The sequence below is a fragment of the Salmo salar genome, chromosome 21, assembly GCF_965601325.2.
Source record: "Salmo salar chromosome 21, fSalSal1, whole genome shotgun sequence".
Taxonomy (NCBI): domain Eukaryota; kingdom Metazoa; phylum Chordata; class Actinopteri; order Salmoniformes; family Salmonidae; genus Salmo; species Salmo salar.
In genome coordinates, this window is record NC_138311.1 from 40,913,803 (window position 1) to 41,202,160 (window position 288,358).

The 288,358-nt window shown below is 42.5% G+C and overlaps 3 protein-coding genes across 17 annotated transcripts in view; 1 reads left to right on the plus strand and 2 right to left on the minus strand.

The window, feature by feature from the left end:
- Positions 1-53,795: 53,795 nt before the first annotated feature.
- On the plus strand, positions 53,796-232,387 carry LOC106582360 (zinc finger protein GLI2). Its single transcript, XM_045704761.2, has 14 exons — positions 53,796-54,408; positions 81,971-82,112; positions 171,026-171,131; positions 180,910-181,115; positions 186,464-186,658; positions 201,089-201,290; positions 201,715-201,916; positions 205,020-205,130; positions 205,466-205,597; positions 219,424-219,573; positions 220,414-220,578; positions 220,786-221,064; positions 226,250-226,595; positions 227,252-232,387. Exons 2-14 carry the CDS (start codon positions 81,998-82,000, stop codon positions 229,555-229,557), a joined length of 4,515 nt encoding a protein of 1,504 aa, XP_045560717.2. The 5' UTR covers positions 53,796-54,408; positions 81,971-81,997; the 3' UTR covers positions 229,558-232,387.
- Positions 232,388-267,224: 34,837 nt separating this feature from the next.
- On the minus strand, positions 267,225-276,607 carry tfcp2l1 (transcription factor CP2-like 1). Of its 2 annotated transcripts, none has more exons than XM_045704353.2 (15): positions 276,444-276,607; positions 275,824-275,972; positions 274,765-274,838; positions 272,921-273,026; positions 272,575-272,681; positions 272,187-272,339; positions 271,951-272,061; positions 271,475-271,572; positions 271,121-271,175; positions 270,891-270,984; positions 270,399-270,531; positions 270,146-270,228; positions 269,812-269,954; positions 268,416-268,467; positions 267,225-268,307 (listed from the first exon to the last, which is right to left on the minus strand). In XM_045704353.2, the coding sequence occupies exons 1-15, from the start codon at positions 276,503-276,505 to the stop codon at positions 268,270-268,272; spliced, it is 1,458 nt and encodes a 485-aa protein (XP_045560309.1). In that variant the 5' UTR covers positions 276,506-276,607; the 3' UTR covers positions 267,225-268,269. The 2 variants fall into 2 exon arrangements, with proteins under 2 accessions (XP_045560309.1, NP_001167422.1); NM_001173951.1 differs by having other exon boundaries at positions 270,399-270,489; positions 276,444-276,602.
- A 3,782-nt stretch (positions 276,608-280,389) lies between these two features.
- LOC106582358 (CLIP-associating protein 1-B) overlaps positions 280,390-288,358 on the minus strand; it is a 146,951-nt gene continuing 138,982 nt past the window's right edge. For all 14 annotated transcript variants that reach the window (XM_082967170.1, XM_014165393.3, XM_082967172.1 and 11 more), the window contains 2 exons: positions 283,717-283,833; positions 280,390-282,529 (listed from right to left, as the gene is read on the minus strand). In XM_082967170.1, coding sequence (XP_082823296.1) covers positions 282,443-282,529; positions 283,717-283,833 — 204 coding nt within the window. In that variant the 3' untranslated portion in view covers positions 280,390-282,442. The remainder of the gene's footprint in view (positions 282,530-283,716; positions 283,834-288,358) is intronic.

The following is a 288,358-nucleotide window of genomic DNA, read 5'->3' on the forward strand; positions in this document are numbered from 1 at the left end:
TCCTGTCTGGAACATAGTCTTCCTCATAAACCAGACTTTACTTTTCATACAAATCAATCAGCTTTGCTCAGAAACAAGGGCCGGGAACACAGAAAAATGAAAGTGCAACTAAATCCAGTAAATAAACAAGGCAGGGCGTACATACATAAATACCAGAATATGAAACAGCTTAGCAGACTTCCAGTCTTTCATAGTATTTTTAGAAAGATTACAAATCCCTGTCCGGCCTGCAGCCGGCTGATGTTCCGCACAGATTATAGCAGTGATTTTATTTTCGTGGGATTAAACGTTGGATGGCGTTGAAACTGTTGTTTGTGTGAGTGGTGAGCATTCACACACAAACAGACACGAGCGAAGGCACCCACACACACAGGCATGCACGCACGTAGAGAGATCACTCAGTCTGTCTAGACTCTGGTACTGCTATAATGGGATTTACTGTCATTAATAAAGTACTTATAATAGAGGGCTACTGTATCTGTGCAGCTTGGTCAAGAGTATAAACCTTCCATTTCTTCCAACAGGAACCAACACATTGGTTGTGTCCAAAATGGCACCCTATTCACCATATTTCCTGATATAGTACAGTATATTAATATAAACTACATGACCAAATGTATGTGGACACCTGCTCGTCGAACATCTCATTCCAAAATCATGGGCATTCATACGGAGTTGATCCCCCCTTTGCTGCTATAACAGCCTCCACTCTTCTGGGAAGGCTTTCCACTAGATGTTGGAGGACTTGCTGTGGGGACTTGCTTCCATTCAGCCATAAGAGCATTAGTGAGGTCGGGCACTGATGTTGGGCGATTAGGCAGCTGGCTCGCAGTCGGCGTTCCAATTTATCCCAAAGGTGTTCGATGGAGTTGAGGTCAGGGCTCTGTGCAGGCCAGTCAAGTTCTTCCACAACGATCTCTACAAATCATTTCTGTATAGACCGAGCTTTGTGCATTGTCATGCTGAAACAGGAAAGGGCCTTCCCAAACTGTTGCCACAAAGTTGGAAGCACAGAATCGTCTAGAATGTCATGGTATGCTAAAGCGTTAACATTTCCCTTCACTGGAACTAAGGGGCCTAGCCCGAACCATGAAAAACCTCCCCAGACCATTATTCCTCCTCCACCAAACTTTACAGGAGCATGTGCAAAGCTGTCATCATGGCAAAGGGTGGCTACTTTGAAGAATCTCAAATATAAAATATATTTTGATTTGTTTAACACTTTTTTGGTAACTACATGATTCCATATGTGTTATTTCATAGTTTTGATGTCTTCACTATTATTCTACATTGTAGAAAAAAAAATTAAATAAAGAAAAACCCTTGAATGTCATTTAGACACTAGATGGGTCTAAATGACAGCACAGGTTTCAAGTATCATGCTAGCTTGACTTGGGTGTTAGCCTGGGATAAGTTACAGGAGAGACGGGTGGGACGAAAGTAACACAATATACTGATGACCTGGAAGATTTTTTTTTTTTTTTTAATTAAGCACAGGCCATTTGTTTCCTTTACTTAATACTGCTTTTATAATGTTGGCAAAAAATCTAAAAGTGACTGAATGTCATAGTGGTTATATTGAGGAGACCAAAACGCAGCGGGTATAGTGATCATCTTTTTTATTTACGTACTAAAGTGAACACTTAAACGAAAACAATAAACAACAACCAACAGTTCTGTAAGGTAACCCAACTATACAGAAAGCAACCACTCACAAAACACAAGTGAAATGACCACAACTAAATATGGCTTCCAATTAGAGACAACAATACCCAGCTGCCTCTAATTGGAGGTCATTGCCAAAAACCAACATAGAACTAGAATAAACATAGAAATATAAAACATAGAACAAAACCCCAAAAACATCAAAACACCCAAAACAAACACCCCCTGCCATGCCCTGACCATACTACCATGACAAATAACCCCTTTTACTGGACAGGACGCGACAGTAAGCCCCCCCAAAAACGCAGACCCCGAATGCATCTCAAAACAAAACCCACAAAAACAACCCCAAACCTAAAGGGAGGGAAGGGAGGGTGGCCACCGTCAACGACGGTTCCTGTGCTACACCCCCCCTTCCCAATCCTCCCACCACGGAGGTGGCTCTGGCTCTGGCCGTAGCTCCCGTTCAGCAGACTCTGCGCTGCGCGGCATCGCTGGAGGCCCCGGGCTGAGAGGCATCGCTGGAGGCCCCGGGCTGAGAGGCGTCAGCTGGAGGCCCCGGGCTGAGAGGCATCGCTGGAGGCCCCGGGCTGAGAGGCGACAGCTGGAGGCCCCGGGCTGAGAGGCGTCGCTGGAGGCCCCGGGCTGAGAGGCGTCGCTGGAGTCCCCGGGCTGAGAGGCGTCGCTGGAGACCCCGGGCTGAGAGGCGTCGCTGGAGGCCCCGGGCTGAGAGGCGTCGCTGGAGGCCTCGGGCTGGGGAGCGTCGCTGGAGAGCGTCGCTGGATGCTCCGGGCTGAGGAGCGTCGCTGGAGACTCCGGGCTGGGGAGCATCGCTGGAGGCTCCGGGCTGAGGAGCGTCGCTGGAGGCTCCGGGCTGAGGAGTGTCGCTGGAGGCTCCGGGCTGTAGGCAGTCTCTGTAGGCTCTGGACTGTAGGCCGTCTCTGTAGGCTCCAGACTGTAGGCCGTCTCTGTAAGCTCCGGACTGTAGGCCGTCTCTGTAGGCTCCGGACTGTAGGCCGTCTCTGTAGGCTCCGGACTGTAGGCCGTCTCAGTAGGTTCTGGATGGGGAACTGTCGCCGGAAGCTCTGGAAGGGGAACTGTCGCCGGAAGCTCTGGACGGGGAACTGTCGCCGGAGGCTCTGGACGGGGAACTGTTGCCTGAAGCTCTGGACGGGGAACTGTCGCCGGAAGCTCTGGACGGGGAACTGTCGCTGGAGGCTCTGGACGGGGAACTGTCGCCTGAAGCTCTGGACGGGGAACTGTCGCCGGAAGCTCTGCACGGGGAACTGTCGCCGGAAGCTCTGGACTGGGAATGCGCACTGGAGGCCTGATGCGTGGGGCTGGCATAGGAGGTGCCAGACTGGTGACACGCACCTCAGGGCGAGTGCGGGGAGCAGGAACAGGTCGTACTGGGCTGGACAGGCGCACTGGAGGTCCGGAGCTTATAGCTGGTACACCCCGTCCTGGCTGAATGGTGACTGTAGCCTGGCACGGGCGGAGCGCTGGCACAGGGCGAACTGGGCTGTGCTGGAGAGTGAGGGCTGCCGTGCGTAGAGCAGGCGCAGGGTAAGCTGGACCGAGGAGACGCACTGGCGGCCAGATGCGCTGAACAGGCACACTCCTTCCTGGCTGAGTGCCAACTCTAGCATGGCAACGCTGCGGAGCCTGTACCGACCGCACCGGACTGTGCGTGCGGATGGGCGAGATAGTGTGCATCACCCCGTAATGCATCACTTGCCCCTCCACACGCCTGCTCAGTCGTGCACTCTCTGCCAGTACCTCCTTCCGGAATCTTGCGTCAAGCTCGGCGCTCGACTCCCTTCTCGGCTCCGGTTTGCTCCACGGCTCCCTCCCAATAGCCCGGGAAGTTAGGTCAGGGTTCCCCCCTGACCTAGCAACACTCCCCTTATGCCCCCCCCCCCCCCCCCCCCAAAAAAAAAACATGTTTTGGGGGATGCCTCTCCACCTCCTGAATAGGAGGATACAATGCCTCGTACCTTTGTCTTTCCCTCTTCGACTCCTCCAGCTCCGCCTTCGGGCGCTGGTACTCCCCAGCCTGGCTCCATGGACCCTTGCCCTCGAGGATCTCCTCCCACGTCCATGACTCGAGATACTTCTCTCGTTGCTCCTTCTTCCGCTGCTTGGTCCCTGTTTGGTGGGTGGTTCTGTCATAGCGGTCGTATTGAGGAGACCAAAAACGCAGCGGGTATAGTGATCATCTTCTTTATTTACTTACTAAAGTGAACACTTAAACGAAAACAATAAACAACCAACAGTTCTGTAAGGTAACCCAACTACACAGAAAGCAACCACCCACAAAACACAAGTGAAACGACCACAACTAAATATGGCCTCCAATAGAGACAACAACACCCAGCTGCCTCTAATTGGAGGTCATTGCCAAAAACCAACATAGAACTAGAATAAACATAGAAATATAAAACAGAACAAAACCCCAAAAACATCAAAACACCCAAAACAAACACCCCCTGCCATGCCCTGACCATACTACAATGACAAATAACCCCTTTTACTGGTCAGGACGTGACACTGAATGATTGAAAATGACATATAACGTAGTTTGAATTATGCCTTAATCAATTGACTTGATGGATCAGCTTCTCACATAAGCTTTTATCAACAGATTAGTTGGTTAAAAAAATAAATATATATATATATATATATATATATATATATTTGTGATTCTGGTGGTCAATTATATTATGTCAAGTCATGGAAATGTGATAAGCATGATGAGTTTGCCATTTGTGAAGAGAATAAAGCTGGTTATTCTATCAAGACACGAGGTGCGTGCATGACAAGGACAGCTTGATCGCACCTGATTGGTAGGCTAAGTATGAATAGGGACAGCTTTATCGCATCTGTTTGGTAGGGCTAAGTATGAATAGTCATTGAAAATGGTTAAAAACAAATCCTACAACATTCCCATTAAAGTGATATGAGAAAATGATCCTTAATATAGTTATTATGTGATCCATTTTAGTAATATTGATAGGCAAAATATTTTCATTGTGCAACATTGCGATGTTGGCCCATGGTTCATTTTCAGAAATTACGAACATATAGCATTAATTATTCAAATCGACACAAACACGTAATTATGTCTGATTGTACATTTGTTGAAAGTAATGAGCATTACAAACCAGAAACATGGAGATAAGACAGATATTGTGCACTTCTCACCAGCTATTACTTCCGTCTCAAGGCTGTGTTACTCCCGCCCCGGTGGCAGGTCCAAAAGTAATGTTCTGGTATTTCAATTAATTTACCCTAGAAATGAAATCACAGTTGCTAATGGAAGAGGACATGTATAAGTTGTTTGTCATAAAATATGGTGTTTCTATCGATCTCAGAGTAATTAGTAAAAAACAAAAAGTGTTACTTTCATCTCGGTTCTCCCCTACTTTTGACCAGGGCCCATAGGGGGTTCTTGGGGGTGGGGAATGGAATTAACTGTATTTTTTATTTATTTTCTTCCGTGGGGGGGGGCTGTGGGAGGGTCTCGAATGGTTGTGGGACAGCTATTGGGGAACTGTGGGGGGATCTTGGAGGGTTCGGGTTTCACAAAATTGTGATCATGAAAAAGGAAACTATGACATATATTTTATATCACCATCATGCACACGGACCCTCACATAAGGATGGCTCTGTTGCAGAAAGACTGATACATGTTTGATAGTGTCTTGATGCTGTATTGTTTGTCCTTCATTTTCTAATACTTTAACGTTACCCTTTGTGTTTTTTGTAATAAATAATTATTAAAAAAATATATATCTAAGAATTATAAAAAAGTATATATAATAATAATAATAAAAAATAAATTAACAAAACATAAATAGTGTACTGTATAGAGAATAGAGTTCCATTTGGGATTCATTCATTGTCTTGCCAATGATTTTGACCTGTCCCAGTTGGACAACGGTATCGTCAAGGGAAGTGACACTGAGGAGAGTGATACTACATACCCTGCCAACGTCTCACGTTCATTAAAATCATGTTGACAGCATGGCAAGGCGATGGCTTCTCGAGTAGAGGGGTTAAATAAATACCTGCTGTGTTTGATCCTTATAAAAGGATGTCACCATGAGCCACTGAGTTTATCTTAGAGCACCAGGACCCAAGAAAGTGTGTGGCTTACATGTACAGTTGAAGTCGGAAATGTACATACACCTTAGCCAAATACATTTTAACTCACTTTTTCACAATTCCTGACATTTAATCCTAGTAAAAATTCCCTGTCTTAGGTCAGTTAGGATCACCACTTTATCTTAAGAATGTGAAATGTCAGAATAATAGTAGAGAGAATGGTTTATTTCAGCTTTTATTTATTTCATCACATTCCCAGTGGGTCATAAGTTTACATACACTCAATTTGTATTTGGTAGCATTGCCTTTAAATTGTTTAACTTGGGTCAAACGTTTCGGGTAGTCTTCCACAAGCTTCCGCAATAAGTTGGTTGAATTTTGGCCCATTCCTCCTGACAGAGCTGGTGTAACGGAATCAGGTTTGTAGGCCTCCTTGCTTGCACAGTTCTGCCCACACATTTTCTATAGGATTGAGGTCAGGGCTTTGTGATGGCCACTCCAAAACCTTGACTTTGTTGTCCTTAAGCCATTTTGCCACAACTTTGGAAGTATGCTTGGGGTCATTGTCCATTTGGAAGACCCATTTGTGACCAAGCTTTACTTCCTGACTAACGTCTTGAGATGTTGCTTTAATATATCTATATAATTTTCCATCCTCATGACGCCATCTATTTTGTGAAGTGCATTAGTCCCTCCTGCAGTAAAGCACCCCCATCTACATGATGCTGCCACCCCCGTCCTTCATGGTTGGGACGGTGTTCCTCGGCTTGTAAACCTCCCCCTTTTTCCTCCAAACATAACGATGGTTATTATGGCCAAACAGTTCTATTTTTGTCTCATCAGACCAGAGGACATTTCTCCAAAAAGTACGATCTTTGTCCCCATGTGCAGTTGCAAACCGTAGTGTGGCTTTTTTATGGCGGTTTTGGAGCAGTGGCTTCTTTCTTTCTGAGCGGCCTTTTAGGTTATGTTGATATAGGACCCGTTTTACTGTGGATATAGATACTTTTGTTCCAGTTTCCTCCAGAATCTTCACAGGGTCTTTTGCTGTTGTTCTGGGATTGATTTGCACTTTTCACAAAGTACATTCATCTCTAGGAGACAGAATGTGTCTCCTTCCTGAGCGGTATGACGGCAGCGTGGTCCCATGGTGTTTATACTTGCGTACTATTGTTTGTACAGATGAACGTTGTACCTTCAGGTCATTTGGAAATTGCTCCCAAGGATGAACCAGACTTGTGGAGGTCTACAATTGTTTTTCTGAGGTCTTGGCTGATTTATTTTGATTTTCCCATGATGTCAAGCAAAGAGGCACTGAGTTTGACGGTAGGCCTTGAAATACATCCACAGGTACACCTCCAATTGACTCAAATGATGTCAATTAGCCTATCAGATGCTTCTAAAGCCATGACATTATTTTCTAGAATTTTCCAAGCTGTTTAAAGGCACAGTCAACTTAGTGTATGAAAACTTCTGACCCAATGGAATTGTGATACAATGTATTATAAATAAACAATTGTTGGAAAAATGACTTGTGTCATGCACAAAGTACATGTCCTAACCGACTTGCCAAAACTATAGTTTGTTAAAAAGAAATTTGTGGAGTGGTTGAAAAACGAGTTTTAATGACTCCAACCTAAGTGTATATAAACTTCTGACTTCAACTGTATGTTGTGGTGTGTGAGAGTTATTTAGTCACTTTCAATGGCTCCCTTACACTAAAGATCTCTTCAAAGATGAAATATTATGCCATTCTTTTCAAAGGAATTGTTTCACATCTAAAAAATAAAAAAGCTTCTTTGTCCTCTTTTTGTCCATCAACTACCCAGCTACACACAAAGCAAAAACAGGCAGGCAGCATGTGTACTGAGGTAACCAGATAGGGCTCCTGTTGTTTTCTGTGGGTATGTATATCAGATATCCATGGAGACAACTACCTCAATTACTACTTGTAAATCTACTAGATTTATCAATCAGAACAAGCCCTGAAGATGTTTTTCCACCTAGAAGTGACAAAGGAGACATCAATCATGTAACAATGTTACATGGAATAGTGGAATTAAAGCACAAGCACAGCACGGCCATTTGGGGATTCAATCCCATACAAAGTCTTAAATGCATTCTAGGAAGCAAAGCTCTTTATTGTACGTTCAAAACAATTCAAGACAAAAGAGACTTATATATCTTGAAAACTTGATTGCTGACATGCAAAACATTTTGGGACAATATCAACAATAGACTAATTAAACAAATAGCAAATGATAGCTTGTTTGAAGTTTTTCTTTAAGGAAGGTGGGTAGGTTCTAAGATATGGCAACGGGATCATATCTGAGAGAGTTAATACAACAGGATACTCTCAGGACCTTACACACTGGGGATCTCTGATGAAAAAATTACAGGACACCTCCAGGGCACCTACAGCACCCTTTGACACAGGAAGGCCAAAAAGATCATCAAGGACAACAACCACCCGAGCCACTGCCTGTTCACCCCGCTATCATCCAGAAGGCGAGGTCAGTACAGGTACATCAAAGCTGGGACCGAGAAACTGAGAAACTGAGAAACAGCTTTTATCTCAAGGCCATCAGACTGTTAAATAGCCATCACAAGCACATTAGAGGCTGCTGCATAGACTTGAAAGCACTGACCACTTTAATAATGGAACACGAGTCACTTTAATAATGTTTACATATTTTGCATTACTCATCTCATATGTCTATACTGTATTCTATTCTACAGTATTTTAGTCTATGCCACTATGACATTGCCGGTCCAAATAGTTATGGATTCTTAATTCCATTCCTTTACTTCAGATTTGTGTGAATTCTGTGTATTGTTGTGAAATTGTTAGATGTTACTTGTTAGATATTACTGCACTGTTGGAGCTAGAAACACAAGCATTTTGCTACACCCGCAATAACATCTGCTAAACATGTGTATGTGACCAATAAAACTTGATTTGATTTGATATTTACTCCTCTTGTGACATGTATTGCGTTATTTTATGGCTGGTTAGGACACCTACATAAGAGAGTCAAAACCCACATTTATTCAAATAATTTTTGTCCCTGTTTCTAAATCATTTGTTGTTGTTCTAATGAATTCTTTACAGTCATGTTTTCATCATATTTTAAATAAATTGTACAAAATGCACTTTATGACACTGTCATGAAGCATTATGCCCATCCTGTGTCTGTTACGGCCGTCGTTGGAGGAAGGGGACCAAAGCGCAGCATGGTACGTGTTCATGATATTTATTAAACAATGAAACACTAGAGCCAAAGAAACAAAATGAAAAGTAAGCAGTTCCGTCAGGTAACGAATACAAAACAGAAAACAACTACCCACAAAACACAGGTGGGAAAAGGCTGCCTAAGTAAACAGAGAAAAACGGCTCTCTCAGGTCAGGGAGTGACAGTGTCACTTTACTTGGACTAAGAAAATTCACTTTATGTCACTGTCAAGAAGCATTATGCCCATCCTGTGTCACTTTACTTGGACTAAGAAAATACACTTTATGACACTGTCAAGAAGCATTATGACCATCATAATCATATAAGCCAGATAGGCCTCTCACATACATGCCCTTATATCAGTCATCAGTCAATAAGAGGGTGTCTTGTCCTGCTCCTGAAATCTGCTCCTACATTCATCCCAGTCATCAGCAACAGAGCATTGGGGTAGGTGCATGTCTGATATCAACGTGTGCACAATTACAATGATAATATAACATGGTCAATTTGGTGGAGAGGTGGAGAGAGTGAGAGAGGTGGAGAGAGAGAGAGAGAGAGAGAGAGAGAGAGAGAGAAAGAGAGAGAGAGAAAGAGAGAGAGAGAGAGAGAGAGAGAGAGAGAGAGAGAGAGAGAGAGAGAGAGAGAAAGAGAGAGGGAGAGAGAGATAGAAAGAGAGAGAGACCCGAGAGACAGTAGAAAGGAGAGTTGGGAGGGAGAAAGGTATGCAAAACTTACACTGAGTGTTAGAACCACCTTGAGAGAGGGAGAGCGAGGGAAGAGTTTCTTCTCCATAGACCAGCTAGCGATGTGTATCAGAATGTATCTGCCTGGGATGGCTATCTAGATGGAGCTCTCCCAGGGGTTCCTCTAGCTTTCCCCAGTGTTTGGGTCTGCTTCAAAGATACCAGATAATATCCAAAGTGCCATGACAAGTGAGTGACACACTAAGTTGCTGCTCTTTATCTCGGCATCAGCAGCTGGGAGTGTGGCTCTAACACATGCCCATCGGCTCATAACTGTAGGGCTCAAAATATGGCCCACATAACCTCATCACATAATCTCACCTTATGCACCGTACTACTGAAGACATACAGTAGGACAATGAATGGGGGATCAATAAGATCTGTATATTTCTAGAGTGAGAAACTTGATACGGTTTTGAAATACACTGCTCAAAAAAATAAAGGGAACACTTAAACAACACAATGTAACTCCAAGTCAATCACACTTCTGTGAAATCAAACTGTCCACTTAGGAAGCAACACTGATTGACAATAAATTTCACATGCTGTTGTGCAAATGGAATAGACAACAGGTGGAAATTATAGGCAATTAGCAAGACACCCCCAATAAAGGAGTGGTTCGGCAGGTGGTGACCACAGACCACTTCTCAGTTCTTATGCTTCCTGGCTGATGTTTTGGTCACTTTTGAATGCTGGCGGTGCTTTCACTCTAGTGGTAGCATGAGACGGAGTCTACAACCCACACAAGTGGCTCAGGTAGTGCAGCTCATCCAGGATGGCACATCAATGCGAGCTGTGGCAAGAAGGTTTGCTGTGTCTGTCAGCGTAGTGTCCAGCGCATGGAGGCGCTACCAGCAGACAGACCAGTACATTAGGAGACGTGGAGGAGGCCGTAGGAGGGCAACAACCCAGCAGCAGGACCGCTACCTCCGCCTTTGTGCAAGGAGGAGCAGGAGGAGCACTGCCAGAGCCCTGCAAAATGACCTCCAGCAGGCCACAAATATGCATGTGTCTGCTCAAATGGTCAGAAACAGACTCCATGAGGGTGGTATGAGGGCCCGACGTCCACAGGTGGGGGTTGTGCTTACAGCCCAACACCGTGCAGGACGTTTGGCATTTGCCAGAGAACACCAAGATTGGCAAATTCGCCACTGGCGCCCTGTGCTCTTCACGGATGAAAGCAGGTTCACACTGAGCACGTGACAGACGTGACAGAGTCTGGAGACGCCGTGGAGAACGTTCTGCTGCCTGCAACATCCTCCAGCATGACCGGTTTGGCGGTGGGTCAGTCATGGTGTGGGGTGGCATTTCTTTGGGGGGCCGCACAGCCCTCCATGTGCTCGCCAGAGGTAGCCTGACTGCCATTACGTACCGAGATGAGATCCTCAGACCCCTTGTGAGACCATATGCTGGTGCGGTTGGCCCTGGGTTCCTCCTAATGCAAGACAATGCTAGACCTCATGTGGCTGGAGTGTGTCAGCAGTTCCTGCAAGAGGAAGGCATTGATGCTATGGACTGGCCCGCCCGTTCCCCAGACCTGAATCCAATTGAGCACATCTCGGACATCATGTCTCGCTCCATTCACCAATGCCACGTTGCACCACAGACTGTCCAGGAGTTGGCGGATGCTTTAGTCCAAGTCTGGGAGGAGATCCCTCAGGAGACCATCCGCCACCTCATCAGGAGCATGCCCAGGCGTTGTAGGGAGGTCATACAGGCACGTGGAGGCCACACACACTACTGAGCCTCATTTTGACTTGTTCTAAGGACATTACATCAAAGTTGGATCAGCCTGTAGTGTGGTTTTCCACTTACATTTTGAGTGTGACTCCAAATCCAGACCTCCATGGGTTGATAAATTGGATTTCCATTGATTATTTTTGTATGATTTTGTTGTCAGCACATTCAACTATGTAAAGAAAAAAGTATTTTATAAGATTATTTCATTCATTCAGATCTAGGATGTGTTATTTTAGTGTTCCCTTAATTTTTTTGAGCAGTATACTAACAACAAAATGATTTAGACTTTTCAAGAAGGACAACAAAGAGACATATCTAGTGTGAGCCAATGCATGTCATTGAGAGAGAAAAGTTTAGTTTGGAAATACTAGAAAGAAATATCCAGACTTTGCTATCCAAGTCTAGAGCCTAGACCTTTTGTCGTTGCACAACAAATACATCATACTCTTATGGGATTTACAGTAAATTGCATTCAAATGGAAAATGTACTTTATGAGAAGCCCTTGCCCTGAGGTAGTCAGCTGATTACATGAATTGTCTTAATGTGTTTAAGTGGTTAAGAAGATCATTTCAAACAGATCTGCAGTTAGAAAACAGGATACATGCAGTAATTGAGCCCTGGCCGACTAAAGGGTATTTTCCTGTGGTAAAGTAGTATCGGGCTCTTTGTTCATGCGACCACTAAGGATATTGGGTGAACGTTGCTCTGAGGGCTTTCCTGCTCTCCTCTGACAGAGAGAGATTGAAAGAGAGAGAGAGGGAGACTGAAAGAGAGAGAGAGGGAGAATGAAAGAGAGGGAGACTAAAAGAGAGAATGAGAGGGAGACTGAAAGAGAGAGAGAGCGAGGGAGGGAGAGAAAGAGAGAGAGAGGGAGACTAAAAGAGAGAGAGGGAGACTAAAAGAGAGAGGGAGAGAGAGACTGAAAGAGAACGAGAGGGAGACTAAAAGAGAGAGAGAGAGAGAGACTGAAAGAGAGAGAGAGAGACTAAAAGAGAGAGAGAGAGGGAGACTAAAGAGAGAGAGAGAGAGAGAGAGAGAGAGAGAGAGGGAGACTAAAAGAGAGAGAGAGAGGGAGACTGAAAGATAGAGGGAGACTAAAAGAGAGAGAGGGAGATTAAAAGAGAGAGAGAGGGAGACTAAAAGAGAGAGAGAGAGAGAGAGAGAGAGGGAGACTAAAAGAGAGAGAGAGGGAGACAAAGAGTGAGAGAGGGGGAGACTGAAAGAGAGAGAGAGAGAGGTAGACTAAAAGAGAGAGAGGGAGACTGAAAGAGAGAGAGAGGGAGACTAAAAGAGAGAGAGGGAGATTAAAAGAGAGAGAGAGGGAGACTGAAAGAGAGAGAGAGAGAGAGAGAGAGAGCGAGAGAGGGAGACTGAAAGAGGGGGAAAATAAAGATAAAGGGTGGGTGCAAGATGAAACAGTCGCTAACAGATCTTAGGTTGGACACAATACAGTGAAAACATTATAAGAATGACGAAGAGGTTGGAGTCAATTTGTTGTCGATGCTGTATATGGATATTTCCTCTGACATAGCAAGTCTCAGAGAATTAAAGTAGACGTGAGCAAGATGCAGAGGAATGGGTAAGGATAGGCTGTAGCATAGGCTGTGGTTATCCCATTCTCTCTCTTGCAGAGTCTCTCCATTTTCTTAACATTATGCCCATTTCTAACTGGTTTTCAACCTTTAATAAGCTGTGTTGAGAGAAGAGAGAATGCCCCTCTTAAAGAATCCTATGCAATTCTGAGGAACAGGTAGGTTCTATGTTGGGCTTGAGGGGAGATGGAGTCAAAGGTTAGGGGCGTGACACACACACACACACACACACATGCATGCCAGGAGAATGCTTCTCATACAGGGTGAGGAGGAGGTAGGGGGGTGTAATCATGAAGGCAGGAGGGCTTGTTGTAACTCGCACACCTGTCAGGGGGTGAGCACGGAGGAGGTACAGGCCATGCAATCTGTTCAGTTGTAGTTTGGTTTCCGACAATACTGCGGTCAGGGTGCACGGCCATTTCCCTTTTTGTGACAGTCAGCTCTCTGCCCTGCTCTGCCTGCCTCACACACACTCACGTGTGTGTGTGTGTGTGTGTGTGTGTGTGTGTGTGTGTGTGTGTGTGTGTGTGTGTGTGTGTGGTGTGTGTGTGTGTGTGTGTGTGTGTGTGTGTGTGCGGGTGCGTGCGTGCGTGCGTGCGTGCGTGCGTGCGTGCGTGTGTGCGTGTCATCAGATATTTATTAGATGATCAACTATCATCTATCAAAAATGAAAAGCAGTCAGTTTGATCAGAGTAAATCAAAACATAAGAAAAAAGTGTACTTGTATGACAATGATAGGCCTCTAAGTACCAAACAACTCATTGCTGCCACCTGGTGTTTTTTAACAGACTACCAACACACTTGTTGACCTCTGTTGACAATGAATCAGTGGATATCTAACTTTGGCAACAAAGCAATAAAGCATCATTACCCTCACAGCTCTAAAAACAACCATGATTCAAAAGCCAACCCCTAATGATGCCATGCTTTACTGGAACGCAGGGTACACTTTACTGGTTCATTGCCAGACTTCACAGAGTTCTGTATAGACCTCACTCCTCTCAGAAAGACCCGGTTGGTCATTAGTGGGGAGGATGTATAGTCACGTCTCATAATGTTACACGGGTCTGTAGAAAGGCTCTGCACGATACCAGGGGGCAATAACAGATGATTAGGATGTGAGTCAGAGAGAGAGAGAGAGAGAAAGAGAGACAGAGACAGAAAGAGCTAGAGAGAGAGACAAAGAGAGAGACAGTGACAGAGAGAGCTAGAGAGAGAGACAGAGAGAAAGACAGAGACAGGAAGAGGTCGAAGAGAGAGAGAGAGAGAGAGAGAGAGAGAGAGAGAGAGAGAGAGAGAGAGACAGACAGACAGCGACAGACAGACAGACAGACAGACAGACAGACAGACAGACAGACAGACAGACAGACAGACAGACAGACAGACAGACAGACAGACAGACAGACAGACAGACAGACAGACAGACAGACAGACAGACAGACAGACAGACAGACAGACAGACAGACAGAAAGAGCTAGGGAGAGAGAAAAAGAGAGACAGTGACAGAAAGAGCTAGAGAGAGAGAGAGAGAGAGAGAGAGAGAGACAGAGACAGACAGACAGAGACAAAGAGCTAGAGAGAGACAGAGAGAAAGACAGAGACAGAAAGAGGTAGATAGAGAGAGAGAGACAGAGACAAAGAGCTAGAGAGAGAGACAGAGAGAGAGACAGAGACAGAAAGAGCTGGAGAGAGAGAGAGAGAGAGACAGAGAGAGTGAGAGAGCGAGAGAGAGACAGAGAGAGACAGAGATAGAGAGAGAGTTACCTTTGCCAGCTCAATTCATCCCAAGATGACTCTAGGGCCCCGTTGCAGGGTGACTGCTACTGTTATTGTACTGAACCTGCAGTGTTGGCAGCATTGCGGCCGGCCGACTAGGTCTTCAATCCCCACAGGACTAGGCTAAGGGGGGAGAGAAGGGGGAGAAAAGGGAGAGTCACATCCTGCTCCTTATTTAGTAGATGGTGAGTCAACTGAGGGGACAACACCCTCCCTCCATCTTCCCTCCCTCCATCCCTCCCTTTGAAGTGGTGGCAGTCCACAAACAACATAAACTCTTCCCACGATAAACGCTGTGATTTTCCACCTGTAGCAAAGGATCCAGGAAATGGCCTCAAACCCTGTTAACTCTAGTTCATTCCACTCAGTTTATTGGAGCGTTTTGTAGGACTCTCTTTTGTGATAGTCGCTCAGCTCCTCAGTTTGAAATAAACTGGTCTCTCAAAGGTTCATTTGAAGGCTTCATGTAATATAACGGACACTTACCACCAGCCAAAGGAGGTTAAAGGCAGGCATGCAAAAAGGCCTTTAAGTGCAAAAATCAAGAGTTGATTAAGAGTTGATTGTTAGGAACTCAGTCAGGGTCTCAACTTACTGTTGAGAGTTAGAATGGTAGAATACGCAAGGTGCAATTTCGAAATGTTGTTTGTTCATCAGCAGTTTTTCTCTTGTTATGTCAATGACAGTCAAAAAAAACTAAATTAGCCCATGTCAGCTAATAGTTTTTAAAGTGGTAAGTTAGCTGGCCAGACTATCTAAACTTGTAGTAATCATGGCCAAATTACTGACCAGGGGCCTTGAGCTCCAGGAGGCCCCCATTGATTTTGTTAGGCCCGATTTAAACTGGTTACTACTCCTGCCCAGAAATGAGAATATGCATATTATTAGTAGATTTGGATAGAAAACACTCTAACGTTTCTAAAACTGTTTGAATGGTGTCTGTGAGTATAACAGAACTCATATGGCAGGCAAAAACCTGAGAAGATTCCAAGTAGGAAGTGGCCTGTCTGCGATTTTGTAGTTCTCCTTTTGCTTGTCTATCGAAACAACAGTATCCGTGGGGTTATGTTGCACTTTCTAAGGCTTCCATTGGCTCTCTATAGCCGCCAGAAAGCGGATTGGGGCGTCTCCTGTCTCTGGGCAAAGTATAGCAACTCAGTTTGTCAGTGGTCTGCCTGAGGACAAAGGGAATGGAAATGCGCGTTCACGAGACCTCGCCATTTTTTCTCTTCCTTTTTGATTGAATACAGCATTGTCCGGTTGGAATTTTATCGCTATTTTACGAGAAAAATAGCATAAAAATAGATTTTAAACAGCATTTGACATGCTTCTAAGTACGGTAATGCTACATTTTGACATTTTTTGGTCTCAAAATGCGCTCGCGCGTTACCCTTTGGATAGTGACCTGAACGCACGAACAAAACGGGGATATTTGCATATAACTATGGATTATTTGGAACAAAAACAACATTTGTTGTGGAAGTAGCCGTCCTGGGAGTGCATTCTGACGAAGAACAGCAAAGGTAATCCAATTTTTCTAATAGTAATTCTGAGTTTAGGTTGCCCCGACGTTGGTGGGTGTCAAATTAGCTAGCCGTGATGGCTGAGCTATGTACTCAGAATATTGCAAAATGTGCTTTCGCCGAAAAGCTATTTTAAAATCTGACATAGCAATTGCATAAAGGAGTTCTAGTATCTAGACTTCTTAAAATAATTGTTATGTATTTTGTCAACGTTTATCATGAGTAATTTAGTAAATTCACCGGAAGTTTTGGGTGGGAATGCTAGTTCTGAACATCACATGCTAATGTAAAAAGCAGTTTTTTTTATATAAATATCAACTTGATTGAACAAAACATGCATGTATTGTATAACATAATGTCCTAGGAGTGTCATCTGATGAAGATCATCAAAGGTTAGTGCTGCATTTAGCTGTGGTTTTGTTTTTTGTGACATATATGCTTGCTTGAAAAATGGCTGTGTGATTATTTTTGGCTGGGTACTCTCCTGACATAATCTAATATTTTGATTTTGCTGTAAAGCCTTTTTGAAATTGGACGATGTGGTTAGATTAACGAGAGTCTTATCTTTCAAATGGTGTAAAATAATCGTATGTTTGAAATATTGAAATTATTGCATTTTTTAGGTATTTGTATTTCGCGCCACGCGATTCCACTGGCTGTTGAATAGAGTGGGACGCTAACGTCCCACCTAGCCCATAGAGGTTAACGTGGCATAAGCCATTGCAAAATGTGTAGAATTGCTGGAAAGTAGCTTTAAAACTGCCAAAATGTCTCTCCACCCATGACAAAATGGGTAGAATTGCAGTAAATTATCTGTAGAGCTGCATATTTTTTGTTGCCACGGTTATTTCTCTGCTGACTGGGCAGGCATTGTAATAGGCTACAGCCGTCTGGTAGAGAGGAGAGGAGGAGCTTGAGTCTTATGAGGGGTTCATGGCTCTGTTTTAAATGTTTTTTCGATAATCCCGCGGAGGGCAGAGAGGGAGCTGAGCGTCTGCTTCAGCTCCAGCAGGGAAATCAGACGTCTGCTCAGTATGCGCTTACCTTCCGGACAGTAGCAGCTTCCAGTGGCTGGAATGAGCCAGGTCCAAATGGAACTGTCCTGCCGAGATGACAACCTCACCCTGGACGCACTCATTGCGATGGCCATCTGTCTGGATAACCTCCTCCGGGAGCGTTGGCATCGACATCGCTTCTCTCCCGCCTTCAGCGAGTGTTCGGGATCAGAGCCTGAACCCATAGATTTAGGGGTCACAAGCAGACGGATGCAGATGGGGCTCTGTCTGTACTGTGGCCAGGGAGGGCACAAGCGCCAGCGGTGTCCGTTACTTCAGAATCCGGGATCCACTAGAGCAAAGGGACGGTCACGTGATATTACATCCCCTGGACCAGGAGTGATTATTCCATCTACTGCTCTTCCTGTTACTGTTTTTAGTACACATCACTCTGGCTGACTGTCCCTCATGCCCCTTGTCTACAGCTTTAGAGGATTCCGGCGCTCGACTGTCGGCCTCTAGGATCCGGAACCATCACACACATCACCCAACCACTCACCCTCACCGTGGAGCCCAATCACCAGGAAAACATCCCCTTCTTCAACACCAGTGTACCAGTTCACAAGATCATCCTCGGTCTACCTTGGCTTCAGCGCCATAACCATCTCATGGTCGAGGATGAGAATCATTGACTGGTCACCTGAATGCCGGAAGACCTGCTTTCCTGTCCCCTGTGGTTCCACATCAGTTGAGAGTCCTGTGGTTTCCTTCCAGCCCGGAGGAATATCAGGATCTAAGGGAGGTATTCTCCGAGACCTGCGCTACCTGTCTCCCTCCTCATCGCCCCTGGGACTGTGCCATTTACCTGTTTTCCGGTGCTACACCTCCGTGCAGACACATCTACCCTCTGTCAGTGGCTGAGACCCAGGCCATGGAGGACTACATTCAAGAGGCGCTCCAACAGGGTTTCATCCTCAGGTCCATGTCTCCTGCGTCGGCTGGTTACTTCTTCGTGGCCAAGAAGGAGGGAGGATTATTCCCCTGTACCGATTTATCATGGACTCAATGACATCACCACAAAGTATCTGTACCCTCTCCCGCTGGTGCCGTCAGCCATCGAGCAGCTCCGCGGGGCCTGGTTCTTCACCAAACTGGACCTGCGGCGTGCCTACAATCTCATTCGCATCCGGGAGGGGGATGAGTGGAAGACGGTGATCAGCACGATGTCTGGTCACTACAAGTACTTGGTTATGGCCTTTGGCTTAGCCAATGCTCCGTCATTGTTCCAGGCATTCATCAACAAGGTGTTCAGGGACATGCTCGGACGTCAGGTGATTGTGTACATCGATGACATCCTGATCTTCTCGACCAACCTGGAGGATCACATCACTCACGTTAGAGCAGTCCTGGAACGCCTCTTGCCTAACCACCTGTTTGCCAAGGCGGTGAAGTGCCAATTTCACTAGAGGGCTGTCTCCTACTTGGGCTACCAAATCAGCCCGCAGCGAGTGAGGATGGAGGACAAGAAGGTAGATGCGGTAAGGTCATGGCCAGTCCCAACCACCATCAAGGCGTTACAACGGTTTTGGGGTTAGCCAACTTTTACTGCCGCTTCATCAGGAACTTCAGTGCCGTCACCACCCCTCTCACCTCCCTCCTCAAGGGTGGGCCTCATAGGTTGGTTTGGTCTCCAGCAGCCGACGAGGCCTTTTGTCTCCTCAAGGGGCTTTTCACCTCTGCCGCCTTGCTAAAACACCCAGATCCCCGCTACCTTTTGTGGTTGAGGTAGACACATCAGAGGTGGGTGTGGGGGCAGTTTTGTCACAAAGACAGGTGGACCCACTAAAATTGTATCCTTGTACTTTCCTCTCCAAGAAACTGTCCCCCGCAGAGAGGAATTATGACATCGGCGATCGGGAACTCTTGGTGGTGAAGTTGTCATTGGAGGAGTGAAGACACTGGTTGGAGGGTGCCAAGGAACCATTCGTCATCCTCACCGACCATCGGAACCTTGAGTACATATGGACAGCGAGGAGACTGAATCCGCGCCAAGCCAGGTGGGCCCTCTTCTTCACTAGGTTCGATTTCATGCTGACCTATAGCCCAGGTTCTAAGAAACATCAAGGCTAATGCCCTGTCCCGTATCAACGATTCGGGAGAGGCTCCTGTCCAGAGGGCACCCATAATCCCATCCTCCTGAGTCGTGGGTCCAGTGGTTTGGGACGTAGATGTGGACATCCGCCAGGCTCTAGAGAGGGAGCCCGCACCCCGGAATTGTCCTCCCGTGCGCATCTACGTTCCCACAGGGTTAAGGGATCGGCTGCTGACCTGGGCACACACAGCTGTCGATCTGGACATCCAGTTATTTCTCGCACCATCGATTTCCATTACTGAGAAATACTGGTGGTTCACCTTGGTGCAGGATGTTACACGGTATGCCAACGCCTGTTCCGTGTGTGCTCAAAACAAGTCCCCCCGGAATGCTACAGCAGGGAAGCCCCTGCCACTTCTCGTGCCTCAGCAACCTTGGTCCCATCTATCCATTGACTTTGTTACTCATCTTCCCCCTTCTGTGGATAGATTCTCCAAGTCATGTTTAATCCCTCTTCCTGGTCTTCCCACTGCTCTCCAGGTCGCTGTGGCACTCTTCCAGCAGGTCTTCCGGCATTATGGCCTTCCGGAGGACATCGTCTTGGACTGTGGCCCCCAATTCACATCCCGAGTATGGAAGGCCTTCTTGGAGAAGCTCGGGGTCACAGTTAGCCTCACATCCAGGTATCAGCCTCAGTCTAACGGGCAGGTGGAGAGGATGAATCAAGAGCTGGGGAGGTTCCTGAGGAGTCACTGTCAGGACCGGCAGGGTGAGTGGGCATATTTCCTTCCTTGGGCAGAGTACGCCCAGAACTCTCTACATCACTCCTCCACTGGGTTGACCGCCTTCCAGTGTGTTGGGTTTCCAGCCGGCCCTGGCCCCGTGGACCCCGGGCCAGACTGCGGCTCCTGCGGTAGATGAGTGGCTCCGGCACGCAGAGGAGGAGTGGAACAATGCGCACGTGAGACTCCAGCGCACTGGCCATCGTCAGAAGGAGCAGGCAGACTGTCACCGCTGTGAGACCCCTGTGTTCCATCCTGGGGATCGCGTCTGGCTCTCTACCAGGAACCTCCCACTCCGCCTGCCCAGCAAGAAACTGAGTCCCCGGTTTGTGGGGACGTTTAAGGTTCTCCGGAGGGTCAATGAGGTGACATACAGGTTACAATTACCCAGTCACTATCATATCTCACCCTCTTTTCATGTCTCCCTTCTCAGGCCGGAGGTTCCTGGTCCCCTAGCTGATGCTGTCCACCACAACTCACCTCCATCCCCCTGGACATGGAGGGGGGCCCAGCGTACTCTGTCAGATCCCTACTAGACTCCCGATGTCGTGGGGGTCAGCTCCAGTATCTGGTGGACTGGGAGGGGTATGGCCCTGAGGAGTGGTGTTGGGTTCCGGTGGAGGACATTCTGGACCCCAACATCATCCTTGATCTCCACCTTCGCTGCCCGGACCGACCCACTCCTGGTCGGCGTCGTCCTGCGGCTGATTCCGCATGCCGGGGGGGAGGGGGGGGGGTACTATCACGCCAGAGTACTATTCATCATTACGCGCACCTGTGAATCATTAGGATTCACACAATCATTATGATTCACACCTGGACTCCATTACCTTTATGTCACTTTCCCAGGTTCACTCACCAGTTGGTATTGTTCTTGTGTATCGGCGTTCTGCCTTATGTTAGTGTCGTGTTCTTGGTTTTGTTGTTTTATTAAAACTTTTCCCCTGCTTCCGACTCACCACCCCATCATTACAATGTTTCAACTTAATATTCATTATCTCCAGCACCACCCCAACATCAACATACAGTATATGAAAAGGGCGTGTTTCTATGTTTTGTAGAAAAAAGAGGAAGATAAGTGTTTCCAATGATATCCTCAACTAATTAGTAGTAATTGGTTATAAATCACATGATGCACACCAATGATGTCATTGGAAACACTTATATGTGTTTCCAATGATATCCTCAACTAATTAGTAGTAATTGGTTATAAATCACATGATGCACACCAATGATGTCATTGGAAACACTTATATTACTCTTTTTTACTACAAAACATAACAATGCAATTTTCACATACATTGGGGTGGTGCTGGAGTAGATGAATATGAAGTTCAAACATTTTGAAATGTCCAAACAAGTCGAAGCTAAATACAAATATGTTAGTCATGGCATGGCACAGCTCACAGCAGCATATGTGTTGGGCCTATAGAGCCATTTCCCAACTGCGTTCTGAAGAGGCATGGCAAAACAAGTCACTATGACGTTCAACTTTAGATGCAATGCATGTCAGTTAACAAAACTGTAGCCAGATGGATGTCACCTACATTTAAAGTATTTTGACATTGTTTAGCTCAATCTAACAAACTTTACACAGGCAGACCTCAGTATTTCAATGATAAACATTTAATCATTAACAGGAATCCTCCAGTTTTAGGAAATATTTAGACCTTAAGTATTCATATTTAGCAACACACACATTAATAAACATAGGCTAATTGAATCTTAGGCAAAATGGTATTCCCAATGAACTTCACACCAATCAATAATGTGTACCTCTGGCCAAGGACGCTGTTTGGCCGAGCGCGGGAAATTAGCTGATCAGAAAAAGGAAAATAGCCAATCAGAAACAGGAAGTGACTATGAGTGTGCGTGAAATGTTTGTTAGACTGAGCTAAACAATGGCAAAATAGTTGTGATTGGCCTGTGATTCAGTCTATTTACTAAGAATGGTCAAGCCTAAACTTTTGTGAGAACAGTTGTGGGTAACAATTTACTTGACAACTAGTGTCATATTACATGACACGGTCATAACCATGTCATAATATGTCATAATAGCTGACATAACTTGTCATAATCTGCCATAATATGGTCATAACACTGTCATGACACATATATTGTGTTATTTTATGGCTGGTTATGACACCTACATAAGAGTGTCAAAACTCACATAACCTACCACATAAGGCAAAACATATTACACCATAGGCTACTTGTCAACAGTATGCTTATGTTATAACATTTTCTGAAATTGACCATATAAAATTATCATTGCAATTGCGCACACATTGATGTCAGACATGCACCTACTGTATCCCAATGCTCTGTTGCTGATGACTGGGATGAATGTAGGAGCAGATTTCAGGAGCAGGACAAGACATCATGTTTTTGACTGATGACTATCATAAGGGCATGAACGTGAAAAGCCTATCTAGCTTACATGATTATGACGGCCATAATGCTTCTTGACAGTGTCATAAAGTGTATTTTCTTAGTCCAAGTAAAGTGACACAGGGTGGTCATAATGCTTCATGACAGTGTTATAAAGTGCATTTTCTACAATTTATTTAAAATATGATGGGAAAAAAACATGACTGTAAAAAAATCATTACAACAACAACAAAGGATTTAAAAATGAAAAGGAAAGTTCTTGGCAGGAAAAAAACACATTTGAATAAAAGTGGGTTTTGACACTCTTATGTAGGTGTCATAACCAGCCATAAAATAACACAATATATGTCACAACAGGTGGAAATAAAAAGTATGGGAAGCCTTTGGAATTACCTGGAGTTCTACATAAATTGGTCATCAAATTTCTAAGTCACAACAATAGACAAACATGGTGTGCTTAAACTAATAACACACAAATTCTTGTATTTTTCTTGTCTATATTGAAATCATAATTTAAACATTCACAGTGTTGGTTGAAAAAAGTATGTGAACCCCTAGGCTAATGACTAGCAACACACACAATCTAATTGGAGTCAGGAGTCAGCTAACCTGGAGTCCAATCAATGAGACGAGATTGGAGATGTTGGTTAGAGCTGCCTTGCCCTATAAAAAACACTCACAATATCAGGTGTGAAGGTAAGAACCAGATGCAGACATGTCGAATTAACAGTGGTTTAATAATACAACAGGGGCAGGCAATAGACATGTCAAGGCAGGCAGGGGTCAGTAAACCAGAGGTGGGGCAACGGTACAGTTCGACAGGCAGGCTCAGGGTCAGGGGCAGGCAGAGTGGACACGCAGATGGGCTCAGAGTCAAGACAGGCAAGGGTAAAAACCAGGAGGGTGAGAAAAAGAGACTGGATAAACAAGACGAACTGGCAACAGACAAACAGAGAACACAGGTATAAATACACAGGGGATAATGGGGAAGATGGGCGGCACCTGGAAGGGGGGTGGAGACAATCACAAAGACAGGTGAAACAGATCAGGGTGTGACACACAATTTTAGTTTGCTATTCACAAGAAGCATTGCCTGATGTGAACCATGCCTTGAACAAAAGAGATCTCCGAAGACCTAAAATTAAGAATCGTTGACTTGCACAAAGCTGGAAAGGGTTACTGATAAGGAAATTATATAATAAAGGTAAATGAATAAAGAATCCCTCCCTGAAACATAACTGATTAGTAATTAGTAGATATGTAGCATGTGTGATGAATAATTAAAGTACTGAACGTAAGTCCCATATGGTCTAGTAGAGGCCTGGGAGGAAGAGAAATGTGTGTGTGTTAGTGGGCCTAAGGGAACTGTAGACGTGTGTGTGACCCGACCTGAAGAGGCTTGGAAGAAACAGGGAGTAACCTTCAAGGTCCCCCTAACCTCGGGGGAAAGGAACAGGCAGTGCTGGATAGTGATTAACAGTGGTGAGAAGTCCGGGGAGGGATACTATTCACCTAATGTTCGTGTGTATGGATGTGCGTAGGATATCTACTGTTTGTGTGGAGGTATGTGCGTAAGCGGGGAGGGAGCATAAAATTAACTTGTGTAATGTACTTCAGAACGTTCTCTGAATAAACTGTACAGACCTTTTGCAGAAAGCTGGGTCCTTGCCTAATTATTATTAACCCAGTGTCTTACAAACCTTGGGGATTAGTCAAGGCTTATTGGTTGTTAATTCTTATCATTGGGATTCGGAAATTCCCGTGACAGCTTGGTCCTTCGACAGCCGGAACTCAATACCTGCTCCTGTCGTTCCATGGAGACACCGAAACCGTGCACAGGCGGATGAAATATCCGTAGATTAAAGACCTGGCCCCTTGCTGAGGGTTCTTTACAGGCCGGTGGCAAATTGGTATACGACAGAAGCGATGACGAGTTCCTACCAACATTGAAACTTCAGCTGCAAGATAAGGTCAGTACTCTTTATTCATTTGTTTGGGGTTAAATTCTAAATTTACTAAAAATTGACTTAGAATGGACTGGATTAAATTCCTATAAAGCATTGGTCAAGATAAATGTAAGGGAGGATTTTAACTGTAAAACTACCAGTAAGTAAGATTTGTATCGGGTATACCATCCATATAATCTAATGTGGAGAAAGTTAGACAAAAGTATCTATGTTAGTGTTGGCGGCACTGGGTCACAGATCTAATTAAGACATAAAAGTAAAACCGGTTGCAGTAAGACCTAAAAGTGAGATTAAATACTGGTTGAAGTACAGTAGCCGGAAAACGTAATGTAGAAGGCGAAATAAAGATAAGTAAGTTACGTTAGTCTAGGACTAATGGGAGTAAGTGAGATTAAGTATGATAACAGTAGAGCACACACATAGATTGTGAGATTTAAGTATAATAACAGATTATAGAAGCACATTGTAACGGCCGTCGTAGGAAGTGGACCAAAATGCAGCGGGTACGTGAATGCTCATATTTATTTTATGACGCACACTATACAAAAACAACAAAACAAACGACAGCTAAACAGTAATGCAGGCTAAACATAGCAGTTCACAAACAACCTCCCACAATTCCCATAACAAACACACCCCTTGTCACGATCGTCTAAAGGAGTAGACCAAGGCGCAGCGTGCTTAGAGTTCCACATGTTTAATAAATATGAAAACTCACCAAAACAATACAGATGAAGACAAAGCGTGACGTTCTGGGCTGCTCACAGGCAGCTACACAAACACAAGATCCCACAAAGCACAGGTGGGAAAAGGCTGCCTAAGTATGATTCCTAATCAGAGACAACGATAGACAGCTGCCTCTGATTAGGAACCCTACTGGGCCCAAAACAAAGAAATACAAAAACATAGAAAAAGGAACATAGAACGCCCACCCATGTAACACCCTGGCCTAACCAAAATAGATAACAAAAAAACCCTCTCTATGGCCAGGGCGTTACAGTACCCCCCCCCCCCAAGGAGCGGACTCCAGCCGCAAAACCTGACTCTGAAGGGGAGGGTCCGGGTGGGCCTTCCTACGGCGGCGGCTCGGGTGCGGGACGTGGACCCCGCTCCACCCTTGGCTTCGGCCACTTAGGTGGCGCCCCTAGCTGCGCCGGAGGACTGGCGGGCGACCCTGGCTGCGCCCGGATGGCGGGCGACCCTGGCGGGCGGCTCCCGGCTGGCGGGCGGCCCTGGCGGCTCCGGGCTGGCGGATGGCCCTGGCGGCTCCGGGCCAGGATTCACCAGGCTGGCGGGCGGCTCTGGCGGCTCTGGCCCAGGATTCACCAGGCTGGGGAGACATGAAGGAGGCCTGGCCCTGGGCACAGGACTCACCAGGCTGGGGAGACATGAAGGAGGCCTGGCCCTGGGCGCAGGCACAGGACTCACCAGGCTGGCGGGCGGCTCCGGACAGGCGGGCGGCTCTGGCGGCTCCGGACAGGCGGGGGCGGCTCTGGACAGGCGGGCGGCTCCGGACTGGAGGGCGGCTCCGGACTGGAGGGCGGCTCCGGACTGGAGGGCGGCTCCGGACTGGAGGGCGGCTCCGGACTGGAGGGCGGCTCTGGCGGCTCCGGACTGGCGGGCGGCTCTGGCCCAGGATTCACCAGGCTGGGGAGACATGCAGGAGGCCTGGCTCTGGGCGCAGGCACAGGACTCACCAGGCTGGGAAGACATGCAGGAGGCCTGGTTCTGGGCGCAGGCACAGGATTCCCCCGGCTGGGGAGACATGAAGGAGGCCTGGCCCTGGGCACAGGACTCACCAGGCTGGGGAGACATGAAGGAGGCCTGGCCCTGGGCGCAGGCACAGGACTCACCAGGCTGGCGGGCGGCTCTGGCGGCTCCGGACAGGCGGGCGGCTCCGGACAGGCGGCTCCGGACAGGCGGGCGGCTCTGGACAGGCGGGCGGCTCTGGCGGCTCCGGACTGGAGGGCGGCTCTGGCGGCACCGGACTGGCGGGCGGCTCTGGCGGCTCCGGACTGGCGGGCGGCTCTGGCCCAGGATTCACCAGGCTGGGGAGACATGCAGGAGGCCTGGCTCTGGGCGCAGGCACAGGACTCACCAGGCTGGGAAGACATGCAGGAGGCCTGGTTCTGGGCGCAGGCACAGGATTCCCCTGGCTGGGGAGACATGCAGGAGGCCTGGCTCTGGGCGCAGGACTCACCAGGCTGGGAAGACATGCAGGAGGCCTGGTTCTGGGCGCAGGCATAGGATTCCCCCGGCTGGGGAGACATGCAGGAGGCCTGGCTCTGGGCGTAGGCACAGGACAGACCGGGTCCTGAAGACGCACTGGAGGTCTAGAGCGCACGGCCTGCACAACCCGTCCTGGCTCAATGCCCACTCTAGCATGGCACTTGCGGGGGGCTGGGATGTAGCGCACCGGGCTATGAGCCCGCACTGGAGACACCGTGCGCTCCACCGCATAACACAGCGCCTGACCAGTACCACGCCGCTTCCGGTAAGCACGGGGAGTTGGCTCAGGTCTCCAACCTGACTCTGCCGCACTCCCCGTGTGCCCACCCGAAAAATATTTTGGGGCTGCCTCTCGGGCTTCCTTGCCAGCCGTGTTCCCTCATACCGTTGCTCCTTCTTTCCTGCTGCCTCCGCTCTTCTGAGTGCCTCTACCTGTTCCCATGGGAGGCGATCCCTTCCGATTAGGATCTCTTCCCAAGTGTAGGATCCCTTGCCGTCCAGGATGTCCTCCCATGTCCAGTTCTTTCTCTCCCTGGCCCAGGATCCTTGCTCCTCCTGGGCATGCTGCTTGGTCCTTCTTTGGTGGGATCTTCTGTCACGATCGTCTAAAGGAGTACATTTTACATTTACATTTTAGTCATTTAGCAGACGCTCTTATCCAGAGCGACTTACAGTAGTGAATGCATACATTTCATACAACTCATACATTTTTCTTTTTTTTTTTTTTTTCTGTGCTGGCGTGACGTTCTGGGCTGCTCACAGGCAGCTACACAAACACAAGATCCCACAAAGCACAGGTGGGAAAAGGCTGCCTAAGTATGATTCCTAATCAGAGACAATGATAGACAGCTGCCTCTGATTAGGAACCCTACTCGGCCCAAAACAAAGAAATACAAAAACATAGAAAAAGGAACGCCCACGCATGTAACACCCTTGCCTAACCAAAATAGATAACAAAAAAAACCTCTCTATGGCCAGGGCGTTACACCCCTATACATAGGACCTTCAATCAGAGGCAACGAGGAACAGCTGCCTCCAATTGAAGGCCAAATCCCAATTAACTAAACATAGAAATAGATAGACTAGACTGAACATAGAAATACACTAACATAGAACATAGGCCAAAACCCCAGAAACTCTAAACAAACACCCCTCTACATAAACACACACCCCAAACCACATAAAACAAATACCCCCCTGCCACCTCCTGACCAAACTACAATAACAAATGACCCCTTTACTGGTCAGAACGTGACACACATACATAGATTGTGAGAATTGGAGCTAATATTGAGACCTAAATGATAACTGGTCAATAATATATTAGGCGGAAAACATCATATAGAAGGCGAAATATAATAATAACATTTATAAGAACGTAGGTTAGGGACATAATTTGTATGAATATAGATCGCCTGTCAAAATACATTTTAGAGGGGATAATCGAGATCTACCGGAGGCGCGCAAAATAGGTCTGATTATTCCAAACAGGAGGAAGGAGGTTACACCCATAGAAAGTGAGAATACATATTAGAAAATAAATGTAGTAATTGAGTAAGTACACACATATTGTGAGAATAAGCATAACAGTAATTGAATAAACATGGGTGGTAAATCCTCAAAGGAGGATAAGAGGAATGTGTATTATGGTCCGAAATGGAGAAAGAAATACGGGTTTATGGGGCGTCTAGATGTGGACAAGCTGGAGGTTATAATAAAACAGATGCATGAAACCTGTGGTAATAACATCCAGAGACAACAAGCAGAAGGTTTGGATACAGCCAGGGTGTGGCTGTTAGAGGCCCGGAAAAGAGTAGAAGGTAATAATAAAAGGGAGTGAAAGTGAAAAGTGAAAAGAAGGGAGAGCCAAGTAGGATTAGAGAGAGAGAGCAAAGTATTCAGGAAGAAACAATGAAAGATAGATTGAGAACAAAGGAAAGAGAGAGAAAGAGAGAAAGATATGAAAACGAACAGAGAGAGCAAGCCATAGCCAGGGAGAAGAAAGAAGAGCCAGAACCAAGAGAGTCTAACCTTAAAAAGCGATTAGCACCGTATAATAAGCCAGGGCTGAGGGAGGTTCAATCAGATTTTGAGGAGGATCAGTGTCCTCTCATAGAGCTTCCTAATCCTAGGGCAGGCGAAGCTGATCAATCGGATACCTTACAAGTGTATCGACCCTGGACTCAGAGAGATGTAGCAAGAGCAGTTGAGGGAATAGTACATCCAAAAACAGGAATAGAAGGGTTTAGGAAAGATATGGAGGGACTGACCGAGAGTTTTAAACTAAATACAGGAGAATTGGAAAGGGCTGTCCGACAGATAGTGGGGAAAGACTGGGCAGCAGTGAAGGGCGCCTGGGTTCCAGGGCAAGGAGGAGAACCAGTTTTACCATGGGCAGGAGATGGGAATTATGCAGACAAATTGACACAGCTCTTTAATAATCTTAGGGACTATTACCATAGACATGCGGACATTTCAAAGATGCATGAGTGTAAACAAGGGGATGGGGAAACTGTTAGCCAGTATTTAGAGAGACTGAGAGACGTGTTCAATGCTAATAGTGGACTGGTAGATCCTAGACAGGGAGATGACGGATCTTACCACCAACAGTTAAAAATAGCCTTCTTGAGTGGTATGAAGCCTGAAATTTGCCAAATCATAAAAGAGACTCTGATAGGGTGGGGAACAGCCACATTGCCCGAAGTAAAGAGGTATGCTATACATCATGAGCATAATGGCAAGGAAAATAAAAGTAAGAAAGAACAGACAGGAGCAGAACATTTGATCGCCACTCTTGGGGAAATTGCAGGAAAGATTTTAAAAAGAAAGGGGGAAACAGGGAGAGTAGAAAGTGGATAGAACCCGAGGACAGAAAGTGCTACAACTGCGATAAATCAGGCCACATGGCAGAGGATTGTAAGGCCCCACCAAGGAACAGTAGACAGAGACAGTTTAGGGATAGACAGAAGAGGGAACGTAGGCGAATGAGAGAGCGTGAGGAGTCCGAGGATGAGGAAGAACAGGCATGACTAGATGAGGGGAAGGACAGGCGCGACTAGATGAGGGGAAGGACAGGCGCGACAATCGGGAGAGAAAGAGAGAGGCAGAGACAACGGGAGTGAAATTAAGGAGAGTAATCGCAGGAGAAAGGCTTAGACCTTTAAATTAGGGCTATTTTCTGGAAATTGTATCGGTAGTACGTGCCTAATTTTACGACTACAGACAATTATAAATAGGGTTATTTGCGAGGAGTCTCCATTATTTCAATAGCACGTTGGTGGTCCAGTGGTAGAATTTGTTTCCCAGCCTATGCACCAGTGCACCAGTGGATTAGAGTTACTGATTGTAATTCAACTATTGGTATGTTTTGCCTGGAACGATACGGTTCTTATTGTTTGTTTAAGATATAAACCGAACGTTTTAATAGATTGTTTAGGTTAAATTGAAAGACTAATTCATTCAAATAATGGAAAGTTGAAAAGTTTGGTTTTACTCTTATGATAGAGGTAAGGCAGAAAGGTCTTTGTGTAGGGGTTATATTTTGCCTACTGGAAAGAATAGGTGAGTTAGTCGCGTGCGCTAGCATGTATATTTGGCGGTAAGCGATTCAGGTTTGGATAGTTGAATCGTAAAAGTTTTGTGATAGTTTCTGGTTATTGATTCTTGGTTTGATTGTTTAGTAACGCCAGTGAATTGAACAGGAAGTGAATGAATTCTAACATTATAATCTGTTTCCCTTACGTGGAACAATGTCAGGTCAGGAAAGTGGATTGCAGGTTGAGTTAATTTTATTTTACAGGGACAGTGCACATCAATCACAGTTGTGTGTGTCTAATGGCAGAGTATTCCTATCAAACACTGTTTGCAGACAGACTGAAGGGGTTTAATGTTGTAAAGCAAGCTTGGGCCAAACTAGTCAAGGAGTATATTAGGTATGGGAGTTTCATAGATTTGAAGTACAGTATTGTATCCAAGGGTAGCGCATGTTCAATCACATAACTATTGAGGAAGTTTAAAACTAATGATTGGGGGGAGTACAATGGAATTATAAGTATTATTAGGTTTTGTTTGTAGTCAACTTTTGGGTTTTTGAATCGGTGTAGTATAATGAAATGCTGACCAAGTGGTTGTTTTTTTTGGGGGGGGGGGGGGGGGGGGGGGGGGGCTTCATTGTCTCTCTTTGGAATGTTAACCAGAGCCACGATTTCTTAAAGGGGTATACACACATTGAATCGTTGAAGTTTTGTTTTCTGAGTTTTAATTAAACACGTGAAGTCTTTGGATAAGGGAAATGTTCTGGGAACCTGGAATCCAAAATGTGTGATGGTTTTTCCTTAATTTGTCTAATGTAGTAAGAAACATGGTTCTGAAAGGGTGGTATGACTTTTGAGTTCTATCATGGCTTTCCTTTGTGGTCTGTTCATTCTCATTGAAAAGCCATTTGGATAGTGAATTTAAGGTCATTTGTAATACTAATTTTAAGGAAATTTGTATAACTGATAATGATGATGGAGTTTAAAGTTCTTAGACATATTTGTAATTTGAACCAATGAGAAGACTGAAGGGGCAAAGCCTTAGACTAAGGGTGGCTTCCTTAAGTCTATTTTCCTAGAACCATAAGGGTACAATGATTTTTCTTTGTGGAATTGTTCAGATTAGTGATTTTGATCTGATTATGTTATTTGAATATCTTTTGACCAATAGTAGTATTTTTATACATTATCTAGCTAAGTTTATTTTCTCTTAGGTAGTCAGCTGTTGTTGTATTCAGTGGAAGAGATATAACACAACAAGGCGGTGGAACTGATATAATAGTATTATTATATTTTGTTGTTGAATAAGGTTATAATCTTAGCAAGAAAAGTTTAATAATGGTAAGACTTAGGTTAAGTATTTAGGACATATTCTAAGCCAACAGGACAGGGTTATACAGTGGGGGGGGAAAGTATTTGATCCCCTACTGATTTTGTACGTTTGCCCACTTACAAAGAAATGATCAGTCTATAATTTTAATGGTAGGTTTATTTGAACAGTGAGAGACAGAATAACAACAAAAAAATCCAGAAAAACGCATGTCAAAAATGTTATAAAATGATTTGCATTTTAATGTGGGAAATAAGTATTTGACCCCTCTGCAAAACATAACTTAGTACTTGGTGGCAAAACCCTTGTTGGCAATCACAGAGGTCAGACGTTTCTTGTAGTTGGCCACCATGTTTGCACACATCTCAGGAGGGATTTTGTCCCACTCCTCTTTGCAGATCTTCTCCAAGTCAATAAGGTTTCGAGGCTGACGTTTGGCAACTCGAACCTTCAGCTCCCTCCACAGATTTTCTATGGGATTAAGGTCTGGAGACTGGCTAGGCCACTCCAGGACCTTAAAACCTGTTGAGGACAGACGTTCCGCTAGCGGAACGCCTCGCCAATATCCAATGGTAGAGCGTGGCGCGAAATACAAAACCTCAAAATTGCTATAATTTCAATTTTTTAAACATACGACTATTTTACACAATTTTAAAGACAAGACTCTCGTTAATCTAACCACATTGTCCGATTTCAAAAAGGCTTTACAGCGAAAGCAAAACATTAGATTATGTTAGGAGAGTACACAGCCCAAAATAATCACACAGCCATTTTCAAAGCAAGCATATATGTCACATAAACCCAAAGCACAGCTAAATTAAGCACTAACCTTTGATGATCTTCATCAGATGACACTCTTAGGACATTATGTTATACAATACATGCATGTTTTGTTCAATCAAGTTCATATTTATATCCAAAAACAGCTTTTTACATTAGCATGTGATGCTCAGAATATGCATTCCCAGCCAAAACTTCCGGTGAATTTACTAAATTACTCATCATAAACGTTGACAAAATACATAACAATTATTTTAAGAATTATAGATACAGAACTCCTTTATGCAATCGCTATGTCAGATTTTAAAATAGCTTTTCGGCGAAAGCACATTTTGCAATATTCTGAGTACATAGCTCAGCCATCACGGCTAGCTATTTTGACACCCGCCAAGTTCGAGGCTCACTAAACTCAGAATTACTATTAGAAAAATTGTATTACCTTTGCTGATCTTCGTCAGAATGCACTCCCAGGACTGCTACTTCAACAACAAATGTTGTTTTTGTTCCAAATAATCCATAGTTATGTCCAAATACCTCAGTTTTGTTTGTGCAAGAGTAGTTTCTGGGCAAGAGTAGTAACCAGTTTAAATCGGGTACGTTTTTTTCATCCGGCCGTGAAAATACTTTCCCCTATCACAACAGGTTAATGTGCTTCTTCTTGAACCACTCCTTTGTTGCCTTGGCCATGTGTTTTGGGTCATTGTCATGCTGGAATACCCATCCACGACCAATTTTCAATGCCCTGGCTGAGGGAAGGAGGTTCTCACCCAAGATTTGACAATACATGGCCCCGTCCATCGTCCCTTTGATGCGGTGAAGTTGTCCTGTCCCCATAGCAGAAAAACACCCCCAAAGCATAATGTTTCCACCTTCATGTTTGACGGTGGAGATGGTGTTCTTGGGGTCATAGGCAGCATTCCTCCTCCTCCAAACACGGCGAGTTGAGTTGATGCCAAAGAGCTCCATTTTGGTCTCGTCTGACCACAACACTTTCACCAGTTGTCCTCTGAATCATTCAGATGTTAATTGGCAAACTTCAGACGGGCATGTACATGTATTCTTGAGCAGGGGGACCTTGCGGGCACTGCAGGATTTCAGTCCTTCATGGCGTAGTGTGTTACCAATTGTTTTCTTGGTGACTATGGTCCCAGCTGCCTTGAGATCATTGACAAGATCCTCCCGTGTAGTTCTGGGCTGATTCCTCACCGTTCTCATGATCATTGCAACCCCACGAGGTGAGATCTTGCATGGAGCCCCAGGCCGAGGGATATTGACAGTTCTTTTGTGTTTCTTCCATTTGCGAATAATCACACCAAATGTTGTCACCTTCTCACCAAGCTGCTTGGCGATGGTCTTGTAGCCCATTCCAGCCTTGTGTAGGTCTACAATCTTGTCCCTGACATCCTTGGAGAGCTCTTTGGTCTTGGCCATGGTGGAGAGTTTGGAATATGATGGATTGATTGCTTCTGTGGACAGGTGTCTTTTTTACAGGTAACAAGCTGCGGTTAGGAGCACTCCCTTTAAAAGTGTGCTCCTAATCTCAGCTCGTTACCTGTATAAAAGACACCTGGGAGCCAGAAATCTTTCTGATTGAGTGGGGGTCAAATACTTATTTCCCTCATTAAAATGCAAATCAATTTATAACATTTTTGACATGCTTTTTTCTGGATATTTTTGTTGTTATTATGTCTCTCACTGTTCAAATAAACCTACCATTAAAATTATAGACTGATCCTTTCTTTATCAGTGGGCTAACATAAAAAATCAGCAGGGGATCAAATACTTTTTTCCCCCACTGTATGACCTCCATGGTGATCCAGGATCATTGAGAGGATCAGATAAACTTACTTAACTATGCAATAATCTTGATATTACTACCATAGACTTGTTGATTTTTCCAAAATCCAGGAGTGCAACCAGGGAGACAGTGAGACATTTAGTCAATATTTGGAAACAACCCATATTTGATACTGACTGTTATGAGAAAGTGCGACAGACAGATAGAAGGAAGGGCAGACGGAGAAGTCCTCCCCTGCACTGCTGAGACCTTGATGGTTTGGGAGTAGCAGGAGGAGAGCATAAGCCAGGAAGAGAAGATAGAAGTGACACAGAAGGGTTAGATAACAGTTACTGAGTGGAGACCAGCATAGTTCAATTATAAACAGGATTAGATGGCAGAGTGTAAGGCTCTCCCGAGAAATGGGGGACAGAAATAATACCGTGACAGACAGAAAAAGACAGAATAAGAATAAAAGGGAAGAGAATTTGGTTCGCTTAGTTTTAGGATATTAATTAATGGAGAGACTATCGGCTCCATTGGTTTTTAAAAAAATATGAAAAGTTAGGAGGAGAGGCATGTATTTTAGTTTTGATTTTAAGTTTATGTTTGGTAAATTCGCTAGGAAGAGATATGATGATTTTGTTGAAAGTAGTTGTTACCCTAACTAAAAGGGGGATGAAAGCTTAGTTGGTTTCAGGAACTAAGGTGTTAGACACTGAACCATTGCCCAGACACTATTCTGCACAGCAGGCCGAAATAGTAGCATTGACTAGAGCCTGCGAAATAAGGGAGAGAACGGTTACTATTTACACAGACGAGCACATAGGCATTTAAAACCACACAAAGCAGCACAGATAAATCTTAAAGAAGTTAAGACACCTGACAGAGAATTGTTACAGGATAGCTAAGAACGAACACCCCAGGGAGAATTGGACATGTGGAAAATGAAAGGGCCAATCCTACAAGAGAAGGTCTGACATAAGGATAATTTACTAATCTTACCAAAGACACTGTTTAGATATGCGGCAATATTGACACATGGGCGGAGCCAGCTGTTAACAGGGAGGAAGGATGGTAGAGCAGGTAAGGAAACACTGCAGACTTAGTGGCCTAGAGGATAATTACTTTAAAAAAAAAATGTGTATAATATCCATTCCAACATTTGGAAATGGACCTTATTGAACTATTCCGAATTGGGGGGAAGAAGTGGTGTTTAACAATAATAGATAAGAATAGCAAATGGGTAGAAGCGTTACCAACTTACTTGGTGGACACGATTATGGTAGCTAAAATATTAGGTCAAGATATTATCCCTAGAGTTGGTTTACTAGGATCTATTTCTTTAACCTCTATGGGCTAGGTGGGACGCTAGCGTGTCACCCGTGGTGCACTCCATCAACAGCAGGTGCATTTCAAGAGCGGCAAATTTGAATCCAAATAAATGTCAAAATTCAAATTTTTAAAAAATACAACTATTTTACACCATTTGAAAGATAAACATCTCCTTAATCTAACCACGTTTTACGATTTCAAAAAGGTTTTACGGCGAAAGCATAAATTTAGAGTATGTTAGGACAGTACATTTACAAGAGTTGTGTGTAATGTTTTGTCAAGTCAAAGACAGGGTCACCAAAACCATAAAACCAGCTAAAATGATGCACTAACCTTTTACAATCTCCATCAGATGACACTCCTAGGACATTATGTTAGACAATGCATGCATTTTTAGTTCTATCAAGTTCATATTTATATCCAAAAACAGCGTTTTACTATGGCATTGATGTTGAGGAAATCGTTTCCCTCCAATAACCGGCAGTCAAGTCAGCGTCACAAATTAAATAATTAAAATTAGAAAACATTGGTAAAATATTATATTGTCATTTAAAGAATTATAGATTTACATCTCTTGAACGCAATCAACTTGCCAGATTTAAAAATAACCTTACTGGGAAATCACACTTTGCAATAATCTGAGCACTGCGCCCAGAAAAATACGCGTTGCGATACAGACTAGACGTCATGTTGGGGAGATCTAAAATCGAAAATACTATGTAAATAATCCATTACCTTTGATTCTCTTCATCAGATGTCACTTCCAGGTATCACAGGTCCATAACGAATGTAGTTTTGTTCAAAAAAGCTCATCATTTATGTCCAAAAATCTCCGTCTTGTTCGCACATGATCTAAGCCAGCCGGACTTCTCGTCATGAACGAGGGGAAAAAATATATTTCCGTTCGTTCAAACATGTCAAACGTTGTATAGCATAAATCATTAGGGCCTTTTTTAACCAGAACATGAATAATATTCAAGGTGGACGAATGCATACTCTTTTATAACGTATTGGAACGAGGGTACCCAACATGAACTCGCGCGCCAGGTGTCTAATGGGACATCATCGTTCCATGGCTCTTGTTCGGTCAGATCTCCCTCCAGAAGACTCAAAACACTTTGTAAAGGCTGGTGACATCTAGTGGAAGCAATAGGAAGTGCCAAAATATTCCTAAACCCCTGTGTTTTTCAATGGGATAGGTTTAAAGTCAATACAACACATCAGGTATCCACTTCCTGTCAGAAAATGTCTCAGGGTTTTGCCTGCCAAATGAGTTCTGTTATACTCACAGACACCATTCAAACAGTTTTAGAAACTTTAGAGTGTTTTCTATCCATATATAATAAGTATATGCATATTCTAGTTACTGGGTAGGATTAGTAACCAGATTAAATCGGGTACATTTTTTTTATCCAGACGTGCAAATGCTGCCCCCTAGCCCTAACAGGTTAAATGATGAATGACATTTTAGCTTATCAGGTAGAACAAATATAATGCCAGTTAGGAAGACCAGAACAGGTAGACATAGAAGTTGAAGATATACTAGCAGAGCACATGAGAAGACTGTTTGTTAACCTGTCTGGGCCAGTGGGACGCTTGCGTCCCACCCTAATCAACAGCCAGTGGAATCGCGTCGCGCTAAATGCAAAACCTCATAAATGCTATAACTTCAATTTCTCAAACATATGACTATTTTACACCGTTTATAGATACACCTCTCCTGAATCGAACCACGTTGTCCGATTTCAAAAAGGCTTTACAGCAAAAGAAAAACATTAGATTATGTCAGCAGAGTACCCAGCCAGAAATAATCACACAGCCATTTTCAAAGCAACTAGCATGCATCACAAATACCCAAAACACAGCTAAATGCAGTACTAACCTTTGACAACCTTCATCAGATGACACTCCTACGACATCATGTTACACAACACATGCATTTTTTGTTCGATAAAGTTCATATTTATATATAAAAACAGCATTTTACATCGGCGCATGACGTTCAGAAAATCTTTTCCCTCAAATGCTTCCAGTGAATTAGCGCTACAATTTACAAAATTACTATTCGAAAACATTGTTAAAATGTAATATTGTCATTCAAAGACTTATACATTAACATGTCTTGAATGCCATCGCTTTGCCAGATTTAAAAATAACTTTACTGGGAAATCACACTTTGCAATAAACGACGTGGTATGCCCAGAAAAAAAGTCTCGGCTATAAATGTTGGAGCCATCTTGGAACGATCAACCATCAAAAATACTATTGTAAATAATCCCTTACCTTTGATTATCTTTATCAGAAGGCACTTCTAGGAACCCCAGGTCCATAACAAATGTAGTTTTGTTCAAAAAAGTTAATAATTTATGTCCCAATAGTGTTAGCGCGCTCCGAAGACTAGTGAAAATGTACCGTGTGTGTCTGACTTGTCGTCAGGAATGAGCAAAAAATATATATTTAAGTTTGTTCAAACATGTCAAATGTTGTATAACATAAATCTTTAGGGGCTTTTTCAAACAGGGCTTCAATAATATTCCATTGGGACGGTTGCATTGTTTTTCAAAACGTTTCGAAAAGGGAGAGTAGCCATGGGCGCCGACGTCACAATGGTAATAGCCCATCCACTGTGACCAATATCAACAGCCTCTCTTTGGGTCAGTTACTACCATAGAAGACTCAAACCACTTTGTAAAGACTGGGGACATCTAGTGGAAGCCATAGGAAGTGCTAAATGATTCACAAGCCCCTGTGTGTTTCAATGGCAAATGTTTGAAGTGATATCCACACATCAGATTTCAGTTTCCTGTCAGGATTTGTCTCAGGGTTTTGACTGCCATATGAGTTCTGTTATACTCACAGACACCATTCAAACAGTTTTAGAAACGTTAGGGTGTTTTCTATCCAAATCAAACAATTATATGCATATTCTAGTTACTGGGCAGGAGTAGTAACCAGATTAAATCGGGTACGTTTTTTATCCGGCCGTGCAAATACTGCCCCCTATCCCTAACAGGTTAACCAAACCCGTATGTCCAAGATTTTGTGTCCAACAGGTGAATTACAGGAGAAGGTGATTCACTCAATCCAACCAGAAGACTGGGTGTGGATCCAGTCCCTGAGGAGAAAAAACTGGAAGCAGCCCCGTTGTGAAGGCCCATACCAGGTTCTGTTAAACCACTGCCTTTGCCATTATAAAAGCTGAGAGAGTCACTTGGGTCCACGTTATCCACTGCAAGAAGTTATGTACACATATGAGCACTGCTGATCACACACAGAGTTAGGAGAAAAACCGAGTACCAACACGGTCCGGGGGTTACCTCCTTAACGAAGATTCCCTATCCTGACCATTCATCACTGTGTGTGCTCCTAGAGGTGTGAGTATGGGGCAGTACCTAGCAGATCGACTAAGGGCAGGAGAGGGTTGGCAATTTTTGGGAAGAGTAGGGACTCTGAGCTGCATCATAGTCTTGGTAACTTTTCTGATACATCCAGATCTACCACCTTCTGTCACGATTCTCTAAAGCTGAACCCAGAAGCAGACCAGGACAAGGTGAGTAAAATGAAGGTGAGTATTTATTTACAGTCTCGAGGTGAAAATAGAATAATCCAGGAGACGGAGCGGCAGCAGAGGTGAGTTGATGAGAGTGAATAGGCAGATCCAATGATGTCACTGAAACCACCGACGGCCAGGCAAGGGAGTTGAATGTTCCAGGAGGATGACTGTAGACAAAGTAAACGGGGGTGAGTAACCGGCAAAAAGTACAGAACAACAAAACTAACTCTGGTAACATGAGGCTGATACGCTGACACAACATACTGTTCATTGCTAATGATCCGGCAGGGAATGGATGTCAGGTCAGGGCTTATGAAGAGAAGAGGTGATGATCAGGACCAGGTGTGCAGATGGCTGATGAGATGCAGGTGCGGGTAATCAAGAGTTCTCCCGCCTAGCTTCATCACCTGGCAACCAGACAGGGTGCGTTCAGGAACCTCAGGAACAGACTCCAAAACAAAAAACTGTCAGCTCAGGCAGAAAACAGACTCAGGAAGCGGGATTCCTGACACCTTCCGGTACTAATCATACGACGCCGTTGTCATTGAGAAGAAGTAAAAGATAAACTATATAATACACTGATGAGTGACTTATAGAATAAGGAGTCAAAGAAGATCAAGATGTAGGATTTAAGGTAAACATTAAACAACTCCCTAGGAAAGCAAATAACTTTACAGGGATTGGGTTGGCCAGATTGAAGTACTCGGCCAACCCACCTCGGTTCACTTAAATTCCTGATGAGTACCAGTGTTATAGATACAAGAATGGCACCGAGAACTTAGATGATTTTAATGGCTGTAATGCAATCGTTAATGTGACTGACTTAGGTTTAGAAGTACAGGAGAAAATTCTTAACCTCACCGCACCTATAACTGATGTAGGATGGGCTAGTACCAGCAAAGGACACATACGACAGAAATTACCAACAAGGGTGGTTAGGAACTTGCGCCCCGGGGTTATTGGTCCAACCAGTTCGAGTTAGTCATCAGAGGCCAGTTATAGCAGGCTAAAGTAGGCACAGGAGGAGTTTTGACCAGGATGGGAGTAGCTTTGTCTAGATGGATGCTATTGCCATCCTCAGGGAAGTTCCAGATGAATATAAAGCTATGAATCAAATAGGTGAAGGCTTTACCACTACATTATTTTGGTGGTTGACAATAAATAAAAATGTGGATTGGATTAATGACATCTATTATAATCAACAGAGATTCATGAATGAAACCAGGGATGCAGTAAAGAGGTTCTCTGACCAATTATCCGCCACCTCCCTCATGACCTGGTAAAATAGACTGACTCTCGATATGTTATTGGCAGAAAAGGGCGGTGTAGGTAGAATGATTGGGTTTCATTGCTGCACGTACATTCCTGATAACACAGCTTCAGCACTGGATATGTTACTAGCCGAGAAGGGTGGTGTATGTGTGATATTCGGATCAGTATGCTGTACTTACATCCCAAATAACACAGCTCCAGGCGGATCAGTGACTAAGGCCCTGGCAGATTTAACCACATTAGCTCATGAATTAGCAGAGAACGCTGGGGTAGATACTTCCCTGACCGGATAGTTCGATAGCATATTTGGGAAATGGAAAAGTGTTGTAAGTACTGTATTGTGGGCTGCTTTCACCTGTATGAGTGTGTTAGTACTGTGTGGATGTTGTCTTGTCACATGTGTGAGAGGTTTAATCACCAGAACTCTAGAGAGTTCCGACCAGTGGGATGACGAATACGGGCCTCCAGGCCTGGGAGATGGCTCGATTTCTTTTAACCACGAGGAGCCAATGTTTAATGAGACCATTTTCAATGTTAGATTGACTGTTCCTTTCATGATAATTATGATGAAAATCCTGAAACGAAGTGTCATAGTTGGAGATAGGCCCAGGATGGTCATTGATGAGTATCGGATGTATATACATGTATTGGTTTGGTTAATCCTTGTATCACAATTATGTTTCCATATAGCATTTGATAATCAATGTGAATTATTTAGTCATTTAAGGGTGGAATGATAAGGAAATGATATAATAAAGGTAAATGAATAAAGAATCCCTCCCTGAAACGTAACTGATTAGTAATTAGTAGATATGTAGCATGTGTGATGAATAATTAAAGTACTGAACGTAAGTCCCATAAGGTCTAGTAGAGGCCCGGGAGGAAGAGAAATGTGTGTGTGTTAGTGGGCCTAAGGGAACTGTAGACATGTGTGTGTGACCTGACATGAAGAGGCTTGGAAGAAACAGGGAGTAACCTTCAAGGTCCCCCTAATCTCGGGGGAAAGGAACAGGCAGCGCTGGATAGTGATTAACAGTGGTGAGAAGTCCGGGAGGGATACTATTCACCTACTGTTCGTGTGTATGGATGTGCGTAGGATATCTACTGTTTGTGTGGAGGTATGTGCGTAAGCGGGGAGGGAGCATAAAATTAACTTCTTTGTGTAATGTACTTCAGAACGTTCTCTGAATAAACTGTACAGACCTTTTGCAGAAAGCGGAGTCCTTGCCTAATTATTATTAACCTCTATGGGCTAGGTGGGACGCTTGCGTCCCACCTACTCAACAGCCAGTGGAATCCCGTGGCGCAATATTCAAATACCTTAGAAATGCTATTACTTCAATTTCTCAAACATATGACTATTTTACACCATTTTAAAGACAAGACTCTCGTTAATCTAACCACACTGTCCGATTTCAAAAAGGCTTTACAACGAAAGCAAAACATTAGATTATGTCAGCAGAGTACCCAGCCAGAAATAATCAGACACCCATTTTTCAAGCTAGCATATAATGTCACAAAAACCAAAACCACAGCTAAATGCAGCACTAACCTTTGATGATCTTCATCAGATGACACTCCTAGGACATTATGTTATACAATACATGCATGTTTTGTTCAATCAAGTTCATATTTATATTAAAAACCAGCTTTTCACATTAGCATGTGACTAGCATGTGACTAGCATTCCCACCGAACACTTCCGGTGAATTTACTAAATTACTCACGATAAACGTTCACAAAAAACAGAACAATTATTTTAAGAATTATAGATACAGCACTCTTTTATGCAATCGCGGTGTCCGATTTGAAAATAGCTTTTCGGTGAAAGCACATTTTGCAATATTCTGAGTAGATAACGGGCTAGCTATTTTGACACCCACCAAACTCAGATTTACTATAAGAAAAATTGGATTACCTTTGCTGTTCTTCGTCAGAATGCACTCCCAGGATTTCTACTTCAATAACAAATGTTGGTTTGGTTCCAAATAATCCATAGTTATATCCAAATAGCGGCGTTTTGTTCGTGCGTTCAAGACACTATCCGAAGGGTAAAGAAGGGTGACGCGCCCGGCGCGTTTCGTGACAAAAGAATTCAAAATATTCCATTACCGTACTACGAAGCATGTCAAACGCTGTTTAAAATCAATTTTTATGCGATTTTTCTCGTAAAAAAGTGATAATATTCCGACCGGGAAACCCTGTTTTCGTTCAAAGACGAAAAAATAAAAACATGGTGTCGGCTCTTGCACGCGCCCCCAGTCTCATTGTTCTCAGATCGACCACTAACCAAATGCGCTACTGTTTTTCAGCCATGGCCTGCAAAGTCACCATTCAACGTTCTGGCACCTTCTGAGAGCCTATGGGAGCATTAGAAAATGTCACGTTATGCCAGAGATCCCCTGTTTTGGATAGAGATGATCAAGAAGGCCAAGAAATAGTCAGAGAGAGCGCTTCCTGTTTGGAATCTTCTCAGGTTTTGGGCCGCCAAATCAGTTCTGTTATACTCACAGACACCATTCAAACAGTTTTAGAAACTTTAGGGTGTTTTCTATCCAAATCAAACAATTATATGCATATTCTAGTTACTGGGCAGGAGTAGTAACCAGATTAAATCGGGTACGTTTTTTATCCGCCCGTACAAATACTGCCCCCAATCCCCAACAGGTTAACCCAGTGTCTTACAAACCTTGGGGATTAGTCAAGGCTTACTGATTGTTAATTATTATCATTGGGATTCGGAAATTCCCGTGACAGTTACAAAAGTATACTTTGCTTTGTTCCGGGACAATGTGGACCGCGCTGACTTTCAATGTAGCAACTGCTTGCTTGCGGAGGACTACAGGAGTGAAGTAGCTACTCTTAGCAAGCAAGTAGCAAACCTACATAAGCTACTGGGGAACCCACGCCCACCTACTTTTTTATTTTTCTTCCACCCCAGTAGCCGGACGCCGCTCTGGTCTGGTGGAAGTTTTGCCACCGTGGCGGCTCTCCACAGCCGACTGGCCGGTGCTAGGCAGGATTCCATCCCCGAAGGTGTCTCCCCATTCCCTGGAGAACGGAGCTGTTCTCGACTCAACCAACCAGCCATGGAGGTACGTCACTCACCGTGGAAGTCGAAGAAAGCGTCCTCTGGCAACGGGGGTCTCCATGGAGATGTTGAGCCTGGAACTGACACAGACCAGAAACAGCTTTGCCGCCCTGGATCCAGAGGTTCCGGCGCCTTCATCCTTGGTGGCTTCCCAATAGAGATCGGATCTGGAGGTACCTGCATCTTCATCCTCGGTTATGTCTCCCTCTCTGGTGGTTTCTAGCTCGGGTTCAGATCCTCGGAACTCTCAGCCCCACCAAACGTGAGGCTGCCTGAGAGACAGGCCCATTCAACATCACCAGCTGTCATCATAGGCAGCTCTTTGGTGAGAAACATCTCGGTCCCCAAGGCAAAAACCCTGTGCTACCCAGGAGCATGAGTACAGGACATAACAAGGCTGCTTCTGAGTGTTCTAACACAGATGCCGGGAGATGACACTGTCGTAGTCCATGTGGGGTCAAACGACATCAGGAGGGCTAGCTCGGAACATTTGAAAATTGATTTTAATGAACTGATTTTAGCATTAAAAGACTCCAAAAATGGCCAATAATTTCAGGTCCAGTACCATCGTTGGGTGTGAAAGATTCAGCAGACTGCTGGCATTACACATCTGGCTAAAAGACTACTGTAGGTCTACTGGAGTCACTTTTATTGATAACTTTGACACCTTCTGGAAACAGAAGATACTCTACAGGAAAGACGGAGTCCATCCAAATCATCTTGGCTCCTGGACTCTGTCCACGCATTTCAAGGCTGCGTTGAAGCAATGACTGGTAAATGATCCAAGACCAGCTCAGTTAATCCCTACCATTGTGACAATGAGTCGTCATAATGCTGCATCAAATTTACATGATCTTAGGGGCATTGGCAAACACAATGCAAGTAATTTCATTTATGTACCCCTAATTGCACAGAATACATCTCTTTATCCTACAGCTTTTGTAAGCAGTAATCATGAGCCTATGAACCAGAGTTACACTGTTAGCACTGAGGCGGTGTGCAATAGTAGGAAGATCACTTTATGCAGCTCACCTTGCACTATCAGCTCCAATATAAATAACATAAGCAAGTCTACCTCTGATAAGCTTCCCAGAAAAGATTAAAAACAATCAAGCAACCCAGAAAAGTGCTAAAAGATTGCCCATATTAACATATGTAGCCTAAGAAAAAAGGTCCATGAAGTCAATAACTTGCTTGTAACAGATGACATTCATATTCTGACTATCTCTGAAACTCACTTAGATAATACCTTTGATGATACAGTGGTAGCAATACATGGTTATAACATCTACCGAAAATACAGAAATGCCAACGGAGGCGGTGTTGCGGTCTATATTCAGAACCATATTCCTGTAAAGCTTAGAGACGATCTAATAGTAAATACTCTTGAAGTAATATGGCTACAGGTTCATCTGCCTCACCTAAAGCCCATTCTTGTAGGAAGCTGCTATAGACCACCAAGTGCTAACAGTCAGTATCTGGATAATATGTGTGAAATGCTTGATAATGTATGTGATATCAACAGAGTAGTATATTTTCTGAGTGATTTAAATATTGACTGGCTATCATCAAGTTGCCCACTCTGTCACGTTCTGACCAGTATGAGGGTTATTTTGTTAGTGTAGGCTGGTCAGGACGTGGCAGAGGGTATTTGGTATTTGGTTTATGTGGTTCGGGGTGTGTGTATTATGTCGAGGGTATTTGATTAATGTATCCCGGGGTTTTTTGGTCACTGCACTATGTTAGTCTATTTCTATGTTCTTTCCAGTTAGTCTGTTTCTATGTTTAGTTAATTGGGGTGTGGACTCTCAATTGAAGGCAGGTGTTATCTAGTTGCCTTTGATTGAGAGTCCTATATATTAGGGTGTGTTTGTGTTTTTATATTGTGGGAGGTTGTTTCTTGTTTTGCCTGTGTGAGCCTTACAAGACTGTTTTGTTGTTCGTTGTTTTGTTATTTTGGTGTTCATTTTGATTTCAAATAAATATCAAGATGAGCATCCACATTCCTGCTGCGTTTTGGTCCTCCATTCCAGACGACAACCGTGACAGAACCTCCCACCAAATCCGGACCAAGCAGCGGAGGAAGGAGCAACAGGTGGACTTTGAGGAGCAAAGGGAATTTGAGTTGGACCAACGGGAGAAATGGACATGGGAACAGATTATGGCCGGAGAGGGCCCATGGAGAAAATGGAGCGAAGACCGGGAACGCTACAGGGGAACACGACTGGCGTTTAAGCCGGAGACGCAGCCCCAATAAAAAAAAATTGGGGGGGGGGCACACGGGTAGTTTGGCAGGGCCAGGATTGAGCCGCAAGCCAAATCCCCGTGCTTATTGGGGGCAGCCTATTATTAGTCAGGTCCCGTGCGTTGGAGTGATGTGCACAGCGTCGAGGCCTAGTATTCACAGGCCGGTGTGCGCAGTACCTGCGCCCCGCATTTGTCAGGGGAAAGCGGGCATCCAGCCAGGAAGGGTGGAGCCAGTACTGCGCTCGAGACCGCCAGTGCGCCTTCACGGTCCAATATATCCTGTTCCCGCTCCTCGCACTAGCCGTGAGGTGTGTGTTTCCAGGCTGGCATATCCAGTACCAGCACCACGCACTAGGCTTCCAGTGCGTCAGCCCAGTCCAACCCATCCTGTTCCCGCTCCACGCACTAGCCCTAAGGTGTGTGTTTCCAGTCTGGCATATCCAGTACCAGCACCACGCACCAGGCTTCCAGTGCGTCAGCCCAGTCCGACTCGGCCTGTTCCCGCTCCCCGCACTAGCCCTGAGGTGCGTGTTCCCAGGCTGATACCTCCAGTACCAGCACCACGCATCAGGCTTCCAGTGCGTCAGCCCAGTCCGACTCGGCCTGTTCCCGCTCCCCGCACTAGCCCTGAGGTGCGTGTCCCCAGGCTGATACCTCCAGTACCAGCACCACGCATCAGGCTTCCAGTGCGTCAGCCCAGCCTCGAGAGTATCCGGCACCAGTGTGCAGTCCAGAGTATCCGGCACCAGTGTGCGGTCCAGAGTATCCTGCACCAGTGTGCGGTCCAGAGTATCCGGCACCAGTGTGCGGTCCAGAGTATCCGGCACCAGTGTGCAGTCCAGAGTATCCGGCACCAGTGTGCAGTCCAGAGTATCCGGCACCAGTGTCTAGTCCGGAACCGAGGGAGTCTGCCTGCGACCCGGAACCGAGGGGGTCTGCCTGCGACCCGGAACCGAGGGGGTCTGCCTGCGACCCAGAACCGAGGGAGTCTGCCTGCGACCCGGAACCGAGGGGATCTGCCTGCGACCCGGAACAAAAGGGATCTGCCTGCGACCCGGAACAAAAGGGGGTCGGCCTGCGACCCGGGACCGAGGGAATCTACCTGTGACCCGGAACCGAAGGGGTCTGCCTGCGACCCGGAACCGGGTGAGTCTGCCGGTGACCCGGAACCAAGGGAGTCTAGCAGCAACCCGGAACTGAGTAAGCCTGACGATTTGGAACTAAATATGATTAACTGTATAACGAATGAGTCTGCCTTCAGCATGGAACGGAAGAGGTCTGCCGATGATCCGGAACGAGGGGAGTCTGCCTACGGCCCGAAACTGATCAAGTTCTGCATTCTGGAGGACAGTAGGCCGGAGCCAAAGCCACCTCCGGTATAGGTGGGTTGGGGAGGGGGGGTGTAGCACAGGTGACGTCGTTGACGGCAGCCACCCTCCCTTCCCTCCCTTTAGTATAGGGGGAATTTTCTTTTATTGTTTTTTTTGTGTGAGGTGCATCCAGGGTCTGCACCTTTGGTGGGGGGGTAATGTCACATTCTGACCAGTATGAGGATTATTTTGTTAGTGTAGGCTGGTCAGGACGTGGCAGAGGGTATTTGGTTTATGTGGTTCGGGGCGTGTGTGTATTATGTAGAGGGTAGTTGATTAATGTATTCCGGGGTTTTTTGGTCACTGCTCTATGTTAGTCTATTTCTATGTTCTTTCTAGTTAGTCTGTTTCTATGTTTAGTTAATTGGGGTGTGGACTCTCAATTGAAGGCAGGTGTTGTCTAGTTGCCTTTGATTGAGAGTCCTATATATTAGGGTGTGTTTGTGTTTTTATATTGTGGGAGGTTGTTTCTTGTTTTGCCTGTGTGAGCCTTACAAGACTGTTTTGTTGTTCGTTGTTTTGTTATTTTGGTGTTCATTTTGATTTCAAATAAATATCAAGATGAGCATCCACATTCCTGCTGCGTTTTGGTCCTCCATTCCAGACAACAACCGTGACACACTCAGGAAAAAACTTCTGTAACCAGTGCCTGCAACCTGGATCAGGTTGTCAGTCAACCTACCAGTGTAGTTACAAACAGCACAGGAATGAAATCATCAACATGTATTGATCACATATTTACTAACGCTGCAGATATTTGCTTTAAAGCAGTCTCCAAATCCATAGGATGTAGTGATCACAATATAATAGCCATATCTAGGAAAACCAAAGTTCCAAAGGCTGGGCCTAATATAGTGTATAAGAGGTCATACAATAAGTTTTGTAGTGATTCATATCTTGATTATGTAAATAATATTTGCTGGTCTGTGGTGTGTAATGACGCGCAACCAGACACTGCACTTGACGCATTTATGAAACTAATTATTCCAGTTACTAATAAGCACGCACCCATTAAGAAAATGACTGTAAAAACTGTTAAATCCCCTTGGTTTGATGAGGAATTAAAAAAATATATATTTGAGAGGGATGAGGCAAAAGGTATGGTAACTACGTCTGGCTGTACAACTGATTGGCAAACGTACTGCAAATTAAGAATTCATGTGACTAAACTAAATAAAAATAAACTATACTATGAAACAAAGATAAATTATATACAGAATGATAGTAAAAAGCTTTGGGGCACCTTAAATGAAATCAGATGGCTCATTCATCACAAAGCCCACTGATATTGCAAACTACTTTAATGACTTTATTGGCAAGATAAGCAAACTTAGGGATGACATGCCAGCAACAAACGCTGACACTACACATCCAAGTATATCGGACCAAATTATGAAAGAGAAGAATTGTACTTTTGAATTACCTAAAGTCAGGTTGGAAGAGGTGAAAAATAATTGTTGTCTATCAACAATGACAAGCCACCGGGGTCTGACAATCTGGATGGAAAATTACTGAGGATAATAGCAGATGATATTGCCACATCTTAAATTTAAGCCTACTAGAGAGCATGTGTCCTCAGGCCTGGAGGGAAGCTAAAGTCATTCCGCTACCCAAGAATAGAAATGCCCCCTTTACTGGCTCAAATAGCCGACCAATCAGCCTGTTACCAACCCTCAGTAAACTTCTGGAAAAACACACACAATGCTATTTCACAGTAAACAAATTGACAACAGAATTTCAGCATGCTTATAGGGAAGGACACTCAACAAGGACAGCACTTACACAAATGACTGATGATTGGCTGAGAGAAATTGATGATAAAATTATTGTTGAGGCTGTCTTGTTAGACTTCAGTGCAGCTTTTGACATTATTGATCATAATCTGCTGCTGGAAAAACGTATGTGTTATAGCTTTACACCCCTTGCTATAATGTGGATAAAGAGTTACTTGTCTAACAGAACGCAGAGGGTGTTCTTTAATGGAAGCCTCTGAAATATAATCCAGTTAGAATCAGAAATTCCCCAGGGTAGCTGTTCAGGCCCCTTGCTTTTTTCAATTTTTACTATTTTTTTTAACTATTTTTACTTTACTTTGAGTAAAGCCAGAGTGTCTATGTACGCGGATGACACAACACTATACACGTCAGCTACTACAGCGACTGAAAGGACTGCAACACTCAACAAAGAGCTGCAGTTAGTTCTAGAGTGGGTGGCAAGGAATAAGTTAGTCCTAAATATTTCTAAAACTAAAAGCATTGTATTTGGAACAAAACACTCACTAAACCCTAAATCTCAATGAAATCTTGTAATAAATAATGTGGAAATTGAGCAAGTTGAGATGACTAAACTGCTTAGAGTAACCCTAGATTGTAAACTGTCATGGTCAAAACATATTGATGCAGTAGATGGGGAGAAGTTTGTCTATAATAAAGCGATGCTCTGCCTTCTTAACAACACTATCAACAAGGCAGGTCCTACAGGCCCTAGTTTTGTCGCACCTTGACTACTGTTCAGTCGAGTGGTCAGGTGGCACAAAAGAGGACTTAGGAAAATTGCAATTGGCTCACAACAAGGCAGCACGGCTGGCCCTTGAATGTACACAGAGAGCTAATATTAATAATATGCATGTCAATCTCTCCTGGCTGAAAGTGGAGGAGAGATTAACTTCATCACTACTTTTATTTATGAGAGGTATTGACATGTTGAATGCACCAAGCTGTCTGTCTAAACTACTGGCACACAGCTCGGACACCCATGCATACCCCACAAGACATGCCAGAAGAGGTCTCTTCACAGTCTCCAAGTCCAGAAAAGACTATGGGAGACACACAGTACTACATAGAGCCATGACTACTATTCCACATCAAGTAACTGACGCAAGCAGTAAAAAAATTAGAATAAAAAAAACAGATTAAAAAACACCTTATGGAGCAGTGGGACTGTGAAGCAACACAAACATTGGCACAGACACATGCATACACACACACACACACACACACACACACAATAACATACGCACTATACATACACATGGATTTAGTACTGTAGATATGTGGTAGTGGTGGAGTAGGGGCCTGAGGGCACACAGTGTGTTGTGAAATCTGTGAATGTATTGTAATGTTTTTAAAATTGTATTAACTGCCTTAATTTTGCTGGACCACAGGAAAAGTAGCTGCTACCAAGGGGATCCATAATAAATACAAAAATACAAACATCAAAAAACCTAATTCCAGCTGTAAAGTATGGTGGCGGGAGCATCATGGTTTGAAGCTGCTTTGCTGCCTCAGGGCCTGGACAGCTTGCTATCATCGACGGAAAAATGAATTCCCAAGTTTATCAAGACATTTTGCAGGAGAATGTTAGGCTATCTGTCCACCAATTGAAGCTCAACAGAAGTTGGGTGATGCAACAGGACAACGACCCAAAACACAGAAGTAAATCAACAACAGAATGGCTTCAACAGAAGAAAATACACCTTCTGGAGTCAGAGTCCTGACCTAAACCCGATTGAGATGCTGTGGCATGACCTCAAGAGAGAGTTCACACCAGACATCCCATTTTGCTGAACTGAAACTGAAAGTTTTGTAAAGATGAATGGTCCAAAATTCCTCCTGACCATTGTGCAGGTTTGATCTACAACCTCATAAAAGGTTTGGTTGAGATTATTGCCACCAAAGGAGGGTCAACCAGTTATTAAATCCAAGGGTTCACAAACTTTTCCCACCCTGCACTGTAAATGTTTACTCGGTGTGTTCAATAAAGACATGAAAACGTATAATTGTTAGTGTGTTATTAGTTTAAGCAGACTGTGTTTGTCTATTGTTGTGACCTAGATGAAGATCAGATCAAACTTTATGATCAATTTATGCAGAAATACAGGTACTTCCAAAGGGTTCACATACTTTTTCTTGACACTGTATATGGGTCATGACAGTGTTATGACCATATTATGACAGGTTATGACAAGTTATGTCAGCTGTTATGACATATTATGACATGTTTATGACCATGTCATAATGTGTTAAGACGCTGGGTGTCAAGTAAAGTGTTAACCAGTTGTGATTGCTTGGATTGACAATAAAATGTGTGTGTGTGTGTGTGTGTGTGTCGGTGTGTGTGTATGTGTGTGTGTGTGTGTGTGTGTGTGTGTGTGTGTGTGTGTGTGTGTGTGTGTGTGTGTGTGTGTGTGTGTGCGTGCGTGCGTGTACGTGTGTGTGACCGTGACTCTCCTTGGGTCTGTTTAAGAGACACAAGCCGCTGTTCTCCTTCAACTTGACCATAAAGATAGAGCAGCCAGAGGGGTGAGTATCCTCATACCCTGGTAATAAGAACCAACACTGTGATACCACTTTACACCACTTGATGGTAGTGTTTACAAATTAACTTTTTCCAGCAAGCGTCTCAAATTCTTTCAAAGTTTACGCCTACAGAACATTTTCATCCAGAGTAGGTATTCTACATCAAGTACACCAGATAAGAGTATGGAGTAGGTGTGTAATTTGTTTAATAATGTTGCTTTTGAATACTGTAAGGTGCAAGTGTGTGTGTGCGTGTGTATGTGTTTTTTGGTTTTGGATACACAGTGGACCCCAGAGATGATTTGGAGATAACAGGAAAACACAGGCTATATACTCCAGCAGAAGGCTAACTAACTGTGGACTAACTGAGTCATCACACAGAGAGGGTTTACCTCACACGCCAGATCAGGGATGTGATATAATTCATGTATGCTTTCAGACACGTCTTGTCGGTTCTCAGTTGTAAACACAAACAATCATACTGTGAACAATGCAACAAAATACAATAAACTGTCGTTCGTATGCAAACTTTCTGTAGTATGTAGGCAAATGTAGGCTATAGCAGCCAGCACCATCCCTACTGTCCTGTTATTAAATAGATCAACAGAACAGAAAAATAGATATGTGGTAATTTATTGTTGTAGATTTAATTAAATGAGGAAAGACTATGTCAATAACTTGGAAAAACAATGAATAGTTGATTCATAGCCAAAAACATACACCAGCACAAACACTTTTGATTGATTATGTTTTGGTTAGATCTGCAACTTGAGGTGAGGGTTGTGTAATGCTGAAAGTATGCATGAGATCATGTGACTAGATCATAAGCAACAGGTGATCTCACTCACTATCAAAACTGCTGTAGTCTCATTTCTGAAGCATCTCAATTGTGCTTATGAATGTTTTGTTATGAAGCATCTAGGTAGTGCTTTTGAAGACTTTATGAAGGATCTAGGTAGTGCTTATGAAGACTTTATGAAGCATCTAGGTAATGCTTATGAAGGTTTTGTTATGAAGCATCTACATAGTGCTTTTGAAGACTTTATGAAGGATCTAGGTGATGCTTATGAAGACATTATGAATGGTCTATGAAACTCTATAAAGCCTCTCTCTATCTTGCCTCGCTCCTGTTTTGCTTCTGAAATCAGAAACCCAACATGCTCATTAAAATTCCAGGCTGTAGGATCCGCTGGCAGAGGAGAAATGCAAACGGCCTGACACTGGCGTTCACCCCCTTTTATACAGACAAGCAGAGGCACAGAGTGGGCTCATGTGCACGGCCTGGTTTTGAGAGGGGGCATCCAGGCATGCTGTGCCCACAGAGAGATTAACAATAGGTGGACGCAGCCAGGCCTGACACTCTCTCTCTCCCTCGTTTTCTCTCATATTCTTTCTCACTCTCTCTCTCTGTTTCTCTCTCTCGCTCCCCCACTCTTTGTCTCCCTCTCTTGCTCACTCTTTCTATCCACCTCTCTCTCTTTATGTTCCTCCCTCTGTCTTTATTTCTCTTTCTCTTTCACATACACACACAACCTATGAATGAATGCAACGAATGTATTGTCAATGTCCACAAGAAGTCACTGTTTCCCTCAATATCCGCTGAATTGGTGATCATGGGTCAAATTCAAACTCCAAGATGTGTTTCAAAGGTTAAAAGTTGTCACATGCACAGGATACAGCAGGTGTAAAACAGTTCAGTGAAATGCTTAACTTGCGAGCTCTTTCCCAACAATGCAGAATAGAGGTAATAATATAGTTTTTTTTAAACACACAAGAAAAGTGAGAGAAGAAAAAAGCGGATAAAAAACACAAGAACGCAAGCTTTTGAGTAGCTGTCTGATAAATAGGTAGACTGTCATGACTGTTCTGTTATTTTTCTTCTTGAGAATTATGAGACTTTTACTGACAATGACACAAAACAGAGGTGCCTTCAAATAGTCCAGAAAACAGCTTTTGTTTGGACTACCCTATTATCCACACAAACCATTATTCAACTCACAGACATCATGTTGCTCAGACACATGAATCAGAAAGGCCTGATATATATATCCCCACATCAGCATTCCAAGTGTTAAAGTCTGACACATCATGTAACTTGCTAGTACCAGGCACTGTTGATAATGGAGGAAAGTATCCCTAATGATGTGCTTTGTGTAGGCTATGTGGAAGGCTTGTCTCCAAATTGATTTCATCAGTGTTACTGCTGTAAGTCTACGCCAAGACAAATGGCGACGGGGAAGAAGATATCAATTTCCCAAAAATATGTGATGGCCAAAAAATATGTTTATATGAGGAGGGGGTCGGTTGGGTGATATACTAGTCAGTTGCGATGATGCACCTATTCTCAATTGAATAGCCCATGTGTATCTGACAGAAGTAGCTCCCAGTAACGTTCCTGCCTGAAGTCTGTGAAATCGAACAATAATTAAACTTTATCTAACTTGTACCTGAGTCCAACTGCTGGATTGAGTTAGCCCGGCCCATCTGGAGCAGCAAATGGCTCAACTCAACAGGGAGCACGGAGGAGGTGGAGGGTAGAGAGGGGGAGAGAAAGAGGGGATCGGATTGAAAACAGATCAGCTTGAAGATCTCACCACCGCATGTCTAGAACAACTGTCGATTAAAATCTAGTTTTAGTTTACATTTTCAGACACGTATTCTGGCGAAAACATGTCATGCGCTTTCTTATGTAAAAACTCAAAGGTGAGTGAGAAAACGTTACCGCTTGAAGATGATGGATTGTAAAAGTTAGATGCGAGTAAATGCGCTCCTCCGTGTTAAATGAGTTATCCGAGGGATGCCGTGTCCCGAACTTTGAGTAGACTTTGAAACTTTTCTTAAAGTATTTTTTTTTCAAAGAGACATAGCCGGCCTCAGCTGTTTTCATTGAAAAAGTACACTTTAGCCTTATTCTCGAAATACTTGCAGAGAGTCATCGGACAAAGTGAACAAAACAGCATCGGGGTTTAAAGAGAAAGTGTTCAAGGTAAGGAAAGTTTTTGTTGTGGTGTAGACTAGCCTAGATGACAAGCTTGGAAACATTTTAAAACAAATTATTCATTTCTTATTTGAAACCTCTTGATGCTGAATGCAATAGACAAGCTATATGTGTTTAAATGTAAACCACTATCCTGCAGTCACATTGAATAATCTTGCGTGTCAAGGACAGATGGGGTTTGGGTAACTCCACATCACATTTGCACTTTGAACTTAACTGACATTGGAATCCAAAACATTCTGTCTTGCAACTTGATCTATATGCGAAGAGATGTGATCCGAAAGCCGCGGCGTCAACCCTTCTACTGACTTCCAAATGTCTGCAGAGCAGTAGCCTAGACCTATTGTGATTCACTGAATCTATAAATGTGATCCTAAAAATGTGTGCGAAGTTCGATGTAAACAGTAACTTTTATTTTGCAATACATTTTGTGCATATTTCTGGAAGTTTTAACTTCTATAGGTTTAGGGACATGTGTTCTCAAATGTTGTTGTCTTGTCTATCATAATTTTGAGTGGTTTCAGATTGACACATTTCATAGGCTACATTCCAATTTAATTGTGCTTTTCACGCTAACGTTTGTGGCAGACGGACTGTTGGCCTATACACAGTGGCTACAAGTTGACGTAAAAGAAAGTGATAGGTGCTCAAGAGTGCACTCACTTCACTCCGTGTAAAGATTATTTCAAGATCCCTCTCATTTAAACACTTGCAATACATGTTTCAAGTGCTTGCCATGCTGTGGAATTAAGGACACCTCCTTGAATCTCCCATGTCAGTAGGAGTAGTGTCCTTATTGTTGAAAAATTCTCAGTTGTTTGCCTGTTTGCACTGTAGCCTGAGTAATCAACAAACACTTGGCGCTTTTGTGCGGGTAAAACAGCTATATTTACTGTTGGCTTTTACCCATCTAGAGTGTGTGTTAATAATCCCCAGGCTAATGCCTGAACTAATAAAATGAGCACCATTTTCCTTATTTTGGTCTGCATTCAGATCAGTTATAGAACTACAAATAAAAAAGAAAAGATGTGGTTTTAGGATTGTATATCAATTCTTAGGATATAGTTTAAATGTAAAATTAATTCCTTAATCAGTGATATTCATCAACTCAAATGTAAAACTGATGAAAGGAATGGTTAAAGTTATTTGATGTCATGGGTTTACTGAAGAATGTTAAAACTTCAGGATTTTGCAAAGGAACAATAGTATGTCCTCTAGAGAATAAAGTGAAAAGAAAACAGTGAAAAGAAAGAAATGAAAAGTAAGAATAGACAAATGCTCAAGGAAAAAGCTCTGACTCTTGCAAAAAGCATTGGTGGTGGTATGCATTTCTGTGTTGCGCATGGTGGATACATGTCTGTGTATCCACCATGAGTGTGATTTTAATTTAATGCGTTGATGCACATGCAGTTGCGGGAACATTAGCATAAGAAAAAAGTTTTAGTGCATTTGCCATTGTGCTGAATGAAGAGTTCCAGCAGTCAGGCCTGGGGAGAGTGAAAGAATGTAAAGAAATGATGGGGCTATTCAGCCTATTCAACCTCTGCTTGGGGCTCTTTTCTCTAGGCTCTGAAACCCATGGTGGCGATGTCACTTTCATCTCCCAAGCCAGAGCCAGCCTCTCTCTCTTTTCTATGTTCCCCTTACCCTCCGTTTCTCTCTTTCACATGTCCCTCCACAGCTCTCCCCACTTTATTGATCTGCCGTTTTTCTTCTCTGGAAGTCTGCAGAAATTTAATGAACCGAATACTGGAAAAGGGAAAGGAGGAGAGGTGGGGGGGGACTTTAAAAACCCCAAATACTGATGAAGTCTAGCATGCAGGAGGGTCAGGAGGAGGAAAATACTGTTTGAATGACTCTGAGGAGGACAGGAAGAGGATAGACCTCCCTAAAGAGAGGACAACATTTTTTGAAAAGAACAGGGTTTTCTTGTCCCTTTCTCTCTCTCCTCTCACACCTCAGTGAGCTAAAATACTATACTGTTCCGATAAAGCCATTTACTATAGCATGGCATTCCTAGATTGCAGTCCCTTTAAGCTCTGTCCCCTTAAACTGCTCAGAGATTCTACCAGGAGAAAAGCCAATGTTTCGGGTATACAGTTGAGAAAGTTGTCGTGTTTAGAAATCTACTTGATGTAAAATAAATAACTACAGCTGCTGTATCTCCATAGTTTACATGTTTCCCAGAACGGCTGTTTTCCCACAATTATGTTTCTGTTCTGATGGCCATATTACGTGGTTATATTAGGCCATTATGATTACAAACCACACCGTTTTAATATAGGCAAAACGTTGATGGTTTAATCATATCCAAAATTCCCTACACTGCATTTAAACTGTATTTTCATATTTCCATTGCTGTAAAGGAAAATGAACATGCCACCTTCCCACCAGTCTTGTTAAGCCTGCTGTATGTTTTGCAACACATTGTTGAGCCCAACACTATTTCCCTACTATCTAGATGACGTATACCACTGACGTTGTGTACAACGAGTGGTTGTCATCGAGTGAAAAGAGCATTATCATTCTAGACCCGTCAGAGACACCACTTTGAGAGTGTTGGACAATACTGGGTGTCTAGCAGGACCTGCGCAGCCTTCCTTCAGCCCAGCCCGGGGGGAGCTGTGTGGGGGTGGAGGGTGGCTGAAGTACACTCATGTCTCGAGCTCAATTGATGGGCATTTAATGGCCATTTAGGGAGCTGTAAAAAGACATCTATGTGTTGAACTATTCCAGTCCACCACGGCGCACTCTTCTAACAGCGAGGCTGTACTTGAGATGAGGGGGAAGGTGGAGGGAAGGGGGAAACACAGGGATGAGTAAAGTGACGGCAGTCGGCAGAGAAGCTACATTCATTTGTTTTCAGGGTCCCTCTTTGAGTTCCTCTCTGCATTGGCTTGGGATGGCAAGTGGACACAATCAAGGCTTTTTAGTGTCTGTTATACCATACCCTCGAGGCATCTGGCTCATTCTCTTTCAAGTGTCTGGGGTTAAATAGGATCACATCATATCCGTCTGGAAGAGTGAGAGTAGCAACCTGCCCTGCCTGGCCTTGTCCCCTCTCATTCCCCACTCCATCTCTCACAGGGCCAGCTAGGCCTAGGAGTGAGTACTTAGACCCCACCTCACCCCCCTCTCCATCTCTCACAGGGCCAGCCATGAGAACGAGTCCTTACTAAGACACACAGTGCCATGGAATGTGAGGTTGAGAGAATTTACATCTGTTGTTATCGAAAGAAAATGGCAAACCATGTATGGCCTCCTCTGTAAAAAAACACGTAATTGTAAAAGTAAAGGAGACAGCCCAATGTGGTTTTAACTAGCCATTTAAGCGCTGTATGGTAAAATCACTGACAACCTCATTACATCGTGATTGATGTCATTAATCTTGGGAGGCGGGAGGCACAGTGAGTTGCTCTCATCAAAAAGCAAGAAGCTAGGCTACAATTACGGAGGACATGGTTTCTCTCGAGGAAACACTATTTCCAGGTTTCTGTAAGTCACGCAACAAGGCCTAATGATCTATTTCCTCTAGACCTACCCATTTATTTACCAAAATTCTCCCTGTCAGTCACAATCACAGGCACCAAAGTGGGAATATTTTGGGGGCCTTTGGACTCCAGGGGTGTATGCGGAATGACACCTTATTCCCTTTATAGTGCATTAGTTTTGACAATGGTCCGAGTCAAAAGAAGTGCACTACATAGGGAGTAGGGTACAACTTTGGGGCCTCTGGACTTCATAACTCTGTAGTCCCAGCCTGCCTTCACACTGTTCTCTGAGGGAGGAAGGAATGAAACTTCAACAGATTAAATCATGTATACAATTTACATTATGTTATATATGATGTGTCAACACCATGACATCTTGAAACGATACCCAGCCCCACAGCCAGAGTTCTCCAAACACAGGCTTTTAGCAGTGGTTCTATAGGTCAAAGCAAGTTAGCCATTTGGAGTGGTGGACACAACATTTATTTCATTACTTCACCCTAAAATAAACCATTGGGTTTAAGCTGCAGAGCTCTGCGCTAACACAGAGATAACCACAACTGGACCGGCCCACTTTGCTCAACCAGCTAAATAGCTTGAGAAAAAAACATGGGTTATGTTTGGTTTCCAGTACACTACCAGTCAAGCTTTTCCGGTCCACTGGCACCAAGATATATACACTGCTCAAAAAAATAAAGGGAACACTTAAACAACACAATGTAACTCCAAGTCAATCACACTTCTGTGAAATCAAACTGTCCACTTAGGAAGCAACACTGATTGACAATAAATTTCACATGCTGTTGTGCAAATGGAATAGACAACAGGTGGAAATTATAGGCAATTAGCAAGACACCCCCAATAAAGGAGTGGTTCTGCAGGTGGGGACCACAGACCACTTCTCAGTTCCTATGCTTCCTGGCTGATGTTTTGGTCACTTTTGAATGCTGGCGGTGCTTTCACTCTAGTGGTAGCATGAGACGGAGTCTACAACCCACACAAGTGGCTCAGGTAGTGCAGCTCATCCAGGATGGCACATCAATGCGAGCTGTGGCAAGAAGGTTTGCTGTGTCTGTCAGCGTAGTGTCCAGAGCATGGAGGTGCTACCAGGAGACAGGCCAGTACATCAGGAGACGTGGAGGAGGCCGTAGGAGGGCAAAAACCCAGCAGCAGGACCGCTACCTCCGCCTTTGTGCAAGGAGGAGCAGGAGAAGCACTGCCAGGGCCTGCAAAATGACCTCCAGCAGGCCACAAATGTGCATGTGTCTGCTCAAACGGTCAGAAACAGACTCCATGAGGGTGGTATGAGGGCCCGACGTCCACAGGTGGGGGTTTTGCTTACAGCCCAACACCGTGCAGGACGTTTGGCATTTGCCAGAGAACACCAAGATTGGCAAATTCGCCACTGGCGCCCTGTGCTCTTCACAGATGAAAGCAGGTTCACACTGAGCACGTGACAGACGTGACAGAGTCTGGAGACGCCGTGGAGAACGATCTGCTGCCTGCAACATCCTCCAGCATGACCGGTTTGGCGGTGGGTCAGTCATGGTGTGGGGTGGCATTTCTTTGGGGGGCCGCACAGCCCTCCATGTGCTCGCCAGAGGTAGCCTGACTGCCATTACGTACCGAGATGAGATCCTCAGACCCCTTGTGAGACCATATGCTGGTGCGGTTGGCCCTGGGTTCCTCCTAATGCAAGACCATGCTAGACCTCATGTGGCTGGAGTGTGTCAGCAGTTCCTGCAAGAGGAAGGCATTGATGCTATGGACTGGCCCGCCCGTTCCCCAGACCTGAATCCAATTGAGCACATCTGGGACATCATGTCTCGCTCCATCCACCAACGCCACGTTGCACCACAGACTGTCCAGGAGTTGGCGGATGCTTTAGTCCAGGTCTGGGAGGAGATCCCTCAGGAGACCATCCGCCACCTCGTCAGGAGCATGCCCAGGCGTTGTAGGGAGGTCATACAGGCACGTGTAGGCCACACACACTACTGAGCCTCATTTGGACTTGTTTTAAGGACATTACATCAAAGTTGGATCAGCCTGTAGTGTGGTTTTACACTCAAAATTAAAGTGGGACTCCAAATCCAGACCTCCATGGGTTGATAAATTGGATTTCCATTGATTATTTTTGTGTGATTTTGTTGTCAGCACATTCAACTATGTAAAGAAAAAAGTATTTAATAAGATTATTTAATTCATTCAGATCTAGGATGTGTTATTTTAGTGTTCCCTTTATTTTTTGGAGCAGTATATATATATATATATATAAAATCATAATAATATATAGCCAAAATGTAGCCGAACCATGTGCCTGGTTCTCCTTACTTCTTGTTCGTCCTAACACTCTGAACCAACACCAAGCCTGGCGGACACTGGAGAGATCTGAGCTCAGCATGTGGTTCATCTGAGAGGGTTGTCTTGATCCTACTGCTAATCACCTCCTATAGCAGGTTAGCCAGGGTAACAAGATGATCTGCGGTTCCATCACGGAAACTTTCCTTTCACAGCAACTTGCAGAAGCCCAGACAGAGTATCATTATTAACACCATTGTGTCTTCTCCTATCTTACTCTCCATTGCCAATGAATGACCAGATTCACTGTGTTGGTTGTTCCTAAGACTGACATGGACTCCCAGACAATGGTGTATTGTTTTCAGTGTTTGCCGTCGGCTTTAATCTGATGCAGAGCGTCAGGTCTATAGAGAGGCCGCTTGCAGAACACGGAGCATATTCAACAGTGTGTGTGTGTGTGTGTGTGTGTGTGTGTGTGTGTGTGTGTGTGTGTGTGTGTGTGTGTGTGTGTGTGTGTGTGTGTGTGTGTGTGTGTGTGTGTGTGTGTGTGTGTGTGTGTGCATGCTCTGTTTGTGCTTCCAACACTGGGGTTTTGAGAAAGGGGAGAGGCCTCAGTTGTAAGTTATGATTTATCTAAAGGCCTCCCGTAGCTACAAAGCAAAGTTGACTTACTGACTTGCCCATAGGGGCTGAATGTAATCGTATTACATTCCATATGATGAGAAATATTAAGTCCCTTACTTTGTGCCAGGCCACAGACTCCTCTGTGATAGACTAGGAGACGAGGGGAGTGCATTGAAAGCATTTAACTGCTTGCAAAGAAACCATTTGGTTCTTCTACACCAGGGCTGTCCAACCCTGTTCCTGGAGAGCTACCCTCCTGTAGGTTTTCCTTTCAACCCCAGTTGTAACTAACTTGATTCAGCTTATCAACCAGTTAATTATTAGAATCAGGTACGCTAGATTAGGGATGGAGCTAAAACCTACAGGATGGTAGCTCTCCAGGAACAGAGTTGGAGAGCCCTGTTCTACACCAACTCCCTCCCCAACACATGTCCACTAGCTCACTGCCTGCCTGCCGCCATTGCGTCGGCCTCTCTCCGGCTCAGAACAAAACTCTGGTTCTGGGTTCAGTCCATTTTGAGGTTTGTTTTGGAATCCTCTCATTAGATGGGAGAACCTGATGGGACGAGGATCGTATGTGGATGCATGCTGCCTTTGTCTTCTCTCAGTAACTTGAAACATGTAAGACTTTTCAAATATAATGCAACAAATATGTTGCGCAATGTGTGTTCAGAGTAGAATCGGCATAAATGCAGTCATGGCAGAACTGTAACAGTATCCCCGAGCTCCTTATCCTCAGTGTTGAGAAAAGTGTGGAACTTCCTTCAAATAGACAGATTGGAAAAGACCATTAAGAACTCTTGTGGTGTTAACGTACCTATTACTACCATCTCATGTGTGGGTGGCCGCAGGGGCGGAAATCCCGGGGGGGACGGGGGGGACATGACCCCCCCATCCTGGGAAAAATATGATTTGTCCCCCCCAATATATCACTGAAACATAACTATGTAATTTAAATAATATTAATAATACGCAATGAAAGCAATTGTGCTGATTATAGACACTTAATAGCGCGTTTTTAAGTTTCAAAAGATTGCGACCCCCCCGCCCTTTGCCTCACAATGGTTTGATCCACTGCCAGTTCCTTAGCTTGCTACGTAACTGCCGTGAGGTTCATCCAGTCAATCGCGCACACACACACACTAGCTGTATATGCAGAGCTAGCGCGCAAATATTAACTATTAAGCTAGCTAGTACCTATTCCATTTATGTGGCGTCGTCAAAGATGGAATCAGCATGCAGATGATGTAAGTTAGTGCTTTAAAGTCCCTGTGATAAGGTTAGCGATAAACTGAAGTCCAAACTGAACAGAACTACACTCTCATCTACCATTGTCTTAAATATATTTAATGGTCTCGTTGCAAAAGCTAAATTGTCGCAAGGGAACTTTTATTTATTTATTTTATTTCACCTTTATTTAACCCGGGTAGCAAAGATTATCGCAAACACCACTGAAACTGAATTGGTGCTCGCTAGCTTTGCAAATTCAGCTATTGTTGGAAGCCAGCCAATATGAAACAAACTATTAAAATTACAAAAGGTTGCAGCATATGTTGTGTAAATGGTGAACTCATACAGCTGTCAACTCTTGTCATTTTAATTCGTTTCACATTTGCTAGCTACCTTTTAGATCGAAGCCCATATAGAATGATTGAAGATGATAGAAGCCCATCTCTTACTGTAAATAACCTACACACTGTGTGTGTAGCCAGCCAGGTAGAAAAATGGCATAAAAATAAAAGACGGACATCAGAGTATTTTTCAATACACCAAAACGCATAGTAAGAACCCTAGTAGCCTAATATCTCAAAGACTAGTTGATAAAATGTTCATAAGAAAGAAATGAAATTCTAATGGAAATGTTTCACAATGATGTCATTAGGCAGAGCAGGCAACAGATGGCACACAGACAGCAGAGTTGGGGACAGATATGCAGGGACAGACTGGCAGAGACAGGGAGTCTCAGGTAAGTTTGTTGAGTCTTTGTTTGGCAACATTATGAAAGGTTCTCAATTTTTTTGACTTGTAAAATAGGAACATAATTGGAAAATGCCATGGATACCCCCACTCTCAACTTAAACTGGTGACTGAACTAAGATTTGTTAAAGGCAATGGTATTGCTGTTGTGATTAGTTGTGTAGTTTTGGGTACCGGTAGTTAGGAGTATGGCAAACACCTTATTTCTTTGGTTACTCAATATACATTTACCATATTACAATGTAGGCTATGTGTTACAGCACTACTTTTGGTGTCCCCCTCAGGAATTGCTCTTGAGAAAATGTAATGTAATTGTCCCCTCCAAAGTGGATATCAGATTTTCGCCCCTGGGTGGCCGGTCTTTACACCTTTTGTTATCATTCTCAAAGAGTCGCTGGGTGTCAATGCTTCTGAATCATCGCTTGTAAAAGACGGACATGTTCTGACAATTGAAGTACAGGCTAGGCTGATTGCTTAACCAGGTATATTTGGCTCAGTGTGGCTTCCAGGTTGTCATCGCACCTCTTGGTGTGCTTGTGGCAGCTGGTAGGACATTGACCCCCCACACACAAGGGCCTCAGACAACAGCTAGAGCTGTCCCCTCGTCACCAAGGCGTCCGATCTGAGGAACAGCTGACAGACTGCCGGCACACACACACTTCAGAGATAAAGGCTGCTTTCAAAAGCACTTATATTAGAATGATAATCTCTTGTAATATCAATGTGGATGTGTCATCATTAAATAGATACACTTGGAAGGACAAATGACAACTGTAGATTTTTGCCTTTGATTCAAAGGGATACACACATATGTGCACACCATACCACCCACACCACCCGCTGTTGCCTAAGGGGCCTGGTGAGGATATTGACAGCTGTAACTGTTGAGAATGAGTCGTAACAACACATTTAGGATAAATGACCAGGCCCCAAATGCTACTGAAAGAAAGAAGCCGACTCTGCAATGTGGCACAAATGACAGCTGATCTGAGCTGAGGGTTTCTCCCATAGAATGATATGATCATCTATGGTTTCTCCTCTCCTGAGCAGATGGCAACTTATTTGACCATACATGACATAACTTGATCAAGTGCTTGTATGATTATTGTTTTTAGCACAATTATTTGCTTGTTACTGCATGGCCATAACATAACAAAACTCCCCAACACACAAACCCCTATGTAATTACATTGTGAGAAATGGAAATGATCACAGTTAGAACATTTATATATGTGGATGTGTATGTACAGTGCCTTCAGAAACTAATTAGACCCCTTGACTTTTTCCACATTTTGTTAGGTTACAGCCTTATTCTAAAATTGATTAAATCATTTTTTTCCTCATCAATCTACACATAATACCCCATAATGACAAAGCAGAAATAGGTTTTTAGAATTTTTTGCAAATTTATTACAAATAAAAACAGAAATATTACATACATAAGTATTCAGACCCTTTACTCAGTACTTTGTTGAAGCACCTTTGGCAGCAATTACAGCCTTGAGTCTTCTTGGGTATGACGCTACAAGCTTGGCACACCTGTATTTGGGGAGTTTTTCCCATTCTTCTCTGCAGAGCCCCTCAAGCTCTATCAGGTTGTATGGGGAGCATTGCTGCACAGCTATTTTCAGGTCTCTCCAGAGATGTTCGATCGGGCCACTCAAGGACATTCAGAGACTTGTCCCGGAGCCATTCCTGCATTTTCTTGCTGTGTGCTTAGGGTCATTGTCCTGTTGGAAGGTGAACCTTCACCGCAGTCTGCGGTCCTGAGCGCTCTGGGGCAGGTTTTCATCAAGGGTCTCTCTGTACTTTTCTCCGTTCATCTTTCCCTCAATCCTGACTAGTCTCCCAGTCCCTGCTGCTGAAAAACACCCCCACAGCATGATGCTGCCACCACCATGCTTCACCGTAGGGATGGTGCCAGGTTTCCTCCAGACGTGACGCTTGGTATTTAGGCCAAAAAGTTCAATCTTGGTTTCATCAGACAGGAGAATCTTGTTTCTCATGGTCTGAGTCCTTTATGTGCCTTTTGGCAAACTCCAAGCGGGCTGTCATGTGTCTTTTACTGAGGAGGGGCTTCCGTCTGGCCACTCTACCATAAAGACCTGATTGGTGGAGTGCTGCAGAGATGGTTGTCCTTCTGGAAGGTTCTCCCATCTCCACAGAGGAATTCTAGGAACTCGGGTTCTTGGTCACCTCCCTGACAAAGGCCCTTCTCCCCTGATTGCTCAGTTTGGCCGGGCGGCCAGCTCTAGAAAGATTCTTGGTGGTTCCAAACTTCTTCCATTTAAAGAATGATGGAGGCCACTGTGTTCTTGGGGACCTTCAATGCTGCAAAAAATTTTTGGTACCCTTCCACAGATCTGTGCCTCGACACAATCCTGTCTCTACGGACAATTCCTTCGACCTCATGGCTTGGTTTTTGCTCTGACATGCACTGTCAACTGTGGGACCTTATATAGATAGGTGTGTGCCTTTCCAAATCATGTCCAATCAATTGAATTTACCACAGGTGGACTCAATTTCGAGTCTCATAGCACAGGGTCTGAATACTTATGTAAATTAGGTATTTCTGTTATTTCTCTCGCTTTGCCATTACGGGGTATTGTGTGTAGATTGCTGAGGATTCTTTTTATTTAATACATTTTAGAATAAGGCTGTAACGCATCAAATGAAAATGATGCAGACAATTACATTGATGGAAGCTACAATCTATCTGCAATATTTAAGCTGATCTACCCCCTAAAAAAAAGTTAGGACATTTCTCAGGCGATTGTGTTTGAGTCTTTACATCTGTTTTATATAAAGAGATCAACCACAGGATATTGCATGTACTAGCAGCGAGTGGTGGTGGGGGAGGGTGGGTTAAAGGGAACAGCTCATCCACATGACTCGTCTGTGTACATCTGTTCATTCTGGGGATCATTGGAAGAACATGGCCTCTGAGTGACTGACTGATTGCCTCCCAGCTACTAAGAACAGGACACGGAATCTAGTGTACTTACTCAGTGAATGTACAGTGTGTACTCAAAGTATTTCTTCATAGTCAAAATCCGAAAATGGCATCCTATTCCTTATTTAGTACACTACTTTTGACCTGGCTCTGGATAAAGGTAGTGCACTTATAGCAAATAAGGTTTATAGTCAAGTGCCGGTTCTCTCAGGCTTCCTTTGTGAACATGTTAAGGTAGTAATAGTAGTACTTTCCTGGCCGGAGAATCCATTTTAAGGCAGTAATAGTAGTACTTTGCTTGCTTTTGAATCCATGTTAAGGCAGTAATAGTAGTACTTTCCTAGCCTGGGCAATGGGCATACAGTATATACCGTAGCACCTTTCACTATTTCTCTTCGTTGTTAGAGTCTGATCTTCCTCTATGAGTGCTCAAATTTCAGATAGTCAGTTGACTCAAGCTTCCTTTGTGAACATGTTAGGGCAATAGTTTCCTTTCTCGGTTCACTGACCATGAGGACACCTATCTATATGACAAATCATACAACAGATATTCCTTCCTGCGTCTGAGTCACGCATATGACTAATGAATGCTGCCAGTTCCTTTTCCACCATATATTTTAACCTGTGCCCTTTTTAAACCAGGGCTTCAAAGGTTTTCAGGGGTGGATGTTGTTCTGATGACAGTGATTCCCCCATCTAGAATGTGCCCTTGTCTTAAAGCATCCACATGCTTCCCAGCCAAAACAGTTCGGAAACAGTTTGTGCATTTATTATGACAACATTTTGTTCGGGCACACAACATTTTATAGTCCGTTGCATAAGGTACTGACAACAAATATATTTGCGTTTTATCAATGGCAATTTGAATGCACGGAGAGACCATGACGAGATCCTGAGACCCATTGTTCATCCGCCACCATAACCTCATGTTTCAGCATGATAATGCACAGTCCCATGTCGCAAGGATCTGTACACAATTCCTGGAAGCTGAACATTTTCCAGTTCTTCCATGGCCTGCATACTCACCAGACATGTCACCCATTGAGCATGTTTGGGATGCTCTGGATCGACGTGTACGACAGAGTGATCCAGTTAGGGCTGTGGCGTTCACGACATTTTGTCGGCCTGTTATTGTCATGCAAAAGTCTGCCGGTCTCACAGTAATTGATCGTTAATTAACATAAACACATTTAGCATCTCCAGGCCTCCACGCATACAAACCATACAAGCCATACAAACCATACAAGCCACTGATGCGCTGCCTTTGGAACATCTACGTTTAAAAAAGTCTAATAAATCAATTGAAAATATACCATTACAATAAATCCATTATTTATTTTAATAAGGTCTAAAGAAACAATATGTTATGAAGAAACATTTATTTCAGAAGAACAGAATATGAGTTGGCCTACTGTATGTTATCTGGCTAAGTGCCATTCCATAGGCTGTAGGCTTGTTAATTTAGCAGACAAGATATGCTTATAAGTCCCATGCCATTATTTTATATTCGATTATTTTATAGTATGATGGATATAATTGAACCTAGGTGAATAAAGTAGAAAGGATATTTTTCCCATTCCAGAGCGAGTGTGCATATTAGACTCATTTCAGGAAACTAGGCGTATGTCGCGCATGACTACTTCACATAAGAGCCATTTGAACGTACATTTTTTTATCAAAGTTTTTTGGCAGAAATGCCTTCTGGAACATGTGAACTTTCATGTGTCGTTAATAACAAACTTGTATGCCATCTGTAAATATGAATAAAATTGTTAAATTACGAACCTAGTTGGTTTAGCCACAGAAAAAGACAGTAACCTTCCCGCTAGCCATGATTGGCTGAGATAATGGGTAGGCTGGACATGCCGAGAGATGAGTTTGGATTGGTCTGCCATGTAGCATGCTTCTGTCTATAACATGAGCTGGTCAGTATGTGTAGGTAATCCTTTCTAACACATATTTTTTGAAAGTTACTGCAAAGGTTTTGTTCTCCACTTTCTGGAGGACCGAGTTTTGAAATCAGTGTAATGCACAGTGGAATTAGAATATGATAGCTAAGAAGATGAAGAAAATTCAGGCGTTTTATTGCAAATATGCAGACGGAGTTGAAAAGAGAACAAACAGAAGGCTGTTGTATAAAACACATGTCTCCGGATTACATCTTTAAACTAAGGCAACCATGGCATTTGTGACAGAGAGGGAGAAGTGTCCATCCATGTATATGCATAAGATAGTCTAGCTAGCTATATTTTCAGATATTACATGTATCTAATTTAGTCAGAAAGTTGTTTTCATTTTAACCTGTTAGGGACAGACGTTCCGCTAGCGTAACGCCTCATCAATATCCAATGGTATAGAGTGGCGCGAATTACAAATACCTCAAAAATGCTAAAACTACAATTTTTCAAACATATGACTATTTCACACCATTTTAAAGACAAGACTCTCCTTTATCTAACCACATTGTCCGATTTCAAAAAGGCTTTACAACGAAAGCAAAACATTAGATTATGTCAGGAGAGTACCCTCCCAAAAATAATCACACAGCCATTTTCAAAGCAAGCATATATGTCACAAATACCAAAACCACAGCTAAATGCAGCACTAACCTTTGATGATCTTCATCAGATGACACTCCTAGGACATTATGTTATACAATACATGAATGTTTTGTTCAATCAAGTTCATATTTCTATCAAAAAACAGCTTTTTACATTAGCATGTTTTGTTCAGAACTAGCATACCCACCGAAAACTTCCGGTGAATTTACTAAATTACTCACGATAAACGTTGACAAAAAAAACATAACAATTATTTTAAGAATTATAGATACAGAACTCCTTTATGCAATCGCGGTGTCCGATTTTAAAATAGCTTTTCGGTGAAAGCACATCTTATAATATTCTGAGTAGATAGCCCGGCCATCATGGCTAGCTATTTTGACACCCACCAAGTTTGGCACTCACCAAACTCAGATTTGCTATAAGAAAAATTTGATTACCTTTGCTGTTCTTCATCAGAATGCACTCCCAGGACTTCTACTTCAACAACCAATGTTGTTTTGGTTCCAAATAATCCATAGTTATATCCAAATAGCTCCGTTTTGTTCGTGCATTCAAGTCACTATCCAAAGGGTGACGCGTCGGCGCGTTTCGTGACGAAAAAAATTCAAAATATTCCATTACCGTACTTCGAAGCATGTCAAACGCTGTTTAAAATAAATTTTTATGAGATTTTTCTCGTAAAATAGCGATAATATTCCAACCGGGAGACGTTGTATCCGTTCAAACACTGAAAGTAAAACATGGAGTCGTCACATGCATGCGCGCGCCAGTGCCATTGTCCTCAGAAGGACCACTCACCAAAACCCCTGCTGTTTTTCGCCCAGAGACTGCAGAGCTATCATTCCATGTTCTGGCGCCTTCCTAGAGCCAATGAAAGCCTTAGAAAATGTCACGTTACAGCAGAGATCCTGTATTTTCGATAAAGAGGCTATAGAAGGACAAGAAATGGTCAGACAGGGCACTTCCCATATAGAATCTTCTCAGGTTTTGGCCTGCCATATGAGTTCTGTTTTACTCACAGACACCATTCAAACAGTTTTAGAAACTTTAGGGTGTTTTCTTACCAAATCTACTAATTATATGCATATTCTGGTTTCTGGGCAGGAGTAATAACCAGATTAAATCGGGTACGTTTTAACGTTATGAGTTGAGATTATGGTTAACTGTTTAGCTAACTAGCTACATGTCTAAACAAAAGACTCCACTATGCAAGAAACCATTTCAGAAGAATATTTATGATGTCATTACGACAACTGTCGATAGACGTAGCTGGTAAATTCGCTCTGGCTATTCTGCTTGCGCAGAATAACTGACGAATTTACGAACGCTCAACATCCGTGTCAGTAAACATTGGCAAAAAGTATAATTAAATTGTTGCCAGCAGCACAGTTGCAGTCAACAACGCTCTGGATAACATAAAAACAGCCTAACCAGCTCTGCTAGGGCTAGTAAAATGGTCAGAGTGAGCTATCCCCTCATTTGTGTCTGGAAGTAGGTAACAAGCTAGCCAACGTTAGCCAGTTAGCTTGGGTGCTTGAATGCTGTTGTTAAGTCAGAATGCTCGGGTCAACCCTACTCCTCGGCCAGAGCATCCCGTGTGCGCTCTGAACGCTCTGAGAGTGAAACGCTCTGAATTTATGAATGGACAATCTGACAACACTCTGAGTTTACGAACGCCCAGAGCACACTCTGGCACTCCAGATTGAATTTACGAACACACCCATAGTATAAACCAGCCTTTAGTCTTGAAATCTTTGGTTGTTTAGTACATGGCCTCACGTGAATCCTTAAAGATTCACATGATTCACAATCCTTCCTTCCAGTTCTCTGCTGCCAATGACTGGAACGAACTGCAAAAATCACTGAAGCTGGAGACTCATATCTCCCTCACTAGCTTTAAGCACCAGCTGTCAGAGCAGATCACAGATCACTGCACCTGTACATAGCCCATCTGTAAATAGCCCATCCAACTACCTCACCCCATACTGTATTTATTTATCTTGCTCCTTTGCTCATATATATATATATATACATACATACATACATACATACATACATACACACACACACACACACATACATACATACATACATACATACATACATACATACATATATATATATATGCTGCACATCTACCATTCCAGTGTTTAATTGCTATATTGTAATTACTTCGCCCAATGGCCTATTTATTGCCTTATCGCCCTTATCCTACCTCATTTCCCTGTGGCTCAGTTGGTAGAGCATGGTGTTTGCAACGCCAGCATGGTGTGTGCAACGCCAGGGTTATGGGTTCGATTTCCATGGGGGGCCAGTACAAAACAAACAAATGCATGAAATTAAATGTATGCATTCACTACTGTAAGTCGCTCTGGATAAGAGTGTCTGCTAAATGACTAAAATGTACTGTATATAGACTTTTTCTACTGTATGACTGTATGTTTGTTTATTCCATGTGTAACTGTGTTGTTGTATGTGTCGAACTGCTTTGCTTTATCTTGGCCAGGTTGCAGTTGTAAATGAGAACTTGTTCTCAACTGGCCTACCTGGTTAAATAAAGGTGAAATGAAATAAAATTAAAAATTAAAAAGAGCAGCGTGGGGCTAAAGCTGCAGAGGGTGTGAACGCTGCTGAATGGGTGTTAACAAAGAAGAGCTCTCCAGCACATGAACAAAAACATTCAAGGGCAATTTTCTCAAAAGTGAGGTTACAAGTTTATCAACTTTCAAAGCAGAATTACTTTCCCATTGTTCCTCAACTGTAGTGTATGATATACCATTTTCTAGCTCTGAGTCTACTTTTATCCAATGTAAAAAACACAATTTTAAATTTTGCAACAGAATACCGAATCGAGCCGGTCGGTCACATATGAAGTTTGATGTAGAGCGTAAAAGTGAGAATTTGAAACAGGTCTTATACGCTAGATTTAGAGTTATTTAGCAAGTTTAGCTGTGAATGATAAAAACCTTAGAAAGCCTTAGAAATTCAAAGGTATATGGGCTGCATGATGCGACTATAGGCTATTGATGATTTGAGAAAGTTGCTAAAAAAAAAGCTTGCAGTCTGTTCCTTTGCCTCAGGCTGCACATGCTGTTCTCTCATCAAGTGATCATATTTTCACCCATCAGACTATTCTCAATTTAATCTTGTCTTTACTAATATGTAAAATTAGTTTTGATTAAGAATGGCCCATTTTCAAATGGGCAGGAACTTGTCAGGTATAGACTATTCCAGTTATTTTGCTGTGTGACAGGTCATATTCCGACCCAAATCTCTGTATGCAATGGGCTCTCCAATGAAGGAGAGAGGGGAGGAGATGGAAACGATGGTGAGATGGTGAGATATTTTGTAGCTAAAGGTAATGTGTCAGCCTATTAATTATGAAAATATAACAAATGTCTAATTACTAGGCTATTCAAAATACAAATTCAATATAATTGTAGGTTAACTCTGAATTTGTTTAATTTAGGCTAGCCCAATTATGTACCAAAGATATCTCACATCTGTATTTTTTTACATATTTTTCTGCCATGTGTAATATGCGGTAGGCAATGTATTATAAAGGCACAATCATTATATACATGCTAATATGCATATGTGTGTTTTGAATTAATCATCACAGTAGAAAGCACTGTCCATTTTGTAGTGTTAGGCTTTGATACAACACCCACAACCATCATGTTTTCCACTCAGTTTCAACTGGTTGTTGAACTTCTTTCTTCAAATTGTTCAATCACAGTGAGTTTTAAAGCACATACTGTTTTGATGATTTTTGATTGTGTTTGCATTGATGTCAGAGTGGTTAGAGGGACAATACAGCCCTGACTACGAGGCCATTAGGACCTGATGGAGGGACAATAGAGCCCTGAGTACCAGGCCATTAGTGACCTGATGATCATTAGCAAATTGGGTACTACTAACACATGTCCAGAGTGCAAAGAGGAGATTACCGTGACTCAACGGTCACATAGAATATTTCTGCGGTCATGACGCATGACTGCCGGAGCTCTAGTTCCAGTTTCCGACAATATCCAGCAACTACGCACAGCCATTGAAGAGGAGTGGGACAACATTCCAAAGGCCACAATCAACAGCCTGATCAACTTTATGCGAAGGAGATGCGTCGCACTGCATGAGGAAAATGGTGGTCACACCAGATACTGACTGGTTTTCTGATCCACGCCCCTACCTTTTTTTAATGTATCTGTGACCAACAAATGCATATCTGTATTCCCAGTCATGTGAAATCCATAGATTAGGGCCTAATGAATTTATTTCCATTGTCTGATTTCCTTATATGAGCTGTAACTCAGTAAAATCTTTGAAACTGTTGCATGTTACTTTTATGTTTTTGTTTAATGTATACCTCTTTACCCCTCTATTCATCCCCCCACTCCATTACTTGTTACCCCTCTATTCATCCCCCCACTCTGTTACCCCTCTATTCGTCCACCTCTCTGCCACCTTTTTATTCACCCTTTCTTCATTGGTCTTCCCATTCTCCTTCTCTCTACTCAAAATAATCGTTTTTGTGGATTAATTTCTCAATTGAAACATTTCTACCAATACTTTTTTGGGGTCGGGGATAGCCCTAACCCAGGCTGTATATTTGAGATCCTGTAAGCCACCAACAGACAACAGTTAGGATAGTGATTGGTGAAGGGATTTCAGTGCTCCTACATCAATGCTGGAAGTTAACAGAAACGGGCATGTATTTCCTGAAAGCCAGACTGTAGAGGGGAGGTGAACATCTTGACTAAAAGAAATACATCAGAACAGTGCATGGAGGATCTCTGTACATGCAGAGACCGTAGTCTGCATTCTGCAGTTAGGCCATATACAGTAAAGTAGTCACAGGAAAAATAACAGAAAACTCATTACAGATATACAGTGGGGTATGAAATTATTGGCACCTTTGATAAAGATTATTGGCACCCCTAAAGATTCTTATCGATTAAAATGTAAAAAATTATATATTTGGTCTTATATTCATAGCACGCAATGACTACTTCAAGCTTGTGACTAGAAACTTGTTGGATGCGTTTGCAGTTTGTTTTGATTGTGTTTCAGATTATGTTGTGGTAATAACTTGCCTAGTTAAATAAAGGTTAAATAAAAAATATATAAACTAAGCAAAAAAAGAAATTCCCTTTTTCAGGACCCTGTCTTTCAAAGACAATTCGTAAAAATCAAAATACAGATCAGATCTTCATTGTAAAGGCTTTAACTTCTATGGGCTACGTGGGACGCTAGCGGGACAGCCAGTGAAATATCAGGGCGGCAAATTCAAAAACAACAAAATGTCATAATTCAACTTTCTCAAACATAGAACTATTTTACACCATTTTAAAGATACACTTCTCCTTGATGTAACCACATTGTCCGATTTCAAAAAGGCTTTACAGCGAAAGCGAAACATTAGGTTATGTTAGGAGAGTACATAGACAAAAATAATCACACAGCCATTTTCAAAGCAAGGACATGTGTCAATAAAACCCAAAACACAGCTAAATTAAGCACTAACCTTTGACGATCTTCATCAGATGACACTCCTAGGACATTGTTACACAATACATGTATGTTTTGTTTGATGAAGTTCATATTTATATCCAAAAACAGCATTTTACATTGGCGCGTGATGTATTCTCACCAAAATGTCCGGTGAATGTGCACATCAATTTACATAATTACTCATCATAAACGTTGATAAAGTATATAACAATTATTTAAAGAATTATACATAGACTACCCCTGGATGCAACCACTGTGTCAGATTTTAAAATAGCTTTACGGAGAAAGCACATTTTTCAATATTCTGAGTACATAGCTCAGCTATCACGGTGAGCTATTCAGACACCCGCCAAGTTCGGGGCAACCTAAACTCAGAATTAGTATTAGAAATATTCTCTTACCTTTGCTGATCTTCGTCAGAATGCACTCCCAGGACTGCTACTTCCACAAGAAATGTTGTTTTTGTTCGAAATAATCCATATTTATGTACAAATACCTCCGTTTTGTTCCTGCGTACAGATCCAAAGGCATAACGCGCGAGCGCGGAACGAAAAGTCAAAATGTTCCATTACCGTACTTAGAAGCATGTCAATCGCTGTTTAAAATCAATCTTTATGGTATTTTTTACGTAAAATTGCGATAATATTCCAACCGGACAATAGCATATTCATTCAAGAAGACAAAGAAGGAACGGCGTGCTCTCGTGACCGCGCATATCCAATCCCTTTGTTGCCAGGCATACCACTCAGAAACTGAGCTCCTATTATCTGCCCAGTGACAGGAAAATGCTCAAACCACTTTCTGAAGGCTGTTGACAGCCAAGGGAAGCCTTAGGAAGTGCAACGTCACCCCACAGACACTGTAGCTTTGATAGAGAATCAAAAGAAGAACAACAATTCTCAGACTTTTCACTTCCTGCTTGGATTTTTCTCAGGTTTTTGCCTGCCATATGAGTTCTGTTATACTCACAGACACCATTCAAACAGTTTTAGAAACTTCAGAGTGTTTTCTATCCACATCTACTAATAATATGCATATTCTAGTTTCTGGGCCAGAGTAGTAACCTGTTTAAATTGGGTACGTTTTTCATCCGGCTGTGAAAATACTGCCCCCTAGCCCAGATAGGTTAAACACTGTTTCCCGTGCTTGTTCAATGAACCATAAACAATTAATGAACATGCACCTGTGAAACAGTCATTAAGACACTAACAGCTTGCAGTTATGAAAACTTAAGACACTAAAGAGGCCTTTCTACTGACTCTGAAAAACACAAATAAGAAAGATGCCCAGGGTCCCTGCTCATCTGCGTGAACGTGCCTTAGGCATGCTGCAAGGAGGACTGCAGATGTGGCCAGGACAATAAATTGCAATGGCCGTACTGTGAGAAGCCTAAGACAGCACTACAGGGAGTCAGGACAGACAGCTGATCGTCCTCGCAGTGGCAGACCACGTGTAACAACACCTGCACAGGATCGGTACATCCGAACATCACACCTGCGGGACAGGTACAGGATGGCAACAACTGCCCGAGTTACACCAGGAATGCACAATCCCTCGTCAGTGCTCAGACTGTCCGCAACAGGCTGAGAGAGGCTGGACTGAGGGCTTGTAGGCCTGTTGTAAGGCAGGTCCTCACCAGACATCACCGACAACAACGTCGCCTATGGGCACAAACCCACCATCGCTGGACCAGACAGAACTGGCAAAAAGTGCTCTTCACTGACGAGTCGCGGTTTTGTCTCACCAGGGGTGATGGTCGGATTCGCGTTTATCGTCGAAGGAATGAGCATTACACCAAGGCCTGTACTCTGGAGCGGGATCGATATGGAGGTGGAGGGTCCGTCATGGTCTAGGGCGGTGTGTCACAGCATCATCGGACTGAGCTTGGTGTCATTGCAGGCAATCTCAACACTGTGCGTTACAGGGAAAACATCCTCCTCCCTCATGTGGTACCCTTCCTGCAGGCTCATCCTGACATGACCCTCCAGCATGACAATGCCACCAGCCATACTGCTCGTTCTGTGCGTGATTTCCTGCAAGACATGAATGTCAGTGTTCTGCCATGGCCAGCGAAGAGCCCGGATCTCAATCCCATTGAGCACGTCTGGGACCTGTTGGACCGGAGGGTGAGGGCTAGGGCCATTCCCCCCAGAAATGTCCGGGAACTTGCAGGTGCCTTGGTGGAAGTGGGGTAACATCTCACAGCAAGAACTGGCAAATCTGATGCAGTCCATGAGGACACAATATTCAATTTCTGTTAGTCACATGTCTGTGGAACTTGTTCAGTTTATGTCTCAGTTGTTGAATCTTGTTATGTTCATACAAATATTTACACATGTTAAGTTTGCTGAAAATAAACGCAGTTGACAGTGAGAGGACATTTCTGTTTTTGATGAGTTCATATAAAAATATGGTAAATAATGAAGTCAGTTTTATTGTAACAAGAATATAATATGTTTCTAAACACTTCTATGTTGATGTGGATGCTACCATGATTACGGATAATCCTGAATTAATGGTGTATGATGATGAGTGAGAAAGTTACAGAACATCAAAGATCATACCCCCAAGACCTGCTAACCTCTCACCATTACCAGGGGAGGTAAGCATGTCTTGGGGGTATGATCTTTGACCCTCTGTAGCTTTCTCGCTCATCATTATTCATGATTCATTCTGGATTATCCATCATTTTGAGATAATAATGTCTGTCTTTCTCTAAACAATTGTATTAGTATAAATGTATGCTCTATTTTTTGGAGCATACAATATAGCTCTGTGTTTATATTGACTTGCAAGACACAAAAACCCTATGAAGTAGACCCCATTATGCTGGTGGTGATAACTCACCTGAGGACCACCATACATCTGAAACCTAAGCGGGTTCAACGCCGGCCCAGACATCTGAGGGTGGTATAGGGGCGTCAAACCCCTATATATCACACTACACCAGGGTAGAGAGAGGATTGGGTTGCATGAGGGCAGGCAGGAGAGAAAGAGAGAGAGAGGGGGAACGAGAGAGAGAGATCTTACCAGCATCAGTATCATCATCCTGAGATAGGAAGAAAGGGGCAAATGAGTGCAGAAAAGGAGTCTGCGAATCTTCATAGATGATGACTGTCTTTGATATCTGTTTTCATTCCTTTCAGTGTTAGTGAAAGGGGATATGTTGAACGTTAGTGAGACAGAGAGAGCGAGAACTACTTGGCTCATTGGAAAGAATCAACCAAAAAACAGAGCAAATTGGAATGCTACCTTGCACTAGACAGAGAGTACACAGTGTCAGATTACCTGAGCACTTGTGACTGACCCAAAACTAAGAAAATCCTTGACTATGTACAGACTCAGTGAGCATAGCCTTGTTATTGAGAGACCCGGGATGCAGTTTTTGTTGGGGGTTAATTCCCTTGCTTAAGGACAGAACGACACATTTTTCCTCCTTGTCGGCTCAAGGATTCGAACAAGCGACCTTACGGTTACTTGCCCAACACTAGTAACCACTAGGCTACCTGCCGCCCCAATGTTTACATATGTTTCCCATGCCAATAAAGCTCCATTGAATTCAGAGAGAGAGAGAAATATGGCATTTCCTATGTAGTGCACCACTTTTGACCGAGTCCAAGCTCAGGTCAAAAGTTGTGCACTATATTGAGAATAAGGCTCGGGTCTATAGAGAATAGGGTGCCATTTGGAACACAATGTCAGATAACCACCAACCAGGGGAAAGAAGGGTTTAAAATGGGGTATAACTGAACTGCTACAACATCTGGGTCTCCTCTCACTTGTGTATAGTCATTGCTACCCTCCTATCCCTCCGTCCTCACGCTTCTCTCTACTCTCTAATGGGCTCGTACACAGGCTTACACATGCCTTTTATTTCCTGTTGATTGTCTCACTCAGACATACAACTTATTTATGGCTTTAATCAGTGTAAAAATAAAGTTGTGTAATGCAGTATAATAAAAACAGGACTAGAAGACCTTGAGAAGAGACGGAGAATGACAAAACAAAAAGGTTTTTACTATCCCAGGACCCAGACTGTGACTCGCTCACTGAGAGGTGGGGTATTGGGTATGGGGCAGCAGAGGGACAAATCCAAGAAAGGAGTCTGGGAGTCCTGTATAGGGGATTATCCCACCAACACCCAGCACCATAGAGTCCCCTGCCTGTGGTCACGTGGACTGGGGGTCAGTGGAGGGGGCTGGGGGAGCCACGATCCTGTTCGCTCACTGCACTAGGCTGACCAGCCAACCAGAAGAAGGGAAGAAGGAGAAATGAAGAAGAAGAAATGGCCTCTTGTTGTTTGTTCTCCTCATCCACCATCTGTCTGTTCAGTTCCTGACACCTGTACTGTCCCGTCAGAGCCTGACACCCCTGTCTTCAGGGACGGTGAGTGGAGGGGAGGGAGGAATGGGGCAGAGAGCGGCTCCAAAGACCTGCATGGTGGAGCTGTGGGGGGATGGGATGGGGGTGAAGTTGGGGCCACTTCTATCCAAGCAACACACTTTCTAGCTCTTTAGTCCTTTACCCGAGCCTACAGTACCCTGAGATCCAAGACCCACATTTTTAATAATGGACTTAACAGAACAAGCTTGTGTCTGTTTAATATACAACTCAGGGCTTAATGTATATTTGTGATTATTGTGGGGGCGATGTTAAATTGAGCGTAAAATGTAAATCTCCCTACCATCATATCTAAGCCTATATGACACCAATTTCCAGGAAATTTGGCAAATCAACTTGATTGGACGTACACATACCGGATTGTTTAACAGGGTGTTGGCAATTGAGTTTTCAGAGTATTTTCTGCACCTACCTAGCTCAAATTCAGATTAAAACGAGACTATAGCGTCCATAAACTGACCATTGGACTTACAAAATGTCGGATTGACTAAGTATGTAGGTGAAACAGTTTTTATTACATTTCTAATTTATCGCTCTCGCGTGCTAATTTCTGTCCATTAAGAACCAACAATGTGCTATCTTTTTGTTGCATTTCTGACAATGCTATCATCTTTCCAGCCGAATCTCAAGAGTTCTAAAACCAGGAGCAGAAACTCAGTTCCTGCTCAACAGCAGCAGCTGGCTTGTAGCAGGTTAGCAGCTGTAGCTAGTCGCTAACACCAGTCGGATGAGAAGCAAGCTACAAGGAAAGGAAGCTAGCTAGGTATATTTAGCTATGGAATTCGAGCACAAACAAATAAGCTAGCAAACATCCCTGGCTCCTATTATAGCCAGTTAGCTAGCCAACTAGCCAGTAGCTACAAGCCTGTACCATATGAACCACAACTCAATGTTGACAATATATCCTAGCCAACTAAGTTACATTCTTCCATTAAGCATAGCTAGGTCTGGGGTATGTAGATTGTGTGTAGATTGATGAGGGAAAAAAACGATCTGAATAGTTTCCGAAGGCACTGTTTATATCATTAGGTTGTATGTATTTTTTTTATATAGGCCTATTGTAAATGTGTAAAATTGTAGCGACACCATCTTTAAAATAAAGGTTTAAGGAAATACAAGCAGGCACCACATTACTAGAAGAAGCTTGCTTTCATATAATAAAAAAAAAGCTTGAAATGGTAGTGGAATGGGATTAGTGTGGTGTGTGAAGAATCCAATACTTTAACTTCTATGCGGTACAAATCACATTATTGTGGGAGCACCTCTAAGAGTATGAATTAGGCTCTTTGAGAAGGTTTGAATCCTAAGCAACCTGCATACACATTGTTTGAAGTACAATAGACTAATATCTCTACTGTGGTAGGTCAGAGCTGTGTTCTGGAAAACCTTGGTAGAGCATGGGTAGAGTAGACATTGTAGTGCTCATGTGAATTTATTTTCTTTTTCGGCTTCAGACCAATGCTTCCTTATCACTTTAAACATAGCTTTTTGTTTTTAGTAGCAAAAAAAATGATACTTGGCTTGAATTATAGCAGGAAACAACAGCTATTAATGTGTTGCAAGCCAGATGTTCATATTAAACATGATGTTATCAAGAAGACATTCTCTCTTCTTCAGGGGTCAAGTCACTAGGAAGACAGATAGACTGATGTTTAGGGTTTACTATGTGCTCTAGGGTTGGGCATACCTTCGTTGATCCAAGAGCCTTTGATTGTAAAACAAATATATATAATTTGTTGCCAATGTCATACAACCATTGGAATCAGCTGAAATAGATAATAAAACACTTCTTACTGCTTTGGATTGTGATCGTAAAAGGAAATGTCTTATGAATGAGTTGTCAGCCTCAGTGACAAGATGGCTAGAGGGAAAACAACTTTTATATGCTTTTGGCAAGACAATAAAGAAACAGATGCCTTTTAAACCTGTTAGCTGCCCACTTCTTAATCGGCTTACCTTGGCACAGGGACGGGCAGCGGGACGGGCGACTAGTCCCTCTGAAGGGTCATACCAATGGCCACTGGTCCGCCATACCTCCAATAGAACACAAGATGTTGGAGGACCACAGGAAACCTAAAAGGATGCTTCACACATGAGCACACATTGAATTACTTGATAGTGTTCTGTGAGTACTGTTCATAGTGGCTAGTGTAAAAGGCTAGAGAAACAGAACATATTTAATCAATGTATTACAGTAGCATATAAACTAATGATTGGAAAGACATTGTATCATCAGTTGAGATAATGTCCTATTTGGTCTCTAGAACACCAACATGCTGCAAATACTGTGTATGCCATACCTAAAGGCCTGTGGTGTTCAAATGTTAGTGGTGACAGAACACTCCCTAATTCAGAAATGATTTGCAAGCGCATACATAAGTGCTGTTTGTCAAGTCATTGAAATAGTTTTTGTATATGAGTTCAGCAATATAAACAGTGTAAAACATAGTCTATGTTGCATTCATTTAAAGTCCTGACTGCCAAGTGCCCACGTCTGTCAACAAGTGTGTGGAAACTGTATGTCACTTCACTTTGACACTCCAGTAGAGCTGTTTTTAGTGTTTCACTACATTGAAGAGTGTAGAGTAGAATCGTCCTAACCAGCAAAATAGTCAAGTTATCTGTCCGAGTTTGTACTTATATGGCAAATAACGATTAATAAAATCATAATGAATAAACATATATTCAACCAATGAATCACAATGGATCAAATCAGTGCATACAGGTCAGATTAGACAATGTCAACAACGAAAGCCTCATATTGACACACTAAAAGGGTAAAACCAGTATTGATAACCATGACAACAAGCTAGTGCCTAGTGACAGTGGGTCGTCACTAGCTTCCGCTGCCATAAACCCTGCTTATTTCTACAATTTATCTTCTTAAAATGTGATTTTAAATTTGAAAGTGTGGAGTGACCTCCCCTCTTAGCTTTAGACCGCTTCTTGTTTGCACTTAGCCGAGGATAATCGTCTAGGTTCCACAAACTCAAACAAGGTATTAGCTGCCAAGTCTACTGCCATTCAAACAAGCATGTGAATGTGGTGTCATGGTGATGTCATAGTGGCTAAAAGACAGACTGCTGAGTGTGTCACATTTTTACTATGAAGGACATTAGGAACATATTACACTGAACAACTGAACAACCAGTATCTAGTTAAGTGTACGTTTTCATATTGTGTGACAACTTAAAAACAATTTAGCCTATATACATGGTAGTTACAGTACATTCATGTATTACTTGTGGACAATATTCTGAGGGATACTGTTTTATTCTCTGACAAAAAGTTAAATATCTACATTTTGTTTGACTGTAAGAGAGGAGGCTGTGACCAGACACGCTACATGATATAATATGGTAAAATAATGTGTCCTTTTGTGTCTTTCTCTGTGCCCCAGACGGTGCCTGGCAACCAGCAACACTCTGCATTATCTCAGAGAAGTCTGCTTCATGTCAGGACACTGAATAGTTCTTAGATTCTTTCTTATTAATTTCATATTTTATACATAGTGCTGGACTGTAATACACAGTGCTGGACTGTAATACAGAGTGTATGATCTGTAAAACTCCCTCTGTTGGCAACTCGGGCACTGCTACAGCCAGTGAGTATGTGTGTGTGTTGTGACAAAAACCACCTCCTCATTCCAAAATATCCTTTGTCAACAACATTTGTATTGCCTTTACACATGTTTTGCTTTAATCTTTCCTTTTCCCTCTCTGTCTCTCTAGGTTGACTCGGACTCCCTGCTGTCCACCATGGATACCTCTGCTCTTACAGCCACTGAGAAGAAGGAGCACAAGGGATCAGGTCTAGATGGAAGCAGCTTCTCAGACCTGCCAAAGAAACCGTCTCCTACTACAGTTACCAGAGGTATGACTAGTCTAAGAGCTGCTACCTTCAACTGCATCTCTCCAGTCCAAACCTCCCAATGTTTCCCTCTCTCCACTCCCTGTCTGTACCCTATAGCAATGCTCCCAGTCATAAAGTAGTGTCTTTAATACCCACATCAAATACATTATAGGAGTCCCCCTGTCATACGGTATCTCTCATACTGAAAATATTTTCAATATAAAATACTTCTTGACTTAATTGATTGTGAAGAAGGTAAAATGCATGAATTTAAAAATGATTCTGATATTGACTTTAAGTAGTGTTTTTGTTTCGGTGGTCTGTGTTGGTGTGTGCTTTCATATTGGCTTATTCCCCCGCTCAGTGGCACATGAAAGAGATAGATGGAGAGGGACTGCATGATTCAAAGATGTCAGAGACTGGGAGATGAAAAAACACTATAATGAGGTCGAAAGACCTTGTTCTTACCTCCTGAGTATAAATGTTATGAATTACTAAAGCTGTCTGTGGTAACAGTGGACGACAGTGCATCAGAGTCCTCTGACACCGGCGAGGACCGGGAAGTACCTTTGATATGCTAATTAGCTTTTATCTGATAGTGTGGCATTGGTTAGTTATGTTTATTGATAAGCTTGGTGGCCTACCATAAGCAAAGCCATATGAGCATTAATTGTTTAGAGAAATACATGAAAAATAGGACGTTTCTCTCTGTCCTCACTGGCGCCTCTACAAAGAAATGGTGAAAGATTGTTTCCAAAAATCTAAATTATATTTATTGTCTTGGAATCTACTGTGGCCTATATTGGACACTTGCAATTCTTCAAACCCACATAGACCAAGGAAGTATGATGGTTGTACATTATGTTGTAAGTAAAATTGCATAGCATATGACTGAAATGGAAAGTAACACGCAGGCAACTCTTATGTGATGATACCCTTAGTGGGTCAGTCCGGTCTTAGGAGAAAAGAAAGAAAGAAAGAAAGAAAGAAAGAAAGAAAGAAAGAAAGAAAGAAAGAAAGAAAGAAAGAAAGAAAGAAAGAAAGAAAGAAAGAGAGAGATAGGGAGGGGGGGAAGAGAGAGGGAGAGGGGGGGAGAAGGGGGGAGTGATGTGAGCGTGTTGGCCGCTAAGGCCCGTCATCGAGGCTGTGTTTAGGGCTGGTTGCCATGGTCACCAGAGTCAGAGAGGGAGTCAGAGAGGGAGTCAGAGTCAGAGAGGGAGAAAGAGTCAGAGAGGGAGAGGGAGAAAGTCAGAGAGGGAGAGGGAGAAAGAGTCAGACAGAGAGAGGGAGAAAGAGTCAGACAGAGAGAGGGAAAAAGAGTCAGACAGAGAGAGGGAGAAAGAGTCAGAGAGGGAGAAAGAGTCAGAGAGGGAGAGGGAGAAAGTGTCAGAGAGGGAGAAAGACTCAGAGAGGGAGAGGAAGAAAGTGTCAGAGAGGGAGAAAGACTCAGAGAGGGAGAGGAAGAAAGAGTCAGAGAGGGAGAGGGAGAAAGAGTCAGAGAGGGAGAAAGAGTCAGAGAGGGAGAGGGAGAAAGTGTCAGAGAGGGAGAAAGACTCAGAGAGGGAGAGGAAGAAAGAGTCAGAGAGGGAGAGGGAGAAAGCGTCAGACAGAGAGAGGGAGAAAGAGTCAGACAGAGAGAGAATGAGAGAGAGAGAGAGAATGAGAGAGGGAGAGAACCCATGCCAAGAGGACCTACACCCAGACCACAGCATCACCCCAACCAGCTAAGACCACCCCAAGCAAACCCTGGCCACACCCTATATAGGCCCCCCCATATCAGACCTATGCCCCTTCTGCCCACTCCATGCCCCCCGCCCCTGCGGCAAGCACCTCAACATGACAGCAGGACATATGCCCAGGCCGTGAGCAGACCAACAGGCTCAGCCCCCACTATTACACTCGCCCAAGCCCCATCCTGCGACCTAAGAGGTATGTATTAGATGCTCAACATGCTCTGCTCACACCTACTGTGATGGTCCAGGCCTAAACCACACAGAAACAACACTAGACACTATGGAACACAAAGCTTTTACTATCTGATCCTGGAATTTACAAGGTCTGAGGTCATCTGCCTTTGACCTAAAGAGCAGGAACCCAGACTTCATCAAAGAAATTGGAAATACACACATTGTCATCCTACAAGAAAACAATTAGGCAACAACAAATTCAATCCCTTCTAGACAATTTCCTGGACAAAAGGTATCACTGTAATAGTGAAGGTGTAAACTTGGCAGTAGAAAACCTAAACAGTATATTTTACCTCTCAGTTCCCAATCAAATCAAAACAGTTCAAGCAAACAACCTAAGAAAATGAACAGCAATGACAAATGGTTTGATGAAGAATGCAAAAACCTAAGAAGGAAATTGAGAAACGTATCCAACCAAAAACATAGAGACCCAGAAAACCTGAGCCTACACCTTCTCAATGCTGAATCACTAAAACAATACAGAAATACACTACGGAAAAAGAAGGAACAGCACGTCAGAAATCAGCTCAATGTAATTGAAGAATCCATAGAATCTAAACCAACAACAACACAGAGAGTTATCTATCCAAAACTGAGATTTATGGATAAACCACTTCTCTAATCTTTTTGGCTCTATAACAAAGAACAAACAGCAAACACATTCATGATCAAATACAAATTGTATAATCAACTACTGAACTACTAAATACTATACATTCATGTACATACTACCTCAATTGGGCCGACCAATCAGTGCTCCCGCACATTGGCTAACCGGGCTATCTGCATTGTGTCCCACCACCCACCACCCGCCAACCCCTCTTTTACGCTACTGCTACTCTCTGTTCATCATATATGCATAGTCACTTTAACCATATCTACATGTACATACTACCTCAATCAGCCTGACTAACCGGTGTCTGTATGTAGCCTCGCTACTTTTATAGCCTCGCTACTGTATATAGCCTGTCTTTTTACTGTTGTTTTATTTCTTTACTTACCTATTGTTCACCTAGCACCTTTTTTGCACTATTGGTTAGAGCCTGTAAGTAAGCATTTCACTGTAAGGTCTACACCTGTTGTATTCGGCGCACGTGACAAATAAACTTTGATTTGATTTGATTTAAAGACTACCAGCACGCACTGGATTCTCCAATTACAGTGAATGAACTACAGGACAAAATAGAAACACTCCAACTTAAAAAGGCCTGTGGTGTTGCATCCTAAATTAAATGAAAAAATATACAGACCACAAATAACAATGGGCTATACTTAAACTCTTTAACATCATCCTCAGCTCTGGCATCTTCCCCAATATTTGGAACCAAGGACTGATCACCCCAATCCACAAAAGTAGAGACAAATATGACCCCAACAACTACCGGGGGATATGTGTCAACAGCAGCCTTGGGAAAACCCTCTGCATTATCATTAACAGCAGACTCGTACATTTCCTCAACGAAAACAATGTGCTGAGCAATTGTCAAATTTACTTTTTACCAAATGACTGTAACGACAGACCACATATTTACCCTGCACACCCTAATTGACAAACAAACAAACCAAAACAAAGGCAAAGTCTTCCATGCTTTGTTGATTTAAAAAAAAGCTTTTGACTAAGTTTGGTATGAGGGCCTGCTATACAAATTGATGGAAAGTGGTGTTGGGGGAAAAACATACAACATTATAAAATCTATGTACACAAACAACAAGTGTGCGGTTAAAATTGGCACACACATTTCTTTCCACAGGGCCGTGGGGTGAAACAGGGAGCTTAAGCTCCACCCTCTTCAACATATATATCAACGAATTGGCGAGGGCTCTAGAACAGTCTGCATTACCCAGCCTCACTGTACTAGAATCTGAAGGAAAATGTCTACTGTTTGATGATGATCTGGTGCTTCTGTCCCATGGTTGCCCTAGAGCACACAAAAAATTATACATACCGCAGCCTAAACATCAGCACCACAGGTAACTTCCACAAAGCTGTAAATGATCTGAGAGACAAGGCAAGAATCTTCTATGCCATCAAAAGGAACATAAAATTCGGCATACCAATTAGGATTTGGCTAAAAATACTTAAATCAGTTATAGAACCCATTGGCCTTCATGGTTGTGAGAATTAACAAAATGGGACAAACACCAAATTGAGACTCCGCATGCAGTATTCTGCAAGAATATCCTCCGTGTACAACGTAAAACATCAAATAATGCATGCAGAGCAGAATTAGGCCGATACCCGCTAATTATTAAAACCCAGAAAATAATTTTACAAGAACCTAAAAGGGAGCAATTCCCAAACCTTCTGGCAAGTAGCCTAGTGGTTAAAGCGTTGGACTAGTAACTGAAAGGTTGCAAAATCGAATCCCCGAGCTGACAAGGTAAAAATCTGTCGTTCTGCCCCTGAACAAGGCCGAATAAGAATTTGTTCTTAACTGACTTGCCTAGTTAAATAAAGGTAAAATAAAAAATAACAAAGCCATCACCTATAACAAAGCCATCACCTGAACAGTAATGAACCTGGAGAAGAGCCTCCTAAGCAAGCTGGTCCTGGGGCTCTGTTCACAAACACAAACACACCAAATCATGAGAAAACAAAACGATTATTACTTGACACATTGGAAAGAATTGACAAAAAAACAGCAAACTAGAATGTTATTTTGCCCTAAACAGAGAGTACACAGTGGCAGAATACCTGACCACTGTGACTGAACCAAAATTAAGGAATTCTTTGACTATGTATAGACTCAGTGAGCATAGCCTTGCTATTGAGAAAGGCTGCCGAAGGCAGACCTGGCTCTCAAGAGAAGACAGGCTATGTGTACACTGCTCACAAAATGAGGTGGAAACTGAACTGCTCTTCCTAACCTCCTGCCAAATGTATGACCATATTAGAGACACATATTTCCCTCAGATTACACAGATCCACAAAGAATTCGAAAACAAATCCAATTTCGATAAACTCCCATATCTTTTGGGTGAAATACCACAGCAGCAAGATTTGTGACCTGTTGCCACAAGAAAAGGGTGAAGTGAAGAACAAACACTATTGTATATACAACTTATATATATTTTTTTCCACTTTTGTACTTTAACTATTTGCACATCATTACAACACTGTATATAGACATAATATTACATTTTAAATGTCTTTATTCTTTTGGAACTTTTGTGAGTGTAATTTTTACTGTGCATTTTGTATTGTTTATTTCACTTTAGTTTATTATCTATTTCACTTGCTTTGGCAATGTAAACATATGTTTCCCATGCCAGTAAAGCCCTTAAATTTAAATAGAATTGGACAGAGAGAGAGAGAGGGAGCGCAAGAGAGAGAGAGGCAGACCCTCTCATATATAAAAAATGAGACCTCGTGTTTTCATCAGTGATTATATGTGTGATGACAACTCCTCATAACGAGGTCTGAGGACCTTGTTCTTGGCTCCAGAGGTTCAACGTTATAAATAAGTTAGAACTGCATAGTGGAGCGGTTCTGAGGTCCTTCCTTCTGAGATGCACAAAGACATCTAGCGAGGGCCCACCACTGAAACGTTAATAGAACTTATCCGTGGGATATTTTTACTGTTTAATGAAGGGCTTGGTGGCCTGCCCTCAACCAACTATAATCACCATACATTCTCTATTCACTCATTGGCAACAGTGAAAGTAGAACATTTACAGCCATACTGACTTGGTTACATAGTTATAGCCCTAGTTTTTATCTTCTTATCGACACCTTTTCACTGATTCTGCAGTTAACATGCAGATCATAACAGGAATATGAATATAGGGCATAGCGTGAATAAATCAATATGACAGTGTATTATTCTTAGTACATTTCTCAAAGTAGCCAAAATGAATGGCCTCATTCACTCAACTCTATTGAAAACTACTGTAAAGTCAAAGGCTAACTAACTGAAGCATCGTCAGACCATTCTCAGTGAAAGTGCTAAGAAAAGCACTCAAATGTTTGCATAAGATATACTGCTAAAACATCCAAGTCATTACAAATGAATAAAGTTCTATCAGCTATGTTTTTTCTCTTCGCTGGCCTGGTCTAGACTCATTGGCAGTTAGAACATCAGGGTTTTACTAACAACTCCATTTCAGTTGGGTTTCATGGAGACATGCCTTGACCAGTTACATTTGAGTCCATGACTCTTAAACCATAATGGAAGTATGTCTGGCCTTTATAGCTCTTAGTGCAAGAGGCCATGGCTAGCCGAGGAAGGATGATTTTGGCTTGGCATGAGTCCACCGGTTCCTTGATATGCATCAGGCCATTTCTCTAGCTGGGCCTTGTTAATGATTTTAAATGGGCACCCGCAGTCTCAGTGACAGCCCGCATCTGTCTGGCAGGGCAGACTCTTGCAGGCTGGTGTGTGTGTGTGTGTGTGTGTGTGTGTGGTGTGTGTGTGTGTGTGTGTGTGTGTGTGTGTGTGTGTGTGTGTGTGTGTGTGTGTGTGTGTGTGTGTGTGTGTGTGTTCTGGTATAGGCTGTATCACACAGCAACACAAACCTCAGTCTGTAGGGTTTATTGGTCTGTCTCTCTGGTTGTAAATAGCCAGATCAGGTTCCTAGTATAGGACAGTAAACATCTCAGTATTTCAAAGCCAATCTCTAAGCTGAATTGTAACGTTTGTAATCTTTCCCTTACAGAAAATCACATGATTTCATGACGTTTCACATGTGAAATCATGTGAAAAGGTGTGTTTTTGGAACACTTCACATGTGATCACATGTTTTCACCGGTGTAGTTTCATGCTATCACATGTTGCTTTAAATGTTGTCACATGTTATCACATTAACTTCACATAAGATCACGTGATCATGTGAAATTCATGGTCTAAAACTGTTTGTGAAACAGTTTTAGACAGCCTACACACCCTGTCTTTATCTAACACCTCAGATTGTAGTTTTGTTCAAATGGCGACATTCACAAATCTAAGTCCAGTATACCGCTATTGTGCCTTGTGCCCCCCCACCTCCCTCCTGCTCCCCCACTCTTTACGCTCCTTATACACAGATGTGGTGTTACACTGAGCCTAAACTCTGTGTGACTGGTGACTATACTAGATGGATGGAGCAGGCGCGTGCAGTGTAATTAGTTGTGTTAATAGAGTGGCGAGTTAGTGATATGGACAGAGCAGTGTGTTAATCACAGCAGCCGTGGTCTCCATAGCGAGGGTAAGTGAGTAATGGTCAAGGTAAGAGGGGTTCCGAGAGGTGATAGGGGATTAGAGGGGTGTGTGAAGTGTCTCTTTCCCCCACGACTCTCTACTGGTCCCTGGGCTGCTCTGCTCTGGGGAAGGTGCTCTGGAGTTCTGGCTGCTGGCAGAGAAAAATGTGACCAGAATTTTTTTTAAAGTTGTTCATAGGCAGGAACATGCCAAAGGAACAGCCACTGATCTTCCTGAGAAAGGAGACAGGATTTTCTGCTCTTTCTTTCTTTCTTTCTCTCCCACTAAATGAGGCCCTTGCACTGTTGTGGTTCTTTGGGCCCATGAAAGGCAGGGAGAGAATAGGGGATTTGTGACTCAGAGTGTGACTCCCTCATATGTTTAACAAACTCCATGGCCCTCCACCTGTGTTTTAAACTGATTAAAGAATAAATATCCTCATGAGTGGAATATTCTGTGTAGGCAGAAGTACTTTTTAAGATATTCAGAAATTTGTCAATCTCCACAACATGTGGATGAGTGCCTCAGTATTCATTTCCCATGTCTTAAAGAAGAGTAGACAAGGCAGTGCAAGAGATAAATAGTTCTGGTAACTTTGTTGCACAAGACACCACCTCGCCTGGCCCTACTACTTAGAAAACAGCATGACACACACACCTGAGAAGCCCAGAATATATTGATTTATTTCATATCCCCAGTAGATTGTCATGTTGGGAAAGAAAGGACCAGCTGTATCCAGTGCCATGTACAGTATTTCACAATCACAACATCGTATCAGTACTGCCTTAACTGGCCATATACATGAGAAGACTATAGCAGGGGGATCTTGCAGGAAGGTGAAGCTATTGACTGGCTCGGCCCAATTCTGCTTTCCTCTCGGGGCGATCCGATCCTCCACACACTAGCAGGAACTGACTGTTGTCTTTTATAACTGAATAAGACAGAGACAGATATCATTATAGAGCGGAAGGGACTTTCATTTTATTGTTATAGCCAGCTTCTGTTAAACTATATAGATCCTCCTATAATTCTGTCTTATTTTACAGTAGGTTATATTTCATATCTAATGTTTGAAAATAGGCTCCTACAGAGTCTGTCCTGGGCAGTCAGCTCAATACATGTATTTATACGTTCCCTTGATTCTACATCTAGATCAGATATTCATAAGCGTATAATTAAGTCATTCCATTTGGCGCTTGTGTTATAGCCACAATGGACCCCCGTTAGATCTGACCCCGAATCTGATCCATGAGCATGGACTGACTCTCTCTCTCTCTCTCTCTCTCTCTCTCTCTCTCTCTTTAGAGGTTGTGGCCTAGATATACTTCTGAAAAAAGGGGCCGATACACTTCTGTTCTCTTGCCGGAAATTGGACACAGGGTTTTTGCATTTTACAAATAAGTTAGACATTTTTAAAAATAAAGAAATTCCTATGCTGAGTTCAAAGGAATATGGAAGATGTTTAGAACGCTACAGTAATCACATAATGAATATACAGTATAGTGTATTTAATTGAATGAATAAAATCAGCACAATATAGTACATTAATGTCATCACTTCTGCCTAGCACACGTCCATCTCTCCTTACCAGAGGTGTATACTGTATATACACACACACACACACACACACACACACACACACACACACACACACACACACACACACACACACACACACACACACACACACACACACACACACACACACACACACACACACACACACACACAGCGTCCAAAGACAACACTTTACATTCCTAGCCATTTGGAAGCTGTGGGCGAGGAGTTGGGGGCAATATATGGATCCTTCAGGGCCCTTAAACTCAACTTCAAGCCAGTTCCACTGCATTTTTTCATTGTTCCCCTCTAATCAGGGACTGATTTAGACCTGGGACACCAGTTGTGTGCAATTAATTATCAGGTAGAACAGAAAACCAGCAGGCTCTAGACCTCGTAGGGTAAGAGTTGAGTACCTCTGCTTTAGGGGATTAGCCGACACCCCCTTTCTTCCCGCTCTCTCTCTGTCTTTTCCTCCCTTGTTTTCTTCTTCTCTTTAACGGAATTCCATTCCCAGCATGCTCTGTTTAATCCTGGCCTCCGACTCTGAGATGTTTCCTTTCTGTTTTGGGGACCTAAGTTCTGGTTCTTTCCTTTCCTCCTCGGTGTCCCCCCTCCCAGGCCCTTGCCCCTTGCCTTCCCTGAATAGAGTTTTACACACATCCAAAATAATAACAGTAGCTAGGGGACAAAAATAAGGTCCAATACTTAAAGAAAACAGGAATGTCCACTCACTGTTCTGCTGCATTGCAGAACCCCCACCCCTGTAACCCTAACTCCTACCACCCTGAACTAAGATCTCCCATGCCTGCTTTCATCCCCTAATGTACCCCTTCACGCTCACAGTTCAAGTGAACAAAAATAAGGAAAGCTGTAAACAAAGAAAGGGGGTGCTTATGTAAACAGGTCTGTTCCTATAGCTGGGGTAGACAGGCTACAGCCTATTCCTATAGTCTAGGCTGAGACCAGGGGCTGAGACCAGGGGCTGAGGCCAGGGGAGTCCATCCGGCCCATGTGTCTCCCCCCTCCCTCAGGGCCTGCACACACAGCTGGTGAAAACAGTGTCAGCCACCTTCAGTCAGCCAGCCATTCAGCCAGCAAATCAGTCAGCCAGTCAGCCAGTCAGCCAATTAGTCAGCCACCAGTCATCTAGGTGTCTGTTCAGAATAGAATAGAATAGAATAGAATAGAATAGAATAGAATAGAATAGAACAGGACAATATAGTATCTACTAAAATAGACATATACATCTACTAGGACCGCAGCTTCACATACTCAAAGTGATAATCAAAGTTGATGTAAATCTCTCTCTTTTTCTAGAGAATGTTGTAGGGAAAAGTGTAGGGGAAAGTTAATTCCATTAATGCATCAATTGACAAAGTCACAGTTCCTCACTGCTCTTAGCTACTTTGACACTCTACCTGAAAAGAAGTCCTGATGGCCCATAACCTTCCCCCATCCCTGGTATTAGAGGCCTTTGTGACTGCTGTTGCAGCTCTGTTAGGCTCACAGGATATTGATTTGTAGCAACACTAGAATTCCTCCCTAGGCCGAGGGAGTTGGTTTGCTGTTAATTACAGATCTAAGGTTACACTGCTGAAACAGGCTGGTAATACCACAGCATTAGCCATTAGCAATTAGCCTCATTATGGAGGGCTTTTAATAGAGACATAGAGTCACATACCACACATTCAATCACCCGCACCTGTCAGTCAGTCAGACTTTGTCTAAGTAAAACCAGTCAAATAAACAGATATAAGAAATCATTTTTCATTTGGTAAAAAAAAAAAAAAAAAAGGGGTTTAAAGTTTTTCTTATTTTATATTCGTTTTTGGTCAGCTTCGTCCAAAATAAGAGTCAGGTCAGCAGCTAAGCTTGAAAAGGAGGAAGAGTAGGAGGAGAAATTCCATAAACATTTCGTGACATTCAACTTTTCCAGTATTTGTGTGGTCAGTACAGCAGGCAGCAGCAGGGAAAATCCTGTCTGATACAAGACAGTGGGTATGTTACAAATGGCACTGTTTTCCCTATATAGTGCACTACTTTTCACCAGGGCCCACAGGGAATAGGATGCAATTTGGGACGTACCCAGTGCAGGCTACTGGCCTCTCTCTCAGGATAGAATGTAGGCAGGCAGACGGCAGGGCTACAGTAAACTGTGAGACCAGCAAAATAAGCAGACAGGTTAGCCTGAGTAAATGCAGCAGACCCAGGGATAACAAACAGAGGCATCCCAGACCACAACTCTGTCCTGGCCGGCGGGTTGTGGGCTGGGAACAACCAATCCAAAACCAATCCAACCAAGCCTTTATGTTTTCTGGACTGTAACATTATTTTCCATAAATAGTTCTGTTCTGTACCGGTCCCATGCAATAGCTAGACAGGCATGTCATTTTGGTGTTTCACTTTAGGCCATGGTTAAATACAGGCTCTTCAGAATGGTGGAGTGTATTTTCCTCACTGAGAAAGTCCAATCTAGCACTACTTAAAGATGCAGTCCGGTATCTTAAGAACAACAAATTTGTAACATATTGTACGAATTTTATTCATAACATTTTACACAAATTGCACAATAACAACATGTGCAAGACGTAACATATCATACGAAATAGATAACGTAGTACATAATTGGATAAAGTAGTACACCAAAAAAGGGGACTTGTTTTGGCTCTTGAGCACCACTTTCAAAACTACTGACTGAAATTATACAAAAGTTCTGGATCATCACATTAAAGGATTTCAGTACATAGGCCTACAGTACACCCTGTGATTACAGTACAGGCTCTGAGACCGATGTTACTTCAATGTATGGTTGCCATGGTCCCCAGAAACATGTAAACAGGCCCGCTACTAGCCGCTACCAGCCTCATGGAAAACTAGTTTGTGATGTCATACGTCAGACAGCTCTGGGAGAAGAAGAGATGTGGGGAAAATAAATAGTAATTTTCATAACAACTGGGTAGAAATGGAGTGAGTGATGAGTGAGTGAAATCCTTTCATGTGAGCTCTTTGGTTAGAAAGTATGTAGATTGTCCTTTAGGGAGGATTCCCTCTTTTTGAATGACAAAAAAGTGTAGGATTTAAATGAATCGTATCCTTGTTTCTAACTCATAGTCCTGAGAAAGACATGGTGGCTGTGACCTTGAATCATAGTAATGCTCCATGTCCTCTTTGTGCTTTTCTGAAAGCTTGGCCGTCCCCATCCCCACTATGTTGCTGAGATCAGTTCTGCTGAATGAGGGGATAGTTAGCAGCCAAACTTAACCCTAACCAGGTTTAACCTCAGCCAAACTTAACCCTAACCCAGTTTAACCTCAGCCAAACTTAACCCTAAACCAATTTAACCTCAACCAAACTTAACCCTAACCCAGTTTAACCTCAACCAAACTTAACCCTAAGCCAATTTAACCTCAACCAAACTTAACCCTAACCCAATTTAACCTCAACCAAACTTAACCCTAACCCAGTTTAACCTCAGCCAAATTTAACCCTAACACAGTTTAACCTCAACCAAACTTAACCCTAACCTAAATGTCCAGCTCCTTCCCGCGTGTTGTGACTCATGTAAAACATCTGTAATAACAGTATACACTCAATATACAAACATTAAGAACACTCTGACCAGGTGAATCCAGGTGAAAGCTATGACCCCTTATTGATGTCACTTGTTAAATCCACTTCAATCAGTGTAGATGAAAGGGAGGAGACAGATTAAAGATTTTTAAGCCTTGAGACATGGATTGTGTATGTGTGCCATTCAGAGGATGAATGGGCAAGACAAAATATTTAAGTGCCTTTGAACGGGGTATGGTAGTAGATGCCAAGGTCACCAGTTTGTGTCAAGAACTGCAACTCTGCTGGATTTTTCACACTCAACAGTTTCCCATGTGCATCAAGAATAGTCCACCACCCAAAGGACATCCAGCCAACTTGACACAACTGTGGGAAGTATTGGAGTCAACATGGGATGCTTTCGACACCTTGTAGAGTCCATGCCCCGACCTCCCCCACACACACATGCACACACATACACACCTCCACCTGGTCCCGCTGCTTGATCATAAGACACAGAACAGTTCCATACCTCCTTATCAATGATAGTGAGGATGGCCATCAAACTGCCATGGTAAACATGTTGCATTTCACTCCGTTATTTCCTAAATACAGACACCAAACACATGTTGAATCCTAAACAATGAGAGCCTACTGACTCAGTCTATAACAGAATAGAATCCCTGTACAGTAGTAGACATGTAAAGTACATTTGCAGGAATGTATGTGTGTGTATTGTATATACATTGCATGTCCTATATATGTGGACATTCTCCAAGTGTACATTCTCCATGTGTACATTCTCCAAGTGTACATTCTCCAAGTGTACATTCTCCATGTGTACATTCTCCAAGTGTACATTCTCCAAGTGTACATTCTCCATGTGTTAGCTTTGACTCTGAGAGGGTTGTTGTACTTAAGAGTCAAAGAGCTCAGTAAATCCTTGTTATTCAACACAGTTGTAGTTCCTAAGAAGGTTCCTGCTCGCTCTGAAATTCCCATGGCTGAACTCACAACACAGTGTACTTAACAGAAGAGGGGGGACTGTTTACAATTCAAGCGTCTGCTTCTTTAAACTTCCATGAATAACAATAATTTAGCTGGTGAGTTTTTACAGTTTAATTTCTTTATTGTGAGGGGATAAACCTTTAATTGTGACTGAGGAAGTTGCTTAATCCACAGACAGAAGGAAGCTGAGCTCAGAGGCTGAGAGGTGTCAGGGACTTTTTACTTCCTGAGGCCACAGTTAAGTTTACCCTTCTCTCTCTCTCTCTCGCTCTCTCTCACTCTCTCTCATCTCTCTCTCTCATCTACAGTGGCTTGCGAAAGTATTCACACCCCTTGGCAGTTTTCCTATTTTGTTGCTGTACAACCTGGAATTAAAATACATTTTTGGGGGGTTTGTATCGTTTGATTTACACAACATGCCTACCACTTTGGAGATGCAAAATATTTTTTATTGTGAAACAAACAAGAAATAAGACGAAAAAACTGAAAACTTGAGCATGCATAACTATTCACCCCCCCCAAAGTCAATACTTTGCAGAGCCACCTTTTGCAGCAATTATAGCTGCAAGTCTCTTGGGGTATGTCTCTATAAACTTGGTACATCTAGCCACTGGGATTTTTGCCCATTCTTCAAGGCAAAACTGCTCCAGCCATTTCAAGTAGGATGGGTTCCGCACGTGTACAGCAATCTTTAAGTCATACCGCAGATTCTCAATTGGAATGAGGTCTGGGCTTTGACTAGGCCATTCCAAGACATTTAAATGTTTCCCCTTAAACCACTTGAGTGTTGCTTTAGCAGTATGCTTAGGGTCATTGGCCTGCTGGAAGGTGTCCCTGTCTCAAATCTCTGGAAGACTGAAACAGGTTTCCCTCAAGAATTTCCCTGTACTTATTCTGAAAAACTTCCCAGTCCCTGCCGATAAAAAACATCCCCACAGCATGATGCTGCCACCACCATGCTTCACTGTAGGGATGGTGTTCTCGGGATGATGAGAGGTGTTGGGTTTGCGCCAGACATAGCGTTTTCCTTGATGGCCAAAAAGCTACATTTTTGTCTCATCTGACCAGAGTACCTTCTTCCATATGTTTGGGGAGTCTCCCACATGCCTTTTGGCAAACACCAAACATGTTTGCTTATTTTTTCTTTAAGCAATGGCTTTTTTTCTGGCCACTCTTCCGTAAAGCCCAGCTCTGTGGAGTGTACAGCTTAAAGTGGTCCTATGGACAGATACTCCAATCTCCGCTGTGGAGCTTTGCAGCTTCTTCAGGGTTATCTTTGGTCTCTTTGTTGCCTCTCCTTGCCCTCCTTGCCTGGTCTGTGAGTTTTGATGGGTGGCCCTCTCTTGGCAGGTTTGTTGTGGTGCCATATTCTTTCCATTTTTTAATAATGGATTTAATGGTGCTCTGTGGGATGTTCAAAGTTTCAGATATTTTTTTATAACCCAACCCTGATCTGTACTTCTCCACATCTTTGTCCCTGACCTGTTTGGAGAGCTCCTTGGTCTTCATGGTGCCACTTGCTTGGTGGTGCCCCTTGCTTAGTGGTGTTGCAGACTCTGGGGACATTCAGATCCAGTGTATATATACTGAGATCATGTGACAGATCATGTGACACTTAGATTGCACACAGGTGGACTTTATTTAACTAATTATGTGACTTTTGAAGGTAATTGGTTTCACCAGATCTTATTTAGGGGCTTCATAGCAAAGGGGGTGAATACATATGCACGCACCACTTTTACGGTTTTATTTTTTTAAATATTTTTTGGAAACATTTCATTTTTTTCATTTCACTTCACCAATTTGGACTATTTTGTGTATGTCCATTACATGAAATCCAAATAAAAATCCATTTAAATTACAGGTTGTAATGCAACAAAATAGGAAAAACGCCAAGGGGATGAATACTTTTGCAAGGCACTGTATCTCATCTCTCTATGCTCCAGGTAATATTTCCTCTAGGCCAGTCAGGCCACTCTCTCTCTGCTGGTGGAGACAGGGAGGCGTCTGGGCCTGGAGGACCGTGAGGGAGCAAGTCAGGGGCTGCCAACAGCCGGGCAAACAACATGCATGCAGCCTGTAGGAACATAGAGCCAGAGCTATCCCAATACTACTCCATGGCTGATCACCCCATTACCACATACTGGACTGTCCAGTGCAGGGTTCCATTTCAGTTCAAGACTCAAGGACAATTAGAATTGGAGGTGGAATTTCAGTCTTATTCGTTCTGACTGAATTGACCCCAACTCTGATCTAGTGTGTTCATTGTCCATATGAAGACCAGTGTCACCCTAACAACTTACAAAAGTAGTTTATCCTCCCATTCTGCATTCTCCTATTGGTTTCAAGTGGTACAACTTTCTCTCTGGGGTTAGTTAATTCAAGCTCTATGGGAATAGTGTTTCAGAGGATTGGGTATGAATTTAAATATCCACTGGATAAATGAATATATTATATTTTGACAATTTCTTATGAGTGATATTGAATAAATGTGTGAAGAACATCTGTGGAAAATTGTAGGAACAGACCCCGCCACAGGTTTGTGACTTGCAGTATCCCAATTTGTCATTCTTTCTTTGTACATTACATCAGCTGCAAATGACTTACTACATATGATGTCTGACATTTAGCAAGGTCCCTCTGAAGTGTCAAAGACTTTCGTTCTTGACTGCTTGCCAGAAAGCAAAAAGTATCATTTTTGTTCACTTTAAAGGTCTTACACAGATTTATTTTATATAGCCTCTAATGGTTTTGTCAGAAAATATAACTTTTAGCAAGTCAAAAGAAACTGTGAATAGTGTTTTTGCAGGTGTGCATGCACAGACTAACACTAGACAAGGCTTTGTATGATTCTCTAAATAGGGCCTTGTGTGCCTGTCTGTCTGTTTAGTTAGCTCATGTTCAGGGCAACTCGACACGGCAGCTTGTCAGACCTGTAGAGACACCGTAATTGCCCTCAACTAAGAAAACCACGTTTGACTCAATACGAAACGTTTTCAATTGACACAACTCAGCTCCAATGAGGCCTGAAAACCACAACAGTGCAGCTACAAATCGAGCCTTGCTACGAAATTTCACAAGCTGTTCCATTAAAGTAAAATACCTGTGAAAGAGCAGAAATAGTGTTGGTATTTAAACAAATCCCTTACGCTTTCAGAAACTGGCGCCTTGTCGTCCTTCACCAGTTACCATACTGCTCGTATAGGAAAATAGGATAAACTGTTAAGCAATAACGGGTGGTTCTGTATTCTCAAGTTCTACATAAACTGTTTAATGGAATATTTTCCCTCATTAACACTGCAAAAGGGTATGGAATCTGAATGGGCCAGTTCTAGTTTCTCTCCTACAGGACCAATGGAAAGAGCCAGGTCCCAATTTACCAGGTGCTTGTTTGTCACGGTTTGCAGCACAGGTGTGGATAGGTCACACTTTGAACTGGAACAAGGCCTTTTGTTTGTTAAGGACTGTATTATTAAGGATTATTGTCACCACCAGGATTTTAAATGTACAGTAACATGCAGCCTGACAGACATTTTCCCTGTTGTGAGGTGGAGCGTTGGGAAGCATCTATTAAACACTCTGAATCTGAATCTTAATCACATCAAGTTTTTGGGGATGCTGCAATTGTGTAGGTATTTTGTAGATCAGTAATTATGTGTAACGTCTTACTTATGCCCATCCACTCAAACGTGCAGAATTTATTTCCGGTTGGCAAAAACAGTATCGTTTCTGCTAGTCTCGCTCTCTCTGCCTCCACCCAGTTAATAGATCAATTAGCTTGTCATAATACAACCTCAGGTGATCCCAGGTTTCAGATCATGTAAAGTCTCCTGAGGTAGGCCGGGGGTAGAGACGTGTGGCTGGTGTAGTGGCTCAGTAACCCATGGTTAGGTGATAGATACCACATGTAAGCTGTGCCAAGTAGTGGTCCTAATAGGAGCTGACAAGTGGCGGTCTGCAGGTCTGACAGGGCAGATCATATTTCTGCTGGCTGCAGACATGGTTTCAGACATGGTCCTGTTCAGGCCCAGTTTTAGAGCAACTGACACTCTAAAAGAGACTCTTTTCAACTGGATAAGGAGTGAAGTAAGACCTAGACACACCACTGCTCCACTACATACATTTTATTGGGCTGGTAAGTGCACAGCGTTTCGATCTGGATCATACAAACTATTTCAACAGGTTAAGGATCAACGTCCCACCCTACTTCACCCCAGCTATTGCAAAAGCCCAGGCGTAACAGGCCTAAGTGTAAGGGGAAAAGAGGCTGAGGTCAGACAAACAGAGCAGCTCTTGAGTGAGGTGATGGTGGAGCTAAGCTGTGTTGTGCTCTGGCAATAGATTACGTCTTGAAGGAAAATATGAAATATGAAACTATCAAAGCAACCAGTTGATTTCTGCGGCGTCGTCATTCATTTCCCACATCCAGCAGCTATGATGACTTCACAGTCACAAGAGAGCTCCTCTCTTTCTGTCAAGAGAGCAGAATATGGTCGGCCTATTTAAAATGAGGAGAATTAAAAATAACACAGGGGGGCAACATGTGGCACCCAGTACGACCCACAGTACAACCCACAGTACGACCCACAAGAAGAACAAGACTTGGGTTGCATCCCAAATTGCACCCTATTCCACCTACTGTATATCATGCACTACTTTGGACCAGGGCCCATAGGGCTTTGGTCCAAAGTAGGGCACTTCATAGGGAATATAGTGCCATTTGGGATGGATACTTGGATTAGTTAGGGGACATCTGTGGCACATGTGGATCATCTCATCATCAAGGCGGAAGGGGTGATTGTTAAACTTCAATGTGCTGCTCTTAGATTGGGGGCTTTCTTTGCTTTGATGGGAAGGAAAAATGCTTTGTAATCAGAGCCTTGGAAAAACATGCACTGTGCTGTTTTAACCCCGTCAGAGCCATCCTTACCGACCAGCCAATGTCAGGAGGCCAGAGGTTTGCCTTACTTTATCTATCCATTCTTTTAGATCTCAAGTACAGTATGTCAATGTACAGTATAGTACTTCTACATTGCATTGCTCTAAGGTAAGGACACACCAAAAAGATGGGGCGACAGTCAGGTGATGGTTGACCAATCGTCAGTCCTGTGTGTCCTCTACTTTAGTGACTGGACCTCGAACCATTGATACCAACATTGTGTCATCCATGTTGTCAAACCATATACAAGTCTTGACTAAGATCCACTGTTGTATTCCTTTCCTCCTCACCTCAACATTAACACTAATGACAGTCCTTTTAACTCTTGATAGGAAACATAAAACCTCTTCGTGCTCTTTGATATGTTCCCTAAACGTCTCATTACAACAGTGGTAGAGTAGAGAGTCACCATCTGCTAGTGATTTAGATGTGGTCTAAAACCTTAATGACATAGTCCTCAGTCACACTGCTGCTCTATCATTGGTGGTGGTGGGGGGGGGGGGGGGATTACAAAGTGCATTAATCACTTTTTCTCAAAGCAACCATGTACCATTTCTGTCATTTACTCTTGGATATTATTCTTATTTATTTTTTTACATTCATATGTTTAGAGACATATTCTAATCATAAGGTGTAATGGTATATCTTCACAGTATATAGTAAATACCACAGGAGGCCGGTGGCCCCTTAATTGGGGAGGACGGGCTCATGAGTAATGGCTGGAATGGTGTGAATGGAATGGCATCAAACACATGGATGTGTATCAAACGATTGCATTCGCTCCATTCCAGCCATTATTATGAGCCGTCCTCCCTCAGTAGCCTCCCTTTTCTTTTTCTGGTGTTGTCTATGCCGCTGTTCGCACTTAGTCTCAGAATGGAAGGGGGTAAACAGACGATAGCCCACTCTGAGCTGTGTGCATGCATACGTGTGTGTGTGTGCGTGTATAAGTGTCTAAGACACATTTAGGGTGTTTACCCAGGCCTGTCAGTTCCTCCCCTCATCAAACCACACACACAACAGCCTCCTTCCCCAGACCCAGTCCACTCTAAGATCAATATGACACTTATTTGCAGAGCTAGGACTGCACTCAGAGAAGGACTGCGAGAAGAGAGAGAAAGAGAGACACGCATGCCAATTCCCTCGTCTGACAATATTTACCATGGTGTTGAGGAAGCATAAAGGAGTGTGTGAACAGAACTTAGTGGACTCACAATTGACTCCTGGGCTTGACTCCAAACGCACTCCAACACATGGCCTTTATGAGGGGACTTCGTTTTTTTGTACACTATTTTATTGATTACTGCAGTGTTGGGTTTGGAGCTTGCAAGAAAGGCATTTCACTGTACTTGTGCACGTTACATTAGAACTTGAAACACAAACTTTGGGAAGATAAAGAATATACTGCAAGACATGTTCTGAGGTGAATAAAATCGTCTCCCATCTGGGTCACACACACTAGGGATGTAGCAGCTAATTTTATCACACGATGTAGCATCTAGCTATTGTCACTCGACTCATGGTGACGGATGATTAGTTATCATGAGGGCTGTTGTTGTAGCTGAGTAATGTCCCAGACACTCTTTCTCAGTTTCTTTCTTTGTCTCTCGTCTCATGAGGTTTGGCTCTTTCTTTCACCTGCCTTTTTGTGAGAAGCTGCATTGCAACAAACATGGATGGTGCTTATCAAGTAAGCAAACATCTAAACAAAATCGTTCCTTGAGTTGTAAATGGACTCCCCAGTTCTACATGGCCTCACCCTGGACCTTGTACCACCCTACACATCAGCCCATATCTCCAGTAATAGTAGTGGCTGTGTGTGTGCCTATGGTCTCTGTAACAACCTTATTGTTATTACGCTTTACTCAAGTCACTCACAATGTTGTATGAACTCTCCAGTGTTTGATTTGCCTGTCCACTCTAACTATACGAAGAGTAATTAAGATGGACATGTAGATTAACACAGATCAACCTCTCCCTCTCTTCTACCAAGTAAATCCAGCGTTGAACATGTCAACCTCTCTGCCAGCCATGCAGGAAGGGGCTGAAGAAAGCAACATGTGTTCCTCATAGATCCCTGTTTATTTTACTTTCATACTTGCATTACAGCCAAGTAAACATTTCAACTGTGCTCGGTACACGAAGCCACCAAAAAGATGCCGGCTTCTGAACTAGGGCGACATGGCTTATTGCATTCCCCATGACCCTCTCAACGCTAAAGTTTACTCAAGGGAATCACGATGTATTACCTTCTATTGGATTAAAAACATTCATGTAATCAAGACAATGTCATCTGATTCTAACTGAGTAAAATGCTAACAATTTTGGTTACATTTACCATAAATCCACTAAAAGTTGTATTATGGGCTGTACACATATCTCTCCACATCTGGTAAACACTACAGTTTCCAAAACATTTAGTCACAATTGATATGGGTACCATATACCATATGCTTTGAGAAGTGTAGACAGTGTGTTGATGCATTGAGCTGTCAGCTCTTAGCTCTCTCTCTCTGTAGTGTTTGAGTAAGGAGAGCTCTTCTGCCTGAAGGGTTGGTCTAGTTACACAAGCACTCCATGACAGACGACAAAAAGAAAAAGACCACGTTTACGTGGCCGATCCTGAGGTTAGCCTTTTAATTCATGCCATTGTTGACTGTGCCCCCCTCTATCCCTCCATCCCATTCCACTCCTCCTCTACTCCAGCATGAAGCCAGTCCATCTGTTTATTATTATCTTACTGGACCGAGAACATTGCGAGAGGACGGCGAGCTACCATTTGAATTAGTGATTGCCCGGCCGCATCGCCCCTCCCTCTCACCCTAACCCGCGAAACCTCTAACACCATTTCTGTACCTAACTATCCCTCCCTCTAACTAGCCTAACCCAGCCATACAAACACCCCTATTGTCCAGGGAGAAAGGTGCTCCCCCCCACCCCCTGTCCCCCTTTGAGACCAGGCCCTTCCATGCTGTGCTATTGGACATTCCCTTGGTTTCTCCCCCACCCCTGACTGCCTCACTTTAAACCAACCCGGATGCTCCAATTAAGACTCTTAATCTCTAACTGGGTCCTCAGACAGAGAAAGGGGGAGAGAGAGAGAGAGAGAGAGATAGATAGAGAGAGAGAGAAAGGGGGATAGAGAGGGAGAGGGATAGGTGGAGTGGAAAGGTAGAGAGAGAGTGAGAGGGGGTTGAAGGAAGTGAAATGTCTCCCCACAGTTCATTATCTTTGTGGCTAAGGGGCTTTCACACTGGCTGCTCGGGTCTGTGCTGTAAAAATGCTATAAAATGAAGGCTGGTGATAAATCATCTCACTTTCTCTGTGTGGGATGGAACTTGTAGCCAACAGTGCTAGTTTAAGACAGACCCTGCTTGTTGTTTTTAATGTAAATGTGAGTTTGATTCATTTAGTTGACGTAGCCTGGCTAGCTGACGCAAGAACCAAGGAAAAGTTGAAAGGCTCTGAGTTACATCCCATAAAGCCACTAGACTTGCATTAGTGTAGGAATATGAATGACTTGTCTCTCCAATGATGGGTATTCATCATTATTGCAAGGGTTTCTCGTGGTGACAGTACGCAGGATAGCATTTACAAACCAAAAAGTTTTTATGAAGAGACAAGGTCAGAGCCTGACCGGTCAGCCTCTCTGAATGATCAGACCTTTAACAAAGCACCTGAGAACCAGGATCTCTGACCCTTAAACCAATCACACGACCGTCTCAGACCCTCCACAGCTGTTTGTCATTGGTGTTTTTAAAACCAATTCTCTGAGTGAGATAGTTTCCCCAAGACCAGAAGTCCCAGGACAATGATCACCAGACCAGACTGTGTCTATGAGGAGGTGAGTCAGGTTGTTGTTCTGTATTCTTATCTTATCCAACTAGATGACCTGGGGCCTGCACTTTAACTGAAGACGCTCTGCCCTGTGTCAGAACTCCACTGACAGTTAGTTGAGCTCCGTTTTAGCCAGGGCAGACATACTGGATGTTTGAGGCCCAGAGAGCATATCTCTCAGAGGATGGCGTTTACAGAATTAGAGATGCTGGTGAGCCAAAATTGATGATGATCCCAAATATCCACCAGATTTCCCCTAAGGTGTCTATACTTTTCATATGAACACAAAATATAGAAAATCAATCCTCAATAACTGTCTCCTGAGTCTTCTCCTCTGAGAACTAACGAGCTGCCTTGCAGCCAAAACATTGGCGCTGCAGTCATTGTATGAAATAAACATGTTGTGCATCATCACAGTGTTGTTTTTATAGACCCTCAATGGCAGTTTGATAGAGTCCAGAATATGTCTCTCTCTTTGAGACACTCTCCAGACCCTCTAGTTCCCTTCGACCTGAGAAGGCCCAGAACCCAGGCTCCCCAGGAGGCCCTCACCCCGGGGTGACCTCCAGCCACGACACCCCCACCCCTAGATCAGGGATGTGCAACTCCAGTCCTTGGGGGCCGGAGTGGTGTCACACGTTTTCCCTATCCCTAGCAAACACATCTGATTAAACTGATATCATTCTAAACTGAAGATCGTGATTTGTGGATTATTTGTGTGTTAGCTGGGGCTGGGCAAAAGTGTGACACCAGTCAGGTCCTAGAGCTGCCCATCCCTGCCCTAGATTGATGTTCCTGCCTCCTGCTCCCACGCATAGTCTGGTTATGAAGTGTACTTCCTGTTTCTACCCCTCTCACTCCCTGTTCCTGTTAAAAAAGCCCTTTTACTAAGGGGGAGGGGGATGTGCTAAGCCAGTGTAGAACCATGCCGTCATCGGGCTGTTAGGGTCGTGAGGCTGTGAGGACACTCTTTGTGTGAGCTGGCAGCTTTTCTATTAGCTGTGATGCTAGGGGTCAGAGGGTCATGCACAACACAACACTAGCTGTTACGGCCTGAGTTCCCGCTCTGGGTTTGAAGTGAGAAAGAAGTGAGTATTAGTGTGTTAGGAATAGCCTAAAGAGTGTTAAAACAAGATGGATGTCATGTGATCAAGTCACAAGAATAGAAAAAAATCCATCTGTGTTGGTTAGAACCAAAAGGAATACCAAAAAGTGTGCAAACTTAATCACCTTGATGACAAGTTTCATTCACATTATCTTCATTCACCAGACAACAGAACCCTTTTTTATCCTGATCTGTTCTGTAGAAATAATATACTTTTTCTGCTCTGAGGAAATTTGTGAACCAGGCCCACACCTGGGTGTGTTAACCAGGGTTAGGTCAGCTGATCTGGTGGTCCATCAGAGTCTGGTCAGGTAGCTGATTACCCAGACGCCTCATCAGGCTTACAGAGATCTTCGCTCCGCTCGCTGGTCCCCAAAGCTATACTGACAGCATGCTAATGCTAACAGGCTAATCACAGGCCAGTGAGGCCAAACGGTGGCTGCCCCCCTCCAGCTCCCTCTCTTTAAATGTAATGTGAATGCATGGCCCGCCACAGTGCAGCCCTGCTCCCACCCTGCTCCCAGCCTGCTCCCACCCTGCTCCCAGCCTGCTCCCACCCTGCTCCCACCCTGCTCCCAGCCTGCTCCCACCCTGCTCCCAGCCTGCTCCCACCCTGCTCCCACCCTGCTCCCAGCCTGCTCCCACCCTGCTCCCAGCCTGCTCCCACCCTGCTCCCAGCCTGCTCCCAGCCTGCTTTCACCCTGCTCCCAGCCTGCTCCCAGCCTGCTCCCATCCTGCTCCCAGCCTGCTCCCAGCCTCCTCCCAGCCTGCTCCCAGCCTGCTCCCACCCTGCTCCCAGCCTGCTCCCAGCCTCCTCCCAGCCTGCTCCCACCCTGCTCCCAGCCTGCTCCCAGCCTGCTCCCACCCTGCTCCCAGCCTGCTCCCACCCTGCTCCCAGCCTGCTCCCACCCTGCTCCCAGCCTGCTCCCAGCTGGGTGAAGCATGGCGGTCATTAGCCCCTGATCCCCCAAGACACATCTTCTCAACACTGATAGCTGTATTTTCCTTACGACCATGTCCCCTGGCCCCCACACTAGAATAGGACCCTTACTGTGATGTTAGAGAGGTGAGGTCCTAGTACCACAGTACCCTAAAGACAATTAAGAGAACCAGTACCCCACCTTACCTCAGCTATAGGTAATGCATCATGCTGACTGCGGTCAAAGAGCAGGTTGGGGTTTGCAGATTTGGGGTTCAGTGAGACTGGGAGTGTATAGTTAGTTGGGAGTGATTGGGTGGATTAGGCCTGTTGTTTGATGGAGATGGATGATGGTAGAGAAAAGCCCGTTTGGGAGAGAGAAAGAGAGTGGCGATAGAGAGAGAGATAGAGAAATAGAGAGAGAGAGAGAGGGAAAGAGAGGGAGAGAGAGAGGGGGGAAGAGAGAGGGAGAGGGGGGAGAAGGGGGGAGTGATGTGAGCGTGTTGGCCGCTAAGGCTGTGTTTAGGGCTGGTTGCCATGGGCACCCCCAGATGTGTCCGATCTTCATCAGGCGTTGTGTAGTCGTGTCCTGAGTGCCTTTCCTGTTCATGTTTACACAACTCTCTCTGTTTCTCTCTCTCTCTCTCACACACACACACACACACTCGCACGCATGGACACGCACACGCACGCGCGCCCCCCCCCCCCCCCCCCCCCCCACACACACACACACACACACACACACACACACACACACACACACACACACACACACACACATATATAATTCAACTCCATTTATATACAGTGCTTCTCAAATACAGCTTCCCTGCCTGATATGATTTAATGAACACCTTCCAAAAACCTGAGGAGTCCTCTCTATAAAAAACATTTTCCAATAACCTTCTCCCATTCTCCCCAGAATGGTCCCTCTTCAGCCACCTGTCTTACTGTTTAAAATGGCATATGGATGTCCTAGCCAAGCTATAACTGTCACCTAATGGACAATGTACTGTTTGAGACGTAAACATCTTATTTCCTAATGTACTATAAAAGGAACCGGACTTCAAATAAATAATATAACCCCATCACTTCCCTGAGCCAACGATGTTCCTTTTCTATACTGTATGTTTATTTGAATATGAAAGTGAACTTTCTCTGCTTCTTAGTCGGTCAGACTTCAAACCAGTCAAAGAAAGTAAAAACAGGCTCTATGATGAACATCCATTCCACCTGTCACGTGTTGCTATGGAGCCAGGCTCTGACTTAATCTACTTACCTTCAGCAACCTAATCCCCCTATCAATAAAACATGTAGCATTTTAACTTGTCCTAGAGTGAGGGGTATGAAGAGAAGCACATTCTCTCTCTCTCTCACACACACACACACACACACACACACACACACACACACACACACACACACACACACACACACACACACACACACACACACACACACACACACACACACACACACACACACACACACCACAGAGCGAGAGGGGGTGTGGTTGTTCCATGCTCTCCTGTAAGCCCCTAATCCTTCTGTCGCCATGGCGAGTCCACGCCTCAGTAGGAGTCAGCACCGCAGACTAAACCTGGGGCTGTGAATGTTAAACTGGTTAAAATTGATCTTAATACACTGGCCTATTAACCTGCTGTGTGTGTGTGTGTGTGTTGAATTTGACTTACCACACTGGCTTATTAGCCTGGCTTGTTCATGCTGTGTGTCATAATGGTCCTAGATCAGTCTAAATACACAATACTCTTAATGACCAATCAAATACGGGCTAAACTGTTGTGGTTGGATGGATGTACAGTACTATAGAAGTCTAAGAAAAGGCCTCCCTCTCTGTATTTCTCCTCGCTTGGCGGTAACAAATTGCACGCTAGCTACCCAAAGCTTTTCCCCAGCCAGTTGAAGCCTCGGTCCGGTCAGACTGTTGCTTTACTACCCATAGTACAGGGCGGGAAGGGACAAGGCCATTCGTTCGTTGTGTGTAGCCGTTGGCATGGTGCTGTGTCGTTAGGACCACAGCCAACGTATCCTGCTGGAATTTCCTGTCTGAATGGCGCCCCCTCCTCCTCCTCTCCTTCTTCCCTTGCTCCCTCCCTCTCTCATCCCCCTCTCCCCTAGCTCACTCCCTCATTCTCTTTCGGAGAGCGAGACAGAAAGAAAAGCTGTTTTAATTACCCTGTCCAGGGCCCTCTCTCTCTCTCTCTGTCTATCCCTCTCTCTCTCTCAGGATGTTATTATCACTGAGTACTTCCTTAGAGGATGAGCCCCTGGGTCTGTCCCAAATTGCACCCTATTCCCTATTCAGTGCACTACTTTTGACCACAGCTCTAAGGGTCCTGGTCAAAAGCAGTGCACTATATAGGGAATTGGATGCTATTTAGGATGAACCCCTCAACCCCTTCTGATCTGATCTTGGCTGCTGCGTTGGGACATGAAAAGTGAATGTTTTCCCTTCGCTTGGAACCTCGTACACTCAAATACACACACACACACACACCAGTGCCCTTTGTTAATGTGTAACACCTGTCTTTGTCTTTAGGGTGAGATCAAACCCGGCTTAAGACCAAAACAAATAGAAAAGAGGATGGGGTTGTTTCTCACCCGCTCTCTGACAGGATGTTTGGCACTTCTGAGAACATTATTATGGGGGTTGGGAAGCAATATCATTAAAGACATTTAAGCAAACATGTTATGATGATGGAACATCTAAAAGGTAGAGAGCAGACAGACATGTATATATGTACCTGAACACAAACAAAGTTAACGCAGCTCAAGAAGCACATTCCCATGAGGTGGGTGGATCAACTCCAATCAGAGATCCATACAGAGATAAAAGCAAGGAGGTTTTGAAGTGACACTTTCAGCCGTGTCCTGCCAGATGAGAGTAAGAGTGTCAGGGTGCCAAAGACTGGGGCAGCATGTCCCTACATTGCTGCACACCCAGAGGACAGCTGACAGTCCAGTGCCTGTGGACCCTCCCCTGTAACATATACCTCTGTACCTTCCTCTTGTAGTCCCTGTGGCCCAGGAAACAATGCTTCTGTCTCGGTAATGGGACAGGCCTGCTCAGCCTTTCCCTTCAGATCTGGACAGCCCGTCTCTCTATGGGCATCCTTATTTTGTTTAGTGAGATAAAAGTTGTGCCTGCTTTCTTGTTTTTAAGTTAGGGTAAGCCTACTCCAGCAGGCTCTGAGCACCACTGACATCCCCTTGACCCAGACCCATTCCACCCCACTCTACCTTCTTTAGCAGCCCACTCTCCCTGCCTTGCACCAGGCATTGTTGTGAGCCAGGAGACACATTTGGATAAAAGTTGGAACTTCTCTCCACGCTAATCCCCCCCCATTTAAGTTTTTACCGTTTTTTTGTTGTTGTTGCGTCTTTGTTGCCTCTAACATACAAGTTGACTTGAGAATGTGTGTCTTCTATTACACACAAAAGGAAGAGAGGCTCGTTGGCAGACGTAGAACGGTGTAGAACATTACAGAGACTGAGGTTCTCTAGGATTCTAGAGAGGTAGAGTGTGAGGGAGGGATGTTCAATTACACTGACTTGATGTTATGATAAACACTTGTAAACAATTCCATATAAGTCAATCATTTCTAACAACAATGACAGTTGTTGGGACAGTGCATACCTCAAACCATGCATTTTAATGTCAAAATAACCCACCAATAAGGGTACTGTACAATAAAGGCAATCATGACAAGAATGAGTTCAATCACATCTAAGTATCAATAATGTCTTGCTTTGTGTTTGCAAAGAAAAACACTGACACGTTCCTGTTTGACCTCCAGGCAGAGTTGAGTTACAGTGGCATGTTTTCTTAGACATGACTTCAGGAGTCTTTGCGCAGTAATGAAGCTAAGTACATCTCAAACAGAGAGGTGCCAAGGAAGGAGCCATCAGGCTCAGAGAAGAAAGTTTCCCGACATGTCTGCAAACATCACCGCTCGGAAGCAAGCTCTGTGGTGGGCTTAGCCTCAGTCCTTTTCCTACCCGGTGAGCTATAAGGCCACAACAATCGCTGTCTTTTGCATCAGTTTGTGCTCTGATCGTGGGCTGAGCTTTGTAGTGTGGCGGCTGTCAATCAAAGTGACAGGGGGCTCTGTTGGGCTTCAGTGGCTTTAGCGATGACCCAGGAATGCGGACTCATGCAGGTAGAGCTTCTCCTTAAAATCACACACACACACACACACACACATCGCTACTCCCCTACTTCCTTCCTCCCCCTATCCCCCTCACAGAAGGAGATAATGATCTGTGCCACCTCTGACCCCCAGGTCATCTCTGACTCACTGGAGCGCATGATGCTGCCCAAAGAATCTTAATACAGAGATCCCAGAGATCAACCAGCCAACCCAAGGGAGCTGACCTGGCCTCCTCCTTCTCCTTCTTCTCTTTCTCCTTCTCCTCCTGCTCATTCTCTTTCTCCTCCTTCTCTTTCTCCTCCTTCTCTTTCTCCTCACTGCAATGCACACACACACTAGCTTGGATTCAGTTCAAAAGACTCAGATGCTTTTACTTACGTAAACCAGTGCTATTGTTGGTGTGGTATGTTGTGCTGAATATCCACGCTTTGATTTTATTCTGCATACATTTAAAAGGGGATGATGTTAAAGGATGAAAAATGGAACTGGTTATAACTTAGAAAGTGTTTAATGGGAGCAGAGCACTTCTGCTGTACTGTAACTTCATATAGAGAGCTAGAGGGAGAGGTTAGAGAGGCTTAGACTGAGAGGTTGTAATCATCACACTAATTAATGAAGGTCTGTTGTTTTTAACAAGACGTCCCCCGAGCTATGAACCTTTTTATGGCAGGAAATTGTTGATTTGTGCATTTTGAGTATTTCACATAAAAAACACACTCATGGTGAAATAGCTCTGTTTCGCCCCCGTTACAGATAGAGAGCTATTAATGGACACAAAGTACCCAGACCAGACTGTCTGTAACTTAAGGTTTCAATTACTGGGGTATTATGGGAATTGTAAATATTACAGTTACACCCCATGCTAAGGAGGTAAGGATAGAGCAGGAGCACAGTATCCTTAGCTCAGCCTGATCTCTAGAAATAGGCTTTGTTTTTGGACGTTTGAAAGGGCTAGAGAACGTCAATATATGCTTCCTCGGCACTCACAACAACAACAACAACAAAAAATTATGTGTGTAGAGTAATAACCACTACTAGTGTGTAGGATAATAACCACTGCTAGTTTATAGAGTAATAACCACTGCTAGTCTATAGGATAATAACCACTGCTAGTTTGTAGAGTAATAACCACTGCTAGTTTGTAGAGTAATAACCATTACTAGTCTGTAGAGTAATAACCACTGCTAGTTTGTAGAGTAATAACCACTGCTAGTTTGTAGAGTAATAACCACTGCTAGTTTGTAGAATAATAACCACTGCTAGTTTGTAGAGTAATAACCACTGCTAGTTTGTAGAGTAATCACCACTGCTAGTCTATAGGATAATAACCACTGCTAGTTTGTAGAGTAATAACCACTGCTAGTCTATAGGATAATAACCACTGCCAGTTTGTAGAGTAATAACCACTGCTAGTGCGTAGAGTAATAACCACTGCTAGTTTGTAGAGTAATAACCACTGCTAGTGCGTAGAGTAATAACCACTGCTAGTCTATAGGATAATAACCACTGCTAGTCTGTAGGATAATAACCACTACTAGTGTGTAGGATAATAACCACTACTAGTGTGTAGGATAATAACCACTGCTAGTTTGTAGGATAAAAACCACTGCTAGTTTGTAGAGTAATAACCACTGCTAGTTTGTAGAGTAAAAACCACTGCTAGTGTGTAGAGTAAAAACCACTGCTAGTGTGTAGAGTAATAACCACTGCTAGTGTGTAGAGTAATAACCACTACTAGTGTGTAGGATAATAAGCACTGCTAGTTTGTAGAGTAAAACCACTGCTAGTGTGCAGAGTAATAACCACTGCTAGTTTGTATAGTAATAACCACTGCTAGTTTGTAGAGTAATAACCACTGCTAGTTTGTAGAGTAATAATCACCACTAGTTTGTAGAGTAATAACCACTGCTAGTTTGTAGAGTAGTAACCACTGCTAGTGTGTAGGATAATAACCACTGCTAGTCTATAGGATAATATCCACTGCTAGTTTGTAGAGTAATACCCACTGCTAGTGCGTAGAGTAATAACCACTGCTAGTCTGTAGGATAATAACCATTACTAGTGTGTAGGATAATAACCATTACTAGTGTGTAGGATAATAACCACTACTAGTGTGTAGGATATTAACCACTACTAGTGTGTAGGATATTAACCACTACTAGTGTGTAGGATAATAACCACTACTAGTGTGTAGGATATTAACCACTACTAGTGTGTAGGATATTAACCACTACTAGTGTGTAGGATAATAACCATTACTAGTGTGTAGGATAATAACCATTACTAGTGTGTAGGATATTAACCACTACTAGTGTGTAGGATATTAACCACTACTAGTGTGTAGGATAATAACCATTACTAGTGTGTAGGATAATAACCACTACTAGTGTGTAGGATATTAACCACTGCTAGTTTGTAGGATAATAACAACTGCTAGTTTGTAGAGTAATAACCACTGCTAGTTTGTAGAATAATAACCACTGCTAGTTTGTAGAGTAATAACCACTGCTAGTTTGTAGAGTAATCACCACTGCTAGTCTATAGGATAATAACCACTGCTAGTTTGTAGAGTAATAACCACTGCTAGTCTATAGGATAATAACCACTGCCAGTTTGTAGAGTAATAACCACTGCTAGTGCGTAGAGTAATAACCACTGCTAGTTTGTAGAGTAATAACCACTGCTAGTGCGTAGAGTAATAACCACTGCTAGTCTATAGGATAATAACCACTGCTAGTCTGTAGGATAATAACCACTACTAGTGTGTAGGATAATAACCACTACTAGTGTGTAGGATAATAACCACTGCTAGTTTGTAGGATAAAAACCACTGCTAGTTTGTAGAGTAATAACCACTGCTAGTTTGTAGAGTAAAAACCACTGCTAGTGTGTAGAGTAAAAACCACTGCTAGTGTGTAGAGTAATAACCACTGCTAGTGTGTAGAGTAATAACCACTACTAGTGTGTAGGATAATAAGCACTGCTAGTTTGTAGAGTAAAACCACTGCTAGTGTGCAGAGTAATAACCACTGCTAGTTTGTATAGTAATAACCACTGCTAGTTTGTAGAGTAATAACCACTGCTAGTTTGTAGAGTAATAATCACCACTAGTTTGTAGAGTAATAACCACTGCTAGTTTGTAGAGTAGTAACCACTGCTAGTGTGTAGGATAATAACCACTGCTAGTCTATAGGATAATATCCACTGCTAGTTTGTAGAGTAATACCCACTGCTAGTGCGTAGAGTAATAACCACTGCTAGTCTGTAGGATAATAACCATTACTAGTGTGTAGGATAATAACCATTACTAGTGTGTAGGATAATAACCACTACTAGTGTGTAGGATATTAACCACTACTAGTGTGTAGGATATTAACCACTACTAGTGTGTAGGATAATAACCACTACTAGTGTGTAGGATATTAACCACTACTAGTGTGTAGGATATTAACCACTACTAGTGTGTAGGATAATAACCATTACTAGTGTGTAGGATAATAACCATTACTAGTGTGTAGGATATTAACCACTACTAGTGTGTAGGATATTAACCACTACTAGTGTGTAGGATAATAACCATTACTAGTGTGTAGGATAATAACCACTACTAGTGTGTAGGATATTAACCACTGCTAGTTTGTAGGATAATAACAACTGCTAGTTTGTAGAGTAATAACCACTGCTAGTTTGTAGAGTAATAACCAGTGCTAATTTGTAGAGTAATAACCACTGCTAGTTTGTAGAGTAGTAACCACTGCTAGTTTGTAGAGTAATAACCACAGCTAGTCTATAGGATAATAACCACTGCTAGTTTGTAGAGTAATACCCACTGCTAGTTTGTAGAGTAATAACCACTACTAGTGTGTAGGATAATAACCACTGCTAGTTTGTAGAGTAATAACCACTGCTAGTTTGTAGAGTAATAACCACTGCTAGTCTATCGGATAATAACCACTGCTAGTTTGTAGAGTAATAACCACTGCTAGTTTGTAGAGTAATAACCACTACTAGTGTGTAGAGTAATAACCCCTGCTAGTGTGTAGAGTAATAACCACTGCTAGTTTGTAGAGTAATAACCGCTGCTAGTTTGTAGAGTAATAACCACTGCTAGTTTGTAGAGTAATAACCACTGCTAGTTTGTAGAGTAATAACCACTGCTAGTTTGTAGAGTAATAACCACTACTAGTGTGTAGGATAATAACCACTACAAGTTTGTAGAATAATTACCACTGCTAGTGTGTAGAGTAATAACCACTGCTAGTTTGTAGAGTAATAACCACTACTAGTGTGTAGGATAATAACCACTGCTAGTTTGTAGAGTAATACCCACTGCTAGTTTGTAGAGTAATAACCACTACTAGTGTGTAGGATAATAACCACTGCTAGTTTGTAAAGTAATAACCACTGCTAGTTTGTAGAGTAATAACCACTACTAGTGTGTAGAGTAATAACCACTGCTAGTTTGTAGAGTAATAACCACTGCTAGTTTGTAGAATAATAACCACTGCTAGTTTGTAGAGTAATAACCACTGCTAGTTTGTAGAGTAATCACCACTGCTAGTCTATAGGATAATAACCACTGCTAGTTTGTAGAGTAATAACCACTGCTAGTCTATAGGATAATAACCACTGCCAGTTTGTAGAGTAATAACCACTGCTAGTGCGTAGAGTAATAACCACTGCTAGTTTGTAGAGTAATAACCACTGCTAGTGCGTAGAGTAATAACCACTGCTAGTCTATAGGATAATAACCACTGCTAGTCTGTAGGATAATAACCACTACTAGTGTGTAGGATAATAACCACTACTAGTGTGTAGGATAATAACCACTGCTAGTTTGTAGGATAAAAACCACTGCTAGTTTGTAGAGTAATAACCACTGCTAGTTTGTAGAGTAAAAACCACTGCTAGTGTGTAGAGTAAAAACCACTGCTAGTGTGTAGAGTAATAACCACTGCTAGTGTGTAGAGTAATAACCACTACTAGTGTGTAGGATAATAAGCACTGCTAGTTTGTAGAGTAAAACCACTGCTAGTGTGCAGAGTAATAACCACTGCTAGTTTGTATAGTAATAACCACTGCTAGTTTGTAGAGTAATAACCACTGCTAGTTTGTAGAGTAATAATCACCACTAGTTTGTAGAGTAATAACCACTGCTAGTTTGTAGAGTAGTAACCACTGCTAGTGTGTAGGATAATAACCACTGCTAGTCTATAGGATAATATCCACTGCTAGTTTGTAGAGTAATACCCACTGCTAGTGCGTAGAGTAATAACCACTGCTAGTCTGTAGGATAATAACCATTACTAGTGTGTAGGATAATAACCATTACTAGTGTGTAGGATAATAACCACTACTAGTGTGTAGGATATTAACCACTACTAGTGTGTAGGATATTAACCACTACTAGTGTGTAGGATAATAACCACTACTAGTGTGTAGGATATTAACCACTACTAGTGTGTAGGATATTAACCACTACTAGTGTGTAGGATAATAACCATTACTAGTGTGTAGGATAATAACCATTACTAGTGTGTAGGATATTAACCACTACTAGTGTGTAGGATATTAACCACTACTAGTGTGTAGGATAATAACCATTACTAGTGTGTAGGATAATAACCACTACTAGTGTGTAGGATATTAACCACTGCTAGTTTGTAGGATAATAACAACTGCTAGTTTGTAGAGTAATAACCACTGCTAGTTTGTAGAATAATAACCACTGCTAGTTTGTAGAGTAATAACCACTGCTAGTTTGTAGAGTAATCACCACTGCTAGTCTATAGGATAATAACCACTGCTAGTTTGTAGAGTAATAACCACTGCTAGTCTATAGGATAATAACCACTGCAGTTTGTAGAGTAATAACCACTGCTAGTGCGTAGAGTAATAACCACTGCTAGTTTGTAGAGTAATAACCACTGCTAGTGCGTAGAGTAATAACCACTGCTAGTCTATAGGATAATAACCACTGCTAGTCTGTAGGATAATAACCACTACTAGTGTGTAGGATAATAACCACTACTAGTGTGTAGGATAATAACCACTGCTAGTTTGTAGGATAAAAACCACTGCTAGTTTGTAGAGTAATAACCACTGCTAGTTTGTAGAGTAATAACCACTGCTAGTTTGTAGAGTAATAACCACTGCTAGTTTGTAGAGTAATAACCACTGCTAGTGTGTAGAGTAATAACCACTACTAGTGTGTAGGATAATAACCACTGCTAGTTTGTAGAGTAATAACCACTGCTAGTGTGCAGAGTAATAACCACTGCTAGTTTGTATAGTAATAACCACTGCTAGTTTGTAGAGTAATAACCACTGCTAGTTTGTAGAGTAATAACCACTGCTAGTTTGTAGAGTAATAACCACTGCTAGTGTGTAGAGTAATAACCACTGCTAGTCTATAGGATAATAACCACTGCTAGTTTGTAGAGTAATAACCACTGCTAGTTTGTAGAGTAATAACCACTGCTAGTGTGTAGAGTAATAACCACTACTAGTGTGTAGGATAATAACCACTGCTAGTCTGTAGGATAATAACCACTGCTAGTTTGTAGAGTAATAACCACTGCTAGTGCGTAGAGTAATAACCACTGCTAGTCTATAGGATAATAACCACTGCTAGTTTGTAGAGTAATAACCACTGCTAGTGCGTAGAGTAATAACCACTGCTAGTCTATAGGATAATAACCACTGCTAGTTTGTAGGAGTAATAACCACTGCTAGTCTATAGGATAATAACCACTGCTAGTTTGTAGAGTAATAACCACTGCTAGTGTGTAGGATAATAACCACTGCTAGTTTGTAGGTAATAACCACTGCTAGTTTGTAGAGTAATAACCACTGCTAGTCTATCGGATAATAACCACTGCTAGTTTGTAGAGTAATAACCACTGCTAGTTTGTAGAGTAATAACCACTACTAGTGTGTAGAGTAATAACCCCTGCTAGTGTGTAGAGTAATAACCACTGCTAGTTTGTAGAGTAATAACCACTGCTAGTTTGTAGAGTAATAACCACTGCTAGTTTGTAGAGTAATAACCACTGCTAGTTTGTAGAGTAATAACCACTGCTAGTTTGTAGAGTAATAACCACTACTAGTGTGTAGGATAATAACCACTACAAGTTTGTAGAATAATTACCACTGCTAGTGTGTAGAGTAATAACCACTGCTAGTTTGTAGAGTAATAACCACTACTAGTGTGTAGGATAATAACCACTGCTAGTTTGTAGAGTAATAACCACTGCTAGTTTGTAGAGTAATAACCACTACTAGTGTGTAGGATAATAACCACTGCTAGTTTGTAGAGTAATAACCACTGCTAGTTTGTAGAGTAATAACCACTGCTAGTGTGTAGAGTAATAACCACTGCTAGTGTGTAGAGTAATAACCACTGCTAGTTTGTAGAGTAATAACCACTGCTAGTTTGTAGAGTAATAACCACTGCTAGTTTGTAGAGTAATAACCACTGCTAGTCTATCGGATAATAACCACTGCTAGTTTGTAGAGTAATAACCACTGCTAGTTTGTAGAGTAATAACCACTACTAGTGTGTAGAGTAATAACCCCTGCTAGTGTGTAGAGTAATAACCACTGCTAGTTTGTAGAGTAATAACCACTGCTAGTTTGTAGAGTAATAACCACTGCTAGTTTGTAGAGTAATAACCACTGCTAGTTTGTAGAGTAATAACCACTGCTAGTTTGTAGAGTAATAACCACTACTAGTGTGTAGGATAATAACCACTACAAGTTTGTAGAATAATTACCACTGCTAGTGTGTAGAGTAATAACCACTGCTAGTTTGTAGAGTAATAACCACTGCTAGTCTATAGGATAATAACCACTGCTAGTTTGTAGAGTAATAACCACTGCTAGTTTGTAGAGTAATAACCACTGCTAGTGTGTAGAGTAATAACCACTACTAGTGTGTAGGATAATAACCACTGCTAGTCTATAGGATAATAACCACTTCTAGTTTGTAGAGTAATAATCACTGCTAGTGCGTAGAGTAATAACCACTGCTAGTCTATAGGATAATAACCGTTGCTAGTTTGTAGAGTAATAACCACTGCTAGTGCGTAGAGTAATAACCACTGCTAGTTTGTAGAGTAATAACCACAGCTAGTCTATAGGATAATAACCACTGCTAGTTTGTAGAGTAATAACCACTGCTAGTGTGCAGAGTAATAACCACTGCTAGTTTGTATAGTAATAACCACTGCTAGTTTGTAGAGTAATAACCACTGCTAGTGTGTAGAGTAATAACTACTGCTAGTGTGTAGAGTAATAACCACTGCTAGTTTGTAGAGTAATAACCACTGCTAGTTTGTAGAGTAATAACCACTGCTAGTTTGTAGAGTAATAACCACTGCTAGTTTGTAGAATAATAACGACTGCTAGTCTATCGGATAATAACCACTGCTAGTTTGTAGAGTAATAACCACTGCTAGTTTGTAGAGTAATAACCACTACTAGTGTGTAGAGTAATAACCACTGCTAGTGTGTAGAGTAATAACCACTGCTAGTTTGTAGAGTAATAACCACTGCTAGTTTGTAGAGTAATAACCACTGCTAGTTTGTAGAGTAATAACCACTGCTAGTTTGTAGAGTAATAACCACTGCTAGTGTGTAGGATAATAACCACTGCTAGTTTGTAGAGTAATAACCACTGCTAGTGTGCAGAGTAATAACCACTGCTAGTTTGTAGAGTAATAACCACTGCTAGTTTGTAGAGTAATAACCACTACTAGTGTGTAGAGTAATAACTACTGCTAGTGTGTAGAGTAATAACCACTGCTAGTTTGTAGAGTAATAACCACTGCTAGTTTGTAGAGTAATAACCACTGCTAGTTTGTAGAGTAATAACCACTGCTAGTCTATAGGATAATAACCACTGCTAGTTTGTAGAGTAATAACCACTGCTAGTTTGTAGAGTAATAACCACTACTAGTGTGTAGAGTAATAACCCCTGCTAGTGTGTAGAGTAATAACCACTGCTAGTTTGTAGAGTAATAACCACTGCTAGTTTGTAGAGTAATAACCACTGCTAGTGTGTAGGATAATAACGACTACTAGTTTGTAGAATAATAACCACTGCTAGTTTGTAGAGTAATAACCACTGCTAGTTTGTAGAGTAATAACCACTGCTAGTGTGTAGAGGAATTACCACTACTAGTGTGTAGGATAATAACCACTACAAGTTTGTAGAATAATTACCACTGCTAGTGTGTAGAGTAATAACCACTGCTAGTTTGTAGAGTAATAACCACTGCTAGTCTATAGGATAATAACCACTGCTAGTTTGTAGAGTAATAACCACTGCTAGTTTGTAGAGTAATAACCACTGCTAGTGTGTAGAGTAATAACCACTACTAGTGTGTAGGATAATAACCACTGCTAGTCTATAGGATAATAACCACTTCTAGTTTGTAGAGTAATAATCACTGCTAGTGCATAGAGTAATAACCACTGCTAGTCTATAGGATAATAACCGTTGCTAGTTTGTAGAGTAATAACCACTGCTAGTGCGTAGAGTAATAACCACTGCTAGTTTGTAGAGTAGTAACCACTGCTAGTTTGTAGAGTAATAACCACATCTAGTCTATAGGATAATAACCACTGCTAGTTTGTAGAGTAAACCCACTGCTAGTTTGTAGAGTAATAACCACTACTAGTGTGTAGAGTAATAACTACTGCTAGTGTGTAGAGTAATAACCACTGCTAGTTTGTAGAGTAATAACCACTACTAGTGTGTAGAGTAATAACTACTGCTAGTGTGTAGAGTAATAACCACTGCTAGTTTGTAGAGTAATAACCACTGCTAGTTTGTAGAGTAATAACCACTGCTAGTTTGTAGAGTAATAACCACTGCTAGTCTATAGGATAATAACCACTGCTAGTTTGTAGAGTAATAACCACTGCTAGTTTGTAGAGTAATAACCACTGCTAGTTTGTAGAGTAATAACCCCTGCTAGTGTGTAGAGTAATAACCACTGCTAGTTTGTAGAGTAATAACCACTGCTAGTTTGTAGAGTAATAACCACTGCTAGTTTGTAGAGTAATAACCACTGCTAGTGTGTAGGATAATAACGACTACTAGTTTGTAGAATAATAACCACTGCTAGTTTGTAGAGTAATAACCACTGCTAGTTTGTAGAGTAATAACCACTGCTAGTGTGTAGAGGAATTACCACTACTAGTGTGTAGGATAATAACCACTACAAGTTTGTAGAATAATAACCACTGCTAGTGTGTAGAGTAATAACCACTGCTAGTTTGTAGAGTAATAACCACTGCTAGTCTATAGGATAATAACCACTGCTAGTTTGTAGAGTAATAACCACTGCTAGTTTGTAGAGTAATAACCACTGCTAGTGTGTAGAGTAATAACCACTACTAGTGTGTAGGATAATAACCACTGCTAGTGCGTAGAGTAATAAACACTGCTAGTCTATAGGATAATAACCACTGCTAGTATGTAGAGTAATAACCACTGCTAGTGCGTAGAGTAATAACCACTGCTAGTCTATAGGATAATAACCACTGCTAGTCTGTAGGATAATAACCATTACTAATGTGTAGGATAATAACCACTACTAGTGTGCAGGATAATAACCACTGCTAGTCTATAGGATAATAACCACTGCTAGTCTATAGGATAATAACCACTACTAGTGTGTCGGATAATAACCACTGCTAGTGTGTAGGATAATAACCCCTGCTAGTTTGTAGGATAATAACCACTGGTAGTTTGTAGAGTAATAACCACTGCTAGTTTGTAGAGTAATAACCACTGCTAGTTTGTAGAGTAATAACCACTGCTAGTGTGTAGAGTAATAACCACTACTAGTGTGTAGGATAATAACCACTACAAGTTTGTAGAATAATTACCACTGCTAGTGTGTAGAGTAATAACCACTGCTAGTTTGTAGAGTAATAACCACTGCTAGTCTATAGGATAATAACCACTGCTAGTTTGTAGAGTAATAACCACTGCTAGTTTGTAGAGTAATAACCACTGCTAGTGTGTAGAGTAATAACCACTACTAGTGTGTAGGATAATAACCACTGCTAGTCTATAGGATAATAACCACTTCTAGTTTGTAGAGTAATAATCACTGCTAGTGCGTAGAGTAATAACCACTGCTAGTCTATAGGATAATAACCGTTGCTAGTTTGTAGAGTAATAACCACTGCTAGTGCGTAGAGTAATAACCACTGCTAGTTTGTAGAGTAGTAACCACTGCTAGTTTGTAGAGTAATAACCACAGCTAGTCTATAGGATAATAACCACTGCTAGTATGTAGAGTAATAACCACTGCTAGTGCGTAGAGTAATAACCACTGCTAGTCTATAGGATAATAACCACTGCTAGTCTGTAGGATAATAACCATTACTAATGTGTAGGATAATAACCACTACTAGTGTGCAGGATAATAACCACTGCTAGTCTATAGGATAATAACCACTGCTAGTCTATAGGATAATAACCACTACTAGTGTGTCGGATAATAACCACTGCTAGTGTGTAGGATAATAACCCCTGCTAGTTTGTAGGATAATAACCACTGGTAGTTTGTAGAGTAATAACCACTGCTAGTTTGTAGAGTAATAACCACTGCTAGTTTGTAGAGTAATAACCACTGCTAGTTTGTAGAGTAATAACCACTACTAGTGTGTAGGATAATAACCACTACAAGTTTGTAGAATAATTACCACTGCTAGTGTGTAGAGTAATAACCACTGCTAGTTTGTAGAGTAATAACCACTGCTAGTCTGTAGGATAATAACCACTGCTAGTTTGTAGAGTAATAACCACTGCTAGTTTGTAGAGTAATAACCACTGCTAGTGTGTAGAGTAATAACCACTGCTAGTGTGTAGGATAATAACCACTGCTAGTTGTAGGTAATAACCACTGCTAGTTTGTAGAGTAATAACCACTGCTAGTGTGTAGAGTAATAACCACTGCTAGTCTGTAGGATAATAACCACTGCTAGTTTGTAGAGTAATAACCACTGCTAGTGTGTAGAGTAATAACCACTACTAGTTTGTAGAGTAATAACCACTGCTAGTTGTAGGTAATACCAGCTAGTTTAGGTAATAACCACTGCTAGTTGTAGGAATAACCACTGCTAGTGTGAGGAATAACCACTGCTAGTTTGTAGAGTAATAACCACTGCTAGTGTGTAGAGTAATAACCACTGCTAGTGTGTAGAGTAATAACCACTGCTAGTTTGTAGAGTAATAACCACTGCTAGTTTGTAGAGTAATAACCACTGCTAGTTTGTAGAGTAATAACCACTGCTAGTTTGTAGAGTAATAACCACTGCTAGTTTGTAGAGTAATAACCACTGCTAGTCTATAGGATAATAACCACTGCTAGTTTGTAGAGTAATAACCACTGCTAGTTTGTAGAGTAATAACCACTGCTAGTTTGTAGAGTAATAACCACTGCTAGTGTGTAGAGTAATAACCACTGCTAGTTTGTAGAGTAATAACCACTGCTAGTGTGTAGAGTAATAACCACTGCTAGTCTATAGGATAATAACCACTGCTAGTCTGTAGGATAATAACCACTACTAGTGTGTAGGATAATAACCACTGCTAGTGTGTAGGATAATAACCACTGCTAGTTTGTAGGATAATAACCACTGCTAGTTTGTAGAGTAATAACCACTGCTAGTTTGTAGAGTAATAACCACTGCTAGTTTGTAGAGTAATAACCACTGCTAGTTTGTAGAGTAATAACCACTGCTAGTGTGTAGAGTAATAACCACTACTAGTGTGTAGGATAATAACCACTGCTAGTTTGTAGAGTAATAACCACTGCTAGTGTGTAGAGTAATAACCATAATAACCACTGCTAGTCTGTAGGTAATAACCACTGCTAGTTGTAGGTAATAACCACTGCTAGTGTGTAGGATAATAACCACTGCTAGTTTGTAGAGATAATAACCACTGCTAGTTTGTAGAGTAATAACCACTGCTAGTGTGTAGGATAATAACCACTGCTAGTCTGTAGGATAATAACCACTGCTAGTTTGTAGATAATAACCACTGCTAGTGTGTAGAGTAATAACCACTGCTAGTTTGTAGAGTAATAACCACTGCTAGTCTATAGGATAATAACCACTACTAGTGTGTAGGATAATAACCACTGCTAGTGTGTAGAGTAATAACCACTGCTAGTTTGTAGAGTAATAACCACTGCTAGTTTGTAGAGTAATAACCACTGCTAGTTTGTAGAGTAATAACCACTGCTAGTTTGTAGAGTAATAACCACTGCTAGTTTGTAGAGTAATAACCACTGCTAGTTTGTAGAGTAATAACCACTGCTAGTGTGTAGGATAATAACCACTGCTAGTTTGTAGAGTAATAACCACTGCTAGTTTGTAGAGTAATAACCACTGCTAGTTTGTAGAGTAATAACCACTGCTAGTTTGTAGAGTAATAACCACTGCTAGTTTGTAGAGTAATAACCACTGCTAGTGTGTAGAGTAATAACCACTGCTAGTGTGTAGAGTAATAACCACTGCTAGTTTGTAGAGTAATAACCACTGCTAGTTTGTAGAGTAATAACCACTGCTAGTTTGTAGAGTAATAACCACTGCTAGTTTGTAGAGTAATAACCACTGCTAGTTTGTAGAGTAATAACCACTGCTAGTGTGTAGGATAATAACCACTGCTAGTTTGTAGAGTAATAACCACTGCTAGTGTGTAGAGTAATAACCACTGCTAGTTTGTAGAGTAATAACCACTGCTAGTGTGTAGGATAATAACCACTGCTAGTTTGTAGAGTAATAACCACTGCTAGTTTGTAGAGTAATAACCACTGCTAGTGTGTAGAGTAATAACCACTGCTAGTTTGTAGAGTAATAACCACTGCTAGTTTGTAGAGTAATAACCACTGCTAGTGTGTAGAGTAATAACCACTGCTAGTTTGTAGAGTAATAACCACTGCTAGTTTGTAGAGTAATAACCACTGCTAGTTTGTAGAGTAATAACCACTGCTAGTTTGTAGAGTAATAACCACTGCTAGTCTGTAGGATAATAACCACTGCTAGTTTGTAGAGTAATAACCACTGCTAGTTTGTAGAGTAATAACCACTGCTAGTGTGTAGAGTAATAACCACTGCTAGTGTGTAGAGTAATAACCACTGCTAGTTTGTAGAGTAATAACCACTGCTAGTTTGTAGAGTAATAACCACTGCTAGTTTGTAGAGTAATAACCACTGCTAGTTTGTAGAGTAATAACCACTGCTAGTGTGTAGAGGAATTACCACTACTAGTGTGTAGGATAATAACCACTACAAGTTTGTAGAATAATAACCACTGCTAGTGTGTAGAGTAATAACCACTGCTAGTTTGTAGAGTAATAACCACTGCTAGTCTATAGGATAATAACCACTGCTAGTTTGTAGAGTAATAACCACTGCTAGTTTGTAGAGTAATAACCACTGCTAGTGTGTAGAGTAATAACCACTACTAGTGTGTAGGATAATAACCACTGCTAGTCTATAGGATAATAACCACTTCTAGTTTGTAGAGTAATAATCACTGCTAGTGCGTAGAGTAATAACCACTGCTAGTCTATAGGATAATAACCGTTGCTAGTTTGTAGAGTAATAACCACTGCTAGTGCGTAGAGTAATAACCACTGCTAGTTTGTAGAGTAGTAACCACTGCTAGTTTGTAGAGTAATAACCACAGCTAGTCTATAGGATAATAACCACTGCTAGTTTGTAGAGTAATAACCACTGCTAGTGTGTAGAGTAATAACCACTGCTAGTGTGTAGGATAATAACCACTGCTAGTTTGTAGAGTAATAACCACTGCTAGTGTGTAGAGTAATAACCACTGCTAGTTTGTAGAGTAATAACCACTGCTAGTTTGTAGAGTAATAACCACTGCTAGTTTGTAGAGTAATAACCACTGCTAGTCTGTAGGATAATAACCACTGCTAGTTTGTAGAGTAATAACCACTGCTAGTTTGTAGAGTAATAACCACTGCTAGTTTGTAGAGTAATAACCACTGCTAGTGTGTAGAGTAATAACCACTGCTAGTTTGTAGAGTAATAACCACTGCTAGTTTGTAGAGTAATAACCACTGCTAGTTTGTAGAGTAATAACCACTGCTAGTGTGTAGGATAATAACCACTGCTAGTTTGTAGAGTAATAACCACTGCTAGTGTGTAGAGTAATAACCACTGCTAGTTTGTAGAGTAATAACCACTGCTAGTGTGTAGAGTAATAACCACTGCTAGTGTGTAGAGTAATAACCACTGCTAGTGTGTAGAGTAATAACCACTGCTAGTTTGTAGAGTAATAACCACTGCTAGTTTGTAGAGTAATAACCACTGCTAGTTTGTAGAGTAATAACCACTGCTAGTTTGTAGAGTAATAACCACTGCTAGTTTGTAGAGTAATAACCACTGCTAGTTTGTAGAGTAATAACCACTGCTAGTGTGTAGAGTAATAACCACTGCTAGTTTGTAGAGTAATAACCACTGCTAGTTTGTAGAGTAATAACCACTGCTAGTTTGTAGAGTAATAACCACTGCTAGTGTGTAGGATAATAACGACTACTAGTTTGTAGAATAATAACCACTGCTAGTTTGTAGAGTAATAACCACTGCTAGTTTGTAGAGTAATAACCACTGCTAGTGTGTAGAGGAATTACCACTACTAGTGTGTAGGATAATAACCACTACTAGTTTGTAGAATAATAACCACTGCTAGTGTGTAGAGTAATAACCACTGCTAGTTTGTAGAGTAATAACCACTGCTAGTCTATAGGATAATAACCACTGCTAGTTTGTAGAGTAATAACCACTGCTAGTTTGTAGAGTAATAACCACTGCTAGTGTGTAGAGTAATAACCACTACTAGTGTGTAGGATAATAACCACTGCTAGTCTATAGGATAATAACCACTGCTAGTTTGTAGAGTAATAACCACTGCTAGTGCGTAGAGTAATAACCACTGCTAGTCTATAGGATAATAACCACTGCTAGTTTGTAGAGTAATAACCACTGCTAGTGCGTAGAGTAATAACCACTGCTAGTCTGTAGGATAATAACCACTGCTAGTCTGTAGGATAATAACCATTACTAATGTGTAGGATAATAACCACTACTAGTGTGTAGGATAATAACCACTGCTAGTCTATAGGATAATAACCACTGCTAGTCTGTAGGATAATAACCACTACTAGTGTGTAGGATAATAACCACTGCTAGTGTGTAGGATAATAACCACTGCTAGTTTGTAGGATAATAACCACTGCTAGTTTGTAGAGTAATAACCACTGCTAGTTTGTAGAGTAATAACCACTGCTAGTTGTAGATAATAACCACTACTAGTGTGTAGGATAATAACCACTGCTAGTGTGTAGAGTAATAACCACTGCTAGTTTGTAGAGTAATAACCACTGCTAGTTTGTAGAGTAATAACCACTGCTAGTTTGTAGAGTAATAACCACTGCTAGTTTGTAGAGTAATAACCACTGCTAGTTTGTAGAGTAATAACCACTGCTAGTTTGTAGAGTAATAACCACTGCTAGTGTGTAGGATAATAACCACTGCTAGTTTGTAGAGTAATAACCACTGCTAGTTTGTAGAGTAATAACCACTGCTAGTTTGTAGAGTAATAACCACTGCTAGTGTGTAGAGTAATAACCACTGCTAGTGTGTAGGAGTAATAACCACTGCTAGTTTGTAGAGTAATAACCACTGCTAGTTTGTAGAGTAATAACCACTGCTAGTTTGTAGAGTAATAACCACTGCTAGTTTGTAGAGTAATAACCACTGCTAGTGTGTAGAGTAATAACCACTGCTAGTGTGTAGGAGTAATAACCACTGCTAGTTTGTAGAGTAATAACCACTGCTAGTTTGTAGAGTAATAACCACTGCTAGTTTGTAGAGTAATAACCACTGCTAGTTTGTAGAGTAATAACCACTGCTAGTTTGTAGAGTAATAACCACTGCTAGTTTGTAGAGTAATAACCACTGCTAGTTTGTAGAGTAATAACCACTGCTAGTTTGTAGAGTAATAACCACTGCTAGTCTGTAGGATAATAACCACTGCTAGTTTGTAGAGTAATAACCACTGCTAGTGTGTAGAGTAATAACCACTGCTAGTGTGTAGGATAATAACCACTGCTAGTCTGTAGGATAATAACCACTGCTAGTTTGTAGGAGTAATAACCACTGCTAGTGTGTAGGTAATAACCACTGCTAGTTGTAGGTAATAACCACTGCTAGTCTGTAGGATAATAACCACTGCTAGTATGTAGAGTAATAACCACTGCTAGTGCGTAGAGTAATAACCACTGCTAGTCTATAGGATAATAACCACTGCTAGTCTGTAGGATAATAACCATTACTAATGTGTAGGATAATAACCACTACTAGTGTGTAGGATAATAACCACTGCTAGTCTATAGGATAATAACCACTGCTAGTCTGTAGGATAATAACCACTACTAGTGTGTAGGATAATAACCACTGCTAGTGTGTAGGATAATAACCCCTGCTAGTTTGTAGGATAATAACCACTGCTAGTTTGTAGAGTAATAACCACTGCTAGTTTGTAGAGTAATAACCACTGCTAGTTTGTAGAGTAATAACCACTGCTAGTTTGTAGAGTAATAACCACTGCTAGTCTATAGGATAATAACCACTGCTAGTTTGTAGAGTAATAACCACTGCTAGTTTGTAGAGTAATAACCACTGCTAGTTTGTAGAGTAATAACCACTGCTAGTGTGTAGAGTAATAACCACTGCTAGTTTGTAGAGTAATAACCACTGCTAGTTTGTAGAGTAATAACCACTGCTAGTTTGTAGAGTAATAACCACTGCTAGTTTGTAGAGTAATAACCACTGCTAGTTTGTAGAGTAATAACCACTGCTAGTGTGTAGGAGTAATAACCACTGCTAGTTTGTAGAGTAATAACCACTGCTAGTGTGCAGAGTAATAACCACTGCTAGTTTGTAGAGTAATAACCACTGCTAGTGTGTAGAGTAATAACCACTGCTAGTGTGTAGAGTAATAACCACTGCTAGTGTGTAGGATAATAACCACTGCTAGTCTGTAGGATAATAACCACTGCTAGTGTGTAGGATAATAACCACTGCTAGTGTGTAGGTAATAACCACTGCTAGTTTGTAGAGTAATAACCACTGCTAGTTTGTAGAGTAATAACCACTGCTAGTTTGTAGAGTAATAACCACTGCTAGTTTGTAGAGTAATAACCACTGCTAGTTTGTAGAGTAATAACCACTACTAGTGTGTAGGATAATAACCACTGCTAGTTTGTAGAATAATAACCACTGCTAGTGTGTAGAGTAATAACCACTGCTAGTTTGTAGAGTAATAACCACTGCTAGTCTATAGGATAATAACCACTGCTAGTTTGTAGAGTAATAACCACTGCTAGTTTGTAGGTAATAACCACTGCTAGTGTGTAGGTAATAACCACTACTAGTGTGTAGGATAATAACCACTGCTAGTCTATAGGATAATAACCACTGCTAGTATGTAGAGTAATAACCACTGCTAGTGCGTAGAGTAATAACCACTGCTAGTCTATAGGATAATAACCACTGCTAGTCTGTAGGATAATAACCATTACTAATGTCTAGGATAATAACCACTACTAGTGTGTAGGATAATAACCACTGCTAGTCTATAGGATAATAACCACTGCTAGTCTGTAGGATAATAACCACTACTAGTGTGTAGGATAATAACCACTGCTAGTGTGTAGGATAATAACCCCTGCTAGTTTGTAGGATAATAACCACTACTAGTGTGTAGAGTAATAACCACTGCTAGTTTGTAGAGTAATAACCACTGCTAGTCTATAGGATAATAACCACTACTAGTGTGTAGGAGTAATAACCACTACTAGTGTGTAGGATAATAACCACTGCTAGTTTGTAGAGTAATAACCACTGCTAGTTTGTAGAGTAATAACCACTGCTAGTTTGTAGAGTAATAACCACTGCTAGTTTGTAGAGTAATAACCACTGCTAGTTTGTAGAGTAATAACCACTGCTAGTTTGTAGAGTAATAACCACTGCTAGTGTGTAGGATAATAACCACTGCTAGTTTGTAGAGTAATAACCACTGCTAGTGTGTAGAGTAATAACCACTGCTAGTTTGTAGAGTAATAACCACTGCTAGTGTGTAGAGTAATAACCACTGCTAGTGTGTAGAGTAATAACCACTGCTAGTGTGTAGAGTAATAACCACTGCTAGTTTGTAGAGTAATAACCACTGCTAGTTTGTAGAGTAATAACCACTGCTAGTTTGTAGAGTAATAACCACTGCTAGTTTGTAGAGTAATAACCACTGCTAGTGTGTAGAGTAATAACCACTGCTAGTTTGTAGAGTAATAACCACTGCTAGTTTGTAGAGTAATAACCACTGCTAGTTTGTAGAGTAATAACCACTGCTAGTTTGTAGAGTAATAACCACTGCTAGTTTGTAGAGTAATAACCACTGCTAGTTTGTAGAGTAATAACCACTGCTAGTTTGTAGAGTAATAACCACTGCTAGTTTGTAGAGTAATAACCACTGCTAGTTTGTAGAGTAATAACCACTGCTAGTCTATAGGATAATAACCACTGCTAGTTTGTAGAGTAATAACCACTGCTAGTTTGTAGAGTAATAACCACTGCTAGTGTGTAGAGTAATAACCACTGCTAGTGTGTAGGATAATAACCACTGCTAGTCTATAGGATAATAACCACTGCTAGTTTGTAGAGTAATAACCACTGCTAGTGCGTAGAGTAATAACCACTGCTAGTCTATAGGATAATAACCACTGCTAGTCTGTAGGATAATAACCATTACTAGTGTGTAGGATAATAACCACTACTAGTGTGTAGGATAATAACCACTGCTAGTCTGTAGGATAATAACCACTGCTAGTCTGTAGAGTAATAACCACTGCTAGTGTGTAGAGTAATAACCACTGCTAGTGTGTAGGATAATAACCACTGCTAGTTTGTAGAGTAATAACCACTGCTAGTTTGTAGAGTAATAACCACTGCTAGTTTGTAGAGTAATAACCACTGCTAGTCTGTAGAGTAATAACCACTGCTAGTTTGTAGAGTAATAACCACTGCTAGTGTGTAGAGTAATAACCACTGCTAGTGTGTAGAGTAATAACCACTGCTAGTGTGTAGAGTAATAACCACTGCTAGTTTGTAGAGTAATAACCACTGCTAGTGTGTAGAGTAATAACCACTGCTAGTTTGTAGAGTAATAACCACTGCTAGTTTGTAGAGTAATAACCACTGCTAGTTTGTAGAGTAATAACCACTGCTAGTTTGTAGAGTAATAACCACTGCTAGTTTGTAGAGTAATAACCACTGCTAGTTTGTAGAGTAATAACCACTGCTAGTTTGTAGAGTAATAACCACTGCTAGTTTGTAGAGTAATAACCACTGCTAGTGTGTAGAGTAATAACCACTGCTAGTTTGTAGAGTAATAACCACTGCTAGTTTGTAGAGTAATAACCACTGCTAGTTTGTAGAGTAATAACCACTGCTAGTTTGTAGAGTAATAACCACTGCTAGTTTGTAGAGTAATAACCACTGCTAGTGTGTAGAGTAATAACCACTGCTAGTTTGTAGAGTAATAACCACTGCTAGTTTGTAGAGTAATAACCACTGCTAGTTTGTAGAGTAATAACCACTGCTAGTTTGTAGAGTAATAACCACTGCTAGTGTGTAGGATAATAACCACTGCTAGTTTGTAGAGTAATAACCACTGCTAGTTTGTAGAGTAATAACCACTGCTAGTTTGTAGAGTAATAACCACTGCTAGTTTGTAGAGTAATAACCACTGCTAGTTGTAGATAATAACCACTGCTAGTTTGTAGAGTAATAACCACTGCTAGTTTGTAGAGTAATAACCACTGCTAGTTTGTAGAGTAATAACCACTGCTAGTGTGTAGGATAATAACCACTGCTAGTTTGTAGGATAATAACCACTGCTAGTGTGTAGAGTAATAACCACTGCTAGTCTGTAGGATAATAACCACTGCTAGTTTGTAGAGTAATAACCACTGCTAGTTTGTAGAGTAATAACCACTGCTAGTGTGTAGAGTAATAACCACTGCTAGTGTGTAGAGTAATAACCACTGCTAGTCTGTAGGATAATAACCACTGCTAGTTTGTAGAGTAATAACCACTGCTAGTGTGTAGGTAATAACCACTGCTAGTCTGTAGGATAATAACCACTGCTAGTTTGTAGAGTAATAACCACTGCTAGTTTGTAGAGTAATAACCACTGCTAGTGTGTAGGATAATAACCACTGCTAGTGTGTAGGTAATAACCACTGCTAGTGTGTAGGATAATAACCACTGCTAGTTTGTAGAGTAATAACCACTGCTAGTTTGTAGAGTAATAACCACTGCTAGTTTGTAGAGTAATAACCACTGCTAGTTTGTAGAGTAATAACCACTGCTAGTTTGTAGAGTAATAACCACTACTAGTGTGTAGGATAATAACCACTGCTAGTGTGTAGAGTAATAACCACTGCTAGTTTGTAGAGTAATAACCACTGCTAGTTTGTAGAGTAATAACCACTGCTAGTTTGTAGAGTAATAACCACTGCTAGTTTGTAGAGTAATAACCACTGCTAGTTTGTAGAGTAATAACCACTGCTAGTTTGTAGGATAATAACCACTGCTAGTTTGTAGAGTAATAACCACTGCTAGTTTGTAGAGTAATAACCACTGCTAGTTTGTAGAGTAATAACCACTGCTAGTGTGTAGAGTAATAACCACTGCTAGTTTGTAGAGTAATAACCACTGCTAGTTTGTAGAGTAATAACCACTGCTAGTTTGTAGAGTAATAACCACTGCTAGTCTATAGGATAATAACCACTGCTAGTTTGTAGAGTAATAACCACTGCTAGTTTGTAGAGTAATAACCACTGCTAGTGTGTAGAGTAATAACCACTGCTAGTGTGTAGAGTAATAACCACTGCTAGTGTGTAGAGTAATAACCACTGCTAGTGTGTAGAGTAATAACCACTGCTAGTGTGTAGAGTAATAACCACTGCTAGTGTGTAGGATAATAACCACTGCTAGTCTGTAGGATAATAACCACTGCTAGTGTGTAGGATAATAACCACTGCTAGTGTGTAGAGTAATAACCACTGCTAGTTGTAGGATAATAACCACTGCTAGTCTGTAGGATAATAACCACTGCTAGTTTGTAGAGTAATAACCACTGCTAGTTTGTAGAGTAATAACCACTGCTAGTTTGTAGAGTAATAACCACTGCTAGTGTGTAGGATAATAACCACTACTAGTGTGTAGGATAATAACCACTAGCTAGTGTGTAGGATAATAACCACTGCTAGTTTGTAGAGTAATAACCACTGCTAGTTTGTAGAGTAATAACCACTGCTAGTGTGTAGAGTAATAACCACTGCTAGTGTGTAGAGTAATAACCACTGCTAGTGTGTAGGATAATAACCACTACTAGTGTGTAGGATAATAACCACTGCTAGTGTGTAGGATAATAACCACTGCTAGTTTGTAGGATAATAACCACTTCTAGTTTGTAGAGTAATAACCACTGCTAGTTTGTAGAGTAATAACCACTGCTAGTTTGTAGAGTAATAACCACTGCTAGTTTGTAGAGTAATAACCACTACTAGTGTGTAGGATAATAACCACTGCTAGTGTGTAGGATAATAACCACTGCTAGTTTGTAGAGTAATAACCACTGCTAGTGTGTAGAGTAATAACCACTGCTAGTTTGTAGAGTAATAACCACTGCTAGTTTGTAGAGTAATAACCACTGCTAGTTTGTAGAGTAATAACCACTGCTAGTTTGTAGAGTAATAACCACTGCTAGTTTGTAGAGTAATAACCACTGCTAGTGTGTAGGATAATAACCACTGCTAGTTTGTAGAGTAATAACCACTGCTAGTGTGTAGAGTAATAACCACTGCTAGTTTGTAGAGTAATAACCACTGCTAGTTTGTAGAGTAATAACCACTGCTAGTTTGTAGAGTAATAACCACTGCTAGTTTGTAGAGTAATAACCACTGCTAGTTTGTAGAGTAATAACCACTGCTAGTTTGTAGAGTAATAACCACTGCTAGTTTGTAGAGTAATAACCACTGCTAGTTTGTAGAGTAATAACCACTGCTAGTGTGTAGAGTAATAACCACTGCTAGTGTGTAGAGTAATAACCACTGCTAGTTTGTAGAGTAATAACCACTGCTAGTTTGTAGAGTAATAACCACTGCTAGTTTGTAGAGTAATAACCACTGCTAGTTTGTAGAGTAATAACCACTGCTAGTGTGTAGGTAATAACCACTGCTAGTTTGTAGAGTAATAACCACTACTAGTTTGTAGGATAATAACCACTGCTAGTTTGTAGAGTAATAACCACTGCTAGTTTGTAGAGTAATAACCACTGCTAGTTTGTAGAGTAATAACCACTGCTAGTCTGTAGGATAATAACCACTGCTAGTTTGTAGAGTAATAACCACTGCTAGTTTGTAGAGTAATAACCACTGCTAGTTTGTAGAGTAATAACCACTGCTAGTTTGTAGAGTAATAACCACTGCTAGTCTATAGGATAATAACCACTGCTAGTTTGTAGAGTAATAACCACTGCTAGTGTGTAGAGTAATAACCACTGCTAGTTTGTAGCAGTAATAACCACTGCTAGTTGTAGAGTAATAACCACTGCTAGTGTGTAGAGTAATAACCACTGCTAGTTTGGATAATAACCACTGCTAGTCTGTAGATAATAACCACTGCTAGTGTAGGTAATAACACTGCTAGTTAGATAATAACCACTGCTAGTCTTAGGTAATAACCCTGCTAGTTGTAGGTAATAACCACTGCTAGTGTGTAGGAGTAATAACCACTGCTAGTTTGTAGAGTAATAACCACTGCTAGTTTGTAGAGTAATAACCACTGCTAGTCTATAGGATAATAACCACTGCTAGTTTGTAGGAGTAATAACCACTGCTAGTTTGTAGAGTAATAACCACTGCTAGTTTGTAGAGTAATAACCACTGCTAGTTTGTAGAGTAATAACCACTGCTAGTTTGTAGAGTAATAACCACTGCTAGTGTGTAGAGTAATAACCACTGCTAGTTTGTAGAGTAATAACCACTACTAGTGTGTAGAGTAATAACCACTGCTAGTGTGTAGGATAATAACCACTGCTAGTGTGTAGATAATAACCACTGCTAGTTGTAGGATAATAACCACTGCTAGTTTGTAGAGTAATAACCACTGCTAGTTTGTAGAGTAATAACCACTGCTAGTTTGTAGAGTAATAACCACTGCTAGTTTGTAGAGTAATAACCACTGCTAGTTTGTAGAGTAATAACCACTGCTAGTTTGTAGAGTAATAACCACTGCTAGTTTGTAGAGTAATAACCACTGCTAGTGTGTAGAGTAATAACCACTGCTAGTGTGTAGGATAATAACCACTGCTAGTTTGTAGAGTAATAACCACTACTAGTGTGTAGAGTAATAACCACTGCTAGTGTGTAGAGTAATAACCACTGCTAGTTTGTAGAGTAATAACCACTGCTAGTTTGTAGAGTAATAACCACTGCTAGTTTGTAGAGTAATAACCACTGCTAGTTTGTAGAGTAATAACCACTGCTAGTTTGTAGAGTAATAACCACTGCTAGTCTGTAGGATAATAACCACTGCTAGTTTGTAGAGTAATAACCACTGCTAGTTTGTAGGAGTAATAACCACTGCTAGTGTTTAGAGTAATAACCACTGCTAGTGTGTAGAGTAATATCCACTGCTAGTGTGTAGTGTAATAACCACTGCTAGTGTGTAGAGTAATAACCACTGCTAGTGTGTAGGATAATAACCACTACTAGTGTGTAGGATAATAACCACTACTAGTGTGTAGGATAATAACCACTGCAAGTTTGTAGAGTAACATCCACTACTCATTTGTAGGATAACACCCACTACTAGTTTGTAGGATAATAACCACTGCTAGTTTGTAGAGTAATAACCACTGCAAGTTTGTAGAGTAATAACCACTGCTAGTTTGTAGAGTAATAACCACTACTAGTGTGTAGGATAATAACCACTACTAGTGTGTAGGATAATAACCAGTCCTAGTGTGTAGGATACTAACCAGTACTAGTGTGTAGGATAATAACCACTGCTAGTTTGTAGAGTAATAACCACTGCTAGTTTGTAGAGTAATAACCACTGCTAGTGTGTAGAGTAATAACCACTACTAGTGTGTAGAGTAATAACCACTGCTAGTGTGTAGGATAATAACCACTACTAGTGTGTAGGATAATAACCACTACTAGTGTGTAGGATAATAACCACTACTAGTGTGTAGGATAATAACCACTTCTAGTTTGTAGTGTAATAACCACTGCTAGTTTCTAGAGTAATAACCACTGCTAGTTTGTAGACTAATAACCACTGCTAGTTTGTAGAGTAATAACCACTACTAGTGTGTAGGATAATAACCAGTACTAGTGTGTAGGATAATAACCAGTACTAGTGTGTAGGATACTAACCAGTACTAGTGTGTAGGATAATAACCACTGCTAGTTTGTAGAGTAATAACCACTGCTAGTTTGTAGAGTAATAACCACTGCTTGTTTGTAGAGTAATAACCACTGCTAGTTTGTAGAGTAATAACCACTGCTAGTTTGTAGAGTAATAACCACTACTAGTGTGTAGGATAATAACCACTACTAGTGTGTAGGATAATAGCCACTACTAGTGTGTAGGATAATAACCACTGCTAGTTTGTAGAGTAATAACCACTACTAGTTTGTAGGATAATAACCACTACTAGTTTGTAGGATAATAACCACTTCTAGTTTGTAGAGTAATAACCACTGATAGTTTGTAGAGTAATAATAACCACTGATAGTTTGTAGAGTAATAATATCCACTGCTAGTTTGTAGGATAATAACCACTACTAGTGTGTAGGATAATAACCTCTACTAGTGTGTAGGATAATAACCAATACCAGTGTGTAGAATAATAACCACTGCTAGTTATTAGACTAATAACCACTGCTAGTTTGTAGAGTAATAATCACTGCTAGTGTGTAGAGTAATAACCACTACTAGTGTGTAGAGTAATAACCACTGCTAGTGTGTAGGATAATAACCACTGCTAGTTTGTAGAGTAATAACCACTACTAGTTTGTAGGATAATAACCACTGCTAGTTTGTAGGATAATAACCACTGCTCGTTTGTAGAGTAATAACCACTGCTAGTTTGTAGAGTAATAACCACTGCTAGTCTATAGGATAATAACCACTGCTAGTTTTTAGAGTAATAACCACTGCTAGTTTGTAGAGTAATAACCACTGCTAGTTTGTAGAGTAATAACCACTGCTAGTTTGTAGAGTAATAACCACTGCTAGTTTGTAGAGTATTAACCACTGCTAGTCTATAGGATAATAACCACTGCTAGTTTGTAGAGTAATAACCACTGCTTGTTTGTAGAGTAATAACCACTGCTAGTGTTTGGAGTAATAACCACTGCTAGTGTTTAGAGTAATAACCACTGCTAGTGTGTAGACTAATAACCACTGCTAGTGTGTAGAGTAATAACCACAGCTAGTTTGTAGAGGATTAAACACTACTAGTTTGTAGTGTAATAACCTGTAACGGTCGCCGTATGTAGTAGACCAAGGCGCAGCGGGTTGAGTGCTCATTTTAACTTTCATTAGAACACTGAAAAAAGAACGAACGAACGAACAGTAATGCAGGCTACACACACAGCTATGCAAAAACAACTTCCCACCAACCACAGGTGAAAAAAGGGCTACCTAAGTATGACTCCCAATCAGCAACAACGATGTACAGCTGTTCCTGATTGAGAGCCATACCAGGCCAACAAAGAAATACACATCCTAGAAAATCATAGAAATACAAAACCAGAACAATACCCAAAAACCCCGGACAACATAAAACAAACACCCCTCTTACATAATTACATATCCCAACAAACCCCGAACCACATAAAACAAACACCCCCTGCCACGTCCTGACCAAACTACAATGACAAATAACCCCTTTACTGGTCAGGACGTGACATAACCACTGCTAGTTTGTAGGATGATAACCACTGCTAGTGCGTAGAGTAATAACCACTGCTAGTTTGTAGCGTAATAACCACTGCTACTTTGTAGAGTAATAACCACTGCTAGTCTATAGGATAATAACCACTGCTAGTCTATAGGATAATAACCACTGCTAGTTTGTTGAGTAATAACCACTGCTAGTTTGTAGAGTAATAACCACTGCTAGTGTGTAGAGTAATAACCACTGCTACTTTGTAGAGTAATAACCACTACTAGCGTGTAGAGTAATAACCACTGCTAGTTTGTAGAGTAATAACCGCTACTAGTGTGTAGAGTAATAACCACTGCTAGTGTGTAGGATAATAACCACTACAAGTGTGTAGGATAATAACCACTACTAGTGTGTAGGATAATAACCACTGCAAGTTTGTAGAGTAACATCCACTACTCATTTGTAGGATAACACCCACTACTAGTTTGTAGGATAATAACCACTGCTAGTTTGTAGAGTAATAACCACTGCTAGTTTGTAGAGTAATAACCACTGCTAGTTTGTAGAGTAATAACCACTGCTAGTTTGTAGAGTAATAACCACTACTAGTGTGTAGGATAATAACCCACGGGTGGACCGCTAGTGTGTAGGATACTAACCAGTACTAGTGTGTAGGATAATAACCACTGCTAGGTGGTCCCTGCTAGGAGTAATAACCACTGCTAGGTAGAGCCTCTGCTAGTGTGAGTAATAACCACTGCTAGTGTGTAGAGTAATAACCACTACTAGTGTGTAGAGTAATAACCACTGCTAGTGTGTAGGATAATAACCACTACTAGTGTGTAGGATAATAACCACTACTAGTGTGTAGGATAATAACCACTACTAGTGTGTAGGATAATAACCACTTCTAGTTTGTAGAGTAATAACCACTGCTAGTTTGTAGAGTAATAACCACTGCTAGTTTGTAGAGTAATAACCACTGCTAGTTTGTAGAGTAATAACCACTACTAGTGTGTAGGATAATAACCAGTACTAGTGTGTAGGATAATAACCAGTACTAGTGTGTAGGATACTAACCAGTACTAGTGTGTAGGATAATAACCACTGCTAGTTTGTAGAGTAATAACCACTGCTAGTTTGTAGAGTAATAACCACTGCTAGTTTGTAGAGTAATAACCACTGCTAGTTTGTAGAGTAATAACCACTACTAGTGTGTAGGATAATAACCACTACTAGTGTGTAGGATAATAACCACTGCTAGTTTGTAGAGTAATAACCACTACTAGTTTGTAGAGTAATAACCACTGCTAGTTTGTAGAGTAATAACCACTACTAGTGTGTAGGATAATAACCACTACTAGTGTGTAGGATAATAACCACTGCTAGTTTGTAGAGTAATAACCACTGCTAGTTTGTAGAGTAATAACCACTACTAGTGTGTAGAGTAATAACCACTACTAGTGTGTAGGATAATAACCACTACTAGTGTGTAGGATAATAACCACTGCTAGTTTGTAGAGTAATAACCACTACTAGTTTGTAGGATAATAACCACTACATGTTTGTAGGATAATAACCACTTCTAGTTTGTAGAGTAATAACCACTGATAGTTTGTAGAGTAATAATAACCACTGATAGTTTGTAGAGTAATAATAACCACTGCTAGTTTGTAGGATAATAACCACCACTAGTGTGTAGGATAATAACCTCTACTAGTGTGTAGGATAATAACCAGTACCAGTGTGTAGGATAATAACCACTGCTAGTTATTAGACTAATAACCACTGCTAGTTTGTAGAGTAATAATCACTGCTAGTGTGTAGAGTAATAACCACTACTAGTGTGTAGAGTAATAACCACTGCTAGTGTGTAGGATAATAACCACTACTAGTGTGTAGGATAATAACCACTACTAGTGTGTAGGATAATAACCACTACTAGTGTGTAGGATAATAACCACTGCTAGTTTGTAGAGTAATAACCACTACTAGTTTGTAGGATAATAACCACTGCTAGTTTGTAGGATAATAACCACTGCTCGTTTGTAGAGTAATAACCACTGCTAGTTTGTAGAGTAATAACCACTACTAGTTTGTAGGATAATAACCACTGCTAGTTTGTAGGATAATAACCACTGCTCGTTTGTAGAGTAATAACCACTGCTAGTTTGTAGAGTAATAACCACTGCTAGTTTGTAGAGTAATAACCACTGCTAGTTTGTAGAGTAATCAAATCAATCAATCAAATTTATTTTTATATAGCCCTTCGTACATCAGCTGATATTCTCAAAATGCTGTACAGAAACCCAGCCTAAAACCCCAAACAGCAAGCAAAGCATGTGAAAGAAGCACGGTGGCTAGGAAAAACTCCCTAGGAAAAACTCCCTAGAAAGGCCAAAAACCTAGGAAGAAACCTAGAGAGGAACCAGGCTATGAGGGGTGGCCAGTCCTCTTCTGGCTGTGCAGGGTGGATATTATAACAGAACATGGTCAAAATGTTAAAATGTTAAAATGTTCATAAATGACCAGCATGGTCAAATAATAATAATCATAGTAGTTGTCGAGGGTGCAACAAGCACGTCCGGTGAACAGGTCAGGGTTCATAGAAATACAAAACCAGAACAATACCCAAAAACCCCGGACAACATAAAACAAACACCCCTCTTACATAATTACATATCCCAACAAACCCCGAACCACATAAAACAAACACCCCCTGCCACGTCCTGACCAAACTACAATGACAAATAACCCTTTTACTGGTCAGGACGTGACATAACCACTGCTAGTTTGTAGGATGATAACCACTGCTAGTGCGTAGAGTAATAACCACTGCTAGTTTGTAGCGTAATAACCACTGCTACTTTGTAGAGTAATAACCACTGCTAGTCTATAGGATAATAACCACTGCTAGTCTATAGGATAATAACCACTGCTAGTTTGTTGAGTAATAACCACTGCTAGTTTGTAGAGTAATAACCACTGCTAGTGTGTAGAGTAATAACCACTGCTACTTTGTAGAGTAATAACCACTACTAGCGTGTAGAGTAATAACCACTGCTAGTTTGTAGAGTAATAACCGCTACTAGTGTGTAGAGTAATAACCACTGCTAGTGTGTAGGATAATAACCACTACAAGTGTGTAGGATAATAACCACTACTAGTGTGTAGGATAATAACCACTGCAAGTTTGTAGAGTAACATCCACTACTCATTTGTAGGATAACACCCACTACTAGTTTGTAGGATAATAACCACTGCTAGTTTGTAGAGTAATAACCACTGCTAGTTTGTAGAGTAATAACCACTGCTAGTTTGTAGAGTAATAACCACTGCTAGTTTGTAGAGTAATAACAACTACTAGTGTGTAGGATAATAACCACTACTAGTGTGTAGGATAATAACCAGTACTAGTGTGTAGGATACTAACCAGTACTAGTGTGTAGGATAATAACCACTGCTAGTTTGTAGAGTAATAACCACTGCTAGTTTGTAGAATAATAACCACTGCTAGTTTGTAGAGTAATAACCTCTGCTAGTTTGTAGAGTAATAACCACTGCTAGTGTGTAGAGTAATAACCACTACTAGTGTGTAGAGTAATAACCACTGCTAGTGTGTAGGATAATAACCACTACTAGTGTGTAGGATAATAACCACTACTAGTGTGTAGGATAATAACCACTACTAGTGTGTAGGATAATAACCACTTCTAGTTTGTAGAGTAATAACCACTGCTAGTTTGTAGAGTAATAACCACTGCTAGTTTGTAGAGTAATAACCACTGCTAGTTTGTAGAGTAATAACCACTACTAGTGTGTAGGATAATAACCAGTACTAGTGTGTAGGATAATAACCAGTACTAGTGTGTAGGATACTAACCAGTACTAGTGTGTAGGATAATAACCACTGCTAGTTTGTAGAGTAATAACCACTGCTAGTTTGTAGAGTAATAACCACTGCTAGTTTGTAGAGTAATAACCACTGCTAGTTTGTAGAGTAATAACCACTACTAGTGTGTAGGATAATAACCACTACTAGTGTGTAGGATAATAACCACTGCTAGTTTGTAGAGTAATAACCACTACTAGTTTGTAGAGTAATAACCGCTACTAGTGTGTAGAGTAATAACCACTGCTAGTGTGTAGGATAATAACCACTACAAGTGTGTAGGATAATAACCACTACTAGTGTGTAGGATAATAACCACTGCAAGTTTGTAGAGTAACATCCACTACTCATTTGTAGGATAACACCCACTACTAGTTTGTAGGATAATAACCACTGCTAGTTTGTAGAGTAATAACCACTGCTAGTTTGTAGAGTAATAACCACTGCTAGTTTGTAGAGTAATAACCACTGCTAGTTTGTAGAGTAATAACAACTACTAGTGTGTAGGATAATAACCACTACTAGTGTGTAGGATAATAACCAGTACTAGTGTGTAGGATACTAACCAGTACTAGTGTGTAGGATAATAACCACTGCTAGTTTGTAGAGTAATAACCACTGCTAGTTTGTAGAATAATAACCACTGCTAGTTTGTAGAGTAATAACCTCTGCTAGTTTGTAGAGTAATAACCACTGCTAGTGTGTAGAGTAATAACCACTACTAGTGTGTAGAGTAATAACCACTGCTAGTGTGTAGGATAATAACCACTACTAGTGTGTAGGATAATAACCACTACTAGTGTGTAGGATAATAACCACTACTAGTGTGTAGGATAATAACCACTTCTAGTTTGTAGAGTAATAACCACTGCTAGTTTGTAGAGTAATAACCACTGCTAGTTTGTAGAGTAATAACCACTGCTAGTTTGTAGAGTAATAACCACTACTAGTGTGTAGGATAATAACCAGTACTAGTGTGTAGGATAATAACCAGTACTAGTGTGTAGGATACTAACCAGTACTAGTGTGTAGGATAATAACCACTGCTAGTTTGTAGAGTAATAACCACTGCTAGTTTGTAGAGTAATAACCACTGCTAGTTTGTAGAGTAATAACCACTGCTAGTTTGTAGAGTAATAACCACTACTAGTGTGTAGGATAATAACCACTACTAGTGTGTAGGATAATAACCACTGCTAGTTTGTAGAGTAATAACCACTACTAGTTTGTAGAGTAATAACCACTGCTAGTTTGTAGAGTAATAACCACTACTAGTGTGTAGGATAATAACCACTACTAGTGTGTAGGATAATAACCACTGCTAGTTTGTACAGTAATAACCACTACTAGTTTGTAGAGTAATAACCACTGCTAGTTTGTAGAGTAATAACCACTACTAGTGTGTAGAGTAATAACCACTACTAGTGTGTAGGATAATAACCACTACTAGTGTGTAGGATAATAACCACTGCTAGTTTGTAGAGTAATAACCACTACTAGTTTGTAGGATAATAACCACTACATGTTTGTAGGATAATAACCACTTCTAGTTTGTAGAGTAATAACCACTGATAGTTTGTAGAGTAATAATAACCACTGATAGTTTGTAGAGTAATAATAACCACTGCTAGTTTGTAGGATAATAACCACCACTAGTGTGTAGGATAATAACCTCTACTAGTGTGTAGGATAATAACCAGTACCAGTGTGTAGGATAATAACCACTGCTAGTTATTAGACTAATAACCACTGCTAGTTTGTAGAGTAATAATCACTGCTAGTGTGTAGAGTAATAACCACTACTAGTGTGTAGAGTAATAACCACTGCTAGTGTGTAGGATAATAACCACTACTAGTGTGTAGGATAATAACCACTACTAGTGTGTAGGATAATAACCACTACTAGTGTGTAGGATAATAACCACTGCTAGTTTGTAGAGTAATAACCACTACTAGTTTGTAGGATAATAACCACTACATGTTTGTAGGATAATAACCACTTCTAGTTTGTAGAGTAATAACCACTGATAGTTTGTAGAGTAATAATAACCACTGATAGTTTGTAGAGTAATAATAACCACTGCTAGTTTGTAGGATAATAACCACCACTAGTGTGTAGGATAATAACCTCTACTAGTGTGTAGGATAATAACCAGTACCAGTGTGTAGGATAATAACCACTGCTAGTTATTAGACTAATAACCACTGCTAGTTTGTAGAGTAATAATCACTGCTAGTGTGTAGAGTAATAACCACTACTAGTGTGTAGAGTAATAACCACTGCTAGTGTGTAGGATAATAACCACTACTAGTGTGTAGGATAATAACCACTGCTAGTGTGTAGAGTAATAACCACTACTAGTGTGTAGGATAATAACCACTACTAGTGTGTAGGATAATAACCACTGCTAGTTTGTAGAGTAATAACCACTGCTAGTTTGTAGAGTAATAACCACTACTAGTGTGTAGAGTAATAACCACTACTAGTGTGTAGGATAATAACCACTACTAGTGTGTAGGATAATAACCACTGCTAGTTTGTAGAGTAATAACCACTACTAGTTTGTAGGATAATAACCACTACATGTTTGTAGGATAATAACCACTTCTAGTTTGTAGAGTAATAACCACTGATAGTTTGTAGAGTAATAATAACCACTGATAGTTTGTAGAGTAATAATAACCACTGCTAGTTTGTAGGATAATAACCACCACTAGTGTGTAGGATAATAACCTCTACTAGTGTGTAGGATAATAACCAGTACCAGTGTGTAGGATAATAACCACTGCTAGTTATTAGACTAATAACCACTGCTAGTTTGTAGAGTAATAATCACTGCTAGTGTGTAGAGTAATAACCACTACTAGTGTGTAGAGTAATAACCACTGCTAGTGTGTAGGATAATAACCACTACTAGTGTGTAGGATAATAACCACTACTAGTGTGTAGGATAATAACCACTACTAGTGTGTAGGATAATAACCACTGCTAGTTTGTAGAGTAATAACCACTACTAGTTTGTAGGATAATAACCACTGCTAGTTTGTAGGATAATAACCACTGCTCGTTTGTAGAGTAATAACCACTGCTAGTTTGTAGAGTAATAACCACTACTAGTTTGTAGGATAATAACCACTGCTAGTTTGTAGGATAATAACCACTGCTCGTTTGTAGAGTAATAACCACTGCTAGTTTGTAGAGTAATAACCACTGCTAGTTTGTAGAGTAATAACCACTGCTAGTTTGTAGAGTAATCAAATCAATCAATCAAATTTATTTTTATATAGCCCTTCGTACATCAGCTGATATTCTCAAAATGCTGTACAGAAACCCAGCCTAAAACCCCAAACAGCAAGCAAAGCATGTGAAAGAAGCACGGTGGCTAGGAAAAACTCCCTAGGAAAAACTCCCTAGAAAGGCCAAAAACCTAGGAAGAAACCTAGAGAGGAACCAGGCTATGAGGGGTGGCCAGTCCTCTTCTGGCTGTGCAGGGTGGATATTATAACAGAACATGGTCAAAATGTTAAAATGTTAAAATGTTCATAAATGACCAGCATGGTCAAATAATAATAATCATAGTAGTTGTCGAGGGTGCAACAAGCACGTCCGGTGAACAGGTCAGGGTTCATAGAAATACAAAACCAGAACAATACCCAAAAACCCCGGACAACATAAAACAAACACCCCTCTTACATAATTACATATCCCAACAAACCCCGAACCACATAAAACAAACACCCCCTGCCACGTCCTGACCAAACTACAATGACAAATAACCCTTTTACTGGTCAGGACGTGACATAACCACTGCTAGTTTGTAGGATGATAACCACTGCTAGTGCGTAGAGTAATAACCACTGCTAGTTTGTAGCGTAATAACCACTGCTACTTTGTAGAGTAATAACCACTGCTAGTCTATAGGATAATAACCACTGCTAGTCTATAGGATAATAACCACTGCTAGTTTGTTGAGTAATAACCACTGCTAGTTTGTAGAGTAATAACCACTGCTAGTGTGTAGAGTAATAACCACTGCTACTTTGTAGAGTAATAACCACTACTAGCGTGTAGAGTAATAACCACTGCTAGTTTGTAGAGTAATAACCGCTACTAGTGTGTAGAGTAATAACCACTGCTAGTGTGTAGGATAATAACCACTACAAGTGTGTAGGATAATAACCACTACTAGTGTGTAGGATAATAACCACTGCAAGTTTGTAGAGTAACATCCACTACTCATTTGTAGGATAACACCCACTACTAGTTTGTAGGATAATAACCACTGCTAGTTTGTAGAGTAATAACCACTGCTAGTTTGTAGAGTAATAACCACTGCTAGTTTGTAGAGTAATAACCACTGCTAGTTTGTAGAGTAATAACAACTACTAGTGTGTAGGATAATAACCACTACTAGTGTGTAGGATAATAACCAGTACTAGTGTGTAGGATACTAACCAGTACTAGTGTGTAGGATAATAACCACTGCTAGTTTGTAGAGTAATAACCACTGCTAGTTTGTAGAATAATAACCACTGCTAGTTTGTAGAGTAATAACCTCTGCTAGTTTGTAGAGTAATAACCACTGCTAGTGTGTAGAGTAATAACCACTACTAGTGTGTAGAGTAATAACCACTGCTAGTGTGTAGGATAATAACCACTACTAGTGTGTAGGATAATAACCACTACTAGTGTGTAGGATAATAACCACTACTAGTGTGTAGGATAATAACCACTTCTAGTTTGTAGAGTAATAACCACTGCTAGTTTGTAGAGTAATAACCACTGCTAGTTTGTAGAGTAATAACCACTGCTAGTTTGTAGAGTAATAACCACTACTAGTGTGTAGGATAATAACCAGTACTAGTGTGTAGGATAATAACCAGTACTAGTGTGTAGGATACTAACCAGTACTAGTGTGTAGGATAATAACCACTGCTAGTTTGTAGAGTAATAACCACTGCTAGTTTGTAGAGTAATAACCACTGCTAGTTTGTAGAGTAATAACCACTGCTAGTTTGTAGAGTAATAACCACTACTAGTGTGTAGGATAATAACCACTACTAGTGTGTAGGATAATAACCACTGCTAGTTTGTAGAGTAATAACCACTACTAGTTTGTAGAGTAATAACCGCTACTAGTGTGTAGAGTAATAACCACTGCTAGTGTGTAGGATAATAACCACTACAAGTGTGTAGGATAATAACCACTACTAGTGTGTAGGATAATAACCACTGCAAGTTTGTAGAGTAACATCCACTACTCATTTGTAGGATAACACCCACTACTAGTTTGTAGGATAATAACCACTGCTAGTTTGTAGAGTAATAACCACTGCTAGTTTGTAGAGTAATAACCACTGCTAGTTTGTAGAGTAATAACCACTGCTAGTTTGTAGAGTAATAACAACTACTAGTGTGTAGGATAATAACCACTACTAGTGTGTAGGATAATAACCAGTACTAGTGTGTAGGATACTAACCAGTACTAGTGTGTAGGATAATAACCACTGCTAGTTTGTAGAGTAATAACCACTGCTAGTTTGTAGAATAATAACCACTGCTAGTTTGTAGAGTAATAACCTCTGCTAGTTTGTAGAGTAATAACCACTGCTAGTGTGTAGAGTAATAACCACTACTAGTGTGTAGAGTAATAACCACTGCTAGTGTGTAGGATAATAACCACTACTAGTGTGTAGGATAATAACCACTACTAGTGTGTAGGATAATAACCACTACTAGTGTGTAGGATAATAACCACTTCTAGTTTGTAGAGTAATAACCACTGCTAGTTTGTAGAGTAATAACCACTGCTAGTTTGTAGAGTAATAACCACTGCTAGTTTGTAGAGTAATAACCACTACTAGTGTGTAGGATAATAACCAGTACTAGTGTGTAGGATAATAACCAGTACTAGTGTGTAGGATACTAACCAGTACTAGTGTGTAGGATAATAACCACTGCTAGTTTGTAGAGTAATAACCACTGCTAGTTTGTAGAGTAATAACCACTGCTAGTTTGTAGAGTAATAACCACTGCTAGTTTGTAGAGTAATAACCACTACTAGTGTGTAGGATAATAACCACTACTAGTGTGTAGGATAATAACCACTGCTAGTTTGTAGAGTAATAACCACTACTAGTTTGTAGAGTAATAACCACTGCTAGTTTGTAGAGTAATAACCACTACTAGTGTGTAGGATAATAACCACTACTAGTGTGTAGGATAATAACCACTGCTAGTTTGTACAGTAATAACCACTACTAGTTTGTAGAGTAATAACCACTGCTAGTTTGTAGAGTAATAACCACTACTAGTGTGTAGAGTAATAACCACTACTAGTGTGTAGGATAATAACCACTACTAGTGTGTAGGATAATAACCACTGCTAGTTTGTAGAGTAATAACCACTACTAGTTTGTAGGATAATAACCACTACATGTTTGTAGGATAATAACCACTTCTAGTTTGTAGAGTAATAACCACTGATAGTTTGTAGAGTAATAATAACCACTGATAGTTTGTAGAGTAATAATAACCACTGCTAGTTTGTAGGATAATAACCACCACTAGTGTGTAGGATAATAACCTCTACTAGTGTGTAGGATAATAACCAGTACCAGTGTGTAGGATAATAACCACTGCTAGTTATTAGACTAATAACCACTGCTAGTTTGTAGAGTAATAATCACTGCTAGTGTGTAGAGTAATAACCACTACTAGTGTGTAGAGTAATAACCACTGCTAGTGTGTAGGATAATAACCACTACTAGTGTGTAGGATAATAACCACTACTAGTGTGTAGGATAATAACCACTACTAGTGTGTAGGATAATAACCACTGCTAGTTTGTAGAGTAATAACCACTACTAGTTTGTAGGATAATAACCACTACATGTTTGTAGGATAATAACCACTTCTAGTTTGTAGAGTAATAACCACTGATAGTTTGTAGAGTAATAATAACCACTGATAGTTTGTAGAGTAATAATAACCACTGCTAGTTTGTAGGATAATAACCACCACTAGTGTGTAGGATAATAACCTCTACTAGTGTGTAGGATAATAACCAGTACCAGTGTGTAGGATAATAACCACTGCTAGTTATTAGACTAATAACCACTGCTAGTTTGTAGAGTAATAATCACTGCTAGTGTGTAGAGTAATAACCACTACTAGTGTGTAGAGTAATAACCACTGCTAGTGTGTAGGATAATAACCACTACTAGTGTGTAGGATAATAACCACTACTAGTGTGTAGAGTAATAACCACTACTAGTGTGTAGGATAATAACCACTACTAGTGTGTAGGATAATAACCACTGCTAGTTTGTAGAGTAATAACCACTGCTAGTTTGTAGAGTAATAACCACTACTAGTGTGTAGAGTAATAACCACTACTAGTGTGTAGGATAATAACCACTACTAGTGTGTAGGATAATAACCACTGCTAGTTTGTAGAGTAATAACCACTACTAGTTTGTAGGATAATAACCACTACATGTTTGTAGGATAATAACCACTTCTAGTTTGTAGAGTAATAACCACTGATAGTTTGTAGAGTAATAATAACCACTGATAGTTTGTAGAGTAATAATAACCACTGCTAGTTTGTAGGATAATAACCACCACTAGTGTGTAGGATAATAACCTCTACTAGTGTGTAGGATAATAACCAGTACCAGTGTGTAGGATAATAACCACTGCTAGTTATTAGACTAATAACCACTGCTAGTTTGTAGAGTAATAATCACTGCTAGTGTGTAGAGTAATAACCACTACTAGTGTGTAGAGTAATAACCACTGCTAGTGTGTAGGATAATAACCACTACTAGTGTGTAGGATAATAACCACTACTAGTGTGTAGGATAATAACCACTACTAGTGTGTAGGATAATAACCACTGCTAGTTTGTAGAGTAATAACCACTACTAGTTTGTAGGATAATAACCACTGCTAGTTTGTAGGATAATAACCACTGCTCGTTTGTAGAGTAATAACCACTGCTAGTTTGTAGAGTAATAACCACTACTAGTTTGTAGGATAATAACCACTGCTAGTTTGTAGGATAATAACCACTGCTCGTTTGTAGAGTAATAACCACTGCTAGTTTGTAGAGTAATAACCACTGCTAGTTTGTAGAGTAATAACCACTGCTAGTTTGTAGAGTAATCAAATCAATCAATCAAATTTATTTTTATATAGCCCTTCGTACATCAGCTGATATTCTCAAAATGCTGTACAGAAACCCAGCCTAAAACCCCAAACAGCAAGCAAAGCATGTGAAAGAAGCACGGTGGCTAGGAAAAACTCCCTAGGAAAAACTCCCTAGAAAGGCCAAAAACCTAGGAAGAAACCTAGAGAGGAACCAGGCTATGAGGGGTGGCCAGTCCTCTTCTGGCTGTGCAGGGTGGATATTATAACAGAACATGGTCAAAATGTTAAAATGTTAAAATGTTCATAAATGACCAGCATGGTCAAATAATAATAATCATAGTAGTTGTCGAGGGTGCAACAAGCACGTCCGGTGAACAGGTCAGGGTTCCATAGCCGCAGGCAGAACAGTTGAAACTGGAGCAGCAGCACGGCCAGGTGGACTGGGGACAGCAAGGAGTCATCATACCAGGTAGTCCTGAGGCATGGTCCTAGGGCTCAGGTCCTCCGAGAGAAAGACAGAAAGAGAGAAAGAGAGAATTAGAGAGAGCATATTTAAATACACACAGGACACCGGATAAGACAAGAGAAATACTCCAGATGTAACAGACTGACCCTAGCCCCCCGACACATAAACTACTGCAGCATAAATACTGGAGGCTGAGACAGGAGGGATCAGAAGACACTGTGGCCCCATCCGATGATACCCCCGGACAGGGCCAAACAGGCAGGATATAACCCCACCCACTTTGCCAAAGCACAGCCCCCACACCACTAGAGGGATGTCTCCAACCACCAACTTACCGTCCTAAGACAAGGCCGAGTATAGCCCACAACGATCTCCGCCATGGCACAACCCAAGGGGGGGGGGGGGGGGGGGGGGGGGCGCCAACCCAGACAGGAAGACCACGTCAGTGACTCAACCCACTCAAGTGACGCACCCCTCCCATGGACGGCATGGAAGAACACCAGTAGGCCAGTGACTCAGCCTCTGTAAAAGGGTTAGAGGCAGAGAATCCCAGTGGAAAGAGGGGAACCGGCAAGGCAGAGACAGCAAGGGCGGTTCGTTGCTCCAGCCTTTCCGTTCACCTTCACACTCCTGGGCCAGACTATACTTAATCATAGGACCTACTGAAGAGATAAGTCTTCAGTAAAGACTTAAAGGTTGAGACTGAGTCTGCGTCTCTCACATTGGTAGGCAGACCATTCCATAAAAATGGAGCTCTATAGGAGAAAGCCCTACCTCCAGCCGTTTGCTTAGAAATTCTAGGGACAATTAGGAGGCCTGCGTCTTGTGACCGTAGCGTACGTGTAGGTATGTACGGCAGGACCAAATCGGAAAGATAGGTAGGAGCAAGCCCATGTAATGCTTTGTAGGTTAGCAGTAAAACCTTGAAATCAGCCCTTGCCTTAACAGGAAGCCAGTGTAGGGAGGCTAACACTGGAGTAATATGATCAAATTTTTTGGTTCTAGTCAGGATTCTAGCAGCCGTATTTAGCACTAACTGAAGTTTATTTAGTGCTTTATCCGGGTAGCCGGAAAGTAGAGCATTGCAGTAGTCCAGCCTAGAAGTAACAAAAGCATGGATTAATTTTTCTGCGTCATTTTTGGACAGAAAATTTCTGATTTTTGCAATGTTACGTAGATGGAAAAAAGCTGTCCTTGAAACAGTCTTGATATGTTCTTCAAAAGAGAGATCAGGGTCCAGAGTAACGCCGAGGTCCTTCACAGTTTTATTTGAGACGACTGTACAACCATCCAGATTAATTGTCAGATTCAACAGAAGATCTCTTTGTTTCTTGGGACCTAGAACAAGCATCTCTGTTTTGTCCGAGTTTAAAAGTAGAAAGTTTGCAGCCATCCACTTCTTTATGTCTGAAACACAGGCTTCTAGCGAGGGCAATTTTGGAGCTTCACCATGCTTCATTGAAATGTACAGCTGTGTGTCGTCCGCATAGCAGTGAAATTTAACATTATGTTTTCGAATGACATCCCCAAGAGGTAAAATATATAGTGAAAACAATAGTGGTCCTAAAACGGAACCTTGAGGAACACCGAAATTTACAATTGATTTGTCAGAGGACAAACCATTCACAGAGACAAACTGATATCTTTCCGACAGATAAGATCTAAACCAGGCCAGAACTTGTCCATGTAGACCAATTTGGGTTTCCAATCTCTCCAAAAGAATGTGGTGATCGATGGTATCAAAAGCGGCACTAAGATCTAGGAGCACGAGGACAGATGCAGAGCCTCGGTCTGACGTCATTAAAAGGTCATTTACCACCTTCACAAGTGCAGTCTCAGTGCTATGATGGGGTCTAAAACCAGACTGAAGCGTTTCGTATACATTGTTTGTCTTCAGGAAGGCAGTCAGTTGCTGTGCAACAGCTTTTTCTAAAATTTTGGAGAGGAATGGAAGATTCGATATAGGCCGATAGTTTTTTATAATTTCTGGATCAAGATTCGGCTTTTTCAAGAGAGGCTTTATTACTGCCACTTTTAGTGAGCTTGGTACACATCCGGTGGATAGAGAGCCGTTTATTATGTTCAACATAGGAGGGCCAAGCACAGGAAGCAGCTCTTTCAGTAGTTTAGTTGGAATAGGGTCCAGTATGCAGCTTGAGGGTTTGGAGGCCATGATTATTTTCATCATTGCGTCAAGAGATATAGTACTAAAACACTTTAGTATCTCCCTTGATCCTAGGTCCTGGCAGAGTTGTGCAGACTCAGGACAATGGAGCTTTGGAGGAATACCCAGATTTAAAGAGGAGTCTGTAATTTGCTTTCTAATGATCATGATCTTTTCCTCAAAGAAGTTCATAAATTTATTACTGCTGAAGTGAAAGCCATCCTCCATTTGCGAAGGCTGCTTTTTAGTTAGCTTTGCGACAGTATCAAAAATAAATTTCGGATTGTTCTTATTTTCCTCAATTAAGTTGGAAAAATAGGATGATCGAGCAGCAGTAAGGGCTCTTCGATACTGCACGGTACTGTCTTTCCAAGCTAGTCGGAAGACTTCCAGTTTGGTGTGGCACCATTTCCGTTCCAATTTTCTGGAAGCTTGCTTCAGAGCTCGTGTATTTTCTGTATACCAGGGAGCTAGTTTCTTATGACAGATGTTTTTAGTTTTTAGGGGTGCAACTGCATCTAGGGTATTGCGCAAGGTTAAATTGAGTTCCTCGGTTAGGTGGTTAACTGATTTTTGTCCTCTGACGTCCTTGGGTAGGCAGAGGCAGTCTGGAAGGGCATCAAGGAATCTTTGGGTTGTCTGAGAATTTATAGCACGACTTTTAATGCTCCTTGGTTGGGGTCTGAGCAGATTATTTGTTGCAATTGCAAACGTAATAAAATGGTGGTCCGATAGTCCAGGATTATGAGGAAAAACATTTAGATCCACAACATTTATTCCATGGGACAAAACTAGGTCCAGAGTATGACTGTGGCAGTGAGTAGGTCCAGAGACATGTTGGACAAAACCCACTGAGTCGATGATGGCTCCGAAAGCCTTTTGGAGTGGGTCTGGACTTTTCCATGTGAATGTTAAAGTCACCAAAAATTAGAATATTATCTGCTATGACTACAAGATCCGATAGGAATTCAGGGAACTCAGTGAGGAACACTGCATATGGCCCAGGAGGCCTATAAACAGTAGCTATAAAAAGTGAGTGAGTAGGCTGCATAGATTTCATGACTAGAAGCTCAAAAGACGAAAACGTCATTGTTGTTTTTTTTTTTTGTAAATTGAAATTTGCTATCGTAAATGTTAGCAACACCTCCGCCTTTGCCGGATGCACGGGGGGTATGGTCACTAATGTAACCTGGGGGTGAGGCCTCATTTAACACAGTAAATTCATCAGGCTTAAGCCATGTTTCAGTCAGGCCAATCACATCAAGATTATTATCAGTGAATAGTTCATTGACTATAACTGCCTTGGAAGTGAGGGATCTAACATTAAGTAACCCAATTTTGAGATGTGAGGTATCACAATCTCTTTCAATAATGGCAGGAATGGAGGAGGTCTTTATACTAGTGAGATTGCTAAAGCGAACACCGCCATTTTTTATTTTGCCCAACCTAGATCGAGGCACAGACACGGTCTCAATGGGGAAAGCTGAGCTGACTACGCTGACTGTGCTAGTGGCAGACTCCACTAAGCTGGCAGGCTGGCTAACAGCCTGCTGCCTGGCCTGCACCCTATTTCATTGTGGAGCTAGAGGAGTTAGAGCCCTGTCTATGTTCGTAGATAAGATGAGAGCACCCCTCCAGCTAGGATGGAGTCCGTCACTCCTCAACAGGCCAGGCTTGGTCCTGTTTGTGGGTGAGTCCCAGAAAGAGGGCCAATTATCTACAAATTCTATCTTTTGGGAGGGGCAGAAAACAGTTTTCAACCAGCGATTGAGTTGTGAGACTCTGCTGTAGAGCTCATCACTCCCCCTAACTGGGAGGGGGCCAGAGACAATTAATCGATGCCGACACATCTTTCTAGCTGATTTACACGCTGAAGCTATGTTGCGCTTGGTGACCTCTGACTGTTTCATCCTAACATCGTTGGTGCCGACGTGGATAACAATATCTCTATACTCTCTACACTCGCCAGTTTTAGCTTTAGCCAGCACCGTCTTTAGATTAGCCTTAACGTCGGTAGCCCTGCCCCCTGGTAAACAGTGTATGATCGCTGGATGATTAGTTTTAAGTCTAATACTGCGGGTAATGGAGTCGCCAATGACTAGGGTTTTCAATTTGTCAGAGCTAATGGTGGGAGCCGTCGGCGTCTCAGACCCCACAACGGGAGGAGTAGAGACCAGAGAAGTCTCGGCCTCCGACTCCGACTCGCTTAATGGGGAGAACCGGTTGAAAGTTTCTGTCGGCTGAATAAGCGACACCGGTTGAGCATTCCTACAGCGTTTCCCTCCAGAAGCCATGAGAAAGATGTCCGGCTGCGGGGATCGTGCGAGGGGGTTTATACTAACGTTACTATCTGTACTTACTGGTGGCACAGACGCCGTTTCATCCTTTCCTACACTGAAATTACCCTTGCCTAACGATCGCGTCTGAAGCTGGGCTTGCAGCACAGCTATCCTTGCCGTAAGGCGATCGTTCTCCTGTATATTATAAGTACAACGACTGCAATTAGAAGGCATCATGTTAATGTTACTTAGCTTCGGCTGTTTGAAGTCCTGACGAACCATGTCCAGATAAAACCTCCGGGGTGAAAAAGTTGAATGAAAAAAGTTGAGTGAGGGAAAAAGTTAAAATATACGGTAATGAAAAGTAAAAAACCGTCAGGTATCAAAGTAAGATCGGCAACAAAAACGCACAGCAGCGTAAACAAGTCTGCAAGTTGTGACCGGAAACAGGAAACAGTAATAACCACTGCTAGTTTGTAGAGTAATAACCACTGCTAGTCTATAGGATAATAACCACTGCTAGTTTGTAGAGTAATAACCACTGCTTGTTTGTAGAGTAATAACCACTGCTAGTGTTTGGAGTAATAACCACTGCTAGTGTTTAGAGTAATAACCACTGCTAGTGTGTAGACTAATAACCACTGCTAGTGTGTAGAGTAATAACCACAGCTAGTTTGTAGAGGATTAAACACTACTAGTTTGTAGTGTAATAACCTGTAACGGTCGCCGTATGTAGTAGACCAAGGCGCAGCGGGTTGAGTGCTCATTTTAACTTTCATTAGAACACTGAAAAAACAAAACAAGAAAACGAACGAACAGTAATGCAGGCTACACACACAGCTATGCAAAAACAACTTCCCACCAACCACAGGTGAAAAAAGGGCTACCTAAGTATGACTCCCAATCAGCAACAACGATGTACAGCTGTTCCTGATTGAGAGCCATACCAGGCCAACAAAGAAATACACATCCTAGAAAATCATAGAAATACAAAACCAGAACAATACCCAAAAACCCCGGACAACATAAAACAAACACCCCTCTTACATAATTACATATCCCAACAAACCCCGAACCACATAAAACAAACACCCCCTGCAACGTCCTGACCAAACTAGAATGACAAATAACCCCTTTACTGGTCAGGACGTGACATAACCACTGCTAGTTTGTAGGATGATAACCACTGCTAGTTTGTAGAGTAATAACCACTGCTAGTCTATAGGATAATAACCACTGCTAGTCTATAGGATAATAACCACTGCTAGTTTGTTGAGTAATAACCACTGCTAGTTTGTAGAGTAATAACCACTTCTAGTTTGTAGAGTAATAACCACTGCTACTTTGTAGAGTAATAACCACTGCTACTTTGTAGAGTAATAACCACTACTAGTGTGTAGAGTAATAACCACTGCTAGTTTGTAGAGTAATAACCACTACTAGTGTGTAGAGTAATAACCACTGCTAGTGTGTAGGATAATAACCACTACTAGTGTGTAGGATAATAACCACTACTAGTGTGTAGGATAATAACCACTGCTAGTTTGTAGAGTAACATCCACTACTCTTTTGTAGGATAACACCCACTACTAGTTTGTAGGATAATAACCACTGCTAGTTTGTAGAGTAATAACCACTGCTAGTTTGTAGAGTAATAACCACTGCTAGTTTGTAGAGTAATAACCACTACTAGTGTGTAGGATAATAACCAGTACTAGTGTGTAGGATACTAACCAGTACTAGTGTGTAGGATAATAACCACTGCTAGTTTGTAGAGTAATAACCACTGCTAGTTTGTAGAGTAATAACCACTGCTAGTTTGTAGAGTAATAACCTCTGCTAGTTTGTAGAGTAATAACCACTGCTAGTGTGTAGAGTAATAACCACTACTAGTGTGTAGAGTAATAACCACTGCTAGTGTGTAGGATAATAACCACTACTAGTGTGTAGGATAATAACCACTACTAGTGTGTAGGATAATTACCACTACTAGTGTGTAGGATAATAACCACTGCTAGTTTGTAGAGTAGTAACCACTACTAGTTTGTAGGACAATAACCACTACTAGTTTGTAGAGTAATAACCACTGCTAGTTTGTAGAGTAATAACCACTTCTAGTTTGTAGAGTAATAACCACTGCTAGTTTGTAGAGTAATAACCACTGCTAGTTTGTAGAGTAATAACCACTACTAGTGTGTAGAGTAATAACCACTGCTAGTGTGTAGGATAATTAGCACTACTAGTGTGTAGGACAATAACCACTACTAGTGTGTAGGATAATAACCACTACTAGTGTGTAGGATAATTACCACTACTAGTGTGTAGGATAATAACCACTGCTAGTTTGTAGAGTAATAACCACTGCTAGTTTGTAGAGTAATAACCACTGCTAGTTTGTAGAGTAATAACCACTGCTAGTTTGTAGAGTAATAACCACTACTAGTGTGTAGGATAATAACCACTACTAGTGTGTAGGATAATAACCACTACTAGTGTGTAGGATAATAACCACTGCTAGTTTGTAGGATAATAACCACTACTAGTTTGTAGGATAATAACCACTTCTAGTTTGTAGAGTAATAACCACTGATAGTTTGTAGAGTAATAATAACCACTGATAGTTTGTAGAGTAATAATAACCACTGCTAGTTTGTAGGATAATAACCACTACTAGTGTGTAGGATAATAACCTCTACTAGTGTGTAGGATAATAACCAGTACCAGTGTGTAGGATAATAACCACTGCTAGTTATTAGACTAATAACCACTGCTAGTTAGTAGAGTAATAATCACTGCTAGTGTGTAGAGTAATAACCTCTACTAGTGTGTAGAGTAATAACCACTGCTAGTGTGTAGGATAATAACCACTACTAGTGTGTAGGATAATAACCACTACTAGTGTGTATGATAATAACCACTACTAGTGTGTAGGATAATAACCACTGCTAGTTTGTAGAGTAATAACCACTACTAGTTTGTAGGATACTAACCACTGCTAGTTTGTAGGATAATAACCACTGCTCGTTTGTAGAGTAATAACCACTGCTAGTTTGTAGAGTAATAACCACTGCTAGTTTGTAGAGTAATAACCACTGCTAGTCTATAGGATAATAACCACTGCTAGTTTTTAGAGTAATAACCACTGCTAGTTTGTAGAGTAATAACCACTGCTAGTTTGTAGAGTAATAACCACTGCTAGTCTATAGGATAATAACCACTGCTAGTTTGTAGAGTAATAACCACTGCTAGTTTGTAGAGTAATAACCACTGCTAGTGTTTAGAGTAGTAACCACTGCTAGTGTTTAGGGTAATAACCACTGCTAGTGTGTAGAGTAATAACCACTGCTAATGTGTAGAGTAATAACCACAGCTAGTTTGTAGAGGAATAAACACTACTAGTTTGTAGTGTAATAACCTGTAACGGTCGTCGTATGTAGTAGACCAAGGCGCAGCGGGTTGAGTGCTCATTTTAACTTTCATTGGAACACTGAAAAAACAAAACAAGAAAACGAACGAACGAACAGTAATGCAGGCTACACACACAGCTATGCAAAAACAACTTCCCACCAACCACAGGTGAAAAAAGGGCTACCTAAGTATGACTCCCAATCAGCAACAACGATGTACAGCTGTTCCTGATTGAGAGCCATACCAGGCCAACAAAGAAATACACATCCTAGAAAATCATAGAAATACAAAACCAGAACAATACCCAAAAACCCCGGACAACATAAAACAAACACCCCTCTTACATAATTACATATCCCAACAAACCCCGAACCACATAAAACAAACACCCCCTGCCATGTCCTGACCAAACTACAATGACAAATAACCCCTTTACTGGTCAGGACGTGACATAACCACTGCTAGTTTGTAGGATGATAACCACTGCTAGTTTGTAGAGTAATAACCACTGCTAGTCTATAGGATAATAACCACTGCTAGTCTATAGGATAATAACCAATGCTAGTTTGTTGAGTAATAACCACTGCTAGTTTGTAGAGTAATAACCACTGCTAGTTTGTAGAGTAATAACCACTGCTAGTTTGTAGAGTAATAACCACTGCTAGTCTATAGGATAATAACCACTGCTAGTCTATAGGATAATAACCACTGCTAGTTTGTACAGTAATAACCACTACTAGTTTGTAGAGTAATAACCACTGCTAGTTTGTAGAGTAATAACAGTTTGTAGAGTAATAACCACTGCTAGTTTGTAGAGTAATAACCACTACTAGTGTGTAGAGTAATAACCACTACTAGTGTGTAGGATAATAACCACTACTAGTGTGTAGGATAATAACCACTACTAGTGTGTAGAGTAATAACCACTACTAGTTTGTAGGATAATAACCACTACTAGTTTGTAGGATAATAACCACTTCTAGTTTGTAGAGTAATAAACCACATGATAGTTTGTAGAGTAATAATAACCACTGATAGTTTGTAGAGTAATAATAACCACTGCTAGTTTGTAGGATAATAACCACCACTAGTGTGTAGGATAATAACCTCTACTAGTGTGTAGGATAATAACCAGTACCAGTGTGTAGGATAATAACCACTGCTAGTTATTAGACTAATAACCACTGCTAGTTTGTAGAGTAATAATCACTGCTAGTGTGTAGAGTAATAACCACTACTAGTGTGTAGAGTAATAACCACTGCTAGTGTGTAGGATAATAACCACTACTAGTGTGTAGGATAATAACCACTACTAGTGTGTAGGATAATAACCACTACTAGTGTGTAGGATAATAACCACTGCTAGTTTGTAGAGTAATAACCACTACTAGTTTGTAGGATAATAACCACTGCTAGTTTGTAGGATAATAACCACTGCTCGTTTGTAGAGTAATAACCACTGCTAGTTTGTAGAGTAATAACCACTACTAGTTTGTAGGATAATAACCACTGCTAGTTTGTAGGATAATAACCACTGCTCGTTTGTAGAGTAATAACCACTGCTAGTTTGTAGAGTAATAACCACTGCTAGTTTGTAGAGTAATAACCACTGCTAGTTTGTAGAGTAATCAAATCAATCAATCAAATTTATTTTTATATAGCCCTTCGTACATCAGCTGATATTCTCAAAATGCTGTACAGAAACCCAGCCTAAAACCCCAAACAGCAAGCAAAGCATGTGAAAGAAGCACGGTGGCTAGGAAAAACTCCCTAGGAAAAACTCCCTAGAAAGGCCAAAAACCTAGGAAGAAACCTAGAGAGGAACCAGGCTATGAGGGGTGGCCAGTCCTCTTCTGGCTGTGCAGGGTGGATATTATAACAGAACATTGTCAAAATGTTAAAATGTTAAAATGTTCATAAATGACCAGCATGGTCAAATAATAATAATCATAGTAGTTGTCGAGGGTGCAACAAGCACGTCCGGTGAACAGGTCAGGGTTCCATAGCCGCAGGCAGAACAGTTGAAACTGGAGCAGCAGCACGGCCAGGTGGACTGGGGACAGCAAGGAGTCATCATACCAGGTAGTCCTGAGGCATGGTCCTAGGGCTCAGGTCCTCCGAGAGAAAGACAGAAAGAGAGAAAGAGAGAATTAGAGAGAGCATATTTAAATACACACAGGACACCGGATAAGACAAGAGAACCCAAGGGGGGGGGGGGGGGGGGGGGGCGCCAACCCAGACAGGAAGACCACGTCAGTGACTCAACCCACTCAAGTGACGCACCCCTCCCATGGACGGCATGGAAGAACACCAGTAGGCCAGTGACTCAGCCTCTGTAAAAGGGTTAGAGGCAGAGAATCCCAGTGGAAAGAGGGGAACCGGCAAGGCAGAGACAGCAAGGGCGGTTCGTTGCTCCAGCCTTTCCGTTCACCTTCACACTCCTGGGACAGACTATACTTAATCATAGGACCTACTGAAGAGATAAGTCTTCAGTAAAGACTTAAAGGTTGAGACTGAGTCTGCGTCTCTCACATTGGTAGGCAGACCATTCCATAAAAATGGAGCTCTATAGGAGAAAGCCCTACCTCCAGCCGTTTGCTTAGAAATTCTAGGGACAATTAGGAGGCCTGCGTCTTGTGACCGTAGCGTACGTGTAGGTATGTACGGCAGGACCAAATCGGAAAGATAGGTAGGAGCAAGCCCATGTAATGCTTTGTAGGTTAGCAGTAAAACCTTGAAATCAGCCCTTGCCTTAACAGGAAGCCAGTGTAGGGAGGCTAACACTGGAGTAATATGATCAAATTTTTTGGTTCTAGTCAGGATTCTAGCAGCCGTATTTAGCACTAACTGAAGTTTATTTAGTGCTTTATCCGGGTAGCCGGAAAGTAGAGCATTGCAGTAGTCCAGCCTAGAAGTAACAAAAGCATGGATTAATTTTTCTGCGTCATTTTTGGACAGAAAATGTCTGATTTTTGCAATGTTACGTAGATGGAAAAAAGCTGTCCTTGAAACAGTCTTGATATGTTCTTCAAAAGAGAGATCAGGGTCCAGAGTAACGCCGAGGTCCTTCACAGTTTTATTTGAGACGACTGTACAACCATCCCGATTAATTGTCAGATTCAACAGAAGATCTCTTTGTTTCTTGGGACCTAGAACAAGCATCTCTGTTTTGTCCGAGTTTAAAAGTAGAAAGTTTGCAGCCATCCACTTCTTTATGTCTGAAACACAGGCTTCTAGCGAGGGCAATTTTGGGGCTTCACCATGCTTCATTGAAATGTACAGCTGTGTGTCGTCCGCATAGCAGTGAAATTTAACATTATGTTTTCGAATGACATCCCCAAGAGGTAAAATATATAGTGAAAACAATAGTGGTCCTAAAACGGAACCTTGAGGAACACCGAAATTTACAATTGATTTGTCAGAGGACAAACCATTCACAGAGACAAACTGATATCTTTCCGACAGATAAGATCTAAACCAGGCCAGAACTTGTCCATGTAGACCAATTTGGGTTTCCAATCTCTCCAAAAGAATGTGGTGATCGATGGTATCAAAAGCGGCACTAAGATCTAGGAGCACGAGGACAGATGCAGAGCCTCGGTCTGACGTCATTAAAAGGTCATTTACCACCTTCACAAGTGCAGTCTCAGTGCTATGATGGGGTCTAAAACCAGACTGAAGCGTTTCGTATACATTGTTTGTCTTCAGGAAGGCAGTCAGTTGCTGTGCAACAGCTTTTTCTAAAATTTTGGAGAGGAATGGAAGATTCGATATAGGCCGATAGTTTTTTATAATTTCTGGATCAAGATTCGGCTTTTTCAAGAGAGGCTTTATTACTGCCACTTTTAGTGAGCTTGGTACACATCCGGTGGATAGAGAGCCGTTTATTATGTTCAACATAGGAGGGCCAAGCACAGGAAGCAGCTCTTTCAGTAGTTTAGTTGGAATAGGGTCCAGTATGCAGCTTGAGGGTTTGGAGGCCATGATTATTTTCATCATTGCGTCAAGAGATATAGTACTAAAACACTTTAGTATCTCCCTTGATCCTAGGTCCTGGCAGAGTTGTGCAGACTCAGGACAATGGAGCTTTGGAGGAATACCCAGATTTAAAGAGGAGTCTGTAATTTGCTTTCTAATGATCATGATCTTTTCCTCAAAGAAGTTCATAAATTTATTACTGCTGAAGTGAAAGCCATCCTCCATTTGCGAAGGCTGCTTTTTAGTTAGCTTTGCGACAGTATCAAAAATAAATTTCGGATTGTTCTTATTTTCCTCAATTAAGTTGGAAAAATAGGATGATCGAGCAGCAGTAAGGGCTCTTCGATACTGCACGGTACTGTCTTTCCAAGCTAGTCGGAAGACTTCCAGTTTGGTGTGGCACCATTTCCGTTCCAATTTTCTGGAAGCTTGCTTCAGAGCTCGTGTATTTTCTGTATACCAGGGAGCTAGTTTCTTATGACAGATGTTTTTAGTTTTTAGGGGTGCAACTGCATCTAGGGTATTGCGCAAGGTTAAATTGAGTTCCTCGGTTAGGTGGTTAACTGATTTTTGTCCTCTGACGTCCTTGGGTAGGCAGAGGCAGTCTGGAAGGGCATCAAGGAATCTTTGGGTTGTCTGAGAATTTATAGCACGACTTTTAATGCTCCTTGGTTGGGGTCTGAGCAGATTATTTGTTGCAATTGCAAACGTAATAAAATGGTGGTCCGATAGTCCAGGATTATGAGGAAAAACATTTAGATCCACAACATTTATTCCATGGGACAAAACTAGGTCCAGAGTATGACTGTGGCAGTGAGTAGGTCCAGAGACATGTTGGACAAAACCCACTGAGTCGATGATGGCTCCGAAAGCCTTTTGGAGTGGGTCTGGACTTTTCCATGTGAATGTTAAAGTCACCAAAAATTAGAATATTATCTGCTATGACTACAAGATCCGATAGGAATTCAGGGAACTCAGTGAGGAACACTGCATATGGCCCAGGAGGCCTATAAACAGTAGCTATAAAAAGTGAGTGAGTAGGCTGCATAGATTTCATGACTAGAAGCTCAAAAGACGAAAACGTCATTGTTGTTTTTTTTTTTTGTAAATTGAAATTTGCTATCGTAAATGTTAGCAACACCTCCGCCTTTGCCGGATGCACGGGGGGTATGGTCACTAATGTAACCTGGGGGTGAGGCCTCATTTAACACAGTAAATTCATCAGGCTTAACCTCTTGGGGCTAGGTGGGACGCTAGCGTGCCACCTGTGGTGCACTCCATCAACAGCAGGTGCATTTCAAGAGCGGCAAATTTGAATCCAAATAAATGTCAAAATTCAAATTTTTCAAAAATACAACTATGTTACACCATTTGAAAGATAAACATCTCCTTAATCTAACCACGTTTTACGATTTCAAAAAGGTTTTACGGCGAAAGCATAAATTTAGAGTATGTTAGGACAGTACATTTACAAGAGTTGTGTGTAATGTTTTGTCAAGTCAAAGACAGGGTCACCAAAACCATAAAACCAGCTAAAATGATACACTAACCTTTTACAATCTCCATCAGATGACACTCCTAGGACATTATGTTAGACAATGCATGCATTTTTAGTTCTATCAAGTTCATATTTATATACAAAAACAGCGTTTTACTATGGCATTGATGTTGAGGAAATCGTTTCCCTCCAATAACCGGCAGTCAAGTCAGCGTCAGAAATTAAATAATTAAAATTAGAAAACATTGTTAAAATATTATATTGTCATTTAAAGAATTATAGATTTACATCTTTTGAACGCAATCAACTTGCCAGATTTAAAAATAACCTTACTGGGAAATCACACTTTGCAATAATCTGAGCACTGTGCCCAGAAAAATACGCGTTGCGATACAGACTAGACGTCATGTTGGGGAGATCTAAAATCGAAAATACTATGTAAATAATCCATTACCTTTGATTCTCTTCATCAGATGTCACTTCCAGGTATCACAGGTCCATAACGAATGTAGTTTTGTTCAAAAAAGCTCATCATTTATGTCCAAAAATCTCCGTCTCGTTAGCACATGATGTAAGCCAGCCGGACTTCTCGTCATGAACGAGGGGAAAAAATATATTTCCGTTCGTTCAAACATGTCAAACGTTGTATAGCATAAATCATTAGGGCCTTTTTTAACCAGAACATGAATAATATTCAAGGTGGACGAATGCATAGCCTTTTATAACGTATTGGAACGAGGGTACCCAACATGAAGTAGCGCGCCAGGTGTCTAATGGGACATCACCGTTCCATGGCTCTTGTTCGGTCAGATCTCCCTCCAGAAGACTCAAAACACTTTGTAAAGGCTGGTGACATCTAGTGGAAGCAATAGGAAGTGCCAAAATATTCCTAAACCCCTGTGTCTTTCAATGGGATAGCTTTAAAGTCAATACAACACATCAGGTATCCACTTCCTGTCAGAAAATGTCTCAGGGTTTTGCCTGCCAAATGAGTTCTGTTATACTCACAGACACCATTCAAACAGTTTTGGAAACTTTAGAGTGTTTTCTATCCATATATAATAAGTATATGCATATTCTAGTTACTGGGTAGGATTAGTAACCAGATTAAATCGGGTACATTTTTTTTATCCAGACGTGCAAATGCTGCCCCCTAGACCCAACAGGTTAAGCCATGTTTCAGTCAGGCCAATCACATCAAGATTATTATCAGTGAATAGTTCATTGACTATAACTGCCTTGGAAGTGAGGGATCTAACATTAAGTAACCCAATTTTGAGATGTGAGGTATCACAATCTCTTTCAATAATGGCAGGAATGGAGGAGGTCTTTATACTAGTGAGATTGCTAAAGCGAACACCGCCATTTTTTATTTTGCCCAACCTAGATCGAGGCACAGACACGGTCTCAATGGGGAAAGCTGAGCTGACTACGCTGACTGTGCTAGTGGCAGACTCCACTAAGCTGGCAGGCTGGCTAACAGCCTGCTGCCTGGCCTGCACCCTATTTCATTGTGGAGCTAGAGGAGTTAGAGCCCTGTCTATGTTCGTAGATAAAATGAGAGCACCCCTCCAGCTAGGATGGAGTCCGTCACTCCTCAACAGGCCAGGCTTGGTCCTGTTTGTGGGTGAGTCCCAGAAAGAGGGCCAATTATCTACAAATTCTATCTTTTGGGAGGGGCAGAAAACAGTTTTCAACCAGCGATTGAGTTGTGAGACTCTGCTGTAGAGCTCATCACTCCCCCTAACTGGGAGGGGGCCAGAGACAATTAATCGATGCCGACACATCTTTCTAGCTGATTTACACGCTGAAGCTATGTTGCGCTTGGTGACCTCTGACTGTTTCATCCTAACATCGTTGGTGCCGACGTGGATAACAATATCTCTATACTCTCTACACTCGCCAGTTTTAGCTTTAGCCAGCACCGTCTTTAGATTAGCCTTAACGTCGGTAGCCCTGCCCCCTGGTAAACAGTGTATGATCGCTGGATGATTAGTTTTAAGTCTAATACTGCGGGTAATGGAGTCGCCAATGACTAGGGTTTTCAATTTGTCAGAGCTAATGGTGGGAGCCGTCGGCGTCTCAGACCCCACAACGGGAGGAGTAGAGACCAGAGAAGTCTCGGCCTCCGACTCCGACTCGCTTAATGGGGAGAACCGGTTGAAAGTTTCTGTCGGCTGAATAAGCGACACCGGTTGAGCATTCCTACAGCGTTTCCCTCCAGAAGCCATGAGAAAGATGTCCGGCTGCGGGGACCGTGCGAGGGGGTTTATACTAACGTTACTATCTGTACTTACTGGTGGCACAGACGCCGTTTCATCCTTTCCTACACTGAAATTACCCTTGCCTAACGATCGCGTCTGAAGCTGGGCTTGCAGCACAGCTATCCTTGCCGTAAGGCGATCGTTCTCCTGTATATTATAAGTACAACGACTGCAATTAGAAGGCATCATGTTAATGTTACTTAGCTTCGGCTGTTTGAAGTCCTGACGAACCATGTCCAGATAAAACCTCCGGGGTGAAAAAGTTGAATGAAAAAAGTTGAGTGAGGGAAAAAGTTAAAATATACGGTAATGAAAAGTAAAAAACCGTCAGGTATCAAAGTAAGATCGGCAACAAAAACGCACAGCAGCGTAAACAAGTCTGCAAGTTGTGACCGGAAACAGGAAACAGTAATAACCACTGCTAGTTTGTAGAGTAATAACCACTGCTAGTCTATAGGATAATAACCACTGCTAGTTTGTAGAGTAATAACCACTACTAGTGTGTAGGATAATAACCACTACTAGTGTGTAGGATAATAACCACTACTAGTGTGTAGGATAATAACCACTGCTAGTTTGTAGAGTAATAACCACTACTAGTTTGTAGGATAATAACCACTGCTAGTTTGTAGGATAATAACCACTGCTCGTTTGTAGAGTAATAACCACTGCTAGTTTGTAGAGTAATAACCACTGCTAGTTTGTAGAGTAATAACCACTGCTAGTTTGTAGAGTATTAACCACTGCTAGTCTATAGGATAATAACCACTGCTAGTTTGTAGAGTAATAACCACTGCTTGTTTGTAGAGTAATAACCACTGCTAGTGTTTGGAGTAATAACCACTGCTAGTGTTTAGAGTAATAACCACTGCTAGTGTGTAGACTAATAACCACTGCTAGTGTGTAGAGTAATAACCACAGCTAGTTTGTAGAGGATTAAACACTACTAGTTTGTAGTGTAATAACCTGTAACGGTCGCCGTATGTAGTAGACCAAGGCGCAGCGGGTTGAGTGCTCATTTTAACTTTCATTAGAACACTGAAAAAACAAAACAAGAAAACGAACGAACGAACAGTAATGCAGGCTACACACACAGCTATGCAAAAACAACTTCCCACCAACCACAGGTGAAAAAAGGGCTACCTAAGTATGACTCCCAATCAGCAACAACGATGTACAGCTGTTCCTGATTGAGAGCCATACCAGGCCAACAAAGAAATACACATCCTAGAAAATCATAGAAATACAAAACCAGAACAATACCCAAAAACCCCGGACAACATAAAACAAACACCCCTCTTACATAATTACATATCCCAACAAACCCCGAACCACATAAAACAAACACCCCCTGCAACGTCCTGACCAAACTAGAATGACAAATAACCCCTTTACTGGTCAGGACGTGACATAACCACTGCTAGTTTGTAGGATGATAACCACTGCTAGTTTGTAGAGTAATAACCACTGCTAGTCTATAGGATAATAACCACTGCTAGTCTATAGGATAATAACCACTGCTAGTTTGTTGAGTAATAACCACTGCTAGTTTGTAGAGTAATAACCACTTCTAGTTTGTAGAGTAATAACCACTGCTACTTTGTAGAGTAATAACCACTGCTACTTTGTAGAGTAATAACCACTACTAGTGTGTAGAGTAATAACCACTGCTAGTTTGTAGAGTAATAACCACTACTAGTGTGTAGAGTAATAACCACTGCTAGTGTGTAGGATAATAACCACTACTAGTGTGTAGGATAATAACCACTACTAGTGTGTAGGATAATAACCACTGCTAGTTTGTAGAGTAACATCCACTACTCTTTTGTAGGATAACACCCACTACTAGTTTGTAGGATAATAACCACTGCTAGTTTGTAGAGTAATAACCACTGCTAGTTTGTAGAGTAATAACCACTGCTAGTTTGTAGAGTAATAACCACTACTAGTGTGTAGGATAATAACCAGTACTAGTGTGTAGGATACTAACCAGTACTAGTGTGTAGGATAACAACCACTGCTAGTTTGTAGAGTAATAACCACTGCTAGTTTGTAGAGTAATAACCACTGCTAGTTTGTAGAGTAATAACCTCTGCTAGTTTGTAGAGTAATAACCACTGCTAGTGTGTAGAGTAATAACCACTACTAGTGTGTAGAGTAATAACCACTGCTAGTGTGTAGGATAATAACCACTACTAGTGTGTAGGATAATAACCACTACTAGTGTGTAGGATAATTACCACTACTAGTGTGTAGGATAATAACCACTGCTAGTTTGTAGAGTAGTAACCACTACTAGTTTGTAGGACAATAACCACTACTAGTGTGTAGGATAATAACCACTGCTAGTTTGTAGAGTAATAACCACTGCTAGTTTGTAGAGTAATAACCACTGCTAGTTTGTAGAGTAATAACCACTGCTAGTTTGTAGAGTAATAACCACTACTAGTGTGTAGGATAATAACCACTACTAGTGTGTAGGATAATAACCACTACTAGTGTGTAGGATAATAACCACTGCTAGTTTGTAGAGTAATAACCACTACTAGTTTGTAGGATAATAACCACTACTAGTTTGTAGGATAATAACCACTTCTAGTTTGTAGAGTAATAACCACTGATAGTTTGTAGAGTAATAATAACCACTGATAGTTTGTAGAGTAATAATAACCACTGCTAGTTTGTAGGATAATAACCACTACTAGTGTGTAGGATAATAACCTCTACTAGTGTGTAGGATAATAACCAGTACCAGTGTGTAGGATAATAACCACTGCTAGTTATTAGACTAATAACCACTGCTAGTTAGTAGAGTAATAATCACTGCTAGTGTGTAGAGTAATAACCTCTACTAGTGTGTAGAGTAATAACCACTGCTAGTGTGTAGGATAATAACCACTACTAGTGTGTAGGATAATAACCACTACTAGTGTGTATGATAATAACCACTACTAGTGTGTAGGATAATAACCACTGCTAGTTTGTAGAGTAATAACCACTACTAGTTTGTAGGATACTAACCACTGCTAGTTTGTAGGATAATAACCACTGCTCGTTTGTAGAGTAATAACCACTGCTAGTTTGTAGAGTAATAACCACTGCTAGTTTGTAGAGTAATAACCACTGCTAGTCTATAGGATAATAACCACTGCTAGTTTTTAGAGTAATAACCACTGCTAGTTTGTAGAGTAATAACCACTGCTAGTTTGTAGAGTAATAACCACTGCTAGTCTATAGGATAATAACCACTGCTAGTTTGTAGAGTAATAACCACTGCTAGTTTGTAGAGTAATAACCACTGCTAGTGTTTAGAGTAGTAACCACTGCTAGTGTTTAGGGTAATAACCACTGCTAGTGTGTAGAGTAATAACCACTGCTAATGTGTAGAGTAATAACCACAGCTAGTTTGTAGAGGAATAAACACTACTAGTTTGTAGTGTAATAACCTGTAACGGTCGTCGTATGTAGTAGACCAAGGCGCAGCGGGTTGAGTGCTCATTTTAACTTTCATTGGAACACTGAAAAAACAAAACAAGAAAACGAACGAACGAACAGTAATGCAGGCTACACACACAGCTATGCAAAAACAACTTCCCACCAACCACAGGTGAAAAAAGGGCTACCTAAGTATGACTCCCAATCAGCAACAACGATGTACAGCTGTTCCTGATTGAGAGCCATACCAGGCCAACAAAGAAATACACATCCTAGAAAATCATAGAAATACAAAACCAGAACAATACCCAAAAACCCCGGACAACATAAAACAAACACCCCTCTTACATAATTACATATCCCAACAAACCCCGAACCACATAAAACAAACACCCCCTGCCACGTCCTGACCAAACTACAATGACAAATAACCCCTTTACTGGTCAGGACGTGACATAACCACTGCTAGTTTGTAGGATGATAACCACTGCTAGTTTGTAGAGTAATAACCACTGCTAGTCTATAGGATAATAACCACTGCTAGTCTATAGGATAATAACCACTGCTAGTTTGTTGAGTAATAACCACTGCTAGTTTGTAGAGTAATAACCACTGCTAGTTTGTAGAGTAATAACCACTGCTACTTTGTAGAGTAATAACCACTGCTACTTTGTAGAGTAATAACCACTACTAGTGTGTAGAGTAATAACCACTGCTAGTTTGTAGAGTAATAACCACTACTAGTTTGTAGAGTAATAACCACTGCTAGTTTGTAGAGTAATAACCACTGCTAGTCTGTAAGATAATAACCACTGCTAGTTTGTAGAGTAATAACCACTGCTAGTTTGTAGAGTAATAACCACTGCTAGTGTGTAGAGTAATAACCACTACTAGTGTGTAGGATAATAACCACTACTAGTGTGTAGGGTATTAAACACTACTAGTGTGTAGAGTAATAAACACTACTAGCTTGTAGGATATTAAACACTACTAGTTTGTAGGATCATAACCACTGCTAGTTTGTAGGATAATAACCACTGCTAGTCTATAGGATAATAACCACTACTAGTGTGTAGGGTAATAAACACTACTAGTTTGTAGGATAATAAACACTACTAATTTGTAGGATAATAACCACTGCTAGTCTATAGGATAATAACCACTACTAGCTTGTAGGATAATAAACACTACTAGTTTGTAGGATAATAACCACTGCTAGTCTATAGGATAATAACCACTACTAGTGTGTAGGATAATAACCACTGCTAGTGCGTAAAGTAATAACCACTGCTAGTCTATAGGATAATAACCACTACTAGTGTGTAGGGTAATAAACACTGCTAGTTTGTAGGATAATAAACACTTCTAGTTTGTAGGATAATAACCACTGCTAGTGTGTAGGATAATACCAACTAGTGTGTAGGATAATAACCGCTACTCGTGTGTTGGATAATAACCACTGCTAGTCTGTAGGATAATAATCACTACTAGCTTGTAGGATAATAAACACTACTAGTCTGTACAATAATTAACACTACTAATTTCTAGGATAATAATGGTTTAGCTGCTGCTAGCTGCCAGTATCGTGAAGTGAGGTGAGCATCTCAAGTGTAGTGTGAGGTTTTCCTCTCATCACTGTTGTTCCTTGTTTATGTCCAGACTGTATCTCTCCTTCAAATGGGCACCTCCACACACACACACACACACACACACACGCACACAAACCACACACGCACACATGAACACACACACTAAGTTCAAAGGGCTGGATCGCAGCAGGTCTTTGTCAAAGGCCCAATGTGATCTTTCTCATCTCTCTTGTTTGAGATGTAGTAGGATTCCTCAGGACCTCTTTGATTATTTATTTAGCCACTCTTCTTCCTGTGTGATAGGGCCAATATTTAACACAAAACTGCTCAGCCAGCTCTTTGAGGTGGTTCATCTTTGCTGCATTGTAGCTTTAGGTTTTTACCCTTTTAAATATTTAACTTGAAAGTCTTTATTGAAGTGCCCATATCTTTCTTATCTCTCCTCCCTCTCTCTCTCTGCCCCCCGTCTCTCCTCTTTCTTCTCACAGGTCCTCACCATCTCTTCCCCACGTTTCACACACCGATCCCGATCGACATGCGTCACCATGAGGGGAGGTACCATTACGAGCCACACCCCCTCCACACCATGCATGGGTAAATAAGACTATCTTATTAAGTTCAGATTCACACCACTTGTGTTGCAGAGCAGGGCAGAATGGGGGTGTTCATGACAAAGGCATCTAGCTGGAACGTTGTGCCCTTGCTTGTTTGTTTAACCTTATCTTTAATTAAATGAAATAATCAACTTGATTTTGTTCTTAAGTGCATCCCATTCTTTACAAGAATGTGAATGAGCAGGTCAGTCATCACCCTGTATTGATTCACCCTCGGTGATCCCTCCATCCTTCCCTGCTTTCATCCGAGCCAGAGAGAGAGAGAAGCCTTTGCAAATGGAGAGAGAGAAAGCCAGGTCCATATCAGAGACAGATTATACTGAGAGAGAAAAGAAAGAACCAGCCAGTCTAGCATCAATAGCATCTCCCCTCCTTACGTTTCATGGTGTGGGACATGGAAAGCTCTGTGGTCCTCCTGGCATGGTGTGCAGCAACACTAGGGAGCAAACTGCCAGGGAAACATCCTCCTCACATTAGAGGAGATTCACAGAAAGGTATCTGCCAGACAGACAAATAGGGAGGCAGGCAGGGAGGCAGGCAAGGAGGCAGGCAAGGAAGATAGAGAGACAGACAGAACTTGGGCCCAATTGTGTTTATTTTTGTCATTCAGTCTCCACCCACATTGACATTTCTTTCCAGTCCACAACTTTTTATTTGTTGTCCGTCCCAGAAAAGGTTTAGTCTGCTTAACATTGCCAGCCTTCCTCTCCCTCCTCTGCTTATCTTAAAAAACACGAACAGGTGTCACGTCCTGACCAGTATAGAGTATATTTGGTTATTGTAGTTTGGTCAGGATGTGGCAGAGGGTAGTTGATGTATGTATTATGGGGTTTGTCACTGGTCTATGTCTGTGTTTCTATGTCTAGTTGATTGTGGTTGGACTCTCAATTGAAGGCAGGTGTGTTGAGTTGCCTTTGATTGGGAGTCCTATATAGTAGGGTGTGTTTGTCTTTGTTTTTTGTGGGTAGTTGTTTGAGAGCACTGCTTTTTGTTGAGCCTGCTTTCACTGTTTCATGTCGTTAGTTTGTTTATTGTTTTCTTCCGTGGTGTTCGCATTATTTTATAAATAAATATGTTGAGCACGAAACCCGCTGCGCATTGGTCCCTTTTTCTCTACGACGACAAGCGTGACAACAGGTGGATAAAACAAATCAATAGGTTTGTGGGACTTGTCCTTCCATTTATATTCACTTATCTGATGGTGATACAATATTTTTTTCCTGCAGCGGAAAAGCTATTCATCACTAAACAAACCAGGAAGGAGTACGAGTGGGGATGAAAACCGAGTCTGTACTCCGACTGCAATGATTAACGTGATTTGATCTTGACAGTGCTCCCCTAATTCATCAAGCCCCTAATCTTCCTCCGGCTGTGCCAAAATCACCCTAATTACGTAACATTACTCTGCAAATTAAGTGGTGGTTTCATATGTCGGTGTTGTGTCGCTTTGTTACCCGCACCACAGTATGTCAGGGGTTCTGCTTCCTGTCTGCCTGAACATGACGCATCCACACTGAGACCCTTCATCACTGTTTGCATGGAACAAAATGAGTCATTCTGTCAGAGCTGTCATATTTACACCTCTGGGACTAGTCCTACTCTGGTAGAAAGTAGGGCTGGGAATTGCCAGCGACCACACAGTATGTGACCGACCGGCTCGATTTGGTCTCAAAATTTGAAGTTGTGTTTTTTATTGGATAAAAGTAGAGACTCAGTCCATCACTCTCCTTCTTGGTAAAAGCAGAGACTCAAACTAGAAAATGGTATATCATACACTACAGTTGAGGAACAATGGTAAAGTAATTCTGCTTTGAAAGTTGATAAACTTGTAACCTCACTTTTGAGAAAATGGCCCTTGAATGTTTTTGTAAACCTACTGGAGAGCTCTTTTTTGTCTACACCCATCCGGCTTTGTTCGTCTCTACTTTGACCAAGAAGGAGAGTAATGGAGTGCTGCATAAAATGACCTGGCATCCACAATCACCTGACCTCAACCCAAATGAGATGGTTTGGGATGAGTTGAACCGCAGAGTGAAGGAAAAACAGCCAACAAGTGCTGAGCATATGTGGGAACTCCTTCAAGGCTGTTGGAAAAGCATTCCAGGTGAAGCTGTTTGAGAAAATGCCAAGAGTGTGCAAAGCTGTCATCAAGGCAAAGGGTGGCTACTTTGAAGAATCTCAAATATAAAATATATTTTGATTTGTTTAACACTTTTTTGGTTACTACATGATTATATATATGTTATTTCATAGTTTTCATGTCTTCACTATTATTCTACAATGTAGAAAATAGTAAAAAATAAAGAAAAACCCTTGAATGAGTAGGTGTGTCCAAACTTTTGACTGGTACTGTATAATATCTTACCCGTATACATGAATGGACGTTTCTCCCACTCTTTCACAGATGTCAAGGTTGCCCATTTGAAGATGTAATACAATAGCCTTCTGCGTGTTCTCTTTTCAACTCCGTCTGCATATTTGCAATCAAACGCGAGAAATTTCTCCATCTCCTTAGCTATCATACTTTAATTCCGAAGGGCATTCCACTGATTTCAAAACTCATTCCTCCAGAAAGTGGAGAGCAACACTTTTTCAGTTCTACTACGTGATATCTTTCAAAAAAGCTGCATTAGAAAGAATTACCTACACATACTGACCAGCTCATGTTATAGACAGAAGCATGCTACATATCAGATAAATCCAAACTCATCTCTCGGCATGTCCAGCCCATCCATTATCTCTGCCAATCATGGCTAGTGGGAAGGTTACTGGCTTTTTCCATGTCTAAAACAACCAGGCTCGTAATTGAACATTTTTATTTGTATTTTCAGATGGCATACAAGTTTGTTATTAAGGCACATGTTCCAGAAGGCATTTCTGCCAAAAAACACATTGTTGTAAAAAATGTTTTATACGTTTGCGTTCAAATGCCTCTCCTGTGAAGCATGGACGTGCAACAAATGCCTAGTTTCCTGAAACGAGTCACATATTATCACAATACTTTGGTGCCAATACGATATTTATTGTGATTCTCATGATTCTATATGTATTGTGATTTGATACTGTGAATTTATTGTGATTCGATGTTCCAAACCATAATTCCTGCTGCAGAGGGACAAGAGAGAGCCGTGAGAAAACAAGTGTTGATCAGTCATGGAAATAAAAGTGCTAAAAACAAATTGGCTCCCTGTTTAAAAAGAAGATGGAGAACAAGCTATGAAGGAAAAATATTGGTATTTTGGTGCAGGTACAGCCATCTGGCGCAAAAATAATATTGTAGTATTGTCAAAACGATACGATATATCATCAAAAACAATATCCCAATATGTAACTAACATGGCTGACAGTGACTCCGTACAGAGCTAGCTAAACTCAGCAAAAAAAGAAACGTCCTCTCACTGTCAACTGCGTTTATTTTCAGCAAACTTAACATGTGTAAATATTTGTATGAACATAACAAGATTCAACAACTGAGTCATAAACTGAACAAGTTCAGTCCGATGATGCTGTGACACATCGCCCCAGATCATGACAGACCCTCCACCTCCAAATCGATCCCGCTCCAGAGTACAGGCCTCGGTGTAACGCTCATTCCTTCGCGATAAACGCGAATCTGACCATCACCCCTGGTGAGATAAAACTTTTTGCCAGTCCTGTCTGGTCCAGCGACGGTGGGTTTGTGCCCATAGGCGACATTGTTGCCGGTGATGTCTGGTGAGGACCTGCCTTACAACAGGCCTACAAGCCCTCAGTCCAGCCTCTCTCAGCCTATTGCGGACAGTGTGAGCACTGATGGAGGGATTGTGCGTTCCTGCTGTAACTTGGGGCAGTTGTTGTTGCCATCCTGTACCTGTCCCGCAGGTGTGATGTTCGGATGTACCGATCCTGTGCAGGTGTTGTTACACGTGGTCTGCAACTGCGAGGACGATCAGCTGTCCGTCCTGTCTCCCTGTAGTGCTGTCTTAGGCGTCTCACACTACGGACATTGCAATTTATTGGCCTGGCCACATCTGCAGTCCTCATGCCTCCTTGCAGCATGCCTAAGGCACGTTCAGGCAGATGAGCAGGGACCCTGGGCATCTTTCTTTTGGTGTTTTTCAGAGTCAGTAGAAAGGCCTCTTTAGTGTCTGTCACGGTTTTCGTCGGTAATGGAGGACCAAAACGCAGCAGGTATGTGTAAGCTCATCTTGACGTTTATTAACTTCCCAAAATGAACACCAAAATAACAAAACAAGTGAACGAACGATGTACAGACAGTCTGGCAAGGCACAAGGCTAAACACAGAACAATCTCCCACAAACACACAGACAAACACACCCAACTAATATAGGACTTCCAATCAAAGGCAACACCACACAGCTGCCTTCAATTGGAAGTCCACCCCAATTAACTCTACATAGAAACACACTTACTAGACTACACATAGAAATACATAAACATAGACCATAAACCAAAAACCCGGAAATACTAAATCCAACACCCTTTTACCAAAACACCACCCCTGACCACATAAAACAAATATCCTCTGCCACGTCCTGACCAAACTACAATAACAATTAACCCTTATACTGGCCAGGACGTGACAGTGTCCTAAGTTTTCATAACTGTGACCTTAATTGCCTACCGTCTGTAAGCTGTTAGTGTCTTAATGACCGTTCCACAGATGCATGTTCATTAATTGCTTAAGGTTCATTGAACAAGCATGGGAAACAGTATTTAAACCCTTTACAATGAAGATCTGTGAAGCTATTTGGATTTTTACGAATTATTTTTGAAAGACAGGGTCCTGAAAAAGGGACGTTTCCTTTTTTGCTGAGTTTATATGACTGTTCCTGCTTGGTTAATGACTACTACCATTACGGTAGAACCAGGAGGAACCAGGATGAATGACAACTAAGGAAAACCAGGGACAAGGTTCCTAGGGAGGGATGCTGTATCAGTCTGTGCCTGGCTAGCTGTACTCATGGATATGGCTAGATGCACCAAAGACCTAAGACTAAAATGCTTGGAGCATTTTGCCTCTTCTGGACTGGGGGAATTTGGGGAAATTCTTTGGGGACAGAATTTCCTCAACAGTACAGTGCAGGGCTAGCTTGCTCTGAGACAGTGTTAAAGCACAGCATTTTGTTTTGAGACAGTGCTTATAATGTGCAGTGTACAGCGGATTGTGGCAATGTGGAAATGGGCATCCTCTGTGTGAACCCACAAGTCTGGTAAGAGGGAAGACAGTCTTCCTTGTCTGCCAACATGTTAGAGGGGGTTACTAATTAGTATCCAAAATCCAGCCTTCTGTTCCCAGAACCTCAATGACAACACAACAAGAGGAAAAGAAAAACAGATCCCCACTCATTCCAGACCAGCAGGACTGCTATTTATTATTTTTGAGAGAGTGAGGAAGTAAATTGCAGCATTGAGCTGAGCAGGATTCTGCCCCAAGGTTTTGTGCGGTGGAGCTGTGGAGCTGCAGCCTGCACCAATCTTTTACACAAACAGATGTGGTGGTCCAGTTTACCAGGCAATCAGTCTGGGCTTGGAATGTGTTGATTAAATGGATTTTACAGATCAGCCATTTGTTTTTTTTCTTTGTTTGGCTTGGTTAACGTGCAGTTCCCGAGTGTGCTGATTGGTTAGCGTTAGAAGGGAGGCCTATCCTGAGCATGCTGATTGTGGAAAGATGGGGTTGATCCCAAGCGTGCTGATTGGGTGCATTTTGTTGGTTCAAGTCTTCACTCTGGTTATGGGAGGATTTAACAGTTCCTGTGAATTATTGTAAGGAATGAATTCATGAAAGGACAGAAGCAGCCATCAGTCAAATTAAAGGCTGTTGCAAATGAACGGCTTAAAAATGTCAAGATTTATCTGATGCCCTTTAGCTAGCTACAAGCTTGTAATCATCTAGTGAAGCAAACAACAATTACCTGAATTGGAAATGTACTGTAATGTAGTTTGTGTGTCCTCACTTTCTTGAATCATTCTCTCCCCCTTCTACTCATCTGTGGTGAACTTACCATTAGGCAGAAGAGGCATTTGCCTCATGCCTCACATCATCAAGGGACATAATACAAAAAAATGATATTGGTAATATTTTTTTTTCAATGTAATTTCTCTGCTGTGACTAAGACATGTCTGTGGAAAAGCAGTTCAAGTAACATCTTGTCAAAAAGAGGGCATTTTAACAAGACTGTAGTAGCTGTCAGAGAGGTCTCCTTTTTGTTGTCCCCTGACAGGCCGAGGTAGTACATTTCACCTTATTATCATGGACTCAAACACACACATGGTAGTTTGAGTGATTTATGTCCTGTATGTGTTAACGTGTTCTGGTGTCATACCTTGACAGACAAATAAGGTATTGTTGATTGCGACGATGTGTGAACACTGCATTGTGTTACTGGGGTATTTTGAAGCTCAGAGAAACCCATACAAAAAAAATCTTAAATGTTTTCCCATTGAAACAAAGGAATTGAAGGACTTTAAGAAAGATATGTGTCCATTATATGTCATGTTTCCATTTGAGCTCTGATCAAATAAATCATTTGAGTCTGGGAGGCAGGGCTCCCCAATTCATTTTGAAACAGTCAGGTTAGTTGTGGTTCACCATTTTTGCACTTCCATAAGGCAGAGCATTCACAGCCTCCACAAACTTGACAATTTAAATTTCACGGTTTCAATTAGCATTCACAGCCTCCACTTGTGTACTCTGTGTGTTGATCTTCTGTGGCTGAGGTCAGGACCACAGGAGAGTCAGTCAGCTCGAAATGCTCTTTGGGGTCATCACACCACAGATCCCAGATCCCACCGCTCCACCAAATGACGTTCTCCCCACAGCACAGTGGTAACAGGGAACACTGGGGCTAAACATGAAGGACGGTGACCAACCAGTACGGTCCGTAAAAACTTACCCAAACAGATAAGAGCGCTCTGGTGCCAGTTTTGCGAAACCCGGAGCGTCAGCAAAGCCGGATGCTAATCTCTGGAACTCGCGCAGGGCTCTCTCTAACTCTGTGCTGTGTGTGGACGCACCAAGGGGAGGGAATCGGCGTCTGTTTTTTCTCAGCTCCCCCAGAACAGAACAGAAACCTCTTTATGGGCCATCCATTGGAAGGGGTTGATGGCAGAAAGTTGGCCGTCAGACAAGGCTGGTTGTCTGTAGGCGTTTACTGGAAACAGAGGAAGCAACAAGGCCTGTGTTGGGTTGGGGCAGGTTGGCTCCAATACAGAGGGGTATAAATGAGAGACTGAGGTGAATCCAAGCCTTTCCAAGAACGGTAACATCTCAGACCCACCTTTCAGACCCGCAACCAGCCTCAGACAGCCTGTCATCCCTGTGGATTTCAGTGATTTAGAGATGAGTATATCCAAATCCACAGATTTTACAGGAAGAAACCGTATCAGTATTTTAACAGTTTTTTTACCTCGTGCTCTTGGCACATATCAGAATTTACTATCCTTGAGATACAGAACTATGTGTTTTAAATCCAAAGTCCTAGTTGTATCTAATATGAATTATTATCATTATAACTAATGGATGTTAAAACATCTTTGTGTATACTAGCTTATTTATGATTTTTCTAAGCCAGAGCATTTTGGTAGTTTTTTGTATGTTGTCCTACACTCCCCTATCCTCCCCCACCTCACTGTCCCACCCTCTCCCACTCTCCCCTATCCTCCCCCACCTCACTGTCCCACCCTCTCCTACTCTCCCCTATCCTCCCCCACCTCACTGTCCCACCCTCTCCCACTCTCCCCTATCCTCCCCCACCTCACTGTCCCACCCTCTCCTACTCTCCCCTATCCTCCCCCACCTCACTGTCCCACCCTCTCCCACTCTCCCCTATCCTCCCCCACCTCACTGTCCCACCCTCTCCTACTCTCCCCTATCCTCCCCTACCTCACTGTCCCACCCTCTCCTACTCTCCCCTATCCTCCCCCACCTCACTGTCCCACCCTCTCCCACTCTCTCCTATCCTCCCCCACCTCACTGTCCCACCCTCTCCTACTCTCCCCTATCCTCCCCTACCTCACTGTCCCACCCTCTCCTACTCTCCCCTATCCTCCCCCACCTCACTGTCCCACCCTCTCCTACTCTCCCCTATCCTCCCCCACCTCACTGTGCCACCCTCTCCCACTCTCCCCTATCCTCCCCCACCTCACTGTCCCACCCTCTCCCACTCTCCCCTATCCTCCCCCACCTCACTGTCCCACCCTCTCCCACTCTCCCCTATCCTCCCCTACCTCACTGTCCCACCCTCTCCTACTCTCCCCTATCCTCCCCCACCTCACTGTCCCACCCTCTCCCACTCTCCCCTATCCTCCCCCACCTCACTGTCCCACCCTCTCCCACTCTCCCCTATCCTCCCCCACCTCACTGTCCCACCCTCTCCCACTCTCCCCTATCATCCCCCACCCTCTCCCACTCTCCCCCATCCTCCCCCACCTCACTGTCCCACCCTCTCCCACTCTCCCCAATCCTCCCCCACCCTCTCCCCCATCCTCCCCCACCTCACTGTCCCACCCTTTCCCACTCTCCCCCACTTCACTGTCCCACCCTCTCCCCCATCCTCCCCCACCTCACTGTCCCACCCTCTCCCACTCTCCCCCACCTCATTAGTGGTCATTTCCTCCTGCTTGGAAAGTGACTGAAGACTAATGAAGTGTGAGGACGTGGTACTGCTTTGTTTAAAAACTACTCCTAACACATCGACTCCTCAGTTAGGAGCAGCCTGCATGTCTCAATAACAACAGACAGACAGTGGAGGGGTGTGGATGAATTGCAGCATAAAAATGTGTCTTTTGGCTTCTAGCAAAATACATTCTAGTCTCTTGGCTTCTACCTTTCACTGTTGTTTTTGCAAGAGGATAGAGTTGAACAAGTTCTTCATCTGAATGTAAGTACAGTAGCCTACAGAGCTCTTGAATGGTGTCCGGCAGTCTTTCTTCCTCAGAGAAGTGGCAGTCACTCCCTGTTTCCAGGTGCTCTACTGCCTGGCCCACCACACATTGTGGTTTCAATTAGACCCATTTGAAAATGTAATGGCACAACAACCAGATTCACAGGAGGAGTAGCGTGTCGCTTCAAAGAACTAGCTTTGCCAAAGACAGTTCAAAGAACTGTGCCAGTGGTCAGCAGACAGACTGTACTGTATTCAGTGTTCAGTTCTGGCTTCAGGGGCCAGCTATCAAGAGTTACAGCAATCTGGCTGTGTTTCTACAAGCAGACTTGCTAGTTAACTGCCAACAAATGACAAATATATATACCACTGACGGTGACCTGTGGACTATATTACCTCTGACTCCACTTCAATCATTGTATCTTGCTTTATTAATATGCTAGCTTGAAGGTGGCCAGTGAGATGCCTCCGTTTTACAGTAACATCCGGAGGATATGTTGTCTTGTAAAAGCGTTAAGTACCAATATGAGAGACACCTTGGCTGAGCCCACCAAAACAGTAGGCTTTTTCATAGGAGTCTAAGACCCTCAGTCTCAACTTTTTCACTGCCTGAGGCCTTACTCTGAGTAGCGGTAAAAGACTGTGACACAACAGGAATAGGGAGAAAGAACAGTAGTAGAGGAACTGGTTTCAGGGACAGACCTGACTGACACGTAAACCACAATTCACAAACATTCTGTTTTACTTCACAGTTTTGCCTTACTCTTTCAAGGTCTTCACTTTAAACAACAATGTGCTTATCGATGGTTGTCTCTTTCACTCTCTATTTCTGTCATTAACTAATTCTCCACCTCTTTTCTCTCTCGCCAGACCTCAAGGCCTAGCCAGCAGCCCAGTCATCTCAGACGGCATCTCTCTGATCCGTCTGTCCCCTCAGGCAGCAGGGACGGGGGAGTCCCCCTTCAGCCCCCCTCACCCCTACATCAACCACCACATGGAGCACTACCTCCGCTCCATGCACAGCAGCCCTACCCTATCCATGATCTCAGCTGCCCGTGGACTCAGCCCCACAGAAGGTGAGACACACATGCACACAGACACGCATGCAATCTCCTGGCAGTTATAGGGGATCTTACTATAAGAGAGCATTAAAACAAATGTAAAAAATTAAAAGTCCAGATAAAACTACATTTTCTACGTCAAATCACAGCCCATATCTGTCAGATTATAAATTATATTTATACAAATGCTAACGATAAGGCAGAAATATAGTTGGTTGATTTACAAACATATTTGTTTCAGCATTAAGGTGAGATGAGAGGAGCAGACTGTGTTTGAGGCACATAAGACTAGTATATAAGATAGTTGTCGCTATAAACACACGTCTTGCACACAACATCTCCCAGAACACACCTGGGTATATGTTGTTAAGTTGTTTACACACTACATTAGCCACCATACTATGGTAATTAGTCTAACACCTAATACACTCTGATACATTAAAACATTCTCATTTCATCCTCTCATGTAATGGGATGTGTATGATGTATATAGTGTGTGTGTTTGCATGTGTGTACGTGTGTGCGTGCTTGAGTGTGTGTGTGTGTGAGAGAGTGAGAGTGTATGTGTACACATGCACACAATAGAATGTGTGTATAAGTGTGTGAACGAATGTTTGGGTATCGGAAACCATGGAAATTAGCAAAGACAAACAAAGCCCATTTCCTTCCCCTGTACGGAGTTCATATGATGACAGGCCTGTCCTCACAAACCTGTTATGACAACAGGTTGAAGAGACTAGAGAGAGCCGCCTGAGAGGCTAAAATGCTGAGCAATAGAGCCGCCTGAGAGAATAAAAGGTTATCCACTACCCTCCACCATCTTTAGTGTGTCTGTCCAGTCCACTACCCTCCACCATCTTTAGTGTGTCTGTCCTATCCACTACCCTCCACCATCTTTAGTGTGTCTGTCCTATCCACTACCCTCCACCATCTTTAGTGTGTCTGTCCTATCCACTACCCTCCACCATCTTTAGTGTGTCTGTCCAGTCCACTACCCTCCACCATCTTTAGTGTGTCTGTCCTATCCACTACCCTCCACCATCTTTAGTGTGTCTGTCCTATCCACTACCCTCCCCCATCTTTAGTGTGTCTGTCCTATCCACTACCCTCCACCATCTTTAGTGTGTCTGTCCTATCCACTACCCTCCACCATCTTTAGTGTGTCTGTCCTATCCACTACCCTCCACCATCTTTAGTGTGTCTGTCCAGTCCACTACCCTCCACCATCTTTAGTGTGTCTGTCCTATCCACTACCCTCCACCATCTTTAGTGTGTCTGTCCTATCCACTACCCTCCACCATCTTTAGTGTGTCTGTCCTATCCACTACCCTCCACCATCTTTAGTGTGTCTGTCCAGTCCACTACCCTCCACCATCTTTAGTGTGTCTGTCCTATCCACTACCCTCCACCATCTTTAGTGTGTCTGTCCTATCCACTACCCTCCACCATCTTTAGTGTGTCTGTCCTATCCACCACCCTCCACCATCTTTAGTGTGTCTGTCCTATCCACTACCCTCCACCATCTTTAGTGTGTCTGTCCTATCCACTACCCTCCACCATCTTTAGTGTGTCTGTCCAGTCCACTACCCGCCACCATCTTTAGTGTGTCTGTCCAGTCCACACAAAGCAGCTGTACTGGAAGTGGTTATGTGATCTGGCAGGTGAGGAGAAACTAAAGCTTCTCTGTGGGCCAGCAGAAACACATGCCTGTTCTTTTACTTTTATTTTTTTTAAACCACATTTCTCTGTTTCTTTTGTCTTTCATGAGATACAATCAGTTGTTTGCATCATTTCAAATGTATTTTATTTTTTTGGTTGCGTTTAGAAAAATAATTAGGCTCTGTATTATAATTAGGCTCTGGATTAATATCATACATTGTAAATTACATCACATTTCCATTTTATATATATATATATATATATATATATATATAGTTATGTTGTAATTTGTTTAAAAAACTGTTTCACTATACATATGAAGAGGCAAAAAGGTATTTTTAGTTCTCTTTAAGGGTTCCATTGATTTCCCCATACAATGGAATTTGGTTCGACTTGCATTAGGTCCCAGATTTCCTTCTTAATGCTACATTCTAACAAGTGTTCAAGTGTTTCATCATCAGGACATGTTGACATTGGGCATTTTTGGGAGTTTTAACATAATAGTTCCATTGGACTACTACTCTCACCAGGAGACTTCGCACTGAGACTATCCTCACCGGTCTCTTAATTTTTCGAACAAGTGATTTGCCCATAGTCTTTTTACGAGTTGTTCACATTCTGATATAGCAAGATTACATTTTAAAATTGGTCAACGTCTATAAGCTCTTTGAGACAAAATTATTAGGCAAAAAATAATATCAGACTTTGTTTTTAAAAGTATCTCAATCTTCTCCTTCCTATTTCTACTCGACTGGATATCACGTAAATTAAACATCAATATGTTATTGGTCCTGATAGGACCATTTTGTTGTGGCCCGTGGCTTTGGCATAATCACATTTGCTGTCACTTTTGATAATGGTGCTTTCCCACTAATGGAACATTTGTATTTATAGCTTACTGCCATGTGCGCATTGCTGCACTTATAATGTGAAGAAGTAGCCTAATAGTTTATCAACATTTTAAACTAAATGTTCTGATCTGTTGTGTCAGCCACCTTGTGTAAACAAGTATTGGGGGATGCTAGTGGTTGTATTAATTTGGGATCTATTGCACCCCACAACTTTCCCAGACTATGTTTGGAATATTTATTTCTTGCACAGAATAGAATAGCATTCAGGGAGAAGGTCACAACGCCGCTCTCCGGGCCGCAAAAGGCATGTTTTTTTTTAGGGTGCATTCCGGCCACAAAGGTGATACTGCCGTGAAATTCGAGGCATTATCAAGTGCTTGTCAAATTGTGACTGAGAGACTGATGGAGTGTGTACAGCCTGTGTAAAAAACAAAGCAGAGCTCATGCCTTTCAAGCGACAATTTTTCAAATCATCTTTAGTCTCATCATGCAGCCTTACAATGTATTAAAAATCCAAACATATAGCCCAACGTTTGTAGAACAGCTAAAGTTACATTAATAACTCTGTAAATAAGCATATAGGAATACCTACTGTATTTCTTTGATAAAAGGATTAGCCCCTTTTTTCAATTTTTGCCTAAAATGACATATCCAAATATATCTGCCTGTAGCTGAAGCAAGGATATGCATATTCTTGGTACCATTTGAAAGGAAACACTTTGAAGTTTATGTAAATGTGAAAGAAATGTAGTAGAATATAACACAATAGATCTGGTAAAAGATAATACAAAGAAAAAAAAACGTTATTTGGTATTTTTTTTGTACCATCATCTTTGAAATGCAAGAGAAAGGCCATAATGTATTATTCCAGCCCAGGTGCAATTTAGATTTTGGCCACTAGATGGCATCAGTGTATGTGCAAAGTTCTAGACTGATCCAATGAACCATTGCACTTCTGTTCAAAATGTTGTGCCAAACTGCCCAAATGTGCCTAATTTGTTTATTAATAACTTTTCATGTTCACAATTGTGCACTCTCCTCAAACAATAGCATGGTATTCGTTCACTGTAATAGCTACTGTAAATTGGACAGTTAGATTAACAAGAATTTAAGCTTTCTGCCAATATCAGATATGTCTATGTCCTGGGAAATGTTCTTGTTACTTACAACCTCATGCTAATCGCATTAGCCTATGTTAGCTCAACCGTCCCGTGGAAGGGACACAGATCCCGAATAAGTTTTAACCGCTCAACACGGAATAGCCGAATCAACACGGAACACTCCCTCAAATCGTTTGTAGAAAATATTTATATTTTTTTCAGCTTTGTTCAATTGAATTCTTCATAGTATAAAATAATATAAAATAATGCCATGGAATTCTAAGCAAATCTTGTCTGCTAAATGAACTAGTGTAGCCCACAGCCATATCGCATAGCCAGATCAGGACCTAACATAAGGACAACTCAGAGTATGCTTTTCTTTTCTTCTGAAATATACTACATTTTGTTCATATCATGCTTCTTTAGACCTGTTTAAAATACATAATGGATTTATTGTGAAGGTGTAGGCTATATTACATGGATTTATTTGACTTTTTAAAATGTAGATGTTCCAAAGGTCTGCATCAGTGGCTTGTAATATATGTGTGGAAGCCAGGAGATGCTAAATGTGTTTATGTTAATAAACTGTCAATTACCGTGAGACTGACAGTTATTTGCTTGACAATCACCGGCTGATGAAATTTCGTGACCGCCACAGCCCTATATGTGACCAATAAAACTTGATTTGATGATTTGAGACATTAGCCCCTGACATATCCACAGGGACAAACGGAGAGCAGGAAACAGGGGGAGGCCATAGTAATGGCTTTAGCCCACAGTGGCTCGCTGTGAATGAAAGGAAAGGAAGAAAAACAAATCCATCTCTCACTCTTATAGCTTGTGACACTTTTAAATGTGGGTTTACTGGGTGCAGGTGTTAACATGTTTTACATCAATATTACTGTGGTGCTCAAGGGTTTCCCTTCTACTCACTCTGGATAGCATTTATGGCTTTCTCTGTGTGTGTGTGTGTGTGTGGTGTGTGTGTGTGTGTGTGTGTGTGTGTGTGTGGTGTGTGTGTGTGTGTGTGTGTGTGTGTGTGTGTGTGTGTGTGTGTGTGTGTGTGTGAGCAGATAGTCTGTCACAGTTAATTTATGTATGAGACAAGAGAAAAGCAGGAATGTGTTATCCCTTCTTTCTTTTTCTCCTTCTTTGTCTTCTTCCTTTACTCCCCAGGGTCATTCACACACCCCATCAAACCTCACTTCAGACTTCACCCATCGCTTACCAAAAGCCTTTTTGCCTCCAGGCATCTGCTGTAGCAAAGATCTTCAAACCTGTGAAGCAATGCACACTCTCTGTGTCTGTCTGTCTCTTTGCCTACTCACTCTTTTTGTCTCTGTCTGTCTGTCCCTCTGTCTCTACGTCCTCTCATTTCCCTCTCTCTCTCTCTCTCTCTCTCTCTCTCTCTCTCTCTCTCTCTCTCTCTCTCTCTCTCTCTCTCTCTCTCTCTCTCTCTCTCTCTCTCTATCTCTTTGTCTCTCTTTGTCTCTCTTTACCTCTCTCGCTGTCTGTCTGTCCCTCTGTCTCTACGTCCTCTCATTTCCTCTCTCTCTCTCTCTCTCTCTCTCTCTCTCTCTCTCTCTCTCTCTCTCTCTCTCTCTCTCTCTCTCTCTATCTCTCTGTCTCTCTTTGTCTCTCTTTACCTCTCTCGCTGTCTGTCTGTTCCTGTGCCAGTCTTCCCTGTGTCAATTGTCGGTTAGTTAACAGGTGCCTCTCATCTCACCCCTCTCTCCCTCTCTCTGTCCTACAGTGACCCATGAGCACCTGAAGGAGCGTGGTCTGTTCAGCCTGCCCCCTCCCCCTCCAGGGGCCAATCCTACACAGTACTACCACCTCATGGCCAGTGGCAGAAGCACCTACGGAGACCTCCTCTTGCAGACCGGGGCGGCCGCGGCAGCAGCAGCCGCAGCAGCACACCTGCCCGACTACATCAGCCCTATGGACGGTGAGTCACCCTGAAATCCTGAAACACACCCACCAGGGTTGTATCGCAAATGACACCCGATTCTCTAGATCAGGGGTAAGAAACCCTGGTCCTGGAGTGCAACAACCACTGCACGATTCTTCCCCGACCAGACACCAAACCTGACTCCACCAATCACCACACCAACCTTAATGGGCTGAATGCTTCACCTGGTCTCACATGTCTAAAGCGACGCTAAACGACCAGGGTTTCCTACACGTTATAGTGCACTACTTTGGACTCACCTCACTGCTAGTTGTATCATATATTCAAAATAATTTGTATTTATTTAACCTTTATTTAACTAGGCAAGTCAGTTAAGAACAAATTCTTATTTACAATGACGGCCTACCCCGGCCAAACCCTAACGACGCTGGGCCAATTGTGCACCGCCCTATGGACTCCCGATCACGGCCTGTTGTGATACAGCCTGGAATCGAACCACGACTCTAGCACTGAGATGCAGTGCCTTAGACCACTGTGCCACTCAGGAGCCCCTTGTAAAGTGGGTGGTTCGAGCACTAAATGCTGATTGGCTGAACGCCGTGGTATATCAGACTGTATACTACGGGTATGACAAAACATTTATTTTTACTGCTCTAATTACATTGGTAACCAGTTTATAATAGCAATAAGGCTCCTCTGGGGTTTGTGATACTGTATACAGTGCCTTCGGAAAGTAGTCAGACCCCTTGACTTTTTACACATTTTGTTACGTTACAGCCTTATTCTAAAACAGATTACATGTATAACTTTTTTTTCAGAAATCTACACACAATACCCCATAATGACAAAACCAAAACAGGTTTTTAGACATTTTTGCAAATGTATTAAAAATATAATAACACATTTACATAAATATTCAGACCCTTTACTCAGTACTTTGTTGAAGCACCTTTGGCAGTGATTACAGCATTGCGTCTTCTTGGGTATGACACTACAAGCTTGACACACCTGTATTTGGTGAGTTTCTCCCATTCTTCTCTACAGATCTTCTAAAGCTCTGTCAGATTGGATGGGGAGCGTCGCTGCACAGCTATTTTCAGGTCTCTCCAAAGATGTTAGACCGGGTTCAGGTCCGGGCTCTGGCTGGGCCACTCAAGGACATTCAGAGACTTGTCCCGAAGCCTCGCATGCATTGTCTTATCTTGGCCACCTCTCTGACCAACGCCCTTCTCCCTCGATTGCTCAGTTTGGCAGGGCAGCCAGCTCTTGGAAGAGTCTTGGTGGTTCCAAACTGTGGGACCTTATATAGACAGGTGTGTGCCTTTCCAAATCATGTCCAATCACTTGAATGTACCACAGGTGGACTCCAATCAAGTTGTAGAAACATCTCAAGGATGATCAATGGAAACAGGATGCACTTGAGCTCAATTATGCATTTTTGGGCTAAGGGCTATGTCCAGGCACTCCACATTGCGTCGTGCTTAAGAACAGCCCTTAGCTGTGGTATATTGGCCATATACCACACCCCCTCGTGCCTTATTGCTTAGTTATCCATATACCACACTACTAAACACTAACAGCTTAGTTATCCATATACCACACTACTAAATACTAACAGCTTAGTTATCCATATACCACACTACTAAATACTAACAGCTTAGTTATCCATATACCACACTACTAAATACTAACAGCTTAGTTATCCATATACCACACTACTAAATACTAACAGCTTAGTTATCCATATACCACACTACTAAATACAAACAGCTTAGTTATCCATATACCACACTACTAAATACTAACAGCTTAGTTATCCATATACCACACTACTAAATACTAACAACTTAGTTATCCATATACCACACTACTAAATACTAACAGCTTAGTTATCCATATACCACACTACTAAATACTAACAGCTTAGTTATCCATATACCACACTACTAAATACTAACAGCTTAGTTATCCATATACCACACTACTAAATACTAACAGCTTAGTTATCCATATACCACACTACTAAATACTAACAGCTTAGTTATCCATATACCACACTACTAAATACTAACAGCTTAGTTATCCATATACCACACTACTAAATACTAACAGCTTAGTTATCCATATACCACACTACTAAATACTAACAGCTTAGTTATCCATATACCACACTACTAAATACTAACAGCTTAGTTATCCATATACCACACTACTAAATACTAACAGCTTAGTTATCCATATACCACACTACTAAATACTAACAGCTTAGTTATCCATATACCACACTACTAAATACTAACAGCTTAGTTATCCATATACCACACTACTAAATACTAACAGCTTAGTTATCCATATACCACACTACTAAATACTAACAGCTTAGTTATCCATATACCACACTACTAAATACTAACAGCTTAGTTATCCATATACCACACTACTAAACACTAACAGCCTTGTTGCCCTTTGTGCTGATCTCCAGGTATGTGGATGTGGTGTTGTGCTTTTTATAGATGCCTTTTCTTCTTGTGGTTTTCTGTGTGTAAGACTTCCCCACATCAAAGTGAGAGTCGTGGGGTCTTATATAAACACAGAAAGGCCTGAGGCTGGGGACTCGTAAAAACCCCCACTGTTCTCCCAGCACAGCCTTCTTATTCACACAGCCAGTCATATAGTGTTTTAGGTGTGTTACACTGTTATCAGTAACATCCTGTAAATTCACAGCGGTAACCTTAAAAGGGCAACCATGGAGAGAGAGGGGGGGGGGGGGGGATGTACTATATTGCAGGCAGCAGCAGATGCCAGAGCTTCTATATCTGTCTCTTCTCTGTTTCTCAGTCAGTGTTATGGCAGGTATACTGTAAATCTGTGGTTCCTGCTCTGCTCTCTACAGCTAACGGCAAGGACAGAGGCTAGATGCAGGCAGGGGTCATTCAGTGACAGTGTGACAGAAGAGAAGTGGCGAACAACCCTGCTTTTCACAGAAGTCAGACATATGGTGAGGGACCAAAGCCTTGCTGCCAGTCTGTTTCACTCGCCTGTTATTGCATTGTTAAAGGACCCAGAACTACAGATGTAGAATCTTAATTTGATCACGCTGTTGCAGGAGAACTTTCCTTCAATTTAAAACGTATAGTGTATTTCAGGTTTAAAAAGGCTGAAGTTTGTAAGGCTGAAGTTTGTAATTTTCACTTTGACATTTCAGACTTGATTTTCCCTTACACAAAAATGTATCAAGCCCTACAAAAATGTCTGTTAATTATAATCCACATAATAATTCACATTTCCTGTTTCTGCAGGATTATTTTCCTGCTGTAGCAAACTGACTTAAATTAATATCCTACATCTGTATGAGCAAAGTGATAGTAAGTAAAGCCTAACATTGCTGCAAGTACCTGGACCAAGACTTTTGGATTCGACTTAAGCTAAATGAACCCAGGAACCTTCCAGTAAGCTGTATGAAAGGGCAATATAGTGCTGAGTGGAAAACTAAACTAAACTGTCCATGAAAGTAAGCCTTTCGATGCCTTTCGACAGTCAAAGAAATGCAGTCGCTGCCTGCCAGGCACAGACTCCCGGTGTAGTATCCATATCACTTTCATCCTGTCTCAACCCACCCAAGGAAAATGAGCGAGAGCGAGCCATCTAACAGTGTTTCCACCTCATCTGTCACGCTCCCGGTCCACCCTGCGTGACGCTTACGCATCAATCCTCACACGCACACGCTAGGAAAACGGGACCGCCGTTGAAATTAACCTTAAATTACCCCTAAATCACATAATCAAACATGAAGAGGGAGGGAGGGGGGAGAACGGACGGCAAGGTTGTGGCATAGATGTTGTTGCCTTCCCCCTTCACTACTCCGTCCCTCCATTCCTCCATCCACTTCTCTCTCCCGGTGTGACCGCCACTGCTGCTGGCTGCCCACAGTTGTTTGGGGAGGCTGTTTGCTCAGACACCCACAGACACCAACTCACACAGCACAGCACTGGGCCTTCTCCTTCTCCTCGCTGGGTTTGATGTGGTCAACGTCCTGGCACTCTCGGGGCCTGGGGCTCTCTGTTAGTGCGGTTAGCGAGGCTAGCAGCTCCACACACACAGCCTCTGTATTGACCCAGCCAGCCATCTAATGGCTCAGAGGCTCAGCAGACAGCCCCGCGAATAAAGAGACTCATTTAACAGCAGAGAGGGTGATACATATGCATCGAGACCCCAACGTTTGTTTTGGAAGCTTTGCTCTGATAAAATAAAATAAAATTTATATGCATATTTCAAAATCAGTTTATGCTCTAATAAACTCATTGGACCTACCACAAGGGCAGAGTCCTCAGTGAACCCAAAGTTAAAGTATGGCTGGTTATTTTCCCTCCCAGTTATTCCTATTAGTACTGCAGACATGAGAGAGTGGGCTTAGAGGTTTAAGGTTGAACTATAAAATAGTGATCGTTGTTAATAAAAGAGAGAAATGTGTTTATGGAAAATTCTGCCGTGCCGGTGAGTAAAGTTTTAAGACAGTCTGGTATCCTCGTATCTCCATAGGGCTAAATGTATGGATTTACTGTCAATTGTACAGCTTGCCATTAAGCAGATCTATAAACCAGACACTCTCTCTGTCTTTTTCTCAGGAACATGGTTAAATTGCACTAAACATGTCACCCTGATGCTGTCCAGTCCAGTCTACCAGAGCTAACTGCTCAGGAAAGACCATGCAACCCTATCTCCATGCATGGTACTGTATTCTGTACATTGACAATTGTATACTGTGTAAAACAATTGATGAGAACAGTCAATAATCTGAACAATAATCTGTGTGAGCATCCTTTGGGTCCCTTTGTTAAGGGTGAAGGGGAGTAGCTAAGTAAGTAGTAATGCTTTCTCTAAGAACACATTATGGGCCCTGGTCAAAAGTAGTGCAGTAGCTTTCTGCTCCTCTCCTCCGCCTACTGTGTGACTGACTGAGACATGGGTGCCATGTAGTCTACATGCAGTCTGCTTTGACAGGCCTACAAAACAAACACCGGCAGATCCTGCCTGCCGTCGGTCGGCCGTTTAGTGTGGGCCGTGCCGAAACGCTCTCCTTCACTGCTGTGCCAAATGCGTGTCCATGCCAATGGCGTGCTCTGACACGTTCATGTGACGGGCGGGCCGACACACAGGCTGAAAGAACAGTCTCCGCTAAACCAACAAAGACCAATTTTCCCCTCTAGTAGCAGACACTTCCAGCAGACCAGGCAGAGGCCAGTTGGGCCTTGTTCCCTAAAGCCCCTTGTAAACCTAAAGTAAATCTATTGCACCTGACATGTTATGTTATGAGTGATCTCTGATAGATAAAGGGGAAGAGATGGGCCCCTGGGTGGATGAACACGCAAATAAATACATCTGTCAGTACATCTGTCAGTAACTAACCGCAGGCTTCGACAACAGCCTAATGCAAACACAGCACACAGCATATCACTGGGCCAGACCAAGGGGGGATATTATGCTGTTACACAGCCTGATGGTGGGCCAGACCAAGGGGGGATATTATGCTGTTACACAGCCTGATGGTGGGCCAGACCAAGGGGGGATATTATGCTGTTACACAGCCCTGATGGTGGGCCAAACCAAGGGGGGATATTATGCTGTTACACAGCCTGATGGTGGGCCAAACCAAGGGAGGATATTATGCTGTTACACAGCCTGATGGTGGGCCAAACCAAGGGGGGATATTATGCTGTTACACAGCCTGATGGTGGGCCAAACCAAGGAGGGATATTATGCTGTTAACAGCCTGATGGTGGGCCAAACCAAGGGGGGATATGATGCTGTTACACAGCCTGATGGTGGGCCAAACCAAGGAGGGATATTATGCTGTTAACAGCCTGATGGTGGGCCAAACCAAGGGAGGATATTATGCTGTTACACAGCCTGATGGTGGGCCAAACCAAGGGGGGATATTATGCTGTTACACAGCCTGATGGTGGGCCAAACCAAGGAGGGATATTATGCTGTTAACAGCCTGATGGTGGGCCAAACCAAGGGGGGATATTATGCTGTTACACAGCCTGATGGTGGGCCAGACCAAGGGGGGATATTATGCTGTTAACAGCCTGATGGTGGGCCAAACCAAGGGGGGATATTATGCTGTTACACAGCCTGATGGTGGGCCAGACCAAGGGGGGATATTATGCTGTTACACAGCCTGATGGTGGGCCAAACCAAGGGGGGATATTATGCTGTTACACAGCCTGATGGTGGGCCAGACCAAGGGGGGATAATATGCTGTTACACAGCCTGATGGTGGGCCAGACCAAGGGGGGATATTATGCTGTTACACAGCCCTGATGGTGGGCCAAACCAAGGAGGGATATGATGCTGTTACACAGCCTGATGGTGGGCCAAACCAAGGGGGGATAATATGCTGTTACACAGCCTGATGGTGGGCCAAACCAAGGGGGGATATTATGCTGTTACACAGCCTGATGGTGGGCCAAACCAAGGGGGGATATTATGCTGTTACACAGCCTGATGGTGGGCCAGACCAAGGGGGATATTATGCTGTTACACAGCCTGATGGTGGGCCAAACCAAGGGGGGATATTATGCTGTTACACAGCCTGATGGTGGGCCAGACCAAGGGGGGATATTATGCTGTTACACAGCCTGATGGTGGGCCAAACCAAGGGGGGATAATATGCTGTTAACAGCCTGGTGGTGGGCCAAACCAAGGGGGGATATTATGCTGTTACACAGCCTGATGGTGGGCCAGACCAAGGGGGGATATTATGCTGTTACACAGCCTGATGGTGGGCCAAATCAAGGGGGGATAATATGCTGTTAACAGCCTGGTGGTGGGCCAAACCAAGGGGGGATATTATGCTGTTACACAGCCTGATGGTGGGCCAAACCAAGGGGGGATATTATGCTGTTACACAGCCTGATGGTGGGCCAAACTTGCGGCACCCAGCAGAACACATACAGTACATCACCAAACTAAGGGGACAAGGATAAGCTTTTTCAGTTGTCTAAACAATCTGTCTCCTCACTTCTCCTTTATTGCACTGATCTGAAAGAATGGGGTGGGTGGGGGGGGGGGGGGGGGGGGCAGGTTGTAGAGAACTAACCGTGGAGGAACCTGCTGGCGGGAAAAGAAACTGAAGGTCCTATGACAATAGCTGCTGCCAAAGTAAATATCTTCCATCTAGTCAGAGGAAAAATAAATCTGGGGATGAGGTGTGAGGGAGGGACAGAGAAGGAGGGGGGTCTTGTCCCCCTGGTTTGACTACATACACAAACACTTACTGTATGAACATGTGCTCACACACACACGTCTAGCTTTAGCAGGACACTAGGGGCTCACAGGGGAATCATCACAGCGAGCCTCCTCTAATAAAATGTGCAGTGAAGGTATTAGAGAGATTTACCAGGGAAAATAAACATTCCTCACCACTCGGAGGAGAGCAGAGCGGAGCTGGGGTGGCTGTGCTGGGGCTCTTGGCTGGCTGGTACCCAGGCTGCGGTGTAGTTCAGGGAGGCGATTGGGCATCGCGCTGGGCCTCTCCCTCGCCTCGCAGGATCAATGCCTGGGCCTGCTTGCTTCACCTCAGTCTGGGCTCACCTGAGAGAGACAGAGCTGTAGATGTAGTGGAACCACTGTATAGCAACTATACTAGAGAAAGAGAGTCCAGATAGTAGTTCTGAGCGATTAACCAAAATGTTGGTTGTTTTTCGGTTTTTAGAAAACTAATTGACTGATGTCTGTTACATTTTATTGGATTCCATTTTGTTCAGTTTTTTGAGCTGCCGTTTCTCTAGAGATAAATCAGATCATGCCCGAATTGTGCAATGTAGTAGGGAGTTGTAGTTTCCAACAGGCCAATGTTATACATAGTTTAGAGCAGAAAATGTGATTTTTAACTGCAATGACCATAATCCATAGCGCAGCAGCTACTTGTCCGGTCTATGTTTATTTTACGCCTGCTATGTAAGAGAAAGAAGAATGCGCGATCAAGAGGGGATACATAGAGAGCAGTTGCTTCGCAAGGTATTGGTATTCAGCAGACATAAAAGTATGCCTTATTTACTTTGAAGAACTACTAAAAAAATGTGTCCAACAGCACAGGAAGCAGCTCTATAGTGATGAGATGATGACTTGGAATGAAATAATAAAGTCATCAAGTAAAACAAATGTAATATACAAAACAACAACTTAAATATTTGATTAAAGTGAAGTACTGTGAATAACTGATTGTTATTCACACATGGTCCATCACTACCATCATGGGACTTAATTGTTTTATTCTGTGTTGTTACAGCATTCAACCCACATAATGCATAGTGAATTTAATGTTTTAAAAAAAATCATCAAAACCGAAATCATGCAAAAAAAAATATAATCAGTGAGAGAGACCAGATAGACCAGAGAGAGAGAGACCAGAGAGAGAGAGAGACCAGAGAGAGGGAGAACGACCAGAGAGAGAGAGACCAGAGAGAGAGAGACCAGAGAGAGAGAGACCAGAGAGAGAGAGAGACCAGAGAGAGGGAGAACGACCAGAGAGAGAGAGACCAGAGAGAGAGAGACCAGAGAGAGAGACCAGAGAGAGAGAGAGACCAGAGAGAGGGAGAACGACCAGAGAGAGAGAGACCAGAGAGAGAGAGACCAGAGAGAGAGACCAGAGAGAGAGAAACCAGAGAGAGAGAGAGACCAGAGAGAGAGAGACCAGAGAGAGAGAGAGACCAGAGAGAGAGAGACCAGAGAGAGAGAGACCAGAGAGAGAGAGACCAGAGAGAGAGAGAGACCAGAGAGAGGGAGAACGACCAGAGAGAGAGAGACCAGAGAGAGAGAGACCAGAGAGAGAGAAACCAGAGAGAGAGAGAGACCAGAGAGAGAGAGACCAGAGAGAGAGAGAGACCAGAGAGAGAGAGACCAGAGAGAGAGAGACCAGAGAGAGAGAGACCAGAGAGAGAGAGAGACCAGAGAGAGGGAGAACGACCAGAGAGAGAGAGACCAGAGAGAGAGAGACCAGAGAGAGAGACCAGAGAGAGAGAAACCAGAGAGAGAGAGAGACCAGAGAGAGAGAGACCAGAGAGAGAGAGAGACCAGAGAGAGAGAGACCAGAGAGAGAGAGACCAGAGAGAGAGAGACCAGAGAGAGAGAGAGACCAGAGAGAGGGAGAACGACCAGAGAGAGAGAGACCAGAGAGAGAGAGACCAGAGAGAGAGACCAAAGAGAGAGAAACCAGAGAGAGAGAGAGACCAGAGAGAGAGAGACCAGAGAGAGAGAGAGACCAGAGAGAGAGAGACCAGAGAGAGAGAGACCAGAGAGAGAGAGAGACCAGAGAGAGGGAGAACGACCAGAGAGAGAGACCAGTAAGAGAGACCAGAGAGAGAGCTCAGAGAGAGAGACCAGAGAGAGAGATCAGAGAGAGAGACCAGAGAAAGAGATATCAGAGAGAGAGACCAGAGAGAGAGACCAGAGAAAGAGAGACCAGAGAGAGAGGGAGAGACCAGAGAGAGAGAGACCAGAGAAAGAGATATCAGAGAGAGAGACCAGAGAGAGAGACCAGAGAGAGATATCAGAGAGAGAGACCAGAGAGAGAGACCAGAGAAAGAGAGACCAGAGAGAGAGGGAGAGACCAGAGAGAGAGAGACCAGAGAAAGAGAGACCAGAGCAAGAGAGAGAGAGTCAGAGCCAGAAAGCAGCGGATGTAGTGAATCAACACTCCTAACTAATGACCCAACAAAGCCAGGCCCTCCACAGGGCTCCACTGGCTCTCCTGATCCCATACAAACTGTTACACTGAACAAAGGGAGACTACCTTTGTGTGCTGTGCTGTGTGTGGAACCTGTGCCAACTCTCATTCGAGGGGCATTGGTTTAGGGCTGTACTAGGGTTGGTGGGGAGGGACGGGGGGTAAAGGATAACTACCCTCCAATTAGAGTTTTCTGATTTTCCACAAAGCCATTTCAATTAAAACAGCAAGGCAGATGCTTAAAATAATCACTCTTAGTTTTTTGGTGAATGTGCACTGAAGTGCCTGTAATTATGAGCCCAGATCCACCAATTATAGCCAACCCTCCCCGTGCTCTGTTCTCCTCTGCTCCCACAGAGAGCGTCCTAGACCTAAAGAACAGGACATATCTCTCCGCCAGCGCTTTGCCACCTCCCCACGGCGTATCCCGCCTCATAGAACATCTGGTTTCTCACTCTCCTCTGCCGGAACCTGGCGTATCCCTAAATTAGAGCCCCGCCACCTATAAAACACTCCATCGCCATGTGAGTGTTGCCTGTGTGACCTCTAGCAGAGCAGACGCAGCAATGACCTTGTACGCTGTGTCTCTAACACGGGGGCCGGGAGTAGTGTATCCTTGGTGTGCCAGATCCAGGCTAGAGGAGCGAACACTGCTCCCATGCACACACTGTTGACTAACACATGAAGTTGTATTGAATTGCATAGGGAGAGACTACAGTTTGTCTAGGGGTGGGTACGGAGGGGGATTTTGGGGTTGGAAGTATAAGGTATGAGAGGGTTTGAGATCCTGTCTGAGGGTAGGGGTGTGTGGTGGTGGGTTTGGGTTTGGGGGCTTATGACTACAGTTTGTTTAGGGGTATAGGTGTGGGGTTTGGGGGATGTTGTAGGTATGAAGCAGTCTTTTGGAAAGGGGTTGAGACCATGTCTGGGTAATGGGGGTTGGAGGTTAGGAGGTATGAGGCAGTCTTTTGGGATAGGTGCCGCGGGGGGAGGGGGGTTAGGCGCCAGCCTTGCCAGGCTGCGAGTGTACCCTGTTTTGTTTCCTGATTTATTAAGTGGCACATTAATAAGCATCTCCCCTGAGGTTCAGTTCTGGCAAGCAGAGATTAATAGGACCGCTGCACCGCACACACACGCACACACAAACACAGCGGCTCAACAATGGGCCAGCCCAGTCCCAGGCAGAGAGAAAGAGCCATTAGACTCAATGTAAATCCACCCAAAACTTTTCTAGAGAACTATAAACCCACCGCTGTATTCGGGTATCAACCCTCTCCCCACTCCTCCCCCTCTACTCCCTCTCTTCCCCATCTCCCCTGAGACAAACCCCCTCTTTCTCAACACGCCTAATGATACATGACACATTTATTTATTAGCTTCATAGAGGAACATTCCTAAGGACCGTTTGTTGTTTTTGCCAACTCTTTCATAAATATCTCTTACATGTCTACAGCTAGTTTTCATAGAGCAGCCAGAGTCCTTTTGAGTCCTGCTGCTCTTTATTCACATATGCCTTTTACAACATAATAGTTTGAAAACTTAAGACTTAATATCACCACTTCCACCGAAGTCGGTCCCTCTCCTTGTTCGGGCGGCGTTCGATGTCACCGGCTTTCTAGCCATCGCCGATCCACTTTCAATTTTCCATTTGTTTTGTCCTTGTCTTACACAACTGGTTTCAATCCCCCAATTACTTGTTCATTATTTAACCCTCTGTTCCCCCATGTTTGTTTGTGAGTGATTGTTTATTGTATTGCGGTCCGTTATTGTGGCCTTGGATTTATTTGACGTGTATTGTGATTATTGTTGAGTAAAATTGCGTACATTACTCATATCTGCTGTCCTGCGCCTGACTCATCTACATTACACTTAAGTTTTTACACACACACACACACACACACGCACGCACGCACGCACGCACGCACGACACACACACACACACACACACACACACACACACACACACACACACACACACACACACCATGTATAAGACTACAGTTTTTATGGCCGTAGGTTTGGAAGGAAGGATCACTAATTTACCCAATAAAGCAGGTTGACAGTGGTGTGTTTGACATGTTGGCGGCTGGTGTGTGTGTGCATGTCTGACGGGGCATGTGTTTTGGCGAGGTGGGATGAGAGCTATTAAGAACTTCCTGTTGCCAGCACCTCTGATGATGCCCCGTTAGGCCTAATAACCCTCCAGACAAGTACTACCCTCAGTCCTCTGCCCTGGTCTGTGTCCTGGCCCCTCACACCAGGGCTAATGCTCAGCACCTGTTGACCCACAGCAGCTGGCCAACACTACCCTTACCCTGTATTCTGTTAGTCACTCCTCCCTACCCTTACCCTGTATTCCGTTAGACACTCCCCTCTACCCTTACCCTGTATTCCGTTAGACACTCCCCTCTACCCTTACCCTGTATTCCGTTAGACACTCCCCTCTACCCTTACCCTGTATTCCGTTAGACACTCCCCTCTACCCTTACCCTGTATTCCGTTACACACTCCCCTCTACCCTTACCCTGTATTCTGTTAGTCACTCCTCCCTACCCTTACCCTGTATTCCGTTAGACACTCCCCTCTACCCTTACCCTGTATTCCGTTAGACACTCCCCTCTACTCTTACCCTGTATTCTGTTAGTCACTCCCCTCTACTCTTACCCTGTATTCCGTTAGACACTCCCCTCTACCCTTACCCTGTATTCCGTTAGACACTCCCCTCTACCCTTACCCTGTATTCCGTTAGACACTCCCCTCTACCCTTACCCTGTATTCCGTTAGACACTCCTCTCTACCCTTACCCTGTATTCCGTTAGACACTCCCCTCTACTCTTACCCTGTATTCTGTTAGTCACTCCTCCCTACCCTTACCCTGTATTCCGTTAGACACTCCCCTCTACTCTTACCCTGTATTCCGTTAGACACTCCCCTCTACCCTTACCCTGTATTCCGTTAGACACTCCCCCCTACCCTTACCCTGTATTCCGTTAGACACTCCCCTCTACTCTTACCCTGTATTCTGTTAGACACGCCCCTCTACTCTTACCCTGTATTCCGTTAGACACTCCCCTCTACCCTTACCCTGTATTCCATTAGCCACTCCCCCTCTACCCTTACCCTGTATTCCGTTAGACACTCCCCTCTACTCTTACCCTGTATTCCATTAGACACTCCCCTCTACTCTTACCCTGTATTCCGTTAGACACTCCCCTTTACTCTTACCCTGTATTCTGTTAGACACTCCCCTCTACTCTTACCCTGTATTCCATTAGCCACTCCCCCTCTACCCTTACCCTGTATTCCATTAGCCACTCCCCCTCTACCCTTACCCTGTATTCCGTTAGACACTCCCCTCTACCCTTACCCTGTATTCTGTTAGACACTCCTCTCTACCCTTACCCTGTATTCCGTTAGACACTCCCCTCTACCCTTACCCTGTATTCCATTAGACACTCCCCCCTACCCTTACCCTGTATTCCATTAGCCACTCCCCTCTACCCTTACCCTGTATTCCGTTAGCCACTCCCCTCTACCCTTACCCTGTATTCCGTTAGACACTCCCCTCTACCCTTACCCTGTATTCTGTTAGTCACTCCCCCCTACCCTTACCCTGTATTCTGTTAGTCACTCCCCTCTACCCTTACCCTGTATTCCGTTAGCCACTCCCCTCTACCCTTACCCTGTATTCCGTTAGACACTCCCCTCTACCCTTACCCTGTATTCCGTTAGCCACTCCCCCCTATCACCTCCTCTGTCTCTTTCCATCTCTCCCTACAGTAGCTGTCACACATTGCCACTGGAACACAGGAGTCAAAACCAAAGCCGACAAAGAAAAATGAAAGGAACTTTTTGGATACCCCTGAAAGACATCTTTCCAAATGTCTTTGACTACCTGGAACTGTTTAATGTAGCCTGTAAAAGGGCTTTCCATTGCATGTCCCAAAGAGGAAGGTTAAAGTGCTCAATTCAGATCAGAATGACGTACACACAACTACGTGCTTTTAGTATGTCTACATGCATTCTTATAGAGAATAAGGATTAGTATCAAACACAACCTGAGGGAATTAGTGCTAAAAGGGTTCAAGTTAACACAAAGTACCAAAACAACAGTTCATGGGCAAAAAAAGTACAACATTTTTTTTATTTTACTGTAATGTTCATGCTCCAAAAACAGCATAGGAAAAGCCCTCGACAACTCTCTAGGTTGACTTCTGCCCTTTGTAGCTATGCCTCATTCTTTTAATGGTATTCTCAAATAAATGTTTTTAAATTGCCTCCATTTAACTTGCTGAAATGCAACTGACTGGGTGAGATTCTAATCACGGTAATTACAGCAAATGATTGCAAGTGATTAATTATGCATAAGAGGATGTGAACTTTAAGGGGAGAAGGAGGGTTGTATGAGAGAGATGCTGGAGAGAGATAGCCTGCGTCCCAAATGGCACCTTATTCCCTATACAGTGCACCCCTTTTAACCAGAGCCCTATGCCAGAGCCCAGTCAAAAGTAGTGCACTATATAGGGAATAGGGTACCATTTGGAGCACAGCCATTAACAGACTGAGGGGGGACTGTACTATAGTCTAGACCAGACTAGCAGCACAATGACCTCTACTAGAACGCCTCTGGAGAAAATATTTGTGCTGCTTTCATCTAAAAACAGATGATGACTAGTGACAACAGTTAAACAGTTATCAAATACATTTGATTCATTGATTGTGTTCATTCTCTGCAGTGTCCAGGTTCTCCAGCCCCAGACTGACCCCCAGGTTGAACAGGAAGCGAGCTCTGTCCATCTCCCCTCTCTCAGACGCCAGCATCGACCTGCAGACCATGATTCGTACCTCGCCCAACTCTCTGGTGGCTTACATCAACAACTCACGCTCCAGCTCTGCAGCCAGCAGCTCCTACGGACACCTGTCAGTCAGCGGCATCAGGTGCAGGACATACACATATGCATTCAAACACATACTGTACATACATACGCACACACACACACACACACACACACACACACACACCACACACACACACACACACACACACACACACACACACACACACACACACACACACACACACACACTCAACACAAGGCTCAACACAAGGCATTACACCAGTCACTCACTCAAAGAAAACTTACAAGGTATTCTAACTTTTCTCATCTCTATATGTTTGAGTATTTATTACTTTCACATATCTATACATCTATTGAAGGGCTCCACATACACTAGTCACTCGCTCACTCAATCGCCACAGCATTCAACCTTATGTCCAGGCCTATAGCGGAGTTATGTCTGTCTCTTGCTGTTGTAAATGGAGTGGATCCGCTAATAACTGTCCTTCCCTTTCCTCTCCCAGTCCGTCGTTCACCTTCCCCCACTCCATCAACCCCATGGCATACCAGCAGCTGTTCAACCAACAGAGAGGCCTGAGTGCGTTTGGCCATACCCCTCCCCTCATCCAACCCTCGCCCTCCTTCGCTGCCCGCCAGCATGCCCACGCAATTGCAGCCTCTGCCCTCAACACCACCCACAACACCTCCAGCTCTGAGTCCAACCAGGTGAGTCTCCTAAACCAGGGATGCAAACTGCTGAGGGCCCAAAAAGGTGATTTTTTTTCTTGCACTGAAACATGCAAAAAATCCCTGCTAGGGGAAATGCAGGTTTTAACTAATTAAACAACAAAGAATATGATCTACATGATCAGTCTCTGTGTGTAAAATAAAAAGTGGTTAATGTAAACCTAACTCACAGCTAAAAAATGTAAAGAAAGCAATCCAATGTTATTTGTTGCCTAGACTTTACTGCAAATGACACTTGAGAAAAAAACAATACACTAATATTGCAGTTAGCCATGACAGCCTTTATAATAGAACTCTTGTGACCACACACATCTAAATATTGCACTTGGGAAAAAAACATCTATAGACATCGATCAAGTGCACAAGGCTACATGTAAATTGAAAACAACAAAAGCAATATATTTGGGCCACACTGCACATTATTACATTGTACACTTTCTGCCTGTGGACATCTGTTCTACAATGTCCCAGCGAAAGCAGGAAAGTGTGTGGTGTTCCTTTCACCTCTATGGTGGCATCCAGCTTAAACCAGGCCCAGCTCCAGCTACACTTGATCCCTGAATCCACTTGTTAAATGCCTCATTTTCACCTAATTCTCTCATTCTGAAAATTAACCACATGCTGTAGAGGGAAAACATTAGTTAACAGATAGTGGTTAGTTAGTTAGCTAGTTAACTAGTTAATATTTCACACAGAATGTCAGGGTCCAGTATGCAACTAACGCGTTATAACTTGAGGAACGGCAAGGAGTCGTATACATTACCAGTTAATACTGTAATGACCTAACTGGATCATAAAGGAACAATTGTCCAGACAGAGGATTGAGTTTACGAATTTACGGTTTATTAACCCAACTTCACACAAGCTACTGTTTGGCCATAACCCACGCCAAATAAATGAAGGATACCCTGTAAAACAACCGTGACCTTCTCTTGTGAAGGCCAGAAATAAGAGAGAGAGCAATGGCTAAACTAGGTCTTAACTTCTAATGCTCCACCCCCCTGGCCAACCCCCCTCCACGCCACTCCGCCAACCACCAGGATGCCCGGCATCAGAACATTCCAGGCATTCCCGTGATTGGCAGATAGCAGGTTGATTGGCATGTCGGACCCCTCGAACACTGGGTACTGGTAAATACAACACAACCAACTAATAGCCTAACACATAACACACAGCTAATTCAATCCAGCTAACAAGATATTTAACAATGCTAATACTCATTCCACCACACTTTCTCCCTCACCTCAAACTTTCCAAATGCCAGTAGTTTTTCGGCTACAGCTCATGAAGTAGGTTTCATCACCTTCTCACCCCCGTCTCCGTGGTCAGGCTTCTCATCTAACGTTACGTCTTCGTTATCGTTCAGGGACGCCCTGCTGTAGCTGGCAAGCTGCCTTTCCACTCTCCGCTGTCTTTCCAGAGCGCGCGCTGATGGTTGTCTCTTCAGTCGCTTGTTGCGCTGATTTCTGTTGTTATGTAAACGATTGGCTGAGCCTTGGATACAGCCAGTATTGCTCCAAACGCGCATCACTCGTTCGCTTACAGCCAGTAGTGATCCAACCCCCCCACTCAAAACGGCGAATTTCGCTGAAAGGTGACAAGTTTGCATCCCTGCTAACCAGACAGACAGGGGTAATATAATAATAGTCTACATCTGTCATCTCACAGAATCTGGGGTCATGTTCAGTTGACACAAAACACAAGATGTACTGAAATGAAGTGAAGATGCCCTAACGAACACCCAGAGCTCTCTAACATGAATTATATGTACATTGTGTACAAGTTATGTTATTGGTAAAATGATGTCATGGTAAATTAATCCAGCCCAAGATTCTCATAAACTGTCAAGTGTTTTTGGTGAGAGATGTTTCAGCTGGAGGATGACTCCCTCCCACTAGCAGCTGTTTTTATCTGTCTCAGTTCTTAGAAGTGTTTCCTCTGTCTCCTTTATCAACGGATTGTATACAATATGGTCTCTATGAATGTAAACTTCCCCCTCATTTACCATCTCCCCCTCAGACACACACAGACACCCATACATTCCATCACCATGTCTATTTTACTAAACCAATGTGCGCACACACACACACATACACACACACACAGAGAGACACACTCACACACAGGCAGAGAGAGCTGAATTCCCCCTCAGCTTGACAGTGAACAGAACCACATTTCACCTGGTGTTAGTGAGATCCCAGAAGCACAGTCAGTACTGTACTGTACTGTACTGTACTGTACTGTACTGTACTGTACTGTAGTGTAGTGTAGTGTAGTGTACTGTAGTGTAGTGTAGTGTAGTGTACTGTAGTGTACTGTACTGTAGTGTACTGTAGTGTAGTGTAGTGTAGTGTACTGTAGTGTACTGTAGTGTACTGTAGTGTACTGTACTGTAGTGTAGTGTAGTGTAGTGTACTGTACTGTACTGTACTGTAGTGTAGTGGCTGGGTGAGATTAGAGAGACCCCTCCTCACTGACTCCGAACCCTTCCTTCATATATTTTCTTATGATGCTTAAACACACACACACACACTGAGTGTCTCCTCCTCAGAGCCTGTGACTGAGGCTTTAAAAGGCTGTGTCTGTCTGTCGTGTTAAGAGTTGGTCGGAGGATCAAAGCTCTGAGCGTTGCAGTGTGGGTAATAATTTCTTTCTTTTCATATTTCCCCTGGCTGACTCTCATAAAGCAGTCTAAACTGTTTCTCTGTGGTGGGTCGCTATACGAGTTATGTGCCCTGAGCCTGGTGCTTGGCTGGCTCAGGTTGTCTCTGGAACCAACCAACCCTCACATCATCACGTTGCCATAGAACAGAGCCAGTCAGCCAGAGCCACTCTGGGTTATCTTCACGCTGCCTCCATCTCTTCGCACCAGAGCACCGTAACTCTCTGACTCCTTCTTCTATTTGGCCACTTAGCAGACATTTTGTATGTAATCCCTGTGTGAATTGAACTCGACACTCTTACCAACTGAGCCACAAAGGACCACTCTATCTGAACTCTACCTCTCGCTCTACAGAATGTCCTTCAGAAGGCTGGTATAGCCTGGGTCTCTCTAACGTCTAACTCCTTCTCTCTCCTGCAGAATGCTGGTGGCGACCCGGCGGTGAGCAGCACAGTCAACCCCATGATCACCAAGAGGCACAAGGTCAAGACAGAAGCAGTGGGACCCCGGTCCATATCACCGTGCTCTCAGGTATGGGACCCCACGACCTCTCACTTAATTGATCTTTATAAATGGCATACAGAAATATAAAATACCGGGTCCTTTTACACTAGATCAATAAGACAAACTGTGTTGTTGCTTTTTCTTATATTTACAGTGAGTTGTGCAAAAGCAATCTTAGATCATCAGGAAGCAGATAAGCAATTGCAGAATAGTACAGTATAGTTGGTAGCGATATGCTATTGTCAACACACACACACACACACACACTTAACACACACACACACAAACACACATACTGTGTGCGTGCATGCACGTCAGACACAGTCATGAACCCCTCTCTGACTGAGTCCTCTGGTCCACAGGAGCATGTCCTGGACCTGAGTGAGGAGCGGGATAAAGATGAGTGGAAGCAGGAGCCAGAGGCTGTCTACGAGACCAACTGTCACTGGGATGGCTGCACCAAGGAGTACGACACCCAGGACCAGCTCGTTCACGTGAGTTATTATAAATTATACAACAAGTGGGTCTAATCCTGGATGCTGATTGGTTAAAACCACATTGCAGCCGGTGTCTATTCCACAAGTTACCACCGGCTTTACTCTGTTCCATCTCCCTGGCAATCCATCAGCCCAGCCTGTCACGTCCTGACCAGTATAAGGGGTTATTTGTTAGTGTAGGTTGGTCAGGACGTGGCAGGGGTGTGTTTGTTTTGTGTTGTCGGGGTTTTTGGGTAGTGTTCTATGTTTTGTATTTCTATATTGTATTTTCTAGTTATTCTATTTCTATGTTTAGTTTATTGTTTTGACCTTCAATTGGAGGCAGCTGTTCCTCGTTGCCTCTAATTGAAGATCCTATTTAGTAGGGGTGTTTTTCTATGGGTTTTGTGGGTAGTTGTTTCTTGTTTAGCTGTGTGCCTGACAGGACTGTTTTCGTCGTTCTTTTTGTTCAGTGTTCATTTATTTAATAAAGAAGAAAATGAGCATTCACATCCCCGCTGCATTTTGGTCCAAACACTACGACGCCTGTGACAGAACTACCCACCAACAACGGACCAAGCAGCGGAGGAAGGAGCAGCACCAGGAGAGGAGCTATCTGGAATCGTGGACATGGGAGGAAATTCTGGACGGGGCTGGACCATGGCACCAGGCTGGGGAATACCGTCGCCCTAAGGAGGAGCTGGAGGCAGCCAAGGCGGAGCGGCGCCGTTATGAGGCATTATACGCCGCACACGGGGAGTGTGGCTAGGTCAGGCAAGAGCCCTAAGCCAACTTCCCGTGCTCTTTATGGGGAGCAGCGGATCAGGAGAGCGCCGGTCTATGCGGAGGTCTCGCCATGCGCACGCACAGTCCGGTGCGAGCGATCCCAGCCCCTCGCAAGTGCCGTGCTAGAGTGGGTGGGCAGCCTGGTAGGAGTATGCCTGCACAGCGCATCTGGCCAACGGTGCGTCTCCTGGGCCCAGGCTACCCTGCGCCTGCTCTACGCACGGCAGCCATCAGGCGTCTGCACAGCCCTGTTCGCCCTGTGCCAGCACTCCGCCCGTGCAGGGCTACTGTGACTACCCAGCCAGGCCGGGTGGTGCAGGCTGTGCGCTCCAGACCTCCAGTGCTGGTTCATGGCCCGGTGTATCCAGTTCCTGCTCCTCGCACTAGCCTCAAGGTGCGTGTCCCTAGTCTGGCATCTCCAAAGCCAGCACCACGCACCAGGCCTCCAGTGCGTCAGCCCAGTCCAGTACGTCCTGTTCCCGCTCCTCGCACTAGCCTTGGGGTGCGTTTCCCCAGTCTGGTACCTCCAGTACCAGCCCCACGCACCAGGCCTCCAGTGCGTCAGCCCAGTCCAGTACGTCCTGCTCCTGCTCCTCACACTAGCCCTGTGGTGCGTAAATAGTCTGGCGTCTCCAAAGCCAGCCCCATGCATCAGGCTTTCAGTGCGCAGTCCCCGTCCAGAGCTTCCGACGACAGTACCCCGTCCAGAGCTTCCGGTGACAGTACCCCGCCCAGAGCTTCCGGTGACAGTTCCCCGTCCAGAGCTTCCGGTGACAGTACCCTGTCCAGAGCTTCTGACGACAGTACCCCATCCAGAGCTTCCGGCGACAGTTCCCCGTCCAGTGCTTCTGGCGACGTCCTACAGTCCGGAACCAAGAGAGACGGCCTACAGTCCGGAACCGAGAGAGACAGCCTACAGTCCGGAACCGAGAGAGACGGCCTACAGTCCAGAACCGAGAGAGTCGCCCTACAGTCCGGAATCGGCGCAGCCAGAGTCGCCCTACAGTCCGGAATCGGCGCAGCCAGAGTCGCCCTCCAGTCCGGAGCTCCCGGAGTCGCCCGCCAGTCTGAGGTCTCCAGGGATGCGCGTCAACCCGAGGTCTCCAGCAACGCGCCTTAGCCCTGAGCCTTCAGCGGGGGAGGACAAGTTAGGTTGGGGACTAAGGCCGGAGCCTGAGCCACCTCCGTATTAGGAGGATTGGGGAGGGGGGGGGGGTGTAGCACAAGAACAGTCGGTGACGGTGGCCACCCTCCCTTCCCTCCCTTTAGTTTGGGTTTATTTTTGTGTTTTTTATGTTTAGGTGCATCCGGGGTATGCACCTTTGGGGGGGGGGGATTTGTTATTGTAGGTTGGTCAGGACGTGGCAGGGGTGTGTTTGTTTTGTGTTGTCGGGGTTTTTGGGTAGTGTTCTATGTTTTGTATTTCTATGTTCTAATTTCTAGTTATTCTATTTCTATGTTTAGTTTATTGTTTTGACCTTCAATTGGAGGCAGCTGTTCCTCGTTGCCTCTAATTGAAGGTCCTATTTAGTAGGGGTGTTTTTCTATGGGTTTTGTGGGTAGTTGTTTCTTGTTTAGCTGTGTGCCTGACAGGACTGTTTTCGTCGTTCTTTTTGTTCAGTGTTCATTTATTTAATAAAGAAGAAAATGAGCATTCACATCCCCGCTGCATTTTGGTCCAATCACTACGACGCCCGTGACACAGCCAGACAATTTATAAACTTGATCTCCACTGTAAAAAGCATCTAGACATTATCTCCCATTTCTTTTAGTTTTCAACAGTGGAAATTTGTATTATCCTTGCTGTCTGTCTCTCCATCATTTGCAACATTGTTTCAGTATTGAAACAGTGTTGCAGTATTCGATCTCCGGCTGTACCATCGTAATGAACATGTAGGGGTCAGGAGTCGGGATGAGACAGACAGACAGGCAGGCAGCATTTCTCAGCCAGTCGAAATCATGAATCAACATCATTTTTATGGATATACAGTATATACAAATAAATGTCAGTAGAAAACAGGCAAAACGAAACAAAGTGCAGCAAGTTTGCAGTCTTTCCAGCTTCAGTTTGAAGTGATTGTGTTAGCTGTGTTGTTGGCTAGCTCCACCGAACAACAGTGTCCTAACGAGAGAGCGCATTTTCTATGCCAAGTGAAATCGCACATCATTAGCTCATCGTTATGGATATATCCAAATAAATGTCACTAGAAAACAGCTTAAACAAACGCAAATGCAGCTACTTTGCTATTATTCTGGCTGCACTGTTTAACGTGACTGTAAGTTAGCCGTAGTCGGCTAGCTAGCAAGAAAGATATAACAACGTTGCCAGCCAGTATGGCAATGGAACATTTAGAGGAACGACCATACATACAGAACAAAAAGACTGAACGACTGGGTCGCGTCTCTGGCAGCTGGCTTGGGTAGCAACCCTAAATTTGTGTCAGGACTATATCTTGTGCAAGGATGAAATAGTATGAATAAATTCATAAAAATAATGTTTTTAATGATAATATAAAAGTGATAATGCCCTCGAAGCCGGTGTTTGGGGGATATATTGGCACAGTTTGCCATCCCTCGACTTCATCTCGGGCCTATCAACTCCCGTGCCAGTATATCCTCCAAGCACCGGCTTCTCGGGCATTATCACTTAAGTGATCTTTAGTTACCTCAGAGAGTTAGGACATCTGTGAGGAGGGAGCTGCTGGTGCCATTACAGCCAGGGGTATGCCTCTGACTCTCAATACTGTTTCATCTAGCTTAAGGGACAGTATGACAACACTCTTCAACAAATTAACTATTCTCCGCTATTACGATGACATGGGGTGCCAATCAGAGGAGGCTGGTGAGAGGAGGATAATGGCTGGAATGGAGTGAACAGAATGGTATCAAACACATGGAAACCATGTTTTTGAGAGAGAGAGAGAGAGTCACACAGAGAGAGTCACATAGAGAGAGGCACACAGAGAGAGGCATACAGATACAGGAAAAAGTACAAAAGACCTCACATTTAAAAAAGAAAAAGAAATAAAGTTCAAAACGGCCTCCTCTGCTCATCCTTGAAGTGTGCAGGGTTAGAGTCAGTGCGTCAAGTTTAAGATTTAACCAGTCAGTGCCAGGTCAGAGCCAGGGGTTGGGGGTCACAGCTGTTGATCCTTTCCTGTGGTAGACACGCGCAGGGTTAATGAAGCCTGTTGATTGTGACTGAGGAGACATAGGTACACTAATGGCCCTGCAGCTGTAACCCCGAACCCCTGGCTCTGACCTCTGACCTTTGAACTTTGTTCTATTCCTTTCTTCTCCACCAAACTCCCGACGCAGCCTTCTCTGCTGCTCCACTCCCATAGGCTGTGATTAACAATTGGGTTTCACCAACCTGACAGACAGGTGGCAGGGGGCATGTGTCAGCCCAGTATCCAGACTGGGAGTCTCTGAGCTGAGTCTGCAATGGTCTGGAGTCTCTAACTCCCAGTGTTACAGGTCAGGAGTGGATTCATCTTGGAGCCCCTTTCTCCCCCCCTTCCACCCTCTCCCTCCACTCTCAGCACCCCGGTCCCAGACTGTCCTGACAAGGAAAGTCAAGGAGGAGAGCCAACTAAGAACCCCTTTTACCCCATCTTTCCCCCTTAAACTCACCTCTCCTCCCCCACACTCTCACTTCTCCCCCTTCTCCTGGTAGTTCCAGCATCCATCCCCCTACTCTGCTGCTCTGTCGGGCTGAGGGGATCAGAAAACAGAGATGGGACCTGCTGGTGTGGATTGTAGGGCGTGGGTTGTGGATTATAGGGTGTGGGGGTGTAGATTGTAGAGCGTGGGGTGTGGATTGTAGGGCGTGCGGTGTGGATTGTAGGTAGAGGTCGACCGATTAATCGGAATGGCCGATTAATTAGGGCCGATTTCGAGTTTTCATAACAATCGGAAATCTGTATTTTTGGACGCCGATTTGGGCGATTATTATTATAATTTTTTTTACCTTTATTTAACTAGGCAAGTCAGTTAAGAACACATTCTTATTTTCAATGACGGCCTAGGAACGGTGGGTTAACTGCCTTGTTCAGGGGCAGAACGACAGATTTTTAACTTGTCAGCTCGGGGATTCAATCTTGCAACCTTACGGTAGCTAGCTAGCATTAAACTTATCCAACGCTCTAACCACCTGCTTTACATTGCACTCCACGAGGAGCCTGCTTGTTACGCGAATGCAGTAAGAAGCCAAGGTAAGTTGCTAGCTAGCATTACACTTATCTTATAAAAAACAATCAATCAATCATAATCACTAGTTAGCTACACATGGTTGATGATATTACTAGTTTATCTAGCCTGTCATGCGTTGCATATAATCGCTTAGGTACACGTTGCTTAAACCATAAACATCAATGCCTATCTTAAAATCAATACACAAGTATATATTTTTAAACCTGCATATTTAGTTAATATTGCCTGCTAACATGAATTTCTTTTAACTAGGGAAAATGTGTCACTTCTCTTGCAAATAGAGTCAGGGTATATGCAACAGTTTGGGCCGCCTGGCTCGTTGCGAACTGTGAAGACTATTTCTTCCTAACAAAGACAGCCAACTTCACCAAACGGGGGATGATTTAAAAAAAGCGCATTTGAGAAAAAAGCGCAATCGTTGCACGACTGTACATAACCATAAACATCAATGCCTTTCTTAAAATCAATACACAGAAGTATATATTTTTAAACCTGCATATTTAGCTAAAATAAATCCAGGTTAGCAGGCAATATTAACCAGGTGAAATTGTGTCATTTTGCGTTCATTGCACGCAGAGTCAGGGTATATGCAACAGTTTGGGCTGCCTGGCTCGTTGCGAACTAATTTGCCAGAATTTTACGTAATTATGACATAACATTGAAGGTTGTACAATGTAACAGGAATATTTAGACTTAGGGATGCCACCCGTTAGATAAAATACGGAACGGTTCCGTATTTCACTGACATGAAAAACGTTTTGTTTTCGAGATGATAGTTTCCGGATTCGACCATATTAATGACCTAAGGCTCATATTTCTGTGTGTTATTATGTTATAATTAAGTCTATGATTTGATAGAGCAGTCTGACTGAGATATGGTAGACAGCAGCAGGCTCGTAAGCGTTCATTCAAACACCACTTTCATGCATTTGCCAGCAGGCCTTCACAATGCATTGCGCTGTTTATGACCTCAATCCTGTCAACTCCCAAGATTAGGCTGGTGTAACCGATGTGAAATGGCTAGCTAGTTAGCGGGTGCGCACTAATAGCGTTTCAAACGTCACTCGCTCTGAGACTTGGAGTAGTTGTTCCCCTTGCTCTGCATGGGTAACGCTGCTTCGAGGGTGGCTGTTGTCGATGTGTTCCTGGTTCGAGCCCAGTTAGGAGCAAGGAGAGGCACGGAAGCTATACTGTTACACTGGCAATACTAAAGTGCCTATAAGAACATTCAATAGTCAAAGGTATATGAAATACAAATCGTATAGAGAGAAATAGTCTTATAATTCCTATAATAACTACAACCTAAAACTTCTTACCTGGGAATATTGAAGACTCATGTTAAAAGGAACCACCAGCTTTCATATGTTCTCATGTTCTGAGCAAGGAACTTAAACGTTAGCTTTCTTACATGGCACATATTGCACTTTTACTTTCTCCTCCAACACTTTGTTTTTGCATTATTTAAACCAAATTGAACATGTTTCATTATTTATTTGAGGCTAAATTGATTTTATTTATGTATTATATTAAGTTAAAATAAGTGTTCATTCAGTATTGTTGTAATTGTCATTATTACAAATAAATACATATTTTTTAAATCGACCGATTAATCGGTAGCGGCTTTTTTGGGCCCTCCAATAATCGGTATCGGCGTTGAAAAATCATAATCGGTCGACCTCTAATTGTAGGGTGTAGATTGTAGGGCATGGGATGTGGATTGTAGGTGTAGATTGTAGGGCGTGGGGTGTGGATTGTAGGGTGTAGATTGTAGGGCGTGGAGTGTGGATTGTAGGGCATAGATTATAGGGTGTTGGGTGTGGATTGTAGGGTGTAGATTGTAGGGCATGGGGTGTGGATTGTAGGGTGTAGATTGTAGGGCGTGGGGTATGGATGGACAGAGGTGAAGCAAAGAACATACCACAACTCTCTGGAACAAGGGTTAAGCAGCCAGGAAGAAAAATACTAACAGTATATGTCAATTGTAAATACAGTGTTATAAAATAATGTATTTATGAATGAGTCTCTTGTTACAGTAACTTCTAATTATATCTCGGTAGATGTAGATGTAATAGCTGAGAGTCTGCTGCTAAGAGTTTGATAGGACTTTATACCTTCATCTACATTACTGTACACATGCCCCTGTACTGTAGATCCAAGGTTTCACACAATGTTCTCACCAGTGAAATCACACACCTTGAAAAAACACTAAATTATGGCATAGAGCTTCTAGGTTCTATTTACCCCAACTAATCCTTCCCGAGTAGCCCCATATTATGGTTTCAGTATGGTATTGTTATGTGGGGTGGAGCAGGTGAACCCAAGTGCAGACTCAAACGAAGAGACTGGATAAGGTAACCAAGGTATTTATTGAAAAGCAGGGGGGAGATGGGGTGCAGGCCAGGGGGAGCTCTGGCGGGTAGCAGGGAACCAGGAACTGAGGCTGCGGCTGGGGCAAGGGAAGTAGGGGCGGAGCGGAATCCAAGGAAGCAGTAGAGCAGGGGTCCAGGGCTGGGAAGCAGGACTGACGAGACGAGGGAATGGAGACAGGGACGGAAGGAACTGTAGCGGAGAGAAGAGCAGTGTCAGGCTAGGGAAAACAGGCACCACAGGATAACAAGATCAATGCAGGAACAAACGGCTTGAAATGCTGACTGACTGAGCAAAGGCTACGATCTGGCAACGTGGAAGTGGCAGGGCTGAGTATTTGTAGAGGTTTTGATTATGGAACAGGTTGCAGCTGGTGGGGATCTGCTCTGACTCCAGCACACCTGTCTCCACACACACAATCAGATACACCCACACAGAGAGAGAGAGAGGGAGAGAGCACTGGGGAAGTGGCGGCAGGTTAGGGAGACACAGGATGAGAAGTAGAGGGCGTGGCAGGGGCAGATGTAACGGGTATGAAGAGTACATGGCTGAAAATGTAAGCCTTTTGCAGGCCACACACTTCTTTATCCACTCCTCATTCTCTAAAAAAAGAACTGGGTAGGAATGATCCTCAACCGCTAACCCAGTCAGTGGGTATACATCTACATCCCAAATGGCACCCTATTCCCTATAGGGCTCTGGTCAAAAGTAGTGCACTATTTATGGAATAGGGTGGCATATGGGATGTAACCGACTTGAAGAGGGGAAGGAGTCTTGCTCCATTTGCTTCTTGCTTGTGACAGTGGCCACATGAGTAAGGTATAGTACAGGGTAAAGGTTCAGAGGAAATTAAGTGGTTTACCTGGGGATGTGAATATTTTCCATGTGGTTGTTTGTGTGTGTGTGTGTGTGTGTGTGTGTGTGTGTGTGTGTGTGTGTGTGTGTGTGTGTGTGTGTGTGTGTGTGTGTGTGTGTGTGTGTGTGTGTGTGTGTGTGTGTGTGTGTGTGTGTGTGTGTGTGTGTGTGTGTGTGTGTGTGTGTGTGTAACATGAGTATTCGGGTTGTCTGGGCCTAAAGGACGGGATATACTGTAATTAAGGGCTTAGTCGAAATGGAGGGGCACCAGACAGGGTAATCCTACCAAGTGGCATTGCGTGCCTAGGCAATACATCAGAATGACAGAGTGACTATTCCTGACCTCCTGACCACACACTTCTATGAAAGACAGGCAGTTCCCTCGAAACAAGAAATCAGTGTTTTTCATTGTCAGTTAGTTTTCTGTAGCTCAATGGAATGTAACTCTAGACATTTATGTCCAATCACTGTCATGTTTTTGAAATCCTCAAGTAAAGAACGTATGCATATACACTGAGTGTACATAATATTAGGAACAACTGATCCCTTATTGATGTCACTTGTTAAATCTATTTCAATCAGTGTAGATCAGGCCTGGGCAATTATTTTCCATGGAGGGCCACATTGGAATATATTTTTGCTATTACGGGCCAGAATCATATTACAGGATTATACATCATGTGTATGACTGTGTTGACAGATATACAGTGAGGGAAAAAAGTATTTGATCCCCTGCTGATTTTGTACGTTTGCCCACTGACAAAAAAAATGATCAGTCTATAATTTTAATGGTAGGTTTATTTGAACAGTGAGAGACAGAATAACAACAAAAAAATCCAGAAAAACGCATGTCAAAAATGTTATAAATTGATTTGCATTTTAATGAGGGAAATAAGTATTTGACCCCCCTCTCAATCAGAAAGATTTCTGGCTCCCAGGTGTCTTTTATACAGGTAACGAGCTGAGATTAGGAGCACACTCTTAAAGGGAGTGCTCCTAATCTCAGTTTGTTACCTGTATAAAAGACACCTGTCCACAGAAGCAAACAATCAATCAGATTCCATACTCTCCACCATGGCCAAGACCAAAGAGCTCTCCAAGGATGTCAGGGACAAGATTGTAGACCTACACAGGGCTGGAATGGGCTACAAGACCATCACCAAGCAGCTTGGTGAGAAGGTGACAACAGTTGGTGCGATTATTCGCAAATGGAAGAAACACAAAAGAACTGGCAATCTCCCTCGGCCTGGGGCTTCATGCAAGATCTCACCTCGTGGAGTTGCAATGATCATGAGAACGGTGAGGAATCAGCCCAGAACTACACGGGAGGATCTTGTCAATGATCTCAAGGCAGCTGGGACCATAGTCACCAAGAAAACAATTGGTAACACACTACGCCGTGAAGGACTGAAATCCTGCAGCGCCCGCAAGGTCCTCCTGCTTAAGAAAGCACATATACATGCCCGTCTGAAGTTTGCCAATGAACATCGGAATGATTCAGAGGACAACTGGGTGAAAGTGTTGTCGTCAGATGAGACCAAAATGGAGCTCTTTGGCATCAACTCAACTCGCCATGTTTGGAGGAGGGGGAATGCTGCCTATGACCCCAAGAACACCATCCCCACTGTCAAACATGGAGGTGGAAACATTATGCTTTGGGGGTGTTTTTCTGCTAAGGGGACAGGACATCTTCACCGCATCAAAGGGACGATGGACGGGGCCATGTACCTTCAAATCTTGGGTGAGAACCTCCTTCCCTCAGCCAGGGCATTGAAAATGGGTCGTGGGTGGGTATTCCAGCATGACAATGACCCAAAACACATGGCCAAGGCGACAAAGGAGTGGCTCAAGAAGAAGCACATTAAGGTCATGGAGTGGCCTAGCCAGTCTCCAGACCTTAATCCCATAGGAAATCTGTGGAGGGAGCTGAAGGTTCGAGTTGCCAAACGTCAGCCTCGAAACCTTAATGACTTGGAGAAGATCTGCAAAGAGGAGTGGGACAAAATTCCTCCTGAGATGTGTGCAAACCTGGTGGCCAACTACAAGAAACATCTGACCTCTGTGATTGCCAACAAGGGTTTTGCCACCAAGTACTAAGTCATGTTTTGCAGAGGGGTCAAATACTTATTTCCCTCATTAAAATGCAAATCAATTTATAACATTTTTTGACATGCGTTTTTCTGGATTTTTTTGTTGTTATTCTGTCTCTCACTGTTCAAATAAACCTACTATTAAAATTATAGACTGATAATGTCTTTGTCAGTGGGCAAACGTACAAAATCAGCAGGGGATCAAATACTTTTTTCCCTCACTGTATCTACTGTAAATCACGTCCAGATATGCTATTTATTTTACTTTTTAACATGCACAGAAATAAACCACATCCATGTTCTCCTTTTGGAAGGTATTTTCATTATTAAACATGCAATGAACTACACGGAGGGAAAGGTACACTGTGCATTCAGCACCATGGACAGAACTCTTGTTAACGGGTATGCACAACAACACAAGAAAGAGCGAGAGCTCGACATTACATTTAAATTACTCAATCAGAGTGAGGAGTGAAGTCTCTGATGGGCATTGACTAGAGCAGTGAAATCAGGTATAGTTTCTGACGTCGCTATGCGCAGGATTGCTGAGAGGTGAATCAGTAAGTGATGATCTGCGCCTTGACTTGTTATATTTCATCACTGAAAATGTCTGTTCACATACATAGGTTGACCCAAACAGTGCAAACATCTTCTGAGCATGACTCCTAATCTTTGTAAAGTTTTGTCGTCGAGAGATGCATAGAACCTCGTCAGTGACATTGTTTTGAATAGTTCACCAATCACTGCATCAGACTGAAGATTGATAAGATCAAGTTGCAGGTCAGTGGGAGCGTTATCCACGTTGAAGGTGAAAGGAGAGGATACCAACAGCATGTCATTTTCCAACACTTTGAAATCCTCAAACAACGAGAACTCACCGTTCAAAGCACGCAGCAGTGATATATACTTCTCCCACTGGTCATCTGATAGGGAACAGACTAGTAGTGTCAGAAGGTGGGTGAGATTGTTGGCTTCTACTTGGCGGGTCAGGAGGAGTAATTTTCCCTTGAAGGCTTTGACAAGCTGTACATCTGATGTGCAAAAAGGCCCTTCCCTTGTAGTTTGGAATTCAGTTCATTCATGAGGGCCATGATGTCCACGGTGAACGCAAAATCAGCCAACCATTCTTTATCTTGCAGTTGAGGGAAATCAACATTTTCCTTTCATTTGCAAAAACTCAGCCATCTCCAACTTTAGGTTCCACACCCTTTTAACCACCTTCCCCAAACTCAGCCATCTCACGTTTGTGTGGTAGGGGAGATCTGCATGACCCAACTCTGTCTCCTCCAACAGTGAGACAAACTGCCTGTGGTTTAAAGATTTTGCTCTTATGAAGTTTACCACTTTAGTGACTGTATCCACAACATGGCTCATTTTCAGAACACATTTACAGAGCACCTCCTGATGAATAATGCAATGCAGGAAAATAATTTCTGATCTGGGCTCAGCTCAGCTACTTGATCTTGTATCCTTTTCAAAAGGCCAACGTTTTTTCCTGTTAAGTTTGGGAACCCACCAGTGGTCACACTGGATAACTTTTCAAAACTCAGTCCCAGCTTTGCCACACACTTATTAACCTCCTCCAATAAATATTTCGCTATGGTTGTGCTCTTCATTGACTGCACTGAAGCAACCCCCTCTGTAATTTCAAAGTCTGGGGTTATGTCTCGTCAGAACATCAACAACTGTGCCATGTCACGTGCATCACTGCTCTCATCCAGGGCCAAGGAGAAATAGGTGAAATCCTTTACCTTGTCTTTCAACTGTTGTTCCATATTCTCTGCGATGTCCACAACACGCCGTGTCACTGTTCGTCTTGACAGGGAAACATTTTTAAACATCTCTTTCTTGTCGGGTCAAGGTATTGCTGCAGAGTCAATTAAACATTCTTTAATGAATTTGCCCTCAGCGAATGGCTTGCTATGTTTAGCAATCTTGTGGGACAGTACATATCTAGCTCTCGCAATTCTGTCATTTGCTGAATGCAGTTTTGTGAAAAGTCCATGCTGCTTTTGCAACTGAGAAAGCAACTCTTTCGATGCACTTGCCCTCTGCTCAGAAGACATATTCCTATATTTCTCAGCATGCTTCGTCTGGAAGTGTCGGGACAAGTTGTAATCTTTCAAGACAGTGATGCTCTCTTTGCACACTAAGCACACAGCTTTCCCTGATACCTCAATAAATAAATATTTCAATGTCCACTCTTGCTGGACCACCCTACATTCATTATCTACTTTCCTTTTCTTTGAAATCTTTGAAAAACACATTTTTGTGCATTTTCTAGCTAGCTACTATTTGTAACTGTGACGTGTGTCAGCCTGTCAGTCACTGTCTGTCCTCGTGCAGTTGTTATTTATACGTGCCTTCAAAATAAATGTCCCACAAGTGATGGGAGTTAAATCATTACACAAAGGCAAGTATTCACTGGGCTTTTCATTTGAATAACAAATATGTTTTTCAAAACTTTACTATCATAAATTCTTTATGGGATCTGAGCATGATGCCGCGGGCCGTATTGAATCAGGTTCGCGGGCCAAATATGGCCCCCGGGCCGGCCTTTGCCCAGGCCTGATGTAGATTAATGGCCGGAGACAGGTTAAACAAGGATTTTTAAGCCTTGAGACAATTGAGACATGGATTGTGTATGTGTGCCATTCAGAGAGTAAATAGGCAAGACAAAAGATTGAAGTACCTTTGAACGGGGTATGGTAGTAGGTGCCAGGCGCAGCGGTTTGTGTAGAGAACTGCAACGCAATTGGGTTTTTCACACTTAGCAGTTTCACATGTGTATCAAGAATGGCCCATCACCTAAAGGACATCCAGCAAACTTGACAACTGTGGGAGGCATTGGAGTCAACATGAGCCAGTGTCCCTGTAGAACACTTTCGACACTTTGTAGAGTCCATCACCCGAAGAATTTAGGTTATTCTGAGGTCAAAATGAGGGTGGGGGGGTGCAACGTGTTCCTCAAAGAACATAATCAGCTGTTGAAGCATGTGCATCTGAGGGAGAGAGGGAAGGAGATGTGTGTAAATCTCAGGTGTGACTGTCAGACAACTCAGGATTATTCCTGATCCTAATTTCTCTTCCGGTTAGTTAAGGAAGTCCCCTCCCTCTGTGTGAGACACAGGACCTGACAAAACAGTCACAATCCTTTGTAGACAAACTGTCAACCATGATGGATGGCGTTATCACTCGTGGTCTGGCTTGGGGAAGGGAACTCAGAGAGGGATGTTTGGGAGGCCTGCTCTCACAAGCTCTTTGCTGACTAAACGTCTCACTTTTCCACACACACACACACACACACACACACACACACACACACACACACACACACCACACACACACACACACACACACACACACACACACACACACACACACACACACACACACACACACACACAATCCCACCTTGATTGAGCAGGAAAGGGACAGCTTTAAAGACAGTCTGACAGTTGATTGAGAAGATCATATCCTGAAACAAGCTGAGATACATGGATGTAACCCCATGTTTCCCTGTTCTCTCTTCAGCACATCAACAACGACCACATCCATGGGGAGAAGAAAGAGTTTGTGTGCCATTGGGATGAGTGCTCGAGAGAACAGAAGCCCTTCAAAGCTCAGTACATGCTGGTGGTCCACATGAGGAGACACACTGGGGAGAAGCCACACAAATGCACAGTAAGAACTCCAACTCCCAACTAGCACCTGGGCATGTACACATTATTTCAATAAGCCCAGAGCCTTCTATTATAGGTCATGGATAAGCCACTCACATAACTATCTCTCCTTGTATTAAACACATTTCTACACAAGTCCTACCTCTAGATAGGGTTATGCTTTGCACCCTGTAATAACTATTGGCCATAACTTTACTGTATTTCTTCACTCCAAGCCTATTTCTTACCAGTAGTGATACTTCCTCTCCATCTAGATGAGTTCTAGGGCCTCATCTGTAGCATGCAGTCCACTCATGATGATCATATTCAGTGTAGTTTCCTCAGCTTCAAAGCTCATTGATGAGGCCTTGTGAGTCCAGTCCATTAAAATACTTCTGACTAGAAACTTCACAAGGCTGATTGACAGGAGGGGAGGATATTAGTTATTAAAGTGTAAAGAGTTTAGTTTTAAATCCCACATGCATCTCATTCACCCCCAGCTATCTCCCTCTCGAGCAAGTCTTGTGTTTTTGAAGGGAGGATCATAGGTCTTTTATGTCCACTTTTGAGCGAATATAGAGTGATCCCATCTCACACAAACTGTCAATTACCCACAGTGCACAGCACAGTATGCCGCTCTGAAGGAATACCAAATCAATGCATAGCCTATTGTAGCATACCAAAGCTAAACACAGAACAGCTTTGATGCTTTGTTTCAACAAAGCTCTCCATGGTCTCTTACTTAGCTTAAATACTTGTAATAGTAATTTTTCTCTAAGAGCAAATACTTTTGCGTGATACATGTAAGAGTCTCTGAGGCTATGTCTAACTGACCTTTGTCTCTCTCCCTCCCTCTCTCTAGTTTGAAGGATGCTGTAAGGCCTACTCTCGCCTGGAGAACCTGAAGACCCACCTGAGGTCCCACACAGGGGAGAAGCCGTACGTCTGTGAACATGAGGGCTGCAACAAAGCCTTCTCCAATGCCTCAGACAGAGCCAAGCACCAGAACCGCACACACTCCAATGAGGTAAGGCTCTTGTAGACAATCACCTCAAAGACATACTTTGAGCTACATCTACGTACAGTATATACCCACTGCCATTATTTAAATCAACTAATGCGCATTTAAATTAATTTTGATTTTATATATTGCATTTTCAGAAGACAATGAAAGAAATCAGTAATCAACATAAGCATGTGGTAATAAGACATCATTTTAAATAATTTTTCCCAGAAACCCTACATCTGTAAGATCCCTGGGTGCACTAAACGCTACACAGACCCCAGCTCTCTCAGGAAGCATGTGAAGACGGTTCACGGACCAGAGGCCCACGTCACAAAGAAACAACGTGGCGATGTGCCTCCCAGGGGTCCTCCCAAGGGAAATGGAGAGAACGAGGCAAATGCCAAACAGAGTGATAGAGGGATAGATGGAAAGATGGAGGCCAACAGCATTACTAGAGGAGTGGAGGACTGCCTGCAGGTCAAGTCAATCAAGACCGAGAACTCGATGGTAAGACTGGGTGTGACATTCCAATGTGTCATCACCACTAATTGTTTAACAAAGCATTGACTTTGACTATTGTCAAAATCCTCTCAACTACTAACTACTTAAACTATCAATGCAAATCCTATCAGTACCATTCACACATATTCTATGTTATTTGAGTCTTGTGACTCAAATGCAGGCATTTCACCATCTATCCCATCACCTTTCAAGCTAACTGTGATGGACAATTGACCTGCTGATGGTCTACCCTTCTCCTAATCCAACTCACCTCTCTGGTCACTACTTGAATGTGCTTCTCTTTCTTTAACACTTTCACTAACGGACAGGCATCTCTGAGGTAAGCACCACCACATTTTCTCTTTCATTTCAATGCTTTCTAACTCTGCATGTCAATTTTGCATCTGTACATTTGAAATTGCACTACTCTGTTCTTTTATGTATGAAAGAATAGAGGATTACACCAAGCACTTTCCAAGCGCTTCTGGTTTTAAAAGTCTATACTGTACTGTCTACAGTTTGATGTTTTTGCATGAGTTTATTCAGTTATATTCCTCTGTGGCCTACGTGATCTGACAGTAATGTCTGTCGGGCCATGATAAAAGTCATTATCAAATTAATATTCCAAGAACGGGACTGTTCAGCATGTGTGTGGAACAAATAGTGTCAGCAATCAAGTTGTGATCAAGACTCTTTCTTGTTCAGTCTGTGTCAGAATTAATCACTATCAACACTTGACTGTGATTAGACTCACAGTATCCCTCCATCGCTCCACAATATACTTGTTTCCTTTGTAAATGAATCCAACACATCTATGATAAATAACATTATGAAACTGTAGCTAGGCTACATCATTTATTTAATTTGTGGTTTTGCAAAGAGTTTACATACTTGATTAATCAGAATTGTGCAACTGTATTCCAGTATTTAATATTTTATCCAATACAGACATTTTTTTCTCAATATCAAATCATTTCTGGGTAACAATTAAGTACCTTACTGTGATCCTTTTCAATTAAAATGGTCAAAAAGAAACAAAAATAGGTTCTTAGCAAAGAGCAATTTCTCAAGCAAGAATTTTGCTAGGACTGTCTGGGAGTGGTCTGAGTGGGGAGGGGAAACTGAAAACTAGCTGTTATTGGCAGAGAGGTTTGGAACTCTTTCTTATTGGTCTAATAACAAACGTACTGCCTGGTGATGTCACCAGGCAAGCCAAAACTCCATCCCACCAAAACAGGCTGACATTTCAGGCCTTACACTAAAAGGGCATTAACATATTTTTTACAATTTCACAGTATTATTCTAACCTCAGTGTGAAAATATATAGAAAACACAGAACAATCCCGTTTTTGACTGCACTGGGCTTTTAAGCATATATATTATTATTATTATTATTATTATTATTTTTATATATTTTTATATTATATTTATATATTGCAGATAGATTGTAGCTTCCATCAATGTAATTGTCTACATCATTTCCAATCCCCCATATTTTTTTTGTAAATACACTGCTCAAAAAAATAAAGGGAACACTTAAACAACACAATGTAACTCCAAGTCAATCACACTTCTGTGAAATCAAACTGTCCACTTAGGAAGCAACACTGATTGACTATAAATTTCACATGCTGTTGTGCAAATGGAATAGACAACAGGTGGAAATTATAGGCAATTAGCAAGACACCCCCAATAAAGGAGTGGTTCTGCAGGTGGTAACCACAGACCACTTCTCAGTTCCTATGCTTCCTGGCTGATGTTTTGGTCACTTTTGAATGCTGGCGGTGCTTTCACTCTAGTGGTAGCATGAGACGGTGTCTACAACCCACACAAGTGGCTCAGGTAGTGCAGCTCATCCAGGATGGCACATCAATGTGAGCTATGGCAAGAAGGTTTGCTGTGTCTGTCAGCGTAGTGTCCAGAGCATGGAGGCGCTACCAGGAGACAGGCCAGTACATCAGGAGACGTGGAGGAGGCCGTAGGAGGGCAACAACCCAGCAGCAGGACCGCTACCTCCGCCTTTGTGCAAGGAGGAGCAGGAGAAGCACTGCCAGAGCCCTGAAAAATGACCTCCAGCAGGCCACAAATGTGCATGTGTCTGCTCAAACGGTCAGAAACAGACTCCATGAGGGTGGTATGAGGGCCTGACGTCCACAGGTGGGGGTTGTGCTTACAGCCCAACACCGTGCAGGATGTTTGGCATTTGCCAGAGAACACCAAGATTGGCAAATTCGCCACTGGCGCCCTGTGCTCTTCACAGATGAAAGCTGGTTCACACTGAGCACGTGACAGACGTGACAGAGTCTGGAGACGCCGTGGAGAACGTTCTGCTGCCTGCAACATCCTCCAGCATGACCGGTTTGGCGGTGGGTCAGTCATGGTGTGGGGTGGCATTTCTTTGGCGGGCCTCCATGTGCTCACCAGAGGTAGCCTGACTGCCATTAGGTACCGAGATGAGATCCTCAGACCCGTTGTGAGACCATATGCTGGTGCTGTTGGCCCTGGGTTCCTCCTAATGCAAGACAATGCTAGACCTCATGTGACTGGAGTGTGTCAGCAGTTCCTGCAAGAGGAAGGCATTGATGCTATGGACTGGCCCGCCCATTCCCCAGACCTGAATCCAATTGAGCACATCTGGGACATCATGTCTCGCTCCATCCACCAACGCCACGTTGCACCACAGACTGTCCAGGAGTTGGCGGATGCTTTAGTCCAGGTCTGGGAGGAGATCCCTCAGGAGACCATCCGCCACCTCATCAGGAGCATGCCCAGGCGTTGTCGGGAGGTCATACAGGCACGTGGAGGCCACACACACTACTGAGCCTCATTTTGACTTGTTTTAAGGACATTACATCAAAGTTGGATCAGCCTGTAGTGTGGTTTTCCACTTTAATTTTGAGTGTGACTCCAAATCCAGACCTCCATGGGTTGATAAATTGGATTTCCATTGATTATTTTTGTGTGATTTTGTTGTCAGCACATTCAACTATGTAAAGAAAAAAGTATTTAATACGATTATTTCTTTCTTTCAGATCTAGGATGTGTTGTTTAAGTGTTCCCTTTATTTTTTTTAGCAGTATATATATATATATATATATACATACATACATACATACATACATACATACATACATACATACATACATACATACATACATACATACATACATACATACATACATACATACAGTGGGGAGAACAAGTATTTGATACACTGCCGATTTTGCAGGTTTTCCTACTTACAAAGCATGTAGAGGTCTGTAATTTTTATCATAGGTACACTTCAACTGTGAGAGACGGAATCTAAAACAAAAATCCAGAAAATCACATTGTATGATTTTTAAGTAAATAATTTGCATTTTATTGCATGACATAAGTATTTGATACATCAGAAAAGCAGAACTTAATATTTGGTACAGAAACCTTTGTTTGCAATTATAGAGATCAGACTTTTCCTGTAGTTCTTGACCAGGTTTGCACACACTGCAGCAGGGATTTTGGCCCACTCCTCCATACAGACCTTCTCCAGATCCTTCAGGTTTCGGGGCTGTCGCTGGGCAATACGGACTTTCAGCTCCCTCCAAAGAGTTTCTATTGGGTTCAGGTCTGGAGACTGGCTAGGCCACTCCAGGACCTTGAGATGCTTCTTACGGAGCCACTCCTTAGTTGCCCTGGCTGTGTGTTTCGGGTCGTTGTCATGCTGGAAGACCCAGCCACGACCCATCTTCAATGCTCTTACTGAGGGAAGGAGATTGTAGGCCAAGATCTCACGATACATGGCACCATCCATCCTCCCCTCAATACGGTTTAGTCATCCTGTCCCCTTTGCAGAAAAGCATCCCCAAAGAATGATGTTTCCACCTCCATGCTTCACGGTTGGGATGGTGTTCTTGGGGTTGTACTCATCCATCTTCCTCCAAACACGGCGAGTGGAGTTTAGACCAAAAAACTATATTTTTGTCTCATCAGACCACATGACCTTCTCCCATTCCTCCTCTGGATCTGGATCCAGATGGTCATTGGCAAACTTCAGACGGGCCTGGACATGCGCTGGCTTGAGCAGGGGGACCTTGCGTGCGCTGCAGGATTTTAATCCATGATGGCGTATTGTGTTACTAATGGTTTTCTTTGAGACTGCGGTCCCAGCTCTCTTCAGGTCATTGACCAGGTCCTGCCGTGTAGTTCTGGGCTGATCCCTCACCTTCCTCATGATCATTGATGCCCCACGAGGTGAGATCTTGCATGGAGCCCCAGACAGAGGGTGATTGACCGTCATCTTGAACTTCTTCCATTTTCTAATAATTGCGCCAACAGTTGATGCCTTCTCACCAAGCTGCTTGCCTATTGTCCTGTAGCCCATCGCAGCCTTGTGCAGGTCTACAATTTTATCACCTGATGTCCTTACACAGCTCTCTGGTCTTGGCCATTGTGGAGAGGTTGGAGTCTGTTTGATTGAGTGTCTGGACAGGTGTCTTTTATACAGGTAACGAGTTCAAACAGGTGCAGTTAATACAGGTAATGAGTGGAGAACAGGAGGGCTTCTTAAAGAAAAACGAACAGGTCTGTGAGAGCCGGAATTCTTACTGGTTGTTAGGTGATCAAATACTTATGTCATGCAATAAAATGCAAATTAATTACTTAAAAATCATACAATGTGATTTTCTGGATTTTTGTTTTAGATTATGTCTCTCACAGTTGAAGTGTACCTATGATAAAAATTACAGACCTCTACACACTTTGTAAGTAGGAAAACCTGCAAAATCGCCAGTGTATCAAATACTTGTTCTCCCCACTGTACATACACATACATACCCACATATATATACATATATACATATATACACATACATACATACATACATATATATATATACATATCTTTTTACATTATGTTTTCCTTTATTATTTCCCGCAAACCCTACCACCCCTCCCCTAATTGGAGTAAACTAAGAAACAACAACACTTAGGCTTCTACATCCAGCTTGTACATACTTTAAGCATATTTTTACAATGATCATGCCCTGAATTGGTCTGACAGTGGTACCCTTTTCACACTACCATGCCAACCTGAACAAAACCACTCAGTAGAGCTTGGTTTGGCTCGGCTCGGTTCAACTTAGTAATATGTAAAGCCCTTGATCGGCTTGATCTGGTGTCTAACATAAACCAAATATCCTGTCCCCCTCTCCAGACGTATCAATCCAGCCCTGGCGGTCACTCGTCATGTAGCAGTGAGCCATCGCCACTTGGCAGTGCCCACAACAATGACAGTGGAGTAGAGATGGCCCTGCACAGCGGGGGCAGCTTTGGGGAGCTGAGTGCACTGGATGACCCTCCGATGGTGGACTCCTCCACCCTCTCCCACGGCAACTCAGCAGGGGTGGGGCTTGGGCTCTGTAAAGGGGGAGGAGTCACCATCAAGCTGGAGAACATCAAGAAGGAGAGGCTGAAGAATGTGAGGGACACGTGTCCCTGGGCCAACTCTGGTCCACAGATCCGGAACACCAACACCAAGCTGCCTCCTATTCCTGCTGTTGGTAAGAGTTTTATATAGAGTTTTTGATAACAACTGTTGTTAAGAACCGTCATAATGCTGAAAGTTTAATAAACGATGACAAGGAAGAAAAATATTATCTTATAAAAAAATTCTCGCTAGGGCCTCCCGAGTGGCACAGCGGTCTAAAGCACTGCATCACAGTGCTTGAGGCATCACTACAGATCCGGAATCGATCCTGGGCTGTGTCGCAGCCGGCCATGACTGGGAGAGCCATGAGGCGGCACACAATTGGCACAGGGTCGTCGGGGTTAGGGGAGGGTTTGGCCGGCCGGGATGTCCTTGTCCCATCGCGCTCTAGTGACTCCTGCTGTGGGCCGGGCACATGCACACTGACACGGTCGCCAGTTGTACGGTGTTTCCTCTGACAAATTGGTGCGGCCGGGTTAAGTGAGCAGTGTGTCAAGAAGCAGTGCATGTTTCAGAGGATGCATGGCTCTCAACCTTCGCCTCTCCCAAGTCCATATGGGAGTTGCAGCAATGGGACAAGACCGTAACTACCAATTGGATATCATGAAATTGGGGAGAAAAAGGGGTACAAATGACCAAATAACCAGGAATTTGTGAAGCAGCCTTAGAAACCAAGAAAGGTGTTTTGCCCTATATGTTCTAATGTGGTTCCTCTTGTTGGTTCCTCAGGTTCCCTTCTGGAGAACTCCAATATGATCGCTCCACCCGGGCCCTACCCTGGTCAGCGTCTTGGTGACCTGTCATCATGCGAGGTGACCATGCTAAACCAGCTGAATGAGCAGGGCCGCCGGTACAGCAACACCAGCACTGCCAGTTCAGCCTACACCAGCCGCCGCTCCTCGGGCATCTCCCCCTGCTACTCCAGCCGCCGCTCTTCCGAAGCTTCGCAGTTCAGCAACCGCCACAACAACATCAGCTCAGCCGACTCCTACGACCCCATCTCCACAGACCTGTCCCGGAGATCCAGTGAGGCCAGCCAGTGTGGTGGAAACGTCCCTAGTTTGCTCAGCCTCACCCCGGCTCAGCACTACCATCTTAAGGCCAAGTATGCTGCCGCAACCGGGGGAGCTCCACCCACACCTCTGCCCAACATGGAGCGCATGAGCCTCAGGACCAGGATGGCCCTGTATGGGGAACACTCCCAGGAGAGGGAGAGCTCCTCCCATTACAACCTGTTCCAGTCCCCTGCTGGAGCAGTGCCCAGACGCTGCAGCGACATTGGCTACAGTAACCATAGTAGGATGCCCCACGAGGTCCCTGTGAACCTGCCACGGCGAGCCAGCGATCCCGTCCGCAGACCCACCTTGGACCCACTGTCCCTGCCGAGGGTCCAGCGCTACAACAGCATGAACAGTATGAACCCCAACTCCATGATGCCTCCTCCCTCTACTGATCGCCGGGGCCTGGCCATGCAGGGCTACACACGGTCCGACGGAAGTCTGCACCGCCACCCTTTCGCCCCGCGGCCCCCCAGCATCTCAGAGAATGTGGTGATGGAGACCATGGCTGTGGACGGGCTGGACCATGCAGGGGATGAGGACATGGTGCTGCCTGATGATGTCGTTCAGTATCTCAGGTCTCAGAACACTGGCGCCGGCCAATCAGCAGGCCCCACCGACTACACCAACAGCCAATCACACGGCTTCCAGGTCCAAGGGAATACGACCTCCTCCCAGCAGCAGTTCTATGGGCAAAGGAGGATGGCCATGGTGGATACCAACATGCCCCTGTCTGAGTCAGGCCAGGCCCCCCTAACGCCATACAAGATGAGCCCTGGTTCTGGATCACAGCAACAGCAGTACCCAACCTCACCCAGTATGAACAACAAAAAAAACATGCCAGTGCAGTGGAATGAGGTCAGCTCAGGGACTGTGGACGCCACAGCCACCTCAAGACTCACCAAGCAGAACCTCCTCAGAAACAACAACCTGGCAGTGGTTCAGCAGAGACAGAACTGTGGACCTTTCCAGGGTAGTATGGGTAGTAACAGTAACCAGCAGGGGATGCCTATGAGCCAGAACATAGAGCTTCAAGGCTACACCCAGAGAAGCAACGCCCAAAGGATCAACTCTGTCCAACAGCAACAGAGGCAGCCATGCAGCATTAATTATACTGAGCAGATGAGTCCCCAGCAGGGATACGGCCAAGACATCGTCCCCATCCCTAACTCTGGATCTGGGAATGGCAGCCTACGACTCAACTACGACGGCATGGCACTGCCCAATGGCAGTGTAATGGCAACACATAATCCAGATATTCAAAACTACAGATCAAGGACTCAGGTTGAAAGCTATCCCCCTCACATGAATCAGATTGAGCAGCTGAACTACAGTAGTACGCCTCAGCAGCAAGCCGTCCATACTGGGATCAGAGATGGGATGCAGCCCAGGCTTCCCATGGAGACCAAGTCTATGTCCAGACAACATGTAAGATCCAGCAGTACGATGCAGAACCGTTTCCTTCAGTCTGACTTCAATCACAACACCTCTGAGGCCAGTCCAAAGAAGCCAGGCCGCACCGCAGCACATAACGTCGGACAAAATGGAAACTCCAACTCTAACACTCCAATGTTATACACTGGCCAGATACACATGTTCGAGCCCAGCAACAACCTGAGTTTCGACTCCCCCATGTCCCCCTGCACACCCCAGGCACCGGTAGGCACCACCATTATCATGGCATCCCCAGGGGTCAACCAGGTCACCAGCACCGTGGACTCCTCTGGTGTGGAGCACGCCCAGATTGACTTTGATGCCATGTTGGATGATGGTGACCACTCCAGCCTGATGTCGGGGACCCTCAGCCCCGGGCTCCTCACAAGTCTGTCCCAGAACTCCTCCAGGCTCACCACCCCCCGTAACTCTGTGACCCTGGCCTCCGTACCAGCAGGGATCGGTAACATGGCCATCGGCGATATGAACTCCATGTTGACCGCACTGGCTGAGGAGAGCAAGTTCCTCAACATGATGAGCTAATGCCTTGGCTGCATCCCAATAGTTTTTCTCCTGAAGTGTTCACGTGTTCACTTCCTTTCATGAATTTCAAAGGAAATGATTGGTGAATGGAAACTCCCTCTGGCCCATGCCTACACCAATCCAATGCTTTTAAATTTGTGGGGAGTAGTGCACACTTCAGGAGGAAGGAGAGATTATTGGGACGCCCCCCTTGTATATTCAGACCATTTCAAGAAAGCATCAGGAAAAATGTACTATAAAAGCTCTGATTATATGTAACAATACCTTATGGAAATAGTTACTTATCAGGAGAATGTCAATCTCCACCTGCCTGTATAGAGACTTTGCTTATCCAGTTATATGTAATATTTGCTCAAGTACATTTTAAGTAATGTTTATGTTGATAAAGTAAGTGTAGCAAAGACATAAGGGGTATTTGTATCACTGTTTTAAAAAGCCATACTTTGTATCTACGAATAAAAATAGACAAGGGTATAAAAATACATTGGCAAATGTGTCTATTGCTCAGTATTATTTGATGTTTGTTACCTTTTAAAAAGCAGTGCACTGAAAGCAGTTCACCAAGTGCCTTGATAAAAAGGTCAAGTTTGAGTAATATGTGAACTCATAAAACGTATATACATGTAACGATGTTGCCAAGAAAAAATGCATATGAAAATATTAGAATATCATTTTTCTCATTACAACCTTCCATCATGTTTATAAATATACTGTAAGGTACGTGGTTTAAATGATGTTGAAGAGACGTAATTATTGCAAGCCGATTACAGTATGATGCCACTATATAACATTGTGATGCTACATTGTTTACGTCTATCCGTATATAGAGGAGCTTGCAGTGGAACAGGTTCCCTTGCCAAGCTTTTAGGGCGGTTTCCCGGACGAAGATTAAGCCTAGTGCTGGACTAAAACCCATGCTCAGTAGAGATTATCCATTGAAAATTATTTTTAGTCCAGAACTAGGCTTAATCTGTATCCGGGAAACCAGACCCTAGCGTACAGCAGGAGATGGCCCCTTTCAGTCTGTATAAAATATCCTCCAAGTGCCCTCCAAAAAATGTAGAACCCTCTATGGACCCTCCTCCTTGTGAGACTGACTGTATGATTGAAAAGGACAGAGATCTGCCTCAGTGTCAGCCAGTCTGTGAAGATACACATGGATCCCCATGCCTCGCAATGTCTAGGAGGAATCAGATCTCTAAAGGAATATGCAAGTACTCCATGTGTTCTCTGTGGACATGATCACACACTAATTAGTGGATTCATTACCCCTCCCTCTTCCCTGAGTTCTGAGCTAGACATGGACTGTATGGAGATTCAAATAAGGAACATATTACTTTGATTACGAATCATATCAAAGACAATGATATACCGCAACTCCTACGTTTTTATTTAGTTTGTTTCCTGGAGTTAAAGTAGCCTTATAGTATGTATAGGTATACTGCTCATTCATTTGGCTATGCTCAGTGTGAGTGTGTGTGTTTGTGTTGTATATAGCTTTTGTACATTTCAAATACAGTATCCACGTTTTTTCTTTTTTAACCAAAGTACTGTTTTGTGTCTCCTTTGAAATCACATGGTCTCGTCCCTCTGGGACACATGAAAGCAAAGTGGCGTTATCTTAACTCTTCAGCACCCACCCTAATGAATTCTACACACCATGAAAACCATCCTCATGTCAAATAACTATAGAGCGAGGCAATGTTCCCGCTGTTGCGGAGACGTCGGCTCAACTGGAAATTAACGTGACATTTTATTGCGGATCTTACGTGATACTTCAGTAATACAGATTGATATACAGTACCAGTCAAAAGTTTGGATACACCTACTCATTCAATGTTTTTTCTTTATTTTCTTTATTTATTTATTCAAGAACTTTGAAAGTTTCTTCAAGTGCAGTTGCAAAAACCATCAAGGGCTATGATAAAACTGTCTCTCATGAGGACCGCGACAGGAAAAGACCCAGAGTTACCTCTGCTGCAGAGGATAAGTTCATTAGACTTACCAGCCTCCGAAAATGCAGCCCAAATAAATGTTTCACAGAGTTCAAGTAACAGACACATGCCAACATCAACTGTTCAGAGGAGACTCACTCCTTCATGGTCAAATTGCTGCAAAGAAACAACTACTAAAGAACACCAATAAGAAGAAGAGACTTGCTTGGGCCAAGAAACACGAGCAATGGACATTAGACCGGTGTAAATACGTCCTTTGGTCTAATGAGTCCAAATTTGAGATTTTTGGTTCCAACTGGCGTGTCTTTGTGAGACGCAGGGTAAGTGAAAGGATGATCTCTGCATGTGTGGCGAAGCATGGAGGAGAAGGTGCGATGTTGTGGGGGTGCTTTGCAGGTGACACTGTCTGTGATTTATTTTGAATTCAAGGCATACTTAACTAGCATGGCTACCACAGCATTCTGCAGCGATACGCCATCCCATCTGGTTTGCGCTTAGTGGGACTATCATTTGTTTTTCAACAGGACAATGACCCAACACACTTCCAGGCTGTGTAAGGGCTATTTGACCAAGAAGGAGAGTGATGGAGTGCTGCATCAGATGACCTGGCCTCCACAATCACCCAACCTCAACCCAATTGAGATGGTTTGGGATGAGTTGGACCGCAGAGTGAAGGAAAAGCAGCCAACAAGTGCTCAGCATATGTGGGAACTCCTTCAAAACTGTTGGAAAAGCATTCCAGGTGAATCTGGTTGAGAGAATGCCAAGAGTGTGCAAGGCTACATGATTCCATGTGTTATTTCATAGTTTTGATGTCCTCACTATTATTCTACAATGTTGAAAATAGTACAAATAAAGAAAACCCCTTGAATGAGTAGGTGTGTCCAAACTTTTGGCTGGTATGTCAACATATAATTACAGCTAGCAAAATAACGTCTACCTACAGTATATTTGATGTTTAGCTGCAAAGGATGCCTTTTGTTTTGTGGGGTGATTTTATCATAGATTAAGTTGAGGTGGTTAGAAAAATAGGAATATAAGAAAAGAACATAACAGGTTACTACAGATGTAGGATCTTAATTTGATCACCCTGTTGCAGGACAACTTTCCACTTCTTAAAGTTCAAAAAGGCTTCTGAAGTTTGTAATTTCCACTTTGAAATGTCATACTTGATTTTCCCTTATGAAAAATGTGTCAACCCTTACAAAGATGTCCATTAATTATAACCTACATAATAATTCACATTTCCTGTTGCTGCAGGATTATTTTCCTGCTGCAGCAAACTGGCTCAAATTAAGATCCTATATCTGTTGTAAATAATCTAGGGAAAACCATAGAATTAGGAATTAGAACGTGTTATAGGATCTCTATGGGGCAAACTTTGTTTTCTCTTTTATCCCTTCTTTTTCTCTTTCATCCATTACTTCACAATACATATTTACTTCAACAAATTAAGACATCTTTAAATGTGAATCTTATGGGGCTAGTTGTGTTGCTCTTTCAGTTTTTTTAAACAATGTCGGTAAAGGCATAAAATTCAACCTGAAAACCCAGGCTAAAAAGGATTCTTCCAGAAAATCTAAATGCATACATAGCAGTTTCTAAAGTTAGGCATGTTGTCCAAAATTAACAGTGGCAGGCAGGCTCTGAGGAAATGGTTTTCAGGAAAGACACACCAGTTGAGAGAGAGAAAGAGGAAGAGAAACAAAAAGAAAGGAAGAGAGAGAGAGATAGGGGCAGAGAGGAAGACAGAGATAAGGAGAGCAGAAGAACGGGGGTTGTAAAAAGGATGACGCGTGGAGAAAGTATAAAAAGAGTGGGAACAAATGATTTTACTCTGACAGGCAACGGAACTCTGCTGAGGATCCTTTGGATGTGTTTGCCACTGATTTCATTTGCCACTTGAATTCCTTATTCTCTCAGAGAGAGGATGGAAGAAAAATAGCCTGGGGTAATAAGGGAGCTAAGAGAACAAGAGGTTAGGACGGGAGGCAAGATGATCACTAACGGACAAGGCGCTAGCAAATTAGACAAGAACACAAACGAGGTGAGATGTAAGACTCAAAACACTACCATAGAGAGAGAGAGAGAGTCAACAGAGAGAGCCTGGGCTGGGCTTAGCTTTGCATGCCCCGTCTCAAAGCTCAGAGAAAGAGAGAATGAAAGGAGAAAGAGCGCGGTTCAAGACATCACATTCTAGAATCTACACAGTGTGTTCTCCATGCTGCTTGGGCCCATGGTTCCAGTGGTTCCAGACTGAGATGCAGTTTCATAAGAATAGGTCTCAGGGGAGAGAGCAGAGCTTTCACTCTCTCTGTCCCTCTCTCTCTCTCTGTTTCACTCGTCCTCCCTCCTGCTCTCTCTCTATCCATCCCCTTCTCCACTTAGAAATAAGAATTTGTTCTTAACTGACTTGCCTAGTTAAATAAAAGTAAAATAAAAAAATGTTTGCTGTCGCCTAGATGGCTGACACTGGGTCGCTGGAGAGAGAGAGATGGAGCAAGAGAGAGGAGGGTGGGCAGGGCAGCTGTTAGCTGCTTAGAGAAGGGAAGGTAACACAATAAAACAATGCCACCAGACACAACTCACACTAGGCTCAGAGGCCTTACAAATTTGATCCAAAAGTATTCTTCTTTCCAAGTGTCCTTATGGTGACTTATGTTGCTGACAAAAGTCCACTAAATAAGCACCTCTTCTTATCCTCATCCACTGACAAGTCAACATCCACCGCTTTAGTAGTAAGCAATTTTTATCCGCTCAAAATCCTCCCACTTTCTAATGGTATTTGGGAATCAAGCAGCTAAACTAAACCCAGTCGGCTGTAAACAATGAATCATTGTTTGTGTGAAGGCATCAGAAAATAACCTCCACACAATATAAATAAATCCACCACAAGAAAAACTGCATGTTGTTGAAAGAGAATGATGATCAATTACTGATCTGTTCACTATATATCTATCTATATATCTATCTACACAAGACCACTAATCATGCAATTTCACACATTACAATTAACATTAACATTACAATTATATAGTACACAGAAAAAGACAGGAGATCAAAAGATGCTGTTCAATCATTGTGAGAGAGAGTGAATGGGTGAAATAATATTATTCCAATTTAATAAACAACAGTGTCACATCTTGACATTTGACCCAAATGGGCAGATCATCGTAATAAAGCAATTTTTTGGACTGGGCCTCTCTCTCGGGGATGGAAACTCCTGCTGTGCTGTATGCCTATTTTCACAACTTCACCATTGTAATTATGCCCTACAAATACGGACTGAAACTACAGTTTGAACAGCTGAACACAGGCTTACGAATGGCGCCGGAGGAAATGGCAGCCGTTTTACCGGCTCCTAAACAATTGTGCTATTGTGTGTATTTTCTCGCATTATGTGTAACTTATTTTGTACATATTGTTTCTGCCACCATCTCTTATGACCTAAAAAAGCTTCTGGATATCAGAACAGCGATTACGCACCTCGTACTGGACAAAGATTCTTTCTTTAACGAGTCTGACGCAAAGGATTTACTTCAGACAACGTACAAGGCCCAAATCCCCGTCATTCGCATGAAGAGCCAGTCCTATTAGACAACGTGCAATCATTAAATAATAAACTGGATAAGCTCCGATCAAGACTATCCTACCAACGGGACATTAGAAACTGTAATATCTTATGTTTCACCGAGTCGTGGCTGAAAGACGACATGGATAACATACAGCTGGCTGGGTTTTCCGTGCATCGGCAAGATTCAGCTGCCTCCGGTAAGACTAGTGGTGGCGGTCTGTGTCTATTTGCCAATAACAGCTGGTGCACGAAATCTAATATTAATGAATTCTCGAGATTTTGCTCGCCTGAGGTAGAGTGTCTCATGATAATCTGTAGACCACACTATTTATCTTTATTTTTCGAAGCTGTCTATTTACCACAAACATATGCTTGCACTAAGACTGTACTCAACGAGCTGTATAAGGCCATAAGCAAACCAGAAAATGCTCATCCAGAGGCGGTGCTCCTAGTGGCCCGGGGACTTTAATGCAGGGAAACTTAAATCTGTTTGACCTCATTTCTACCAGCATGATACATGTGCATCCAGAGGAAAAACAACTCTAGACCACCTTTACTCCACACAAAGAGACGCGTACAATGCTCTCCCTCGTCCTCCATTTAGCAAACCTGACCATAACTCTATCCTAGCTACTGTAACAGATTATGTTGTTTTGCTATGTTTTTGAGGAACAACATTGTTTGCATCAACCAGCTAGCTAGCTTTTTTTATGACGAGCAACTTCACCAGCATCATAGCATACGTATCGATGAATCGTTGTGACATATGAAATACGAGTGATAGTGTAATCAATGTGTAATAACTACGCAAAAAATGTATGAACGCGTTAAATCATTATGTGACGTGCAGTCATATTCAGTTCCTGATTGGTCAACAAGCTTATTTGACATGTCAAATAGTGTTATTTGACACGTCAAGTAGTGTTATTTGACGTGTATCTTTTTTGACACACAACGACCCAAACGGCATTCCATAGTATCCTACTACACAGGCTCCAACGCTCGTCTAATGTGGCAGGGCTTGCAAACTATTACGGCCTTTAAAGGGAAGCACAACAGCGAGCTGCCCAGTGACACGAGCGTACCAGACGAGCTAAATGACTGCTTTGCACACTTCGAGGCAAGCAACACTGAAGCATGAATGAGAGCATCAGCTGTTCCGGACGACTGTGTGATCACGCTCTCCGTAGCTGATCTGAGTAAGACCTTTAAACAAGTCAACATTCACAAAGGCATATGGCCAGATGAATTAGGAGGACGTGTACTCTTCACTGACATTTTCAACCTGTCCCTGACCAAGTCTGTTATACCAACATGTTTCAAGCAGGCCACCATAGTCCCTGTGCCCAAGAACACCAAGGTAACCTGCCTAAATGACTACCTACCCACTCACGTCTGTAGCCATGAAGTGCTTTGAAAGGTTGGTCATGGTTCACATCAACACCATTATCACAGAAACCCTAGACGCACTCCAATTTGCATACCGCCCCAACAGATCCACAGAGGATGCAATCTCTATTGCACTCCACACTGTCCTTTCCCACCTGGACAAATGGAACACCTACGTGAGAATGCTATTCACTGACTACAGCTCAGCATTCAACACCATAATGCCCTCAAAGCTCATCACTAAGCTATGGACCCTGGGACTAAACACCTCCCTCTGCAACTGGATCCTGGACTTCCTGACGGGCCGCCCCCAGGTGGTAAGGGTAGGTTACAACACATCTGCCACGCTGATCCTCATGCCCCCTCCCCCCCATTTTTACGCTGCTTATTACCTCAATTACCTCGACTAACCTGTGTCCCCGCACATTGACTCTATACCGGTACCCCTGAATATAGCCTCATTTGTTATTTTATTTTTGCTCTTTAATAATTTTCTATTTTTCTTTTTTTTTTAATGTATTTATTGTTTACTTCAGTTTATTTAGTAAATACTTTCTTAACACTTATTTTTTCTTAAAACTGCATTATTGGTTAAGGCATAGTAAGTAAGCATTGCACTGTAAGGTTGTATTTGGCACATGTGACAAATAAAATTTGATTTGATTTGAGTAAGGGACCCCAGCATCTCACAGGTATCATATATTCCCACAGAATCTCCCTGTCTGTCACATGGTACAGGAAACAGGAAGAGGTCATGATGCAGCATAAACCAGCCTAAACAAAACACAGCCCTCTATAGTCTATACAATGGCACAATAGTCCACCAGGCAAATCATTAATGTGTCTCCTTTAACACAGAGACTGACTGGGGGAAGTGGTCTGGAACCACAGTGACATCGTTGCGAATGAACCAATGTATATATCCTGGAAACAGCTCCATTACATGAAGGCTGTAGGGTATATATGGAGATATTGTTGTTTTTCATTGTGAATCCTTTTCTTTTTAGATTTCTACCTCAAGATCTGGTGTGACCAGTTTGCTTTTGTAGTGTCTAACTATTCAGACAATTTTAAAAAGTCTGCACATACTGTTTATCATATAATTTAAGTACTTGGAGAAATAAACGTGGTTACTTGTTATATACAGTATGACAGAGAACCCATTAGACAACAAGAAATGCGAATTATTAGTAGTTCTACTGCATTATAGGGTGATCACATTAAGATCCTACATCTGTAAACTGACCCCCCCCCACAGTAGTACAGAGTGGAAATCTTATATGTAATTAAAATTGTACTGCGTGTCAGAGAGATAGCTGAGCTAGCTGAGGCTTTGATGCCTGGGGGTTTGTTCAGAGGGCATTTTAGATTGCGATCGCCGGAGGTGCCTTGAAGATGTTTCTATTGATATTCCCTTTAACAAGCTAAATGTGCAGACAACTAAGACACCACCGAAAAGAAAAGCTGAGGATCTTGCGAACTGCTAGCGCAAAACAGCTCAAACATAACCCCATTTTTACATGGCCTTGTGGGTTTTTTCTTCAGATTTATTGATGACTATTATTTTTGTGAAAGTTAGGAGGGTCCTTCTTTCAAACCACTTGCACTCGCTCTAACACACACACAAGTTTGTTATACTATCCTTGTGGGGACCCCCAAAAAATGTCCCATTAAAATCCTATTTCCCCTAACCCCTAAACCAAAACCTAACCCTAAGACTAAATTTAAGCGTAACTCCTAACCTTAATTCTAACCCAAACCCTAATTCTAACCCAAATTGTAAACCTAACCCCTAAGCCTAATTCTAACCCTGAATGCAACTGTAACCCTAAACCTAAAATAGCCTAGTTCCTTGTGGGGTCCAGCAAATGTCCCCCACCTTGTTTTTAAAACCAAACTCTCACACACACACACACACACACACACACACACACACACACACACACACACACACACACACACACACACACACACACACACACACACACACACACACACACACACACACACACACACACACACACACACACACACACACACACACACACACACACACACACACACACACACACACACACACACACACACACACACACACACACACACACACACACACACACACACACACACACACACACACACACAGGCCTTCCCTGTTGCTCAGTTGGTAGAGCATGGTGTGTGCAACGCCAGGGTTATGGGTTCGATTCCCACGGGGGGCCAGTACAAAAAAAAAAAAGAAATGCATGAAATGAAATGTATGCATTCACTACTGTAAGTCGCTCTGGATAAGAGTGTCTTCTAAATGACTAAAATGTGAAGTTATAAAACAATGTGCCTTTAAAGATAGTGTGTGTGTGCCCTTCTTCACCAGCGTGACTTTACAAAAACTAAATGCTAAATCAAAGCCTGTGCAGGGGTTCAGATTTACCAGAATTGGACTCAAACTGTAGAGCAGAGTAGAGCAGCGTAGTACAGTGCAGACCTGGGTTCAAATACCATTTGAAATCTTTCATAATACTTTGAGTGTTTGCTTGAGCCTACATAGAGTTTTGTGACTAGTCTATAGGTTCCATTGCACCAGGCAAGCTCAATCAAGCACAGCTAATGTCTTTGAAATTATTTTAAATAGTATGTGAACCCAGAACTGGTGCGATGCACCCTGGCAGTGCTGACAGGCTTAATCGCCCAACAAAGCACCCGCCTGCCCGCTCGCTTTGCCTGCCCCTTCTCACACAGGAAACCTGCCTCTGTACCAACAACAACCAGCCCCAGCAAGACCATTTAGCACCTCCTGAGAAAGCCATGCTAACATCTCACAACCAATAATTTTACAGGGAACTCAAGGAAGGCACTTTTTCATTATTTGTCTGATGAGGTGCCTAGTACCTTCTGTAGCTTAGGCAAAAGATTCCACTGCTGTTTCATGTTTTTCTTTTCATTATACTGTACCTTATTTCTTTAGTCTAAAACATTGTGGGGGGGGGGGTCACACTATGGATCATTTAGCTATTTTATTTAGAATTTAGGTATCCCAAAAATATATTTAAAAAAATGTTGATAAAATATTGATTTTGGCCTTTACTACTAAAGCCCATAGAAACGCATTGAATAACACATTAATAAATGGCAAAAAGTGCAGTCAAATGAGAAAGAAAGGTTTTGAAGTGTTTGTTCTAAATCGAGGAGATATAGGAAATATTTTTTCTTTTGACACATATTTAATCCACTTTTTTGGGGTAGACAACACTACCTTCGTACTTCCATTCTATTTTATTCTGGTACCGGTTACCTTCAGACGAGTCCCTTGTCACTTGTGGGGATCGTAGAGCAAAACGGAGAACAAATCAGTGAAACTTAAGAGCCCTCAACCAATAATGCCGTTTCAAAAATACGGACAAGAATAATAGATAAAAGTAACAAGTAATTAAAGAGCAGCAGTAAAACAACAATAGCGAGACTATATACAGGGGGTACCGGTACAGAGTCAAGTTAGAGAGTCAGTTAGTTAAGGTAGTATGTACATGTAGGTAGAGTTATTGAAGTGACTATGCATAGATGACAACAAAAGACAGTAGCAGCGGTGTAAAGAGGGAGAGGGGGTGGGCAATGCAAATAGTCTGGGTAGCCATTTGATTAGATGTTCAGGAATCTTATGGCTTGGGGGTAGAAGCTGTTTAGAAGCCTCTTGGACCTAGACTTGCCGTGCGGTAGCAGAGAGAACAGTCTATGATTAGGGTGGCTGGAGCCTTTGACAATTTTTAGGGCCTTCCTCTGACACCGCCTGGTATAGAGGTCCTGGATGGCAGGAAGCTTGGCCCCAGTGATGTACTGGGCCGTTGGCACTACCCTCTGTACTGCCTTGCGGTCGGGGCCGAGCAGTTGCTATACCAGGCAGAGAATAATTGGCCCAGAACACCATTGTGTAGGTCGATCCGTTCGGACACTAAAGACGTTTTTGTTAGAAGACCGATTTTCTGGATGTCTCATGGTCTGACAAACATCGCTCAAGCTCTCGTAGATGTGGAAGTGTGACACTGGTGGATGCGGTGGCATCCAATGCAAAAAAAAATCTGATATCACTAGCTTAAACTGATGGATTTTGATGAGGATTTTTTGTTAGTTATGCAACTTAGATTGACGCACCGGTGCATCAATTGACTCTAGAGAGTTATTAAATGATGTGACTGGAGATTTTTTATTTTTTATTTCACCTTTATTTAACTAGGTAAGTCAGTTAAGAACAAATTCTTATTTACAATGACAGCCTACCCCGACCAAACCTGGACAACGCTGGGCCAATTGTGCCCCACACTATGGGATTCCCAATCATGGCCAGATGTGATACAGCCTGGATTTGAACCAGGGACTGTAGTGACACCTCTTGCACTGAGATGCAGTGCCTTAGACCTCTGCACCACTCGGGAGCAAGGAGGAACATATTCAACAGCTGTATGATGTTAAGGAATCTTTTTTTAATTAGTAAATTTTTTTACTCACACACATTTTCACTGAAGCTGAAGAGGTCTGCCCCCGTGGCACCCGGACCATAGGTGTCACAGTATAATCCACCTGTAATTATTCACAATATGCTCCTATGCAAATCAGTATCTGTTGTTCAATAACCCTCCATCTGTCTAAGTGACTCTGCTGCACTTGGAGTTTATTAAGACATGCCATAAAACAAGCTTTGATGAATACACATTACTAAAACTGATCACTATTTAATATATTATATAGCATATGTCCAAGACACTGAAATAACACTGTAATAACAAATGGATGAATTAATTAAATCTGCATTAGCAAGGCAATTTTTGTTCTTTGTGGTTCTTTTATTTCTTGAAGTCTTTTCATTCTACAGTATAAGTGTTGCATCTAAATAGCGACTTGTGCTGCTTAATGCGTCATGTCTATTGCTGTTCATGCATGTTCCATGTGAAAGCAGAGAGGACCTATCAGTTTGAGTTCAGTGAGCTGTAGAGAAGGTTAGAAAAGACCGTGTGTCTGACCAATGACCCCCCCCCTAACCCAAAATTACAAACATGTACAATCCCCTCAGTCATGGTGGTTGTGTGTATGTGTCCATGTAGAGAGGAGTATTTGAGTTATTAGTCCAGGGTTTTGGTTAATGTTCTATGTTAGTTTATTTCTATGTTCTGTCTAGTCATTTGTATTTCTATGTTTAGTTAATTGGTGTTGGGGCCTTCAGTTGGAGGCAGCTGTCTATCGTTGCCTCTGATTGAAGGTCCTATAATTAGGGGTGTGTTTGTATTGTGGATTGTGGGTAGTTGTATTCTTATATATTAAAAAGAGAAGATGAGTATACACTTCCCTGTTGCGTCTTGGTCCTCCACACACGACACTCGTTACAGAACTACCCACCACAACTGGACCAAGCAACAGAAGAGGGAGCAGCCAAGGAAGCAGGAGGACTACAGGGAATCGTGGTCATGGGAGGAAATCCTGGCGGGAGAAGGTGCGTGGCGAAGGAACGGTGAGGACCGGGAGAAGTACGTTGGGACGAGGCTAGCAAGGAAGCCTGAGAGGCAGCCCCAATAATTTTTTTGGGGGGGCACACGGGGTGGGTGGCTGGGCAAAGGATGCCCCTGAAGCCAACACCTCGTGCTTATTATGGGGAGCACATGGAGTGGAGAGCGCCGAAGTACGAAGAGGTACGTAAGATCTCGCCCATGCGCACGCACAGTCCGGTGCATGTGATCTTAGCCCCAAGCAAAGGCCGTGCTAGAGTGGGCATCCAGCCTGGAAGGAGGATGCCAGCCCAATACGTCTGGCCATCGGTACGCCTCCGAAGTCCAGGCTACAGGACACCGCTTCTATGCACGGCGACCATCAGGCCCCTGCATAGCCCAGTCCTTCCCGAGCGGCAGCCTAGTCCAGCTCGACCTATCCCTGCTCCCCGCACAAGCCTACAGGTGCGTGTATCCAGTCTGGCTCCTCCGAAGCCAGCACCAGTCTCCCAGTGTGGCAGCCCAGCCCAACTCGTCCTACTCTTGCCCCTAGCACTAGCCCTGAGGTACGTGGGCCTAGTCCGGCGTCCCCTTTGCCAGCCCCACGTACCAGGCCTTCAGTGCACGTGCCTCGCTCAGATGACAGTGACAGCGTCTCGCCCAGAGTGCCCAGCGCCTAACCCAGAGTGGCAGACAACAGCGTCTCAGCCAGAGTCGCCCTCCAGTCCGACGCAGCCAGAGTCGCCCTCCTCGCCCCAGAGTCTGCAAAGAAGAGGGGTGATCAAGTGGCGGAGCCAGGGATACATCCTGCTCCAGAGCCACCTCCGTAGGGACTAGTATGCGGGAAGGGGGAGCGTTGCAGAGGCATCGTCGGTGACGGTGGCCGCCCTCCCTTCCCTCCCATATAAGCTGCGAATTTTGGGGGTTTATTTTTGTATTTTCTTTGTTAGGTGCATTTCGATTTGCACCTTTGGGGGGGGGGGGGGGGGGGGGGGGGGTACTGTCATGTTCTGACCTGTAAAGGTGTTATTTGTTAGTGTTTAGTTTGGTCAGGACGTGGCAGGGGGTATTTGTTTTATGTGGTTGTGTGTGGTTGTGTGTATGTGTCCATGTAGAGAGGGGTATTTGAGTTATTAGTCCAGGGTTTTGGTTATTGTTCTATGTTAGTTTATTTCTATGTTCTGTCTAGTCATTTGTATTTCTATGTTTAGTTAATTGGTGTTGGGGCCTTCAGTTGGAGGCAGCTGTCTATCGTTGCCTCTGATTGAAGGTCCTATAAATTAGGGGTGTGTTTGTATTGTGGGTAGTTGTATTCTGTTTTGTGCTTGTCACCTGACAGAACTGTTAGTGTCGTTTCTGTTAATTGTATACGTGTTTATTTTGTTTCTCCTTCTTATATATTAAAAATAGAAGATGAGTATACACTTCCCTGTTGCGTCTTGGTCCTCCACACACGACACTAGTTACATACAGTAAGTTACTGATAAAAATACAAAAGTGGCTAACAGTGTAGCTGACATTCCTGTCCCACAGGTGTGATGTTTGGATGTACCGATCCTGTGCAGGTGTTCTTACACGTGGTCTGCCACAGCGAGGGTGATCAGCTGTCCGTCCTGTCTCCCTGTAGCGCTGTCTTAGGCATCTCACAGTACGGACATTGCAATTTATTGCCCTTGCCACATCTGCAGTCCTCATGCCTCCTTGCAGCATGCCTAAGGCACGTTCACGCAGATGAGCAGGGGCCATTGGCATCTTTTTTTGTGTGTTTTCCAGAGTCAGTAGAAAAGCCTCTTGAGTGTCCTAAGTTTTCATAACTGTGACCTTAATTTCCTAGCGTCTGTAAGCTGTTAGTGTCTTAACGACCGTTCCACGGGTGCATGTTCATTAATTGTTTATGGTTCATTGAACAAGCATGGGAAACAGTGTTTAAACCCTTTACAATGAAGATCTGTGAAGTTATTTGGATTTTTACAAATTATCTTTGAAAGACAGGGTCCTGAAAAAGGGACGTTTCTTTTTTTGCTGAGTTTATATTTATGTTGTGCATATGAATACGTTTGTTACCAAACACATGAACTGAACATTTTCAACCAACCAATGTTTTTTATTTTTTATAAATCCCCCATGATTGTTAATACTACGCATTTCAGCCGCTAATCATAGGCCAGTTTAATGGTCAGGCCAGTTTTTGCAGAGGGAACGTGATTCCAAGGGCCGGAGAGTAGGCCAGTCCCAGTTTATAGGGCTAAGAAGCTTGGCTTGATTCTGGGGAAGATTCAATAAATGTTTCCTAATCTATGGGTGTCATGAATAGAATATAGACTCCCAGCAAGCTGCACCACATTTCTACATTACAGCTTGTGTCTAACATACTTGGACGCTTTATCTACCAGCCATGTGCACATATCATATGTCTTAGTCTTATTACATGTCTCCACCCACCACACTCCTCTGCCCTATCCACCATTGGCCAAAGAGATCTGCGGAAGACATCTTTATCACTGGATAACCAGAGGATCTTGGGAGAGAGTTGGGCTGGCTTGATCTGTTCCCTAAGTACACTGTTTGAACAAGATCTCAGAGGACGCAATGATTTCTGTTCTAGAGCCAGCTGTAAGCAGAATAAATGGGGGTAGGACTTAACTGGGAGGATTGTCCTACAGACGTGATCCAACTGTGTGGCAGAAAGAATGTGAGGAATGTTCCGTTAGAGTGAGAGAGCATGTACTGTACACAGCACACACATGGCTTAATACTATAGTTTGAATCAGCCAACAAATATGAGATACAAGATGAAGCGATTATGTGATCTGGCAGCGATACATACCAGAGCCCATATCCACAGTCTCAGAGTAAGAGTGCTGATCTAGAATCTTTCCATATAAACGTATCCATTATGATTTAAAAGGCTAAACTGATCCTAGATCAGCACTCCTGCTCTGAGAGGCTTTGTGGATACGGGCCTTGGGCTTTCTCTAACTTACTGACTGTCCGAAAAACCTGCTCTCTCACTCTAAATAGAATATAAAAGAAAGCCTGCTTTGTGTATCAGAATTAAACACCCCACTATGGTTTTCCATTTTTCTCCGTCTAGCCACACCACAAGCCTTTATGAAAGCACAGTTCCAGGAGCCAGAGTCCCCACTTGTTTTAGCCATTAGCGATCCAGAGACAGAGAGACTTACTGAAAAATAAACAACAACAAACAAAAGAGAGCGGGGGACCAAAAAAACTTGCTCATGACATGAAATAATTGCAAGTCACAATTTCAAACAGATGTGAGTTTGGTTGGACTTGGCCCGGCCAGGCGGCTCGTGTTCCTGTTAAATATAGTAATTTAATTTGACAAACAAGTAGTGAGTGTGAGATGGGCTGTGGGCCAGTGGGACCATTCAGAGAGCATTCTAATGACCCTGGGGTCAGGGGTTGTTGGAGTAAAAGCAGATCAGACTGAGGCCAGCGGCCAGGACAAGGCCCATAAATTCACCCAGCTCAGCTCCCCTCTCTCTCAGAAGAAGCCATCTTTTACTTTACCATTAGAATTAAATCACAAGCCTCACATTGTGCTACAGCCAGGGCCAGGGAACCTAGCACCATGTGTAACCCAGAGGTTATAATTCAAAGAGGGGACAGTGGATTGGAGGGTGAGAGGGAAGGGTCAATGAGGTAATGTATTTTAGGAGCATTTGAGTGTTGTGGTGCTGGCTGACTGAAGAGTTGTGGGAAACTGGCCTGGACTTTATTGGGATTTACAACTGAGAGAACAGTGGAGTTGGGAATGGTGGAAACAACATGATTTGGAAAATGCAATGTGAGTAATTACTATACAAATGCTATGGGGGAGTCGGGTAAGTCGTGCCAAATGGTTAGTTGAGCCACCCCATGTTTCTAGGTAACCATACACAAAGTTACCAAATATTTAGGAAGAGGACATCATTTTATGGAGTCTGTGAAGGAAGGGGGGGTGTCAATGTAAATAGTTTGGGTGGCCATTTGATGAATTTTTCAGCAGTCTTATGACTTGGGGGTAGAAGCTGTTAAGGAGCCTTTTGGTCCTGGACTTGGTGCTCCAGTACCGCTTGCTGTGCGGTAGCAGAGAGAACAGTCTATGACTTGGGTGACTGGAGTCTTTGAAAATATGTTGGGCTCTGAAACTGCCTAGTGTATAGGTCCTGGATGTAAGGAACCTTGGCCCCAGTGATGTACTGGGCTGTACGCACTACCCTTTGTATCGATTTACGGTCAGATGCCGAGCAGTTGCCATACCAGGCAGTGATGCAACCAGTCAGGATGCTCTCGATGGTGCAGCTGTAGAACGTTTTGAGGATCTGGGGAACCATGCCAAATCTTTTCAGTCTCCTGAGGGGGAAAAGGTGTTGTCGTGCCCTCTTCACAACTGTCTTGGTGTGTTTGGACCATGATAGTTCGTTGGTGATGTGGACACCAAGGAACTTGAAACTCTCGACCCCCTCCACTTCAGCCCTGTCGATGTTAACGGGGGCCTGTTCGGCCTTTCTTTTCCTATAGTCCACGATCAGCTCCTTTGTCTTGTTTACATTAAGGGAGAGGTTGTTATCCTGGCACCACACTGCCAGGTCTCTGACCTCCTCCCTGTAGGCTGTCTCATCATTGTCGGTGATCAGGCCTACCACTGTTATGTCGTCAGCAAACTTATTGATGGTGTTAGAGTCGTGCTTGGCCACGCAGTCGTGGGTGAACAGGGAGTACAGGAGGGGACTAAGCACATACCCCTGAGGGGCTCCGTGTTGAGGATCAGCGTGGTAAATATGTTGTTGCCTACCCTTACCACCTGGGGGCGGCCCGTCAGGAAGTCCAGGATCCAGTTGCAGAGGAAGATGTTTAGTCCCAGGTTCCATAGCTTAGTGATGAGCTTTGTGGGTACTATGGTGTTGAACGCTGAGCTGTAGTCAATGAACAGCATTCTCACATAGGTGTTCCTTTTGTCCAGGTGGGAAAAGGGAAGTGTGGAGTGCGATTGAGATTGCATCATCTGTGGATCTGTTGGGGGCGGTATGTGAATTGGAGTGGGTCTAGGGTTTCTAGCATGATGTCGTTGATGTGAGCCATGACCAGCCTTTCAAAGCACGTCATGGCTACCAACGTGAGTGTTACAGGGCGGTAATCATTTAGGCAGGTTACCTTTGCTTTCTTGGGCACAGGGACTATGGTGGTCTGTTTGAAATGTGTAGGTATTACAGACTCCGTCAGGGAGAGGTTGGTTGAAAATGTCAGTGAAGACACTTGTCAGTTGGTCCGCGCATGCTTTGAGTTAACGTCCTGGTAATACATCTGGCCCTGCAGCTTTGTGAATGTTGACCTGTTTAAAGGTCTTGCTCACATCGGCTACGGAGAGCGTGATCACACAGTTGTCCGGAACAGCTTGTGCTCTCATGCATGCTTCAGTGTTGCTTGCCTCGAAGCGAGTATAAAAGGCATTTAGCTCGTCTGGTAGGCTTGCGTCACTGGGCAGCTCATGGCTGGGTTTCCCTTTGTAGTCCGTAATAGTTTTCAAGCCCTGCCACATCCGACGAGTGTCAGAGCCAGTGTAGTAGGATTCAATCTTATTCCTGTATTGACGCTTTGCCTGTTTGATGGTACGTCTGAGGGCATAGCTGAATTTCTTATAAGCGTCCGGATTAGTGTCCCGCACCTTTAAAGCAGCAGCTCTAGCCTTTAGCTCGGTGAGGATGTTGCTTGTTATCCATGGCTTCTGTTTGGGATATGTACGTACGGTCACTGTGGGGATGACATCGTCGATGCACTTATTGATGAAGCTGGTGACTGAGGTGGTATACTCCTCAATGCCATTGCAGGAATCCCAAAACATATTCCAGTCTGTGCTAGCAAAACAGTCCTGTGGCGTAGCATCTGAGTCATCTGACCACTTTCGTACTGAGTGAGTCACTGGTACTTCCTGCTTTAGTTTTTGCTTGTAAACAGGAATCAGGAGGATAGAATTATCGTGGAGGATAGAATTACACGTGTAGTGTTAACATGTTATAACTGATGTATACCTACATTATTAACATATTATAACGGGTATAAGAATGCAGTGTAGTAGTGTTATTATCATGTTATAACTGATGTATACCTACATTATTAACATATTATAACGGGTATATGAAGGCAGTTTAGTAGTGTAGTGTTAACATGTTATAACTGATGAATACCTACATTATTAACATATTACAATGGGTATATGAAAGCAGTGTAGTATCATTACCATGTTATAACTGATGTATACCTACATTATTAACATATTATAACTGGTATATGAAGGCAGTTTAGTAGTGTAGTGTTAACATGTTATAACTGATGTATACCTATATTATTAACATATTATAATGGTGATACAGTGCATTCGGAAAGTATTCAGACCCCTTGACTTTTTCCACATTTTGTAACGTTTTTCTAAAATGGAGAAAATATTTTTTTCCCCTCATCAATCTACACACAATACCCCATAATGAAAAGCAAAAACTGGTTTTTAGAATTTTTTGCTAATTTATAAAAAATTAAACACTGAAATATCACATTTACATCAGTATTCAGACCTTTTACTCAGGACATTGTTGAAGCGAAGTACAGCCTCGAGTCTTCTTGGGTATGACTGGATCATTTTATCTCCATCTCTTCATTCAAGACTCAATCATGGAGACTCTTACCGACAGTTGTGGCTGCGTCGCATGATGTATGGTTGTCTTTACCTTCTTGCCCAGTTGTCTGTGCCAAATAATGTTTGTACCATGTTTTGTGCTGCTACCATGTTGTGCCGCTGCCATGTTCTGTTGCTACCATGTTGTTGTCATGTTGTGTTGGTACCATGCTGTGTTTTCATGTGTTGCTGCCATGCTATGTTGTCATCTTAGGTCTCTCTTCATGTAGTGTAGTGGTGTCTCTCTTGTCGTGATGTGTGTTTTGTCCTATATTTTTTAGGCTTTTACCTTCTGGAAGGCCGTCATTGTAAATAAGAATTTGTTCTTAACTGACTTGCCTAGAAAATAAAAAATAAATAGTGATCAGATTTGCCAAATGGAGGGCGAGGGAGAGCTTTGTATGCATCTCTGTGTGTGGAGTAAAGGTGGTCTAGAGTTTTTTCCCTCTGGTTGCACTTGACATGCTGGTAGAAATGAGGTAAAACGGAATTAAGTTTGCCTGCATTAAATTCCCGGCCACTAGGAGTGTCGCTTCTGGATAAGCAGTTTGCTTATGGCCTTATACAGTTCATTGAGTGCGGTCTTAGTGCCAGCATCGGTTTGTGGTGGTAAATAGATGGCTACAAATAATATAGATGAGAACTCTCTTGGTAGATAGTGTGCTCTACAGCTTATCATGAGGGATTCTACCTCAGGTGAGCAATACCTCGAGACTTCTTTAATATTAGACATTGCACACCAGCTGTTATTGACAAATAGACACACACCCCCACCCCTCGTCTTACCAGACGTAGCTGCTCTGTTCTGCCGATGCACGGAGAACTCAGTCAGCTCTATAATATCTGTGTCGTTGTTTAGCCACGTCTCGGTGAAACATAAGGTATTACAGTTAATGTCCTGTTGATAGGATAGTCTTAATCGTAGATCGTGCAGTTTATTTTCCAGTGATTGCACGTTGGCCAATAATACTGAGGGTAGTGGTGGTTTACCTACTCGTCAGCAAATTCTTACAAGACACCCCGCCCTCCTCCCCCCTTGTCTACGTCTGTTCTTCATGCGGATGACAGGCATTTGGGCCTTGTCTCAACAAAGGGCGGCAGGCAGGGGCGAAAATCTGATATCAACTTTGGAGGGGACAATTACATGAAATTTTCTCAAGAGCAATTCCTGAGGGGGACACCAAAAGTAGTGCTGTAACACATAGCCTACATTGTAATATGGTAAATGTATATTGAGGAACCAAAGAAATAAGGTGTTTGCCGTACTCCTAACTACCGGTACCCAAAACTACACAACTAATCACAACAGCAATACCATTGCCTTTAACAAATCTTAGTTCAGTCACCAGTTTAAGTTGAGTGTGGGGGTATCCATGGCATTTTCCAATTATGTTCCTATTTTACAAGTAAAAAAAATGGAGAACCTTTCATAATGTTGCCAAACAAAGACTCAACAAACTTACCTGAGACTCCCTGTCTCTGCCAGTCTGTCCCTGCATATCTGTCCCCAACTCTGCTGTCTGTGTGCCATCTGTTGGCTGCTCTGCCTAATGACATCATTGTGAAACATTTCCATTAGAATTTCATTTCTTTCTTATGAACATTTTATCAACTAGTCTTTGAGATATTAGGCTACTAGGGTTCTTACTTTGCGTTTTGGTGTACTGAAAAATACTCTGATGTCCGTCTTTTATTTTTCTGCCATTTTTCTACCTGGCTGGCTGGCTGGCTACACACACACACACAGTGTGTAGGTTATTTACAGTAGGAGATGGGCTTCTATCATCTTATCTTTTATCATTCTATTTGGGCTTCGATCTAAAAGGTAGCTAGCAAATGTGAAATGGATTAAAATGACAAGAGTTGACAGCTGTATGAGTTCACCATTTACACAACATATGCTGCAACCTTTTGTAATTTTAATAGTTTGTTTCATATTGGCTGGCTTCCAACAATAGCTGAATTTGCAAAGCTAGCGTACACCAATTCCGTTTCAGTGGTGTTTGCTATAATCTTTGCTACCCGGGTTAAATAAAGGTGAAATAAAATAAATAAATAAAAGTTCCCTTGCAACAATTTAGCTTTTGCAACGAGACCATTAAATATATTTAAGACAATGGTAGAAGAGAGTGTAGTTCTGTTCAGTTTGGACTTCAGTTTATCGCTAACCTTATCGCAAGGACTTTGAAGCACTAACTTACATCATCTGCATGCTGATCTTGGAATAAATTGACGATAGCAAAGATTCCATCTTTGACGAGGCCACATAAATGGAATAGGTACTAGCTAGCTTAATAGTTAATATTTGCGGGCTAGCTCTGCATATTCAGCTAGTGTGTGTGCGCGATTGACTGGATTAACCTCACTTCAGTTACGTTATCTTGCCAACTAAGGAACTGGCAGTGGATCAAAACATTGTGAGGCAAAGGGTGGGGGGGTCGCAATCTTTTGAAACTTAAAAACACGCTATTAAGTGTCTATAATCAGCACAATTGCTTTCATTGCGTATTATTAATATTATTTAAATTACATAGTTATGTTTCAGTGATATATTGGGGGGGACAAATCATATTTTTCCAAGGATGGGGGGGTCGTGTGTCCCCCGTCCCCCCCGGGATTTCCGCCCCTGGCGGCAGGTAGCCTAGTGGTTATAGCATTGGACTACTAACTGAAAAGTTGTAAGATCAAATCCCCGAGCTGACAAGGTAAAAATCTGTTGTTCAGTCCCTGAACAAGGCAGTTAACCCACTGTTCCTAGGCTGTCATTGAAAATAAGAATTTGTTTTTAACTGAGTTGCCTAGTTAAATAAATAAAAAGCAGTATATCCTTCATGTTGAACTCATTAAAGAAAAAGATTGAGGTGAGTAATCATTCTGATGTCCAGAAGCTCTTTTCGGTCATAAGAGACGGTAGCAGCAAAATTATGTACAAAATTAGTTACAATGGGAAAAAACTAAGAAAATAGCACAGCTGGTTAGGAGCCCGTAAAATGGCAGCCATCCCCTCCGGCGCCCATTATTAGCTACAAGGCCACAATTTAAGTGTTTTCTTCTCAAGCGTAATGCAAGGCATTATCGCTGGTATTGTCACGCCTGCTCCCGCTCTCCCTCGAGTGCCAGACTGCCTATCATTATGCACACCTGTTACCTTCTTTATGCGCACCTGCGCCTCATTGAACCCACCTGAACTCCATCATTATTTGATTGCCTCCCCTTTATCTGTTTCCTCTGTTTTATCCCCGTGTCAGCATTGATGCCATTTATTTGTCCCCTGTCCTGTCTTGTTTTATGTCCGTTATTCATTAAATGTTCTCCCTGTACCTGCTTCCTGTCTCCAGCGCTAATCCTTATAGAATGCTGACACCAAAACTGGAAGCATCAGGGAGGCCTGGGTTTTTGTTGGTGACGTCGGGTCCGGGTGCCGTTGTCGATGGAACCCAGGGGTGCCTCACCTAGCTCGTCGGGCTTCCACGTCCTAGCTGGCTCGAGAGGTTTTTCTTGCCCAGGTGGGCTCGGCAGGAGCCCACCCCACGTCATGCTTCAGCCGGGCCATCAGGCTCCCACGTCTCAGCGGGATCATCAGGCTTTCCCACCTCAGCCGGTTCGCCAGGCTCCCACGCCTCTGCTGGTTCATCGGGCTTCTATGCCCCAGCCGGCTTGTCCAGTGCCAATGCCTCGTCCGGCCCGTCAGGCTCATCCAGGTGGGACGCTCAAGGGTGCTAGACTGCCTATCATTACGCACCTGTCACCTTCGTTACGCGCACCTGCGCCTCATTGGACCCACCTGAACGCCATCATTATTTGATTGCCTCCCCTTTATCTGTCTGTTTCCTCTGTTTCATCCCTGTGTCAGCATTGATGTCATCTTTGTCCCCTGTCCAGACGCTGTTCCTGTCCTGTTTTATGTCCGTTATTCATTAAATGTTCTCCCTGTAGCTGCTTCCTGTCTCCAGCGTCAATCCTCACAGGTATATGAAGTTACACCAGGGCCTAAACCTATGTTAAAGTACAAAGCGTCAGTGCTTTTTGTGGGGGTGGGGCAATCCAGCAGAAAATACGGAGCGTTGCGCAGTGATTGGCTCAGTGTTCTGTCACTCATGTGGACTTTACGTCACTGCCACGTGTAAGAGGAGACCTTGAACATTTTAGCCCTTTGGCGACTGCCATAGAAGTGCCCATCCAAGAAGGTTCAAAGTCATTGGTGTACAGGGAGAACACTGTAAGAACGGACCATGTTCTGAATTCTGTCTGTACATTTCAAAAGTGCTAAACAAATAGTTATATTGACTAACGTTACGTCTGTCCTAGCTCACTCATTAATGTCTTAATCAATGCCATAGTTTGTACATCTCAGTTTTAATTAGAAACCACATTTGTTTAAGCAAGTCAGTCATATCAACTATGTTTTTTTAAAAGGCAGTAAATGAGACTGAATGAACTATTTCGCTGCCAGACAAGGCTCCGCTGATAGCCAGGTGTAGCAGTGGTAAGACGTTGGGACTGCTTTTGGGACAGCTTTATGTAGGCCCTAACAGTTTGTGGGAACCGTTTGTCACTGTTATAGTGCAATTAATGTATTGTTCTGTGTTGTGTAGTGGCTTTGATGGCATGCATTCCCCTTTTTTATTTTTTGTCCCTAATAAGATTTACATGCTTAAATTGCCACTGCCCAGGGTAAGTTGTGCCAAGAGACCACTTTTCTTGTACAAGCTATGTTTTCAAAACTGTAATGATGACATGAATTCTGATTATTTCCAGGGATTAACAACATCCCGAAATATATATCGGTCTTTGTTAGAAAGAATACTATATTTCCCTTGACGTAGTGATTCTGAATTAAAAAAATGCCTAAAAATACCCCACTCTCCCCTACATATTACAAACAGACTTTACAACATAGCTATTCAGTCCTTCAGCCATACAGAGATGTCTTAACACTAAGCGGACAGCTGCAGTTTATGGCGGAAATGGTGCAAAACATTCAGGGTCATTTTCATGGCTTGACCCTTGAGAGAACACACGCACCTTTTAATTCTGCAGGTAAAAACTTTTAGCTGGACGACAAACAAAGGCTGAGAAAGAGTGTGGAGAGGGGAAAATGTTTTTCTTTCACTCAACAACAACTTAGGCCAATTTGAGTGCTCGTTTGTGTGCCAGCGAGACAGCTTGGGTACTTCACCATAGAGAAGCTCTGACATGCCCTCTAGTGGTGAAGGAGTAGAATGGTTCCTTTCTAAGTGAAACTGGAGGACAAAGCAGATTGGGATTTTGTTCAAGCAGTTTACAGATACAACCCATGAGTTCCAAAGAACAGATATAGACAACAAGTATCTCTAAACATGCCATATAGAATATCCAATGAAACATTTCAAAGGATAAGCATGTGAAGCTATAAGATAGGAAATTACTCTCTGCACATACTATTCTCACATTCCTCCGGCCCCCATCTCCAGGCCCACAGTGGCTGACAGAAAGATGCAATGGACAGGGGGCATAATGTCCCACTCTATGGCCCTACATGGAGTTATGTGACCCTTGGACCTGATGAAGACCTGAGAGGTTGAAACTTTGTTAAATTAATCACATGGGACCATAGAATGCATTGATTGGACTGCGGAGTCTCCTTTCACCCTTGGCACCCAACAATGGCTCCATCCCAAGCATTGAGCGGCACCATGCCATCTATCCCTCACATCCCAATCTCCACCCAGCCCCAGTAGATTCACCTTTAACCTCTGACCCCCCCACCTCTGACCTCATGACTACCTGCCCATGACCTGATGCGGATTCCATTCAGCTTGGCGTCTCACCCCGGTCCTCTGAAACCTAGAACATGAACTCTGGGTAACTAAAGTGCTAGGGCGTTCATGCTAAGTACTGAGATTTACCAGGCCTCACCAGATGCATAGCTCAGCCTAAACCGTGTCAGATGAAGATGTTCTGTGAGTTATGTTGGTGCAAGATGCATAGCTCAGCCTAAACCGTGTCAGATGAAGATGTTCTGTGAGTTATGTTGGTGCAAGATGCATAGCTCAGCCTAAACCATGTCAGATGAAGATGTTCTGTGAGTTATGTTCGTGCAAGAGGAGCTGGAGAATCTCTGGAATGCTTTGGAGTTGCTGTGATAGGTCCTTTTTCAGTGGCAGATATTGTAAGATGCAGCTGCCGGACATATTTGTTTTAGACCCTAAAACGAATCTCAGGACCAAACAGTCTGTCACAATCTCAGGAATCATGCTGCTTGAAAATCAGATTACAATTACATTTTTAGTCAATTAAATAAAGATTTACAAATCCCAAACTATTTAGACTGTCATTAAATCTGGAGGAACTCTCAAATTAATGCTCTACCTCAGATTGAGACCCACAAAGCCTACTAGAAAATACATGTCATTCACAGACACACCTGTCATCATTATAATATTATTCTGACAGCTCTCAATCTCCTGAGTATGATGGATACCTCAGTCAGGATTACCATAGACATACATATTCACATCGTTGGTCATGATCACATCCATATTGAGCAGGTGTCCACAGACCTCCATGACCAGGGAGACCTTTCATGTGAGAGGGTTCCCAAGAGGACCAACCACACGCCTGTCTGTCATCCATCCAGTCAGACTCCATCCATCCAGACTGAAAGGAGGGCGTGTGCACCACGTGCAAAATTTACACCTGTTTTTCAAAACGGAATTAAACATTAAGGACAGAATAAAAGACTAAACTAAAGGTTAAGAGAAAGAATAAGACATTAAAATGTAGGTGTGAATGATAGCCTTGTTTTATCCCCTATTGGTGCAAACGCTTAGTAAATCTGTGCAGTGACCCTGTGGTTACAGTGACCCTGTGGTCCTCAACCGTCTGCTCCAGTCTAGTGTCCCAGCATGCACAGGGACATGCCACCTCCCATGAGCCTCTCCTTCATTTGCCACCATCTGCCACTGTAATGGATGGACTATAAATCACTGCTAATCATCAGGTCAACACACCTTTGAGTCACAGGCTCCCATCAAAAGTCTTACCACCCCCTCAGTCTCCAACTATATCTTGTCCATATTTGGGAGATGTGCTCTTAGCAGTGTTCTGTTCTAGAAATATCTAGGTTCAGTAATGACAGAGGGCACTGACAGGTATCTTATATTTGTGTAGATAAGTAGTTGGTTACTTGTCATATGTTACTTGATGATACAACTCAAAAAAAGAATCGAAGCATAATAGTTTTTGAAGAGTCACACAAAACCCCTGCTTTTAAAGGCAAAAGGGGAATTTCTGTTGGACCTTATTTACAATTAATTGGACAATACAATTAATCTTCTCTCTACTTATTTTAGGGTACCTGTTATACCTCTTGTGGTTGCGGCGCCATCATGTGTCAGACTTGGGCAGTGCTTCCTTATTCAAAGAAAGCATGACGCCTCTGAGGTCAACATTATATTGCTCTGAATGAGTATGACCGCAAGGTGAGGTCTGCAAATTATTGATAGAATCCAACAATGAACACATTTGATAACATTTTTGGGAAATGTTCAAGTCAGATTTGACTCACTTCATTCAATGTATTGGGACATCCAGTGCCGCCATTCACAACAAATAACAATTGATTGCTGGCTGCAATCTTACAGTAGGTAAACTGGTGCACCAATGTTGGATACTGTGAAATATAAAATAAATGCTCATATCACCATGATAAACTGGATCTTCGATTATAGTCACTTCGTCATATTTTGTATTTGTTTAAAATACTAAATATGTAATATAAAATGTAGAAAGGCCATAGTACATATATGACCAAACCAAAAACTTTTTTTATTTTTATTTCACCTTTATTTAACCAGGTAGGCTAGTTGAGAACAAGTTCTCATTTACAACTGCGATCTGGCCAAGATTAAGCAAAGCAGTGCGACACAAACAACAACAACAACAACAGAGTTACACATGGAATAAACAAGCGTACAGTCAATAACACAATAGAAAAAGAAAGTCTATACACAGTGTGTGCAAATGGCGTGAGGAGGTAAGGCAATAAATAGGCCATAGTAGCAAGTAATTACAATTGAGCAAATTAACACTGGAGTGATAGATGTGCAGATGATGATGTGCAAGTAGAAATACTGGTGTGCAAAAGAGCAGAAAAGTAAATAAAAACAATATGGGGATGAGGTAGGTAGATTGGATGGGCTATTTACAGATGGGCTATGTACAGCTGCAGCGATCGGTTAGCTGCTCGGATAGCGGATGTTTAAAGTTAGTGAGGGAAATATAAGTCTCCAGCTTCAGCGATTTTTGCAATTCATTCCAGTCATTGGCAGCAGAGAACTGGAAGGAAAGGAAGCCAAAGGACGTGTTGGCTTTGGGGATGACCAGTGAGATATACCTGCTGGAACGCGTGCTACGGGTGGGTGTTGTTGAGTCAATCACCACCTTCCGGAGACACCTGAAACCCCACCTCTTTAAGGAATACCTAGGATAGGATAAAGTAATCCTTCTAACCCCCCCCCCCCCCCCCCCTTAAAAGATTTAGATGCACTATTGTAAAGTGGTTGTTCCACTGGATATCATAAGGTGAATGCACCAATTTGTAAGTCGCTCTGGATAAGAGCGTCTGCTAAATGACTTAAATGTAAATGTAAATGTTGTTACCGTGACCAGTGACCAAAACCTGAGGCAAATAGAAGATACAGTACAGGTTTATATGGGAGTTACCTGAAAGTTAAACTAGCAGGTGGAAGTGCTGTCTGGAGAATCTGTCATATGTAATATTATGGCACTTTCTTGGGGCAAATATCTCAAAACCTGAAGGGAGAGTGAGAAGTATAGGAATGGTTTGCAATGATATCAATGTTATTTTTTCTGGGTTTTGTCTGCATTTGAGTAAATTGAAAGTACCAACTGGGGGCCCAAGGCTGGTTAGGAGACATAGCAATTGTGATGAACAGAGAGAATATTAGGGTAGCACTGTATTTCATGAATCATATGCTGTCTGCCGCTGTCCTTACCTCTTTCCCTTTCTGTCTTCTACACCTCTCTCTCCACCTCGTCTTTCTTCCTCGTTTTATAATGCCCACCATATGTGCATTGAAGTACACACAGTGAGGAAAAAAGTATTTGATCCCCTGCTGATTTTGTACCTTTGCCCACTGACAAAGAAATGATCAGTCTATCATTTTAATGGTAGGTTTATTTGAACAGTGAGAGACAGAATAACAACAAAAAAATCATGAAAAACGCATGTCAAAAATGTTATAAATTGATTTGCATTTTAATGAGGGAAATAAGTATTTGACCCCTCTGCAAAACATGACTTAGTACTTGGTGGCAAAACCCTTGTTGGCAATCACAGAGGTCAGACGTTTCTTGTAAGCTCAGGAATTTGATCTAGCAACCTGCTGGTTACTGGCCCAACACTCTAACCACTAGGCTACCTGCCGCCCAAGTGTAGACAAGGAGAAAGAGGAATCTAATTTAGACGAAAGCCCTTGCACACAGTTTCAGTATAACACACTTGTTTAAAATCCCTATTTCAACTAAGTGCCTGAAAATCTTTGACATTTATTCACAACGATTCCCTTTTTAATTTTTTTTTTACACTAATTCAGTGAAGTCAGATGCTTGCCATGTTGCCAACAGTGTCTTCTGCATCCTTTAGGTCTCTCCCCCTTTCGACATAGGCATTTTCTAATTTGGGAAAAAGTCTGTCCTCTCCCCTCTGTGACACGGAAAACATTAGTTGAGGAGATGTCAATTCATTAGTAGGTGTGGATCATCGAAGATAGTTATGTGTATCCTAACTGAGTCTTTCACAGAAGAGTTTAGAAATCTGCCACGCCCCCTTTGAATCAGCTTTTGTTTTTTCGGAGGAGAAAAGTATGCAAACATTTGAAAACAATATACTACTTAAGGTTTATCTATAAAATGTCTTGCACAACTAACTTAATTCATTTTTATCCCTTTACAATTATTTTTGCCTGATAATGTGAAAGTGGAGGAGAGTCTGATTTTATACAAGCTCATTTTCGTCCACATTCCCTCTCCTCACTGCCTCTCACCAATTACCATGAACCTTTTTCAAAAGGAGACAAGATAGAACTGAGTAGAGAGCTAGCTAACACTGCTTACAATAAAGTTAGCTAGCTTGCTTAACATGGCAATATGGTCAAACTAGCTACATTACCTATATTATAGTTGTCAAAACTGATTTGTTGTCATCTTTTGGTTAAAAAGGTAAAAGGTCAGTGGTGTAACATCACTTGTAATTCCCACTTGTAATTCCGACTTGGAGGGTTGTTCAAGTGAACCTTCCCAGTCGGAACTACGAACTTCCGATAACTCCGATAGCATGTGAACGCAGGATACACACAGACCAGAGTTTCAGCTAACCAAGTGAGACCAGCTAAATAGGCAAAGCGTCAACACAGTACTAAGATCAAATCCTACTTTGCTGGCTCTGACGCTCATCGGATGTGACCCGGCTAGCAAACTATCACGGATTACAAAGGGAAACCCTGCCGCGAGCTGCCCAGTGATGCGAGCCTACCAGACGACCTACACTATCGGTCAAAAGTTTTAGAAACTGGCTCTCATGAGGACCGAGACAGGAATGGAAGACCCTGAGTTACCTCTGCTGCAGAGGATAAGTTCAGCCTCAGAAATTGTAGCCCAAATAAATGCTTCACAGAGTTCAAGTAACAGACACATCTCAACATCAACTGTCCAGAGGAGACTGTGTGAATCAGGCCTTCATGGTTGAATTGCTGCAAAGAAACCACTACTATTGGCCACCAATAAGAAGAAGAGACTTGCTTTGGCCAAGAAACATGAACAATGGACATTAGACCGGTGGAAATCTGTCCTTTGGTCTGGAGTCCAAATTTGAGATTTTTGGTTCCAGCGGCCTTGTCTTTGTGAGACGCGGTGTGGGTGAAAGGATGATCTCTGCATGTGTATTTCCCACTGTAAATCATGAATGAGGATGTGTTATGGTGTGGAGGTGCTTTGCTGGTGACACTGTCTGTGATTTCTTTTAGTATTGAAGACACACTTAACTAGCATGGCTACCACAGCATTTTGCAGCGAAACGCCATCCCATCTAGTTTGGGCTTAGTGGAACTATCATTTGTTTTTCAACAGGACAATGACCCAACACACCTCCAGGCTGTGTAAGGGCTATTTTACCAAGAAGGACAGTGATTTAGTGCTGCATCAGATGACCTGGCCTCCACAATCCCCCGACCTCAACCAAATTGAGATGGTTTGGGATGAGTCGGACTGCAAAGGGAAGGAAAAGCAGCCAACAAGTGCTCAGCATATGTGGGAACTCCTTCAAGACTATTGGAAAAGCATTCCAGGTGAAGCTTGTTGAGAGAATGCCAAGAGTGTGCTAAACTGTCATCAAGACATAGGGTGGCTATTTGAAGAATCTCAAATATATTTTGATTAGTTTAACACTTTTTTGGTTACTACATGATTCCATATGTGTTATTTCATAGTTTTGATGTCTTCACTATTATTCTAAAATGTAGAAAATAGTAAAAAATGAAGAATAACCCTTGAAGGAGTAGGTGTTCTAAAACTTTTGACCGGTAGTGTAAATGTTTTATGCTGTCTTCCAGGCAAGCAATACTGAACCATGCATGAGAGCACCAGTTGTTCCAGACTACTGTGTGATCTCGATGTCCGTAGCCAATGTGAGTAAGGCCTTTAAACATGGTTAACGTTCACAAGGCTGTGGGGCCAGACACGTACTCAGAGAATGCGCTTACCGGCTGACATTTTCAAACTCTCCCTGACCCAGTCTGTAAAACCTACACAACAAACACTGAGAGTGTTAAGTTAACACTGAAAGTGTGGACCCGTATAAACATTTACATTTACGTCATTTAGCAGACGCTCTTATCCAGAGTGACTTACAAATTGGTGCATTCACCTTATGATATCCAGTGGAACAACCACTTTACAATAGTACATCAATATCTTTTTTGGGGGGTGGGGGTGGTTAGGAGGATTACTTAATCCTATCCCAGGTATTCCTTAAAGAATAAAGAATAAATTAACACACTGCTTGGAGTTAAGCCTTATTTCGCAGGATGCCTTGCCTTTCTAGTGAAAGTTTCCACTCATAACTGAATTTGTTAGTGACAGAGAGATGCTTGATGCATAAATCCCTTCAGTCCTATGGACTTCACCAAATGAGATCCTAAGTGAATATGTTATCATTCAAATTAAACAATTTAACACAATACAATATGTATTTTATAAGCTTAATTTTGAGGGCTTACACTCTATAATATAATGGTGGTGATAATTGGACAATTATTTACTGGATTCTGGTGAGCTTTTAGTAAAGTGCAGACATGTATTCTTGCCTGTAAGTCTGTAGCCTTATCTCTTTTACACTCACAGATCTGGTGGTGTAGCTGCACCGTAGCAGGATATTTCAGCTTGCTAGCAACCAAGTGATTATGACTTCAAATCCCATTTAAAACCTCTTAAGGATCTGACCCTTTTTTCAATTTTTCCTAAAATTATATACCCAAATCTAACTGCCTGTAGCTCAGGACCTGAAACAAGGATATGCATATTCTTGATACCATTTGAAAGGAAACACTTTGAAGTTTGTGGAAATGTGAAATTAATGTAGGAGAATATAACACGTTAGATCTGGTAAAGATAATACACATGTAGCATCATCTTTGATATGCAAGAGAAAGATCATAATGTATTATTCGAGCCCAGGCTCAATTTAGATTTGGGCCACTAGATGGCAGCAGTGTTTGTGGAAAGTTTTAGATTGATTCAATGAACCATTGCATGTCTGTTCAAAATGTTGTATCAAGACTGCCCAAATGTGCCTAATTGGTTTATTAATACATTTTCAAGTTCATAATTGGTATTCTTTCACTGTAATAGCTACTGTAAATTGGACAGTGCATTTCGATTAACAAGAATTGAAGCTTTTTGCCCATATCAGATATGTCTATATATTTTTTGTTACTTACAATCTCATGCTAATCACATTAGCCTACGTTAGCGCAACCGTGATAATGGGGGGACACCAATCCCGTAGAGTCCCAAATGTGGACACAGTACAAGATTTTACAGTAATGGAAATCAGAAATCAACATATTGTTATTTTGCAGAAATAATGCAACTTTGCAGATTTTCTTTTATTGGCAATAAAAATATAGCCAATCTCCATTGTGTCCACAGACCTAGTGGCACAGCAGGAACTTTAGGTAGCTAGTGTTGTGACAAAGAGCCCACGAGGGGGATGGAGTGGGTGATGGAGAACAGAGTACCACATTCCAGGCCAAGATTTACAGTTTCATATTTGACGGTGCCAATTTCAAGCCTTTCATAAGACCAGTGGTGTACTTGAAAGTACTCCTTAAGTAGTTTTTTGGGGTATCTGTACTTTATTATTAATATTTTTGAGAACTTTTACTTTTACTTCACTACATTCCTGAAGAAAATTATGTAGTTTTTATTCCCTACATTTTCCCTAACACCCAAAGTACTTGTTACATTTTGAATGCTTATCAGGACAGGAAAATGGTCTAATTCACACTCTTATCAAGAGAACATCCCTGGTCATCCCTACTGCTTCTCATCTGGCGGACTCACTAAACACATACTTCGTTTTTAAATTATGTCTGAGAGTTGGAGCATGCCCCTGGCTATCCGTAAATATAAAAAAAACTAGAAAATGGGGCTGTCTGCTTTGCTTAACACTTGTGTAGTCTTAACATTCTGTATCTAATAATACAACCTGTGACTGCATTCCCCATTAGTAAACAATGCTTTCAAGAAATGTTTATTTTGTCTGAAATGTTGTTTATTTTGTCTGAAATGTTGTTTATTTTGTCTGTGAACTTGAGTCATGTGTGGGGTTGTGGAGGGGAGATGCTGCACACATGCTGCACACATTTTTAGTTTTGCCTGAGTTCAATCAGTAGCACTCATAATCTCAATTTCAAAGCCATTTCCCAAGAATGACAGAAGTCAGGGACTTTTTCTTCCGTCTTCGTAAAAATGAGAAAAGGGCGCCATTAGCACCAGAACATATTAAACACGTTTTTTTTATAGAAATGAATTAAACAGAAAAACTCATGACATGGGGGTATAATGACGTGGAGTTTGCTGTAACATACAAAGTATATAAAGGAACCATGGTCATGTTTGAACTCTACAGGCGACGTTTTTCATCATGGGGAATGTGAAACTGTCTTCCGGACAAGATAAACATGCTGTGAGCACTTAAGAGTAAGTCTCAGGTTTATCTCATATGGACATTGATATGCTGAATCTTTAGAATCAACAGGGCAGCGAGAGAGAGGGGGGGACTGAGACCACCATCCTCCAACCACTCATCCCATCCTGACGGAATTCCACTGAGGCAACATTGACACACAAGTAATTTTTCTGTTACATTGGTCATATTCTATGAATGTGGCGTTGTGTCAGTGCATAAATCATTAATCAAAATTGTGTTGATATTGCAAGAAAATATTGTCATTTCACATAACCGTAAACAAGGTAGCTACTATACCTGTTTCCTTCATGACAAGAAAACTAACTGGAACAAGCTAGCAAGCCAAGTTTCCAATTAGCTAAATTAGTTAGTTAGCTAGCTATCTGATATTAACCAGTAATACAAAATACGCCCAAGCATTTTAAAACGTTAGCTATCACCTTGAAGCTTGATACGGTGTAAAAAAAATCCCTGAAGGGAATGTTATTTGTTAGCTAGCTAGTCTACCAGTTAGCTTTTACCCCTCTATCAATCCTAGCTAGCCCGATTGTCTGCTGGCCAAATTAGCTAATGTTCTTGATTCCATTGACTAAGATAAATAATACATCTCAAATTAGCTACTCACATTAAGGATAACTTCTTTGAGGTATTTTCTGAACAGCTTCTCACTTTGTTTCTTCAGTTGTCAGTTCGACCACACACCGTTTACAAACTAATTTGTGTCACCCAAGTTCAAAAATGACAGTTGGGAACTCCACAGCAGAAAATAAGTTGCTAGGCTAACATTACCAGTTACAGTGCTTTTAGCGTGTGGCTTGCACGTTTCTTTTAGCAGATACAATACAAAATGTTTAGCTAGTGTCTGAAAGAATTATATGGATTTAATATTTGTCAATTTTATTTACATGTCCTCAACTCAAATAAGCATCAGAAATTGTCCTTATTTAGCATATCAAGATCCTGATCAGTTTACATACACCTTAGCCAAATACATTTAAACTCAGTTTTTCACAATTCCTGACATTTAATCAGAGTAAAAATTCCCTGTCTTAGGTCAGTTAGGATCACCACTTCATTTTAAGCATGTGAAATGTCAGAATAATAGTAGAGAGAATGATTTATTTCAGCTTTTATTTCTTTCATCACATTCCCAGTGGGTCAGAAGTTTACATACACCACATTAGTATTTGGTAGCATTGCCTTTAATTGTTTAACTTGGGTCAAACGTTTTGGGTAGCCTTCCACAAGCTTTCCACAATAAGTTGGGTGAATTTTGGCCCATTCCTCCTGACAAAGCTGGTGTAACAGTCAGGTTTGTTGGCATCCTTCCTCGCACACGCTTTTCAGTTCTGCCCACACATTTTCTATAGGATTGAGGTCAGGGCTTTGTGATGGCCACTCCAATACCTTGACTTTGTTGTCCTTAAGCCATTTAACCACAACTTTGGAAGTATGCTTGGGGTCATTGTCCATTTGGAAGACCCATTTGTGACCAAGCTTTAACGTCCTGACTGATGTCTTGAGATGTTGCTTCAATATATCCACATAATTTTCCATCCTCATGATGCCATCTATTTTGTGAAGAGCACCAGTCCCTCCTGCAGTAAAGCACCCCCACAACATGATGCTGCTACCCCCGTGCTTCACGGTTGGGAGGGTGTTCTTCGGCTTGCAAGCCTCCCCATTTTTCCTCCAAACATAACGATGGTCATTATGACCAAACAGTTCTATTTTTGTTTCATCAGACCAGAGGATATTTCTCCAAAAAGTACGATCATTGTCCCCATGTGCAGTTGCAAAATGTAGTCTGGCTTTTTTATGGCGGTTTTGGAGCAGTGGCTTCTTCCTTGCTGAGCGGCCTTTCAGGTTATGTCAATATAGGACACGTTTTACTGTGGCTATAGATACTTTTGTACCTGTTTCCTCCAGCATCTTCACAAGGTTCTTTGCTGTTGTTCTGGGAATGCTTTGCACTTTTCACACCAAAGTACGTTCATCTCTAGGACACAGAATGCGTCTCCCTCCTGAGCTGTATGACGGCTGCATGGTCCCATGGTGTTTATACTTGGGTAGATACACTATATCCTTTGTACAGATGAACGTGGTACCTTCAGGCGTTTGGAAATTGCTCCCAAGGATGAACCAGACCAGACTACAATGTTTTGTCTGAGGTATTGGCTGATTTCTTTAGATTTCCCCATGATGTCAACAAAGAGTCATTGAGTTTGAAGGTAGGCTTTGAAATACATCCACGGGTACACCTCCAACTGACTCAAATTATGTCAATTAGCCTATCAGAAGCTTCTAAAGCCATGACATAATTTTCTGGAACTTTCCAAGCTGTTTAAATGCACAGTCAACTTAGTGTATGTAAACTTCTGACCCACTGGAATTGTGATACAGTGAGTTATAAGTGAAATAATCCGTCTGTAAACAATTGTTGGAAAAATTACTTGTGTCATGCACAAAGTAGATGTCCTAACTGACTTGTCAAAAGTATAGTTTGTTAACAAGAAATGTGTGGAGTGGTTGAAAAACGAGTTTTAATGACTCCAACCTAAGTGTATGTAAACTTCTGACTTCAACTGTATGTGCTGATAAAATATAGTATGTAGGCCTGTGTCAGTATTTGTCATCATATAGAGAAAATAAGATGTCCACATGTAACCTTTATTTAACGAGGCAAGTCAGTTAAGAACAAATTCTTATTTAAAATAATGGCCTACCCCGGCCAAACCAGGACGATGCTGGGCCAATTGTGCGCCGCCATATGGGACTCCCAATCACGGCCAGATGTGATGCAGCCTGGCTGCACATAGGCCTATCTCAGTATATCTAATGATTCAATATCCAGCCATACAATGTATTATATCTGGAGGGTTATCCAAAAATGATTTGTGAATGAAAGAAAAATATGGATTTCATATTTGACAAATTATTGAGCATGTGCTGAACTAAAAAATGCATCAGAAATCGTCACTATTTTCAGCATATCAAAAAGCATATCAAGATCCGGATATGGACCTCAGCCAAGAGAAGCATATAACAGTTAATGATAACTACTGATATAGTTAATTCAAGGGGTCTCTCTATATCAAAACCCTTAATGGTGCCCCATATCCAAAGTCACAACACTAGCAACCAAGAGATTGTGAGGTTGAGTCCCAAGTAATCAGCATACAGCAGCATACTGTCCATTAACACCGTAATGTAGCTGTATAAATACTTGTTGTAGATTTACCATATTGTTGTAGATTTACCTAACTTGTTGTAGATTTACCATATTTTCACCGCAACTAAACAAAAAACTCCAGAAGACCATGATACAACGTTCTGAGAATGTCCAAAAAATATCCCTGAATTAGCCTCCCCGGGAGCAGATTAATTCTGAAGGATTCGTTGCCATAGAAATGTACCTGGCGAAAAGGTGAGCTACTTTGGTCGTACCAGTTCTCCCAAGTTGAACTCAGAGTTGATCAAAGTTACCTCGCTAACTCCTCAAACATGATTTGTAGTATAGGGCTCTGGTGCAACTCTGAATTGTAATAGTGTGCACAAAATGGCATTGTTATATGTTGTCTGGTTCTATCTCTCCCTGTACCCCTTGCGACCAGACTGACCTCACTTGGAGGTCATGTCAGGGGTGAGCAATGAATAATCAACATCACGATAACTAACAAGTGCCCTAGACCATCCACCTACTGTTTCACAACTCCTGTGTTAAACAAGTGTCCCCTGGGCCTCAACCTGATCTGTATTGTAGTTAGAGCTACATTATGTTATAATTCCGTGTTACAGGTATTGGTTTTTCCATTTGTTTTGAGGTGGGACTTTAGCACGTATAGGACCTTAGCACATAGGGCGCATGACTGGTGTTGCCTCGTTAGTCAGTATGTGTTACACCTGTGCTGGTTGCCATCTCATTAGTGGGAAGGTGTTTCACCTGTGCTGGCCCAGGTGCTATTCTTTATCTGATCTTCCTTGTTTTTGTTTTGCTCCTCTGTTTGGTTTGCTTCCTGTCTTTATCTTTGGTGTGGGTTTTTCTTTTGTTTGCCTCTTGGGCAAATTTAGTTTACACTCATGGTGGGTGTCTTTTAGGAGCCAGTTATTGTTGCTACTAGTCAACTTTTAGTGGACAACCCCAAGAGTGTCATTCAGAACCCCTCCTAAAACCCCACCTGTTTAGTTTTGGTTGTTGTCAGTGACTCTTCGTTAGTTCTTCTTTCTGTTTGAGTGACAATTTTGGGTTTTCTTGCTGGGGAACTTAACATTCTTCATTAAATACATTGAGCTGATCTTGTTATTACTGTAACAGATGTTAGTGAATGATACATTGAACTCAGAAGAATAGTACAGAGCAGTGCAAAATTCTTTATGTTGAGTGAAATCACATCATCACAGTCATGGCAGTCAAGTTTTTTCATTAAAATTCAAGCATTGGCAGTAATACTTCACTTAACATATTGGACAATATCAAGCTATTTAAATTTCAGGACAGGTATGTGGAACAACTGATATGCTGTACATAAAATGTTACATTAAATGGGAGATAAATAACAGAAGCAGGATAGAATCCTTAGCTATTACAGCTGTATGATTTGTTCATTTGCCTTATCTGTACGTCTGTATTGGGGGTTGAAATATTTGTCTAGATTCTTTTAATTCAAATGTTTAAAATAGGTAAAACAATTGTGGCCCGAAGCAAACAGAGTTAATACTTTACATCACTTTTGAAACACTGTAGTGTTGCTAAACAAGCCACTATTGAATAAACATAAACCATGTGGATAGGAAAGATATCATTTGAAGATGAAATCAAAGTAAGTTTCAGAATGAATACTTGAATGTGACCCCTAGAAAACAGTTGGTCCTCACTCTTTATAAAACAATATGTACTGATACCGCAGAAAATAATGTTTGCCTTCTAATATGTAACATCAAACAAATCAACTATAAATCGTAACAAAGGAATGCCAATAATGTAGTATATTTTGGATTTCTTTGAACAACACTTTATGATACATTTCAACGACTTAAAGAGTGATTTTAAATAGATTTTTATGATATTTACTTATTTTTTTTAAACATGTCCATTTTGCAGGAGTAATGAACCATGCTTTATAAACGAATTACACATCTCAATAAAATTAACCAATAACTTAATAAAAAAATACAAATAAATTTAAAAAAGTAAACTAAAAAGCTGTCTCAAGGACATTTTCAGAGTTATTGCAATGCCTGGACAGGAACATGATATATAGGATAAGCTATGAACAATATATACAATTGCACTATTTAATGTTACAACGTTTCAATAGTCCTCAACAAGCCCTATAGGTTCCAGACACTTGAACAGGGATCTAAACCATCCACTCCACTCCAGACCTGTCCTCCAGTCACTTCAACACAACATGGTAGCCGTCATTATTTTCATCTGCAATTAGAAGATAAACATAGGACAACTATTATCTCTAATAAGTATACAAATTGCATATTTACATGAGGTTCTGTGCATTTAAGAGGTTAGTGAGGGAAATATGACCTTTCAGAGTGTTGACAACAAAGCTTGTTTCCTCTGTGAAGTTCTGCACCATCTGAGAAAGAAGAAATTAAGAAGATATTCATTTGAAATTTAAATGGCATCTCTTTCTCTTTATTTGTTTGATGCTGGTAGTCAATCAGTAACCAGACATCATAATCAAGTGCATGGAAACAGCGCTGGCCATAACAACTTGAGGCAGTTGATTATGTTGTAGTTCCTCTGCATCCATAGGTCTACATTCCCCTGTTTCCTACCAGTCATTAATGATTGATTTTCTATGCCGTTGCCATTTACACAGGGCCATTAGTGATATTAGTGACCCAAGCTGACTGACCCAAGCCAGCCCAGGGCACAAACAACCAACACAGGGCCTCTGGAGGAAATACAGATAACCTAACAACTCCACAACCCCTACCACTAGCACTATCACTGCTCACTGATAGAAACACTACCCATGACCCCAAACCCTACCACTATCACTATCCACTGATAGAAACACTACCCATGACTCCAACCCCTACCACTAGCACTATCACTACTCACTGATATAAACACTACCCATGACCCCAACCCCTACCACTATCACTATCACTACTCAATGATAGAAACACTACCCATGACTCCAACCCCTACCACTATCACTACTCACTGATAGAAACACTACCCATGACCCCAACCCCTACCACTATCACTACTCACTGATAGAAACACTACCCATGACCCCAACCCCTACCACTAGTAGTATCACTACTCACTGATAGAAACACTACCCATGACCCCAAACCCTACCACTAGCACTATCACTACTCACTGATAGAAACACTACCCATGACTCCAACCCCTACCACTAGCACTATCACTACTCACTGATAGAAACACTACCCATGACCCCAAACCCTACCACTAGTACTATCACTACTCACTGATAGAAACACTACCCATGACTCCAACCCCTACCACTACCACTATCACTACTCACTGATAGAAACACTACCCATGACCCCAACCCCTACCACTAGCACTATCACTACTCACTGATAGAAACACTACCCATGACCCCAAACCCTATCACTACTCACTGATAGAAACACTACCCATGACCCCAACCCCTACCACTAGCACTATCACTACTCACTGATAGAAACACTACCCATGACCCCAAACCCTAGAACTACTCAACAAATGTATATTTTCAAAACTTCGTCTCCCTCTCAAAATGCATTGGAGGAGAAGGTCAGATGGTTTACTTTGTAAAGCCAAGTAATTAATCTGCAGTTACTAATGATTAAATATGCATACATACAATATAACTACTAACTAAATGCTTGAAAAGCAAATGGTAATCTTTAGATACACTATATCCTTCATCTGAACTCTGACCCCTGCCTTCTCTCACCTCATCAGAGACCAGTATGTGTATCCCTGTGGGTCCTTGTCTGTAGATGTGGCTGATCTGCTGGGGAGTTACACTGTAAAGGAGAGCTATCTTCTCTGAGAGGTCCCCCAGTGTCAGGTCCTCCAGGTATAGAGCATGGTACACTATAGACATAGGAGGAAAGGCAATTAGCTGAGGGTTAGAGATCATCATCAGCTAAAACATGATATGGGAAATACTGGAAAGTCACTGGAGGTTCTTAGTCCAGGACTAGGGTCGGACTAGGGTCCGGGAAAGGGTCCTTTGATGTCAGATAACTAGTACCCACAATAATTGAAGATGTACAGTAACCTACCCTCTCCCCCCCCGGGCTTTGTCTGTGGTTGATTCCTGGGTTGTTGTTGACACACATAGATGGTGAGGCGGGGCTGTATACACCTGTACAGAGTAAAGACGAATAACACCCATCCAGAATTGACCATGGTAAATGTGGGATAAAAGTTACACACTTGAGTAAAGTACTGATTGAACATGTGAAGTGTTGGCAAAAAATGTATATTATGTTGGTGTGTTGGAGTAGTCTTCCTGCCACTGCAGTTTAGTCTCACCTTCCTTTGATGGTGTTGAACAGCCGGATGCCATCTGACGGACCACAGATTTGGATCAGGTCCTCTCTGCTCATCTTCAACAGGTCAGCGCCTACAACATTCACAGAAGATCCACAGTCACTTACAAACTGGTCTGATGACGTTTTGGAGGAACAAGGACATAAAGAGAGAGAAAATTCCCGGATTATTCTCTGCTAAGGCCTTTCTACAAAGTTAGAAGCAATTATAGATTTGTAGTGTCTGACAGTCATCTGAGTGTCATTCATGTGATGAATTATTTCACTTAAAAAAATAATCTATATTTAATTTTCACTAGAAATGTCCTTCAGATATCAATTACATGCATCAAAACAAAAAGCTACAAAGAACGGTTTATAGTCTTAGAAACGGGCATAACAATTTCAAGGAAATGGATGCTCTGGCAACACTGTTCAGGAACATACAACTAGATCTTAAGGTTGAGTCTTACGTTAAGTGAACCACACACACTACCTGAGAAGCTGGAGAAGAGCCTACAGAAAGGCGAGAACCTGTGAAGCTGAAGCCACAGCTGCGTGTCCTGCGGTGAGGACGATGGCACAAGGTGCTACATGTCAAAAAGAAGAAGAGCCCTTGAAATGAGTAGCTATAGCACCCACTGACTGCCCACTGTCTCCAAACAATTGCCTAAAAAAATAAGAGATGAGAGCAATGGCATTAATACTACTTCTCCCATTACTTACATCAGAAGAGCAGCCGGACAGAATCAGCTCCCCCTGCTGGATTGGAGAGCTGTTGCTATAAAAGTAAAATATCACACAAATGGGGAAGATGACAAGAGTTGGGTCATTAAGTAATGACTTGTCCTGATAAGACTAGTGCCAATAGGCAGTTCCAATGGGATTGCACTGTAGATAATGTAGGATCCAATTTGGCTAACCTCTTGTCCTACATAACGGTTCTTCAGAAAATGTGTGGGTGTGCAACTGAACTGCCATAGATGTACAAAGACATAGATAAATCCTATATTTACCTGATGATCAACAATTTAAGTCAATGAAACAGTTCAATTCATCCAGATAAGAGAGGCGTCTTACCCATCAGTAAAGCTACATGAGGTGGGGGAGCTGTGGTAAACTGGGGAAGGAGTGTTGTTAGTGCTACCGAGATTTGGGGCATCAGGCCAGGGGGAACACTGAAACAAAAGAGAGAGAGGAAAATGAACTTTAATAAGATGTTCCTGGCAAAGAGAGAGGTACGTCTGGTTGCTGTTTTACTAGGACATTGTGATTGTAGACTGATACAGACATAAGTGGGAAATCCTAGAAACCTAAAACCAGGTTAGTAGAAAACAATCACTGTTTTTTCCAGCATGTTGGTTGGCGTCAAAAGAAAAGGCACTGACGGACTGTTGCCCTAACTGTCACAATCATTAACAGACCACTGCATCAAGGGCTGGTTAGAGTGACTACGGAGTCAATCAACAACATGAGTGGACTAAAGCAACATATGAACCTATTATGACAGAATAGCTTGTCAAGTGACACACAGCCACAGTGTCAGGGTCCCTCACCTCGGTAAGCATGGTGGTTTCATGAGAGGATTGATATTTCTCCCTGTCTTGATGGGACTTTTTATCAATCTTTTCCCTATCAGTCTTCAGTTTACGATCAGCTCCTTTTGGCTTAAAGAAAATAGAAGAAAAAATTAAGTACACAAAGAAATTAAATGAACTAATAAGCTCTCACACACAGAAATGCAAGCACCACACACACACACACACACAACCCCACCTAAGAGCCCCTTTACCTTGAAGACCTTGACCTGACAGCTGGAGGAGTGCATATGTTCCAGGTACTCTCCATGTTCGTTCTGAGTGAAGGTGTCTATCTGGATACGGAAGGGAACTCCCTTCTCCCCACCATGCTTCCTAGGGGTGAACTCAGTGCTAATGCAGTTGACCTGAACACAAACAAACATACATACACAATCCATGAGCCATTCTATATGGTAATTAGAGTTTCAAATGCAAGAGACGGGTGGAATTGGAAAATAGTCCCTCTGGGATGTGGGAAGTCACTGTATAAACTCACTTCCTAAAACCTTTTATATGTCTAATGATTTTACTTTCACCCCAATTCCAGGACCAAAATAAGCTAGAAAGCAGGGAAAAGAAATAGATATTTGACCGTGCTACCTGGATGAAGACGGATGCGTTCTTGACGGGATCCCAGAGGAACTCTATAGTGTTGAGCTGCAGTGGGTGAGCACGAGGCTCGACGACACCCACAGAGAGGGGGGTATCTGGACACAGTCAATCAAGTCAGTAAGTCGCAGCAGGTCAGCTGAAATTCTTATGCCTTTTTACCAGGTAGATACTTAGAAAGGATTAGTCAAAATGGTAAATACCTAATAATTGCATAGTAATTACACTTCAGTATTAGACCAAAGGCAATGTAGATAATATCATAGGTCAGTCATCAAACATACTGTGGTTGGGCTTTACTTAAGAAGTTCTCTGGTCTGCAGGTAACCAGCCTTACCTACATCCAGGATCCTGTCCCCAGGCCTGTTCCATCTCCAACCCTCCAGCTGCTGATGTTCTGTGTACTGCAGGCGCCGGTCATGAAACACCACACGCACAATGCTCTGTGGACAAGCAGGACAAAGCATTAGTACGAAGCACAGTGACTAGGCAAGGCAGCCTCGCACGTGGCCGATCGCCAATTTCGTTCGGCAAAGTGCGGAAAGCTACGCACAATCTCCCAGAAGAACCATTTACAGATCATTTATTCAGACAGCATTAACGAGTGGAGATCCATATGGATTGCATCACCCTTGGCTTCAGCTCATATGAATAACACTTAAAAGAACAGCCACAGATTCCCACTGACTAAAAGCATAGAAAGGTAGATAATGCTGGGGTTAAAGCCATATAGGATTCAATTATGTCTGATGGTTGTGCAATAATCTTCCTTCACAACAAAACTATTTGTTGACAGAAGCTATGAGATAAAACATCCATGAGTTCTTTCTGTGCTATTAAGACATTTAGTGAGGAATCAGTAGAAGTTGTTTGAAGTGTCACCGTTTGAGAACAAGGCACATACATAAAGCTTTTCATTATTAAAGCACTGGTCTGGATGGTAACGACAGACTAGACAACTGCCTGTGCATACTTAATTATTGTTTCCACACAAACGAAGGGACATAAATTAATGTTCCTCCTCACTGTTGCATTAGTATTAAGTTAATTGCACATTTAAAACCTACTAAGAACATAAATCAAATCGTAAAATTAACAACCTGTTAAACAACGTTTCCATTCATTTCAGCCTATTACACTGAGAGGCTCATGCGTGACCGCGCAGAGCACAAGGACATAGACAGACACAACACGTCATCTGTTTGTACAAGTGCCACCTGTTCCATTCTAGTGTCGTTAGACTGCTTCATTGAACACGACCGAAATATGACCGTCCATTCCTGACAGCCTGACGACACAGAACTTTCAAGTGGATGGATATGTGTATTGGGACATGGCTAAATTCAATTAAAATGACTTCATTTTTCCCTTCATGGAAAATGCATACCGATATCTGCCTTAATTTTAAACCAAGTCATTTGATTGAATTTCACTGGTGATAGACATAAAGGTATATCAAAGTCGACTCCCATAATTCAAATCACTTAAAAACAAACATAGATCCAACATATTATAACAACCTGCAACAAAATTTGCACATAGTGGCAACTTGAGTTGTACTAATGGGTGTTATTCATAAACCAGTGGCATCTTCAATATACCACTTGTTCTTTTTTAAATAATGAAATAAAGTTAAACAAGGTTTCCTTTACAACAAACAAGAAGTGTCTTACTGAAGATATAAAACATAGGATTGTAATAATTCCCTTGCTATATTGATCAACGTTCTTGATGCACATTTCATATTTGAAAAACAAAAAAACAAGAAATACATTTCAACAAAGTAAAAAGATGTCAAAACTTTATGAATAACTCCCAGTAGTAAAGTCTATAGGCGAAAGCAGAATTGTACGTAAGATGAACTTGTGCAAAAAGAGCAAATAAGACAAGTTGAAAGTATGTGATGTGTTGTGCGATAAAGCTGATGTGTTGAAGGGTAAGCTGAACTGAGCTGAGTGTATGGTGGTGTATAAGTTCAGAACGGGAGAAGATGGGTGATAGTACCAAGTCTTCAAAGATGGCACCCGCCCAACCCCCGAAGTGGAAAGAAGAGGGTTGAGGAGTCACCTGTGTGTTGACAGTTTCAGGAAATGGAGGATACATACAAACAGATAAAGAAAAAAAGGTCAGAGAAGAGGTCACATGAAAGTCAAAAATACATACACAATACCTTTAACCTACCTTAACATATTTGCTGCTTAAATCTGTATACTCCACTAGTTTTCTGTTAAGCATACGGATTTCGTAGGACTGACCTACATTTTAAAACATTAAGACAAACCTGATTAAAATTGAAAAATGTGAAATGAATCAGTCAGAAAAAGGGGCAGCATAGGAATAGAAATGCATTCAATAAGCACCTTTTCTTTTAAAAATAATTTTAAAGTCAGGGTTTGCCCCCATAGACCCCTTACAGTACCCCCTAAAAGTTTTCAACCACATTATAGTTGAGCCCACCAATTGTCAAATAAAAATCTTTACTTTGCAAATTACTACTACAATTTCCATCATATCAAGCAAATACTTTGTGCAATAGTCATATCATATAAACATATTTTAAAGGCAGGTAGGCCTACGTAGTAGACTAACTTTAAAAAAAAAAATTGGGAGTTGTATAATTTTGGCCTGGTTTATCATTAGTTTCAATTTCATTCACTGAAATGTGCAACCTACCTAGTAACTTTTGGTAAATGGCCGTCTTATATGAAATATATTCTGAACCAATAAATACATAATACAAAAATCCAATGGATGATCGTAAATTAGACCACAAGAGAGAACAAGAAGATGAGAACAATGAGGGAAAATGCAGTTCAAGATAAGATGAATATGATAATCAAATATATACCTTGGGGGAGCTTTCATAAACTAAAGTGGAATATCTAGAAATGCAAAATTCCTGATGTGGGACTATTTAAAGGGGAATTGTGTGTCTCTATGTAAATAAGCTGAACAAGATTTACTAAAATGTAAGTGTCATTCATCTTGTGTGGGTTGTAAATGTAAAGAAAAAAGAGTGAATATGACCATTACATGAACTTCCTTTGCCTAAAGATGAGCTTGCAGCTTGTGTGTGATGCAGTTGTTTTGTTTACTGGAGTGATGTTTTTTCCATATTGTATCTGTGCTGATAAGAGGGAGAATGTTCTTCCGAGTGGGCCTACACTCAATTACGTGCCATGAATTCAATTCCATCCAACAACCTATGACTTTAGTAATAAAGAAAGAATAGCTAGCTACCTTGGTTTAGATAAGTCAGAGTTTCTTCTTGCTGTTTTACAGCGGGCGAGGTGGCTGCACAGAGAACATATTGGAAAGGAGAACATTTGGCGCCATTTTCTGTTGCGTGCCGTTCCTCCTCGTGTTTCAGGAAAGGCGCCAAAGCATCTCTGAGAGAGAGCAGCGAGAGAGGGAGGAAATGTGCGGTTGATCATTAATTATCGAAGCGCAAATAAGTAAGAGGCTTCTCAATGGTCAGCCAGATTTAATCTTATCAGTACCTCTTGACTAAGGTGTAGGTAGGTAAAATGTTTTAATAAACTTGTATGATGCATAATCACATTGCACAACATTATTTAGCCATATATTGTGTACTTTACATTTAAATCTGAGGTGCATTGGAATAGAGTAGCAATTTTGCAAGGTCTTGGCCTAAGCTACAACAACACTGAAGTGCAATATTGGTGAAGTTGTGGGCTAATAAAAATGTATGAAACATTTTGCTGCTTTTAATCCCATTTAAATGTTAAATTTTTTTCTTAAACGCTTCATACATTTTTTCTCCACTCAATTAAACTTTTCTGATTATAAAAGTTCTCTAAAAACATACTAAAGTTTCCTAATTGGATATGTCCACTTACCGAATATAACTTGCAGTTGAATGCTGGTGGTAGGGCTCTGGCTGATTGTGCCAAAACAACATGTTTTCCAGTGCAGCGTCTAAAGTATCCCCAGAAACAGAGAATGGGAGTTGGGTATGGCACCCTGGTGTGTTGCTTCCACAGGTAGGTCTGATAGCGCTCTCAAAGAAGTTTACTGGCCAGCACCCTGCTACAGACTTATATACCGGGTATGACATCACTTTCAACTCATTAGAATACCTTACATGACCTTTGAAAAGCGGACTGTGACTCACTGATTGCCTCCCAAATGGCACCCTATTCCCAATATAGTGCACTACTTTTGACCAGAGTCCATAGGGCTGTGGTCAAAAGTAGTGCACTATGTAGGAAATAGGGTGCCATTTGGGATACAAACACTGACACACCTCCCCTGCCCCGTAGTAGTGCAGGACAGGTAGCCTAAAATTTGAATAAGTGCACAGTCTGAATTGTATTTTTTAATGGCTACTTGGGTAGATCAGCTTTAACATCTTTTTTTCTAGTGTTTTTGCTTTCTTTTGTAAAAAAAATAAATAAATACATACAGTACCCGTCAAAAGTTTGGACACACCTACTCATTCAAGGGTTTTTCTTTATTTTTACTATTTTCTACATTGTAGAATAATAGTGAAGAGATCAAAACTATAAAATAACACATATGGAATCATGTAACCAAATCAAAATATATGTTATATTCTTCAAAGTAGCCACCCTTGCCTTTGCACACTCATGGCATTCTCTCAACCAGCTTCATAAGGAATGCTTTTCCAACAGTCTTGAAGGAGTTCCCACATACAGTTGAAGTCGGATGTTTACATACACTTAGGTCGCAGTCATTAAAACTCGTTTTTCAACCACTCCACAAATTTCTTGTTAACAAACTATGGTTTTGGCAAGTTGGTTAGGACATCTACTTTGTGCATGACACCAGTAATTTTTCCAACAATTGTTTACAGATTATTTCACTTATAATTCACTGTATCACAATTCCAGTGGGTCAGAAGTTTACATACACTAAGTTGACTGTGCCTTTAAACAGCTTGAAAAATTCCAGAAAATGATGTCATGGCTTTAGAAGCTTCTGTTAGGCTAATTGACATCATTTGAATTGGAGGTGTACCTGTGGATGTATTTTAAGGCCTACCTTCAAACTCAGTGCCTCTTTGCTTGACATCATGGGGAAAACAAAAGAAATCAGCCAAGACCTCAGAAAAATAATTAATGAGGAAGAATAATTAATAAATGAGGAAGGAAAATTATGTGGATATATTGAAGCAACATCTCAAGACATCAGTCAGGAAGTTAAAGCTTGGTCACAAATGGGTCTTCCAAATGGACAATGACCCCAAGGATACTTCCAAAGTTGTGGTTAAATGGCTTAAGGACAACAAAGTCAAGGTATTGGAGTGGCCATCACAAAGCCCTGACCTTAATCCTATAAAAAATGTGTGGGCAGAACTGAAAAAGTGTGTGCGAGCAAGGAGGCCTACAAACCTGACTCAGTTACAACAGCTCTGTCAGGAGGAATGGGCCAAAATTCACCCAACTTATTGTGGAAAGCTTAAACAATTTAAAGGCAATGCTACCAAATACTAAGTGAGTGCATGTAAACATTTACATTTACATTTAAGTCATTTAGCATACGCTCTTATCCAGAGCGACTTACAAATTGGTGCATTCACCTTATAATATCCAGTGGAACAACCACTTTACAATAGTGCATCTAAATCTTTAAAGGGGGGGTTAGAAGGATTACTTTATCCTATCCCAGGTATTCCTTAAAGAGGTGGGGTTTCAGGTGTCTCCGGAAGGTGGTGATTGACTCCGCTGTCCTGGCGTCGTGAGGGAGCTTGTTCCACCATTGGGGTGCCAGAGCAGCGAACAGTTTTGACTGGGCTGAGCGGGAACTGTGCTTCCTCAGAGGTAGGGAGGCGAGCAGGCCAGAGGTGGATGAACGCAGTGCCCTTGTTTGGGTGTAGGGCCTGATCAGAGCCTGAAGGTACGCAGGTGCCGTTCTCCTCACAGCTCCGTAGGCAAGCACCATGGTCTTGTAGCGGATGCGAGCTTCGACTGGAAGCCAGTGGAGAGAGCGGAGGAGCGGGGTGACGTGAGAGAACTTGGGAAGGTTGAACACCAGACGGGCTGCGGCGTTCTGGATGAGTTGTAGGGGTTTAATGGCACAGGCAGGGAGCCCAGCCAACAACGAGTTGCAGTAATCCAGACGGGAGATGATAAGTGCCTGGATTAGGACCTGCGCCGCTTCCTGTGTGAGGCAGGGTCGTACTCTGCGAATGTTGTAGAGCATGAACCTACAGGATAAACTTCTGACCCACTGGGAATGTGATGAAAGAAATAAAAGCTTAAATAAATCATTCTCTCTACTATTATTCTGACATTTCACATTCTTAAAATAAAGTGGTGACTGACCTAAGACAGAATTTTTACTCTGATTAAATGTCAGGAATTGTGAAATACTGAGTTTAAATGTATTTGGCTAAGGTGTATGTAAACTTCCGACCTCAAAGGGAATGCTGAAAACTTGTTTGCTGCTTTTCCTTCATTCTCCGGTCCAACTCATCCCAAACCATCTCATTTGGGTTGAGGTCGGGTGATTGTGGAGGCCAGGTCATCTAATGCAGCACTCCATCAATCTCCTTGGTCAAATAGCCCTTGCACAGCCAGGAGGTGTGTTTTGGGTCATTGTCCTGTTAAAAAACAAGTGATAATCCCACTAAGCGCAAACCAGATGGGATGGCGTATCACTGCAGAATGCTGGTTAACTGTGCCTTGAATTTGAAAAAAATCACAGACAGTGTCACCAGCAAAGCACCCCCACACCTCTCCTCCATGCTTCATGTGGGAATCACACATGCAGAGATCATCCGTTCACCTACTCAGCATCTCACAAAGACACGGCGGTTGGAACCAAAATTCTCAGTTTTGGACTCATCAGACCAAAGTACAGATTTCCACCAGTCTAATGTCCATTGCTTGTGTTTCTTGGCCCAAGCAAGTCTCTTCTTCTTATTGGTGTCCTTTAGAAGCATTTATTTGGGCTGCAATCTGAGGTTCAGTTAACTCTAAAGAACTTATCCTTTGCAGCAGAAGTAACTCTGGGTCTTCCTTTCCTGTGGTGGTCCTCATGAGAGCCAGTTTCATCATAGCGCATGATGATTTTTGCAACTGCACTTGAAGAAAGTTCTTGACATTTTCCAGATTGACTGACCTTCTGGTCTTAAAGTAATGATGGACTGTCGTTTCTCTTTGCTTATTTGAGCTGTTCTTTCTATCTTCTGTATACCACCCCTACCTTGTCACAACACAATGATTGGCTCAAACGCAATAAGAAAATAATTAACTTTTAACAAAGCACACCTGTTAATTGAAATGCATTCCAGGTGACTACCTCTTGAAGCTGGTTGAGAGAATGCCAAGAGTGTGCAAAGCTGTCATCAAGGCAAAGGGTGGCTACATTGAAGAATCTCAAATCTCAAATATATTTGTATTTGTTTAACACCTTTTTTGGTTACTACATGATTCCATATGTGTTATTTCATAGTTTTAATGTCTTCGCTATTATTCTACAATGTAGAAAATAGTAAAAATAAATAATTATCCTTGAATGAGTAGGTGTGTCCAAACTTTTGACTGGTATTGTATATATTAAAAAGGTTATTCAATGGGCTATTTGTCCCTGGCTCAGCCTACTGTAGCCGCCTATGCTTGGCAGCCAAGGGAGCTCTTTTCGTACCAAAAGAGCATAGCAAAGTCTCAGTTGGGTTAATGTTTAGACAGAAGAACTAATGCACACCTCAGCACTCAAATGTGTTTATAAATTAATGGGAGACTGAGCAATCGAACTGCATACCATTGCTAAATTCGATCACCTAAATATACAAATACAAACTTATATAAACAAAGTGAATCAACTTGAATGTTTATTTCTAGAGCAAACAAATGTACATTGAGGCAAATCATCTATCACAGGTGAATGTTAACGAAACCCTTCTGTACAAGTTGTCATGAAAAACTACAACTAAAATAAAACAATCATATAAATACAGATATGAATCTTAAATGTCAAAACAATAGAAACAAACACAATAACATGCAAAGTGAACAGATTGCTAGGATTAGCTTCTCTTAGGGACCATCATCACCAGCAGATAATGCCAAAATGATCCAGATCTTCATGGGTCATCAGCCAATACAGTACTTTCTGTCTTTAACAAAACAATTGGCTTCTCCCTAACACACAATCAAATCAAATAAACATACTTACAAAAGGATGATGGCCCCATTTAAAAACAAACAAAGCAAACAATTAGTGTCATTTTTTAAACTGTTCAACAGATGGAAATAGATGCCACATACTTTACTATAGTAACAAGGCACGCACACACAGTGTACCTTTATAAAGCCACATGCCCAAATATGTTGTACTGTACTAAAGGAGACCCAGTACTGTACATGTCTGCTTGGCATCTTGAGACGGTTAGGTCCTGTACAGTGTACACAGTTGTCTAGGGCAGACAGAGTCTTCGTAGTTCTGGACAACTCGCAGAGCTCTGTGAGTGTATTCCTGCCAGGTGGCTACCTGTTGTTGTAAAGGCTGACCAAACTGATGCGGTTACAAGTGCACTTCAACAGCGAAAACAGGACCCATCTATTAAAAGGCAGCACCAAGTGGATGTGCTGCCCAAAACATGCAAGCTAATTCCCTAACGTGCAAAAAAAGTGAGATAGCCAACCTCTTTATTTCATTACATGAAAGTTGCGAAGTGGTGATTGATCAAGAGTTATGTACAAAATACTTAAGTTTGCTCATCATGGTATTTTCTTTATTGCAAAAGCTGTAGTTACGTGAAAGTAAGGTGACGAGAAGATGGGTGTAATACTGTATTATTATAAACAACTAATATTTGCATCATCATGGTGAATATTATTGTATCGGTTTGCAAGCCACTTTATTTTAGTTCCTGGAGTAATAGTTTCACATTTTTAAGAGCTGAGAGCTTCTGTATGTACATCTATCCTGTTTTTCAACAGTAGAAGTGATCCAAACATTACTGTGGAAAATGAACATAAACCTAGTTTGGCCGGTTTCCTGGACGCATATTAAGACTAGGACTAAAACACACTTTTAATAGATATTCTCCATTGAGAATAGTTTTTAATCCAGGACTAGGAGTCTCTCAATGAATCCACTGATCTCCTTCCAAAACTGAGCCTGTAATATTCGCATTATCAACAAGTGTAGGGTTGTAACTCATCAGCAGACTGGTATTCGTTATAAACAGCAGCATCAGAGTTAACAGGTCAAATCCGACTGTCATGTGGTCCCCCATAGGAATAAGGTCTTCCGACCTCAATGGGACTTCCTGGTTAAACGTGAAGGACCTATTCTACTGTGAAGTTTCAGGCTGTGTTTACTCATCCAATTGCATTTGAAGGGACGTTTTGTTTTTGCTGAATTATTTGGTATTGGACCATACGTACCATTCTTATTGGACCATATCATAACCCTTGGTTAGGTTTCCACCCCTACACTCTGAATTCTCAACATAATGAACATCTGATCTTTACCTTACAACACATTGCTAGTGATGTGTTATAACGGCGGGGGACGACGACAACGATGAGACAAATGAAGGTACAAGTTCCATGGGGGGAAAAAAGAGCAAAGTAAGTGAAGCGGTGGTTGAAGCGATGAGCAGGTCATAGGGTCACCCAGAGGAGTCCAGTGGGGTGAAGGAGAGAAGAAAAGATCAGGAATGGAGAGGTCTGGAAGAGGCACGACTATGGATCTGTCCCAAATGGCACCCTATTCCCTATATAGTGCACTACTTCTGACCAGAGCCCAACAGTAGTGCACTATATAGGGAAAAGGATGCCAATTTGGGAAGCAACCTTTTCCCCCTAATTCAGATGCACAGTACAGGCAGACGGATCTGTGTTTCCCTCCTCTGCTCCTACAGCTAGCTGTGTGAAGACACATCCGAGGAACTGCTGCTGTTGCTGTTGGTTGTCTGAGCCCTCTTGATGTACAAGTTCAGCAGCTTCATCTGCAAGAAGAACAGTTTTGCATTGTTGTGATCATGACAGAAAGGTTACAATGGCACCGTTGGTCCGACCAGGGTTGGTAAAAGTAAGTCAACTGAAATGTCAATATCAGGATGTTGAGTTTGCTTCCTGAATTAACATCTACAATACCTTTTAGTAATTTAGCAGACGCTCTTACCTGAGCGACTTACAGTATTGAGAACTCAGCGACACAGGACTCAAAATGGAATTTACCCCAACCCTGGTCTAGACCAATCAGATGACAGAAAGCTGTGGCGGTACTGAGGTGACGGGAGAATGGCTGGCGTAGCGTGACAGGCAGAGTGACCTTAGTAACATTTAGCTCATTGTGCCAATTGCAGATTTCCTCACAGAAATGAGGACAACATTGTTTCAAGGTTGACATCTACTAATGAATGGGTAATCACTTTGTAAATTAATGTTAGTGAAATAATGTTTAAATCGAAGCTAGCTACGTCATCCAGTGGAATGACATGCCTGATTAGAGTAGAGCTTGCTAATGTGTGTTATAGTCTACTTACTACCGCGGCTCTAGGATTAGGCATTGGGCATGGCTCTGCTTGGAATGTCGTGAGGGTCCAGAGTCTCTAATAAGGTGTAAACGCTAACTAACTAAACTGTCGCTGTAGCGATGAACCTAAGAGCCAATGCTCCGTGACCCTGCTGCTTTCTCAACGCAGCCAAGGTCATTGTGCAACAGGCTCAATCCAGCCAGCACTCTCTCTTACTCTCACTTTCTGCCTGGCCTGCCTGTCAGAAACCAGGAATAGGAGGGGGAAAAAGGGGATTCACATTGGATAGTGTTCATAAGGCACAAAACGGAAGAAAACAGTCGGAAACGAGGAAGTACTACCTGAACTTGTCTAATATAAACACAGATTTTCCATTGCACAATGTTTTGACAGTGTGTCCTAATGAGTATGACCCTGATGGACTCCAGTGCCCCCTTACTAAGGTCACTCTGCCTGTCACACAGACCGCCGAAAGAAAGTGGGGCAAAAATTACCCTTACTGTACATCCAAACCACACACCACAGACCAAACCAGTCGAAACCAGAGGCGAAATAAAAACCCGGAAAACCGATAAGGGGGTTGAGTTTGAGGGGACGTGTGTGTGTGTGAGGACTTTGAGATGCAGATGAGCACATGACAGTGGTGGGTAGCGTACCTTGCTGCCCGTGAGTAGCTGCAGGTGTGGTTTGAGCTCTTCTCCAATCACGGAGTAGATGGCCACCAGACAGAACACGCTGGCCTTGCGAACACTACTCTCTGTGTTGTCATAGCCCTGGGAACAGACATACAGAATATCACTGGACTGGCTGCCAGCAGGAGAAACACACACGGAGAAACAAGCGCGCACACACACACACACACACACACACACACACACACACACACACACTGAATCAGCTAGCAGCGAACACACTCGTGAACGAGCACACACAGAACAACAGGTCATTGGGAACGTAGGAGGAGTGGCAGAGGTGGGTGCCCAGGGGCAGAGTACAGGCAAACATTTCCAGGTACAAATAAGGCAAACAGTTCTCACTGTCAAAATATGAACATGAAGAAATACGGTGTAGGCCTAGAAACTACCAAGGATGTTTCTACTAGATGTTCTGTCCATGCCCCCTTTCCCTAATCCTGCACTGTCAAGAGTTCTAAACCAAGTCATCAGCAGAGCTAAAACCACTTTTTACATCTAAGAAAACAGAGAAACACTTTGTTTTCTGTGCAGTCGCAATATGATTGAGACATTATCTGTCCACCACTCCATTGACAACTCCACACCTAGAGAGAAACATTTCCAGGAACAAATAACAAACAGTTCCCACTGTCCAAGTAAAAACATGAACCAATATGGTGCTGATACAAAAAAGGATGTTTCTATTTTCCCTCTGCAATGCCCCCTTCACTAGTCCCACATTCTATATCATAACATAATACATGCCACTAAGCAGACACTTTCTTCAAAACCAACTTATGCAATTTAGCATGTTTTTTATTTAACCTTTATTTACAAAGGTAGTCATGCTGAGATCAAGGTTTCTTTCACAGATGAGCCCTATATACACACATCAATATACACATCAATATAAACATCACTATACACATCAATAATATAAACTACCGTAAATTCTGGACTATAAGCCGCAACTTTTTTCCCACGCTTTGAACCCCGCGGCTTAAACAATGACGCGGCTAATATATGGATTTTTCCCGCTTTCAATTTTTTTCTCTCCAAAAAAACACATTCTGTGATGTGCTCAGTTTTTTGGCGGCATGAAGCTTTCATTAGACCAATGAAATTGCCGAACGGGTTAAGGTCAAACAACTTTTTTGTTTACTGTTTAGATTAAATCGAGCGCTCTCAAACTTCCCATCATTCTGATTACTGTAGTCATTTTGTCACCCTCATCATGGCAAAGACACGGAGAAATGCATATGATGCAGCTTTCAAGTTGAAGGCGATTGATCTGGCTGTTGGAAAAGGAAATAGAGCTGCTGCACGGGAGCTTGGTCTTAATGAGTCGATGATAAGAAGTTGGAAACAGCAGCGTGAGGAATTGACAAAAAGACAACTAAAGCTTACTGCAAATTTTTTATTTTTTGTTACAAGCCGTGTTTCGTGAAAGCCTATTTATTTTTGTTACAAGCCGTGTTTCGTTAAAGCCTATTTATTTTTGTTACAAGCCGTGTTTCGTTAAAGCCTATTTATTTTTGTTACAAGCCGTGTTTCGTGAAAGCCTATTTATTTTTGTTACAAGCCGTGTTTCGTTAAAGCCTATTTATTTTTGTTACAAGCCGTGTTTCGTTAAAGCCTATTTATTTTTGTTACAAGCCGTGTTTCGTGAAAGCCTATTTTTTTTTGTTACAAGCCGTGTTTCGTTAAAGCCTGTGTAAAGATCATTTGTTTCAATGTACCGGTAGGCACCTGCGGCCTATAGACATGTGCGGCTTATTTATGTTCAAAATAATATATATTTTTTAAATTCAGTGGGTGCGGCTTATCCTCTTACATCTAGACGTTCCGCTAGCGGAACACCTGCTCCAATATCCAATGATAGGCGTGGCGCGAATTACAAATTCCTCAAAAATACAAAAACTTCAATTTTTCAAACATATGACTATTTTACAGCATTTTAAAGACAAGACTCTCCTTTATCTAACCACACTGTCCGATTTCAAAAAGGCTTTACAGCGAAAGCAAAACATTAGATTATGTCAGCAGAGTACCAAGCCAGAAATAATCAGACACCCATTTTTCAAGCTAGCATATAATGTCACAAAAAACAAAACCACAGCTAAATGCAGCACTAACCTTTGATGATCTTCATCAGATGACACACCTAGGACATTATGTTATACAATACATGCATGTTTTGTTCAATCAAGTTCATATTTATATCAAAAACCAGCTTTTTACATTAGCATGTGACGTTCAGAACTAGCATACCCCCCGCAAACCTCCGGTGAATTTACTAAATTACTCACGATAAACGTTCACAAAAAACATAACAATTATTTTAAGAATTATAGATACAGAACTCCTTTGTGCAATCGAGGTGTCCGATTTTAAAATAGCTTTTCGGTGAAAGCACATTTTGCAATATTCTGAGTAGATAGCCCAGCCATCACGGCTAGCTATTTAGACACCCACCAAGTTTAGCCCTGACCAAACTCCGATTTACTATTAGAAAAGTTTGATTACCTTTGGTGTTCTTCGTCAGAATGCACTCCCAGGACTGCTACTTCAATAACAAATGTTGGTTTGCTTCAAAATAATCCATTGTTATATCCAAATAGCGGCGTTTTGTTCGTGCGTTCAAGACACTATCCGAAGTGTAAATAAGGGTCACGAGCATGGCGCATTTCGTGACAAAAGATTTCTAAATATTCCATTACCGTACTTCGAAGCATGTCAACCGCTGTTTAAAATCAATTTTTATGCAATTTTTCTCGTAAAAAAGCGATAATATTCCGACCGGGAAAGCGTGTATACATACAAAGAGAGAGAAAATAAAAGCATGGGATCCCCTCGTGCACGTGCCTGAGTCTCACAGTACTGTGACCAGCCACTATCCAAACGAGCTACTTTTTTTCAGCCAGAGCCTGCAAAGCCAAGATTCAGCTTTTTGCCGCCTTCTGAGAGCCCATGGGAGCCGTAGGAAGTGTCACGTAACAGCAGAGATCCCCTAAATTGGATAGAGATAATCAAGAAGGGCAAGAAATTGTCAGACAAGGCACTTCCTGCATGGAATCTTCTCAGGTTTTGGCCTGCCAAATGAGTTCTGTTATACTCACAGACACCATTCAAACAGTTTTAGAAACTTTGGAGTGTTTTCTATCCAAAGCTAATAATTATATGTATATTCTAGTTTCTGGGCAGGAGTAATAATCAGATAATAATCAGAATTGGGTACGTTTTTTATCCGGCCGTGAAAATACTGCCCCCTAGCCATAACAGGTTAAATTCAGGTGCGCTTAATAGTCCGGAAATTACGGTATACACATCAATATCACCACTATACACATCACTAAACACATCAATATCATCACTATACACAATATAAACTATACACATCAATAATATAAACTATACACATCACTATACACATCAATAATATAAAGTATACACATCAATATCATCACTATACACATCAATAATATAAACTATACACATCAATAATATAAACTATACACATCAATATCATCACTATACACATCACTAAACACATCAATATCATCACTATACACATCAATATCATCACTATACACATCACTAAACACATCAATATCATCACTATACACATCAATATCATCACTATACACATCACTAAACACATCAATATCATCACTAAACACATCAATATCATCACTATACACATCAATAATATAAACTATACACATCACAATACACATCACTATACACAACAATATCATCACAATACACATCACTATACACATCAATATCATCACTATACACATCAATACACATATCAACAATATATAAAACAAAAACAACGGCAATACACAAAAAAGCAAAACACAAGCATAGAAAACAAACACATTCTTCAGTAATAAGGTCCTGAATCAGCCTTTTGAACTGTCCTAGAGTCACCAATTCATCCAACTTCATAGCGCATTCCACAAGTAAGGTGCAAAAAAAACTAAAAGCAGATTTACCTAACTAGCCACTCCTGACACCGGGTCTGAAGTAAGGCGGAGGTTAATGCAGGAGGGCTTTATAAACAAAAAGAATGAAAAGCATCGCTCTACGAGACTTCAAAGAGGGCCAGCCTACTTTCTGATACATAATGCAGTGGAGTGTACTGAACCTAGGCAGTGGTGTGTACTGAACCTAGGCAGTGGTGTGTACTGAACCGAGGCAGTGGTGTGTACTGAACCTAGGCAGTGGTGTGTACTGAACCTAGGCAGTGTTGTGTACTGAACCGAGGCAGTGTTGTGTACTGAACCGAGGCAGTGGTGTGTACTGAACCGAGGCAGTGGTGTGTACTGAACCGAGGCAGTGTTGTGTACTGAACCGAGGCAGTGTTGTGTACTGAACCTAGGCAGTGGTGTGTACTGAACCTAGGCAGTGGTGTGTACTGAACCGAGGCAGTGGTGTGTACTGAACCGAGGCAGTGTTGTGTACTGAACCGAGGCAGTGTTGTGTACTGAACCGAGGCAGTGGTGTGTACTGAACCGAGGCAGTGTTGTGTACTGAACCGAGGCAGTGGTGTGTACTGAACCGAGGCAGTGGTGTGTACTGAACCTACGCAGTGGTGTGTACTGAACCTAGGCAGTGG

Bases quoted from the DNA above. Each gene is read 5' to 3' on its own strand.
- LOC106582360 (XM_045704761.2), top strand. From the start codon at position 81,998: ATGGATACCTCTGCTCTTACAGCCACTGAGAAGAAGGAGCACAAGGGA. The intron at 201,917-205,019 runs GTGAGTCTCCTA...TCTCTCCTGCAG, and splicing joins CCAGCTCTGAGTCCAACCAG to AATGCTGGTGGCGACCCGGC. The intron at 205,131-205,465 runs GTATGGGACCCC...TCTGGTCCACAG, and splicing joins CCATATCACCGTGCTCTCAG to GAGCATGTCCTGGACCTGAG.
- tfcp2l1 (XM_045704353.2), bottom strand. From the start codon at position 276,505: ATGTTGTTTTGGCACAATCAGCCAGAGCCCTACCACCAGCATTCAACT. The intron at 271,176-271,474 runs GTAAGACGCCTC...TTACTTTTATAG, and splicing joins TCATGTAGCTTTACTGATGG to CAACAGCTCTCCAATCCAGC. The intron at 268,308-268,415 runs GTCATATTTCCC...TTCTAATTGCAG, and splicing joins TGTTGTCAACACTCTGAAAG to ATGAAAATAATGACGGCTAC.